The sequence below is a fragment of the Pelophylax lessonae genome (genome assembly GCF_965119305.1).
Source record: "Pelophylax lessonae genome assembly, chromosome: 1".
In the NCBI taxonomy this organism is placed as follows: Eukaryota; Metazoa; Chordata; class Amphibia; order Anura; family Ranidae; genus Pelophylax; species Pelophylax lessonae.
The window spans coordinates 321,682,542-321,970,899 of NC_138768.1; positions in this window are offsets into that span (position 1 = coordinate 321,682,542).

The window sequence follows — 288,358 nt, forward strand, 5'->3', positions numbered from 1 at the left end:
ACTAGATGAAAAATGAATCAACTGTACAAATAACAGATTTTTGCACAGCTTTTCCTCTAGTGTATGGGGACCAAGCTGGACCGCACGCCGGAACCCACACTTCCGGGTACGGCGCACACTAGCGGAGTAAACCAGCGTCCCGTTGTATTACAGCTGCGAGGCAATACAGGATCTCATGAGCGCTTATCGTTTTTAGCCATACTCGAGTGTTTTTCTTTGGTTGAACTTTTTTTGCTGTGTCACGTATGTTTTTACTTGGAGTGATTTTACTTGGAGTATTCAAGTTTTAGCTGCAGTGTCGGATTTGGGGGTTTTTATGGACTATTTTTACGGATGATTTTATGAAGATTGATGTGTTCCTAAGATTTTTTGAATAAAGGTGTTTAACCTTCTACACTATGAGGAGTCTCTCTTCCTTCTTTCTTCTTATGCTGAAAGCACATCCGTACCCATAACGAGATCGCCCATCCGTCCATCCACATCCAAGGAGCAGCAGTTTAAGCGTTTTAGATTCTTATTGGTATATGCCATAAGAATCCACATCGTCTGGTAAGTGGGCTACCTTACCTTTTGGCACAGAGTGTTAGCAATCAAGGCTTGCACGATCCCCATTTCATCACAAGAGACTCTCTTTTTTGAGCACCTTCCTTTTTGCACTTCCCTTAGTTGTGTATTTTTTCACTTTATGGACTTTTTTTCACTGGATACACGCTTGGAAAACCTTTTTTTACTGTTTATGTATTATATATGACATGAGTTTTTATTGAAATTATTATAAATTAAGCACCAGCACTTTATAAGTTTATCACCAATATTGTTTACATGTTTGCACATGCACTTTAGAGGTTTTTATGATATTTGCTAATATATTATTGTTCCCAGTAAGCTTATTAATTATAGCACAGCAATATTTATTTATTTATTCACGTGAACACAAATCACCTACTAGTTATATATCACAAGTAAATCCTATTACATAGGGTAGCGCAGTATTTACCATCTTTTTCACAATATTTGTGTCAGAGCCTTGTCTTCAAAAGATTGTTTTTAACCACTTTAGCCCCAGAGGATTTGGCTGCTCAAAGACCAGGCCCCTTTTTTCAACTTGGCACTGCGTGACTTTAACTGACAATTGCGCGGTCATACAATGCTGTGCCCAAACAAAATTTAAGTCTTTTTTTTCCCACAAACAGAGCTTTCTTTTGGTGGTATTTGATCACCTCTGCGCTTTTTTTACGATATTAATAAAAAAAGAGCAAACATTTTGAGAAAAAATTACATTTTCAACTTTGTCTTTTAAAAAATATCCAATGTCATATATTTTGGCCAAAATGTATTTAGCTACATGTCTTTGACAAAAAAAATCCAATGAGCATATTTTTATTCGTTTGCGCAAAAATGATTGCGTCTACAAACTATGGTGCAATTACTGGAATTTATGCAGCTTTTACTTTTTGACTGCTTATCTCATTTCATGAAGTGCTAAAATGGCACGGCAGTACAAACCCCCCCCAAATTACCACTTTTTGGAAAGTAGACATCCTAAGGCATGTCCTGAGAGGCATGTTGAGCTCATTGAATATTTAACAGGTGTTTGAAAAATGACTAAACAAAAAAAAAAATTTTTTTTTTGTTTACACAAAGTTGTCAATGAAATGATATATTGCTCACGCATGCCATGGGTATATGTGTAATTACACCCCAAAATATATTCTGCTGCTTCTCCTGAGTACAGGGATACCACATGTGTGAGACTTTTTGGCAGCCTAGCTGTGTACAGGACCCCGAAAACCAATCACCACCTTCAGAATTTCAACGGGCGTACATTTTTCATTGCATTTTCTCACTACCTATCACGATTTAGGAGGCCCTGAAATGTCAAGATACCACAAAACCCCCCCAAATGACCTAATTTTAGAAAGTATACACCCCAAGCTGTTTACTGAGAGGCATGGTGAGTCCATGGAATATTTTATATTTTGCCACAAGTTTTGGAAAAATTAAATTTTTCTTTTTTTTAAATTTTGTTTTTTAACACAAAGTTGTCACTAAAATATAAATTTCTCACACATGACATGGGTATATGTGAAATGACACCCCAAAATACATTCTGTTGCTTCTCCTGAGTACAGGGATACCACATGTGTGAGACTTTTTGGGAGCCTAGCTGTGTACGGGACCCCGAAAACCAATCACCACCTTCAGGTTTTCTAATGGCGTAAGTTTTTGATTTTACTCCTTAGGTAGCACAGTTTCCGAGGCACTGAAATTTCAAGATAGCACAAAACCCCCCCAAATGACCCCATTTTGGAAAGTAGACACCCCAAGCTATTTGCTGAGAGGCATGGTGAGTCCATGGAATATTTTATATTTTGTCACAAGTTTCGGGAAAATTATTATTTATTTATTTTTTTGTTTTTTTTTACACAAAGTTGTCACTAAATGATATATTGCTCACACATGCCATGGGTATATGTGAAATGACACCCCGAAATACATTCTGCTGCTTCTCCTGAGTATGGGGATACCCCATGTGTGAGACTTTTTTGCAGTCTAGCCGAGTACAGGACCCCAAAAACCAATCACCACCGTCAGGCTTTCCAAGGGCGTAAATTTCACTCTTGACTACCTATCACAGTTTCGGAGGCCATGAAATGCCAAGACAGCATAAACCCCCCCAAATTACCCCTTTTCAGAAAGTAGACACCCTAAGCTATTTGCAGAGAGGCATGTTGATTGTTTTTCAGATCTCACTTTTTGTCACAAAGTTTTGGAAATTGAAAAAAGAGGAAGAAAAATGCATTTTCCTTTTTTTTCTTCATTTTCCAAAATAAATGAGAGCTGCAAAATACTCACCATGCCTCTCAGAAAATAGCTTGGGGTGTCTACTTTCCAAAATGGGGTCATTTGGGGGGGTTTTGTGCTATCTTGAAATTTCAGGGCCTCGGAAACTGTGAAAATATCTTGGAGTGTCTACTTTGCAAAATGTGGTCATTTGGGGGGGGGGTTGTGCTATCTTGGCATTTCATGGCCTTCAAAACTGTGATAGGTAGTATGGAGTGAAATCAACAATTTACACCCTTAGAAAGCCTGTCAAGCGTGTCATTTCACATATACCCATGGCATGCATGAGCAATATATCATTTAGTGACAACTTTGTGTAAAAAAAAACAAAACAAAAAAAAAAAACAAATTCTCACCTTCCCGAAACTTAGGGCAAAATATAAAATACTCCATGGACTCAATATGCCTCTCAGCTTTGGGTGTCTACTTTTCAAAAATGGGTCATGGGGGGGGGGGGTGTTGTAACTGTCCTGGCATTTTATGCTCAATCTTAGCCACACATCACCCACTCTTCTAACCACTTGAAAACCAAGTCTTTTCTGTGACTTTTTGTTTACAAGAAAAAATATTTTTTTTTTACTAGAAAATTACTTTGAACCCCCAAACATTATATATTTATTTAAAGCAGAGGCCCTACAGAACAAAATGGTGGATGTTGCAAATTTTTTTGTCACACGGTATTTGCGCACAGATTTTCCATACGCAATTTCTGCGAAAAAAAAAAAAAATTTAATTTAATGCACAAATACACTATATAATTCCAAATTGTTTGGTAAAATTTAAAATATGATCTTATGCCGAGTACATAGATACCAAAAATGACATGCTTTAAAATTTGCGCACTCCTGTGCAGCGGCAACAAACTACGTACATTTTTAAAAGCCTTTAAAAGTCTTTACAGGCTACCACTTTAGACTTACAGAGGAGGTCTACTGCAAGAATTACTGCCCTCAACCTGGCGTTTGCGGCAATACCTCACATGCATGCTGCAATTGGGGTTTACATATGACAAGTCCCAAACTATGTTGCCGCAGCTCCCTATGTCTGGGCAGTTGAGGGGCTCCACAGAGCTATCTTTTCCCTCCTAAACCTGGAAACTAACTGTATAGCCTGTCGCCCTGTCACACAGCTTATACAGCTTGACCCCATATCTGGCACGCTTGCTGGGGAGTTACTGTTTCATAGCAAGGCGACCAGTAAACTTAATCAGGAACTCATCAACGCAGACAACTTGTTGGGGGGTAAACAAGGCTTCAAACCGCTGATTGAAGGGGGGCTGAATTTTGTGGAGCCGGTCATATTCAGGGTCTCCCCGAGAACGACAGATTTCATTGTCGTTGAAATGCATAAACCGCAGAATTTGTCGTATCTCGACCTGACATGGAAGCAGAATACACGCGCATATGGTATATTGGGCTAGTGGACCAATATAACCGCAATATAACCACAATTCACTCTTTTTGGTTATGCCCATGTTGAGGGAAAGGCCCAGAAAAGTTTTAAACTCAGAAACCATTATAGGTTTCCAGCCAAATTGTCTGGCAAGGGGCGAATTTGGGTTGGCGACGATGAATTGACCAGCGTAAATTTGATTGGTCCATAATAGATCTGAAAAGATCTTCCGTGAAAAACAGCTCATAAAAATTCAGGGGAGTAAAATTGCCTGTTTCCACGTGGATTCCAGGTTGGGCAGTGAATGGGGGGAAGTACGGGCACTGTGGTATCAGTGGGCTGCCAATCAGGAAATGCCAGCGCATCCGGGAGGGCACTATGGGCTCTACGGGCCTATTTTCGAATACGCGGTGGCTGCAGGCCACTACTTGTGCTAGCCACCGCACCAGCTTCAACTGCACTTATGGGACTCGCTACGTCACCAAGTGATACTGCAGTGCTGGTTGTTCTAGGTCCAGGGTGTACTAGGCCGCTGGTGCTCGCCAGATCACCAGAAGGCTGAGCCGCACTAGTACCAACACTCTGCTCCACACGAGCACGCTGTGATCTCTGCACCTCTTCAACTCCAGAATGGGGTCGGGTACACCTGGTTCTAACAGGGACCCGTCCATCATCAGAGCTGTCTGTCAGGGAGCCACTGCTCTCTTCAGGTTCGTAAACTGACCCTGATTCTGCCAGTGAGGCTTCCCCATCGCTCTCATCTGACATGGTCAGTATACTGTAGGCCTGACTCTGCTAACACAGTGGTTTTGTGTGATTTGTGTTTTTTGGAAGTGACAGTAATCTTTTTATTACTACACTTGCCTGGGTGGGGTGGGGTGGGCTGGGCGGAAGGGCTAAACGCAGGTGCTGGCAGGAATCAGTGCTGATCGTGCAAACACCGCGTTTTGGGAACCCTAAACTATTGGGGGCGCTAGTATAGCTCTGATCAGATCATATATTGATCTGTTCAAACACTATACTAGTAATGAAGGTGTATGTGTGTGTATGTGTGTGTATGTGGTAATCAAGGGGTTAACTAATATTTCTAACTATGCGCTGGGGATCTGCGCTATCCTAGACTGATGCTAACACTAACTAATGTAACCTGTGACACTAATTAAAGTGATCAGAAAAAAACTGTACACTATAAAAGTGACACTGTGACAGGACAATGAAGGGATTAACTGGGGGGTGATCAGGAGGGGATCAGGGGGTTTATCTTTATTGGGGGGGTGGCGGGGACCCTAAACCTACTTGGGACAGAAATGTACTCGCTAGCGCTAACTGAAGTCACAATCACACTATCACAGATATACAGAAAAACACTATATTACCTGTGTATAGTGTGCAATGTGACAGGGGGAAGGGTTACCAGGGGTGATCAGGAGGAAACAGAGGGTTAAATCTTTATGGGGGGGTGGCGGGTATCCTAACCCTAAAAGGAATGCCCGCAAGCGCTAAACTTGGTCACAAGTCACACTAATACAGGTATATAGGAAACTGCTATATACTGTATGCAGTGTGTGTTGTTACAGGGGGTGTAGGGGTTAACTGGGGGTGATCAGGGGGTTAAATCTTTATTGGGGGGGTGGCAGGGACCCTAAACCTCCTTGGGACAGAAACTAACTCGCTAGCGCTAACTGAAGTCACAATCACACTATCACAGATATACAGAAAAACACTATATTACCTGTGTATAGTGTGCAATGTGACAGGGGGAAGGGTTACCAGGGGTGATCAGGAGGAAACAGAGGGTTAAATCTTTATGGGGGGTGGCGGGTATCCTAAGCCTAAAAGGAACGGCCGCAAGTGCTACACCTGGTCACAAGTCACACTTATACAGGTGTATAGGAAAATGCTATATACTGTATACAGTGTGTGTTGTGACAGGGGGTGTAGGGGTTAACTGGGGGGGGGTGATCGGGGGTTAAATGTGCCTAGCCTAGGTGTGTGTGGGTGTGCTTGGTGCAGTACTCACAGTTCAGATCCGCTCTCTCCTCTCAATGAATTCAAAAGGGATTTGGGGAGGAGAGAGCGGGTCTTTTCTGTGCCTGTGTTTACATTTCACAGGCACAGACAGTATCTGATTGGGCAGGACTGATAAACAGGTCCAGGCCAAAAATCATTGGCCTGGGCCTGATGACTGATCGGTTCTGATCCCAATCAGATCATCAGCGGGGCCAGGGGTGCGCGGGAGCGGGGTTGGGGGCACGCGGGAGCACACCCCAGAGCGGCGGGGGCGAGCGACGCAGGTCTACGTCGCTTTGCCTGCAAGCGGCTGAGTGCCGCAGTAAATCAACGTTAAGCGGTCGGCAAGTGGTTAAAAGATATCTGACAGTCTGATTGTTTTTCATGTCAACCATTTCCTGTCCTCATACAACATGTGGGTGTGTTGATGTGAGTGATGTTTGTGTTACTGTCACATCCTTCCCACATTACTATACATCAAGGAGCTCAGAAGGATCCTCACTGGTACACATCAGTCACACAGCAGTCTTCTATGTTGTACATTCAGAGACAATGGTCAGCTTTATCCCATCTCTATTACTTACCTCCTTGCTGATACTTTATTTATCTAGTAAGTATGGGGCAGTCCTTACAATGCTGCTTTCACAGTGATTTTTTGTTATTTTACAATACAAATGATACAACATTAACATTTTATATGGCTAGACTAATATTATTTATTATTCTGTTTCAGGTTCTGTCCAAGGATTTAATATAAAATCAACAAACCAGCATCTTTTTGGAGAAATTGGAGAAACAATAACATTATCCTGTACCTACTCAATTAGTAGCACTACTCCATACCTGTTCTGGTATCGTCAGTATCCCCATCAGATACAGTATATTCTTCACCAGGGGGCTAAGGGTAGCTCTTACTTCAAGAATAATAACGCAGAGTTGGAGTCTGGAAAGTTCCAATCAGAGAACAGTGACACTAATACGACTTTAACCATCCATGGCCTGTCAGTGTCAGATTCAGCGGTGTACCTGTGTGCTCTGAGTGATGGTGCACAGTGCTACATATCTGCTCAGGAGCAATGCTAAAACTTTCTGTTCAGTACATCTAGATCACCATCAGGTGGTGCTGCTTCTTCGTTGTTATATGATCATCATATTAACCTGAACGGAAATAAATTCTAATGTATACAATATTACAGCATAGTAATTTCATATTTGCTTAATCAGTAGTGCTTTCAATGTATCTCTGGGAAAACTAAAACAAAAAACATATTCAGTACTTTTCTGTGATACATGCACATTTTCCCAGTCTCTTTATAAACACTTTAAGAACAGGAAAATACCTGTTGAGCTGACAACACTGCCTCTTATGCGCTGACATGTCAAGCAATGTTATCACACCTAAATTCTCCTCTCCTGGACAACAGAACTCCTACTGCTTATATTGCGGCTATGATGATTTGGGGAGGTGTTCTGTAGTCCATCCGAATTGAATTGACTGGGGCTGACAACATTGCTTTGGATTTCAATACAGCAGGAGCATTGTGCTGTCAGTGCAAACAGAAATTTAGGAGCACACTGGATTTCTGGCAGATCAACAGGTATTCTTTTGTATAGTACTTGCAGCATTTTACATTCAAAGATTTGTATTATTTCTTTGAGGAGCAAAAGAAGTAATGCAAAACTGACAAGTGAATGTACACATCATCAAAGTACGTAATTGCATACAAATAGTACCAGCAATAACAGGGCAGAAAGCATTGCAACTCCAAGGGTTCAGAAGAAGTTATAAAATACATCTGATTTTATCATGAAAGATCCTGCTTTATACCCATTAGACTGGTATACTTAATATTATTGCCCAGTAAAGGGAGAGAATAAACCAACTCTATAGAAGAGAGGAAGAGAGAGTCAATAAGTAAAGTAAGAAAGAGAGAAAGAGCAGTAAAAGAACAAGGAAGAAAGACCTAGAGCTCATAGTGCATGGTAGAGCCATACTATCAGCCAAGCACAGGTGACAAGGGTATTTTGACATAGCCATCCTATGTTGGCTGTCTTGGCTGTGGTAAATTTATGACATCTCCCCGTTCCCCCCAGTGTTTCCCCCCTGTACCTTGTCGCCTGTCCTGACCTTCTCTAGTAACCTTATCTTCTAACAGTGGGGTGTTGGAGGTCTCCGGGAGCTGGGCCGGCTAAGCAGAACGAGTGCTCCGGCGGGATATTGGAAGAGGAGGTGGTGATGGAGCCTGAGTGTCGGCAGGGATGCGGATGCAGTGGAGAGGAGAGGTGGAGGCAGAGATACCCCAGAAGAGCCGAAGCTAAAAAGAGATACCTGAAGCTAAATGACGGCTCTCTGGGAAAGGGCAGAGGGTATACAGATCTGTAAAGAGTCTGGAAGGAAGAGGAACTCAGTCAGGTAGGTGGGAACCCAGTTGGAGCGCAGGGAAACCAGCCCTGGAATATGAGAGAGGTCTGGAGGACAAGCTAAAGCCTTAAGGCCCGTACACACGTAGCGATTGTCGGCCGTAAATATTCGTCCGCCGAACGATCGGCCGATTGTCGGCTTGTTAGTATGATGCTTCCAACAACCGACTGCGACTTTTCGGCCGAACAGAATCGGGTGTGCAGCCTTTAAAATTTTTGTTGGCCGTTACCAGAACGGCCGATTGTTCGCCAGTCAGTACAGAATTCGGCCGACTAACAGCAGATGAGCAAGACTGGGCATGCTCAGAGAAGAAAAAAGACACGGAAAGTTAACCATCACATGACATCACTTCTGCAGTCGGCTGTTGTTGGCTGACAAAATTCGTGTGCAGTCTTTAGCACTTTTCAGCCAACAAGACAGCACCGGACAAAAGACGGCCGATCGTTCGGCCGACATTCGGTACGTGTGTACGGGGCTTTAAGTACAGCTGTACTGACTGGCGAACAATCTGCCGTTCTGGTGACGGCCAACAAAAATTTTAAAGGCTGCACACCCGATTCTGTTCGGCCGAAAAGTCGCAGTCGGTTGTCGGAAGCATCATACTAACAAGCCGACAATCGGCCGATCGGTCGGCGGCCGAATATTTACGGCCGACAATCGCTACGTGTGTACGGGCCTATAACCTACAGCCATAGCCTACAGCCACAGCCATTAACCATAGCCTTATACCTCCAACAAAAAACCTGGAAGATCCATCGGCAAAAAAAAAAAAAAAAACTCCGCTTCAACTGAACTGAATGCATTGAAATTTTTTTTTTATTTTTATGTTTGTTCTCTTTTTTCTGGTCTGACATTACAGCCTAAAACCAAGGACTAAAATGTGAAGGATTAGTCTGACCAGGTAATTATCAAGACACTGGGGATATAACTGGAAATTCAGAGGGGGATGACCAGACAAACGCAATTACTGAAAAATAAGACACTAAGCAGGTGAAAGTATAAAGGGAAAAGAAGAGAAAGGATAAAAAAAGAAAGAAAAAATGAGAGTAAAGACAGCAAGTGGAGAGGCAGCCACAAAGTCGCCAAAAATAAGTTCAAGCCCGGGAACAGTTATCCCCCGGTTCACACTGAGGCGACCTGTGAGGCGCCCTGGTCGCCTCACAGGTCGCCGTAGGTCGCCTCCCATAGGGAAGCTGCGGACTAGTTCTAATAGGAGCGACACAAGTCGCTCCGACTTGGAAAAAGGGTCTGGAGCTTCTTTGGGGCGACCAGGAGGCGACCGCCATAGACTTCAATGTTATGAAGTCCGTGGCGGCCGCTCCGAGGTCGCGGTGCGAAGTAGCGTCGCCCCTATGTGAACGGGGCCTAAAAAAATATATGTCCCAGGAAGGAAGTACAAACAAACAGAACCCGTAAAAACAACAAGGAACGCGTTCAAAACAGGTGGAAGCAAAGGATAAAAACAGACACAATAGGCTATCAGCAGGTTCAAATACAGTGAACCAGTCCAGAATCGACCAGGACCTAGAAAGTGATCCAGAGACAGGAGATACAGAGGGCCAACATAAGAACACTCGGCTTCCTACAAAGATAGAAATGGTGGCTATGTTCACAGCTCTGGAAAAATCCCTAAAATTAGAAATAGCAACAATACATAGGGACCTAGGTCATGTGCTAACACAAGTTGAAGAGACGGAAAGGAGACTGGATAATCAGTTGCATTAGTAAATTAACTTAAAGGAGAATTAAAGATGTTAAAAATGGAACAAAGGAATTTGGAATATAGACTGGAAGACTAGGAAAATCGGAACAGAAGGAAGAATCTAAGAATGTGTGGCATACCAGAACCAACACGTGGAGAGGACCTAACAAAAAAAATGAAAACAATATTTAATCCACTATTAGGTAGAGAAGAGAAAGAACCAATTAAAATTGAAAGAGTGCATAAGATCAGAAGAATAAAAGGTGTTTCAGGAGAGGCCCCATGAGATGTAATCATAAGACTCCAAAAAAAAACTATGTAGAAAAAGTTCAAATTTGGGGAAACATGAGAGGAAGGCCACTTATTGAATATGAAGGTGTCAAACTCCAGATTTTTGCGGACCTAGCAAAGAAAAAACACGCCAAGAAGAAGATCAATGGCAACTGATATCCAGAAAAGGAAATACAATGTTGAATACAAATACAAAGTTGAATGGACAATAGAATGAAAAAAAGGAGAAGAAAACATAAGAAGGGACTTTGTGGGAAACGGGGGATTGGGGAGAGAGGAATAAAATAAGTAGAGATAGCATGGCGAGCCTGGAGTAGGGGAGGAAGGTTCAAGGAGTGCACCAGACAGAGCAACACCCCCTAATGATAAGAGCTGATGGACAAGGGGGTCCTTTACAGAAAATACAGAGATCTGGTTAATGATCAGTAGAAAGTCAAATCCCCAGTGGGTAACATCTCTGGGCTGGGGAGGGTGGCGAGGGAGAGGGGGGAGGAGGGGGGGGGGGAGGTGGGGAGAGACAAGGAGTAGGGGAAAAACCTGTTGCCATGTCGAGCCTCCCGTACATATATGGTCATGATGCCCTTTCTCGCTCCAGGAGAATCCCAAACCCATTATGGGGGGGAAGAGGCTGGAGGGGGAAAAGGGGAGATAGAGACTTAATATTACAACCTTGAATTTTTTAACCTATAATGTCAGAGGGATAAATACCCCGGAAAAACGACACAAGGTCCTAGGAGAATTGAAAAGACACTCAGAAAATATAATATTCACACAAGAAACACACATTGCATTAGACACAAATGTAAAATTATACTCAAAATTCTACCCAACATGGTATTATGGGGATTTCCCTTCGAGAAGAGCAAAAGGGGTAGCTATAGGGGTGGCAAGAGTGAGATTTTAATTAGAAGATAGGAAGGTTGATCCAGATGGCCGCTATATATTTCTGAACGGTATCCTAGAGGATATGGGGTGTACACTGGCTAATGTATATAGTCCTAATAAAAATCCAAAATGTTGTTTGAAAGAGGTCCTGGGAAAATTGATGCAGTTCAAAAAGGGTAAATTAATCTATAGATCTCAACTTTTGCTTGGATCCAAGATTAGCCAGTACGTCTCATGCACTGGGGGAACGAAGATAGTCAACTGGGGACGGTAAAAAAGAAATTACACCAAGGTCAACTGGTAGATATATGGAAAATCCAACACCCCCAGACAAGGAATCATACATTTCACTCCCCAGTGCATGACACATACTCAAGACTATATTATTTTTTTATGGAACATAGACTACTGGAGTCAGTAGTAAAATCATCAATTGAAAAATATTTCACTTTCGGATCATACCCCGGTAATAGTAAAGCTGAGATTTACAGGAACACAAACAGGAATAAATACCTGGAGGTTGAATGAGGAATTGATCCAAGACATAGAAATAGAAATTAAAATAAAAAATGAAATTGAACAGTATTACTTGCTGAATGAGTCCCCAGAGATATCAAAAGCAACAACATGGTAAGGAACATAAGGCCTATATTAGAGGACTGTTAATTTCAATAGCAGCAAGAAAAAAGAAGGAAAGAACAAGAGTAGTGTTGTAATAATGTTGTAATAATACACAGACTGTATTATTCGGGTTCGTACCGAATAATTGGATTTTTGTTACCCGAACACGGACCCGAAAACTTTACTGTATGTTCGGGTTTAAAATCTGTGTTCGGTCATTTTATTTCCTGTTTTGTATGTAATGGCGCGCTTTTTAATGGCGGGCTTTCAACAGCCAATCAACAAGCGTTTAACTGGTGTGCCTTAAGCCATCCCAGCCATGCCTACTAATGTATTAGTAGCTGTGATTGGCCATCTGAAGCATGTGACCATGTCTTTATAAGTTCGAGACCCAGCGCGCTGCGTCATTCTGCTGTAGTTTAGGGAGAGAGCACACATCATACGTGCTGGCTGCTGATTAGGGACAGACAGTGATTCTGTGAAAAATTGTGTCCGAAAAGAATGGAGGGACAGGTCGGAGTGCAGGCAGGGAAAGTTATAAGAGCATTTTAGGGCCAGGCTGGAGATTAGGCAGGGTCAGTCTACATCGATTTTGCTGTGTGGGGGGTGGTTCAGTGAACAATCTTTTTGAGCATTTTAGGGACAGGCTGGAGATTAGGCAGGGACAGTCTACATCGATTTTGCTGTGTGGGGGGTGGTGCAGTAAACAATCTTTTTGCCCTCACTTGAGCCCACTGAGGAGGAGGAGGGAGAAAAAAAAATCTATTTTTATCAGTCAGTTGTGCGCAGCGTTCATCAGCTATATTTTACTACAAGTTAAAGGGGATTTTTTTTTTCCCTTCATAGCCTGTTTGCTGCAGGGCTGACTCTGAGCTGACTGTAACATAAGACACTGCTGTGTTCACATGTACTATTGAGTGATTTTCAATTTTATACACTTTTTTCTATTCCACTATTCAATATACACCCTTTTTGGTTAAAAAAAATTAAATTGTGGCATAGTCTGTACTAATCTATTTAAAATTTACAAACTTAAAGGGGAATTTTCTTTTTTTTTCCCTTCATAGCCTGCTGCAGAGCTGACCTTGACATAAAACATAAGACACTGCTGTGTTCACATGTGCTATTGAAAAATCACCAATTTTATATCATATATTTTCTATTCCGCTATTCAATCTACACCCTTTGGGGTAAAAAGAATTAAATCGCGGCATAGTCTGTATCGGTACGTGTGAGATACACCTTCCAAAATTTTGGGGCGCATCTTCCACCGCCGAGGATTTCAGGTGCTTCAGTTTGCCTCCTGCCTGTTCCGAACTCCTCCTACTCCTCATCCTGCCTTTAGGGTACAAAAAATTGTAATCGGGGCCTAGTTTGGGTCTGTACGTGTGAGATAGATACACCTTTTGATATCATATTTTCTATTCCGCTATTCAATCTACACCCTTTGGGGTAAAAATAATTAAATTGCGGCATAGTCTGTATCGGTACGTGTGAGATACACCTTTCCAATTTTTGGGGCGCATCTTACACCGCCGAGGATTGCAGGGTGCTTCAGTTTGCCTCCTGCCTGTTCCGAACTCCTCCTACTCCTCATCCTGCCTTTAGGGTACAAAAAATTGTAATCGGGGCCTAGTTTGGGTCTGTACGTGTGAGATAGATACACCTTTTGATATCATATTTTCTATTCCGCTATTCAATCTACACCCTTTGGGGTAAAAATAATTAAATTGCGGCATATTCTGTATCGGTACGTGTGAGATACACCTTTCCAATTTTTGGGGCGCATCTTACACTGCCGAGGATTGCAGGGTGCTTCAGTTTGCCTCCTGCCTGTTCCGAACTCCTCCTACTCCTCATCCTGCCTTTAGGGTACAAAAAATAGTAATCGGGGCCTAGTCTGGGTCTGTACGTGTGAGATAGATACACCTTTTGATATCATATTTTCTATTCCGCTATTCAATCTACACCCTTTGGGGTAAAAAGAATTAAATTGCGGCATAGTTTGTATCGGTACGTGTGAGATACACCTTTCCAATTTTTGGGGCGCATCTTACACTGCCGAGGATTGCAGGGTGCTTCAGTTTGCCTCCTGCCTGTTCCGAACTCCTCCTACTCCTCATCCTGCCTTTAGGGTACAAAAAATTGTAATCGGGGCCTAGTTTGGGTCTGTACGTGTGAGATAGATACACCTTTTGATATCATATTTTCTATTCCGCTATTCAATCTACACCCTTTGGGGTAAAAAGAATTAAATTGCGGCATATTCTGTATCGGTACGTGTGAGATACACCTTTCCAATTTTTGGGGCGCATCTTACACTGCCGAGGATTGCAGGGTGCTTCAGTTTGCCTCCTGCCTGTTCCGAACTCCTCCTACTCCTCATCCTGCCTTTAGGGTACAAAAAATTGTAATCGGGGCCTAGTTTGGGTCTGTAAGTGTGAGATAGATACACCTTTTGATATCATATTTTCTATTCCGCTGTTCAATCTACACCCTTTGGGGTAAAAAGAATTAAATTGCGGCATAGTCTGTATCGGTACGTGTGAGATACACCTTTCCAATTTTTGGGGCGCATCTTACACCGCCGAGGATTGCAGGGTGCTTCAGTTTGCCTCCTGCCTGTTCCGAACTCCTCCTACTCCTCATCCTGCCTTTAGGGTACAAAAAATAGTAATCGGGGCCTAGTCTGGGTCTGTACGTGTGAGATAGATACACCTTTTGATATCATATTTTCTATTCCGCTATTCAATCTGCACTCTTGGGGTAAAAATAATTAAATTGCGGCATAGTCTGTATCGGTACGTGTGAGATACACCTTTCCAATTTTTGGGGCGCATCTTACACCGCCGAGGATTGCAGGGTGCTTCAGTTTGCCTCCTGCCTGTTCCGAACTCCTCCTACTCCTCATCCTGCCTTTAGGGCACAAAAAATTGTAATCGGGCCTAGTATGGGTTTGTACGTGTCAGATACACCTTTTGATATCATATTTTCTAATCCGCTATTCAATCTACACCCTTTGGGGTAAAAAGAATTAAATTGCGGCATAGTCTGTATCGGTACGTGTGAGATACATCTTTCCAATTTTTGGGGCGCATCTTACACCGCCGAGGATTGCAGGGTGCTTCAGTTTGCCTCCTGCCTGTGCCGAAATCCTCCTACTCCTCATCCTGCCTTTAGGGTACAAAAAATTGAAATCGGGGCCTAGTCTGGGTTTGTACGTGTCAGATACACCTTTTGATATCATATTTTCTATTCTGCTATTCAATCTACACCCTTTGGGGTAAAAATAATTAAATTGCGGCATAGTCTGTATCGGTACGTGTGAGATACACCTTTCCAATTTCCGGGGCGCATCTTACACCGCCGAGGATTGCAGGGTGCTTCAGTTTGCCTCCTGTTCCGAACTCCTCCTACTCCTCATCCTGCCTTTAGGGTACAAAAATAGTAATCGGTGGGCCTAGTCTGGGTCTGTACGTGTGAGATAGATACACCTTTTGATATCATATTTTCTATTCCGCTATTCAATCTACACCCTTTGGGGTAAAAAGAATTAAATTGCGGCATAGTCTGTATCGGTACGTGTGAGATACACCTTTCCAATTTTTGGGGCGCATCTTACACCGCCGAGGATTGCAGGGTGCTTCAGTTTGCCTCCTGTTCCAAACTCCTCCTACTCCTCATCCTGCCTTTATGGTACAAAAAATAGTAATCGGGGCCTAGTCTGGGTCTGTACGTGTGAGATTGATACACCTTTTGATATCATTTTTTCTATTCCGCTATTCAATCTACACCCTTTGGGGTAAAAAGAATTAAATTGCGGCATAGTCTGTATCGGTACGTGTGAGATACACCTTCCAAATTTTTGGGGCGCATCTTCCACCGCCGAGGATTGCAGGGTGCTTCAGTTTGCCTCCTGCCTGTTCCGAACTCCTCCTACTCCTCATCCTGCCTTTAGGGTACAAAAAATTGTAATCGGGGCCTAGTTTGGGTCTGTACGTGTGAGATAGATACACCTTTTGATATCATATTTTCTATTCCGCTATTCAATCTACACCCTTTGGGGTAAAAAGAATTAAATTGCGGCATATTCTGTATCGGTACGTGTGAGATACACCTTTCCAATTTTTGGGGCGCATCTTACACTGCCGAGGATTGCAGGGTGCTTCAGTTTGCCTCCTGCCTGTTCCGAACTCCTCCTACTCCTCATCCTGCCTTTAGGGTACAAAAAATTGTAATCGGGGCCTAGTTTGGGTCTGTAAGTGTGAGATAGATACACCTTTTGATATCATATTTTCTATTCCGCTGTTCAATCTACACCCTTTGGGGTAAAAAGAATTAAATTGCGGCATAGTCTGTATCGGTACGTGTGAGATACACCTTTCCAATTTTTGGGGCGCATCTTACACCGCCGAGGATTGCAGGGTGCTTCAGTTTGCCTCCTGCCTGTTCCGAACTCCTCCTACTCCTCATCCTGCCTTTAGGGTACAAAAAATAGTAATCGGGGCCTAGTCTGGGTCTGTACGTGTGAGATAGATACACCTTTTGATATCATATTTTCTATTCCGCTATTCAATCTGCACTCTTGGGGTAAAAATAATTAAATTGCGGCATAGTCTGTATCGGTACGTGTGAGATACACCTTTCCAATTTTTGGGGCGCATCTTACACCGCCGAGGATTGCAGGGTGCTTCAGTTTGCCTCCTGCCTGTTCCGAACTCCTCCTACTCCTCATCCTGCCTTTAGGGCACAAAAAATTGTAATCGGGCCTAGTATGGGTTTGTACGTGTCAGATACACCTTTTGATATCATATTTTCTAATCCGCTATTCAATCTACACCCTTTGGGGTAAAAAGAATTAAATTGCGGCATAGTCTGTATCGGTACGTGTGAGATACATCTTTCCAATTTTTGGGGCGCATCTTACACCGCCGAGGATTGCAGGGTGCTTCAGTTTGCCTCCTGCCTGTGCCGAAATCCTCCTACTCCTCATCCTGCCTTTAGGGTACAAAAAATTGAAATCGGGGCCTAGTCTGGGTTTGTACGTGTCAGATACACCTTTTGATATCATATTTTCTATTCTGCTATTCAATCTACACCCTTTGGGGTAAAAATAATTAAATTGCGGCATAGTCTGTATCGGTACGTGTGAGATACACCTTTCCAATTTCCGGGGCGCATCTTACACCGCCGAGGATTGCAGGGTGCTTCAGTTTGCCTCCTGTTCCGAACTCCTCCTACTCCTCATCCTGCCTTTAGGGTACAAAAATAGTAATCGGTGGGCCTAGTCTGGGTCTGTACGTGTGAGATAGATACACCTTTTGATATCATATTTTCTATTCCGCTATTCAATCTACACCCTTTGGGGTAAAAAGAATTAAATTGCGGCATAGTCTGTATCGGTACGTGTGAGATACACCTTTCCAATTTTTGGGGCGCATCTTACACCGCCGAGGATTGCAGGGTGCTTCAGTTTGCCTCCTGTTCCAAACTCCTCCTACTCCTCATCCTGCCTTTAGGGTACAAAAAATAGTAATCGGGGCCTAGTCTGGGTCTGTACGTGTGAGATTGATACACCTTTTGATATCATTTTTTCTATTCCGCTATTCAATCTACACCCTTTGCGGTAAAAAGAATTAAATTGCGGCATAGTCTGTATCGGTACGTGTGAGATACACCTTCCAAATTTTTGGGGCGCATCTTCCACCGCCGAGGATTGCAGGGTGCTTCAATTTGCCTCCTGCCTGTTCCGAACTCCTCCTACTCCTCATCCTGCCTTTAGGGTACAAAAAATAGTAATCGGGGGCCTAGTCTGGGTTTGTACGTGTGAGATAAACCTTTTTTTATCATATTTTCTATTCCGCTATTCAATCTACACCCTTTGGGGTAAAAAGAATTAAATTGCGGCATAGTCTGTATCGGTACGTGTGAGATACACCTTTCCAATTTTTGGGGCGCATCTTACACCGCCGAGGATTGCAGGGTGCTTCAGTTTGCCTCCTGCCTGTTCCAAACTCCTCCTACTCCTCATCCTGCCTTTAGGGTACAAAAAATAGTAATCGGGGCCTAGTCTGGGTCTGTACGTGTGAGATAGATACACCTTTTGATATCATATTTTCTATTCCGCTATTCAATCTACACCCTTGGGGTAAAAAGAATTAAATTGCGGCATAGTCTGTATCGGTACGTGTGAGATACACCTTTCCAATTTTTGGGGCGCATCTTACACCGCCGAGGATTGCAGGGTGCTTCAGTTTGCCTCCTGCCTGTTCCGAACTCCTCCTACTCCTCATCCTGCCTTTAGGGTACAAAAAATAGTAATCGGGGCCTAGTCTGGGTCTGTACGTGTGAGATAGATACACCTTTTGATATCATATTTTCTATTCCGCTATTCAATCTACACTCTTGGGGTAAAAAGAATTAAATTGCGGCATAGTCTGTATCGGTACGTGTGAGATACACCTTTCCAATTTTTGGGGCGCATCTTACACCGCCGAGGATTGCAGGGTGCTTCAGTTTGCCTCCTGCCTGTTCCGAACTCCTCCTACTCCTCATCCTGCCTTTAGGGCACAAAAAATTGTAATCGGGCCTAGTCTGGGTTTGTACGTGTCAGATACACCTTTTGATATCATATTTTCTAATCCGCTATTCAATCTACACCCTTTGGGGTAAAAAGAATTAAATTGCGGCATAGTCTGTATCGGTACGTGTGAGATACATCTTTCCAATTTTTGGGGCGCATCTTACACCGCAGAGGATTGCAGGGTGCTTCAGTTTGCCTCCTGCCTGTGCCGAAATCCTCCTACTCCTCATCCTGCCTTTAGGGTACAAAAAATAGTAATCGGGGCCTAGTCTGGGTCTGTACGTGTGAGATAGATACACCTTTTGATATCATATTTTCTATTCCGCTATTCAATCTACACCCTTGGGGTAAAAAGAATTAAATTGCGGCATAGTCTGTATCGGTACGTGTGAGATACACCTTTCCAATTTTTGGGGCGCATCTTACACCGCCGAGGATTGCAGGGTGCTTCAGTTTGCCTCCTGCCTGTGCCGAACTCCTCCTACTCCTCATCCTGCCTTTAGGGTACAAAAAATTGTAATCGGGGCCTAGTCTGGGTTTGTATGTGTCAGATACACCTTTTGATATCATATTTTCTATTCCGCTATTCAATCTACACCCTTTGGGGTAAAAATAATTAAATTGCGGCATAGTCTGTATCGGTACGTGTGAGATACACCTTTCCAATTTTTGGGGCGCATCTTACACCGCCGAGGATTGCAGGGTGCTTCAGTTTGCCTCCTGTTCCGAACTCCTCCTTCTCCTCATCCTGCCTTTAGGGTACAAAAATAGTAATCGGGGCCTAGTCTGGGTCTGTACGTGTGAGATAGATACACCTTTTGATATCATATTTTCTATTCCGCTATTCAATCTACACCCTTTGGGGTAAAAAGAATTAAATTGCGGCATAGTCTGTATCGGTACGTGTGAGATACACCTTTCCAATTTTTGGGGCTCATCTTACACCGCCGAGGATTGCAGGGTGCTTCAGTTTGCCTCCTGTTCCAAACTCCTCCTACTCCTCATCCTGCCTTTAGGGTACAAAAAATAGTAATCGGGGCCTAGTCTGGGTCTGTACGTGTGAGATAGATACACCTTTTGATATCATATTTTCTATTCCGCTATTCAATCTACACCCTTTGGGGTAAAAAGAATTAAATTGCGGCATATTCTGTATCGGTACGTGTGAGATACACCTTCCAAATTTTTGGGGCGCATCTTCCACCGCCGAGGATTGTAGGGTGCTTCAGTTTGCCTCCTGCCTGTTCCGAACTCCTCCTACTCCTCATCCTGCCTTTAGGGTACAAAAAATAGTAATCGGGGGCCTAGTCTGGGTTTGTACGTGTGAGATACACCTTTTTATATCATATTTTCTATTCTGCTATTCAATCTACACCCTTTGGGGTAAAAATAATTAAATTGCGGCATAGTCTGTATCGGTACGTGTGAGATACACCTTTCCAATTTTTGGGGCGCATCTTACACCGCAGAGGATTGCAGGGTGCTTCATTTTCTCTCCTGCCTGTTCCGAACTCCTCCTACTCCTCATCCTGCCTTTAGGCTACAAAAATAGTAATGGGGGCCTAGTCTCGGTCTGTACGTGTGAGATAGATACACCTTTTGATATCATATTTTCTATTCAGCTATTCAATCTACACCCTTGGGGTAAAAAGAATTAAATTGCGGCATAGTCTGTATCGGTACGTGTGAGATACACCTTTCCAATTTTTGGGGCGCATCTTACACCGCCGAGGATTGCAGGGTGCTTCAGTTTGCCTCCTGTTCCAAACTCCTCCTACTCCTCATCCTGCCTTTAGGGTACAAAAAATAGTAATCAGGGGCCTAGTCTGGGTTTGTATGTGTGAGATACACCTTTTTATATCATATTTTCTATTCCGCTATTCAATCTACACTCTTTGGGGTAAAAAGAATTAAATTGCGGCATAGTCTGTATCGGTACGTGTGAGATACACCTTTCCAATTTTTGGGGCGCATCTTACACCGCCGAGGATTGCGGGGTGCTTAAGTTTGCCTCCTGTTCCAAACTCCTCCCACTCCTCATCCTGCCTTTAGGGTACAAAAAATAGTAATCGGGGCCTAGTCTGGGTCTGTACGTGTGAGATAGATACACCTTTTGATATCATATTTTCTATTCCGCGATTCAATCTACACCCTTTGGGGTAAAAAGAATTAAATTGCGGCATAGTCTGTATCGGTACGTGTGAGATACACCTTCCAAATTTTTGGGGCGCACCTTCCACCGCCGAGGATTGCAGGGTGCTTCAGTTTGCCTCCTGCCTGTTCCGAACTCCTCCTACTCCTCATCCTGCCTTTAGGGTACAAAAAATAGTAATCGGGGGCCTAGTCTGGGTTTGTACGTGTGAGATACACCTTTTTATATCATATTTTCTATTACACTATTCAATCTACACCCTTTGGGGTAAAAATAATTAAATTGCGGCATAGTCTGTATCGGTACGTGTGAGATACACCTTTCCAATTTTTGGGGCGCATCTTACACCGCCGAGGATTGCAGGGTGCTTCAGTTTGCCTCCTGCCTGTTCCGAACTCCTCCTACTCCTCATCCTGCCTTTAGGCTACAAAAAATAGTAATCGGGGCCTAGTCTCGGTCTGTACGTGTGAGATAGATACACCTTTTGATATCATATTTTCTATTCAGCTATTCAATCTACACCCTTGGGGTAAAAAGAATTAAATTGCGGCATAGTCTGTTTCGGTACGTGTGAGATACACCTTTCCAATTTTTGGGGCGCATCTTACACCGCCGAGGATTGCAGGGTGCTTCAGTTTGCCTCCTGTTCCAAACTCCTCCTACTCCTCATCCTGCCTTTAGGGTACAAAAAATAGTAATCAGGGGCCTAGTCTGGGTTTGTACGTGTGAGATACACCTTTTTATATCATATTTTCTATTCCGCTATTCAATCTACACCCTTTGGGGTAAAAAGAATTAAATTGCGGCATAGTCTGTATCAGTACATGTGAGATACACCTTTCCAATTTTTGGGGCGCATCTTACACCGCCGAGGATTGCGGGGTGCTTAAGTTTGCCTCCTGTTCCAAACTCCTCCCACTCCTCATCCTGCCTTTAGGGTACAAAAAATAGTAATCGGGGCCTAGTCTGGGTCTGTACGTGTGAGATAGATACACCTTTTGATATCATATTTTCTATTCTGCTATTCAATCTACACCCTTTGGGGTAAAAAGAATTAAATTGCGGCATAGTCTGTATCGGTACGTGTGAGATACACCTTCCAAATTTTTGGGGCGCATCTTCCACCTCCGAGGATTGCAGGGTGCTTCAGTTTGCCTCCTGTTCCGAACTCCTCCTACTCCTCATCCTCATCTTGCCTTTAGGGTACAAAAAATTGTAATCAGGGCCTAGTCTGTGTTTGTACGTGTGAGATACACCGTTTTATAAAATTTTTTCTATTCCGCTATTCAATATACACCCTTTTGGAGTGTAAAAAATTAAATTACGGCCTAGTCTGTATCGGTACGTGTAAGATACACCGTTTTATAAAATTTATTCTATTCCGCTATTCAATATACACCCTTTTGGAGTGTAAAAAAGTAAATTACGGCATAGTCTGTATCGGTACGTGTGAGATACACCTTTTTAAATTTGTTTGGCGCATCTCCTTCCACCGCCGAGGATTGCAGGGCGCTTCAGTTTGCCTCCTGTTCCGAACTCCTCCTACTCCGCTTCCTCATCCTCTACCGCCTCATCATCCGGTCAGCGTAACACCTTCACCACCAACTTCAGCACAGCCAGGGGTAAACGACAGCAGGCAGTTTTAAAACTTGCCTGTTTGGGGGACAAACCACACACCGCGCAGGAGTTGTGGAGGAGCATGGAACAGCAGACAAATGAGTGGTTGCTGCCAGCGAGCCTTAAGCCCAGCCTGGTGGTGTGTGATAACGGGCGAAATCTCATAGCAGCTCTGGGTCTACGTTTTGCTGCCATTTGCTGCCATTTGCAGCACTCTAGCCCTTTCCATTGGTGTTTTAGAGCCATTTTAGTGCCTGAAAGTTTGGGTCCCCATTGACTTCAATGGGGTTCGGTGTCCGGGTAAAGTTCGGAAAAAGTCCGGGACACGGACATCCAGGTGTCCGCTCAACTCTAAACAAGAGAAATGGAAAAACTATTAAAAGAAATTTATGAACTGGAACAGGCACATAAAAAGCAAAATACAGCAATTATTAATAATTAAAAGAGATCAATTAAAAGAACTATTGGAACAAAAAAACAAGACAAGTCTTTTATAGAGTAGCAAAAGAAAGATACAGGTGGGGAAATAAACCAGGAAAACACCTGGCAAAGATTCTAAAAAAGAAAAAATCATTACATTTTACATTTTACAGAAAAGATGAAAAATAATAAAGGTGAGATGGTTCATACAACAGTAGAAACCGCAAAGGCCTTCCAAAGTTTCTATAATGTGCTTTACCGGTTAGGCAAGATGATGAAAACAATAGAAAGCTTGAGAATAGGCCCTAAAATGGCACAACACATCAAAAATTTAGATAACCATCCCACAGCATCAGTAAAGGTCAATGGTAGCCTCTCGCCCCCCTTTAAGATGCTCAATGGAACTAGACAAGGATGCCACTGTCCCTCCACCTATATGTGCTTTCATTGGAGCCATAATTGGCGACAATCAGAAGGAATGTAGATATAGGAGGAGTTAAGATGGTGAAGAGTAACATAAGGTAGCGGCATATGCGGACAATATGCTATTCTATATATCTAATCCCAGAATATCACTCCCAAATGTAATAAATAAATTTAAAAAAATATGGGGAACTATCGAATCTAAAAATAAACCCGTTAAAATCAGAAATCTTAAATATAAGTCTGAGTAAGAATGAAGAAGAGGCACTACAAAAGGAGTTTCCATTTCCATGGGGGAAAAGAGAATTAAACTATCTGGGAATAAAATTTACAGCATCTTTCCAGAATTTAAATAAAGCTAATTATATTCCACTCCTCAATGAAATGAAAACATAAATTAGGAAAATAGCATCACATCCATTTTCATGGTTGGAAAGGATTAATATGGTGAAAATGGCGATTCTCCCAAAAATGTTCTTTATATTCCAAATGATGCCAATAGCACTACCACAGGTTTTTTTTTTAGAACATTAAGTGCCGGTTCACACTAATGCGACTTGTCAGGTGACTTGGTCAGCCTGACAAGTCGAGCACCGTCGTGGTCCATTGAGTAGTACAGGACCGGTTCTAATAGGAGCGACACAAGTCGATCCGACTTAGAAAAAGGGTCCTGTATTACTTCAGGGGCGACCTGGAGCGACTTGCATAGACATTCATTCACAGATGAATTCACAGGTCGCCCCCTAAGTCGGAGTGACGTAGTGTGAACCGGCACTAAAGAGTATGATCTCAAGATACATCAAGATACATCAAGAAGCCAAGAGCACAGCTTGCGTTATTAAGCAGAGATAAAACACAAGAAGGGGTAGTAGCACCTGACATAAAAAGATATTACAATGCAGTAATAATAACACGGATGATAAAATGGACAAACACAAAAAGTGAAAAAAAGATGTGTTAGGATGGAGTACGCATTGAGTAAGGCACATTTAAATAAAAGTATATGGTTGCCACAAAGATATAGATCACTGGATGGAAGTACACATGATTTGACTAAAAATGTGTTCAAAGATTGGGATATTATTTACAGACAAGTAAGATTGGAATACAACTCACCACTGATATCACTAGCAGAGACAAACTATTTTCCACCAGGGAAAGAAGCACTGTTTGGGTCTTGGTTAGGGAACGCACAGATATCATGGATAAAGGGAAAATATGACCACTTCAAGAATTATAGCACAGAGGAGAATTTAAAAATATAAATAAATGGAGGTACTTGCAGCTGAAACACTTTGTGGCTGCTCTACCACAACCAATTAGAACAGAGGAAAACTTGAACTCAATAGAAAAATTATGTAATTTAAAGACTACAGTAAAACACGGAATATCCATGGTTTATGGAGCACTCACGAGGTGGGTGGGGGGGCTGGGAAGACCTCCATTAATTAGGAAATGGGAGCAGGAACTGGGTCTAGGAATAACGCTTGCCTTTATTATAGATACATTCAATATACCCTTAGAAGGGACATGAAGCCTGGAGTACCAAGATTCAGGTTCTATTTCAATATCGAGGTCCTTCTCCCATGCCAACATGTATAGGTGTTTTAATGGTAAGGCCAGCAGCGATGCATGAGCGTTGGAAATGCCACCCCGGGTGCCCTGATCTTTAGCACACCATTGTTCATAAGGTGTTAAGAAGGTAGGGTCCAAGGAGGAATGGAGACCCAAAAGAAAATATTCAATTTGGAGAACTTGCAGCATTTTAATGGTACAACAATTCAGAAGTGTGGATGTACTGCATGTACTGAATATATATTTTTTTAATGCTGTACTGACATACATTATAATATTTTGTATAAAACTAAAATGTATTGTTTATACTGGCTACCTTACAAGTAAAACATCTTCAAAACACAAGTTTGCTTTTTCAATGTTTGTACAGTTTATGCGATACCTGCGTGCTCCAGTCTAAATGTTATATTTGTTACTAGCCATGTTTTCAAAAGTCTTACTAAACCTTGTCTACTAATGTTAGTAAATACCACCTAAGCAAACTAACTGATGACACCACACTTATACTTAAAGTGACATTAAATTATATTTTTTTTTCATAAAACAGTTAATAATAATATAACTTACATGGATTTGCTTTTTTTAAAATGTAATTTTTTCTTTGCATTTACTTTTGAAAGTGTTTCCCACCCGTGCTGACATACTCACTATTCTATATGTCCCCCTGTAATGCCAGGACCTATGGAGTCCCTTCTATGCGTGCATTCCCACTCTGTTCTAGAATTGTATGTGAAGTAATCTAAACACCACAGTTTTTTTTTTTCTTTTTATGTTGAAGCCCAAAGCAGTCACTTCCTTATTGAGAACTCTTCCCTCTCATTGGTCTCAAAAAACGTATGTCACTTTTTGTAATTGAAATGTGTGCATTTCCAGCCTTGATTGTCTTGGCTCAGCTAGAGGCGAAGGATTCAGAAGCTTTATAGTGTTGAAGTTCACAGGATGCTGATGCATGAAAAGGGACAGAATATCAGGGAGATAAGATAAGACACTATCTATCTAAGTTTATCTCTTTTGTGTCTCCCTGGCAGCAGAGTTTGTAGTGAGAAACAGAGAGGTGGAGCCGCTCAGGTGTTTGTCTCAAACCTGGTGCAGGTCGGATCCGTAGTCCAGAGACATGAGAAATTTGAAGTATGAGACCGCACTCTGGTTACTGTTTAGTTGAAATCAAAAAGTGTTTCCTTTATTCCTCAAAGTAAAGGCAGACAGACAGTGTACAAGCAGACGTGTTAGGTTGACGAGTTTCACGACATTCCTAGTCGCTTACTCATAACCACACTGTGAGACTGCAGGGGTCGGCCGAGTATTTGTAAGTGAATCATCCAACAAAGGTCAGGTATGATGATAAAATGATGATCTGATCTTTATATGCCATCGCAATGTTGTTTTAGATGAGTTTTTGTCTTATCTCAACTGCAATTCGTTGAATTTAAGATTCACGGGTCAAAAAGTCTCAATGATATTGAATTCCTGGATGTCACCCTGGGCCATTTCGGCAACAGGGTCACATCCAATCTTTACAGGAAACCACTATCTGGCAATAGCCTTTTACACGCGAAATCCAGCCATCCAGTGCACACGATAAAGGATATCCCCGTTGGACAATTTTTAAGGTTACGCAGAATTTGTAGTAATGTGTCCGATTTTAAGAAAGAAGCATTTGCACTTTACTCTCGGTTTCTTGAAAGGGGTTACCCACATTGGATGCTCGACAGAGCTTATATTATAGCTCTGGATAAGAATCGTTCTGACCTCTTATGCTCAGAGGGTTCAAACGAGCATCCAGAGGTGGATAATCATATTGCCAGTAGCGATGTTAATGACACAGATAAATACACTACATCTACCAGCAAACATGGCTGCAGGAATAGAGTGATCCATAAAAACAGGAATAAAAACAAAAATAAGAACAAAAATATAAACATAAATACCACATTTCCGTCTGTCACTTTATCCCTACCTTACAGCCTTGAATTTAATGAGATTAAAAAGATTATACAAAAACATTTGCCTATCTTAAACTCTGATGACATCTGTGCTGACATTTTGAGCGATGGGGTTAATATAGTGGCCAAAAAGGCAGTCACCCTAGGAAACTCATTGTCACCTAGTTTATATATATCTAAAAAACGGAGCACATCTAGAACTTGGCTAGATTGCAAGGTCAATTTTAGGTGTGGCATGACGGATTGTGTAACCTGTCCTCATATCCTGCAGAGAAGTAGCTTTACTTCTACCTATAATAACAAAACATACGATCTATATAAACTTTTCAATTGTAATACACAATATTTGATTTATCTTATCACGTGCAGAGCATGCTGGATACAATACGTTGGCAGAACCACTCGCAAAATTAAAGATCGTTTTAGAGAACATCTCAGCGATATACGTACACTTAAATCTACAAACGTAGTGAGACATTTTAATAATGCACATGGGGGCGATACATCGCTGGTACAGGTACAAATTATAGATCACATCACCAGACCCACTAGAGGTGGCGATGTGTTTCGACTTCTCTGCAGGAGAGAGGTTTTATGGATTTTCAGGCTCCATACCCGAATGCCACATGGCCTTAACTGGGAATGGGATGTCACTCATTTTTATGAGTGACGTCTCCTTCCAGATGGACATTCAACCTTTGTATACATATCTCATGTAGATCAGCAATTAGAATACACCTTAATGCATGGTACAGTGTAGTGTATATATGCTCAGTTGTGCTTGGTTAAAATAGTACCTTACGGCAACTTAATATCCCTTACTCTACATCCAGGCATGGAGTTTTCTCTTTCTGTTGTTCATGTTTCATGGGATTATTCTTTACCATATCTGTTTCTGTTAGATTTTAATTGATCTGTGTATGGTAACTTGACATATGATGTCTGTCCGGGGGGAGTTGTTCCTCTCTCCCTGGTAATGTCTTGTTCTATGAGCTGTTTCTTGTGGTAATGTTTATATATATTTCTTGCTATTTAATTATTATTCCCAAGAAACTTTGTCTCTTTCTGTGGACTTGATAAGATGAATTTTTATGATGCATCAAGTGTGAGGGTTGTTCTTCATTTGTTTTGGTTTCGATCTCTCTTGACAATTATACATTAATGTATCATTTTTTTCTCTCTTTTTAGCTGATTTAATTTGCCATAGATACATGCTACATTATTATATTTACCATATATATGACAATAGTGACTACATGTACATTTTGTGTGCATATGCATCTTTTCATTTTTTTGTTTATGCATATACATTTTGTCCACTATGACAGATTTTACCATCATATATGGTCTAAAATTATTATTAGCTATATATATTGTCATTACACATGTTTCACCATTGATCAAATTTTCTATTAATATAGGATTTTTTACATTAATGATATATTGTTTTTCATTTTATTGGTGATCAAGCAGTACTTCTATATATCACTTTTCTTCACAGTTGTTTATTGCTTTTTTATCTAAAACCTTTTTCTGCACTCACACACATATAGGTGTGTGTTTATTCATGTTTATATTTATATCCATACAGCCTATTTTCTCATGAGACTCCGTGTTGCACATGTGATTTTATTCACTGTTTTTGTCAATGTCTGTTTAAATTCTTTATTGTTTTCCCTACGGGCATGTCATGTGTAATTAAAATGTCCTCACTGTGATACTGCAAACAGATCGGTCTGTTCATCTACTTAAGTGGTTTAACATGTGTGTAATTACACCACCTGACCTTTGTTGGATGATTCACTTAAAAATACTCGGCCGACCCCTGCAGTCTCACAGTGTGGTTATGAGTAAGCGACTAGGAATGTCATGAAACGCGTCAACCTAACACGTCTGCTTGTACACTGTATGTCTGCCTTTACTTTGAGGAATAAAGGAAACACTTTTTGATTTCAACTAAACAGTAACCAGAGTACGGTCTCATACTTCAAATTTCTCAGCAGAGTTTGTAGTGTCACCTCTCCTGTTTACTTTTCTCCCTCCCTAATCTGTCCTTTTGTGGCACAGTCTGCATCATTCCTATTGCTTCTTCCCCCCTCAGCAGCAGTAAATTGGCCTCTTGTGAGACTTCCTCAATGCTCTGATCTTCAGCACAATGCCATTAATACAGGACAACTGAACATGTGCAGAGCAATGCGAGACAATGTATTATTGGGTTTTAAACAGTACAGGTACTTATTTTAATGTTTTACAGAGCTTCACCAGCAAATGGGCCAGCATGAAGTGATCTATCAGGACTTACATTTCTGACTAAAGTTCCACTTAAACAAAAAAAAAAAAAAAGGAAGGTCTCTTGTACTGCAGGACATATGCGACATATGCGCACACCCATGGTTTCTAGGATTTATTATTACAGAATCATTCTGGTGTGGCCATAATGGAATGTGAGGTATATGATACAGTCCCTAGAAAACATTAAGACACTTTTATACACTCTTCAGAATTTTGTTCCTCCACAGGACAAATGTTGGTGCCTGCAGCAAATTCATGTACCTGTCGGAAATTTCACTCCATTCTCAGTGCCTGCTGTCTTAATTATCACCAGTTTGCCTATCCTTTACCTGACAATAATTATTTTTTAATCTGTTACATGCCACTTTATGCATTGACACACCACCCTGGACCCAGTCTGTATGGACATTATGGTCGCCTGCCGACTTGGCACTATGGCACAGGCAGCTTAACTCCTCAATAGGACACAGAAGTTGAACCGAATACGATCTTACTTCAGCTAACTGCAGTACAGAGGATGCTTTTTCAGTCTTCTGATGTGTAAGAAGACAATGACTTTCCTAAGTTCTGTCTCTGCAAAGTGCTAGCACTGCCTGATGGTAAAGGGTGAGGGTCTAAGTAGGAGTCTCTGCAAAGTGCTAGCTAGCTTACGATAAAAAAGGAGGCTAGTGAGGGTCTAACTAGGGCTGAAGCAACGTGCACTAAAACAAAAGGAGGGGGGGCAGAGGGAGACATCCAAACTGTATACGTAGTCAAATTGCAGTGGCTCTAAACTGCCACTAGATGTCAGCATACTTCAATACAATAATAATCAGATGCAATGCAACGCAACACAGGAAAAAATACAAGTGGGTCAGAACACTGAGAATCCCTGACAATGTGTCAACATGAAAATAATAAGTAGTATAATTCTTTAACAGGTGCTATCCAAATGAGGAAGTATAGTACATCTTTATTATGGTAATAATGTCACTCTGTTCCCTTTTAGTGTGAGCTTCCTGTGTGGCATACTACCGTCCACCTCCAGTGTGATACTGGAGGTGAAAGTAAATGGTCCTTTGAAGTGAACACAATACACTGATAAACCTAATCTCTGTATTCACTCTCAATCTGATGAAAAAAAAAACAAAAAAAAAAACATGTGGTAATCCCTTGATACTCCATTATTGTATACATTATATGATTTTCTGACCTGTTGGAAATCTTAAATTCCTTTGGTTACATGAGCCAGGCCTTCTCGTCCAACATCAGTGCCTGACCTCACAAATGCGCTTCTGAAAAAATAGTCAAACATTCCCATAGACACACTCCTAAATCTTGTGAACAGCCTTCCCAGAAGAGTTGAAGCTGTTATAGCTGCAAAGGGTGGGTCAACTCAGTATTAAACCCTACGGACTAAGACTGGGATGCCATTAAAGTTCATGTGTGTGTAAAGGCAGGCATCCCAATACTTTTGACAATATAGTGTACGTCAGAACCCAGGGTTTCAGAGGTGTTGGGGAGCTTGCAAGGTCAGGGCAATCAATGGGGACAAGCAAATTTCAGCGGCCCTTGTGGGGGTAGCGCTACACTTGTAAATGTGTGTACCGTCTTTACTTGGGTCAAGTGCTTGGGTGTTTATTCATTTCATTGGCCATAATAAATAATTTATTCTGACCATTGAAATGAAAAAAAAGCTCAAGTGCTAACGAACTAGAGGAGGGGATATCCAGCACAATCTCGGTATTTGTGGATGATACTAAACTAAGCATGCCAATATCTTCTATGCAGGATGTGGAAACCTTACCAGCAGACCTGAACAAAATAATTGGGTGGGCAACTACATGGCAGATGAGGTTTAATGTTGAAAAATGTAAAGTAATGCACTTGGGTGTCAGAAATACGAAAGCAAGTTAGGAGGAAACCTCTGGGTGAATCTAAATGGAAAAGGACCCGGGGGTCCTAGTAGATGACAAGCTCAGCAATGGCATGCAATGCAAGCCACTACATGCGAAGACAACAGAATACTGGCATGTATAAAAAAGGGGATTCACTCCAGAAATAAAACGAATATTCTCCCACTCTACAAGACTCTGGTCCGGCCACATGTTGAATATTCCGTCCAGTTCTGGGCACCGGTCCTCAGGAAGGATGCGCTGGAACTGGAAAGAGTCCAGAGAAGGGCAACAAAAATAATTAGGGGAATGGAGGACATCAGCTATGAGGAAAGACTACAAGCACTGAACTTATTCTCTCTGGAGAAGAGACGCTTGAGGGGGGATATGATATCAATGTACAAATACTGTACTGGTGACCCTAGCATAAGGAACAAACTTTTCAGAGAAAGGGAATTCAATAAGACACATTTAATAGCCACACACAAAAACTAGAAGAAAAGCGGTTTAACCCTAAACTGCGTAAGGGGTTCTTTACTGTCAGAGCGGTATTGATGTGGAATTCTCTTCCACAAGCAGTGGTATCAGCAGGGAGTATCGATAGATTCAAAAATCTATTAGATGGGCACTTTAAAGACCACAACATACAGGGGTATACAATGAACCGTTAACAGGAAACACAAACACATTATGGGTTGAACTGGATGGACTGGTGTCTTTTTTTCAACCTCGCTAACTATGTAACTATGTAATATTGCCCAGCATTTACATGCGTTTTTGCCACGTTTTGCATTTTTCAGACAAGACACTAGTCTCCTGAACACGATTCTTCTGCACTTAGGAGAGGAGCATTTTCTTGTCTCTAAACTCTGGTAAAAGCTTATGTGTGCATGGACACATAGGCTTTTATTGAGTTGAGTTTAGTGACTTTGGAAAAAACAAAATGCCAATAAGCTCCTAAACGTTAGTTAGGAGCAGCAGTGTGCACAAGGCCCTGCACCAGAAATGATTCCACAGGGGACAGGGGAGAAGTATCACAAATGTATTATTTACAATATCTAATGTAATTGGGTTCTATACTGGGGTCCATTATCATCCCAATGTTTTGATATTCCTTTGTTGCACCTGACATATATGTTTGGCTATAATTGTACCTGTTGTGTTGTCCTAAGTGAAGAAAAATATATAAAAAAGCAGTAAAAATAATTTGGTAAAAGGAAAAACAGTCTGCAGCTTCACCTGCTGGATGGTTGCAAGTGTCATTCATTTGCAACATTTGATTTATATACTGTACCTGACAAAAAATTTAAAAGTTTTCGAAAAATTTTAAATTTTAGCCCTTAAAAAAAAAAATTATATAATAGGACACATATATTTTTTTTTTTTTTTAAAGTGACAGTTATTTTCAGCTGAGCTCAATGAATTCTAAAAACTACAGTTGGGTGTCTAAAACAAAAATCCTGATCTTGGTATGTTAGCTTTGTGAATTGAGCCTTAAAAGATATCTCACAGTCTGATTTTCTTTCATGTTAAAGAAACCATGCCCCCATACACCCATACAACATGTGGGTGTGATGATGTGAGTGCTGTTTGTGTTACTGTCACATCCTTCCCACATTACTATACATCAAGGAGCTCAGAAGGATCCTCACTGGTACACATCAGTCACACAGCAATCTTCTATGTTGTACATTCAGAGACAATGATCAGCTTTATCCCATCTCTATTATTTACCTCCTTGCTGATACTTTATTTATCAAGTAAGTATAATATATTCATGATATACAAACTGCAGAATTACATTTTTAATATGAAATGATATATGTAAATAGATGTAAAGAAATCGGTTTGTTTTAATGTTTGTTATTCTGTTTCAGATTCTGTCCATGGTAATACTATAAAATCAACAGACTCGCATCTTTATGGAGAAATTGGAGAAACAATAACATTATCCTGTACCTACTCCACCAGAGACACAGCGCCATACCTGTTCTGGTATCGTCAGTATCCTAATCAGATACAGTATATTCTTGTGCAAGGAGCAAAGGGATACTCTAACTTCAAGAATAATAACACAGAATTGGAGCCTGGAAAGTTCCAATCAGAGACCAGTGACACTCATACGACTTTAAACATCCATGGCCTGTCGGTGTCAGATTCAGCTGTGTACCTGTGTGCTCTGAGAGATGGTGCACAGTGCAACATATCTGTTCAGGAGCAATGCTAAAACTTTCTATTCACTACATCTTCATCACCACCAGATGGCACTGCTTCTTCATGATTGTCATTCTAACCACTTCTGGACCAGAAGGATTTGTCTCCTTAATGACCAGGCCATTTTTTGCGATTCGGCACTGTTACTTTACAGACAATTGCTCACTCCTGCTTTGCTGTACCCAAATAATATTGATGTCCTTTTTTTCCCACAAACAGCTTTCTTTCGGTGGTATTTGATCACCTCTGCAATTTTTATTTTTTGCCCTATAAACAAAAAAAGAGCGACACTTCTGAAAAAAAACAAAACAAAAAAAACAATATTTTTCACTTTCTGCTATATAACCTTCCCAATAAAAAGAATTTAAAAATCAAATTTTTTCATAATTTTGGGCCAATTTGTATTCGGCTACAAATTTTTGATAAAAAAAATCCCAATAAGCGTATTTTGATTGGTTTGCGCAAAAGTTTTCACGTCTACAAACTAGGGTAAAGATTTATGTAATTTTTATTTTTTTTATTTTTATTTTTTATTAGTAATGACGGTGATCAGCGATTATTAGTGGGACTGCAACATTGCAGTGTACAGATCGGACCCCTAACTGACATTTTTTACACTTTTGGGGGGGACAAGTGAAATTACTGCAGTCATCAGTGAAAAAAATATGCACTGTTACTGTAATAATGACACTGGCAGGGAAGGGGTTAACCTAGGGGCGATCAAAGGGTTAAGTGTGAGCCTAGGGGAGTGTTTTCTAACTGTGGGGGGGATGGGCTTGTGAAATCAAAACAGAGACCTGTGTTCCTAAATAGGAGGATCACAAGAGCTCTACATTGATTCCAGAGAGAACAATGGTCTGCTGTGTTTACAACAGCAGACCGCCATTCTCTCTTCATGGGCAGTGATCACGGCCACCTGCCCCGTGGATCGGCTTCTCCGCTAGCGAGTGTACGCACGCCGCGGGACCCTGCCAACCTGCTGTTATATAACGGCGGCTGGTCGGCAAGTGGTTAAAGTGACACTAAACTCTGATTTAAAGACAAAAAATTATATTTAAGTACATATTCTTAACTCAGAAAACCTCCTTCTATTGCTCTCAAGCTTCTCTTTTCTTGCAGCTGTGATCTGACTTCCTGTTAGATTATAGCTATGTTCATTATCCATGGTCCCACTGTATGTAGGAACATAACTGCCCTATCTTGCTCACTCCCAAGATGGACTATTGAGTATGGCATATGGACTATGGGATTTGTACTGTGCATAGAGCAGCACACATGACACCAACTAACATGCACTGCTCGTTCCAAACAAACAGAAATAAGAGGCAAAGGAGAGGTTTGGGAGCTTGTGGAGGATGTTACAAGAAAAATACATTAACCACTTTAGCTCTGGAAGGTTTTACCCCTTCATGACCATGTCATTTGTTTTTTTTGCTATTCGGCACTGCACTACTTTACCTGGCAATTGCGTGGTCATGCAACACTGTTCACCAATGAAATTTATATCATTTTTTCCCACAAATAGAGCTTTCTTTTGGTGTTTTTTGATCATCACTGTTTTTTTTTTTTTTTTATTATATAAGTTAAAAAAGATAGAACATTAAAAAAAAAAATGATATTCTCTACTTTATGTTGTAAAACACATCCAATAAATTTTTTTTAAAAAAAGTCTATTTTCTTCATAAATGTAGGTCAAAATGTATTCTGCTACATGTCTTTGGTAAAAAAAAATCCTAATAAGTGTAAATTAATTGGTTTGTGTAAAAAATTACCGATACCCTTTTTTTATCGGCTAATATGAGTACCAATACTTTTGGTCAAATACTCGCCGATACTGATTACCGATACTTTTGTGGTGCAATTTGCCTCTATACAAAATGAATAGGTGCAAATGGCACTGCAAAGAATTGCGTGTGATTTGAACAGGAATGCAGTGCAATTCATGTCCAAATCACAGGCGGTTTCCCCACTGCACCTGCGTGAACTCGGGCTTGTGATAGTGATTTCAGCCTGGGTTCGCACAGGAAACTCATGCGATTTGGACAGGAATCGCACTGCATTCCTTTTCAAAGTGCATGTGCTTCTTTGCAGTGTGATTTGCACCTATTCATTTTTTTTGGACACAAATCCCACTGCAAAGTATCGGTTTCGGAAGCATTTTCACGAGTACTTGTAAAAATACTCATTATCAGCACCAATACTTATACTGTTATCAGAGCGTTACAGGGTCATCATATAACTGGTGTGGTGGTGATCAGGGACACTGATTGGTGACAGTGGAGGGAATTTACTAAACTAGGAGAGTGCAAAATCTTGGGCAGCTCTGCATAGAAACCAATCAGTTTGCAGGTTTAATTGTCAAAGCTTAAGGCCCCTTTCACACAGGCGGACCGTTCAGATCCGCCTGTCCGTTTTTTTGGCGGATCTGAACGGTCCCCCCATGCATCTCTATGGGGGATCGGATGTCAGCAGAGACATGTCCGCTGACACCCGATCCGATCCGTCAAATCTGGACGGATGGAAACCCTATTTTCCATCCGTCCATCTCACCCGATTTCCCCCATAGAGATGCATGGGGAACTGACACCTGTGTCTCCGCACACAGCGCGGAGACACAGCTGTCCTCCTGCTGCTCAGCGGGGGATCGGCGGCTCGATCCCCCGCTGAGAAAAACGGACGGAGTGTGTGAAAGGAGCCTTACTGAACAAGCTGAAGTTAGAAGCTGATTGGCTACCATGCACAGCTGCACCATTCTGAGTGCTCCAGTGTTAGTAAATCAACCCCAGTATGTAAAAAAAAAATATATATATATATGAAAATGATTGGGTGAAAAGGCGCTGATGCATACAGTATCTCAAAATCAAAGTAGTAAATATTCCAACAGTGTATAAACAATACTTGATCAATATTAGAAAAAAACAATATATAAATTAGTATGCAGTGCTCACAAATACTACTTTGTGTAAAGTACTTAAACCAAGCATAGGTAGGTACACCCTGTACCAGAAAATATGCCGATTAATAAAGATTTGCATGCTGAAGTGGTAGAAAAAACAAAACCTATTCAGTACAATATTTAAGTACTTTACACAAAGTAGTATTTGTGAGCACTGCATACTAATTTATATATTTTTTTTTTCTAATATTGATCAAGTATTGTTTATACACTGTTGGAATATTTACTACTTTGATTTTCAGACACTGTATGCATCAGCGCCTTTTCACCCCCTCATTTTCATTTGTTTAAATTGTGCACACACATTTAAAAGAGACAGCAGATCTGTTTTCTGTGTCAACTTTCGAACAGAAACTAGGCGCCTTCACACCCCCCTTTATCCAATATATATATATATATATATACATATATATATATATATATATACACACATATACATACTCGTCGATGTTACCTTTCATGTTGCTGGTTCCCCTTCCAGGTTCCTGACGTCAGGACACTGACGCTGCTACGAGATCTTCCTACACCACGGTAGTCCGCACGATTTTGCCATGATTTTTCACAGGTTACTACTATCAGATTGTTTCATTCCAGTACAGCCCGAAGCAAAAAAATAAATAAAGCGTAGGGCTAGCATGAGTAGGTAGACAGGGTAATCAGGGAGAGATAGGGTTAATGAAAGTTCACTTGGTCTCCCACCCAATTAGGGGTTTTTCTTTAGCTGGTAGGAGAGGCTGCAAGGAGGTCTTAGAGAAGTCAACACATCTTCCCAGCATTCTGTAAAGCACGTGAGGAAGAACGTTCCTGCCTGCCCGCCCACCCGCCCCTATACTGGATTTATGCATCTGTACTTGGTCATGATTTGGCGGTTGGGGTCTTTGGAGGCGTTTAAAAAAATATGCTGTTCTTATCAGTTTAGGGACCCATCTAAAGTATGGAGTCACCTGTGGAATGCCAGTTAATGGTGGGTTAACTGGTAGGTTAAAATTGTGAGGTATCTCCAGAATGTTCAGTGTCTGCCTCCCCTCTCTGCCAATCCCTACACTGGCTCCCGATTGCCCAGCGAATTAAATTCAAACTACTAACCACAACATACAAAGCCATTCACAACTCTGCCCTGAGCTACATTACCAATCTTGTCTCCAAATATCACCCAAACTGTCCGCTCCGCTCCTCTCAAGACCTCCTACTCTCTAGCTCCCTTGTCTCCTCCTCCCACGCTCGTCTCCAGGATTTCTCCAGGGCCTCTCCCATCCTCTGGAACGCTCTACCTCAACCTGTACGGCTATCTCCTACTCTAGCTGCTTTCAGGCGATCCCTGAAAACTCATCTCTTCAGGGAAACCTATCACTAATCTTCCATCAGCTCATTCCCTACTGTTACAACCTCTTGTAACACCTGCCCCACCCCATTAGATTGTAAGCTCTTCTGAGCATGGCCCTCTTAATCCTCTTGTATTTTATTGTATTGTAACTGTATTGTCTCCCTGTTATATTGTAAAGCGCTGCGTAAACTGCTGGTGCTATATAAATCCTGAATAATAATAATAATGTTGAGGTCATCCCCGAGCCGGTGTGGTATGGCTGGGGACCGTTTAAGTAGTTACGCAGATACAAAGTGGATAATTGAACCTTGGTGCCTCCAAAGATTGGCAACCTCATGTTTATTGTAATATTATTTTGGTTCCTGTTTTAGGGAATGTTTGTTATATTTTGTTTGGTTTTAATAAATGGACGTTATGGCCAATTGTGTTTTGGCATTTTTTCTACAGATAGTTGGGGTAAAAGTGGATTGGGTTGGTTAGAGGTTATGAGGAGGTTGAGGATTACATCTGGGGTGCCTTAGTCATGGTACACTTTTATTTCACTGGTTTTGTTTCAGCATCGGCATGGTATGAAAATATTGTCCTTTTTTGCAAAAGGATTTCTTCTCATCTGCCTTTCCATGCTATCTATTCATATTTTGACTGTTCTACACATAGTATTGTTGACCTAACACACTCTCTGTTACTTATTTTACTTTTCTAGCTTTAAGCTCCCGAACTCTTTACTAAGTGCTTATCATATTACGACTACGTCAATATATACATACAATTTCATTTTTGATTACTTACACATCTGCATCTCACTTCTCTCTTACTTTTCAGTTATATCCGTAGCTACCGCCCTAATGGTTCCATTTCCTATGTTCCTCAGTACATACGATTTACACCTTCTGACGTGTTGTTTTGTAACATATTTAAGGTACGGTTTGGTAAATATCCAGCAACAGTTACAAATACTCTTGCTTAAACTGTATATTGATCATACTACACATATACTGTCTGGGTGATTAGACACTTACACTGTGGGTAGATATTGTTACTTTAAGCGGAGTTCCACATACTTCCCAACTTTTTAGGATGGGAACGAGGGACACCTATTAGCAAAAGTATGTAGGCACAGGACACACCCCCTGCCACGCCCCCTTAAAGGGAAATTATACAAAAACAAAGATTAGTTAAACCCACAAGTGTTTTTTTTTTTTTTACCTCTACCATTTCTTTATACTGGGTTTTGACATTTACAAATGCAACAGTTTAGAAACTGGATGAAAGGTTTAACACTGGGAAACACTTTTTTTAAGGATAAAAAGTGCATTTTATATACAACTACATAGATCAGACCAAAATGAGGGACACATGAGGAGGAAAGAGGGACAGAGAGACTTTTCTCCAAATCAGGGACATTCCCTGGAAATCAGGGACAGTCGGGAGGTATGGTTCCACCCGTTTTGGTGTTTATTAAAAGTCCGCAGCTACAAAAAGTGTATAGCTATACGGCCGGTGGGACCTCAGATCTCTCCCTGTTCTCCCTCGGCATTTCTAGAGTGGGCGGGCAATCTTCTGGGACCTGTGACATGTCCCAGAAGATTGCAGGGAGGGAGGGGGAGAGGAGAACTTCCGCTTGAGTGTCAAATCTAGGTACCCACTCCCCCCAATAAATGAAATGACAAATGTGGCATGTAAGGGGGTCAGGGGCACTTAAAGCGGAAGTTCCAGTTTTGGGTGGCACTTCGCTTTAAAGTGTTACTAAACCTAGAACCTGCATTTACCATATCTGGTCTCCTACAGTATACATAACATGGAAATGCAATTATTTTAGTAAATATAAACAAATAAATAGTAAAAACAAGAATGACCAGCGCTATGGTGTATGTAGTAAAAAATTATATATATATGTGCTCAGGTGTAAGCTGCCACAAACCCACCCCTCGTAAAGCAGGGGTTCAAATATTAAAAAGGAAAGGAGAAGATTTGTAAAAGGCGCTACCTGTTAATCAAACTGTAAATTGTTTCCACTATAAAAAATTCAACATATAATGAAATATTGCAGTGATAAATAAAGTGCTTGTGCTAAAAAGGAGCTAATGGGTGGGCTAAAATGGTAATAATAATAATAATGAACCCCCCTGAACAAAGTGCTCAGTGTCAAACAGTATAATTTAATGCTCTTATAAATAAAACAAAAGTGCACACAGTGTCATAAAATGTATTGCCTGGTCCCAGTCTTAATAGTGGTTGGTGCCAGTGAAAACGTATTATTTAACGGATATTAAAGAAAAGTGACAAAGTGCTTATATATTAGACTAATTCAAGTAAAGTAATTTAACGGATAATATGGAAAAGTGACAAAGTGCTTATATGTTTGACTAATTCAAATAATTTAAATAAATAAATAAATCCCCCCTCTGTGGTGAAAAATAATAATGCCAGTGGCAAAATGACTAGAGGTGAGTATTTGGTGAGTTTGGTGCCTATATCAGTGGTGCCAAAGATCCTCTGTCTGGACATGTCTGGACAGTGCTGTTTGGCCCTGTGCTGATCACACACACTCTGTCAAGTAAAAAAAAAAATAAAAAAATCTCTAGCAATACACACCAAACTGAGCATGTGCAGCTCATCCCCTGGCTTTGTAAATATCAGGTTATTTTTTGGAGACAGTGAAATAAGAGGAGGATCAGAGAGACAGGATCAAACAGCCTTTATATACAGTGCAAAGGATTAACCCCTTAGGTTTCACAGTGAGTATAATAAGCATACTTTACTGCATATACAGACTAATTTTACTGTTGTGGGTTTAGTAACACTTTAATCTAGGGCCCAGGTAACATATTGTCCGGGTGGTGGTTTCTTTTGTTTCCTATTTTCTATAGTTCTTATTTCTACATATCCACCAAAGGACTTACAAGTCTGAGTTTCGGTGCAGTCAATACAATTGGGTATTTCCTCAGCCTTTATAGTCACACATTATAGAATATTCACCACTTTTGCTTTTTATCACATACACGTCAATTTGTTGTACATACATAATTTATCCTGTCACGGTGTTACACCACTACAGTTGTCACCCCTCACGCTTACAGGTACCTACAGATTGAGATGTTTGATCATTAATTGACTTGTTCAGTGGCAAGTCTCCTCATCTGTTAACACATACATCATACGTTTACGACATATTGCAACACTCATACCTCTTACCTAACATGTTTTCAGGTAATTAAGGCCTGAGTTTACATTGTTAATTTGCCTGGGAGGCCTCAGGTACTTTGGCCTCTGTCACACTCAAGGACTGACACGCTTTCAGTCCTGTGCAACTCAAAGTTTTTTGTTTGCTAACTGAACCACTATCACCATAGTGAGTCCGCTCGTTGGACCACATAACTTATATACATTTTGAAAGAAAAGAAAAAACAAATAAATAAATAGATTTGCTCTTAGTTACATAAATAATGTCATATTGAAGAATTTGCCTCCGTCCCACCATCTCCTGCCAGGGGATCAGAGCATGGTAGCACACCCTCTGAGATCCTGGTCCATCCCCAAGCTCATGACCAAGCTGCAGCCCAGGGGTATCTTGTACCCAGCTTTGGCTCATAAAGCTGAACTTTTCAGACTATTATTCTCCAGTGCAACAGGCACCAACGCTGAGCTAGTAACCTTAAAGCGGAGTTCCACCTAAAACCAAAAGAAATACATAAAAATACCCCCGGGACAGTCAGGGCTAGTGCATTCCACAATGGATAGCCCCTGTCCCGGGTTGCACTTACCTGCAAGAGGAAATACTTACCTTGAAAATGTATTGTCCAGCGCTGCCATCTCAGGTGTGGGCAGCTTGAAGCCAGCGCGATCCTCTTCTGCGTCCTCTTCCGTCCTCTTCGGTCCCACGATGCACTGCACCGGCCCCGCCGTCACTTCCGGGGCTGCAGAGTCATCCCTGCACAGCTTCTGGGCATGCCCAGAAGCTGTTTAGCAAGGTATGACGGCGCCTGCACCGGCCCCGACGTCAGTTCCGGCATTGATTCCTGGGAGCGATGACCTTCAGCTCCCAGGAATCATTGCAAGCCAGGAAGAGACGACTCGCCGTGGCCGCCGAGGGAGGAAGAGGAAGTAAGGTAAGTATACTTTTTTCTAAAACAAGGTAAGTAAAAAAAAAAAAAAAAAATTGCGATTATCCATTTGTTTTTCAGGTGACCCGGAGCAAGAAGATGGACGGAAGTTACATTTTAGGGTGGAACTCCACTTTAAGCACAATTGCCACATCCCTCTCACAAATTCACATTACCCTGAGCTCATTGGCGACCTCCTTTCATGAGCTGTGAGCTAGGGTAGATGCATTGGAAGCCCCCCTACCCCGACCCCGGAGGCACCCACCTTTCCTGGGACACCAGCAGTTCCCAAGACACCCACTGTCTCAGCCCCCAGGCTATTAGCCTCAGGTAAGGGTGCTAGTACCCTCTCTGTCACCCCGGCTCAATTTATACCAGTAAATATTAAAAAAGATATTCTAGACAGTAAAGAGGTCACTTTGGCCTCCTTTTTATAGCTTCCCACGATATAGCTGACAAGTCATATTTCTCTGTGGTGGTTAAGAGCAGGGACCACCTGCTAAACCATAAGCTCTCCATCCGAGACTTTGTCCTTGCGTTTAGTGTATTCAGGGATATAATCTGCTCCATAAAACCACATAGGAGGAAGGAGCTTGACCTCTACCATTACGCGGTAGTGGAGTTGGGTCAGAAATACGGCGGGTCGATTTTTTATGACTACCATCGCTACTTTTCTGCCAAGACCACTGCTATTCTGGCCCAGCACCAGGTAGTAACGTACAGGAGCAATGTAGACACATAATTATTTTGCTGGATGGTTTCACACAGAGGTTCCACATGAGGTTCATTTCCCTACCACAATCCACAATTGAGTGTAAAAATCTACTCGACAGCCACAGATATGGAGGCAGTGGATTTTTTACTTCAAACCGAACTAGAGAAGGGTTTTATCATAGGGCCTTTCATAACACCGCCATTCCACAACTGGAGAGTTAACGGGGTTGGTTTGGTTAGGGGTACATTTTCCAATAAATTACTTTTAATTATGATTTGTCAGCATTCAGAAGTCTCATTCTTCTCACGTGCCTAGTCTTAATTCCTTGATCACATCTGAGGAATTTTCACTCAAATATATATCAGTTGATCAGTCTATCAGTACATCATCAGTATGGGTAAGAACACATGGCTGTCTAAAGCCAACATTTCTGATGCCTTCAAGCTTCTCCCCATATTGTCTTCCCTCTCGCAGTGGCATGGTATGAAGTGGAGAGGTCTGTATTATTTTGCTACCAAACTTACTTTTGGGTCCAAAAGTAGCTGTTTGATACCTTCGCACAGGCACTAAATTGGATTCTCATGCATGAAACACACTGTCAGAAGGTCTCTATCTAGACAATAACCTCCTTATTGAAATTCTAAACAGAAGCTCATGGCAGTTTTCTGCACTTAATGTCCCAGTGGCAGCTAAGAAACTTGAGGGCCCGACTACTGCACTCACCTTTCTGGGGATTATGTAAGACACCCAGTCCATGCAGACTAGTCTGCCTGAGTAAAAAATAGCTAGAATTAGAGACCATATCTATGTGTTTATGATCTCCCAAGCCATTACCAGGAAGGAACTGAAATCACTGCTAAGTATTCTTAAATTTACCATGAGAATTATTCCCCAAGGTAGGTCCTTCATTTCTAGGTTGCTGGTACTGTTACCCACAGCCCCCTACTCTGATTCTCAGATCAAACCAGATCCCGCGGCCTTATCCGATTTACACATGTGGGACAAGTTCCTCCAGCATTGGAACAGCATCAGGGATGGTGCAAGGATTTTTGACACCCTAGGTGAAACCTAATTTTGCCAACCCCCCCAGCTTAATGGCAGTGGTGGGAGGATGGGATGGTATGGGTGGCAGCAGTGGTGGGATGGGATGAGTGGCAGCAATGGTGGGATGGGATGAGTGGCATTCTTTTTCTGATTACTAATTACTTCTTGAGTATGCCCACTTTTGGGCATACTGACCAAGTGTAACAAAATAGAGAAATATGGGGAAGATGGACTTTAACCACATGCCCACCGCCTGCTGAATATATACTGCGGCAGGCTGGTTCGCCTAGCGAATTGCTGTACCTGTACAGCGATCCACAGGAGCGCTCCTGGGGGCGAGCGCGCATCGCCAGCGGCGCGCTCTCATCCCCACTAGGCAGCGAAGATGCCGATGCACATGACTGCAAATACCGATTGCCGCCGGGCACCCGTGATCGCTCCCCGCTGAGAGAGAAGGACGGTCAGCTGTTGTAAACACAGCAGATCGTTGTTCTCTCTGAAATGATCACAGAGTACCTGTGATCCTTCTATATGAACAAAGGTCTCTATGATCATTTCACAGGTCCATCCCCCCACAGTTAGTAAACACTCCCCTAGGCTCACATTTAACCCTTTGATCACCCCTAGGTTATCCCCTTCCCTGTCAGTGTCATTATCACAGTAACAGTGCATATTTTTACTGTAGTAATGTCACTGGTCCCCCCAAAAGTGTCAAAAATCTCAGTTAGGGGTCCGATCTGTCCGCCGCAATGTCGCAGTCCAGCTAAAAATTGCAGATCACCGCCATTACTAGTAAAAAATAAATAAAAATAAAAATGGCATAAATCTTTCCCCTAGTTTGTAGATGAGATAATTTTTGCGCAAACCAATCAAAATACACTTACTGCGATTTTTTTTTTTTTTTACCAAAAATATGGAGCAGAATACAAATTGGCCTAAAAGGATGAAAAAAATTGACGTTAAATTTTTTTATTTTGGGAATGTTATATAGCAGAAAGTGAAAAATATTGTTTTTTTTTTTTTAAAGAATTGTCGCCCTTTTTTTGTTAATAGCGCAAAAAAATAATAAAATGGCACAGGTGATCAAACACCACCAACAGAAAGCTCTATTAGTGGGAAAAAAAGTACACCAATTTTTTTTGGGTACAGTGTTGCACCACTGCGCAATTGTCTGTTAAAGTAACGCAGTGCTGAATTGCAAACAATGGCCTTGTCATTAAGGGGGCAAATCCTTCTGGTCCAGAACTGGTTAATGGCACAACACAACCTCACAAAAAGGCTAAATTTAGCTAAAATTTACACTTTATTGCAAAACCAATAAAAACAGGTACTTTCAATAAAACAAAATAAGTATCAAAATTGTATCATTGTCCCAACAATCCTATGGACCAACATCCTCAAATGTTGGAATGGCACACCCAAACTACAACCAAGGTAGAACCTGCAGACACAGACTCCTAGTAAAGATTGTAAGGAGGCAACCAGCAGTGGGGTGTTGTGTACAGTAGTTGGGGTTCAGCTCAGCTCGACATGTTTCGTACGGACCGCGCTTCTTTAGGATCCTATTTCGATAAGGAACGATAGTGAAAAATGATGCAGCAGGCTAGTCCATATTGCTGAAATTTCATTGCAGCCATTAAAAAATGGTACTCAGTAATTTGTATGGCCGCCATGTGCTTGTATGCATGCCTGACAACACTGAGGGCATGCTCCTAATGAAATAACAGATGGTGTCCTGGGGTATTTCCTCCCAGATCTGAACCAGGACATCACTCAGCTCCTGAACAGACTGAGGTGCAACCTGGCGGCATCAGATAGACCGAAACATAATGTCCCAGAGGAGTTTTATTGGATTTAGGTCAGGCGAGCGTGGGGGCCATTCAATGGTATCAATTCCTTCATCCTCCAGGAACTGGTTGCATACTCTCACCACATGAGGCCGGGCATTGTCTTGCAACAGGAGGAACCCAGGACCCACTGCACCAGCATAGGGTCTGACAGTGGGTCCAAGAATCCCATTACCTAATGGCAGTCAGGGTGCCATTTTCTAGCCTGTAGAGGCCTGTGCGTCCCTCCAGGGATATGCCTCCCCAGACCATCACTGACCCACCACCAAACCCGTCATGCTGAACGATATTGCAGGCAGCATAATGTTCTCTATGGCTTATCCAGACCCTTTCACGTCTGGCACATGTGCCCAGGGTGAACCTGCTCTTATCTGTGCACAGGGCGCCAGTAGCGGACCTGCCAATTCTAGTGTTCAATGGCAATGTTCAGAGACATTCACATCAGTGGTCTGTTTGAAGTCATTTTGTAGGGCTCTGGCAGTGCTCATTCTATTTCTCCTTGCACAAAAGAAGCAGATTCCGGTCCTGCTGATGGGTTAAGTACCTCCTATGGCCCTGTTCAGCTCTCCTAGAGTAACTGCCTGTCTTCTGGACTCTCCTCCATGCTCTTGTGACTGTGCTGGGAGACACAGCAAACCTTCGGGCAATGGCACGTATTGATGTGCCATCCTGGAGGAGTTGGACTGCCTGTGCAACCTCTATAGGGCACTGAGACTAACTAAATGCAAAACTAGTGAAAAACAGAAAAGATGAGTAAGGAAAACAAACGTCAGTGGCCTTCACCTGTAAAACCATTCCTATTTTGGAGGCCTTCTTGTTGTTGCCCATCTAGTGCACATGTTGTTAATTTCATTAACACAAAAGCAGCTGAAACTGATTAACAACCCCCTCTGCTACTCAACTGATCAGATCAAAATCCCAGGAGTTGAATTGACTTGATGCTGTACTCTGATTAAAAAGTGCTCCTTACATTTTTTTGAGCAGTGTATATATATATATATATATATATACAGTGCCTTGCGAACGTATTCGGCCCCCTTGAACTTTGCGACCTTTTGCCACATTTCAGGCTTCAAACATAAAGATATAAAACTGTAATTTTTTGTGAAGAATCAACAACAAGTGGGACACAATCATGAAGTGGAACAAAATTTATTGGATATTTCAAACTTTGTTAACAAACAAAAAACTGAAAAATTGGGCGTGCAAAATTATTCAGCCCCTTTACTTTCAGTGCAGTAAACTCTCTCCAGAAGTTCAGTGAGCATCTCTGAATGATCCAATGTTGACCTAAATGACTAATGATGATAAATAGAATCCACCTGTGTGTAATCAAGTCTCCGTATAAATGCACCTGCACTGTGATAGTCTCAGAGGTCCGTTTAAAGCGCAGAGAGCATCATGAAGAACAAGGAACACACCAGGCAGGTCCGAGATACTGTTGTGGAGAAGTTTAAAGCCAGATTTGGATACAAAAAGATTTCCCAAGCTTTAAACATCCCAAGGAGCACTGTGCAAGCGATAATATTGAAATGGAAGGAGTATCAGACCACTGCAAATCTACGAAGGCCTGGCTGTCCCTCTAAACTTTCAGCTCATACAAGGAGAAGACTGATCAGAGATGCAGCCAAGAGGCCCATGATCACTCTGGATGAACTGCAGAGATCTACAGCTGAGGTGGGAGACTCTGTCCATAGGACAACAATCAGTCGTATACTGCATAAATCTGGCCTTTATGGAAGAGTGGCAAGAAGAAAGCCATTTCTTAAAGATATCCATAAAAAGTGTTGTTTAAAGTTTGCCACAAGCCACCTGGGAGACACACCAAACATGTGGAAGAAGGTGCTCTGGTCAGATGAAACCAAAATCCAACTTTTTGGCAACAATGCAAAACTTTATGTTTGGCGTAAAAGCAACACAGCTCATCACCCTGAACACACCATCCCCACTGTCAAACATGGTGGTGGCAGCATCATGGTTTGGGCCTGCTTTTCTTCAGCAGGGACAGGGAAAATGGTTAAAATTGATGGGAAGATGGATGGAGCCAAATACAGGACCATTCTGGAAGAAAACCTGATGGAGTCTGCAAAAGACCTGAGACTGAGACGGAGATTTGTCTTCCAATAAGACAATGATCCAAAACATAAAGCAAAATCTACAATGGAATGGTTCACAAATAAACATATCCAGGAATGGCCAAGTCAAAGTCCAGACCTGAATCCAATTTAGAATCTGTGGAAAGAACTGAAAACTGCTGTTCACAAACGCTCTCCATCCAACCTCACTGAGCTCGAGGTGTTTTGCAAGGAGGAATGGGCAAACATTTCAGTCTCTCGATGTGCAAAACTGATAGAGACATACCCCAAGTGACTTACAGCTGTAATCGCAGCAAAAGGTGGAGCTACAAATTAACTTAAGGGGGCTGAATAATTTTGCACGCCCAATTTTTCAGTTTTTTATTTGTTAAAAAAGTTTGAAATATCCAATAAATTTCGTTCCACTTCATGATTGTGTCCCACTTGTTGTTGATTCTTCACAAAAAATTACAGTTTTATATCTTTATGTTTGAAGCCTGAAATGTGGCAAAAGGTCGCAAAGTTCAAGGGGGCCGAATACTTTCGCAAGGCACTGTATATATATATATATATATATATTTCACTCAATATTTCAACTTTTTTTATAAATGTTACTATCTTTTTTTTTTCTTTTTTAAACATACTTTTATCGGTGTTGTTCAGTGTCATCGTAGTAACACTGTAATACGGGGTGGATGATCAGGGATTTTATTTATTTACTTTTTTTTACATTTAATTGCTCTTACAATGATGATCACTGTAAAAGAAAAACAGCAATGTTTTGAACTGTCATAAATGGGTTACATTCATAACAACTGTGATTACTAGTGATCTTTGATTGGCCCTGATGTGGGGGGTTGGGGGGTACTCTGGTGACCACAGACCATCTTCCATAGAGTAAATACAATAAGGTAAAGGAGGGTGGAACATGTTCCAAAAGTGAACTTAGTCTTTAAACATTCATTTGCAATATTTGATTTATATACCCAAGTAAAACATTAAAACTTTCTAACATTTTTGCCCTCAATATAAAAAAAACACTTTATGGTTTCAGTTTATAGGCCCACAAAGGTAACACCAGGCAAAGAATAGTTTGTATATGTTTAATATTTTGTAATTTTGTATAATTTTTATATGATAGGTATTTCCAGCTGATTCCTTTGAGATTTGAAAATTACAGTCATGTGGCTAAAACAAAGATCCTTATCCCGGTATGTTAGCTTTATGAATTGATTATTATGTGTTTCATAGCCTTGTCTTCATGAAAAGATATCTGAAAGTCTGATGTCTTTTACATGTCATCCAGTTCCTGTCCTCATACAACATGTGGGTGTGTTGATGTGAGTGATGTTTGTGTTACTGTCACATCCTTCCCACATTACTATACATCAAGGAGCTCAGAAGGATCCTCACTGGTACACATCAGTCACACAGCAATCTTCTATGTTGTACATTCAGAGACAATGGACAGCTTTATCCCATCTCTATTACTTACCTCCTTGCTGATACTTTATTTATCAAGTAAGTATAGGGCAGTCCTTATCAATATTGGTTTAATAGTCATTTGTTTTTTTATTTTATGATACAACATGAAAAGTAAATATGGCTGAACTCATATCATTTCTTATTTTTTTGCAGATTCTGTCCATGGTAATACTATAAACTCAACAGACCAACATCTTTTTGGAGAAATTGGAGAAACAATAAAATTATCCTGTACCTACTCCACTAGTAGAGATACTCCATACCTGTTCTGGTATCGTCAGTATCCTAATCAGATACAGTATATTCTTGTGCAAGGGGCAAAAAGTTACTCTAACTTCAACAATAATAACACAGAGTTGGAGCCTGGAAAGTTCCAATCAGAGACCAGTGACACTCATACAACTTTAACCATCCATAGCCTGTCAGTGTCAGATTCAGCTGTGTACCTGTGTGCTCTGAGTGATGGTGCACAGTGCTACATATCTGTTCAGGAACAATGATAAAACATTCTGTTCACTACATCTTCATCACCACCAGGTGGTGCTGCTTCTTCATGGTTATATGATCATCATATTAACCTGAATTTAAATATATTCTCTTGCATAAAATAATACAGCATAGTAATTTCATAGTTGCTTAATCCCCAATGCTTTCAATGTATCTCTGGGCAAAATAAAACAAAAAACATATTCAGGACTCTTATAAGATGCATGCACATTTTCCCATGTTTGGTCTCTTTATAAACACTGTAAGAACAGAAATATACGTGTTGAGCTGACAACACTACCTCTGATACACTGACATCTCAAGCAATGTTTTCACACCAACATTTTCCTCTCCTGGACTACAGAACACCTACTGCTTAGATTGTGGATATGATGAGTTGGGGAGGTGTTCTGTAGTCCATCAGCATTAAATTGAGTGGGGCATTGTGTTGTCAGCCCAAACAGGAATTTAGGAGCACACTGGATTTCTGGCAGATCAACAGGTATTCTTATGTTCAGTATTTAAATGATATTACACTTCAGAAATGTGCATGTATTGAGGAGATTTACTGTGTATATTTTTTAATGTTGCTCTGACATAAATTATAATATTTCGTATGAAACTATAATGTATTATACTGGGTACTTTGTATTGTATTTCAGGAGAGAGGACGGCCGTCTGCTAGTTAATTGGCTCAGGTTAATTGAATAATTGTCATCTGTTAGCTGCTGAGTGGAAATAGTATACTGTTTGTGATGGCTGTTCTTTAGATATGTTAATAATTTTTCTGTATACAATTTCATCTGCATATGATAATGTAATCAGGCAACCCCTGACCTGATGGGGTAATTTTATCAGGAGGGGGATGTGCTCATGTGTATATAAATTATGTGTGACTGTTCAATAAACAGGAGATTCCAGTACAAGCTAAGTTGTCGAATAGTTTTGTATGGGGCGGCTGGGAAAATCTTATATCTATGTTCACGACTGGGAGGAAGCCGTATACTGACGGAAGTCCAAAAATACAGTGTGGGTCACGGTTCCGTTACTTTGGTGGCAAGCAGTGGGATGCTTCCTGCAGTCTGGGACATTCAAACCTCCCCCGGGATCCAAGGTCCGGGGAGCAGAAGAGGAGAGGTGCAGATATCAGCCGCCATGGAAGAGGAATTCGGAAGGAGGATGCGAGAGATGCGGCTACGGCACAGGGGACCAGTGTCAGAGAAACTCCTGCTTGGATGGCATGATTCAATCCGTGTGGGACTCTGGGGGGAAGCGCTATCCCATGAGCAGCGACACCAGGGAAAAATCCTCCCCTCCTTCCAGGAAAGGTACTGGTCGGAGTACGAAGTGCGAATGGTGTTTTTGGGGAGACAACCGCACAAGGAATGGAAAGCTGAGTTAAGCAGGCTGGTCCAGGTGGAGATGGGGTTTGTGACGAGAGCTATAGAGCCCTCCGCTGGTATGTAACCCAAGTGTGCCCATGGACAGCGGACGACAGCCCAATGGAAGGCTTTTGCTACAGTGGCCTTGGGGCTGTTATTAGAGAGACTGTCTGAGGACCCCGACTTTGGGATCAATTTGGAGTGGCGTTTGGAGGAATTTTTGGAATACAGAGAACAGATGCTGAATGTCTTGGAAATGCACTGGGCACTGGAAGATTTGGAATTTCTAGCCAATCAGGAATGGGAGCTGGAGATCGCCTACAGAAGGCTGCTACACTCTGCTCAGCGCCGGGCCTCAGTTCCCCTTGCCTGGGAAAATCCAGAAGTACTAGCTAACAGTTCAGAAATCATAACTGAAGAATCAACAATGTGGCACAGTAATAGTGTGCTTTGCTCACCTGCACCCACGGTCTTGGATGCGGAGGTCTTATGGCGGATGCAGCAAGTGCTGACTCACCTTGACAAACCTGTTTTTGCACAGGATGAGCTTGGATGGAGGAATGCATCTGTCCAGCCACTGCAAAAATGTATGGGAGAAGAGGAAGCCATCTTCATTCCCCAACCACGGATCACAGATTTGATTGACTTGCCATTGGAGGAAGATATGGATGATGAATCACCTGCCAAAGTGTTGCCTGCAACAATTGGTGACTCAGGAAGATGTGTGCAAGGCCACTGACTTTACAGTTTTCTTTCCTACAGAACAGCTGGCATCAGGGCCTAACATCACTGGGCTCTGCCCAACACCAACAGCAACTTCAGCCTTCATTAGAGAAGAGGCAGCTGACCTTTCTCCTACACCACTGAGAGGGACATGGGATTTCCTGCCAGCAGCATCTCTGGAGTTACAAGAAACGTCTCCAGCTGAAGTGATGACAACTGGACAGAGGGTCCAAGACCTCTGCCCCACACCTGTGGCAGTTCCAGAGGCCCAGGGTGAGAAGGGAGAGGAGGTTGTTGTTCTCCCTCCCCAACAGTCAGTTAGAGTAAGGGAAACTGTCTTCCCTCCCCAGCCAGGATCTGTGCACTTGGGAGACAGTACCAGAGAAAGGTTGTCCGAACCGCGAGTTGAGGGTAAGGAATATGGAGCAGCTGACTCACCTTCCCAGCAGCAGACGGTGCCCCAGAATGATGACACCAACCCAGCAGAAGAGCTGTCAACAGAGCACAGTGCGGCTGGCCTCTGCCCTCAATGTACAAAAGATGTTTCCCTGGAGTGTGAGCTTCCTATGTGGCCTACTTAGGGTTGCCACCTCATCCCTTTAAACCAGGACACACATTAATTACACAGATTCTGTGGCTTATTAAGGTGGTAATTAAATTCACCTAGTGCTTTAGGGTCCTCTCACATGGCTTTCCACCCGGTGGACTCAGTTTTGCTCAGAGGGGATTGATTCCGCCGATTCCCGCTGAGAAGGCGGATGACAGGTCCATCTCCACATACTTTGCAGAGACAGACCTGTCAGATCCCCGATCTCCTCTATGGGAGATCAGATGAAAGTGGATCCTGAATCTCACAGACAGGATCGGATTGGATAGCAGCGGGTGTCAGCGGACATGTCACCTCTGACATCCGCCGCTCCATAGGGGTGCATGGAGCATCTGATCAGGTCAGCCTGAAAAACTGACAGGCGGACCTGATCAGAAAGCCCATGTGGAAAGGGCCTTATGTGCATTATGTCAGCCTCAGAACCTGTGTAATTAATATGTGTCCTGGATTAAAGGGATGAGGTGGCAACCCTAGGCCTACTACCATTCTGTGATGCTGGAGGTGAAAGTAAATGGTCCTTTGAAGTGAACACAATACACTAGTAAACCTAATCTCTGTATTCACTCTCAGTCTGACTTAACCCCCTTAGCGGTATCCCCGAGCGTGACTCGGGGTGGATTTTTCCTGCTACTATCGGTATCTCCGAGTCACGCTCGGGGTGGATGTGCAGAGCGTGCAGCGGTATCACTTACCTTCTCCTGGCGATCCAGCGATGATCTCCCATTGCTGTGATCGCCAGCCAAGATCCCCGCCGCTCGTCCGTCGGTATGAGGACTTCCTGGTTCCGTTCCCTGCAGCAGCAATGCTGCATGGGAGCGGAACTAGGGAGGGAAATTCAAAGTTGCACCAAACATAAACATATAAAAAGGAGGTGATACAGTGTAATCTGAGAGGATTACACTGTATCACTTTGGTAAAAGACACAGTGCCCTTTCAGTGCCCTTTGCCATTGTCATTTGTGTGAAATAAAATCGTTTGAAAATGGCATAAAAAAAGCGCTGTCCTACATATGCGCTTTTGGATCAGATGAGCGACTGCGACAGCGACAGCGGCAGCAACACGGAGCTGCTAGCAGAACAGAGTGACAGTGAGTCGTGGGGAGATTTGTCATCTGACACCGACACTGATCCAGAAAGTGACGCCAATGATCCCGCACCTGACCTAAGTGATGTGCGCACTTGGTGCCCTCTAAACAGCGATGCGGACCAGGCAGCGCCCCCGAGATTCCGATTCACTGGATCTTCTGGGATGAAGGTTGATGTGGAGAGTGACAACCCTCTGGCGTACCTGAAATTATTTCTAACTGAGGAGGTAATTCTAAAAATAGTCACTGAAACCAACCGCTACGATGAACAGCAATCCGCTACGCTGCGCGCCAGATTTTCCAGATCCAGAAAATGGGAACCGGTCAGTAAAGAGGACATCTGGAAGTTTCTGGGACTCATCATCCTTCAGGGGGTGGTGGGGAAACCGCTCCAGAAATGGTATTGGACCACCAATAAGATGCTGGCCACTCCATTTTTTGGCACAGTGATGTCCGAATTTCATTTTTCACTGATCGTGAAAAATTTACACTTCACCAACAACGAAGAGTTTGATGAGGCCACGCATCCTGAGCCCAAACTCAAAAAAATCTGGGAGCTGTGCCAAATTATTGTCACCAACTTCCAGCGGACCTATGTGCCAGATAGGGATGTCAGTGTGGACGAAAGTCTGATGGCCTACAAGGGACGCCTGAGCTGGAAACAGTTTATTGCATCCAAAAGAGCGCGGTTCGGCATCAAATTTTATATGCTCTGTGAGTCGTCCACCGGATATATATGGAATGCTATCATTTACACCGGGAAAGGTACCAAGTTCAATCCCAGGTACAGCGGCTATGGGATGGCCACATCCTCTGTCCTTTCACTGCTGGACCCACTGCTGAACCAGGGATATTGCGTGACAACGGACAATTTTTACATCTCTCCGGAACTTTATGAGGTTTTGCTCCTAAACAAAACAGATGGGTATGGTACTGTTAGGCCAAACCGGCGTGACATGCCATCTATGTTCAGCAGGAAAAAGCTAAAAAAAGGAGAAATGGTTGCCTTTCAAAAGGGTAAAATGATGGCAATGCGGTGGCGAGACAAAAAGGACGTGTGTCTCATGAGCACCGTGCACAACACCTCCACTGCCATGGTCCACACAAAACACGGAACAGATGTGCTGAAGCCGCAAGTCGTGATCGACTATAATCACACAATGGGAGGTGTCGACCGCGCCGATCAGGCCATGACATTTTACCCAGGAGATGCGGAAGCAACAAAAAAAGTACTACAAAAAGATTTTCAGGCATCTCCTTGAACAGTGCCTTTGGAACGCCTATATCCTTTACAAAGCCAACACTGCCATACCCCTTGTTCATTCGGACTTTATCTGGAAGGTGGCTGAGCAGATTTTCGTCAACCACCCGACGCCATCAGTATCTGCTAACAGACCCGGACGACGCGCTGTTGACGTTGGCAATCCAGAACGCCTGACAGGCCGTCATTTTGTAGACTTCGTACCGACAACCGCAAGAAAGTTAGCGCCTACCAGGATGTGCGTCGTTTGCTGTTCTAAGAGGGGCGGCAATGGAAGAAAAGTCCGAAAGGAAACAAGGTACTATTGTCCTGATTGCAACGTCGGACTTTGTCTAGTTCCATGCTTCAAACTGTTTCACACTCAGGATGTGTATTGAATTTCTTTGTTTGACAAATTTCATTATTTTTCATTGCATTATTGAATAAACTTATATTATTGATTAGATTATAATTCATGTGTTTGTGTTTCAAATTTATCACGTCTGGGATGTCTACTAGAGTCTTGTTTCGGTAAGTTTTAAGTAAGTATTTACTAAAAATTGTAGGCCTTTAATACATAACGCCAAATTTCCATGCAAAAAATTGTACCGCTTTTGGTACATAATTCCTGACATAATCATACCGCCAGGGAGGTTAAAAAACATGTGTTAATTCCTCAATACAAATAGGTAAGAGACGGGGCCCCCCAGCGATGTCACATGGCATGCCCCCCTTGTGACGTCTCCAACCGGTGCATTCTAGGGGAGCGTTCCTGAATGGCAGTTTGGAAACACTGTGCTATTCCTTCAGAGGTTTGTGCCAGAAACCATGACTCCTGTGCACATGCCGTGACGTCATTGCGGCTCGGCCAGTCAGAAGGAAGACTGGGTGATCATGGAAGCCCAATCAGCGTTGATAGGTCTCTCATGATGTGCTAGTAAGCGATACGTACTAGCACATTACGACATTGCCTTTTTTTTTAAAAAAGCTTTACTACCACTTTTAAAATCAATTAAAAAGTGTTTTCAGATACCATTACCTGTTTATTTCTTGAGGACTTCTTCTTTCTAGCTAAGCAAAAGAGAAAGACCCAAACTAGATATTTGAAAGAAAAACAAACAAACGGTTCTCAGTAGATATCTCTAATAAATAATACTTTACTATATAAAAGGTTGTCTCTAAAAAAAGATAAGCCCTTGGGAAATTTGATGAAGTAGGAAAGGAGGTGAAAATGGTGTAATACAATGACCACTCCATTGACTAATTAAGTTGCCTGCATGGAAATAGGAGACAGATCTGTCTAATGTTGTTTAATACAGTATTCATCCTTTGGTATTTACTATAATATGTTAAAGGGAATAATCTCATTGTGCATACTGGAAGTTATACTTTAGTTGCTGTTTATTTTAAATTAGCAGTTTATTTTTATAATAAGTAATAAAATAAAATCTATATATATCTAGCCACTTGAGGACCGCCCCACGCAGATATCCTGCACAAACCGATGTCGGCCATCTTAACTACTGGATATTATTATACTGGCTGTTATCATTACATGCTGGTCCCAAGTTTTTAACATGTGAATGTTACCCTTTTTTAAATTCGTTAACTTTTAAACGAGATTGCGCTATGTGGGTGGTTTTATTTACATGAAACCCTGACCATTTGAGCGCTCTTTGGTGTATCTATTACGAACGGGGGACGCTGTCTGCTGGTGTATTGTATCTGGTGCCGTTCATCTGGCTCAAAGGAACAACTTCCCAAAGATTTGGATTTTGCTCCCAATTATTGTAAACAAAGTGAATGAGACCTTTGTTCACTCCATGACAGCACAATGGCTCCACGCTAGGGACTCCCACATCAACAAAGAGTGTGGGAGACTTTTTGATTTTACGTTTATGTAAATCCGGTGTCTGGATTGTGTACAGTTGCTGACATTTTATTCATTTGTTTTCACTATTTGCGCAGATTTGTTTATATTACATGTTTTGCTAAAAGCCTATGTGTTCATGGACACATACTGTAGGCTTTTATTGAGTTGAGTTTAGGTGTTTTGGCAAAAAAACGCCAACAGCTCCTAAACATGAGTTTAGGAGCAGCAATGTGCATAAAGCCTTAGCTGTGTGTGTTATTTGAGCTCCTGCTAAGTTCATGATCATAATGCAGCAGTAAAAGAATGAATATATTTTTCTCTACTCCCCCCCCATCCCACAGTCCACTTGAACATCCCCCTCCATTCTGACCAAGATAGGCTCCCCTTACCCCCTGGGGAAGACCACACTTATTGCTGGGTAAACCCAATATTAGCCCTCTTCAAGTTATACCTGACACCACAGGTACAGGCTAATTGTTTTTATTCCTGATAAATTGCACTGCTGCCTTTTAGGGTCCTTCCACACAGGCTTTCCGCCCAGTGGACTCCGTATTTGCTCAGCAGCGATCGATACGCCGATCCCCGCTGAGCAGGCGGATAACAGGTCCATCTCCACTTACTTTGCAGAGATGGAGCTGTCAGAGCCCCGCTCTCCTCTATGGGAGATCGGATGAAAAGGACCGCCTGTCCGTTTTCCTCCAATCCGATCCTCCAGATGAATGGAAAATAGGGTTACCATCTGTCTGGATTTTACGGACCGCATCGAATCGGAGAGGTGCATGGAGCATCCGATCAGGTCCGCCTGAAAAATTGACAGGCGGACCTGATCAGAAAGCCCGTGTGAAAGGGGCCTTAGAGAAACCAAAGGCAAAACTGGCTAAAGACGGTTTGAATCCCGACCGATTCAGCAGGGACCGCCTGAGATTCAAACCATGCTTGGGCAGGCTGAATTTATCCAAGTTGATTGATTGATCAACTTGGGTCCAACCAGCCTGTCAAATTTTACATGCGATTTTTTTCTTTTATAGCCGCTAGCAGTAATCACTGCATTCTCCTTGTGAGGACAGCTCCCCCCCACCCCGATCCGGGAGAACACAATGGCTCAGAGGGAGGGATTCCCCCATCAACACTGACTGTGTTGATAGGAAAATCAAACAAATTTTTTTCCTGCAACCTCGAAAGAAAATCGCTCCACAGGCGAGGAGTATCAGAAATTTACTATTTACAATATCTATTGTAATTGGGTTTCCTGCTGGGGTCCATTATCCAAAGGTTTTGCTATTCCTCAGCTGCACCTTAAACATACTAATGTTTGCCTGTGAATGTACATGTTGTGTTGTCCTAAATAAAAAAATATAGCAAACAAATAGTAAAAGTAATTTGGTAAATGAAAAAACAGTCCACAGCTTCGCCTGTTGGATGGATGCAAGTGTTAAATATTAATTTGCAATATTTAATTAATACGATGTACCTGTCTAAAAATTGAAAAGCTTTTTTTTTAAATTCTACATTTTATTCCTCAAAAAAAAAAGTCATTTTACAGTACCAGATTATAGGTTCAATTAAAAAGAAAAAGTGACAGTTATTTTAAGCCGAGTTTATTGAGATACTCTTGGAGAGAGTTCGGATAAACTCATCGCAACTGTTCAACATTCTAGCCAAGCACCAGCCTCCTCTACCGAGCCTTTAGTAGGGGATGACCCCGTTCCACCATCTGACACTACTAGGGGGACCACTACTTTATTACTGGACTGCTGTGAGAGAGATTCAACTCTTTCTGATGTTTTGTATTGTTTGTTATCTGAGAGTTCCTTTATTAGCCAGTTGTCAACCACTGTGAGTTCCATTCAGTGACATTCTTGATTTAATTAGTCTTTTGGACTAATATACATTAGATTGATTTTAAGGAAGGTTCCTCCATCTTTGGGGACCAAAGACTTTCAAGTGGGGGGGAGGATGTAGCCGGGATCGGACTACTACAATATATATATATATATATATACTTATATGCTTATTGTTATTGTTGGAATTGTCTGTGTGCCCCTTTAAGACTGCTTTCAGGCGGAGATTGTCCTCTCACAGGAAGTGGAAGAATTGGATTGTGGGAGGTATAGTTCTGTATTGGGAGCAGACTGTTACCTGGATTGCTGAAGGAACTGTACTCCCAGGGAGCAATGGGGAAGTGAAGGACCATGGGAGAGACTATAAACCTATCTGCTCCAGAGTGTGAACTCTCTCTTGCTTCCGCGACCCAGTGAGTGCGGATCAGCCTGTTATGTGCTCACAGAACTGTCGGTGGCTGAGGCCTAGTACACAAGGCTTAACATGAGTGTGGAGCTTGTCCTCAGCGGAGCAGATGCTGATAGCTTCGCAGTGGATGCTGACACAGTATAGCTGAAGAGGAAGCAAGTGGAGGCCAGACGGACAGCCTGTGGCAGCAGAGCAATGCTCACTTCCAGATGCCAGAGCGTGGGAGAGTGCATCGCCTGTCTTATAGGATCCTCACGAATGGACATGAGAGAAAGAAAGGGCGCCTGTGTGGAATCCTGACCTGAAGAATACAATTTTTCATCAACACACTGACTGCAGACATTATTGCACACATTACTTCTTTTGGGATTACAAATATAACATTGGACAGTGATAAAAGATCCAACTGCCGGTAAAGATTTAGCAAGGCCTTGCTAGGGGAGGGGTGTTGACACCTGTTACATATTAAAGGGGACACACTTGATTTGTTTTATTGCAGTGCTAGTTAGAACATTCATAGCACTTGGGTAGTTCTAAGTTCTTTCCTTTAGGCTAACAGTCATAGTAGTGATATAACGGTCAACAGTCATTGTTTCAAACCTTAGAATATTGTGTTACCATTGTTCATTGATATTGTAATTCTTTATTTGCTATTTCTTTATATCAGTCCTGCTGAATCTCACTGGTTTAGGTGGGATATGACTGACTGATAGAGTTATACCTGTTTATCCATTAAGTAAACAGCAAAACGGCATCTATTTTGTGTCAGTGTGTTCTTAAAGGTATACTTACAATGTCGGAACCCAGAGTGTCAGGTGGGTTGGACGGTTCACAGGGTCATAGGAGTGCTGAGGAACGCCCATCAACCAGCAGCCCTCAAGGGGGCAGTGCTACATTATAATGTATGTCAGAGCAACATTTAAAAAAAATATATTCAGTAAATCCCCATAATACATGCACATTTCTGAAGTGTCATACCATTAAAATGCTGCAAGTACAGAAGAATACCTGTTGATCTGTCAGAAATACAGTTTGCTTCTCAATTCCTGTTTGGGCTGACAACACAATGTTCCTGCTGTATTGAAATCCAAAGCAATGTTGTCTGACTCACTCAATTAAATTCTGATTGACTACAGAACACCTCTCCAACTCATCATATCCACAATCTAAGCAGTAGGCATTCCGAAGTCCAGGAGAGGAGAATTTAGGTGTGATAACATTGCTTGAGATTTCAGTGCATCAGAGGCAGTGTTGTCAGCTTAATGGGTATTTTCCTGTTCTTACAGTGTCTATAAAGAGACGAAACATAGGAAAATGTGCATGTATCACAGAAAAGTACTGAAAATATGTTTTTTTTTTTTTTTTTTTTTTTTTACTATGCATTGAAAGTTCTGAGGAATAAGCAAATATGAAATGACTATGCTGTATTATTGTATGCAAGAGGATATATTTCAGTTCAGGTTAAAGCGGAGTTCTAACCTGTAAAAAAAAAAAAAAATAAATAAATAAAAGTTAGCAGCTACAAATACAGTAGCTGCTAACTTTTAATAAAAGGACACTTACCCGTCCAGGGTCCTGCGATGTGGGCACCCCAAGCCGATTCATCCTTCGGCTTCATGTGCAGGCGCCGGCATTGCAAGTAAGGGAAACTTAGAACAGGGGTGTCAAACTCAATTTCATCGCGGGACACATCAGCAGCATGGTTGCCTTCAAAGGGCTGGTTATAACAGGGGTGCTTTATGTGCAGGGTTCAGGGGTGTGCTATGTACAGAGTGCAGTTTCAGTGGTGCCCTATGCACAGAGTGTAAAGTTCAGGGTTGCACTATGTACAGAGTGCAGGGTTTCTGAATGCATTACATACAGAGTACATTGTTTAGGAGTGCGTTAGGTACAGAGTGCTGAGTTCAGGAGTATGCTACGTAAAGAGTGCTGAGTTCAGGAGTATGTTACAAAAAGAGTGCGAAATTCAGGAGTACGCTACTTGCAGAGTGCCGCTTCTGTATTTACAAGTGACAGTGCTCCTCTCCCTGTGGCCATTCAGAACCCTCCCTGCTTAACATATCGATCTCTATACCAGAGCAGAGAGGACATCTACACAGGTAGAAGCTCCTCCACAGACATGCAGTAAGTTGCTGCTGTTCTTCTGCAGTCCCACTCTGATGTTTTCTTAGGTGGTGGGGAGGAATGATCAGTATTGAAAGGGGGGAGGGAGTTGGTGCCAGAGGAATGCACTGTATTGAAAGGGGTGGGTGGGGGTTGGGCTGGAATCTGGAAGAAGGAGAGCTCTGAACTTGGGGTGGACATGGATGTACACAACACGCCTCTAAACTCTGCACTCTGTACAGATCGCGCCCCTCAACCCTGCACTCTGTACTTAGCGCACCCCTCAACCTTGCACTCCGTACAAAGTGCACCCCTCAATCCTGCACTTTGTACACAGCACACCCTTCAACTATGGACTCTATACGTACCTCGCCCCTTAATCCTGCAATCTTTATGTAGCAAGCCCCTCAACCCTGCACTCTGCATCTAGTGCATCCCTCAACCCTACACTCTGTATATAGCTCACCCATCAACCCTGCACTCTGTACATAGCGCACCCCTCAACCCTGCACTCTGTACCTAGCGCACCCTTCAACTATGCACTCTGTAAGTAGCTATCCCCTCAACTCTGTAATCTGTATGTAGCACACCCTTCAACCCTGCACTCTGCACCTAGTGCACCTCTCAACCCTAAACTCTGTACATAGCTCACCCCTCAACCCTGCACTCTGTACATAGCGTACCCCTCAACCCTGCACTCTGTACATAGTACATCCCTCAACCCTGCACTCTGTACATAGTGCACCCTTCATGTCTGCACTCAGTACTTAGCTCACCCCTCAATGCTGCAATCTTCAGATAGCGCACCCTTCAACCCTGCACTCTGTATGTACCGGACTCTTATACTCTGCTCTCTGTACGTAGTGTACTTCTTAACCCTGCATGCTAAACAAAGCGCACCCCTAAACCCTGCAATGTGTATGTAGTGCACCCTTCAACCCTGCACTCTGCACATAGTGCACCCCTCAACCCTGTACTGTGTACACAGTGCCCCCCTCAATCCTGCACTCTGTACGTAGTGCACCCTCTGATTATGCACCCTGCACATAGCTCACCCTTTAACCCTGCAATGTGTACGTAGCACACCCTCAATCCTGCACTCTGTACGTAGCGCACCCTTCAACTATGCACTCAGTAATTAGCTCCTCCCTCAACCCTGCAATCTGCATGTAGCGCACCCCTCAACCCTGCACTCTGTACGTGGTGCACCCTTAAACTCTGCACTCTGTACGTAGTGCACCCTCAACCCTGCACTCTGTACATAATGCACCCCTCCACTCTTTACTCTATACAAAGCGCACCACTCAAACCCTAACTCTGTACATAGCTCAACCCTCAACCCTGCGCTCTGCACATAGTGCACCCCTCAAACTTGAACTCTGTACATAGCCCACCCCTCAACCCTGCACTCAGTATATAGCACACCCCTCAACCCTACGCTCTTTACATAGCACACCCTAAACCCTGCACTCCATAAAAAGTGCAGCCCTCAATCCTGCACTCTGTATAAAGTGCACCCTTTAACCCTGCAATCTGTAATGTAGCACGCAACTCATCCCTGCGCTCTGTACATAGAGCATTCTTCCACTCTGCACTCTGTATGTAGCGCACCCCTTAACCCTGCACTCTGTAGGTAGCTCGCCTCTCAATATTACTCTACTGTAGGCGGCATGACTAGTCATTTCGTTCTGGAAGGCCTACCCTCGGGGATACTGCTCACATTGGGCTCTGTTCCTACCTGCACTCAGTTAACCTTTATAGCTGTGTGTGCTCTCCGCTGCTCATTGCTAATTGCAAGTTCTAGGAGTTTTCTGTCTATTGGCAGTTCTACTCAAATCCCCAGTCCATGGTGTGCAGACAGTGAGGAGATGATTGCTGTAACCTTCAGCAACCAGTCAGGGAGCTGTAATAATGTGCTGTAACCTCTAGCAACCAATCAGTGAGCGATAATAATGTGCAGTAACCTCTAGCAACCAATGAGTGAGCGTAAGCATGTGCAGTAACCTTTAGCAACCAATCAGTGAGTGGTAAGGATGTGCAGTAACCTTTAGCAACCAATCGGTTAGCAGTAATAAAGTGCAGTAACTTCTAGCATTTAATCAGTAAGCAGAAATGATGTGCTGGTGCTGGATTCTCTAGCAACTAATGGGTGAGTTGTAATGTGTGCTGAAATCTCTAGCATCCAGTCAGTCAGTGGTAATGATATGCGGGATGCCCAAAGAAAATGTTTTCCCAGGGTCCAATAAATATTAAAGTAGGCCTTGGCTTAATGAAGTCTATGACCCATAATCGTGGTATGAGAAAATGAAAATGTCTTGCATCAGTGAACTTTTTCCAAAAACATAAAGTAACTTCGGAACAAATTGTATCTATACATCTAAGAGAGCAGTCAGATGTGTAATTAGCATATTAAAGTTCTGAGAAGTCACCATGCGTTTACTATATGGAAGTATGTAAGCATTTCTAGAAAAAGGGAAGGAAACAAATATTTGAAATTTTGTCAGCCAGAGCTAGGCCCCAGAGCATAGGCCAAGTACCAGTTGTAGCCTTTGCTACAACTCTTTGTAGGCAACTAAATCGTTGTTTTTTTTTTTTTAAGAGTAGATATTATTAAGGTTTTGAAGATATTAAAAGATACACAAAAGAAGGTCAGTAGGCAAAAGACAATTGGAATGTACAATGAGATGTTTTAATAGTAGATCACATTTTCAGCAGACTCTTGTCTTAACCATAAAAACCTAAGAAATATATATATTTTTTAATTAAATAGTTCTTTATATACAGAACAAACAGTTACAGGTTGTTCCTTTCATTTAATACAGGTACGGAAAAACAAAGAAATGCGTACAAGAAACAATGTCCCATTCACGTGAAAGATCTGATCAGGCCCGCCTGTCAGTTTTTTAGGTAGTTGATCGGACCTTCTATTCACCCCCAGGGATCGGCGGGTGTAAATACCCTTGTGTCCATTCACACCCGCCTACCTCCAATCCGATCTGGTTCAGAAAAAAACAGATGAGAGGCCGTCCCCCTCCGTCTAGGCGGAACAGATCGGAAATAGTCGGGCATAAACAGACAGCGTAGTCTGTTTACACCCCCAGGTTCATAGAGCAGAGCGGGCTCTGTCTATGTCCACTCCGATCAACAGAGGATCAGCGGACAGATCCCCTGCTAATCTAATCGGAGTCCGTCCCATGTGGAAGTGTGGATATCTCAGCAGTATAAAATGTTACTTCTGTGATTTCACATGTCAAGGTTAACACACTGGTGGCATATTTCTTATATATATTTCATTTGTAAATATATAAAGAAAAATCCGCGCTTGAGTCAAAATATACATTAGTAGAAGCTATAATACATGGATAAAAAAACAGTGCAGCGCTTAAATATCTTGCACACAATAAGTGAAAAACAAACAAGAAAAATAAGATTCTTTTCCTTTGTGATCTCTGTGTCAAAATAAGTAAAATGAAAGTCCCAAGTCATCAGAGTCCAAATGGTTATGTAAAAACTGATACTCCCACAAGCCGTGTTTAAAAGGTGAAAATCACAGGAAAAACCAGAGAAAGCTCTTATTGCGCTCACCAAAACTCGTAAAACCACTTAAAAAAAAGTGGTCAAATCATGTCCATAATCAGAGGCAGGGCAGCCATCGGGGGGGGGGGGGGGGGGACAGCCCATACACATGTAGGGGGCCCGGGCGTTCCGAGGGGCCCGGCCGCCCAGCCTCCAACCAACGAGACCGAGTTGGTGCTAATGTAGTAATTAACAATTGCTAAAGCAGGGCGGCTGCAGAGTAAGCCAATGCAGCTGAAGGAATGTCTCTTTTGCTGGATTGCTCTGTCTCTTTGGTGAAAATATGAGGCTGTCTCTTTGTTGGTTTGGGATGTCTCTATGCTGAATATATGAGGCCGTCTCTTTACTGGATTGAGATGTCTCTTTGCTGAATATATGGGGATGTCTCTTTGCTGGCTTGGATTCATTTTCATCTATAAAGTTGTAAGAGTGTTAAAATAGAAGTGGGTGCAATGAAGGACCCGGTGGGATGGCCAGTGGGTGGATTCTGTGAGATGTCCAGAGGGCGGGCCCTGCAAAATGTTGGAGGTCAGGCCCCGAGGAGCCCAGGCCTAAAGCTGTGTAAGGGGCCCCAAAATTTCTGATGTCTGCCCTGATCAGAGGACATAGGTCCGCCATCCAGGTTGCGAAAGCTCCTATCCACTTCCTCCTGCAGGCAACAGAATACTAAGAGGGCTTGATATCCACTGTCATTAACCCACTGTGACTCGAGTATCCAGGTCCATTAGTGATCCATATGTCATAAAAAGAGCACTATACATAGTGTATTACAAGTAATAAAAGATGATTTAATAAGAGAGATAACACTTATAGTAGAACGATTTAGGCATAAAACGCTGGTAACAACACTTCCTCCAATAGTTAAAATGGCCAATAAATTATTCGCTCATGCGTGGTTGAATGTGTACGTGGCTCCTCCAGGAGATGGGCTTGGAAAAAAGGATTAGAAGATTCTGAGAGAGACAAAGCTGAAAGAAAAGGCGAGTTTCAAGAGAAGAGCAGAACAAGTTGAATAGAAAGTACACAAATAAATAGTTGGTCCAGAATGAGATTTGGATAATTTATCAGATAGTCTTCAGCTTCATATGGTGTCCTTGTAAAGAAGACGGGTGTGTTTTTTTTTTTATCCAAACAAAGATGTTTATTAAAAATTCAGCACCATTACATTGCCAACATAATGTATCAGTACAAAATACAATAGGAATATATCTTTCACCTAAAACATTTTCTAATCTATATTTCACCGCATCAATGTAATGTTACCACCACACATTAGTCACAACTTACAACAGAGGCCACCGATCCACAAGTGCACTGCCATTAAGACAGGTGTGTTTACATTGGTGTGGTCTCTATCCCCTCCTACAATATGTTACATCAGAGTTGTCAGCGGAATCTTTAGTGTTGCTGGCTGCACATCCCCTGTGTAGATGTATTGTGCTCTTATCTGTCACAGAAAATGTACTTCTGTAAGCTTTCTGCTGTACTAGATACCTTATTCCTGACTCTCTGCCTTCTCACATGTAAGTACTGTGTGCTGGATAACCATAACAAGAGACTAATGGATCTACTGGTGAACACCGACAAATAGTACTACATTTGGAGAGTATTTTTATGCAGATTTATATTTGGAAAAAAAAAAAGTTATATTCAAATTGTTGAAATTGTAAGTGGATATTTTTTCTTGTGAGGGCCTTTATAATAATATGAGGCTCTATATATAACTGCTGCACCATTTGAAAAAATACACAGTACAATTGTTATTTTAATATTTACAGCAATGTTTGGTTATTGCATTATATTATTTGTGTTTTAATTACAGAACACATTTACTTTTAGGTTATCCGTTTAGGTTATTCTAATTTGTGTCAACTCTTTTTTCTTGTGTAGGTTCCACTCTGGGTTTTTCTATCAGCTCAGAAGGACATTATGTTGTTCATGAAATAGGGGATTCAGTAACCTTATCCTGTAACTACTCTTTATCCGGCAGCTCTCCATATTTGTTTTGGTATCGCCAGTATCCACAAAAAATCCAATTCATTTTAATCCGTGGAGGCAAGGGCCTTGCTAATGTTTTTAATTTAAATAAGGATTTGGCAGAAGGAAAATTCTCCTCCGAGACAAGCCACACAAGCACCAATTTAACCATCTCTAGCTTGACTGAATCTGATTCTGCATTGTATTTGTGTGCTCTGAGTGATGGTGCACAGTGCTGCAGAAGGCTTGAAAGAATGTTAAAAACTGTGCACACCGTTACTTCATATCCACCAGGTGGTGCAATCCATCTAAATACAAATCTAAAAACAGACATACTGTACTGTACTTGTATGACGTGTATGTATAACATATGGATGGGATGGATAAAAGTTGGTTCTTAAGGAGTCCTACTTTTAAAACTCTGATTTGAAAATGTACTAACTTTATGCCATTTTTACACACCTTTAACGCTGCCTTATAATTTTACTATTTTAATACGGTTTTCCATTGAAATATTTTAATGTGACTGCTTATTAAAGCCCAACTCCAACAAAATATTTTCTGGTAAAGTCTATATAGTTTGTATCTCTAATATACATATTTTGCATCACTTACTGTACACATGGGACTGCATTTCATTTACTAAAATTGTGAAGGGTTAGAACCTTTGTCAGTTTGTTATTATCTATGAATTTCTGTGTCAAAAGGGATAGCAATTGAGGTGAAATCTTCCCAATAGTATCAAGGACAGCTTAATGCATGACAGCAGCATTGATTCATCCTCAATCTATCCAAAACTACAAAAAAAAAAAAGTTGACATTTAGGCTTTAAAGCCTAGTTCTAGTATAATTGCCCTCATCCCTCAGTCTCTCTCTCTACCCTGAATCTCATCTATCTAGCTATTTTTTTTTTTTTTAATATCTTTTTTTCTAGGTTTTTGTAGGTTAGTAATCTGGTCTCACATGTCCTCTTCCTCCTCTTCTTTCTTCAGAGTCCTGAATTCTGTGGAGTGAGCACTGTTCTGTTCAGCATTCAGGGCTGATAAAGTAGTAGCTTACATTAAGTTGATGAATGATGCTGGACAGTGGTGAATAGGGATAGGGGTGAAGTTCAGATTCAGCTGGCCATGGATTTTCAGAAAATCCACTTGGTTTGAATTTGGGGTCCCTTTGAATCTCTTTTAAACCATAATGCATGCAATGGCCGAGACAGCCATAGATAGCAAATTCCCATTAATGGGGGTAATTGCATAAATCAGCCCCCTCACTATAAAAGGGTGGGCTCATATGCATGTTTTTTTTTATCTTTCTCAAAGAAATTCATTTTTTAACTTTATGAACTTGGTATTACCAACGAGGGAACTGTTGAGGGAAGGGTAAGTATTGAGTTAGTTCTACTGTATGCTCCCTGGTGACAATCCTTAGCCCCATCTTTAATGCAACACAAACAAAATCCAAATTAAAGGGTCAGAACAGGAGAGGCATAGCATTGCCTCAAATGTCCTTGTATTATCTGCTCCTTCATTGGTTAGGGTGGTTAATTGGTAACATAGCCAACATACTAAATTATGGACCCTCATAGAGCAGGATGTTATTTCTTCAGCACTTACTTCCTTGCCTTTGACAGATTCTATTCATCGGCTCCCCAGAGACCTCTTACCTCTCACAGTTCATGCTACTGTACAGGTAGGTGGGATGCATGTTTGAATAGAGGCCTACTCTCTTTTAGCCTGAGCCCTGTAACCCCCCATGTTTTGTAAGGCCTCCTTTTCCCCAGCAGTCCTCAGTACTGAGACCCTTGCTTGATAACAACAGAGGGATAATCCCCTGTTGAGTCAAGCTCTTAGTGGTAGAACCCTTATACCCTTTCTCAACACAGCTGCAATATTACTTGGGCGGCTAGTTGGGCAAACAAACTTTCATAGATTCCCAGATGAGACTTGGCACAGATTTTGAATCTTTACTGAACGCTCCCTATTTAAGTTCTACAGTATCTTGTTGAGGGAGTCATATCCTGACCCACCTCCATTTCAGTTGAAATGGGAGTGGAGCTATGAATGTCTGCAGAGGATGTGGACTGGGACAAAATACTGGCAGTCTCTACAAAATGTCAACTTCCTCCCATTCGCAAAAGAGCACAACTATCATATCTCATTTAGATGGTATCACTGCCATACAATTTTACACAAAATTGATCCCTCTGTTCCCGATACATGTTGGCGCTGGTAAGGTGTAAGTGAAGAGAAGGGGTGGAGGAAGGGTAGGAGGAATGGAGGGTTGGGAGGGTAGGTTGAGAATATAGAGGCAAGAAAAGGGCCAACACCAGTCATTATATATTCATATATTCATGGGAGAGTCATAGGGAGTAGATACATGTATAAAAGTACAAGCACTCCTCCTCTTCTCGGGTCCCTCTTTGGTGCTCCTGGCCCCTCCCTCCTGTTGAGTGCTCCCACAGCAAGCAGCTTCCTATGGGGAAGCAGAGCAGAGTCACAGCTCCTCTATGTTCATTCAGACATGGAGCCGCGACTCAGCCCTGCCCCACCCCCTCTCTCTTCTAATTGGCTGATTGATTTTGATTGATAGCAGTGGGAGCCATTCATGCCACGCTGCTGTTTCAGCCAGTGAGGAGGGGCGTCCCGGGCAGCTGAGAAACCCCTGCAACACCTCTTGATAAAGATGAGCTCAGGTAAGTAATAGGGGGCTGAGGGGGGCTGTTGCACACAGAAGGTTTTTTTATCCTAATGCATAAAATGCATTAAGATAAAAAAAAAAAAACCTTCTGCCTTTACAATCTATTTAAAGATTAACATTGACATAATGTGGTAAAGTGAGCTAATTTCTCTGCAATTTCTCCAGCACAGGGCTTTTTAGGTAGAATCTAATTTTTATAGTTTGAATGGTGTAAGGTACCATTGGTGAATTGATTTTTGGTATAATTCCCAGTTGGTTACACAGTGGGAAGAGGAGTACATGATGATAAAGGCTTTTTGCCAAGTTTTCTCAGGGAAAGAGGTACTCAAGTGTTGTTCCCACTTTGATATAGGGGCAGTTTTAGAAAAACAACCGTTTTGATTATCCCAACATTGATATGCCTCTAATAGGGCAAGAGAAATCCTGGAGGAATCAGTAGAGTGAGATTGGTAACATTAAATGTAGGGGTATTGAATGTTTAAATAGGAAGAGGGGGGCAATGAAAAGCAATCACTGATACTATCATATGGTTGTAGAACATCCTTGTTGTATAAATCCTGAAGAAACGTGATGCCGTGGGCTTGCCATGGAGTTAGTTTAATGTGCGGAATTAAGTAAAATAGAATTTCTGCAAAGCTATAGTAGGTAAGGAGGGGGGATTAAAGTCTGACCATACTTTAAAGGTCGTAAGTACTGGTAGAATCTTAGAGGTGGGGGGGGGGGGGGGAAGGGGGCCCCTGATCTAATGGCAAAAAGGAGAGATTTCATGTCACCATAAGTAATGGTAGAAGCTTCCATATGCACCCAAGACTTATGATCAGGAGGAGACCACCAGTATTTAATCTTGCCGAAGACACATGCCTTAAAATAATGTTGCAAATTAGGTAGACTAATACCACCATTTTTCATGTCTCTCATCATAATATAAACAAAGCATCTAGGGCAGTGACGGCGAACCATGGCACTCCAGATGTTTTGGAACTACATTTCCCATGATGCTCAACTACACTGCAGAGTGTATAAGCATCATGGGAAATGTAGTTCCAAAATATCTGGGGTGCCAAGGTTTGCCATCACTGTCCTATAGGATGAAATGCGTGTTGGGTGGAATCTACATATGTGACACTGTCACGCTTCTTTGGACATGGAACCTTTGCTGTACAGCTTGAAATTGTGACTTTGTATGCGCCTAACCTTTTTTATCATGTGAGTAGAATTTGTATCATGTGTTTACAATAAATGTTTTAGCTGATTTACACTATGTGGCTTTCCTTGCTTTGATTCTATGTAGATATTCGATTATACATATGATCACGATTATTCTTACTAATCTTGGAGAGAAAGCCAGCCTGACTTATTGGAACCAATGGGTGTGAACTGAATGCTCCTGGTGGAAGTACTTTTAACAGGCGAATCAGACTCTGTAGTGGGGTCATTTCAGTCTCCTAATTGTGCATTTCTTACAATGGATGATCTCTGCACAATATCAGTGATGTTTTCTTCAAGACATACATTGGATTTGGACTATTTCATACACTCTATTTACCTTTGCTAGATTCCATTTTGATATGGATTTTTGTTTTTAGCAATTTATTTTCACTATATTAGAGTGGAAACATATATGATACACTTGTTTATTTAGTTTGTCTTACTATTGATTGCCAGCAGCTGTGTTTATCATCACTAGTTACACCAGCGCGTTTTTTATTTTTGCATGATTCTAAACCTTTACCTTGTAAAATAACCCAGTCAGTTTAAAATATAAATGAATGGCAAAACATTTGTGTATAGATATAAAAAAAAAACAGCCCCACTTTGTTCCCTTTTTATAAAAGTAATCATATCCCCTCTGTTCTCAGCCTGATGAGAGCTGTGGTAGAGAAACAGGAGTACACTGAACTTAGTGAATTGCTGTGTTTTGGGGTATGTCAGGACAAGTCTGATCATAGGAGGAGTGTAAGCTGAGTTTCCAGCATAGCTAGAGAACTGACCCCAGTGTGTTCTCCTGCATAGTGTGGTCAGTTTTTAATAGGAAAGCAGGAGGACTGGCAGTTACACCAGGGATTTCACATAAAGGAAACAACACAAAGAGAACAGGATACTTTTGCATGCAAGCTCATGGTACAGCAGGCACATATCACATAGTTGCCAACATTTGAAAAAAATTTCCAGGGACACTTTGCAGCACAGCTATCAATTACTTACCACACCCACTTCCATGAAGCTCCGCCCACTCTGCATAATTCATCTCCGCCTATTTATCAGATTATAGGGTCTACTTCATAAAGAGAGAATTACAGGAAATTGAAAAGGGAATTGAAAACTTGAGGCCAAAGTAGCAGAGTTGGAATAATTCTCCCATTCAGCTGCACTACTTCTGCCTAAAGTTTAAAATTCTCATCACAATTCCCTGCAATTCTAAAGTGTCAGCTTGTCGGAAGGTGCTCTGCCTCCCCCTGCTGGCGGATTTCGGAAAGTGCACCATGCTGACACCTTGGCTCCGGTGACACGTTAAATTTGCAAAAGACGAGAAGAGTGAGCAGGCACCGAGAGATAGAGACAACCTGCTGCCAGAACAACAACACATAGCTGGGGTGAGAGCGACACTGTGTGGAACAAAATTAAAAAAAAAAAATTTCTTTTTTTTTTTAATGATTTACATTGTCCCTGATTAACAGGGACAGTGTAAATTACCCGGGACAGGCTCCTATTTGCCGGGATTGTCCCGGGAAAAATGGGACAGTTGGCAGGTATGATATCAGGAATATGAAATATTGGGTTTACATATTCTTTACATAACATTTACATGCGTGCAGCTTTACAGTGTAAATTGTGTTCTGTTAGTAGGATACAGCCAGCTTCTAGCAAGGTTCCAAAAGGTTTGCCTGTGATGCCTGTTGCTTTGTGTACCTTATTTTCCTCTGATTGTATGGTGGCACCATTCACCAATTCAATACAGCACCTTGCAAGAACTAGGGTGAGCCTTTAAGGTGTAGGAGGAATACAGCTTTTGCCACCTAGAGTTTGATTTACTAAACCGGAAGAGTGCAAAATCTGGTGCAGCTCTGCATAGAAACCAATCAGATTCCAGGGTTTTTTTTGTCATAGCTTAATTGAACAAGGTGGCGTTAGATGCTGATTGGTTACCTTGCAAAGCTGAACCAGATTTTTATTTTTTTTTTCCAATATTTTTATTGAAGGAGTTTTGATTAAGAAATAAAAGCACATCACATAGATAAAGTAATAAAGTAACAGTACCCGCAGTGCAGTGATAGACAATAGCATGAATAAAGCGTATCCGACTCAGAAAAAACATAAACAGTGTATAAATGAGGATCCGTAACACTGCAAAATCTGCCAGCTATAGAGAGTTTAGCCAAAATTGCCCATTCACATCTTACAGCAGAATGTCGTGATAACCAGATATGGAAATTCTCATCCACAGCATATCCACCTCCCTAAAAAGAGGAGAAGAATTTTGCACTCTCCAGTTTTAGTAAATAAAACCCTAGTGTCCTTCTGTTGCTATGAGACAGGTGGACTAACAGAGTTCAGGACCTCAGATGCAAAATAGGGATGGGCCGAACACCCCCCTGTTCAGTCCACAGCAGAACTCCGAATAGGGGAAACGTTCTAACCCAAAACGGCGAACCCCATTAACCTCCCTGGCGGTATGATTATGTCAGGAATTACATACCAAAAGCGGTACAATTGTTTTCATAGAAATTTGGCGTTATGTATTATAGGCCTACAATTCTTAGTAATTACTGACTTAAACCTGACCAAAACAAGACTCTAGTAGACATCCCAGATGTGATAAATTTGAAACACAAACACATGAATTATAATCGAATCAATAATATTATTTTATTATTTAATATATAATATATATAATAAAATTATATTATTGATTAGATTATAATTCATGCATTATAATATATATATATGTATATATGCATATATATATATATATATATATATATATATATATATATATATATATATATATGTATATATATATATATATATATATATATATATATATATATATATATATATATATATATATATATATATATATATATGTATATGTATATATATATATGAATATATATATATATATGCATATATATATATGTATATATATATATGCATATATATGCATATATATATATATATATATATATATATAATATAAAATGTGTTTATATATATATATATATATGTATATGTATATATATAGATATATATATATATATATATGCGTATATATTTTTATATATATATATATATATATATATATATATATATATATATATATGTATATATATATATATATATATATATATATGTGCATATATATGCATATATATATATATATATATATATATAATATAAAATGTGTTTTGTGCAACGTTTTTTTTTTTGAATTTCCCTCCCTAGTTCCGCTCCCATGCAGCATTGCTGCTGCAGGGAACGGAACTAGGAAGTGATCAGACCGACGGAGGAGCGGCGGGACTCTCGTCTGGCGATCTCAGCAATGAGAGATCATCGCTGGATCGCCAGGATAAGGTAAGAGAACACCGCTGCGCTCTCTGCAATCCACCCCGAGCGTGACTCGGGGTTACCGATCCTGCAATGAAAAATCTACCCCGAGTCACGCTCGGGATTACCGCCTAGGAGGTTAAAGTCTATACGAGCCGAACAGGAAAAAACAAAAGCGCCCATTTTGAAGGCTTATATGCAAGTAATTGACCAAAAAAAGGCATGGATTCTGGGTACTGCCCTGGGGGACATGTATCAATAAAAAATAAATAAATAAAAAGATTGTTTTCTTCAGGAGCTTAAAATTATGCTTAAAGTGCAACAATAAAAATGAAAAAATCCTAAATTTAAAATATATTATATAGTCCCTGGGGGGTCCCCTTAACCACTTCAGCTTAATGACCAGGCCATTTTTTTGCGATTCAGCACTGCCTTATTTTAACGAAAAATTGCGCTGCCGTGTATCCAAATACAATTGATGTCCTTTTTTTCCCACAAATAGAGCTTTCTTTTGGTGGTATTTGATCACCTCTGTGGTTTTTAGATTTTGCGCTATTAACAAAAAAGTGCGACGATTGAGTAAAAAACACCATATTTTTTACTTTCTGCTTTAAAATATTCCCAATAAAAAAATAAAAAAAATCAAATTTTTTTTATCAGTTTCGCCCAGTTTGTATTCTGCTACATATTTTTGGTAAAAAAAATCCCAAAAAGCTTATTTTAATTGGTGTGCGCAAAAGTTATCGTGTTTACAAACTACGGGATCGATTTTTAGACTTTTTAATTTTTTTTGTTTTTAATAGTAATGGTGGCGATCAGCAATTTTTAGCGGGACTACGACATTGCGGCGGACAGATCGGACCACTAACTGACATTTTGGACACTTTTTGGGACCAAAGACAATAATACAGTAATCAGTGCTAAATAATATGCACCGTTACTGTATAAATTACACTGGTAGGGAAGGGGTTAACGCTGGGGGTGATCAAAGGTTTAAATGTATGCCTGTTTGTGCTTACTGACTGGGGGGGGGGGGGCTCTGTGACAGGCACAGAGAGATCAGGGTTTCAGCTAAGCTGAAACACACAATCTCTCTCTGCCTGTCTGACAGAAGAGCCGCCTGCTTTGTTTACATAGGCAGATGGCTCTTCTGTAAGTGTCTCTGAAGATCGTGGGAGGCCAGCGGCGATCGAGCCTGCTCCTCCCGCAGTCTGACTCCCGCTCAGGGGCGGACTGACAACTCATGGGGCCCCCGGGCATTAGAAGATTATGGGGCCCCCAGGCTTAAAGATGGCCGCCACGCAGCCATCTTCACGACACAACATTAATGCAGGCAGGCCCACGCGGAGGGGCACCAAGCTTGGCGACGCGCAATGTGGCAGGAGACTTGAAGCTGGTAACCCAGTAAAGGCACCAGGAGCCTCTCATGGGCAGTGCCACCTTAACAGCATCTAGCGAGCAGGGCTCTCTGATTCTTCCTGTATTGAATTGTATTGTAACTGTACTGTCTGTCCTCATGTTGCAATGCACTGTGCAAACTGTTGGCGCAATATAAATCCTGTATAGCACTAATAATAATAATAATAATCATTATGGGCCCCTGGGCAAAATTATGCACTGGGCTCCTATCAGGGAGATGGTGACCTGCTGTGCGCATAGCGCACCACAGTGAACAATGGGCATGGCCAGTGGGAGAGTCCTATAGAAGGATTGAACCGCATCTGCATCTGCTATATACTATGCAAACATGTCCCACAGTCCTTGTACCCTGAGCTTACAGACAAACTTCATTAAAATCAGCAAATGTTAAGAAAAGGAACACCTTGATCAGGTCTATGTACATTATAGGCTCTGAGGAAGAGGCTAAGCCTTGAAATGCGTAAGCCTTTCCAGCTTCGGAGGACGATCCTGATCCTGATGCTGATGGCAACATACCTATTTGATATGCGTGTACCAAGAACTCGTTTGTGAGTATTTTTATACCTTTTATTCAATAAAACCTTTTTTAGAGGATAATGCACTAGGCTGGTGCGCCCCTTTGTTTTTTCGTTTTCAGTGGTCTCAGACTACCCTGGTCTTGTAAGGGGCTGCAAGGCCGAAACATTCCACTGATGCCGAGTAGAAGGTTTCCAGTAGCTGAGTCCAGTAGCATGAGTGTGGTTGGAGGTGGTTAGAGGATCACACCTCTCATAGCACAGGAGACAGGTGCTTTTCACCTTTCTCTTTGGTTTGTTGCTATGTACATTATACAGTGGGTATAGAAAATAGTTATTCCCTTTAAAATAATCACATTTTGTTGCTTTGCAGCCTGAAATGAAATTAGGACAGACATCATTTTTGTTTTATCCAGCTGTATCTACTCTTATGTTATAAGTGCAACTTATAACATTCAAGTGAAAGACATAACACCAACATGTCAGTAAATCTGTTTTTTTTTTTTTTCTGAGTTGGAAAAAGGATTACGCTCCTTATGTCGGTATTTTGTTGAATCACCTTTTGCTTTAATTCCAGCCCTTAGTCTGTTGGGATTTGTCTCTACTAACTTTGCACATCTAATCTAGGCTTTGCAATATTTGCCACTCTTCTTTACAGAACTGCTCAAGTTCAGTTATTTTTGATGGTGACCGTTTGTGGACTGCCGTCTTTAAGTCATTCCACAGAATTTCAATGGTGTTTAAGTCTGGGCTCTGACTAGGCCATGCAATAACATTCACCTTTTCCTCCAACCGCTGTGTAGTCATTGCTGCTGTGTGCTTTGGCTCATTGTCATGTTGGAAAGTAAACTATATTCCCAACCCACTTTCTGGAAGAGGGCAGCAGATTTTCCTAAAGAATTTGATGGTATTTTGCCCCATCCATTTTCCCTTCTATCCTGACAAGTGCTCCAGTCCCTGCTGCAGAGAAACACCTCCATAACAGGATATTACCATCTCCATGCATTACTGTAGGAATGGTGTTATTTGGATGGTCAGCTGTATTGGATTACCACCAGCCATATCTTTTGTGTTGAGGCCAAATTATTCAATTTTATATTACTGTAGGAATGGTGTTATTTGGATGGTGAGCTGTATTGGAATTCCGCCAGCCATATCTTTTGTGTTGAGGCCAAATTATTCAATTTTAGTCTCATCTGATCACCTTTAATGCACCTTGAAGATTCTGAAGCCGCATGGAAAAGGTTGTTATGGTCAGATGAGAATAAAATTGAACAATTTGGCCTCAACACAAAACGATATGTCTGGTGGAAATCCAATACATCTCACCATCCAAATAACACCATTCCTACAGTAATGCATGAAGGTGGTAATATCCTGGTATGGGGGTGTTTCTCTGCAGCAGGGACTGGAGCACTTGTCAGGATAGAAGAAATTGATGGAGCAAAATACTATCAAATTATTGAGTGAAATCTGCTGCCCTCTGCCAGACAGTTCTCAATGGGAAGAAGGTTTACTTTTTAGCATGACAATAACCAAAAGCACACAGCAAAAATGACCACACCGTAGTTGGAGGAGAAAAAGTTGAATGTCCTTGCATGGTCTAGGCAAAGCCCAGACTTAAAGTGGGAGTAAACTCCCATCTCTGACTTTTACATATAGGTACTGTAAATATCTACTAAACATGCACCATTTAGGAGATATTTACTATACATGCAGCTGGTGACATCACTGGCGCAGGTGCTCTAAAAGAATGGCCATCCGGGTCATTCCTTCAGAGTGGTGTGCCGTAAACGGCAGCTCCCGCTGTGTGACTGGCCTGAGGTCAGCAAACCTGGAAGAAAGACCATGTGAAGATGGGAGCGCCTGCAGCAGTGACAGTGCAGTGTTGGAATGCTTTGTTTTCAGGTAAGTTTAACAATGTTTGTAAATTAAGTTGCGCTAAGTGTGATAAATGGAGATGTAAAGTCCATAAAGTCCCAATAGTAAATGATGATGACAAAATCCCAGATGTAATCCTGGACCAGACTCCCTTAAGGGTATAGGCTTACCAGATTCAGGTAAGAGAAAAGCAGATGCTCTATGAATCTTGTCACCTTGATAGAAGATCCAGGCCCACGTGAGCGGTAGACTCAATGGTCATTGGATCATGAAAAAAAATGTAAAATACGCAATAGCGTAAAACCCAACAACTAGGTAAATATCACCAATGTGACTTGAGAATAGCGTGTGTATAAATTAGACCACCACCAAAGATCTCTATTATCAGTGGACAAGTGTAAATTAAAGAAGTTGGTGTGTGTTAAATACCCCTTACCAAATATAAATAAGGGTAGGTGTATATAAACCAATTAATAATTCCAGCTGAAGTTGCCTCTTACCAGACGACAATAATGGATGTACCAAAGTGAAAAAAACAATGATGAAAGATAGGTGTAGAACCATCACCAGCTAGATGAGCCTCTTACCATGTGAACGAAATCAAAAATGTGTAAAATCAGATTCCAATAAGACACCAAGATTCAGTACCGAAAAGGAACCAGTAGGGGTCGCCTTTTATCAGATCTTTAGATCAACCACGCTTGTATGATATTAAATGGTTGGGGGTCCGACAATAGACTCGAGCAATTGATCCTCAGATGTTCCCAATGTTCACCATTCTCCCACCTGCAGCCTCTCACTCGCGATGAGTCTATTGTCGGACCCCCAACCATTTAATATCATACAAGCGTGGTTGATCTAAAGATCTGGTAAGAGGCGACCCCTACTGGTTCCTTTTCGGTACTGAATCTTGGTGTCTTATTGGAATCTGATTTTACACATTTTTGATTTCGTTCACATGGTAAGAGGCTCATCTAGCTGGTGATGGTTCTACACCTATCTTTCATCATTGTTTTTTTCACTTTGGTACATCCATTATTGTCGTCTGGTAAGAGGCAACTTCAGCTGGAATTATTAATTGGTTTATATACACCTACCCTTATTTATATTTGGTAAGGGGTATTTAACACACACCAACTTCTTTAATTTACACTTGTCCACTGATAATAGAGATCTTTGGTGGTGGTCTAATTTATACACACGTTATTCTCAAGTCACATTGGTGATATTTACCTAGTTGTTGGGTTTTACGCTATTGCGTATTTTACATTTTTTTTCATGATCCAATGACCATTGAGTCTACCGCTCACGTGGGCCTGGATCTTCTATCAAGGTGACAAGATTCATAGAGCATCTGCTTTTCTCTTACCTGAATCTGGTAAGCCTATACCCTTAAGGGAGTCTGGTCCAGGATTACATCTGGGATTTTGTCATCATCATTTACTATTGGGACTTTATGGACTTTACATCTCCATTTATCACACTTAGCGCAACTTAATTTACAAATATTCTACAGGGTGTGGTCACACTTGAAGTTGCTGCTGTTCAATATTATTTTCTTTAAGCGCGGTTAATCCCCCTCTATAGACTAAGTTTAACAATGTGCTAGTATGCTATGCTAGCACATTATGATATTACCTTGCAGGTTAGAAAAAAAACATCCAGCGGTTTACTACCACTTTAAACCCCATTGATAATCTGTGGAATGAATTGAAGACTGCAGTCCACAAACGGTCACTATCAAATTTAACTGAACTTGAGCAGTTCTGCAAAGAAGAGTTGGTGGAGGGGGGATTATGGTTGTTTTTCAGCATATCCTCTCCTTCAGGCATTCACCATATGTACTGTATGTACTGTATACTGCTGGAGTTAGCCCCACTATGATTTTTTTTTTTTTACCTATCCTATGTTCATCTGTTATGATCTGCCATGTTTTTGGATTAAAAGGCTTATTTTTAAAGGCTGAACAAGAAAGGAAATGACAGTGTAGGTGGAGCATCCTGAATCTGTAACACAGACACATAACACATCTGACTCACTACTCTGCCAGAGTCTGTGTGATATCTCCACTGTCTGTGTATCTCCTCCATGGATATGGTGTACATTCTGCTGCTTCTGCTTTCACTCTCCTGTAAGTTATTACACGCATAATAAAAATTAGGGTGGTTACAATATTTTATGTGGATGGGAACAATATGTTATTGAAATTGTAAACTTTATAAGAATTACTGTTTTTTTTTTTTTCTTTTATACAGTTGTGAACTGTCAAGATACTGTCTATCAAAATCCTTCATGTTTTACTACGGCACAGGACATGTTTGTAACCCTGTCTTGTGAATACAAAGTGGGAACTTTCAGATCATTAAAATGGTTCAGACAGTACCCTGGACAGAATCCGGTTGAGTTGATAACTGTTTTAAGTGCTGGGAACAGAACAGATGGGAGACTGACAGTGGAACTTCAGGACAAGATCAGTAAGCGCTCACTACTATACATTGAGAAACCCAGCATGAGCGACTCTGCACTCTACATGTGTGCGGTGGAGGCACAGTGTGAACACTTGTATGAAACTCTGTACAAGAATTGCATTTCCTCCACACCAGATGTCAGCAACCTTTACATGGCTGCTAGGACTGCTTACAAATCCTCAATAAAATATGATAACATTATTTTAAGTGATATTATATATTATGTTATATTATATAGTATATTACATTTTCTCTTTATTTTGAATGCAACTCTAAGTCTTATTTCCCCACACAGCGGGTTTTTTATTTTATCAATCTCTTTGCGACAAGCGTGCACAAATATGTGGCCTCTCAGCAGCCTGGCCTTGGTGCTGAGCAGCCGCATATTTGCGTGCATTAGCGCTGCCAGTGCCTTGCGTGCTCCCAGCATAGTGACAGGCAGGTCACAGAAAGTTCCTGTGCAGCGCTCAGTGTATTGCAGGGTGTTCATCAGGGTAAACACTCAGCCAACACCTAGCAAATGTGGGTGTTTAGCGAATGGCCGAACAGGCAAATGTTCGGCCCGAACTCATGCTCAAGTCGAACCATTCACCCATTCCTAATAAAGAACTAGATTATCTCTATACTTAGTTGTGCTCTTGAGGAACCTTATGTTCTTATGATTGTATGGTGGCACCAACCACCAATTTACTACAGCACCCTGCAAGAACTAGAGAGAGCCTATAGGGTGTGCGATGAATACAGTTTTCCAGTCCTTCTGTTGCTATGAGACAGGGGGATCCAACAGAGTGCAGGACATCAGATGCAAAATATTCAATATTTTTTTTTTTTTGACAGATCTGAATGTAGTTCAAGTTTACTGGTCATTATTATGTGCAAAGACCCATAGAAAATGATACAGGTGCATTTAGATCAGTAAAATTAAAAAAACACTGAACAGATAAAAACATTGCATTCTTAAGGCGATTGTGTGCCTGAGCCCTTAGGGGCACCAATAAATATCTCAAAGCCATTTTCATTAGTATTATTATTTACAATAAACTAATAAAGAAGAAGGAAAGTATTTGCCTAATTGAATAAAGTATATGACCAAAAATTAGGAGGCATGAGAAAAAGGAAGCAAGCTGCTAGCTGTGGGGGCATTCGGCAGGAGGGAGGGGCAAGGAGCTCTGGCGAGGGACCAGAGAAGAGGAGGATTTGTGCTGCTCTGTGCAAAACCAACTGCACAGAGGAGGTAAGTACAACATGTTTGTTATGTTTTTTTTTTTAAAACTGAGACTTTAGTATCACTTTAGATTTTGCCAATAAAACCTGGAAGCTGATTGGTTTCTATGCAAAGCTGCACCAGATTATTCACACTCCAGTTCTAGTAAATTACCCCACATGTGTTTACTATATGGAAATATGTAAGCATTTATAGAGAAAAGGAAGGAAACAAATATCTGTCATTTATGACCATAGCTAGGCCCCCGGAGCTTAGGCCAGATAACAGTTGTTTCCTTTGCTACAACTCTTGCTAGGTAACTTTTTTTAAATTTTTTTAAGGTTTTGACTATAATAAAAGATACAGAAAATAGGCAAAAGACAAATTTGGAAGGTACAATGAGACAACATAATGTTTCAATAGTACATAATAGATTCAGAATGGATTACTGCGCTTACTAAGGAAGAAGAAAAGAGGCTGCAGGCACTCCAATACAACAATATTGTTACTAACTTATATAATCCTTAGATAATAATAGTACATTACATTTTTAGCAACCTCTTGTTTTAACCATAAACACCTAAGAAACAATGTTTTTTTTTTAATCAGATAGCTCAAAGGTTGAATAGAATACAGGTAATGAAACATAGAAATGTGTACAAGAAACAATGCAAACAATTTAGTCCCCTTTCAAATGAAGGGTCTGATCAGGTCCGTCTGTCAGTTTTTCAGGTGGACATTATTGAACCTACCATCCACCCATATGGATTGGCAGGTGTAAACAGACTTGTGTCCTTTTACACCCACCTACCTCTAAGTCTGATCTGGTCCACTAAAAAAAAAAAAAAAGAGAGAAGAAGATCCGTTGCTCTCTGTTTAGGCAGACCGGTTTGGAAGGCAGTCAGGTGTAAACAGACAGTGGAGTCCATTTGCACCCGTCGATCCATTGAGAAGAGTGGGAACTATCATCTGCCCACTCTGCTCTGATCAGCAGGGGATCAGGGGACACATCACCTGCTGATGTAATCAGAGTCTGCCCCGTGTGAAAGGGACCTTAGAAGTGTGGATATCTCAAAGTAATGCATACAAAATGTTCCCTCTGTGATTTCACGGTTAAGGTTAATACACTGGCATAGTATTAAATACATTTCTTTGTGCTTTCTCCAGATGGGCTTGGAAAAAGGTTTAGGAAAGTCTGAGAGAGACAAAGCTGAAAGAAAGGGAGAGTTAGAGAAAAAGAGAAAGAGTTGAGTGGAAAGTACACAGAAAAATAGTTGGTCCAGAATGAGATTTGGATCATTTATCAGATAGTCTTCAGCTTCTCATACAATGTCCTTGTAACAGAGACAATTGAGTACCGTCCGTGATACTTTTTTTTATTTGCACTAACATACAATTTTTCAGGACAAGCTTTCGGGGTATGTCCCCTTCATCAAGATCCAAGCAGTACTCATGTCCTTGTAAAGAAGATGGGTGTGTTTACATCAGTGTGGTCTCTATCCCCTCCTACAATATGAATATGTTACATCAGAGATGTCAGCGGCATCTTTAGTGTTGCTGCACATCCCCTGTGTAGATGTATTGTGCTCTGATCTGTCACAGAAAATGTACTTCTGTAAGCTTTCTGCTGTGCTAGATACCTTATTCCTGACTCTCTGCCTTCTCACATGTAAGTACTGTGTGCTGGATAACCACATAACACTGATAAATCGTACTACATTTGGAGAGGATTTTTATGCAGATTTGTATTTGAAAAATAAAAAAAAAAAAAAAAAAATATATATATATATATATATATATATATATATATATATATAAAATGTCATATTCAACTTGTTTAAATTGTAAGTGGACACGTTTTCTTGCGAGGTCCTTTATAGTAATATGAGGCTCTATATATGACTGCTGCATCGTATGAAAACATACACAGTACATTTGTTATTTTAATATTTACAGCAGTGAACGTTTGATTATTGCATTATATTATTTGTGCTTTAATTACAGAATGTGTTTACTTTGTTTAGGTTATTCTAATTTGTGTCAACTCTTTTTGCTTTTATAGGTTCAGCTCTGGGCTTTTCTATCAGCTCAGAAGGACATTATGTTAACCGTGAAACAGGGGATTCAGTAACCTTATCCTGTAACTACTCTTTATCCAACAACTCTCCATATTTGTTTTGGTATCGTCAGTATCCACAAAAAATCCAATTCATTTTAATCCATGGAGGCAAGGGCCTTGCTAATGTTTTTATTCCAAATAAGGATTTGGCAGAAGGAAAATTCTCCTCTGAGACAAGCCACACAAACACCAATTTAACCATCTCTAGCTTGACTGAATCTGATTCTGCATTGTATTTGTGTGCTCTGAGTGATGGTGCACAGTGCTGCAGTAGCCTTGAAAGATTGTTAAAAACTGTGCGTAATGTTACTTCATATCCACCAGGTGGCGCAATCCAACTAAATACAAATCTAAAAACAGATTGACTTGTATGACTTGTATGTATAACTTATATACTGTAGATTGGAAGGATAAAACTCTTAAAGAGTCCTACTTTTTAAGCTTTTATTAGAAAATGTGCAAACTTCATGCCATTTTTACACACCTTTAATGCTGTCTTATTATTTGCACTATTTTAATACCATTTCCCACTGTAATATTTGAATGTGACTGCATATTAAAGCCCAACTCCAACAAAATATATTTTGTTAAATTCTATATAATCTGTGGGCTTCATTCACAAAAAAAATGTTACTAAAATACTGCATGAGTTATTTTATGAAGTCATGCAGTATTTTAGTAGTGAAAGCCTGCAGTAATTTACATTACCACAGGCTGGCACTAGCTGGTTGTTGAGTAGCGGGTGGGCGCCTGCGTCCTTAATAACCAGTAACTATCATGCTTGTTAAGGAGTTGGCGGCCACCATTTCCTAAACAACCGATGAGCCATCAGCTGTCAGTGGGTTTCCGCCAAAATGTAGAAAAACAAATTGCGTGGGTCCCCCTCAAATCCACACCAGACCTGAAGGACGGGGGGAAGGGGGCCACGCTGTTTTTTTTTTTTTTCATTTTTATTGCCGGTATTTTTTTTTTACATTCATTAGCGAATTGACATTTTCAGGATTGCATGTGGTGTTTAGGAAAACATCTAATTATCACAAATGCAATCTGGTTCTGTGAATAGACCCAATGCGTTTCCTGAGAGCTGCAGTTGGCTGTTTCCCATACAAGAGGTATCCCAGTGGGGGCCCCTTCTGTGTGTTCACCACCCTCAACTCCTGGGTGGAACCTCTGCTGTGGTGGTCTTCCCACAGAGTCAAGATCCTGGTATCATTTGATCCCATCTATTGGCCTATATATTTTGTGGTCTCTTTTTAGAGGGTGCTTACCTCTGTATTAACACTAAAAAACAACCTTAGCTGTCTCCTGATGAAGTGGGTGTTGCCCCACGAAACACGTAGAGATTACAGCTCCTGTCAACCATGAATTTAAAGCGGTTGTAAACTCGTTTGAGTTTTTTTTTTTTTTTTTACACCCTGCAAAAGAAAGACATAATGAGCTAGTATGCATCGCATATTAGCTCATTATGCAATACTTACCTCAGAACGAGCCCCCGCCGTGCCGCTCACTCACCTCTATGACGGGCGACATGTCTAGTCGCCCGTCTTCCGGGATCGCGGCATCCGGCCATCTGATTGGCCGGAGCCGCGGTGACGTCACTCCCGCGCACGCGCGCGGGAGCCGACAGTCACGGCACGGGGCTCTGAAGGAACGGCACGATCGGCCGTTCCTTCAGAGCGCATGCGCCAGTGACGTCACTGGCGACATGTAAGGTAAATATCTCCTAAACGGTACATGTTTAGGAGATATTTACAGTACCTATAGGTAAGCCTTATCATAGGCTTGCCTATAGGTACAAGTTGTAGAGGAGGGTTTACTTCCTCTTTAATGTCTCAGCAAGTATGTTAGCATCTTTAATGTACACTGGTGATCTACCTTTTATGATGACATTTTTGTACTGTACATGTTTTTTTATAAAATATGAAATACATTTTGTAATTTTTTTTAGATTTGATGTACCATTTTTTCAGCACCTAATCATAAAAGTCCCAGGGACAAATCTCTTTTTGATTTTTTCAGAATATAGTGTTGTTTCAAAAAGGTCTGAGCATAGGTATCCCTTTCTTTTTTACTGTGTTTACCTCCTAGCTACAGAGTGAGGTAGAACAAAATGATTTAAAGGCAACCAAACAACAATGCATGTGTAACATAACATGACAAGTATCAGCATGCACATCTCAGCTTGAAGGGCCAGCACTGTCTGTGTGCTGGAATGAGAGCTTCACTGCATGATATTAAAGATGAGCGAAGACCAGCAAACGGGAGAAGATGCTGGTGCCAGCTTAGGAAGGGAACTGTTGATGGAATGGTAAGTATTGATTCCTAAAGTTCTTCTTTAAGCTCCATGGTGACAATTAATATCCACCTTTTTAAATGCAAGCAAAAAAGATGTAAATGAATGGGTCATCTACATGATGATAGCACTACATGCTCATGTCAGGATTGAAATAACTAACATGGTTCTGTGATACTGAACAGATAGGGATTTTCCTTCACTAATTTTATTACCTATGCAGCAGTGAGGCATTTGGTTCAAACATTCATCTAAAGCTTATATGTGTGTGTTGTTAGTCTTTTGTGTTTCTTTTAGAGGCATGCAGCACCCTACCCTACCATCCCAGCACTGTTAACCACTTGCGGACCACCCTCCCACAACGTACTGCGGTTGGGGGGCCTGTGCATGCAAAGCAACGTACCTGTATGTCACTCCCTGCTTTCGGGTTTATGGCTCCACCCCCGCCGATACCTGCTGTGATTGTACACAGCTGGGGTTTGTCAGCAGATCTTGTCCAATGGTTCATGCCTGGGACCTACTGATCAGCTGTGACCAATCACAGCCCAGGGCCCTATGTTGACAAACAACACAGGGCTCTGTACAGAGGGAACAATCTCTCTGTTTCAAATCCCTGCAAAGATAAGAAGAAAAGAGATATTTAATAAAAAGCAGCTCATTCTTCACAGATATTTAGTCATACATTTAACCACCTGATTGCCCTAGATGTTAACACCTTCCCAGCCAGTGTCATTAGTACAGTGACAGTGCATATTATTAGCACTGGTCACAGTATTAGTGTCACTGGTGATGTCAGTGGTAGTTAGTCATTCAGTGTCAGATTGCCCGCTGCACTATTGCAGTCCCATTACAAGTCACTGATCACCGCCATTAGTAGTATAAAAAAAAATTCTAAGACATATACCCTAGTTTGTAGACATTATAACTTTCATGCAAAACAATCAATATACACCTATTGGGATCTTATTTTTACCAAAGACACATATAGAAATACATTTTTGACAAAATTTAAATTATTATTTTTGTTTGTTGGATATGTTTTATAGCAGAAAGTAAAAATTATTGTTTTTTTTTTTCTAGATTTTCAAACCTTTTTCCTTTATCTAAAAAAAATAAAAATACCAGCTGTAATCAAGTACTAACAAAAGAAAGCTCTATTTGTGTGAAAAAAAATGATATCAATTTCATTTGAGTACAGCGTTGCATAACCCTGCAATTACCAGTTAAATTATTGCAGTGCTGAATAGCAAAAAATGGCCTGGTCATGAAGGGGTAAAACCTTCTGGAGCTGAAGTGGTTACAAAAAAAAAAAAAAAACTGCAACACATTGAGAAAGGTTTATTCAATAAAACAGGGCAAAGAGCCATCACATTGTGTACTAATCCATGTAGACACTATCAGACTTTGGTGCTCTGAGGTCTGACAAATAATAAATAAATTGGATACTTGGGTTTCTTGTGTTTCTATGAATGGAAATCACTGATCTGTTGTGAGATGGAGTTTCAGACTTCATTAGCTGCATGAGTGTTCTATAACGGAGTCAATGGATGGCAAGTCCGAGAAGAGGATTGCAGTCTCAGAGCTTTAATTGTTAAAACTAAGTCTGCAATTGAAACTGCATAAATCTACCCTCCTTTTAAAATACCCTTTAGAAGCACAAAATTGCATTCATCTGGATTTTATGAGGGCTTATTTACATTTGCCATTGAGCTGTGTCGGCCCTCCACTGCTCCCCCTTATGTTGCAAAGGCTGTGGCTGGGTGTGTATACATTTTTGGCCAAGATGCTTAGCTTTGCAGCCACAGCAGGAATTATACCCCCGTTGCGCTCAATGGGTAGTGGTTACGGAGCAGTTGGCCAGTATTTAAGGGGTTAAAACAGGCAGTGAAGAGGTGATACAACGCCTCCTCACAACTTGTCTTTTGCACTCTGAAGAGCAATCTGAATGTGGATTTCTCTTCAAATAGAAAAGCAGCTGGTCACAACATACACTTTAATTTTATAACATCAGCATTGTAATACCAATACAACAAATGGTTACTATGACAATCCAGTAAAAGCTTAATTGAAAAATCTTCCATGCTGTAAGTTTTGCCTGTCTGCTCCCTGTTTCTTTTCATGTCTTCCTGGATTCCCTGCATGCTTTACAGCTTCTTCTTTGCTCTTTACTTTCCAATTCTAAGGACTACATATCCCATGGTACTCTGCTGCCTCCTTGTTGCCTGCAAGCAGTGATTCCTGTATAGACTCCGCCTACTGAATCTATTCCTCTGAGCACCTCTGTAGTTCAGAAGGCAGGCTCTGTGAAATGCGTGACACTGCAGTGCCTACTCACAGGGCTTAGAAAATATGTGTCACAGAATACAAGGAAGTAAATGTATGCGGATCTTCACAAAGTAAGTTTACAAACTTGAAGATTGTTCAGATTAAAAGGAGTAGGCTAGGAATAATTGAAATACAATATAGAAATTAATATATGACTTTCCATTTTGACCATAGATATATTTTTTTTAATAAATAAGAAACAATAGTTAATTATATTTAGTTTTAGACTGAAGATTTAGCAAAAGCTATTATCTGAAAAAGGTGAAACGGGTAAATAAATGATATCCTAGCTCCTAGCTGCTCTGGAAGTTCATTCATGCTCATCAATAAAGAATACTAACAACTGTATAATAATGTTCAACATTACACACTGTGATTAAAGACAAGTGTATGAAATTATATATCTCATATTTAGAAGAATTTGAAGCATTCAGAAGTCTATAAATATATATTCCATTTTCTAAAATCCATACACTTTTTAAAATGATTATTTATATAAAAACTATACAACATTGCAGTAATTAAAGAATAATAAAAATACGTTGGTGCAATTAGTTGTTAATATGGCTAAAACTGCTAAGAAAAAAATTATCCAATAATAACATTTTGCTGAAAGATTCTTCTAAACTGCTATTGGGTTGGATTGGAAATGCTCGCTTGCCTGGTCCCTTGAGCTGTAAAGTTTGTGTTTGGATATAGAAAGTTATTCTCATGCAGTGTATATTTGAAATCTGTGTATACATAGTTCCCTTGTTCTTTTTTAAATGTCGCTTTATGCAAAAAACATACCTCCTGAGACCCAGTCTATATGAACAGTATGATGACTTGGCGACGCTACAAGTTCCACAGGCACTGTAAAATACCTACAAATTATCAGAAGTGGAATCCAATGTACACTGAACAAAATTATAAATGCAACACTTTTGTTTTTGCCCCCATTTTTCATGAGCTGAACGCAAAGATCTAAGACTTTTTCTATGTACACAAAAGGCCTATTTCTCTCAAGTATTGTTCACAAATCTGTCTAAATCTGTGTTAGTGAGCACTTCTCCTTTGCTGAGAGAATCCATCCAGCTCACAGGTGTGGCATATCAAGATGCTGATTAGACAAGATGATTATTGCACAGGTGTGCCTTAGGCTGGCCACAATAAAAGCCACTCCAAAATGTGCAGTTTTATCACACAGCACAATGTCACAAGTTTTGAGGGAGCGTGCAATTGGCATGCTGACTGCAGGAATGTCCACCAGAGCTGTTGCCCCTGAATTGAATGTTCATTTCTCTACCATAAGCCCTCCCTAAGGTGTTTGAGAGAATTTGACAGTACATTCAACCGGCCTCACAACCGCAGACAACGTATAACCACACCAGCCCAGGACCTCCACATCCAGCATCTTCACCTCCAAGATCGTCTGAGACCAGCCACCCGGACAGCTACTGCAACAATCGGTTTACATAACCAAAGAATTTCTGCACAAACTGTCAGAAACCATCTCAGGGAAGCGCATCTGCATGCTCGTCGTCCTCGTTGGGGTCTCGCCCTGACTGCAGTTTGTTGGCGTAACCGATTTGAGTGGGTAAATGCTCACATTCACTGGCATCTGGCACTTTAGAGAGGTGTTCTCTTCATGGATGAATCCTGGCTTTCACTGTACAGGGCAGATGGCAGACAGCTTGTGTGGCGTCGTGTGGGTAAGCAGTTTGCTAATGTCAACGTTGTGAATCGAGTGGCCCATAGTGGCAGTGGGGTTATTGTATGGGCAGGTGTATGTTATGGACAACGAACACAGGTGCATTTTATTGCTGGCATTTTGATTGCACAGAGATACCGTGACGAGATCCTGAGGCCCATTGTTGTTCCATTCATCCACGACCATCACCTCATGTTGCAGCATGAAAATGCACGACCCCATGTTGCACGGATCTTTACACAATTCCTGGAAGTTGAAAACATACCAGTTCTTGCATGGCCAGCATATCACAGGACATGTCACCCATTGAGTATGTTTGGGATGCTCTTGATCGGCATATACGACAGCGTGTTCCAGGTCCTGCCAATATCCAGCAACTTCGCACAGCCATTGAAGAGGAGTGGACCAACATTCCACAGGCCACAATCAACAACCTAAACAACTCTATGCAAAGGAGATGTTTTGCACTGCGGGAGGCAAATGGTGGTCACACCAGATACTGACTGGTTTTCTGACCCACTCACTACAGTAAAACTGAACATTTTAGAGTGGCCTTTTATTGTGGCCAGCGTAAGGCACACCTGTACAATAATCATGCTGTCTAATCAGCATCTTGATATGCCACACCTGTGAGGTGGATGGATTCTCTCAGCAAAGGAGAAGTGCTCACTAACACAGATTTAGACAGATTTGTGAACAATATTTGAGAGAAATAGGCCTTTTGTGTACATTGAAAAAGTCTTACATCTTTGCGTTCAGCTCATGAAAAATGGGGGCAAAAACAAAAGTGTTGCGTTTATCATTTTGTTCAGTGTAGCTTATACTTATTTGACATTACAGATGATGTTTTTCCTTGTTTTCTAGTGGGTTAAAATGCATTTCTGTCCAAAGCCAGGGTTCTTAACCTTTGGCTGATGAAACCCTAAGTGGTCCATGGATGGTTTCAGAGAATCCATGAGGGTCAGATAAAATATAATATTTACATTCACTATACAGCCCTTCCTCTTGTCCCAATCAATGGTTTCCCATTGAAAGAAATGAAAGAAAACACACATAGCTACTGCTTAAAGCGCTGACGGCTAAGCATCTCTTGACTTATTACTGGCTCATATTTACCATTTAAATTTGTATTATCATTCCCGAACCTTCCCAATACAGATCACCTCAATTCCTACACCTTCACACCTCAGGCTATCCCTAATTCTTGCACCATCACAGCTACGATCAGCCTTAATTCCTGCACCATCAGATATTAGATAAATCCCAATTCATATACTTTCATACCCCAGTTCACCCCAATTCCTGCACCTTCACATCTCAGATCACCCCAAATTCCAACATCTTCACACCTCAGATCGCCTCAATACCTGCACTGTCATACCTCCGATCACTTCCAGTGGCGGAACTACCAGGGTCGCAGCAGTTGCACTTGCGACTGGGCCCTGGCTTTTCGCCACTGTGGGGGGGGCCCAAAATCCCAGTCTGTAGATCCAAGGTGGGGTTGCTGGCTGAGTTGTAAGCGGAGGGTGTCAGTTACACTCTCTCTTACGCTGATCAGAGTCAGCAGTGACAGCCCGATTGCCTCGCTCCATCCCCCCGCCCCGCGTCTCACATCGATAGGACAGGAGAGAGAGAGATAGATAGATCTACTCCTCCTCCTCCTCCTCCCACCCCTGTCCTCCTGTGTTTGCTTGCAGCCCCAACCTCCAGTCAGTTTGGAGTGTGGGCGGGGAAGCCGTGGATGAGTGGGCGGGGAAGACCAGCAGCCGGGAACAACATGGAGAATGAATGTGGATAATATGCAGACTGCATAAGCCTCCTTCCTTCTTGGGGTGAGTTCACTATCAATCCATTTACCCCCTCACTTCTCTTTCCTGCCTCTAAATCAGCACAATAATGTAAAGGGTCTTGTCAAACACCCACATGTATATATTTTGGAGGGGTATTTTGCTTTTGAGGATGAATGTCCAACAAATTGATTATTTTTCCAATTTGGTAGCCTGTGTAAAAGTAGCATTTGTTCCTTTTTATTTTTGTTCAATCATGTAAGGGGACCTCAGATTTAATGGGTGCTCCACAGACTCTGTTTTGGGGAGCTTTGGTGAGCAGAGACCCCCTTACATCAGAGTTTGCCTTTACACCACAGTCCACAGCATCCCCCCTTACATCAGAGCACCCCCTTAAATCGTGTTTCGTACAGCACCCTTCCATCAGAGTTCCCCTTTACATTAGAGTCCACAAAGCTCCCCATTACAGTCATACTCCCCATTAAATTCTACAGACTCTGATGTAAGGGGAGAGGGGGGCTCTGCGAACTGTGATGTAAGAAGGGCTCTGCAGATTCTGATGTAAGGGGGCTCTGCGGACTGTGATATAAGGAGGGCTCTGCTGACTCTGATATATAGGGGGGGCTCTCTGGACTCTCATGTAGGGGGTACCCTGATTAAAGGGGAATCCTAGGAACTATGATGTATGTGGGGGCTCTGGTTACCAGAGACCCCCTTATATCAGAATTCCCCTTTACACCAAAGCCTGCAGTGTTCCCCCTTACATCAGAGTTCTCAGTGTTCCTCCTTAAATCAGAGTCCCCAGAGTTCTCTCCTACATCAGAGTCTGCAGAGTTCCCCCTTACGGTGTAAGGGAATTCTGCAAGTTCAGATGTAAAGGGGAGCTCTGTGGATTCAGATGTAAAGGGGAAACTCTGCATGTTCAGATGTAAAGAGGAACTCTGCAGATTCAAATGTAATGGGGAAACTCTGCGATTTCAGATGTAAAGGGGAACTCTGCAGATTCAAATGTAAAGGGGAACACTGCGAGTTCAGATGTAAAGGGGAACTCTGCAGATTCAGATGTAAAGGGAAAACTCTGCGAGTTCAGATATAAAGGGGACTCTGCAGATTAAGATGTAGAGGGGAACACTGCGAGTTCAGATGTAAAGGGGAACTCTGCAGATTCAGATGTAACGGGAAACACTGCGATTTCAGATGTAAAGGGAAATTCAACTCTGTGGATTCAGATGTAAAGGGGAACTCTGTAGACTCTGATGAAAGGGTGACTCTTGTCATTAAATCCTTTAGAAATTATTATTAGAAATGTTATTTAATGACAAAATATATGTATAGTGTACACTATCAAAAAAATTTGCTGTGTGCCGCTAAAATGTTTGGGTTTGGCGTGAAGAAAAGGTGGCATCCCTAGCCAAGAAATCATGAAGGGGGCAGCTGCAGAACATCTAAAAGGGTCCCACTGCCCTGGAATCAGTGGGAAGGCCCTGGGACCAGAGGTCAGGGGGCCCTTTGTGTTTTTTTTTTTTTGCACTGGGGCCCTGAAGGTTATAGTTATGCCTCTGATCACTTCAATTCCTTCACCTTCACATCCCAAATCACCTCCCATTCCTGCATCTACATACCTCAGATTACACCTAATTCCTGCACCTTCACACCTCAGATCATCCCAATTCCTGCTCCTTCACACCTCAGATCAGCCCCAATTCCTGCACCATCAGATTTCAATTCAAACCCAGTTCCTGCACTTTCACATCTCAGATCACCCCAATTCCTGCACCTTCTCATCTCAGATCTCACACATCATACTTCAAGTTTGGCCGAACACCACCCTATGTTGGCTAAATGCTAGCAAGCCAAATAAGATGGACAAAACTATAGTGGGCAGGAACAGAGGAGGGAAAGCACTAACAAAGCTCCTTCCTGTGTAGCCAGCTAAAAGCACAGCCAGTTTTCTTAGGGTGTCCCATCATTAATGTCCCACGTGGCATGTCTGGCACGTGTGCCGGAGGTTGCTGACCCTTCTTCTTGAAGCTGTAGTAGTATTAGTAGTAGTAGTTGATTTGAGCAGAAATAAAATTGCTTTGTTTAATTTCCACAAGATGATGGTATTTCATTTTTGTAATGAGTGGCTATTACTTACTGTTGGACTGGAAAAAAAAAAAAAAACATTAGTCCCATAATCATTGTGTACAAATGCACAAACCGCTCACCGTGTAGATTAGGATGCTGTAAGAAGCGTCCACCACCTCGTATATAGCCTGCCTACAACAGGTCTCGCCTCAGGGCTTTCTGCTAGAAAACTTAACACAAGAAGAATATACTGCCCATTGTTCACATATCTGTGCAATATTGTGTATATTTGATTAGGGAAAACAAAATCCAATCCAAAGGCATTTGCCCCACCTGGATTAGAAACTTACATGGCTAAAGAGTTCCTTATGTAGAAAGGGATAATTTTTAGCGCATCATAGGGTGGTCAAGGCATTGGCGGTGTTAGCCGGGTGCTGTTTACAGGACAAGATAATGCTCCATTTAAACGGTTGACGGAAAGTTACCAGCTATGGCTCGTGTCATAATAATGAAGGTGGTCACAGGCCCAAGCAACCATATATTAATATTTTTACTTATACATCCAGGGTCCAATGGACATGGTCCCAGTTAGCATCAAGGGAGGAATGGGTATGTTGGGTGCCGACTACATTAGAGGCAAAAACCCCACAGAGTGGCCCCAAACCCCTTTTTCTTGGGTCCTCCACCGGTGCTCTTGGCTCCTCATCTTCTTTGTGTGCCCCTATAGCAAGCTATGGGAGCACATCTGCAGGCTTGACCCCAAGCCAGGCTGCATGTGTATATTTACACACATTGAGTGGCTTAGTCCCACCCACCCCCCCAGATATCCGCTCACAGGATTTAATTGACAGCAACTGGAGCCAATGGCTCCCGCTGCTGCCTCTGTGAACAGAGAAAGAGGAGAGAGCTGCTACAGACAGGCACAGCACTGGATCAAAATAGGATAGGCATAAAGGGGGATGAAGGGGTGATATAAACATTAGGATAAAAGCTGATTGTTCAGTTCTTGGTCTTCAGTGAGTAGAGAGCTGGTGACTATCAGTCACCGGCTCTCTGGTCTGCCCCTTCAGCACTCACTGGGGCGCCGGGCTTTGAAAGGGGGTGGGAGCAGCTGGCTCAGGCTCTCAGTGGCTCACTGAGAGGCTGAAACAGCCTCCGGTAAAGCATCTGGGTGGTTGCGACATTAAAGTTCAGATCCGTCAAAAGTCTGGAACAGCTGGGTGAGGTCAGCTGACAGTCGACTTTAGCCTGCTGTTGGCTGAAACATAGTCAGAGGAGTGCAGAACTAAGTGCAGTCCTGTGACCCACAAGAAAAGAGCTTTGGCCTTACTTCTCCTGTTAGATGAACCAACCCCTTTTCACCGCTCAGAGGCCAACCTGTATCTTCCTCGATTTCCTGAAATTCAGCTAAGAGGAGTTCGTTCTTTTTTCAATCCAAGTCTGTTGCAGTTCATAATATAATAAAATACGCCGCCAAGTTAATGCTTTAGATAATTGAATATTCTCAACTTAAAGTGGTTCTAAAGGCAGAAGGTTTTTTACTTTAATGCACCCCCTAAATACTTATGAAAAACCTGATCGCGGTTCAGTGATGTTCACTAGAGCAGCTGCTCTCGGCTCTCTCCTCACTGGACAGAAAGGAAGCAGTGTCAATGGACACACAAAGCATGCTTGGGAGTAAACCCACATGAGTGCCCCCATAGTAAGTGGCTTGCTATAAATGCACTAGGTGGGAGGGGAGCAGCCAGAGCACCGGTGGGGGACCACAGAAGAGAAGGATTGGGGTTGCTCTGTTCAAAACCATTGCTCAGAGCAGGCATGTATATGTTTGTTATTTAACCACTTCTGGACCGGAAGGATTTGCCCCCTTAATGACCAGGCCATATTTTGCGATTCGGCACTGAGTTAATTTAATGGACAATTGCACGGTCGTGTGATGTTGTACCTAAATAAAACTGATGTCCTTTTTTTCCCCACAAATAGAGCTTTTTTTGGAGGTATTTGATCACCTCTGAGATTTTTATTTTTTGTGTTGTAAACAAAAAAAAGAGCAACAATTCTGAAAAAAAAAAACAATATTTTTCACTTTCTGCTATATAACATTCCCCAAAAAAATTTAAAAATCAAAATGTTTTAACATTTTAAGCCAATCTGTATTCTGCTACATATTTTTGGTAAAAAAATCGCAATAAATGTATTTTGATTGGTTTGCGCAAAAGTTATCGCTCTACAAACTACGGGAAAGATTTATGTCATTTTTATTGTATTTTTTACTATTAATGGCGGCGATCTGCGATTTTTAGCGGGACTGCGACATTGCGGCAGACAGATCGGACCCCTAACTAACATTTTTGACACTTTTGGGGGAGACCAGTGACATTACTACAGTAATCAGTGCTAAAAATATGCACTGTTACTGTACTAATGACACTGGCAGGAAATGGGGTTAACACTGTGGGTGATCAAGGGGTTAAATGTGAGCCTAGGGGAGTGATTCTAACTGTAAGGGGCGGGGCTTGTGAAATGATCACAGAGACCTGTGTTCCTATATAGAAGGATCCCAGGTGCTCTGGGATTATTCCAGAGAGAAGAATGGTCAGCTGTGTTTACAACAGCTGACCGTTCTTCTCTCTCAGCGGGGAACGATCGTGGGTGCCAAACGGCAATCGGAGCCGCCTGCCCTGTGGGGGTGGGTGTGCGCCACCGGCGGTGCGAGCTCGCCCCCTAGCTGCAGGCGCGCGACTGACGTATACCTACGTCGGTTCACGCAGGAGGGGCAGCCTGCCGCAGTATAACTGCGGCGGGCAGTCCTTAAACGGTTAAAAAAAACAAATGAAAATAGCAATTAGAATTAATAATGCATAGGGTAGAGCCGGATGACATCACTTCCAGTCCAGGACAAAAAAAAATGAAAGTTGGTGAGAGACCATAATATTCAAGTTGTTTTTGAGTCTGTGACTCTTTTATACTATGTGAGTGCATTTTTAACTAATAAAGTGGTTTGGTGTTAAATTTATTACTTTATTGGCAATATTTCGGTGTTTTTGAGTATTACCCCTTGCCAGTGTGAGCTGGGCCCAATCTCTTAAAGGGACCTGTACATCTATTTCCTGGGTTCAAGAAATATTTTCCTTGGGGACGATACACCATGGATTTTGGATAAAGCGGTGGAGACCTAAAGTATATATGTGCCATGGTTTAAGGTGAGCATCCACTCAACATGGTGGAGGAGCACCAGAGGCGTAACTAGAACCTTCAGGGCCCCGATGCAAGAAACCATGAAGGGCCCCCCAGACCCCTGGCCGGGGCCCTTCCCTTCAAGCCCGGGGCTCTTCCCACTAATCCTGGGGCTCTTTACTCTCATTGCATGGCCTTTTATTATGGTCCCGCATCAGGATCCTTTCACAAGTTCTGCAGTGGGCCCCCTTCCTGCAATCTTGGGGCCTCCCCACAGTGGTGAAATGCCAGGCCCCGGTCGCAAGTGTGACCTTTGAGATCCTAGAGGTTCACCCACTGTTTTGCTACCGGGCCCCCTGGAGCATGGGGCCCGGTAGCGATTGCAACCCCTGCAACCCCTGTAGTTACGCCCCTGAGGAGCACTATATGAGAGGGAGTGCAGGGGAGCATAGGTGTGATTATGATCAAACACTTGTTGGACATTTTCAGGACTTTTTGCACATTTGTTGGAGTGACACGTTTGATGCTGTAATGTTAACTATGGACCTTTTTGGGTTTCTTTATTATTTACAAATGATCACGAACATGTTTATTTACAGCACTGGTGTTTTGATATCACTGGCCTTTCATATTATATAATCATTTGTGCACATTTTGCTGTTTGTGTATCATATGTGCTGTGATATTTTATATTGTGTCATTGTTTGAATATATATATATATATATATATATATATATATATATATAGGTGTATCACTACTCCCGCAGGAGTTGCTGATATCTGGGTCCCCACTGCTGCACATAGCATTTCCTTTATTCTCTCAAACAAACACAGACAATCAGTCCTTGGCTTGTTTTTGTTGTTTTTATTAGGGGATGATAACTTGGATGGGGTAGGGAATTATGGGATGCCCAACTTTAAAAATGTCCAGAACACAGAACAAGGGACAACATCCTCCCTATTTACAAAGATCCTCTTCTTCCTTCCTCCTGCATACACTTGGTTCCTCTATGTACAGCTCCTACTGATGCACTCCTGAGGGAACTACCAGTAACAGTTTTGGCTAGTTCAGCAAAGGCCCATTACAGGCAGGGACTCACAACCCCTTTTGACACAGTAGCATAAATGGAGTGAACAGCAGACATACTTCCTTCTGCCTTCCTTTGGCCACTGATCCCAGCTTCACTTGCTTGCAGAATGCTAGCCTACCTGGCTGCCACCAGCCGCATCTGGCTGTTTCTCTTCCCAGTCGTCCCGACTGACACACACATGGAGAATCCCCAGGGCAAGGTTGGATGAAGACTTGGCACAACCCGGTCCTCAAGAGAGATCTGCTACAGCTGGCAGTCTCTCCCCTTGTCTGTCCCTGCACCGTGCTTATCTACTCACTGTTTCTCTTTGCTCTCTCCCGCTGCCTTTCTGGCATGAATCCCTCCAACTGCCTCCTGTGGTGGGATCCTTCCAGGCAAGCCTCCCGAGCTCCAGCGCAGAGTAAACCCCCCTCACAAGGGCCCTTCAAGGGCCACTGGCAGCCTCTCCTCAGCACTGCTTCTCCATCTTTCACCTGACTCTCCTGCTGGATGGCCCATATCTATTTTTGGGTTATCCCAGTTCCCTGCCAGCTCACTGCCCATCAATATGAGATGAGATGAGAGCCAATGAATATTCAAGGCAGCTCCTCCTCACCTCCACTCACTAGTTCCAGAATGTTCTCCAACTTTCCAGATACCAGGGGGAGGCACCAGTGAGCTGCCTGGATGAGTTATCCAGCCCTGGCTTCTAGAAACCCTGACCCAGATTCAGTAACTCAGGTTTATCCCTGAGCCAGAAAATGCTTTTTCCTACTCTCACTTCTAGAAGAACACACTAGAGGGTGCTACATATCTATTCACCAGCAGCTATATTGTACTTTTTTTATTCACTGCTGTATTGGTAACATTTGTTGTAGTGATACTTCATCAAAGTTTATTTGATTATATTTTATCTTTTTTTTTATTTTTTATTTGCATTAGTGAACACAGAGATTGACATTTTTCAAAGCAACACAACAGTGTTTCATTACTTTTTGGGTTGGTAGAAGAGATTATTTTTTAGCTTGAAAAAAGTGGATTACAATTTAACCTGAGAGAGAGATTTAAATATATTTTTTTTTTTTTGCAAAGGGGAAATATTTAATATTTTTTATTAAATTGTTTGTTACCCCAACACTTCATATTTCTGATATGTGCCTGTTGTATCGTGTACCTACGGTATATGATGAAGTATCCTGTTCTCTTTGTTTTGCTTCCTTTATGTGAAACCCTGGTGTTCCTGCCAGTCCACTTGCTTTCCTATTAAAAACTGATCACACTAAGCAGGAGAGCACACCGGGGTCAGTTCTCTAGCTATGCCGGGAACTCAGTTTACTATCCTCCAATGATCAGACTTGTCCTGACACAACCCCACTGCACAGCCATTCACTGGGAAGCTCGTGTACTGTTGCTTCTCCTCCCCCCAGCTCTTATGCAGCTAAGAACAGAGGAAATGTGATCTCTTATAAATAAGATCCAAACTCAATATTCCCCATGCACACATTTAAGATAACCGGCTGTTTAATGATATTGGATGCTGTATTGTCCATAGGTTGGAGACCCTGGATACTCAAAGTGAAGAAATATCATCAGCACACCAAGGATTCCTCAAAAGGTTCCATAACTTTATTCCGTGGTTACATAATATACAGCAATGTTTCAGAGCCACATAGGGCCTCTTTGTCAGGCAAGTGACCGGCAAACCAATGGCACCCCCCCGGTCGGTCAGTTCCCCCCCCCCCCCGAATGGTCTGCCTCCTTACCTCCTCCTTCCTCCTGTCCGAGGCAGGGATTCTTCTGGGAGCTGCTGGATGGCTGAGCTGCTGTGCTTCTCCTCCAGCTGTGTATCTTCTGCCTCTTCCTGGCCACTGGCCAGTAAGATCGCTTCTCCTTTTGGCCAATTGGGAAAGGGGGGTCTTACAACCCTCTTCCTGATTGGCTGGGAGGAGAGTTAGTGTGACAATAGCGAATATTAATTCGCTATTGCCATACAACTGGGTGGGCTCAGGGCGCAGTGCTCTGCACCCCGAGCCCACCCTTTTTTGAAGCCTATTAGAGCCTCTGGCGTGCTTAAAAAAAAAAAAAAAAAAAACATGCTTAAAAAAAATTCTCTATTGGAATCCATGCGTCCGGCGCCATGCATGTAGATTAGGGGGCCGGACGCATGGATGGGGGGGCGGCATCCCTGCGCCCCCAATGGACAGGCCACCACTGTTTATACTGTTGTTTTTTATATTTATACACGCTTTGCCATTCATTCCTATTTTAAATGAAATGGGTTGTTTTACAAGGTGATTGTTTTCAATCACTTTAGGTGTATAAGTGCTTCATGGGGTTGGTGCATTACAGGGTAGAGGCTGAGTGCTAAATGACTAAATGAATATTATCTCCAGTGTGTAGATACCTCTAGTTTTTAAAACTTTCTTTATGGCACCTCTAAAGCCACCAGAACTTTTAACTTCCTTGGTAACGGCTGCAAAAGATTTAGAAAGAAACAGAGCAAGTAAGGAAATGACAATGTAGGTGGAGCCTCATAAATCTGTAACACAGACACATAACACATCTGACTCACTACTCTGCCAGAGTCTGTGTGATATCTCCACTGTCTGTATATCTCCTCCATGGATATGGTGTACATTCTGCTGCTTCTGCTTTCCCTCTCCTGTAAGTTATTACACAGCATTCAAAAAATCTAAATGTTGATTCCAATAATTTTAACAATGTGGCCGGGAACAACAATTTTTTTTTTTTTACAACAGTTACTTTATAAATGATATAGGGAGCATCAGCGTTTTCCTTCAATATGTTATAGAAATAGTAAGCTTTATAAGAATTTACATTTTTTTTTTCTTTTAAACAGTTGTGAACTGTCAAGATACTGTCTATCAAAATTCTTCACGTTTTACTACTACACAGGACATGTTTGTAACCCTGTCTTGTGAATACAAAGTGGGAAATCTCAGGGCCTTAAAATGGTTCAGACAGTACCCTGGACAGAATCCGGTTGAGTTGATGACTGTTTTAAGTGATGGGAACAGAACAGATGGGAGACTGACAGTGGAACTTCAGGACAAGATCAGTAAGCGATCACTGCTTTACATTGAGAAACCCAGCGTGAGCGACTCTGCACTCTACATGTGTGCGGTGGAGGCACAGTGTGAACACTTGTATGAAACTCTGTACAAGAATTGAATTGCATTTCCTCCATACCAGATGCTAACAACCCTTACATGGCTGCTAGGACTGCTTACAAATCCTCAATAAAATATAACATTTTTTTAAATCATATTACATATTATGTTAGATTATATATTATATTACATTTTCTAAAGAGTTTGTGCAGCACCGTACGGGTAGGTGCTAGGTAAATGCATGGTGGGACTTGTCTGCCTAACAGCAGGGCCATGATTGCTTTTTGGTTAGGGTGTCATGGCTTCCAGGTGTGTCTAATGAGAGGGGAGTCTCCCCACTGGCTCTGTGAGTGGCTTCTCATAGGGCAGTGGAGGAAACCCAATTAGGGACACATTCAGGCTTGTAACTACCCCAGAAGGCAGAGTGGGTATAAGTCTGAGGGGAGTGCGTTACTCTGCATCTTTGGTGGGAGCTGAGTCCCAGGAGGGAGAGAACAGCTGTCTCTCCTCCTGTTTGAGGAAGTGGATGTCTCAGGTGCTGTCTGAGAATCCAGAGGATGCTGAGTTGAGCTGCGGGGATCCGGTGTGCCGAGAACCAGTGGAGGGAAAGAGGGGCCCAGTCCCAGGAAAGCCTACACAGGTCGTGAGTACTGAGGATTGCCCCTGGGGTCTGCCTAATGTCAGAGGGGACCACTCCGGAGAAGGTTCTAGGATCCAAGTGTCAGCTAGCTGTAAAGGGGGTGCCTAGGTTGAGGACCCTGAAGTGACAGAGGGGGTACCTAGTCAGGGGACCCTGAAGAGTTAAAGGGGGCACCTGTAGTTTGGGCCCTGAAGAGTCAGTGCACAGTGTGTAGTGCATCAGTTAAGAGTTGCAGCCAAACAGGAATTCACAACAAGCTACCTCAAGCCAGTTCAGGGCTGGAGGGGGTAGTCGGTGACTTGTGAGTGCCAGCAGTGTCAGAAGTTCAATATTCTACAGTCCTGGATCTTCTGGACTTAAGTCGGAAGTTCCAGCACAGCTTTCAGAGATACAGTGTGTTCAAAGCGCCAGTAAGCGTTGGCTGGCGTCAAGACAGCTCTAACAGGCATTTTTGCTATAAGAAGTCCCAGAGTTGTACATAGTCGAGCCAAAGGTGTATAACACTCATTCCCTTCTCCCATCCCCTAAAACTACAATAAAACAACCAAACAAAGATGCCGGAGTTGTCAAAGTCTCAGTTCTCACACCCAGGGTCGCAGCTCACATGGGCTGGAGAGGTAACCGGTAACAATGGCAGACCCACATCAGGCTCATGCCTGGAAAACCTGCTACATTTGAATGCAACTATAAGTCTCATTTCCCCTCACAGGGAGTTTATCGATTCATTCATATATAAAAGAACAGTTAGTTGTAAAGGGAAAATGGAAAAACAACAGAGAGGGGATAACATTTATTTGTATGTCTAAAACATCCCTGAAGGACGTGTAGTAGAAATGTCATACACTTCAGGAGCGTAACTGTATGTGATAGGGACCCACAACAAAATAATTAAGGAATCTCCAGCCACTCTATTCTCCATCACATACTCAATCTCCCTGGTCATAAAAGGACACTTTCCTTTGATGGTATTCTCAAACAGGTTTCCAAACTACACATTAAAGGTATCCAAATGCATATGCCAAATGCTATTGCTACTTGCATAAATAATGGACTGAGCTCCGTTAAAAAATTTACAATAAAAATGCTGTTGCTTTGATCTATCCTCTACACCTTTTTGGATTTGAATGCATAACCAGACAGTACTGGGCCTCAATGCTGCTGGGCCCCATACTGGCCATTTGGCCTGTTATGACTAGCTACATCCTTGATACCCCTACCTTTTAACAAGCATACCTCATCAAAGTTAAAGGAGTGTGTGTGTGTTTGTATGTGTGTCAAGTGCTTTACTATTAAATGAAACTGCTTAGAGCAGGCAGTAGGCCAAAGCTCTGGAGCATTGCTCTCATACAGAGTGTGACAGTCTGGAGCATTGTTTTTTTGGAGCACTGTGCATGGGGCATGGTGGACAGCTGGAGTTCTGGACTGCTCCATAGAGCAGCTTGATGCAGTAGTGAAGCATTTTTTTTTTTTATCAGAAAAGAAGTTTATTAAAGTTTGACATCCACTACAAGGTAAATAGAAATAACCGACAGGGGGTACACACACCACCCATTTACAATAATTGTATAAACAACAACAGGGTACAGAATAATACCAGAGTCCGAGACTAACAAAATCAAACAATAGCCAGCAGATCTATAATTATGCTTCCGCATTGCCCCACCACCCATCAAGAAGTAAGCAAACAGTTATAACCGTGAGAGGAGGGTACTCAGGAAGTCAACAGGCCATTCAGAGCCAGCTCAATCGGAGACAAACCAGGAGTATCTAGCCAAGGGTGCCACAATTTCTCAAACTTGGCAGGACATCCCCGGTGCTGCCAAATGTGCCTTTCCAACTGCAGGGTGCTACCCATTTGCTTAACCCATTCCTCCGCAGTGGGAGGGCTAGGGGAGGTCCAATGTCGCAGGATCAGCTTGCGAGCCTGGAACAGTGCCCTCCTCACTGCCTGTAACGTAATATCAGCAGCCGAAATGTCACAGAGTATCCCCAATATACAGCTTTTAGGGTCAGTTAAAGAGACCTGGAAAACTCTATTAAGGGTGTCTATGACTGCCCTCCAAAACAGATGGAGCTTCGGGCACCGCCATACCATGTGGATGAGGTCACCGTGATCAGCATGTGGGGGAGTCTCTGACAGGGCCGGTGCAAGGATTTCTGGCGCCCTAGGCAAAATAAAAATTGCCGCCCCTCCCCCCCGCCCCCGCAAAAGCACAAAAAGCCATAATGTAAAATAAAGTGCAAATTTTAATAGTTTAATACATAAACATTCTGAAAGTGCAATACAACATACACACTGCCATATGCGATACGCTGGGGGTGTCAATTAAAAATTAACGACACCCCCAGATCAGATCACATATCGCAGTGTGATCTGCAAGTTCGCACAAAATCGGATCGCACTAGTGTGAACCACTATGCGATCCCATTCTGCTGTGGATAAAAAAAAAGGGTTCTGTGCATGTTGGGTGCGGATGCGGATGCAGTGCGAATTCAGCCATACAAACTGTATGGCTGAAATTTGCACCGCACAGAGATTGCATGTAATTTAGGAGCAGTGCGCTCCGAATTACATGCGATCTCTGTGATCGCACAAATGTGAACCGGCCCTGGCACAGGACCCTTTTTTTCAGCCGCATCAGGATCGGATCCCACAGTGGTTCCCACTTGTGCGATCCGATCCGGTGCGAACTGTCAGATCGCACTGCGATATGCGATCAAACTGGGGGTGTCGTTAACATTTAATTGACACCCCCTGCGTATCGCATATGGCAGTGTGAGGCTCAGTTCACAGGGCAGGGGAACCTAGTGCGCATGCACGGCCACCGCTGCAGAGCTTTCAGACGCTGGGGCCAGCCAGGAGACTCACGCTGCCTGTCTGTGTCACACAGACACAGACATGAATGATGATGATGATGACGCATGCAGCAGAGCCGAAAGGGCACCGCCGAGCCGACACAAGGTGGTTAGCACAGCAAGAGGGGAGCCGACACACCGCCCGGCAGGCATACTCATTGCGGACGGTGAAGCCGTGAAGGCAGCAAGCAGGATGCTGGCGCCCTCTGCTGAGTTGTGCCCTAGGCGACTGCCTGGGTCGCCTTACAGGTGGGGCCGGCCCTCGTCTCTGATACCTATATTAAGCAATTTGGCCGGGGTGTAATGGACTCTGAGAAGTAGGTATAGCTGGGATATCCGCTGCGCCAACCTCAGCAGTGCCAAAATAGGGTCACGGGACATAAGGTCCTCCCCCAAATCCGCTCTAGCCGCTCGGGCTATCTGCTGTAATTTGGATGCTAGGAAGTACAGCCACAGGTTGGGCAACGCCAAACCCCCAGCATCTTTCGGGTTCTGGAGCTGTTCCAATTTCACCCTGGGTCAGCCAGTACACCACAGTAGGGACCTAAAGATGGTATTGATAATGCAAAAGATTTTCAGGGGGATCACAACAGGAGAGTTATGAAGTACGTACAGAAGCTGGGGCAGTAGGATCATTTTTATGAGGTTCACACGGCCCGCGAGAGACATGGGGAGCCTAGACCACAACTTAACCTTGGTCCGGAAATGGGCCAAGAGAGGAGTCATGTTGAGTTTGATATATTCCAGCAGGCGGGGGGTGATCAGGATACCCAAGTACTTAAAAGACATGGACACAGGGACAGCAACAGGCAAGGGAGGAGTTCCCTCTGCGGGGGGATCCAGCAGCATGAGCGAGGACTTGCTCCAATTGATCACCAGGCCCGAATAGGCACTAAACAGTGTTATCACCCGCATTGCCTCCCCTAAAGAGGGGCCCACATCCCCCAGCAGCAGAAGGGTGTCGTCCGCATGTAACATAATTTTCTCCTGGAAGAACATCACCAGCGGGTTTGAGCGGATCAGGGCTGCCAGGGGCTCAATGGCCAAGGCAAATAGGAGAGGGGATAGGGGACACCCCTGGCGGGTACCCCGATACATGCGGAAACTGCCAGACACACGACCCGCCTCTCTGATAACCACCGGCGTATGTGTGTACAGGAGTTGTACTCAGGAGATGAAGCCCTCCCCAAACCCAAATTGTCGCATCACGCCCAACAGGAAGGACCATTCGATGCTGTCAAACGCTTTATGGGCATCAAGTGACAGCAGGGCTCTGGTCTCCCCATCGGCTGGAGGGGACTGGAGATTCAGGAACAAACAGCGAAGGTTAATAACCGTGGATCTGTGGGGCATAAAGCCCGATTGGTCGGGGTGAATAATGGTGGCAATGACCCTTTTAAGGCGGATGGCCAACGCCTTGGACAGAATTTTAATATCGCTAGCAGCAGGGAAATCGGTCGGTAGGAACCTGGGTCTAAAGGGTCCCTGTCCGGTTTGGGGATAAGTACTATCGTTGCCTTTGTCATATTGTCCGACAGTGCACCACATTCCCTAGCTTCATCAAAGACTGCTAACAGATGTGGAAGGGTCTCTGCCTCAAACAGTTTGAATATTTCCATAGGACCGTCTGAGCCAGGAGCCTTGGAGTTGGGAAAAGTATTGGTCGCCGTCTGTATCTCCTCCAGTGTGAGGGGTGCATCTAACATACGTCGTGACTCCTCCGATAGGGAGGGTAACGGAATGGCCTGGAAATAGGTGTCAACCTGCCCCTTGGAGAAAGTTTGTTTGAAACAATAGAGCGAGGAGTAGAAAGAGACCAATCCGTCCATTATCAAGTCAGGGGAATTAACAAGACGACCATCAGGTCTCTTCAAAGCCCCAATAGCTGGGGCAATTTGATGGGCACAAGCTATTGTTGCCAGCAGGCGACCAGTCTGTTCCCCCTCTTCATAAAAGGCCAAGCAGCTAAACAAACCGCTTCCTCTTGGCAGCCGAGGAGGTCATATGAGAAAGGCCTCCTGGGCAGACAGCCAAGCGTTTCTATTTTCGTCACTAGGATCAGTAGTGAACTGGATTTCTAGCTGCTGTACCAGGCAGGCCAATCCCTTCCCCTGAGCTGCTGTATTCCGCTTGATAGCCTGGACCTCCCGAATCAAGCACCCCCTTAGAAAAACCTTGAAGGCCTCCCAAGTGGCACATAGAGGATAGAGGACAGAGAACAGAGTTATCCTCCCAGAAGGATGCAATCTGTGCTCGAAATCCATCGGGGCTAGGCAATAGCTTAAGCCAAAATGCATTCAGCTTCCAAAGGGCCCACGGTAAAACTGAGTAAAACCCACCTCGGACACAAGTTTACCTACAGGAGTGAGGCCCGTGCGGCTAGGTATAGGCATCACCGGGTGCTTGTCAAGTGCGGGATCTAAATAGCCATTAAAGTACCCTAAGCCATATAGAGGGATACCCGGAAAGCCCACCTGGTACATCAGCAAGGCATGCAACACTTCAGTGTGAAAGGGAGGGGGAATGTATACAGTACAAAAGCAAGGATACATGTCAAAGCATACAAATGGCAAATTAAAAACACATATCTGCCCTCGGGGTCTACTGAGCAGGCAATCTCCCGAAAGTCCAGTGAGCCATGTATCAGTACACTGACTCCTCGTGAGTAGCTGGTGTGGGTGACATCCGCTGCCCCATAGGGATGCATGGAGCATCCGATCAGGCCCGCCTGAAAAACTGACAGGCGGATCGGATCGCCCGTGTGAAAGGGGCCTTACTGTTCCATTCCTTTTAAGTTTTTTTCCTTTTATTGGTTGAACTAGATGGACTCTTTTTTTCCAACCAGACTAACTTTGTAACTATGTAAAAACTTGTACATGACTTTTCTATTTGGTAGGATGCACTAAACAGCGTTAAAAGCAGTAATAATTTGAGGGTGGCAGGCTACAAAGACAATCAGAGGAGAGAACAGCGAGTGCCAGCGAGCTGCAGGAGGGCTTTGTTCTAAGGTAAGTATTGCATAATGTGCTAGTATGTACATTATGCCTTTGTCTTGCAGGGTTTTAAAAAAAAATATGTCATTTATTACGGCTTTAAGTGTTTATTTCACTTCTCCACGAACTATATAGCTGTCATATTTTTAGGCTCCGTTAACACCTGAGCCATCTGGATTGCAGGCGGAATCGCCAGGATTCTGCCTGCGATTGACGAATCGCAGAATAACACGGAAGGCGTTTGCATTCCATTATTTCTTAATGGCACCTCAATTGCAGTGCAATTCTCCTGTGACTGAAGAGTGACACAACACACTACAATTGCGACAAAAATCGCAACCACAAACGCTCCTGGCTTTGTGCCAAGATTTGGTACATGAGCTTCTTTGGAGCATTTTTGAAGTGGAGGGAGGCCCATTAAAATGTATGGTGCTGCTCCAAAAAAGAAAAAAAAAAGAGCTGCAGCAGCTGTTGCTGCAGATCACTCGGGTGTGAATGGAGCCTTTGAGCAAAATGCAAGATTTTGCAGCATGAAGTTGCTAATCAACCACAAATATATTGTGTAAGGGCCCTTTCACACGGCGCTCCGTATGTCCGCAAATCATCCTATTTTTTTGCGGATGATTTACGGACATAATGAATGTCTATGGCATTGCAGATGTCAGCGGAATACCATCCACTGACATCCGATTTCCTTCCTTTCAGTTCTGTTCCTTTTTTTGGAATGGAACAGAACCCTATTTTTCCTACGTTCAAAAAATGGAAAGGAAGGAAAATCGGATGTCAACGGTGTCATCCGCTGACATCCGCAATGCCATAGACTTACATTATGTCCGCACAGTGGCGTACCTAGAGCATTTGGCACCCGGGGCGGATCCTATATCTGGCACCCCCCCCCCCACTTTAAAATGTAAAAACACCCGCAAAAAATTGTAATGTCTCCAAGAATATTTATTGCACAAATTTCCCAGCCCCCCTATCACAGTGCCCTTTGCAGTCTGCCCCCCCCCTGTCTCTCTAACCACAGTTCCCCCTTTTGCACTCTCTGCCTCCCTACCTTTGGCATAGACAGATAGCTAATACTATTATCAATGTGTTTAAGTTTGAGTAGGAGATTGGAGACATGCTAAAGGAGATAGTCAGAGACTGAGGACATGATGCAAGAGATGGTAAGAGACTACGGACCTAAAACAAAAGAAATCAGATACTGAGGACATGATACAAGAGATGGTCAGAGACTGAGGACATGATACAAGAGATGGTCAGAGACTGAGGACATGATACAAGAGATGGTCAGAGACTGAGGACATGATACAAGAGATGGTCAGAGACTGAGGACATGATACAAGAGATGGTCAGAGACTGAGGACATGATACAAGAGATGGTCAGAGACTACGGACCTAATACAAGAGAAATCTGATACTGAGGATATGATACAAGAGATGGTCAGAGACTACGGACGGGATACTAGAGATGGTCAGAGACTGCAGAAAACACACAGGAGATGGTCAGAGACTGAGGACATGATACAGGAGATGATCAGAGACTGTGGACATGATCCAAGAGATGGTTGGTCAGAGACTGAGGACATGATCCAAGAGATGGTCAGAGACTGAGGACATGATCCAAGAGATGGTCAGAGACTGAGGACATGATCCAAGAGATGGTCAGAGACTGAGGACATGATCCAAGAGATGGTCAGAGACTGAGAAGAGCATTAGGGGGGCCGGAGAGCACAGGGCAAGCAGAGAGCACTGGAGGAGCTGAAGGGCGCGGGGGGGGGGGGGACTGGAGAGAATTAAGAGGGGTTTGAAAAGCATTGTAGGGGGGTTGGAAGGCGCAGGGGTGGAACTCACTGAGGGGGGAGGCAGGGAGCACAGGGGGGTGGAGAGCACTGGGGGAGCCAGAGAGCATAGGGGGGAGATGAAAAGCACTGCGGGGAGCTGAAGAGCACTGGGGGGCTAAGGAGCGCTGGGGGGCAAGAGCACTGAGGGGTTAAGAGCAAGGGGGGTGTTAAGAGCAAGGGGGGTGTTAAGAGCAAGGGGGGTGTTAAGAGCAAGGGGGGTGTTAAGAGCAAGGGGGGTGTTAAGAGCAAGGGGGTGTTAAGAGCAAGGGGGGTGTTAAGAGCAAGGGGGTGTTTAGAGCAGGGGGGTGTTTAGAGCAGGGGGGTGTTTAGAGCAGGGGGGTGTTTAGAGCAGGGGGTGTTAAGAAAAGGGGGGGTGTTAAGAGAAGGGGGGTGTTAAGAGCAGGGGGGGGGGGGTGTTAAGAGCAGGGGGGGTGTTAAGAGCAAGGGGGGGTGTTAAGAGCAAGGGGGGTGTTAAGAGCAAGGGGGGTGTTAAGAGCAAGGGGGTGTTAAGAGCAAGGGGGTGTTTAGAGCAGGGGGGTGTTTAGAGCAGGGGGGTGTTTAGAGCAGGGGGTGTTAAGAGAGGGGGGGGTGTTAAGAGCAGGGGGGGGTGTTAAGAGCAGGGGGGGTGTTAAGAGCAGGGGGGGGTGTTAAGAGCAGGGGGGGTGTTAAGAGCAGGGGGGTGTTAAGAGCAGGGGGGTGTTTAGAACAGGGGGGGTGTTAAGAGCAGGGGGTGTTAAGAGAAGGGGGTGTTAAGAGAAGGGAGTGTTAAGAGCAGGGGGGGTGTTAAGAGCAGGGGGGTGTTAAGAGCAGGGGGGTGTTAAGAGCAGGGGGGTGTTTAGAACAGGGGGGGTGTTAAGAGCAGGGGGGGGTGTTAAGAGCAGGGGGGGTGTTAAGAGCAGGGGGGGGGGTGTTAAGAGCAGGGGGGGGTGTTAAGAGCAGGGGGGGTGTTTAGAACAGGGGGGGTGTTTAGAACAGGGGGGGTGTTAAGAGCAGGGGGGTGTTAAGAGCAGGGGGGGTGTTAAGAGCAGGGGGGGGTGTTTAGAGCAGGGGGGGTGTTAAGAGCAGGGGGGTGTTAAGAGCAGGGGGGTGTTAAGAGCAGGGGGGGTGTTAAGAGCAGGGGGGGTGTTAAGAGCAGGGGGGGTGTTTAGAGCAGGGGGGGTGTTAAGAGCAGGGGGGTGTTAAGAGCAGGGGGGTGTTAAGAGCAGGGGGGGTGTTAAGAGCAGGGGGGGTGTTAAGAGCAGGGGGGGTGTTAAGAGCAGGGGGGTGTTTAGAGCAGGGGGGGTGTTAAGAGAAGGGGGTGTTAAGAGCAAGGGGAGGGGGGGGGCTGGAGAGCACTAGGGGGCCAGCAAGTTGTATAGGAGAGGGGATGGGACAGCTGCATATAGATGATTTGATCTTTACATATTCCTCCTGCTGCCGCTAACTGACTGCAGGAGGGAGAGGAGAATCGGCCATTCAACGGCAGCAGGAGAAATACGGAAAGATGAATCCTTCTATATCCAGCTGTCCCATCTCCTCTCCAGTCCAGACAGTCACACAGACACACAGGAGGAGGCTGCTCAGTGCTCACCTTCTTCCCGCCGGCCGCCGCCCCCGCGAGCAGCGCGGACTTTAGAAACTGCAGCTCCTTCACACTGACATATTCCGAGCAGCCTGACACCCCCCAGTGCGTGGCACCCGGGGCGGCCCGCCCCCCCGCCCCCCCCCGTAGGTACGCCACTGTGTCCGCATATCATCCGCAAACGGATGGGATGATATGTGGATATACGGAACGGATGACACAAGTGTCATCCGCTCCGTGAAAAAAAAAAAAAAAAAGTCCCGCAGCAGAGAATAAATCCGGAGCTGCCGTGTGAAAGAAGCCTTATACAGTAAGTTTACAAATGAACTATTAAAATTCTACATTTTGTAGCAACCAACTGTATACCATTTGCTTACCTTTGAGTAATATCCCTACTATATACATAAAATGTAACAATTTAGTCTTACAGCTGTATACATAATTAAACACTAGATGATGCTATAACATTGCTATAACAAGGAGTTTATGGCTCCCATCAAGCTTTAAATGGCATACTGCCAAAGCCAATGTTTGAGAATTTTTTTCTCAGTGGTTGAGAAAATTTCTAGCAGGTTTATGTTTTTTACCGATAACAGTTATGGATTAGCTGAGTTATGTCAGAGACCTATGGCCCGGTTAGGCTTATTTGAGTAAATATGCTCAGTGTCCAGGAAAACACAGATGTTAAATTGTAGCCTCTCAAACCAAGAACAGCAATCTCAACTAGTGATCGACCGATATCGTTTTTTTTTAATGCCGATACCGATGTTTTGGTCATCGGATATCGGTATCGGCCGATATCGGCCGATATTTTCGGACATGTAAAAAAATATTTTTTTTTTTATTTTTTTCACTAGGTACTCCTTGTGGAGGGATCTGGGGGTCTAAAAGACCCCAAACCCCTCCTCGGCACTGAAAAGCATTCAAAACGCCAAATTTGGCTATTTTGAATGCTGTCAGTTTTTTTAATTTGGCGACGAGTACCCAGAAGTGATGTCATGACATCACTTCCGGGTTTTTTACATGGAGAATCGATCAGAGCTGAATGCAGCTTTGATTGGGTCTTCTGTTCAGCGGCCGTGCAGGTAGGATTCCCGGGTCTCCCAGTGGGACAGGAGACCCGGGCGAGCGGCTTCTCAGCCGCATCGGTTGTCATTACAAGACAGCCGACCGTCGGCTATGAACGCCGGTACCGGGGTGATGCCTCTAGTTGCCGTCATCACTCCTGTACATGCACTTTCCCTAAATATCGGCAATATCGGTAACATCAGGGGCCAATTCCGATATATCAGGGAAAGTGCATATATCGGTGGTGCCGATAATCGGTCGATCCCTATTCTCAACAATACAGAACATGAAAACAGCTGCAACCTTAAAATTATATTTACAGGTAAACCCTTCAGAGTTCATAATCACACGTAGACAACTAGACCCCTTTATTTGAATCAATATTTTCTACCTGCCCCTGGTTCTCAAGAATCGTCCTTATTTTTAATATTGACTCACGATAATATTATCCTCACAATATATTTTTGGGTTTATTTGTAGCTTTCAGCCATATTTTATATATATTTTTGGATAATAGATTTGGGTCTTAACATATACATATTGGGGTTGATTTACTAAAGGTAAATAGGCAGTGCACTTTGCAAGTGCAGTCACTTCAGCGCTCAGTAAATTAGGTGAAGCTTTAGTTGTAGGCTGCTGTGGTTCAGCCTCCCTGCATCCCTCCCAGCTGCCATAATGCAGAGGTGATGGAAGAGAAGAGGAACTCTTGTGCCTCTGAGACCTCCGTAGGTGTCATCAGGGGAGCAGCTGTCCGACTGGATGCTGCTGCGCTGATTTACCTCTGTGGCCATCTTTAGTGAAGACAGTGCTAAAAAAAATGCACTGTCCCCCTGCAGTTGGCGTGCATTTGTGAAGTGGCTAGGGGAGGGACAGGAACCCACTGGTGAGGGACAGTGTGACTAGCATAGGAAGAGGTTCGGTTGGAGGAAGCACAGACTAGGGACCACACATCAGAGCTACCAGCCATGAACCTCTTCTGCCTTTCAGGTGCTTCTGCTACCACACCATCTATTAGCCACCTCCTTCGTCAGCTGCTGCCGGGGCATTGTAAGCCTCTGTGAGTATCTTCTGTAATACTGAGACTGTTCTGCTAGTCCTTCTGTAAAGTACTACTGGGCTCGATTCTGGCGTGTTACTCAGGCCCTGTTGCCACCTTGCTGGAGCTTTGTGTTAATACATTGTGTTGTATTCCTTGTGTGCATTTACTGTACTTCATTTTGGGTACCAAACACCTGGCCCTGCCTAAAATGCTGCTTTATATGTGTATATTCCTTGCATCTTATTGGGTATTCTTTGCAAAGTGAAGCTTCCCCTCATTTAATAAGCCCTGGAAGAAACCGCACTTGCAAAATGCACTATTTGCCTTGTAAATCAACAATTTTTTTATTTATTTATTTTTTTACTTAAAAAAACACTATTATTGAAAAAGCCCGTATTTAAAATATTAAAAATACAAAAAATATAATTATATAGAAAAACAATAAATATAACAAATGAGGTAAAGGAAAAGTTCTTGATAATATTGGCCTTTATGATTATGGGAGCTCCAGTGTCACCAATGGCTGCTGTGCCCAGAAATTTGCGTTATAGTTGGTGGCATTTATTGCACCTGTAATATAGGCCCTGCCACCAATACATGCCAATAGTCTACACTGCACTCCCTAAAACACTCATATTATCAATGATAGCCATTGGTTTATAATGCATCCTTTATAGCCCCTTTCACCATGATGACCACTTGGCTACACTGGTGGTAATTTACAATTTACAGCACCAATTAAAGTACATTTTGTGGTGTCTTATACCATCCTAATAAAAGCCGCCTGTACATTGGCAGTTGATAAAAATACACACTATAAAGCTGTCAACAAAGACAGGTCTGTTAAAAAGCCCCCTTTAGTACTCTGATGCTTAATGACTCATATTTAGGCAAAGTTTGTCCTGGTCCATTGGCAGGTTGTGGGGATGGTGCTGGGATGACACAGCAGCTTGCAAAGGCCAGGCAAGGTTCCTCTGTGTCATCCTGCAAATTGTTTAGAATTGCATTTGCCGGCTGGGACAGGAAGATGAGTTTATGGAGAAGTACACTTCTCAAAAAAATGAAAGGAACACTTTTTAATCAGAGTATAGCATCAAGTCGATTAAACCCCTGGGGTATTGATCTGGTCAGTTAAGTAGCAGAGGGGGTTGTTAATCAGTTTCATTTGCTTTGGTGTTAAATAAATTAACAACAGGGGCACTAGATGGGCAACAATGAGATGACCTCCAAAACAGAATGGTTTTACAGGTGGAGACCACTTAAATGTATTTCCCTACCCATCTTTTCTGACTGTTTTTCAGTAGTTTTGCATTTGGCTAGGGTCAGTGTCACTACTGGTAGCATGAGGCGATACCTGGACCCTATAGAAGTTGCACAGACATTCCAACTCCTCCAGGATGGCACATCAATATGTGCCATTGCCAGAAGGTTTGCTGTGTCTCCCACCACAGTCTTAAGAACATGAGGAGATTCCAGGAGACAGGCAGTTACTTTAGGAGAGCTGGACAGGGCCAAAGAAGGTCCTTAACCCATCCCATCAACAGAACCTTTATCTGCTCTTTTGTGCAAGGAGGAACAGGATGAGTACTGCCAGAGCCCAACAAAATGACCTCCAGTAGGCCACTGGTGGGGATGTCTCTGACCAAAGAATCAGAAACAGACATCATGAGAGTGGCCTGAGGGCCCAACGTCCTCTAGTGGGCCCTGTGCTCAATGCCCTGCACCGTGGAGCTAAATTGGCATTTGCCATTGAACAACAGACTTTGCAGGTTCACCACTGGCGCACTGTGCTTTTCACAGATGAGAGCAGGTTAACCCTGAGCACATGTGACTGACGTGAAAGGGTCTGGTGAAGCCGTAGAGAACGTTATGATGCCTGTAACCTGTAAAAGCATGACCGGTTTGGTGGTGGGTCAGTGATGGTCTGGGGAGGCATATCTATGGAGGGACACACAGACATCTATAGGCTAGACAATGGCACCCTGACTGCCATTAGGTATTGGGATCAAATCTTTGGACCCATTGTCAGACCCTACACTGGTGCAGTGGGTCCTGGGTTCCACGACAATGCTCTGCCTCATGTGGCGAGAGTATGCAGCCAGTTCCTGGAGGATGAAGGAATTGATACCATTGAATGGCCCCCACGCTCGCCTGACCTAAATCCAATAGAACACCTCTGGGACATTATGTTTTGGTCCATCTGACGCCACTAGGTTGCACCTCAGTCTGTTCAGGAGATAAGTGATGGCCTGGTGCAGATCTGGGAGGAAATACCCCCAGAACACCCTTCGTCGTCTTAAAAAAGCATGCCCGGACATGTCAGGCATGCATACAAGCATGTGGAGGCCATAACAACTACTGAGTACCATTTTGAGTTGCTGCAATGAAATTTTAGCAAAATGGACTAGCTTGCTGCATCATTTTTTCACTTTGATTTTTGGGGGGTCTTTGAATTCAGCCCTCGGTAGGGTGATAATTTTCATTTCTGTCGTGGTATACCTATCTCGCATTTTCTGGATACCTTATTGGCCTTTACAGGATGCCTTGACTGGCATTTAGAATGGTTATCTTAAACAAAATGTCTTTTGAGTTAATCTCATTTTACTTTGATTTCTTTACATGTGTCACTGAGCTTGCAAAGGCTAAGAATATATCAGATGACCGAAACAGTGGAAATTCCCTATCTCTCAGAATATCAACTCTGTCTGGACAGCTGACCACAAAGCCAATAATATCTTCTAAAAACCCCTTTGTAACTTTTATTGAGCGTCACCAAGAAATTTTCCCTGATGACAGAGAATCACGATCTAGATTGACATAATGCTTACTATAATTAGTTGTTAACTTTGATTGGACAAAAGATGTTAATAACAACCCATTTCTTGTACGTCAGATTGTAATGACAAACCCATTTCTGAGTATATTTAAACTCCAGAAATGCTGTAATAAACCAGGTCACTATGATTCAGCCATCTTGAGTCTTGTCTGATCTCATTATATACTGTATATAGCTATATATTGTCTGATTTGGTATCACTGACTAACAGGTAACAGGTATTTTGTACCTGAGGAAAAATTCCACACCATTTCCATCAAATGATGTTACACCCTTTTGTTCCTAACACATTACCCAGTCCATATCAGTATAGATATCCAGCATGAGATTTTTCCCTATTGACAGCTGATGTGTTTTCAAAGTGTTCCTTTAATTTTTTTGAACAGTGTAGTTTCTCTATGAAGAAGTAGTCTCTTCAGTCCTGGGACAGCAGACCAGAGACAGCAGGGAGGAAATGTTGCAGAAGCTCTAACTGTGCCCCAGTTTCCCAGACCCCATTGTAGCCATGTATATTGCTATAACATTAGTTACTTGACTGCTGGATAAAAAAACAGGATGAAGATGTAGAAACAAAATATTGGTAGAAATATTCTGTTAATCGGGGATGATTAAAATTTCCATCATCGTGGGGACAAATGCGCTAAATGTGGCTTTGCTGGATTATTAAAATAGAGAGGTGGAGTCACACAATGGTGTCACATAGACAAATAACACATCTGACATCCTCACCACTAGAGTGTCTTCCACAATCACAGCAATATCTCTTCTGCCTCCCTGTGTCTGCTCCATAGACATGTTGTGTCTTCTGATTTTTCTGCTCTATATATCCTGTAAGTGATTACAAATCATAAAACAACTGTACCATTATTACTATTATTGCACAGGTGTGACTATAAAGTTTTCATAGAATAACATACTTTGTGCTAATTGTAATTTACTTTTCTTTTTTCCTTCTACACAGGTGTTGATTCTCAAGATGCTGTCTATCACAACTCTTCAAATGTTATAACCACACAAGATATGTCTGTTACTTTGTCTTGTGGATACCAAGGGAGTAATTTCAAAGGTTTAAAATGGTTCAGACAGTACCCTGGACAGAATCTGGTTGAGTTGATGACTGTTTTCAGTGCTGGGAACAGAACAGATGGGAGACTGACAGTGGAACTTCAGGACAAGGGCAGTAAGCGCTCACTACTATACATTGAGAAAGCCAGTGTGAGCGACTCTGCACTCTACATGTGTGCGGTGGAGGCACAGTGTGAGGACATGCAGAAAACTCTGTACAAGAACTGCATTTTCTTTAGTGTATAGGAGCTGCACTTCCAGGTCTGAATCTAGAGTGGATTTACATCCAAAAAGGCACGGCAGCATTTAAAAAAATAGAAAGTAACTTTATAGTCTTATTAGGCCTCTATAATATGTAGTGCCAAAGCAAAGTCCTGTAGTACCCAAAGTGAAGATGCCAAAGTGCCCCCTACCCCCAATTTCTATATTTTAGGGCACACAATGATAGGAACTAAATAGTGTCATTTATTTCCTACTCTCCCCTAGAAATGTTTATGCCATTTGACCTGAGCTTAAAGTGTAAGTTCACCTTCAGTTAAGAAGAAGGTGGACTGCACACACACAGTTCTAGAATGATCCATGCCAGCTGCTACTGTGTTCATCTGGAGCAGGGGAGAACGCACTGCAGTGCACACCTTTGCAGTTTGAACAGCCCAGAGAGGCCACTAGGGGGCGCACAATTGTAATATCCAGCCTGTAAGCAAAGGGTAGGGTTTTTATTTACCAAAAATATGTAGTATAATGCATATTTGCCTAGATTTATGAAGACATGTTTTTTTTTGGATATATTTTATAGAAAAAGTAACAAATATTGTTTTTTTTTTTTTTTTTTTTTCAAAATTGTTGGTCTTTTTTTGTTTATAAGCACAAAAAAAAAAAGAAAGATGCAGAGGTGAACAAATACCCCAAAAGAAGGCTAGTAGTGGTAAAAAAAAATGACATCAATTTTGCCGTATAGGAAAAAATGGCCTGCTCTTTAAGAAAATCTTCTGGAGGTCAAGTGGTTAAACTGACTTTGTCATGTTGAAAAATAATCTAGACCAGATCTCCACAGTCTTTACAAAAAATGGCCATTTCCCTGCCCATACGTCTTTTTTTTGGGGGGGGGGGGGGGTTGTGAACACCCATGCAATCCGATTCTGGTGAGAACATAAAAAAGTGTCCTGCACGATTTTGGTCTGAATGCGATGCAAATTCATCCATACAGTTTGCATTGCTGAATTTACATCACGCATACATTGCATGTGATCTGCACAGCAATGCAGTGCAAATCAATTGCGATGTCTGGCATTGCACCAGTGTGAACCGGCCTTCAAACCAGACATTTTCTGAAAGCACATGACCTGTAGAGTAAAAAACGTGCTACTGATTTTTTGGGCCACGCAATAATTGCGCAAATGTTCATCATAATGCTATTTTCACAAAAAATACACTAAAATCATTATACAGTAAACCCCCCTCCATTGTGGGGTTTACGTTCCGGACCCAGCCGTGAAAGTGAAAATCCGCGAAATAGAAAAACCCTATTAAAATGCATTGTAGGCATGTTTTTTTTACTGTCACTGTACATGTAAAAGCATTTTAAGGTCTTTAATCACACTTTTAAAACAATAGAAACTCATTTAAACACATAAAAGATACTGAGAGACATAGCAAGAGCTATGGAAAACACAAAAATATTTCATTTTTAATGATTTATATAGTAAAATAACATTACAAAAAAAACCGCAATATACCGGGACCGCAAAAACTGAACCACGATGGAGCGGGGGTTTACTGTAAGTGCACATAAACACTAAACTGCTAAATTATTACTAAATCATCGTTCACATGTGGCATACTAAAGTGGATGCCCATGGAGGGCCATGTTTACCAACACAGGGGTGCACAGGTTTTTCGAGCATCCCTGTACAGGCAGTCTTATTTATGTCAATTGGGATGCAATGGCTGCACAGGCATAGATGCTGTTCCCCAATCTGACATCCGTGTGGGTGCACAACCTCGAACGCAGACAGTGTGAGCTCAGGGACATGCATGTGGACCTACATGGATGTTAACCACTTCCGCCCTGCCCACCGTACATTTACTGCGGCACTTTGCCGCTTACAAGCAAAGCGATGTAGACCTACATCGCTCGCCCACGAGACTGTAGGGGGAGAGCACCCGCCGCCGCTGGCACGCTCCCGCCAACCGCTGGCATGCTCCCGCCCCTGCTCGTTCCCTAGGGAGTCAACGCGTGTGACAGGCGGCTCCGATGGCCGCCGGCCACTCGCGATCTCCCGCAGCAGAGAGAGAAAGACAGATAGCTCATGTAAACACAGCCGCCTGTCATTCTCCCTGAAGTAAGCATAGACGCTATGCGATCCTGCTATATAGGATTGCATGTCTCTGTGGTTACTTCACTAGCCACGCCCCTTGACAGTTAGAATCACGCCCCTAGGGACACACTTAACCCCTTGATCACCAGTAAAGTTAACCCCTTCCCTGCCAGTGTAATTTTTACAGTAACAGTGCATATTTATAGCACTGATTACTGTAGTAATGTTACTGGTACCCCCAAAAGTGTCAAAAATGTCAGTCAGGGGTCCGATTTGTCTGCCGCAATGTTGCAGTCCCGCAAAAAAAAAAAAATCGCAGATCGCCGCCATTACTAGTTTAAAAAAAAAAACAATAAGAATTACATAAATCTTTCTCGTAGTTAGTAAACACAATAACTTTTGCGCAAACCAATCAAAATACGCTTATTGTGATTTTTTTTACCAAAAATATGTAGCAGAAAACAAATTGGCCTAAAATGTAAAAAAATTTTGATTTTTACATTTTTTTGAGAATTTCATATAAAAAATGTGAAAAATATTGTTATTTTTTCAAAATTGTCGCTCTTTTTTTGTTTATAGCGCAAAAAATAAAAATCACACAGGTGATCAAATGCCACCAAAAGAAAGCTCTGTTTGTGGGAAGAAAAGGACATCAATTTCATTTGGATACAGTGCTGCACGACCGCGCAATTGTCCGTTAAAGTCACGCAGTGCTGAATCGCAAAATAGGGCCTGGTCATTGAGCAACCAAATCCTCCGGGCTAAAGTGGTTAAATTTGGAGCAACGGCTCTGTTCGTGCATTTGCTACATCCCAAATGACATCAATGTTGCTACATCCCAAATGACATCAATGGAACTGCCTGCACAGGGATGCACGGAACACCTGTGCATCCCTGTGAAGGTATGCTGTGTGAACAAGGTCCTAGGCCCCTTTCACACCTAGCAGACCGTTTGGGTCTGCCTGTCCATTTTTCAAGCGGGCCCAGTTGGACCACGCATTGCTCTCTATGGAGAGGCTGATGTAAAAGGACATGTGTCCGTTTACACCGGCCTACATCCGATCCGATCCACTAAAAACAGATGGATAGGGATCCCATTCCCCGTCCATCTAGCAGATCTGCCCCATAGAGAACAGCAGGCTGTGTCTGTGTCCGTCCTGCATCAGCGGAGCGGACATGGACCTATCATCAGCAGAGAGATCCCTCGCTGAGCAGGAGGATCTGTTTGACAGAGTCTGTTCGTTATTTCTTTTTTTCTTTTACTTTTTTTTACAATTATATATATATTTTTTTTTTGGGGGGGGGGGGGGGGTAGTCCCTTTCTCTGCAGCACTTTACATGAATGAAATAGGAAGTCTGTATAGAGACCTTATTCATTCATAAACTGACAGTCTGACACATAGTAAACTCTCGGTTTACTATGTGATCAGCTGATTAGCTGAACTGTCAAGGGACACAGGAGCCATCAGTAGCAATGGCTGCCTCGGTCCACTGCACTACAGTGAGGGGGCCGGTGAACACATGTTCATCAAGCCCCCCCAAGCCCCAGCTTCACCAGCATCAAGCCCCAGAAGCACCTGAAGCTGGCGGGAGCAGCAGAGGAGGGATACCGGCTTCTAAAGGTAGCTGCAGGGGTTCGGGTTTGCGGGGGGGGGGGGGGGTCAGATTGGGTATGGGGGGGGAAATCAGTGCTGGGGGGTAGAAAGGGGGTGAAGGGGATAGGAAAGAAGATAGGAGGGAGTAATTTTAGGTGACAAGGAGCGGAGAGAGGTGGGGAGGCTGGGGACAGGGAAGCGGGGGGGGGGGGGGGGGGGAGGGGGCGGTCACGTTTTAGGTTAATAACTCTGATCAGCGACTTGTGGACAGTTTGCACAAAAAAAAACAGAAAACCCTTTTCCATAATAGGCTATCCATTTTAATGGGCTTTTTCTATGTCATAAATCAGGGACCACGAGGCAGGTTTTAGAAATGTGCCTAATTTTTATATCTATGTGTTTAAGCCTTGAAGATAATGCTCAGCAAGTTAGATCATATACAGCCATTCACTCCTTTGGCCGGCTCTATTTTCTGTGCTAGCAATTGCTAGTGCTACTGTGATACTGTGATAGCTACTTTTAACCACTCAACATATGATTGGGTTATCTACCTTGATAGAAAAGTTGCAACTTTTCTAGTAAAGATAAAACAAGAGCCAAATGTACCTCATGGGCCTCCCTACCTTTGAATCTCATGGGTAGAATCAACCTCCTTAAAATGATTTTCTCCCCAAATTCCTTTATTTTTTTTCATAACTGCCCTATCTGGATACCCAACTCTTTATTTGGGGAGATAGATAGATGTGTGGGAACCTTTTTTTTGCGGGGGGGGGGGGGCGCTCTCCTTTGGTTGGCAAGATCAACCCTGTTCCTCCATGTGCGGTGTGGGGGATTGGCATTGCCAGACTACCGTGCATACTACTGGGCAAACGCCCTTGTAACGGTCCGGTGGTGGTTTATGCTCTCACAGACCAATGCAAAGGTGCGCTTGGAGGCGACTACTATCACGATCTAGAGAATTTGCTCTACAGAGGTCAGCAGGCTTACTCTGATCTCCCACTCCCCACTAGAATGAAGCTCAAGGTAATGGGTATAACTAGGCGTAGATTCCTTTGACCCAATAGATGATCACCCTTTTGTCCAATTTGGGGGAACCCAAATCTTCCACACTTTCGTTCTATGCCGGATCCCCAGCTTTGGGCCAAACATGGGGTTAAAACTCTTCAGGACATGTTCTCAGGGGGAGGGTTAATTCCCTTTTCTGACCTTAGGGCCAAGTTTAAATTCCCAGGTTGGATTCTCTTTCGTTACTTCCAACTGCATCATGCAGGCCGGGGCAAATTTTCTATCCCTCCTAGCCTCACTATAGACCCCTTTGAGGAGCTCCTTGCACAAGAAATATTATCTAAACCATGGGTCTTCAAACCTCGGCCCTCCAGTCGTTCAGGAACTACAATTCCCATCATGCCTAGTCATGTCTGTGAATGTCAGAGTTTTGCAATGCCTCATGGGATGTGTAGTTCCACAACAGCTGGAGGGCCGTAGTTTGAGGATCCCTGATCTAAACCCTTATCGGCTCTCTATCTAGCCCTGCCTAGTATTGACTCTCCCAAGATGGAGCGGTTGTGGGACCTCTGGAAGACTGACTTGCCTGACCTTGATAGGGAGGACTGCTTTGAGGATAGTACCAGATCATTAATCTCGTCTAGAGATAAGCTCATCCGGATTAAATTTCTGCACAGGATCTACTTTACTCCCAAGAGGTTGCATGGTATATATCCCATTAGGTCACAGGACTGTACTTGCTGCGGGGATAGTGTGGGTACTTATATCCTAATGTTTTGGACCTGTCCTCAGGTGGGACAATTTTTGGGTGCGGTGGTGGAAAATATTAATTTCCTTCCTTCAGCTGTTCCTCCCAGTGTCCCCTGAACTGGCTCTATTGGGCATTCGAGCACCAAGTTGTTGCTTTCATATCAATTTTACTATGCTAAAGGGGAAATTATTCTTAAGTGGAATTCCCATTCCTCTCCCTCAGTAGATTAGTGGGAAAAATCTATTGATGCTGCTCCTCCTCTTTATAAGTTGACCTATATATGCAGGAACTAGAAAAAGGCAAGAAGTTGGGACTTTAAATGGAGCACTGAAAATAGTGCCCCGATCCCTGGTTACATGAATAAAGGAAAAGGTTTGGAACTTTGAATGAGGTGGAGACCAGAACGCTAGGAGACATGGGTAATAAAAACATTTTATTATTGTACATCAACAATTGACAAAGTACAACATATAAACATTGGGTCAGTCTGATACATGTGCAGGTACACAAAATATGCATAAAAAGTATAGGGACTATGGCACTTCGTATTGGCCACACAGTCCAAAGTTGCGACATTATTGCCGTACTGTAAACGGTCTGCAGGGTGCAACATGGTAATGAATGTTGAATCAAAAACTTGCTGCAGCAGTCATGGACCTAATATATATTGTGTATTAAATAAATATATATGCAGGAACTGCCCTAAGAAGTTTGAGAAGGTGTGGCCGCTATGGACAGCTTAGAAGGGTTAATCTTCCCTTGTGGTTGGTGTAACCTCCTGTCGGTGGTTGTGGTACCGAATCGAGATGATCTGGATGAAATGTGTTCTGTTCCACACATTTTTCTGCTAAAGCCTCGTACACACGCAACGATTGTTGGCCGTGAATTTTTGGCCAACGTCCGATCGGTCGATTGTCGGCTTGTTAGTATGATGCTTCCTACAACCGACTGCGACTTTTTCGGCCGAACAAAATCTGGTGTGCATGCTATAAAATTTTTGTTGGCCGTCAACAGAACGGCCGATTGTTCGTCAGTCAGTACAGATTTCGGCAGACAAAAATCTGATGAGCAAGACTGGGCATGCTCAGAGTAGAAAAAACACACGGAAAGTAAACCAGAACATGACATCACTTCTGAAGTAGATTTTTGTTGGCCGATAAAATTCGTGTGCAGTCTAGAGCACATTTCAACCAACACAACAACACTGGACAAAAGACAGCCGATCGGTCGGCCAATAATCGTTGCGTGTGTACGAGGCTTTAGCATAAAAGAGGTACCTGTTAAACTCTTGTAGATGCTTGTTAATAATCTTTATCTGATGTGCGATGCTCTGTGTTTTTTGTTTTTGTTTTTGTTTTTTTATATTTTTTTTTCTATTCAGTCCATTCTGCAAAAGTATACCATGTATTTGGTTCAATAAAGGAACATTATGTTTTGTAAAAAAAGAAAAACAAGAGATCAGGACAGCTGGGTGGAGTCACACAATGGTGTCACATAGACACATAACATATCTGACGTACTCACCACTGAGTGTCTACTAGAATCATAGTGATATCTCTTCTGCCTCCCTGTGTCTGCTACACAAACATGTTGTGTCTTCTGATTTTTCTTCTCTATATATCCTGTAAGTGATTACAAATCATATAAGAACTGTAGCATTATTACTATAGAATAACATACTTTGTAATAATAGTGTGGTAATGATAATGTACTGTTTTTTTCTTCTACACAGGTGTAGATTCTCAAGACTCTATCTACCACAACTCCTCAAATGTTATAACCACACAAGATATGTCTGTTACTTTGTCTTGTGGATACCAAGGGAGTAATTTTAACAGTTTAAAATGGTTCAGACAGTACCCTGGACAGAATCCGGTTGAGTTGATGACTGTTTTCAGTGCTGGGAACAGAACAGATGGGAGACTGACAGTGGAACTTCAGGACAAGGGCATTAAGCGCTCACTACTATACATTGAGAAAGCCAGTGTGAGCGACTCTGCACTCTACATGTGTGCGGTGGAGGCACAGTGTGAGGACATGCAGAAAACTCTGTACAAGAACTGCATTTTCTTTAGCGTATGTTGAAAATACACTTCCAGTTCTGAATCTAGGGTGGATTTACATTAAAAAAGGTATGGCAGTACTTAAAAGAAAAATAAAAAGTAACTTTATAGTCTTATGTAGCGCTAAGACATAGTCCTTTAGCACCCTAAGTGAAGATGCCCCTACATCTCATTTCTATTTCTTGAGGCACACAATGATAGGGATTGAAAAGTGTCACTTATTTCTTAGTCTCCCCTAGAAGTTTTTATGCTATTTGACCTGTTCCGTGGGTAGGTAGTAATTATAAAGAGCTTAAAGTTCACCTTCAGCTAGAGAAGAAGAGAGTGCACATGCACACAGTTCTGAATGACCCATGCCGGCTGCTCCTGAGTTCATCTGAAGCAGGGGAGAGTGCACTGCACACCTACATAGTTTAAATAGCCCAGAGGGGGCCACTAGGGGGCGCACAATTGTAATGCCCAGCCCATCCTACAAACAGCAGGACAGAAGAGGATTGAGGGGTTAAAATTTTTGTGGAGATGCTTGCCAACAGCTGCATGTATAATGGGAGGACGTGTACCATTTAAAATAGAGGCACTGGTATATGTACTATTCAGAGGATATGGAATTGCACAGGGTTATTTTTTTGGAAAATCTTGCTAAAGGTGAACCTGCACTTAAAAATAATCTAGACCACTGCTGGGGTTGGGCCTCTGATTGCACACCTCCCTCCCACCTCCACGCCTCCCCCCCTTTTTTTTTCCTGAACTGTGCTAGTCCCGGAATAATACCCCTATAAGTGAAAGGCAAATCCTCACGGTGGAGAGGTGACCCTCTTGTAGTAAGTGGATCCAATCTGGTTCATTTCCCTGAACCTTTCAGCTATGTTCCAGTGTAACCACGATATTTTTTGTTTTGCTTTTTCTTTCAATACCACCTGGACAGGGGGTTTCCCATGCAGATGGGTTGATTTGCCCTGTTTGTATTACTATACCGTATTTGCCAAAAACTTTAAATAAAGAATAAAAAAAAAAATTATCTAGACCAGATCTCCACAATCTTTAAAAAAACTGGCCATTTCACTGCCCATAAGATTGTTGAAGGGGGTTAAACTGTGGCAAGTAGGAGCAAAAAAATGCCATTGTGTCGGTGGTTAGTTGTCATAAAAAATAATCTAGACAAAAGATCCCTGCAATAGACAATGTCGTACATTCACCTTTTCCAGTGGCCTGTGTCATCTTACCTCTGTTCCACCGCTGCAGCTTCTGTCATGCTCTTCAGCATTTAGCAAATCCTGCAATATGCGTTGGCCTTATCCTTCCACCGCTGTATCACTAAAGGGCTAAGCAGTGACCTGGTGTCAGCAACAGGTGTGACCAGAAATGTGTGGACTGACACAGAGAACATTAGACATAATTAAGGTGTTAAGAATATAATTTATTTAAAAATAAGTGAATAACACAAATGTAAACGCACCTCCAGAAAACTATAACTGTGTAAATCCAACCAGATCACCAAACAATAGTGACACACAGCAAACAACTGCTCAAACCAAATATATACAAAACAGGATAAATGAATAGTAATTGTAACAGTCATACACGGGAGATCAAGCAGAGGGAGCTGGGAGCAAGACAGAACAGAGAGAGGGTTGCAGGAGATGGAGTAAGCAAACAGGAAGGAAGGAATCAGGCTGCAGGGTCAGGATCAGAGTCCAGGATCAGGATACAGGGACACAGGAATGCAGGTCAGGCACACATGGAGACAATACCAAGGCAGTGAGGAGAAGCATACACATGGTTTAAATATACTTCCTGCAACCAGCATCAGGTGATGACTGATTGCATGAGATGTTCGCTTCTGACTACTGAGAGACACCCGCTGGTGGACACTGGAACTGCAGCCTATGGATCTGGGAGCTACAGTGCCACCAGCAGGTGAGCTCTTTCCTGACAGTACCCCCCCTCTAAGGAGCGGCCTCAGGACGCTCCAAAAAACCCGTCCATAAAAGACATTCATTTGCTGCACAAATCCAGAGCAAAAGTTCCTTGTAGGCTGAAGAAGTGCCGGGTTCCAAGCGAGATGCCCCATTGCCAAGATCCAACAATAGGCAAAGTGTCCCACCGCCTGGGTCAGGTGACTGACTGGGTATCCCACCGCTGAGGTCAAGCAACTGGCTGGGTGTCCTGCTGGCCAGATCCTCTGACATGTACAGAATTTGATACTTCAAGTCCCTCAGAACAGCAGGTACCCCATTGCTGGGGTCCCACGAGTGTCTGCAGACTTAGCCATTGGGTCATGTGACAATACCATAACTCTGACACAGAAGTGTCTCACCATAACCAAGTAGCTTGCCTGGTTTCCAGGACTTACTCTGCACTTCAAAAGACACCTAGGTATCTCTGAGGCACTGGTTACCCGACCCGGGTCCCCTAGTGCACCCGAAGCTGAGGCAAGCGCATCCGGATCATGGAGAGGCACAGATAGTACACCTCCATTCCCCAGGAGCTTACCATGACCAGGGCCATGAAGGCAAATGCAGCTACTAGTTACCATGGGCATGTCCGGACCACCAGGCTTTGGAGCCATAGGAACAACACTCTGCCAGAGGGGCTCAACCGAGGCAACCGACAAACGAATCTCAGGCCAAACAGGTAACCCATATAAAGCATGCGAGGACTCAGAGCTTTCAAACCCATTAGCAGGTGAACACTTTGTTTTTGCATGACAGTCCAATCGAGCAGCTGGTATTGAGTCAGTAGAACCCGGCTGGGTGGTAAGTAGAAGAGAAGTAAGATCAGGCTGGTCAATGGTAAAAGGATCATCAGACGCATGCTGGACATCAAGCATGGGATCATCAGGCTGGACATCTGGCACCGGATCAGAGGCAGAAGAAGGCAGGTTGTCAGACAGCAGATCACTAGGGGTAGACTTGTCATCGAGCAGCAGACCATCAGAGGCAGGCAGGTTTTTAGGGACAGGATGTCCAGAGACAGGCTGGGCATTGGGCACCTGCCCCTTTGGCTGGGCAACAGGGACCAGAACTTCAAGCTGGGCAACAGGGACCGGAACTTCAAGCTGGGCAGCAGGGAACGGAACTTCAAGCTGGGCAGCAGGAAACGGAACTTCAAGCTGGGCAGCAGGGAACGGAACTTCAAGCTGGGCAGCAGGGAACGGAACTTCAAGCTGGGCAGCAGGGAACGGAACTTCAAGCTGGGCAGCAGGGACCGGAACTTCAAGCTAGGCAAAAGGGACCGGAACTTCAAGCTGGGCAAAAGGGACCGGAACTTCAAGAGGGGCAAAAGGGACCGGAACTTCAAGCTGGGCAAAAGGGACCGGAACTTCAAGCTGCGCAAAAGGGACCGGAACTTCAAGCTGCGCAAAAGGGACCGGAACTTCAGGCTGGGCAAAAGGGACAAGAACTTCAGGCTGGGCAAAAGGGACCAGAACTTCAGGCTGGGCAAAAGGGACCAGAACTTCAGGCTGGGCAAAAGGGACCAGAACTTCAGGCTGGGCAAAAGGGACCAGAACTTCAGGCTGGGCAAAAGGGACCAGAACTTCAGGCTGGAGCAGATCAGCTGGCGTGGAAGCAGGCTGGAGCAGATCGGCTGGCGTGGAAGCAGGCTGGAGCAGATCGGCTGGCGTGGAAGCAGGCTGGAGCAGATCGGCTGGCGTGGAAGCAGGCTGGAGCAGATCGGCTGGCGTGGAAGCAGGCTGGAGCAGATCGGTTGGCGTGGAAGCAGGCAGATCGGCTGGCGTGGAAGCAGGCAGATCCGCTGGTGTGGATGCAGGCTGGAGCAGATCCGCTGGCGTGGAAGCAGGCTGAAGCAGATCGGCTGGCGTGGAAGCAGGCTGAAGCAGATCGGCTGGCGTGGAAGCAGGCTGGAGCAGATCGGCTGGCGTGGATGCAGGCTGGAGCAGATCGGCTGGCGTGGATGCACAATTGGATAGTGGCAAGATTTTGCAAGTTGGGAAAAACTTTTGTCTCTTTTTGGGTTTTGCCACTGAGGTTCTGCATGTGAACACAGGGCTGTGAGTAGGGGGAGCAGCTGGTAGCAAAAAAAAGCTGGGAAATTTTGAAAAAGAGGGAGGCAGTGGAGAAGAGGTAAGCTTCAAGGAGTTAAAGGCAGGGTAGGTGCAGCAAGTGGGAACAGGGTACTGACATATGGTTGGTAGTAGGGTATACTGGGCTGCAACTGTGGTTGCTGTGGGTGATGGAGAGAGAGATGTTTGAGCAGGCAGGTGTCTAGCAGTAGGAAGGGGTTGTTGCAAACTGACTGAAGCTGAGTGCAATATATCTGACCATGCTTGTAGTAACGGTTGAACAAGATTCAGTTTACACTCTGCCTGTCTGACAAGAGACTGCACTGCATTAATACACTCTACTAGCACCTGTTGGGAACATGCTGAATAGTGCTCAAAGAAATAAGAGGAGTCATCCTCCAATAACCATACCAGTGATTCTACCTGAGCCATACTAAAGGGGGGAGAAAAGTCATCACTTTCTTTAGGAATACTGGACAAAGCCAACTCTGCACAAACTTGAATCAATGGCTGAACATCATCAAACAGCATCCTGCCCTGATCAACTAGGGAATGAGCAAGACGAATGCATTCTAACAGCTGGTCCCTGGCCCACTCCTTTAATATCTGGCAGCAGTATTCTTTTTCCTCTGTCACCAGCAAAGAAAAGTAAATTACCTCCTCAAGATGCATCTTGCCACAAACAACAGAGCCAAGATAGCTTCTCTGTGCAGCCACTTCTGGTCAGGACTGGCCTTGGTATTCTGTCAGCAACAGGTGTGACCAGAAATGTGTGGACTGACACAGAACATTAGACATAATTAAGGTGTTAAGAATATAATTTATTTAAAAATAAGTGAATAACACAAATGTAAACGCACCTCCAGAAAACTTTAACTGTGTAAATCCAACCAGATAACCAAACAATAGTGACACACAGCAAACAACTGCTCAAACCAAATATATACAAAACAGGATAAATGAATAGTAATTGTAACAGAGCCGTGGTCATACACGGGAGATCAAGCAGGGGGAGTTAGGAGAAAGACAGAACAGAGAGAGGGTTGCAGGAGATGGAGTAAGCAAACAGGAAGGAAGGAATCAGGCTGCAGGGTCAGGATCAGAGTCCAGGATCAGGATCAGGAACACAGGAACACAGGAATGCAGGTCATGCACACATGGAGACAATACCAAGGCAGTGAGGAGAAGCATACACAGGGTTTAAATATACTTTAAAACCCTATGGATCTGGGAGATACAGTGCCACCAGCAGGTGAGCTCTTTCCTGACACCTGGGGTCAGAGGATGTTCACATGAGTGTTGACTGCCAAAGAGTCTAGTGGAGGCTGCTGTGTTTGAAAAGCAGAGATGTAGGCCACCAGAAAGGCGAGTATAAAAGCATTACTATTGCAGAAATGTTTTGTCTAGATCACTTTTTAACCAGTTAGGGTTGCTTTAAAAATCCCAAGGGCCACCTCAAGTAATAATGCTCTCTCAAAAAAACAAAAGAAAAACCTGGATTTAGTTTGTAGGTAGACTAAAATGCTGCACAACCATGACTTCGTAAGTGAACTTTTTCTGTAAGTATATGTGCTTTTCACCTTCACCCTTGAGGTGTGCTCATGCTCAGTGCTTCAGCTGGCTCTAGCTCAGTGGTATTCAAACTCTGAAGTCTGTGCTAATATGGCCAGAGGAGCTAAGCCAGAGTCTGTCATTAATACCAGCTCTTCCTGTGAGTGGGCAGTGGCACTTTCAACAAAAGCTGCATTTATGTTATTCATGCGGTGTCAAAATAGGCAACCAAAAATAAGGCTTGCAAATGTACATTTCCTGCGAAAAAAATGCATAACAAATGCAGCAAAATGCATGGTTAAAAAATGTACAAAGTACATTTGCATAAAAATGCTCAAAGTGCAAAAAAAGTGCATGAGCTTCTTTGCCGCATTTGTGCCCCTTAGCAGGGCCGACGCTACCCATAAGGCAGCACAGTCAGCCGCCTGAGGGCGCTAGGGTGGCGGGGGCGGTGAATTCCCTTCCCATAACTCCTATATTAGTCCTGGAGAGGAGTCCCGCTACATTCAGAGGCAAGTGTGCAGGGGCGCGCTGGTGTGGGCACCAGTGTCATCTACCCTGCAGCTTGTACAGGGTGTTTGGTGTCCCACACAGCACGCTGTCCACTCTGCACAGCACCCGGCAAATCTCGCCCACCAGCAGCCTTTCGTAGAGTGGACTGAAGCGCCCCCTCCTCCTCGGCTGTGATGTACTCTACACTGACAGGAGGAGCTGAGGGAGAAGGAGACACTGCTGTGCATGTTCCCCGCTGATCTGAAGTCTATGTGTATTATGTACATGACACTTACAGACAGGAATTGGGAGAGGGAAGTATAGGAGTGAGGGTGAAAAGGAGACCAGCTGCAAAAGAGTGATAAGGGGGGGGGGGGGTGCTAAGAGAATACTGTATGTCTTAGGGAGTGTTTCAGTAGGAGAGAGAACTTGTGCTAGGAGGGGAGAATGGATATGAAATCTGATCACCCCCCCCCCCCCCCCCAGCACAAGTCCTCTCTCCTCCCAAAGCAACCCCAGGACATACAGTATTCTCTTATTCCCCATCCCCCCAAAATCAAAGAGATGCTAGCTTCTACACAGGACACAAATTGGCATTTAGGACAATGGTCACCCCACTAGAGATCGCCCCAGGTGCCCACATTAGTACTCCCCTGCCAGGCACGTTTAGTGGAGACAGGTGGCAGAAGTTTTTATAGCATTGGGCTCCAGGACTCAGGGCCAGTTCACACCACGAATCACACAGGAACACACTGTGCGTTCCCGTGTGACTTACATGCATTCTAGGTGCCGTGCAATTTCAGGCCATTCATTTGAATGGGCTGAAATTGTGTCAGACTGCACCAAGAGTTATAAAACGCACAGGATGCGGACCATATGGTGCTACTGTATCATACAATCTGATGCAGACAAACGCATTACATTTGCAACCTAAGTTTTGGGTGTAATTAAGTTACCACTGACCCCCACTGTTAATTGCAATTGCAGTGTATTTTAAATGCAGTGCAGAAAACACACACGGAATGCAGGTTTCCCACACTGCATGCTGGTGTGAACTTGCCCTGGATTTGCAAGATTTTGTCCTCGTCTCCGGAAGGTTCCACTAAAAGCAGGACATTTAGGAAGAATTGTTGATTGATTTGCATTAGAAGGGGGGGGGGTTGTGTTTGGGGGGAGATGTTGTACTGGGAAGGGGTTTTGGGTGGGATTTATGATGGAACTAAGCAACGGAGTTGTACTGGCGTGGGAATAGGGAGGGAAAGCTGATTTGTGCTTGGAGGGGATTTGGGGCGGTGTATTTGTGCTGGGGTGTGAATTTGTGTTGGAAGGGGGTATTTAGGGGGTGGAAAACAATTTGTGCTGGGAAAGGGGATATCAGGGAGCGAATTTGTGCTAGAAATGGGGAAAAGATTTACACTGGGAGGAAGATCTGTGCTAGAAGAAGAAAAAAAAAAGAGAATTTGTGCTAGAATGGGAGGTTGTGCTAGGAGGGAGCATTTGGGGGGTGGAAGAGGGTTTATTCTGAGAGAGGTATAGGGGGAAGAGGATTGGTCCTGGGAAGGGTAATGTAGAGAAAGGCGATAAATATTTTTGTCCTGTCCATGTAAGAGGTTTGGCAGTTGAAGCATTCCAAGAAATAATTGAAAAACAACTCCTTATTAATACATTCTATTGGCCAGAATTCTGGCCATTAGAATGCATTACCGTGGAAACACAGAACACGCCTAGCGTAATTGAGCGTTAATGCACATTAGGCACTTCTGAGCATTGCTTATGCTCTCCTGAATGCACACGCAATGTTTTTTTTTTTTTTTCTACCCCTAAACATCCCTGCAGCTAAACTCCTAAAAGCACCAATAGTGTGCATGGACACATATGCTAACATAGAGGGAAGTTTAGAGGCAGAGAAAATAAAAAAAAAGCTCAAACTAACTTTTTATGAGCTGCAGTGTACATAAAGCATCTTTCACACTTGTGCTACTTGTCCTGCAACAACAAGTCATACCCCATAATTTTCAATGAGTACCCTTTATATCTGTGCAACTTCAAGTAGCAGTGACTTTTAAGTAATCCCTGCACTACTTTGGTCGGACTTTGATGCGACTTGAGGTCCATAGACCTTAAGATTACACAGGCATTGCTTCAAGTCACGTCAAAGTCACTGCAAAGTCTCACGGCAAAGTCAAGTCAAAGTCGTGTGACTTCCAGGACACACAAGTGTGAAAGGGGCCTAAGCCCTTATGTCAGATTCCTAGTTCTTGTTGTGCTCAGTGGTTTTATCCGATTGCATGTGTGTCACTACTGGGTACTATGGTTGTGTAGGAGCTGAAGTGAGGAAGCGGGAGCACGATGGAGAACTAGAAATGTAACACTACTACAAGTGTCTTCACTATTGCAGAGCCATCAGAGAATCTGATGAAGGAGATTTGCCCAGTAAGCAGCCAACGCCTACATACTAGTAGATTTGTTTTTTTATTTTATTTTAAATACTAGTAGATTTTGTTAAGATAAAACTATGACTATACTGAATATTTTTTTATAAAGGTTCTACTTACTCTTCTCATTTATCTTCATCTTCTTCTTCTGGCACTTATTATTATTATTATTATTACTATTATTAGTGTCCTTATGTACTCCTTGAGACCAATGCTCTTTTGGTCTATCTATATTTTAGAGGTATAATAATGGACACTTTTGCATTGTAAACATTGTGACCCCTCCCCCATCAACCCACCAAATACCAAGCATCAGTATGATAAAAGTCAGTGTAGAGCACATCTGTCATTTCTGTACAATATGACTGCTGCAACGAGGACCTCTGTCATCTTTGTCCTACTTCTTACAGGTAGATTACTCAGCATAGATACATTCTCAATGCACTTAGATAAATGTAAGGATTAAATAAAATCCTATCCTAATAATAATGATCATATTCATTTGTATGTGTATATTTATGCATGCCATCTTTAAAATAAACAATACAACAATACATTATAGGTAATATAATATTTTTTCTTGAATATAAAAATTAGGTGATATAATGCCTGATTTACGTAACAGTTGTTTTTTTTCCGATTAATAGAAGAAAATACAAGTAAACAAAACAAATTTAAAGGCATATTTGTGTTCTCTTTCAGGAGTCCTAGGACAAATCTCAGTACATCAGGACAGGTATCATGTGGTTTCAGAAGGGGAAACTGTACAGTTTAAATGTTTTTATAATGGCACAGAGTACAGCTTGCAATGGTACAAAAAGTTCAGCGATGGACAAATTCAGCCCATCCTACTTCTGAGCACAAATGGTAACAAATCCCAGGGACGCTTTACTATGTTTGTGGATACAAAAGCTAAGTTCACCTCTCTCTCCTTGAGCACAGCACAGATGGAAGACTCAGCAGTATATTACTGTGCAGTGGAGGCACTGTGACACACTCGTACTGTGACAGAGAACAAAAACCATATCAACGCTTATAACTTCCTTCACATCATGCAGGTGATGTCAGACTGAGGTTTTCAAGTCAGTTTTCTTCTATTACACAAATAGCTGTATTCTGGTTAGAATTCCTTGCCAACATGCGTTGTGCAACATTACACTGCATACTGTAGGACAATGGTCTTCAAACTGTAGCCCATGGGCTGGATGCCGCCCTCAACTCGATTATATCTTGTCTTTAGGGCACTATTCCTCCCACTGACACCATCAATGCGGTACTAATCCTCCCACTGACACCAATGATGAAGCGCTATTTCTCCTATTGATAGCAATGACGAGGCACTATTCTTTCCACTGATACCAACGATGAAACATTATTCTTCCCATTGATACCAGCAATGTGGCACTATTCCTCCCTCTAATACCAACAACTAGACACTATTCCTCCTACAGACACCAACAATGTGGCACTATTCCTTCCAGTGACACAAACAGCAAAGTTATATTCCCCCCACTAACACCAACAATGAGGCACTATTCCCCCCACCAACACCATCAGTGTTAGGGTGTCTCAAATCTAATTAAGGATGACTAGGTCTTAAAATAAAGTTTGGGTTTATTCACAAATATGAATGTAAAGGCATTACAGTTATAAATAAGGAAAGGGGAAAGGGAATGAGGTGATAAGGGAAGAAAGGGGTCTTCACTAGTCTAACATACACATACATGCATTCTCTCTGAATCTCTCTGGGGGAGAGGCCAGGATCATTTTTATCCAGACTTGAGACCCACACCCTGGCGAGGGGTTAGTACTTACAGTCATTGAAAATATTTGAACCAGTCATAAAAGTTCATTCCTCTCCCAGGCTCAACTTTGAAATTCTTTGAGCAGATAATTACAAAGGATGTCCATCCAATTTATCACCCTTTAGGCCCCATGCTGGTCAGGTGTGGGGGCAGTTGAATAGCCTCAGGAGTCCTACTGGTCAGATGATAATGACCTTGTGCATTCTTCTAGCCATGTTTAATGCAGGCTGACTACGGAAGTTGTCATCTACCTCAAATAAAAGTCCTTTCAAAGCCATATTGTCCCCATGTCCCAACTGCATTAATATAATTTTTTTTCCAATATTACACACTGAAACAAACAGTGGGGCACTATCCCTCCCGCTGACACCAACAATGATGCACTATTCCTCCCACTGACACTAATGATGGGGCACTATTCCTCCCACTGACACCAACAATAAGGCACTATTCCTCCTACTGACACCAACATTGGGGCAGAATTCCTCCCACTGACACGAAAGAAAGATAGATTCTGAAAGATAGTTTCTTACCACTGTTTTTTTTTCTCAACTTGGCTGACACATTTTATTTTTGAGGAATTATTCTTTCCACTGACACAAATAGTGGGACACTATTCCCCCCACTGATACCAACAATGAGGCACTCTTTCTCCCTCTGACAACAAGGAGGGGGCACTATTTCTCCCCCCTGACACCAAGGATGGGGCACTATTCCTCCTACTGACACAAACTATGGGGCACTATTCCTTCCACTGACATTAAAAGGGTACTGTCCCTCCTACTGACACCATTGTAGGGGCACTATTCCTTCCACTGACCTTAATGGTGGTGCACTATTCCTCCCACTGATATCAACGGTGGGGCACAATTCCACAGTTCATTCTGTCTAAAGGGTCATAAACTGATCCTTTGTTTAGAGATTTTGGAGAGCCCTGCTCTAGGGGAGAACACCATATTTTTTAAGGGCTATTCAATACAACATCCTGCTCGGATGGCAGATTTTCTACACTTTGCACTTCAGCTGTGTTACTTGCTCTATCTGTTTTGTTGCATTTGTCATTAATAAATAACATACTTTTTTCTTGCACAGCCTTTTGTCTTTATTCTGAACAGATTATGTTTTAAAGGATGATCTCACCCCTGTCTGACATTTTAGTATTTAGTAAATGCAGTAATCTTTTTTCTAACATATTTCTTTGGGGATTAAGGTGGTGAACACTTTACTTAAGGTATCACAGATCTGCATAGCATTTGTGGAAATTATAGGGGCTCATTCAACAGGAAAGGTGGAAGTAACTGAAAAATGTAAAATAAAAGCTGCCTATAACGAAAAGGGTTAATACCTGTCCCACTTCTTCATCTAACACTTCCAGGAGTGTCTGATGCCTGGTCCTGCTGTGTGTTTGCTAAAGTTCCTGTTATCTAGACCAGTATTTCTCAGTGAAAGCACCCTTTAAAATTCTTCACAATCTCAAGGCACGACATTCTAAAATGTAAAAAATGAAAATATTAGTTTTACATAATGCAAAAGAATCCATACACCTTTGCCATCCAACATTAGCAGTGATTTATTTTAGCAATGCCAATACACCTTTGCACACTGGTACTGATTAGTATTAAGAAGATCCACTTTTAATGTCTTTTAATGTCATTGGTTTTTAGGATGCTGCCACAGAGCCCAAGGTTGTAATGCTGCACAAAAAAAAACCTTTTGCTTTAAGTGACAAAAAAGTCAGGCTTGATCAACCTGCCAGTTTATTGAGGTATATTTATTTTTTGAGGTAATTTTTAGGAATTTTGCCTAGGCATCCCTGAGGAACTCAGAGGACACCCATGACACCCTGGTTAAAAAAGTCTGATCTAGACACAGTAGTTACATGGAGGCCACTGGATAGAATAATCAATTCTGCAACAGGAGAGGCGAGGACACCCATTCTGTAACAGTAGGAATGAGAATGTCCATTCCGTAACATTTGCAGGCATCATTCAGATTTTACTACTCAAAGTCCAGGACTTCATATGACATCCTACAGGCGGGAAGTTATATTTGAAAATTCATCATCCCTGATACTGACTACCTATTTTATTTTGTGAGGCTCTAAATAGCCAGGACAGAACAAATACCCACCAAATTACCAAATTTTGGAAAGTAAACAAGGCAAAGTATTTAATAAAAGGCATGGTGAGCTTTTTGAAGTTGTACTTTTTTGTCACGATTTTTTGGAAAATTAAGAAAAATATTTTTAAATTTATTAAAGTTGCAATTTTAACAAGTTATTTCTCACACACAGGATAGGCATACTTAGAATTACACCCCAAAACAAAATCTGCTATGCCTTCTGAGTAGGATGATACCATATGTGTGAGACTTTTTCACAGTCTAGATGCATAGAGGGGCCCAAAATCCAAGAAGCACCTTTGGGCTTTCAAAGAGCATAAATTATGCATCTAATTTCCTGACTACATCTCACTTTTGTGGAGCACCATGAATGTAGAAACATCCACAAAATTACCCAATTTTGGAAAACAAACACTCCAAGGTATTTTCTGAAAGGCATAGTGTGTCTTTTGAAAAAGTCATTTTTTGCCAAGAGTTTTTTAAATATGCAGGAAAGAAAATGAATTTTTTTTTTTTTTTTTTTTTTTTACACAAAGTTGTCAATTATTAAGATATTTCTAAAAAGGCATAATTAGAACTACACCCCAAAACACATTCTACTACTTCTCTCAAGTATGGTGATACCACATGTAGGAGACTTTTTCACAGCTTAGGCATACAGAGGGGCCCAAAACCTTTAGGCGTTCTAGGGGCATACATTTCCCATTTCATTTTCTGACTACCTATCATATTTTTGGAGGCCCTGGAGTACCAGGACAGTGGAAACACCCACAAAATGACCACAGTTTGGTAAGTAAACGCCTCAGAGTATTTTTTAAGAGGCATGTGAGTCTTTTTAAGATTTCATTCTTTTGCCCGTTTTTTAAAATGTGGAGAGAAAATGAAAAATATTTTTTTTTTTTACACAAAGTTGGCAATTTAATAAGATATTTCTCACACATAGAATGATCATACTTAGAACTGCACCCCAAAACACATTTTGCTACTCATTTTGACAATACCTCATGGGTGGAACTTTTGGGAATTAAAAAAAAAAATGTACACCCTGATTACTAGATACATATATAGTGATGATCACTGTAATAAGCAATCTGTAACACTCTTCAAAGATTTCATTCATGAAACCTTGCTTACTACTGTGATGCTATGATTGCTCACAGTGATCAAATGGTACAGGGCCTGTGATTGGTCCTGGTTGTGACGGTATCAGACCCCTGGCCTTCTCATCCAACTTGGGACCAGGCAATCTCACACCCTGCCGTCACTTGCGTAACAATGCCACTCTCAGCTGTACCCAGCACAAAGATTTTTCCAGCTTGCAGGATCACAATCTAGATGCCAGCAGGCTGAGAGCAATTGTCACCAAGCTAATTAAACAATTAACCCTTTCTCTGCCACCACTGCTACGTTTGAGCCCAGCGGACGCTCGTAATTTTAGAAATACCAATTATGACTTTAGAATAATCATCTGTAACACGCACTGTCACCACAGACAGGGGTGTCCAGAGGATTTATTCTAGACAGTAGTGCTCTTCAAGAGACAGTTTTGTTGTTAGCTTGCGTTAAGAGCTTAGAGACAAAATTAACACTTTTCAAAATAAGGTTTAATTATAAAAAAGGTTAAAATTGGTGCAAAATAAAAATATTTACAGAAAAATGGTTTACAAAGAAATAGAGACACAATTCAGCAATTTAGAAAAATAAGATAAAGAATTAGAAATAAGAATATTTGCAGTCCACGTCTTTGTATTATCAGAGTTTCAAAAGCTGAGCCAGTGATCGGTTCTCCCACTTGTTCGATGTTACTTCTTTGATGTTAAAATGAGAACTGAGAAACCCCTCAGCTTCTCTCTTTTTCTCTGACCCGCAGGGGGTGTCACCAGAGGTCTTTGACCAATAAACACTGGGGCCATGGGTGGCCCTGAGGCTCAGAAAACTGCCAAGGAACCTCCCGCTTAGACAGATTTATAACAGAATTCATATCCTGAAATATGTAAGGGTTACATTCTTTAAACTGCGAGTTCCTCACTCCGCATGTGATTTGCTTTCAAACGATATCAAACATGAATATTTTTATCACACAAGGAACATCTTATCGCTCTTTCCTACTCCATGTGCGATAGGGGGATCATGCATGGTCTCGTTTCGTTTATTATTTCATTTGGCATCCAAATATATCCTTTTGTTAATGTGTCATGTTCCTATCTGCATTTATAAATTGGGATGGATTTGTTAGATATATTGGTCCATCTCAAATTAACAATTTGGCTGTGGAATTTCAACACCGCCTGGTCAGCCTAGGGGACATCTGGCAGGATGTGCTGAGATAAGATTCTTAGATAAGGTTTGCTTTGTTTATGACCCGGCCTGTGGAGATAAGGAGTTATTTGAAGCTCTGCATACTAACATTAATTAAGGTGTGGTGGGGGCGGGTGAACGAGTGGCCTTTTGGCTTTAAACTTTCATGGCTGAGCTCTGAAACCAAAATGGTTGCTTGACAAAATGGTGTCCCAGCGCAGGATACCATTACACTGGTACCATGTGATTGTTGTGACCAATCACAAAGATCATCACAGCAAGGCATCATGAATGACAGCCTTGCTTACTGCTGTGACTGTAATCGCTGTGTTTGGTCATTGTGGCCCGGTACTGTGATCTATTGCTGGCTGTGTCTAGTGGACACGATGGTAGTGGATCGAGCTGCTGCACACCCCAGGGGGCACGCTCTCCTGGGAGAATGTATGGGTACATTCTCCTGCAACAAAAAAGCATGTAAATTTGGCAGGCAAGAAGCAGCTACAGGTAACATTTCAAGGCTCAGCCGATCTACAAGAAAACAGAAACACATACTGTCTAGCTAACATTCCTAACTATAGTTAACTATGGCAAGGATAAACATGAGAGTTCATGAATGTATTTGCAGAAAAAAAAAAGTTGTTTTTTTAGGGGTTTTTTTAAGCACTTTTTTAAAAAATCAACCACAACCATTAGGTTGGTTTTATTTTCTTTTTTTTTCTTCTGTGTATAAGTCCAGTAGTTTGCATAATGGCAGAAGGTGCTGTCTGCACATCTGGCATGTAATGAACATGACATGGCCTCTCAGCTGTCACAATACAATCTGCCCTCTATTTTAGACAAACATTATGTTTTTTTCCCCTCTCTGTGTGACGGCCAGAAACTGTAGTAAAGGCCCATCAGGGCACAAGCAGCTGAAAATGAGTAACAAATTTCAAAGACAGAAAAAAAAAAAACGCATAGCAGTTCATCTGTAAAAATCTGGGATGTAGGGTGCTACACAGTGCAAGAGATACCTATACCAATGACAAGATTCTTTATTAGGATTATAATCTTCAGTCCAGAGTGCTGATAACTTGGTGCCTGCAACATCTTGGCATGGGGCTTTCAGTTTCATTTGTTTACGATGATGTAAAATGAATGCAAACTCCAATAAACATTCCCCGGGAAATTATTTGTTAAAATGTATACCCCAGCACTTGCAGTGTACAATTTTCACTGCTGCTGGCTCCTGCTCTCTCAGTGCTGCTTTGCCTTAACTTCTGGTCTTGACAGTAAAGAGTTAACAGTGGACAGAGCAGTCTTCAGACAGTCTGTTAGCTTGGAGAAGGAGGGGGGGTTGCAGAGGAGTGCCTTGCCATCCTAGACTATGGAGCTGTTCAATTCTATTGATGCACACAGTGTAGGGAGACACAACTCAAGTCCCTGCATGCAAGGGTGGCTCCATAGGATACTGCAGAAGAAATGAGCCACCCTAAAACAGAAATCTGGGGCAGTGGTCATTGCCCTAGCGTAAACTGAAACATGGGCAAGAATTAAACGGCAAAGAAGCTGAATACTCAGTACGGCAAAGAAGCTGAAAGTGATTGATTTGGCTGCTGAAAGTGCTTACAAAATGAGGGTTTACAGTGTTAATAAACCTTTGTTTTAAAAAAAAAAAAAAGAAAAGAAAAAAACAAAAAACAAACATGTCTATACTCACCCGCTCTGTGTAATGGTTTTGCACAGAGCAGCCCTAACCCTCTTCTTTTGTGGTCCCCCGCCAGCACTCCAGGCCCCTCCTCTTCAGCGGGTGCCACCATGGAAAGCCACTATCCATGGGGGCACCAATGTATGCTCACTCCTGAGCCACCTTTTCTGCCTCTATTGACACAGAGTGGGCAACTCGGCCCCTCCCCTGCTCCTGTGTTGCAGCCTTTGATTCACAGCGGAAGGAGCCAATAGGGGAGGGCTGGGAGAAGGGGGAGCTGAAGCTCCCAACTTTTTGAGATGTAATAGGGACACCTATTAGCAACAGTACAGTATGTAGGCATAGGGCACAACCCCCCTGTCACGCCCCCCCCCCCCCTTAAAGGAGAATTATACAAAAAAAATGATTGGTTAGACTCACAGTGCTTTTTTACCACTACTATCCTTTATATTGGCTTTTGGAATTTACAGATGCAACAATTTAGATATTAGATGAAAGTGTTAGCACTGTAAAACACTTTTTGATAGAAAAAAAGAGCATTTTAGCTACAACCATATAGATCAGACCAAATTTAGGGGGAAAGAGGGACAGAGGGACTTTGTTCCAAATCAGGGACAGTCCCTCAAAATGAGGAACAGTTGGGAGGTATGATTATACTTACCTGCTCTGTGCAGTGGTTTGCTCAGAGCAGCCCAGATCCTCCTCTTCCCAGGTCCCTCTGCTGCGCTCCTGGCCCCTCCCTTCTGTTGTGTGCCCCCACAGCAAGCAGCTTTCTATGGGGGCACCGGAGTGTCCATTCAGACATGGAGCCGCGGACTGGCCTCCTCATTGGTTTACTGAATTTGATTGACAGCAGTGGGAACCAATGGCGCCGCGTTGCCGTCTCTGTCAATGAAGAGGGAGAGTCTCGGGGAGCTGAGACACTCCTGCAACATCCCTGGATCTAGGAGGGCTAAGATAAGTATTAGGGGGGCTGAGGGAAGCTGCTGCACACACAAGGCTTTTTATCTTAACCACTTGCCGACCGCCGCACGACTATCTACGTCGGCGGTCAGCCCCTCACAGGCAAACTAACGTAGGGCTACGTTGCTTGCTTGTGAGGGTCTAGGGAGCGAGCGCGCGCCCCCCGGGGCGCGCTCCCGCTCCCGCGTGGTCACGGACCCCCCCGCGCGTGTGACCAGCGGACCCGATGTCCGCCGGTCACTCGGCGATCGGCGGGGGAGAGGGAGAATGTCAGGCAGCTTGTGTAAACAAACTGCCTGTCATTCTCCTCGCTGCAAAGACACTGATAAAACGGATCTGGTATGTAGATCCGTTGATCAGTGTCCTTACAGCTAGAGCCACAGCCAATCACAGTAGAAACCACGCCCCTAGGGACACACACAGCCCCTCCCTTCCAAATAAAGTTAACCCCTTCACTACCAGTGTATTTTTACAGTAACAGTGCATATGTATAGCACTGATTACTGTAGAAATGTCACTGGTAACCCCAAAAGTGTCAAAAATGTCAGTCAAGGGTCCGATCTGTCCGCCGCAATGTCGCAGTACCGCAAAAAAAATCGCAGATCGCCGCCATTACGCGTTAAAAAAAAAAACAACAAAAATGACAAAAATCTTTCCCTTTGTTAGTAAACGCGATAACTTTTGCGCAAACCAATCAAAATACGCTTTTTGCGATTTTTTTTACCAAACATAGGTAGCATAAAATAAATTGGCCGAAAATTTTTAAAAATTTTGATTTTTACATTTTTTTTTGGGGGAATTTCATATAAAAAAATGTGAAAAATATTGCTATTTTTGCAAAATTGACGCTCTTTTTTTGTTTATAGCGCGTGATCAAAAAATCGCACAGGTGATCAAATACCACCAAAAGAAAGCTCGGTTTGTGGGAAAAAAAGGACGTCAAATTCGTTTAGGTACAGCGTCGCACGACCGCGCAATTGTGCGTTAAATTCACGCAGTGCCGAATCGCAAAATACCCCCTGGTCGGAATGGGGGTAAAATCTTCCGGGGCTTAAGTGGTTAATGCATAGATTGCATTAGGATGAAAAAACCTTCTGCCTTCACAATCATTTTAAAGAGGAAGTAAACCCTACTCTGCAAGTTGTACCTATAGGTAAGCCTATGATAAGGCTTACCTATAGGTACTGTAAATATCTCCTAAACATGTACAGTTTAGGAGATATTTACCTTAAATGCAGCCAGTGACATCACTGGCGCATGCGCTCTGAAGGAATGGCCGCTCGTGCCGTTCCTTCAGAGCCCCATGCCGTGACCATCGGCTCCCACGCGCATGTCGGCTCCTGCGCGGGAGTGACATAATCGCGGGTCCAGCCAATCAGATGGCCGGATGCCGTAAACCCGGAAGAAGAAGGGTGACAGAACATGTCACCCACGAGAGAGGTGAGCGGTCAGCGCCTCGGGGCTTCGTTCTTAGGTAAGTATTTCATAATGAGCTAGTATGCAATACATACTACTTCATTATGTGTTTGTCTTTCAGGTTTTCTTTTTTTTTTTTAAGGCTTTAGAACCACTTTCATATCACTTTAAATGAACACCAAAGCACTGTACTGCAAAGTATGAACATACATATCCATGACTGCTGATAAGCTTAGGCATATTCTGACCAGGTATTACCAACACAAGACCTTGCCCCCCCAGAAAAGACACACAGACTTGTTTAAGTTGGAATTAGGGCAAGGTCACAGCTTTATTGAACTTATCAACTGTAACAATATTAAATGACCACATAACGATGCCAGTCACGGTCTATACAGTGAGCATCATAACAAACATAGATAGTCTAATAGGCCTGTCTCCACCATCAGTGCGAGACAGGCATTAAACTGATCCCAGACTTAAACTTGAGGGCATGGCCCATAAAGGAATATCCATCGCTGGCAAGGTAAAACCGCCAATAAAGTTGTGACTAATTCTCAACGGGCGGGTGGGCAACTCTTGTGATGTCAGAATCTCCTCAGAGTGGTGGGACGTGCCCTTGCGTAAACCCCTTTTCTAGAGTTCAGGCTCCACCCCATCGTCTCGTGTCTTAGTGGCCAATCCCGTCAAATCCACCTAAATGCCCCGTTTATCACGATGCCCACATAGCTGCCAAGCTTCCAGCAGTCAAGGCTCCCTTTCCCTAAATGATGGGGTCAAGGGGCCTTCATTATTGTATTCTGCATAATGCACATACAAAGCTAAATAACTCTCCATACTACAGAAACATAAAAGTTTGATTTGACTACTAATAAGAGGTTCCAAATTTACCCTCAAACTGACAGTCCTTACTTTGTCTACAATGGAAAAAAGAAGAATGATTGCCAAGGGAGGGAGAATGATCAAATAACACAAACATGACAAAGTCCATACTTGCTGGTTAGGGGAGACAGTTACTGGGAACAATAATCCACCATCTGCATTTATTTTATTCATTTAGGCAGTCCCAGCAGATTAGATACCAACCGAAAAGCATCCCTCGGTCAATACATGTTTTAGGTTGCTGTACCATGCGCCAGAGCAACAAATCACAAGACGCATATAAAGAAACTTGCCAAACTAATCCAGAAAAAGGCTAATGTGCTGTGTTATTGCCATAACATTTTTCTGTAATTTTAATTGTGCAATTTCTGCAAAGACCTGTAATTTTATTACATGCTTGATGTAGCATATTTTCTTTACTGTTTTATATACAGTGGGTACGGAAAGTACTCAGACCCCCTTAAATTTTTCACTCTTTGTTATATTGCAGCCATTTGCTAAAATCATTTAAGTTAATTCTTCTTCCTCATGAATGTACACATAGCACCCCATACTGACAGAAAAACACAGAATTGTTGACATTGTTGCAGATTTATTAATAAAGAAAAACTGAAATATCACATGGTCCTAAGTATTCAGACCCTTTGCTGTGACACTCATATATTTAACACAGGTGCTTTCCATTTCTTCTGATCATCCTTGAGATGGTTCTACACCTTCATTTGAGTCCAGCTGTGTTTGATTATACTGATTGCACTTGATTAGGAAAGCCACACACCTGTCTATATAAGACCTTCCAGATCACAATGCATGTCAGAGCAAATGAGAATCATGAGGTCAAAGGAACTGCCTGAAGAGCTCAGAGACGGAATTGTGGCAAGGCACAGATCTGGCAAAGGTTACAAAAAGATTTCTGCTGCACTTAAGGTTCCTAAGAGCACAGTGGCCTCCATAATCCTCAAATGGAAGATGTTTGGGACGACCAGAAACCCTTCCTAGAGCTGACCGTCCGGCCAAACTGAGCTATAGGGGGAGAAGAGCCTTGGTGAGAGAGGTAAAGAAGAACCCAAAGATCACTGTGGCTGAGCTCCAGAGATGCAGTCAGGAGATGGGAGAAAGTTGTAGAAAGTCAACCATCACTGCAGCCCTCCACCAGTCTGGGCTTTATGGCAGAGTGGCCCGACGGAAGCCTCTCCTCAGTGTAAGACACATGAAAGCCCGCATGGAGATTGCTAAAAAACACCTGAAGGACTCCAAGATGGTGAGAAATAAGATTCTCTGGTCTGATGAGACCAAAATAGAACTTTTTGGCCTTAATTCTAAGCGGTATGTGTGGAGAAAACTAGGCACTGCTCATCACCTGTCCAATACAGTCCCAACAGTGAAGCATGGTGGTGGCAGCATCATGCTGTGGGGGTGTTTTTCAGCTGCAGGGACAGGACGACTGGTTGCAATCGAGGGAAAGATGAATGCGGCCAAGTACAGGGATATCCTGGACAAAAACCTTCTCCAGAGTGCTCTGGACCTCAGACTGGGCTGAAGGTTTACCTTCCAACAAGACAATGACCCTAAGCACACAGCTAAAATAACGAAGGAGTGGCTTCACAACAACTCCGTGACTGTTCTTGAATGGCCCAGCCAGAGCCCTGACTTAAACCCAATTGAGCATCTCTGGAGAGACCTAAAAATGGCTGTCCACCAACGTTTACCATCCAACCTGACAGAACTGGAGAGGATCTGCAAGGAGGAATGGCAGAGGATCCCCAAATCCAGGTGTGAAAGACTTGTTGCATCTTTCCCAAAAAGACTCCTGGCTGTATTAGATCAAAAGGGGGCTTCTACTAAATACTGAGCAAAGGGTCTGAATACTTAGGACCATGTGATTTTTCAGTTTTTCTTTTTTAATAAATCTCCAACAATGTCAACAATTCTGTGTTTTTCTGTCAGTATGGGGTGCTATGTGTACATTCATGAGGAAGAAGAATGAACTTAAATGATTTTAGCAAATGGCTGCAATATAACAAAGAGTGAAACATTTAAGGGGGTCTGAATACTTTCCATACCCACTGTAAACATTTGAAGAGTATTCTTCTTGTGGCTATCTGTAATTTCACTGTAATCACTCAACCTTCTTGATCAAAAATTGCAGAAAGAAAACTTCTGCCACAAGTAGAATTTATGATTTTAGGTCAGGACTGGCTTGTAACAGTCACAATGTGTTGCACTGGTAAGCAGAAACCAGACCCTGGAGAGGTAATAAACAACTATAGAGATAGTTTTTAAAGTATTAGTAGGCAACATCAAGATGGTTTATTTAAGCTTATTCATTTATTATGTGTTAAAACTATATATATATTTTTTCTTTAAAATTGGTTTGTTGAGACACTACCTGTTTTCTCCTGACCCAAATCATCAATAATAAGGGTTGGGAAGGATGAATTGTCTGTAGTTAGTGAATTTGTAATGGTGATGGTATTTGTGAAAAGTGTCACATTTTGTCACGTTGTTTTTTTTAGGGCTGGTAACATACATTTAAAAATGAAGTAAAACTAGAGCAATTAAATAATGAAGAATCCAAATCAATTCTTAATGGCTGCATGCATTCAGTGCTTACAACTCACACGATCAAACCATAAACCATCAATAATGCTGCGCCAAAAAGTGAATTAAGTGACACTGTACCAGTATAATTAATACATAAATAAAATGAATATATAATCAAGCATTAATCACGTGAGAAAATCACAACACACCCCAAGTGAATTCATCAAAAAATATTCATATATACAGTGTGTCTATGTGAAAATAAACTGGCATCAAAAAAATTCCAAAAGACAATAAAATCCTCCAGTAACAATCAATCAATCCCAAATAAATAATGTTGCCACTTCTGTGTGTAGTATATAAAAACAGGTGCTCAAAAAAATCCACCACCAGTATTCACTAGCAGCTCACCTCCAGCTTTGACTCCTGTTTTACCAGGGAGTCACCGTACGCTGTTCCCCCTTGGGCTCCATCCTCTATCAGGATCCCACTCTTTCTTTATTCAGGTGCTTGCATGATAATCGGCCATATAAAACAAAATCAAAGTATCTAGTGCTCTCTGTAAAAACTAATTTATTATAACACACAATAAAATAAGCTCACTCCCATTGAGCAGCACTGTGAGCTGTGCCAGCTATTTACAACATGAAATACAATCTTCCGGCTCATAGCTGTCAATATGGTACTGGATGACGTGGGTGAGAATCAGATGTCAGCTCCTGCCTCCAGTCATGTTGCGTCGTCAATAGACTTCTTCAGTGGGTTTATACCAGTGTTACACACTCTGTATATATGAATATTTTTTGATAATTTCACTTGGGGTGTGTTGTGATTTAGCTATATTTTGACACAGATAATATAAGTTTATGTATATGCTTTCACATGTGTAGTGAATGTTGTGCACATAAATCACAAAGAGATGATTGTGCTGTACTAATTTTATATTTATGCCATGTACATTGCTTCCCTAAGAAAGGTAATAGCATACATCTTTATTAGGTTGGCACATACATTCATCTTAGGCAAATCACAGAGGGTGAACAGTCTCACCTCCTAAAATACCTGTGGTTTCAAAGTGGGATTCTCATTTTGATCAGGGTTTCTTGTTTGATAAGGTCCTTTTGTGGCTTTACTTATAGAAAGTGAGCCTTTGGACCACTTTTTACCAGTTTATTAAGACAAACAGAAAGGAAAAGATAATAAAAGAAAAATGATTATAATATAAAGACAATTACTACTAATTCCAGAAAGCTGCATACCCTAATAGGAATGGAAAAACGGAATTGAGATTCACTTATTACACAGATTATAATTTACCACTAGATGGCAGCACAGTCCAATTGAAATTTGGTTTGCAAAAACGTCTATTTTAATCTCTTACTAAAAGTATTTTTCATATGTGTGATAACATAAGATGAGGGCATGAGGGCAGCTTGAAGATATCTTTAAAAGCTGGCATAGGTATAATTTTTTTGCACAGTTATATTGGTCCAGATTGGATCTATGTGAGTATGCATTTCTCACACCTGACAGGTCCCTGTGGAAGCTGCAAATTAGGGTAGTAGTAACTGCTACTACACTGATAAGTCTTCTGGGTCCAGTGCCGAACAGGTGCCATTCTAGTAACCACTTGGGCTTGCTTGCAATTCAGAGAATGCCTTTTATTTTTTCCAATGAATATAAGGCGTTCCCTAACAGGATGATGTGGAGGTGGCGATGCCATTGCCTCGCATCTCCATCTTGTCAAATAGGAGATACGCTTGTATTTGTTTAAAAAAAAAAAACAAAGCTTTCTCTGAATGGCAGCAGTGACGAGCAGAGGATCCCTTGTGGTTACTATGCAGAAGGGGTAGCTGCTCTGCATAGGACTCAGAAGACAGCATATAGAGAGAATCACTCGGCCTGTCTCTATACACCTACGTACAGTTGGTCTTAATTACGGCCAGTTTCATTGACTACTGGAGGGAATTATTTTTGAATTTGGTGCAATAAGAGTGCCATTTTGTTAAAGTGCTATTAAGAACAACCTGAATCTGCCCCACAATTCAATAAAGCTACCCGAACTACCCCAGCAGAGCTTTTTGAGTCTGGAAAGACAAAAACAGGGAAAAATGCATCAATCTAGCACAGTAAATAACTTTATAAAAAAAAAAAAAAAAAAAAAAAATTGCTCTCACATGTGTAAGGTGATTAAATCATTAAGGGCTGAGCCAGATGTCTCTGGTGCCAGCAGTGCATTAAACACTGTCCCTTCCTCATATCAGATAATTTTTGTTGTGGGGATGGCTACAGCAGCCTCAGAGCTCTGTAGGAATGTAAATGAAAGAAGAGAAATCCAAATCCAATTATTATTTGGTATGACCACCCTTTGCCTTTAAAACAGCATCAGTTAGGAACACTTGCACACAGTTTATGAAGAAACGCGGCAGGTAGGTTGTTCCAAACATATCTGAGAACTAACCACAGATCTTCTGTGGATGTAGGCTGCCTCAAATGCTTCTGTCTCTTTATGTAATTGCAGACAGACTAAATGATGTTGGGATCAGGATTCTGTAATGGCCAAACCACCACTTCCAGGACTCCTTGTTCTTCTTTTCACTAAAAATAGTTTTTAATAACATTGGCTGTATGTTTGGGGTCATTGTCCTAATGCAGAATAAATTTGGGGCCAATCATACACCTCCCTGTTGGTATGGCATGATGGATAAATATCTGCCTATATTTCTCAGCATTGAGGACACCATTGATCCTGACCAAATCTCAAACTCTATGTGCAGAAATGCATCTCCAAACTTGCTGGAAACCTCCACCATGCTTCACTGTTGCCTGCAGATACTCACTATTGTACCGCTTTCTAGTCCTTCGACAAAATAACTGCCTCAGTTCAGAGCACCTGCTGCAATTTTTCTGCACCCCAGTTCCCAGTAGTTTTTTTGCATAGTTGAGTTGTTTAGCCTTATTTCCATGCAGGGCCGGAGTGGGACTCATTTTCAGCCCTGGAGTTTCATGCCTTAGACCGGCCCACTTTAGTTCACGACTGACTATATTAAAATAATGTAATTAAAACCTCAGAATATAAGTTTGCAATGGTGCACTGTTCTCTATAGCCTTGTAATTCATTGTATTTTTCAAAAAATATCATAATTTCCAATTCAGTGCAAATACAGTAGCCTTCTCCACCATGGATTCCCCCAGATCCTCCCCCCCCCCCTAGTATGTATGATACATGCATATTCTTAGCCCCCAAGTGCATAACTTTACATTTATCAACATTAAACCTCATTTGCCACATAGTTTTTTTTAAATGTACGAAAATATCGGCCAATATCGGCAAAAGCCGATATTCAATGGCCAAAATATCGGTATCGGCAATAAAAAAAACTATATCGGTCAATCACTAGTTCATAGTGCTGCCAAAGCAGCCTATTCCATGTTTTAGCTTAGTATTAAAAATGAGATTAAACATTGCAGTGATATAAAGTGGGGAACTTTTGTAATCTGTTCTCCGGCTATAGCTTACATAAAACCTCTACCCTGTACAAATTTCTAGAGAAATACACAGACATGCAACGATGTAGAATCCACAGATCACATTCAGTTTGGTGAAAGGTGACGGTTACATTCGGTCATGTATGGTCTATGTGCATTTGTTCAAGGACCTCAAAAGCACCTAAGCTGCGTCCATTGTAGGCTTTTTTCCAATTTTGCTTCAGTAAACTACCAAACCCTGCAACTGTGCTGCAGTCAGAAATTAATTTACTTCACCTTAATCAGAATTTTATGTATTTCTAAGAATTATGCAAAAATCTAAGATTCATGCAAGCTCCCACATGGAACGCCTGCTTCTTGTTCTTGTACTGTGCAGTTGTCTCAGGGACACCAAAAAGAATGATGGCAGCAAGAGGACCTTACAACTCAGGGGCAATATCTCCTTATTCAAGGCCATCCTTCACCTCACCCTCCATAAAATGCTAGTTAAAACTGCAAAAAAAAAAAAAATATCCCCTAAATACCTGTAGGGGGGGGGGGGGGGGAAGGAGCCAATTTACTTACCTTTCCCCCAGATTCCTCCAGAGGTAGCTAACCAAGGAGGACATCATCTCCTTCTGGTGAGATCCTGGGGAATATTGAGTAATGCAAAGCTCATGAGAAGACAATCCTACACTGTGGCAAGGGCAGTGATTTTTAGCAGGAAGAAGAGCAGAGCCAGAGCGAGGACAACATGAGCAATCCTCTTACCTGCAGCGAGGAGGAGGTGGGTGGAGCTACTTTCTTGGCATGGAGGAGGAGGAATTTAAACCCTCCTCCGCTATGAATGCTGGGCTTCTGCCTGTGTGTGCCTGATGTCACTGGAATCACCAGTTCAGGAATCACACAGTGTGCGTTTCATTTTGGGACACTGCTTTGTCCTAGAATAAAACTGCCTTCACTGTCATGCTACACGACACCCCCTCAGATGTTGCGCCCGGTGCGGCCGGACCCCCTGCGCCCAGTGCCGAGACAAGGTCATTCAGTGCCCAGGGCAAACATGGCAAGCTGTGCCCCCCCCCTCCCACCCCATAAGGCTAATAATGGTAGAAGGTTTGTTTCAGGCAGTAGGGAGGCGATACAACGGCTCCTTACCTCCTGTCAAATGCTCTCTGAAGAGCAATCTGCATGATGGTTGCTTTTCAGAGACCAAAACACGTGTGAACAAGCCCTTAATTATTTATTTTTTACAAATGTTTTACATTATTTATATTGTTTTGAGAATTTATATGTACAGTGTATATATATACTTTTTACATTTTTAACTGCCCTGTTGGGGGGCTTTGATGAAATATCAGGGCTCTAAACAGACCCCAGATGTTTCACTTTTGAGATACCATGTGGTTTGGTGCATGTGATAGCAGATGTGTGGGGTGCCATCACCAATAAATGGCACTGTCGCACGTCTACTAATGGACGATTTGTATGTGTGTGTGTCAGGAAAGCCACAATCTTGTGACTGACATTCAAAGATGTGAAGTTTGCTTTATAGTGGGGTCACACTGGTGCGCTGCAGTTTGGTCACAATGTGATTATTGTGTGTGTATTTTACCTGGATTTTAGGTGCACTTCTATTGAATTCCATTACACAATGCGTTTTCTGAAACCGCATCAAAGATGCAACATGCAGGACTTTGATGTACTTTCATGAAAACGCACTTTGTAATAGAAATTCAAATAGAAGTGCACCTAAAATCCAGGTAAAATGCACACACAATCACACTGTGACCAAACCGCAGCGCACAGGTTATTAGGGATAGGTATAGGTATGGGGGGGGTAGGTATGGGGGGGATAGGGATAGGGGGGGGAATAGGTATAGGGGGGATTGGTATGGGGGATTAGGGATGGGGGGGAATAGGTATAGGGGGGATAGGTATAGGGGGGGATAGGGATGGGGGGGAGGGAAGGTCTGGGTAATAAGAATATGTGTTAATGAAGAACAGAGTGAAGGGCTGTAAAGAAAGTGCTAAGGCTGCATTTTAGGACAGGACAGGGTCAGCTAAATGGCTGCTCGGATAGCCCAGAGTTGGGACCAGAGGCTGCAGGACATACAGTGCAGATTTATGGAGTGGACAGCTGAACGAAGAAGGTGAAGGGTTAATGTGAACAGGAGAGAGGAGCAGAAGACTCTGTGCTGACTTACTATTGTTCAGGGAAGATAAAGAGACGACATGCTGCGGACAAAGCGAAAGTGACCAACAAGGAAGACTCAAGTGACCTGGCCGGGAACGGGAAAGTAGAAGAAGCTGACAGGGGGAGGGGAGCTTGTAAAGAGTAGAGTGATAAACAGCTGAAGGAGAGATAAGGCAGAGGTGAAGTGGATGGAATGAACAAGTCAGAGGATCATACATTGTTGTACAGTGACAGGAGGGAGAATGATATTCACCCCTGTCAGGCAGGAGAAGGCAAAAGCTCCCAGTGCGCCCCCCCCCCCCCTTCATCACAGATATGGACATGTCCAGGGCAGATACTTGTAACTTTCAGCATTACACCGGCCCTGCCTGCACCCCAAATGGACCAGCCCACCTGGAATTCTCCAGATGCTCCCGATTAGCCAATCCGGGCCTGTTTCCATGTCAAAGGTATGGCTGCAATTCTTCCATGAAAGCACTTTTGACCAGACTTCTTCAGGCAGCAGATGGGTGTACCCGGGTCCCATTGGTTTCCACAAGTTCTGTGCTGATGGCATTTTCCAATGTCGAAGGGAAGTAAGCATGATGAGTCTTTCATCTGCTGCATTAAGTTTTCTTGGCTGGCCACTGCGTCTATGGTCCTCAGCATTGCCAGTTTCTTAGTGCTTCTTCAGCACATACTGTATGGAAGGTAAAGAAAGAGTGGTGCAACTTTCAACATAAAAAAATAGAGACAGACAATACACAAGTCGCCTCCAGGAGGTTACCAAACGTGTTTCACTCTGCTGTGCTTAATCATTGCCCATATCATATAGCACATATTGAAACCTCAGTCTGCTTGGAATTCTTTGCATTGTAGAAACCTTGCTAATGCAGTATAATTACTTTGTGCCTTGTTGCTGTGCTCAGCCTTGCCATTGTGTATGAGCTGTGACATAAAACTGTCTTCCATAACCTCACCTTAGTAGCAGAGTTTGGCTGTTCATCACCCAGTTCTAAGCCTCCTACACAGCTGTTCCTGTTTCAGTTAATGACTGTGTTTTAACCTACCCGACCTTGGTATAATTGCTTAATCATACACCTGGCTCTAATCCTACAAAATCCTTGACTCTGTGCAAGTGTATAAAGTGTGCAAGTGTAAGAATCGATGCTGGTTTGAAGGTTGAAGGGTAGTCACACCAAATATTGATTAGATTTAGATTTTTCTTCTATTTACTCACATTGCATTTTATAAATTGATAAACATAAACAATTAATATATATATTTTTTTAAAGCATTTCTTCACACCTGCCTAAGACTTTTTCACAGCACTATATATACATAAATATAAATATAAATATATATATATATATATATATATATATATATATATATATATATATATATATATATATGCAATCCTTCTGAGACAGGCCATTTTAAAGCACCAGGCCTCTAGAAATGTAGTGCTAATGTTATTGCTTTGATTACCCTAATCGACACTGACAAAATTGGTGATAAGTTAACCGAAAAAAGACAAAGTAGGAGAAAAGAAAATTGCTACTCTGAGGTCTACTTTTTTCATTAAGATGCAGCAATAGATAAGAAAAATAAAATAAATCAAAACAAAATATGTACACAATATTTTCAAATAATAATAATGATGGCAATTACATTAATGTAATTTCTATATAATATTTTTAGTTGAGAGACAAGCTCCAGGTTCATTTAGTAGGATTGTGGTTATGTGATGTGGTGAGGTCAGGTGACATTCTACATCTGGTGGGGTATAACAAGCACACATCACACACATTCATTTACTTAGGAGCTTACATTTACTGAAGATACAACAATGTATTCACTATGGAGTTTCCTGCTACTGGGGACTCTCTGGACCTCTTGTAAGTTTATTTATCACAGTCTGTTTTTTACAAAAATATTAGCAAGTGGAAATTAAGTACGTCAAGTTTAACCTGAGTAGTACAAAAATACATTTTTACTGGAAAAGTACAACTCTGTTGCATGTTCTTGTTTTGCAGCGGTGAATTGCCAGGATTCTGTAGAATACCAGAATGACACCATCACCGTCACAGAAGGAGAAAATGTGGCTCTATATTGTTCTTTTAGAGTGAGTAATTTTAACGGGTTAAGATGGTACAAGATGTACCCAGGATCCAGTCCAGTTCATATCATCTATGCCGCCAGCAAAAAAAGAACAACAGAAGGAGAACTCACACTTGACTTTTATGGTGACAGCTGTTTTCTGCACATCCAGCACCCCGGTGTATCTGACTCTGCACTGTATCTCTGTGCTGTGCATGCACAGTGTGACACAATGATAGGAAGAGCTGTGCAAGAACTTCACCTGATTTCCTTCTACAGCAATCATGGCCGGGGATCAATGGATGCTGTGCAGATGTTTTCATCACAATTAGGAATTTAATGGGAAGTTTTGTAAAAACACAAAATCAATAAAAAAGAATAAACAAACATCTCTAGCTGTTTCACACTTCACACTTTAGCGAACAGATGAAATAAATAGCCTATTCCCCTGCCAGCCACATCAAACCTGATGTTGTGCAGGAAATCATTCATTAGTGGTGGAATTATTACTGCTACTAATGAATGACAGTTTCCCACTCAAGATTGTGGGTGCTAAAATCTCAGTCGCCACTGGCATACTTGCAACCAGTGACACATTCCTGGTCCTCAGCTGAATGTCATATTTCATGTTTTGGAGGTGAACACTCTCACAAGGGGGGGGGAGGATGGGGGCTAGTGTTCATAGTGCATTGATAAAATGATAGTCCTGATAAGAAAGTTATAAACATGAAAAGTAAATAAACCATGCAAAAAACACATAACTATAACAAAAAAAGAATTATGCATTGGAGCAGTGGTCCTTAACCTTTTTGGAGCAGGGACCGTTTTTTTGGCAGGCAATTTTTGCAGCGACTGAGTGGATGAGGTTGGGGGGGATTTTGTAGGGGTGGTTGGTGGCGGAATATTCCCAGAGTCGATCCTCAGCCCCCCTTCACACCACAATCCCCTTTACAGCACAGTTCCCCCTTTATATCAGTGTCTTCAGTCCCCCTTTACATTACACTTCCCGCTTTAAAGCAATCCTACAGTGTTTTCAGTTCCCCTTCACATCACAGCCCCCTCTACATCATAGTGTCCCTTTACAGTGCAGTCCCCTTTACATTAACGTAATGCAGACTGCACTGTACAGGGGTTCTGTGATGTAAAGGAGACTTCACTGTAAAGCAAAGGGGGGTTGTGATGTAAAGGGCACTGCACTGTAATGTAAAGGAGGGCTGTGATGTGAAGGGGACTGCACTATAAAGGGGCATTGTGATATAAAGGGAACTGCATTGTAAAGGGGCACTGTAAGAATTATAGTGCCCCTTTACAATGCAGTTCCCTTTATTTCACAGTGCCCCTTTACATTACAGTGCCCCTAGCAATCGCACCACCCCCCTTCATCACAGTGCTCTTTGCAGTCATACCCCCCCTTTTTTCTATCTAATCACAGGCCCACTTTACTCTTTGCAGAGGCAAAATTCAGCCTGTCCTCAATTATGTCACTCTATCAGCAGGACAGGGGGCAAGAGCAAATGCAGATCTGGATGGAGGGCTTGAGCTGCCCAACTTATGATATTAACAAGTGGGTAATTACCTGCTTGTTATTATGAAAAGACTCCCGCTCTCTGTGCAAATTTCCAGCTCTTCTTGCCCCCTGCTCTGTTTAAAGGATGAGATTGTCGGCAGGGCAGGAGAGCTAAAAAAAGAGATACAGACATTGCTGTCTAGCAGGAGGTGAGGTTGCCATTTACCTCCTGCTGTGTGGCCCCTCATTAACAGGCCACTGACCATTACAGGTCCACAGCCCAGGGGTTGGGGACCCCTGAATTAAAAGATAGAATCTCCAAAAAATACACACTTTCCAAACACCATAACAAAATACAGCAATGTAAGAGTGAAAGTATTTACAACAGCCAAATGACAGAGAAGATGGAAAAAGGAAAGTGATAAGGAGAAACGTATTTAAAGGGAAAATTACATGGGTCAAGAACATAACTCTAAAACAGTGCAAACAAGTGAACACACAGTAAACTGAAGAGGTAAGGAAATGGAAACAAAGTTAACATCTAGCTCTCAATTAACTAAGCGAGCATAGTTTTTATCCAAAAAGAATTGGATCTTATGTTTATTTAAGTAGCCGCTTCTTCAGTTGGCAAAATGAACAGGAAGTTGGAAAATCATCTTCACCGCTCTGGTGTATAGAACCCCAAAGGAAATGATGAAGACAGCAGGGTACAAAGGAGTGCTGGAATACCCCTTGCATCCTTCTATCCAGTGTAAAGTCCTTTAGGAGGAAGCTGAGGCATCCTATTGGACTAAGACAAAGGGGGGGGGGTTCTAAAACACCACTGTTTTGTAGGAGTAGGAGTGTGGGAGTGTGACCGAATCATCCCACACTGTGCTTGAGTGCTTCTGTCAGTATACGGTATCCTCCAGTCTGAACATAGATATCAGATATTATACAGTAGCCGTATAACATACAAGACTAGACGACAAATAGTTTATATGAGATCTGAAACACTTTATTGAACAAACTCACACAGAATATATATCCCAAAGGAGGACATCAAACTACTGATCATTTTTCCCTAACAATACAAACTGTACACAGGAATATAATTACTATAGCTAAACATTAAGTTAATTAAACTGACACCTGGACAATCAAGAATCTCATTCCATTTCAGACTTGTCGGCATCAAGCTCATAACATACAATACACATTATTACAAGTGTAAACACATCCCCTAGAAGACAATAGGTGAGTTAATTAGCACAATTAACAATACAAACTGTGATCTACCCCCTCTAACAACTATTGGCTGACAATTATATAATTATAATGCTAATTAACTCAGAACTTAAACCAGCATGGGTGGCTGAACTGCCGGCCGCAAGGCTAAAACAAAGTACATTACACATTATCCTAGGTTTAAATACAGAACACCTTATTAAACAGACAGTAGCAGGAGACCCCAGCAGCAGACTGTCCGGCTCCTATCTACAAAAGTCTATGAGGCAAAGCTCATACAATGTTATATCATTCTGATATAGTGGAATTAAGGTATCATAAATTTATTGAGGGATATTGTGGATAAATATTACTGTCCCATTTGAAGTAATCCAAACCATATTCTCAGTGTACATTAAGTAGTTGTCCATCATTTTCTCGGCCACCCTGTGCCCCTAATAGACACATAAGAGGGACCTGGGGAGCTGAGACAGGAATCTCCCAACCTCTCTAAGGTAAGCTGGGTTCCACGGGCCCCCCAACCAAAGTGACTTCCATCACAGGGAGTAAGAGTGTAGGAATAAAAGTAGTAATAAGAGTAGGAGTAACATTCTAAGGAGAAAACGTGTAGGAGTATGAATGTAGGAGAACACACTCTTTTTACAGATTCTGCAGTGCACCCTCATTTGATTTATCAAATATGGGTAAAATAGTCTGACATATGGGACTCGAACATGAAAAATAAAAAGTCCTAATTTTAAGGCCTTAAATGCAAGTGATTGCCCAAATAAGTGTATGGGGACCCGGGTACTGCCCTGGGAGACATGTACCAATGCAAAAAAACTTTCTAAAAACAATCGTTTTTACAGGAGCAGCGATTTTAAAAATGCTAAAAGTGAAACAATAAAATATAAAATTCCTTTTAATATCGTGCCTGGGGTCCCCATAATGTGCCTGTAAGGTGGAGCACTTGTGCGATGTATGCAGCCTGCTGCAGCAATGCTGACATTTCGAAAGGAAAAAATTTAATGGGGAGCGCTGAGAGGGTACCCAGGACTAAAACATATCTATACATTATAAAAGTGGGGTATGCCTGTTCACTACACTGACTACACTAAACTAACTCAACTCACTATCCACAAACTACTGTATGATAGTTATTAGCACGATTAATGAGGTACTTTTTTTCTTTAAAGTCTGCTATCATCATTTGTGGGATTAAACAGACAACATTCACCTTGAAATATATGATTGCAGTCATGTGATCTGGTGACAATGTAGGTCAGATAACACCATCCTGCATCCTGTGGTATATTACTAGCTACATTCTCATCTTGTACTGCACACATCACATTCAGTTCTTGAAGATCTTACATGCACAAGAGACACAACAATGCACCCTCTATGGAGTCTGGCTTTACTGGAAATTTTCTGGATTTCCTGTAAGTTTACTTTTCTAAAGACCAATCACATCTCTAACTGCAAAATCATGTCACTTACCCCATGATTGTTTTATGTATTAATAACATAGCCTTAATCTTTTTTTCAGTGTAAGACAGATATGTGCTTTAGTACTATTTTATTTATGTATTATAATGTATACCATCTGTCCTGACATAATTTTATATATCACGCAACATATTACACAGCTAAGCAATACTGAGCTTTACATACTTAAAATTAATAATAATTTACTGTATTATGTTGATTATTGTAAGTAAGTCATGCACACCGACAGTGAATATAAAGTATTAATTTCTAGTTTATGAAGTCTTCATTTCTTATTTTGCAGATGTGCATTGTCAGGATTCTGTAGAATACCAGAATAGCACCATCACTGTCACAGAAGGAGAAAATGTGACTCTATATTGTGGATATAAAGCATCTAATTTTTATGGGTTGAGTTGGTACAGGCTGAACCCTGGAGGTGGCCCAATTCTCATAATAAATGTTGCTTCAGAACAGCACAAACCAGAAGGAAGATTCACTGTTGATTTTGAGAACAAAGGCAGCTGTTTACTGCACATCCAGCACTCGAGTGTATCTGATTCCGCATTGTATCTCTGCTCGGTGAAGGCACAGTGTATGAACCCACAGGAAGACCTGTGCAAGAACTTCATCTGTATGCAATAGCCTCATGATGAACAATGGCTGTGCCTTACAGTAAAGGGGGTCACCTTCGTAGACTGTTTCCTATAGCATCACCTATAAATTATAATAAGAAATTAATTTTCGGTATGGATATATTCAGAGTATGGAAAACATTAAAGTGGTCGTAAACCCAGTCATGAAAGTTAAGCTAAGCACATATATATCTGTAGTGTTTACTTGTCTCTCTCCAAAGCTCTAAGTGAGGTTTCTCTCTGGTGCTTCGTTCCTCTGTTATCAGCATGAGTCACTTCTGAGAAGTTTTCCCAATACGTGAGTTAACATGAGCTAAAATTTGTGTTCAGGAGGGAGATAAGCACACACCTTGTCTATTCAGAATACAACTCTACATGTCCCTTCGTTGCTCTGCCTATGTGAAGGGGGGGGGGGGGGGGTTTCCCTTTCCTCCAATCAGCTCTCTGTATAAGAGCTGTTACTGCAGTTCTCTACCACCTCCTCTGTACATCTCACAGATGCAGAAGGATTTTATCACAAGTCTGTACTTTGAAGGGATGTAGACACAAGAGAAGACTGCAGTTAAACAAACAAAACTTATGTAGGGAGATTTGTTTAATCTCTATGTATCTTCTGAGGCTATTATATTCACTTCACTGGGTACCTGTGAGGGTTTACATCCACTTTAAAGTGACATTAAAGCCCCATTTTTTTTTAAATTAAAACAACAAACATGTTATTCTTACATTCTCTGTGCAATGGTTTTGCACAGAGCAGCCCTAATCCTCTTCTTCTGGGGTCCTCCACCGGCACTCCAGGCCACTCCTCTTCAGTGGGTGCCCCCATGGAAAGATACTTTCCACAGGAACACCCGTGCACACTCTCTCCCTAGCCCCACAGCTGTGTCTATTGACAGCAGGCAGCAGGACTCGGCCATGTCCCTCAACCCATGTCATCATGGATCCCACTACGATCAGTCTGCCCAATGAAGAGGGAGACAGCATCTGGAGCCGCTGCTCTCATGCACGTCGCTGGATCAGATCAAGCTCAAGTAAGAACAAGAGGGGGTCTGGGAGGGAGCTGCAGCACAGAAGTTTTTTCACCCTAAAGAATAGAATGCATCAGGGTGAAAAACCATAAGACTTTAGAACCACTTTAACCACTTGCTGACCAGCCTCCGTAGTTTTACTGCGGCAGGTCAGCTCTGTTACGTGAAACAATGTACCTGTACTTTGTTTCAGGTAGCAGATAGTGGGGGCGTGCGTGCCGTCAGAGGCACACACATGCACCGATTTGCCAGAGGCGGAGCCCATCAGCAGGTCCGGCGGACGCCATCTTCACCGGCCACCCGCGATCACTCTCCATAGGGACAGAATGGTGGTCTGCCTATGTAAACAAGGCAGACCGCCATTCTGTCAGTAATGAAAACAGGGATGTTGTGTTCCTGCTATTTAGGAACACGGATCTCTTTGTTCATCTAGTGATTACAACCCCCATACAATTAGAAACCACTCCCTAGGAGCACAGGTAAACCTTTGATCGCCCCTGGTGTTAACCCCTGCCAGTGTCATTAGTACAGTAACAGTGCATATGTTTAGCACTGATTACTGTAGTAATATCACTGGTCCCCTCAAAAGTGTCAAAAGTGTCAGTTAGGTTTCCAATCTGTCCACCGCAATGTCACAGTCCTGCTAAAAATCGCTGATCGCCGCCATTATAAGTAAAAAAATAAATAAATAAATAAAAATGACATAAATCTATCCCCTAGTTTGTAGACGCAATAACTTTTGCCCAAACCAATCAATATACACTTAATGAGTTTTTTTTTTACCAAAAATATGTAGCAGATTACATATTGACCTAAATTGATGAAAAAAATTTAATTTTTTAATCTTTTTTTATTGGGAATGTTTTATAGCAGAAACTAAAAAATATTGCTATTTTTTTTTTCTTTTTTCAGAATTGTCACTCTTTTTTTTTGTTTATAGTGCAAAAAAAAAAAAAAAAAAAACTGCAGAGATGATCAAATACCACCAAAAGAAAGCTCTATTTGTGGGGAAAAAAAGGACATTAATTTTATTTGGGTAACACTGTCGCACGACTGCTCAATTGTCAGTTAAAGTAATGCAGTGCCATATCACAAAAAATGGCCAATTCATTAGGGAGTAAAACCTGTGGTCCTTAAGTGGTTAAAATAGATCTGTACGCAATCCGTAAAAGCTCTTATTAGATTTAACGTGTAACTTAACCACTTCAATACCGGGCCCTTTCACCCCTGCCCAGGCCAATTTTCAGCTTTCAGCGCTGTCACACTTTGAATGACAATTGCGCGGTCATGCTACATTGTACCCATATGACATTTAATCATTTTTTTTCACACAAATAGAGCTTTCTTTTGGTGGTATATAATCACCGCTGGGTTTTTTATTTCTTACTAAAAAAAAGAAAAAGACAGAAAAGGTGGCACTTATGGGCACTGATGAGGTGGCGCTGATGAGGAGGTACTAATATGCCGCACTAATGGGCACTGATAGGTGCCACTGATAGGCGGCACTGATGGGCACTGAAAGGTGGCACTGATAGGCACTGAGAGGTGATACTGATGGGCACTGATAGGTGGCACTGATGGACGGCACTGATGGGCACTGACAGGTGGCACTGATGAGCAGGCACAGATGGGCACTGACTGGCATCACTATGGGCTCTGATTGTGGGCACTGATGGTAGGCACTGTGGGCACTGATGGTTGGCACTGATGGAGAGCACTGTGGGCACTGATGGGCACTGTTTTTTTAACTTTTCTGTAATCAGGGCACTGATGATCAGTGCCCTGATTACCTGTCCTAGACTCCCCTTTGAGGAGGAGCTACTGATTGGCTCTCCTTGCCACACACTCTGATAATGTGAGGCGAGGAGAGCCGATAAATGGCACTTCCTCATTTACATGTGACCGGCTGTGATTGGACACAGACAATCACATGGGTAAAGAGCCAAGTCATTCCAAAAGTCCCAAATGATGAAAAATAGTGACGAAGTGAAATTATCTAATGATAGTGAATAGGTGCTGTGTAGTCCTCCACTGCAAGTGCTTTGATCCACCACCGCGTGCAAGTCTGCTTCACAGAAAGCATGTGTAATGGAGCCAACAAAACCACCAAAGGTAAATGGATGTCCACAGACAGCAGGACTTCAAATGGCCGAGAATAAGCTGGAGGGATATCAGCAACTGGAGGGGAGCAGGCCGTGTGTTTCACCACTGTATCCCACATTCAAGGTCCACTAATCAGTAGGCAGCCTTTCTCCTTCACAATCACGTGCATTACGAAACTAGGAAACACCTGCGCAGGCGCACTACGCTGCAAGGAATTCCCAGATATGACAAGGTGTCAAGAGGAGCCTACGAAAAGGGAGAGATGTACGCAATTTGCTTTTTGACTTGTGTCGGAAGGCCTATAGGTAGCATATGAGGCTTGGAATGATTCAACTTGTATAAGGAGATAGTTCCAAAGTGCTCCAGCAGAGTACAGAGGGGTGGTAGGGACTGCAGCGGGTTCATTAGGAAGATGAGGATATTATCTGCGTATAGGCCGATTTTATGTTGCGTTTTGTCTACAGTTAGACCTGAAATTGAGGTATGTGATCTGATGTGTTCTGCCAGTGGTTCCATAATTAGTGAGAAAATTATTGGGGAGAGCAGGCATCCCTGTCTTGTTCCATTAGTTATGTTGAAGGAATCTGACATCCAAACCGAGGTCCAGATTTTGGCGGAGGGTTTGGAGTATAAGGTAGTTATAGCCGAAAGTATACGACCATCAAATCCAAATTTAGAGAGAGAACCGCTTTTAAGTAGGCCCAGTGGATGCGGTCGTATGCTTTTTTAGCATCTAATGAAATAAGCAGCGAAGGGGTTTGGTTATGTTCTGCCCATTGCATTAGATTGAGAAAGCGTTCCATTTCCGTCTGCTGTTTGGTGTCCGTGCACGAATCCGACCTGATCTGGGCGAACCAATTGTGGGGTAATGTGTGCTAGGCGCAATGCAATGAGCTTAATGAAGATCTTTGTATCGGTGTTAAGTAGCAAGATGGGGCGAAAGTTAGTCGGTTTATCGATAGCCTTTCCCGGCTTGGGAATAGTAACTATAATTGATTCTAAAAATTCTGGGGGACATGAGCCTTTGTCAGCGATGTTGTTGAAGGATTTGGTGAGGTGAGGGTTTAAGTGTGTCGAGAATGCCCTATAGTATATAGTATATCCGTCAGGGTCAGGGTCTGGGAATTTGTGTAAGGGAAGGGTTTTCATCATTTTAGCCACTTCCTCTTTGGTAAACGGTGAGGAAAGGCTAAGGCTCTGCTCCTTTGTTATCGTAGGGATTGTAATCTTGTCTAAAAAAGTTTGGATATCTAAGGGGTCTGGAGATGCGGAGGAGTTAAGGAATTTTAGGTTTTATAGGGATGAATAGTATTTGCAAAATTTTTCTGCTATGTCTGAGGAGTTCGTTATTTTTTTACCGGTGTGGTCTGTTAGAAAGTGAATTTTGGAAGCCTCAGCTTTTCTCTTATGTTGGCTTTCAAGAAGAGCCTCTGGTTTATTACCAAATGCATAATGCTAGAGTTTAAGTCATTTTATGTAGAAGTCATAACCCTTACGCATTATGGAGCTTAGTTGGTTGCGAAGAGAGAATATTTTGTCAGTCAGAACAGAGTCATGATGGGCCTTATTGTAGGTTTGTGGTCTATGAGGGATGTTATTTTTTGCGTGCGTCTCTTCCTTTCTCGGGCTGAAAGTTTAATAAGTATTCCTCTGAGATAGGCCTTGTGAGTGTTACAAAAGAGGGTTGGGCTCGTATCAGTATTTTTAATTTCCACATAGGATTAGTGGGTGGGCTCTGTAGGCTTGACATTTACGTGCTAAAGCAGAGAAAAATTTTGGTGTGGGAGTATTCGGGGCATAGATGTTAATTATGTTCAGTGGAGCGTTATTAAAGGATGCATGTAGGATCAGATAGCTGCCATTAGGATCAGCTTCAATTAAATGGAGCTGGAATGTGACAGAGGCATTTACTGCAATCATGACCCCTTTTTACTTGCAAATTTTGGGTGGCTGCATCTGGGGGAATTGTTATGTATGAAGTGGGTCTCTTGCACACAAATAAGGTCACGTTTAGACAAAAGGGATTCCTTCCAAAGTAAAGATCTTTAGTAGGGACTGTTCAGTCCTTTTGCATTAAGGGATACAATTCTGATCGACATAGTGAGGGAAGTAAATAAGCTTTCTTGCACGCATCACATTTGGAGGCAGCGAGAAAGACCAGACCCCCCCTACCAGTTATAGGAATACAAAGGGTACAATATTCCATTCCTAACTAAGTTGTAGGAAGCCAATATATGAACAATTCATCTTCTAAGATTCGATCACTCAACCTCTCCACACCTAATCTTACCTTAAAGAAATTATGTGCTACTCTTAAATCTGGAGTATCCTCGTGGGCAGGGCATATTTCTCTAACAAAAATGTTCCTACTCCCCCCCGCATCTTATGCTTCTTCCACACACTACTACATCCTTACTCCCAAGTTCAGCTCAGGCATGTGCAGAGCATCCTCCAGATCTTCATCTGGGAATCCAAAAAAGCACGCCTTAAGAAGGAGATACTACATGCACCCATTAAAATGGCAGGAATGGGAGCTCCTAATATAAGATATTATTACAAAGCCACGATTCTTTCACAATCTAGGTCCTGGTGGAAACCAGCTCTCAGGCAACTCTGGACTCAAATAGAATCCACAGCAACTAAAGCTGACCTTAAGCTCATCATTAGCTCCTCCCGGATCCAACAACTAAACCCTTCACATTTTCTGGAAGCTTTCCATTTCCTCCCATTAGACATTTTGGAATCCCTGATCCCTGGCACTTCATTTACTGATTGGAAGCAAGCTGTAATACACAACATTTTATGATTATACTCTAAAAATGGTCTACTGTCCTTCCAGGAACTTTGCGCCAGATACCCATTTAAAACCGCCACTTTCTTCAAATATCTCCAAGCAAGACATGCTCTGCAAAAAATCTTCCCCTCCACGTGTTCAAACCTCTTGGACAACTTCTTCCCCCTAATGGAAGCCCCACCATCTCTCCACATTGGATTCTCTCCATTCTACAAAACTGTTGATAGCAGTTCATAGGCTCCCTCTATGTTATATTGGGAACAAACCTTTAATTTCTCAGCGACCCTTTCCCACTGGCACACAGCAGCAAGAATGCCACACAAATACTCAAGATCCCTCTCTTATTGGGAAGCACACCAAAAGCTTCTGCACAACTGGTACCTCACTCCAGACAGACTATCACACATCTACTCCGACTACTCCCCAAATTGCTGGAGGGACTGTGGGCACATAGGCTCATCCTCCCACGTCTTGTGGTCTTGTCCAAAGATTGTGAACTTTTGGTCCTCAATCTTTTCCCTCGCTGGCTCAATCACCAAACAAAGGATTGCCAGAGATCCAAAATTTGCCTTATTTGGAATAGGGATGGATTCATGGCCTCCCGCACTTCGCTCTATCCTTACCCACATATTTATTGCAGCCAAACTCACAATCTCCAGAAACTGGAAACAAGCAACACCCTCCGATATTCGGACTACTATTCACGCTCTAAATGAACACGCCTTACTTGAACATATGCTTGCCAAAGCTCATCTACAACTGAACAAATTCAGGGCCTCCTGTGCATTTTGAATTGCTCATCCTAACTGCTCCATTTCTTCACCCTAGTCCTATTGACAAATCCAAACTGGGGCACTTCTAACTAACTAAGAACTGAGCTAGCACTATATTGAGCACTCCCGAGTTCTCTTTTAATTATTATTTTTTTTATTCCCTATAAACATCACAATGTAAACACGTTTTATTATCCACTTAAATATTCTCTAATTAGGTACTCACCTTGTGATTCTAAAAGGTGGTGTCATGCCTGATTCTTGCCTACCCTCTCCAACTCTAGATACTCCCCCCCCCCCCCCAAAAAACAAAAGTTTGAGATGGCAAATTCATCCAAGTGTTACCATTGTTGGGATTTGAAACCATGACCTTGGTGATTTAGGGTAAGTTGCAAAGCAATAAGCTACTATGCAGAATGCGGTTCTGGTGGGAACAGAAAGGAGTGGCATGAGGCAAAAATGCACATATTGCAATAGTACTCAACATTATCGGGAAATAGGAATAAGAACATTCCAAAAGTGTGATGCTTAAGTATTGAGCTCTGTGGTGTAGTGGTTATGAGTGTGTGCTATGCACCCTGCAACAATGAGTTCAAATCCAGACAGAAATGACATAATTAAATAGCTGGGCATGATGTCACAGGGTATGTGCAATCATGTTGTCTGCATGTACTTGTCATAAATTCTTCCCCCTGAAAAATGCTCCAATCTGTCAAGGGAAAAAACAAAAAAAAACCAATCCCCTCCCCAATACAACTTAGGTGGTGATGGTCAGACTAAAACCTATGGTTGAGTGAGATCAATCAGTCAGATGATTTGTGCAAGATACAACAGTGCTGAGTGCAGGTACTGCCTGTCAGTTTTATTTGAGAAGCTGCGAGTAGCCATTAACTCCGCTCAAAGCGGAATTCACTGTTGGTTTAGCGCTCTCCAATTCACCACAACGGGAAGTTAATTGATTTAACGCGGCGAGAAAAAAAAAGACAGAGCAGAGTTATGCTTTCAGCTTAGTGAATTAGGCCCTATTTAACCACTAGATGGCAGCACAGCCCATTTAAAATAAATTATATTGCTTTTTATTTACCTGTTTGCAGCACATAATGTGCAGCTGTTTCAAGAAGCTCCTGTTTGCCTGATTGATATAACAAATAATTAAAACAATAATTTCTTGTAATGAGCGTTTGATGGTGCATGAGGCTCTGACATTAAGGTGCAGGTGGAAAATACAGGCGCATTATCCAGCTCCCATTGCCAGCAGCCTGTAAAACTTAGTGTGAGGCCCCTTTCACACTTGTGCCATTTGTCCTGCAACTTGGGACTGCAAAGCCGCATGACAAGTCATAACCCAAGATTTCCTAAGATTACCATTCATTTCTGTGTGACTTCAAGTCACAGCGACTTCAAAGTAGTCCCTGCACTACTTTGGTCTGACTTTGATGCGACTTACACAGCCATTGCTTCAAGTCACGTCAAAGTCGCATAACTTTCAGGTCATACAAGTGTAAAAGGGGCCTTTGATCCTGACAGCTGCTGCAGCTGGTTAGTATACCAAGGGGTACTTACGTTTAGTTTAGTACTATATTTGTAAAATGCCGCTATTGTAGTTGAAAAATTAATTTAACATGCCCTGAAACAAAAACAAGAATATAAAATTCAAACTTTTTTTTTAGTTTTCGATGGATTAGGATAAAGTTTAGCACCCCTTCAGTTTTCATTGCTTTCTATGGCCCCACTGATGACATTTACCTTCTCTATAAATGTAATTTTGATCTGAAAGTGAGGAAAAATTCCAAAATTTGGTGTATTGGATCTATAGACTATACTAGGCTTTGAAATCATTAATGTTTATGGTTAATTCTGCCATGTTGTGTAAAGCTAGACATATGCTTTGCTATGCTACTCAAAATGTGAACATTTCCTTCGGTTTTTGCAGTGCATTGAGCTGTGGCTATGAGGGGATAAGGGAAGAGGGGACTGTTCTGTGTTACTACAATAAAGCAGTCTATTTTGGCAAATTTATATATACGGTATATATATATATATATATATATATATTTATTATATATATTTTTTTAATATTTCAATTTTCTCAGGTATATTCTGCATTTTATAATCTACTTTATAGGCAAACCTAGTAGAAAGCTGACGGACAGACAGAGGAAAAGGGGAAAAAAAACTGTGGCATGACCTTTTCAGATATATGGATATGATAATCCTGCTGACATTTAAAAAAAAAAAAGATTTGGATTGTTGGTGCCACTGCCTTTAATGGTGGAAATAAAATACTGAGTACTCTATTGTATCCAATGATGAAGATAATTTGCTCAGTGTGGCTAATTTTGTTTCTTCTTTGTTTGTGGTAATTGATATACGCTATTTTTTGCCAAACAGGCATAACGTCACTGAAGGATTAAAAAGTATATAAAATATAGCAAAAAAAGGAAACAACTGTATCACACTGAGGAAAGGCCTTTATCCTGCTTCCTTCTAGTTAAAATAATAACTCTGTTCAGTTTGGGGTAGAATAGATGTTCTATGTCAACAATGGTGGGAAGATTTTAAATATTAGATTAGATTAGGTTTGTGTGCTTATTTTCACATTTTGAGAAATAAGGTACACAAGTGGAAAAGCTTTAAAATTAAGTGTGGCAATTTTAATAATACATTTAATAAAGCTGCAAAATATTAATTCGGATTTTCTTAAATAGGTCAGAACGTTTATACAGCATTGACATTTTTAGATAAAATATAGAAATAAAATATTGGAAAGAAAAGGGAAATAATCTAGTGTTATCATCATTTATTGGGATTTAATAAAGAAGCAAAATGCTTACTGTGCTCTCTTCAATTGTCCTATCATGTGCAAGAGTAATTCCTTTTATTTTTGTAAATTCTTCTTTGATCAAAGCTACAATGGACTAGTGCTGGCCATACACCAGTACATTTATATTCATACGTACATTTATATAAAAATTCTCATGAGTACAAGTGATGACATGACGCATATCCTTCAAAAGTACTTTTAAAAAGTTTGCTTTTAACATTTAATTTTTGGATTGAATGAATTGTCCTGAACAAAAAACACATTCATAGTTAGAAATTCTGCTCCTTCGAATTTTCTTGTCACTGTGGTCAAAAAATAACAGCGATTTGACCACACTAATAAATAGAAAATAAAACAAATGTTTTTAAATTAAACTCTAATAGTGTATGGCCAGTTTAACTAAATATATATGAGTATGAGTATGAGAAAATATGAGTATGAGATCAAAGACCAGCTCCAAACTGATATAGCATTGTGGTTATGTGATGTGGTGAGGTCAGGTGACATTCTGCATCTGGTGGGGTATAACAAGCACACATCACACACATTCATCCACTGAGGAGGTTACATTTTGTTAAGACACAACAATGTATTTACTATGGAGTTTCCTGTTACTGGGGACTTTCTGGACCTCCTGTAAGTTTAATGAGTGTTATTCTTTGGGAAGTTAAAAAAAAAGAAAAAAAAAAAAACACAAATTGCATAGTTTAGTGATTTTGAATGAAAACAGTTCTTTGCCTTTGAAATGTTTATCCTTGGAAAAGTTCCTATTTTCTATATTGCATGTATGAATTTACATGTACATTTACAGTGTTCTTTTATTATAGATGTAAGTTGTTTGTTCTTGTTTTGCAGGGGTGAATTGCCAGGATTCTGTAAGCCAGAATGACACCATCACCGTCACAGAAGGAGAAAATGTGACTTTATATTGCACCTTTAAAGTGAGTGGTTTTCAAGGGATAAGATGGTACAAGGTGTACCCAGGATCCAGACCGGTTCATATCATCAATGCCGCCAGCAAAAAAATAGCAACAGAAGGAGAACTCACACTTGACTTTCATGGTGACAGCTGTTTTCTGCACATCCCGCGCCCCAGTGTATCTGACTCTGCACTGTATCTCTGTGCTGTGCATGCACAGTGTGACATAATGATAGGAAGACCTGTGCAAGAACTTCACCTAATTGCCTTCTACAGATTTTTTCATCACAATTAGAATTTAGAGGGTAGTCTTGAAAAAAAAAAAAAATTAGTAATAAAGAGTAAACAAAGAACTGTGTCTACATTCGGTTACTAGATATGCTGTTGGGCAAGAAGGCTTATGATCCACATTCCATTTCAGCTTCCTATAATTAGAGATTAATTTCAAGCTTGAAGCAATGCAGGGTTTACCCCAAACTCTAGTCGCTCACACTTTAGCGAACAAATTAATTATTCAAAGCCTGTTCACCCATCAGCCACAACAAACCTCTTGTTTTGCAGGAAGTCATTCATTAGTGGCGGTATTAATACTGCCTCTAATGAATGACAGCTTCCCACCCAATACTGTAGTTGCTAAGATGCCAGTGGTCACTGGCATCCTTGCAACCAGTGACACATCTCTGGCTGAATATCATGTTTTATGGTTCGGGGGAGGGGGGTGGGGGTCACTCTCCCGAGGGGAGATAGGCCCGTGTAAAAAGAGAGCTTACATGCAAGCATAAATAGGCTAGTGTTCATAATGCATTGATAAAATGTCAGTTCTGATAAGAAAGACATAAACATAAAAAATAACTAAATTATACAAAAATCTAAAAAAGGAAAAATATGCATTTAAGCATAGAATCTCCAAAAAATACATATATTTCAAATACCATAATTTAATATTGCAATTTAAGATTAATAGGTGTCATAAGAGTGAAAATATTTACAATACCCAAAGGTCAGCAGATGGAAAAGGGAAAGTGATAAGGAGAAAAGTATCTAAAGCGAGAATTGCATGGGCCAAGAACATAAATCTAAAACAATGCAAACAAGCAAAAACACAATGAATGCAAGAGGTGAGGAAATGGAAACAAAGTTAACACTTAGCTCTAAGCAAGCATGGGAACCATAGATGTTATGTCTGCCATGTCTTATATATAAAATTCCAACTTTTTTTTTCGTTTTTGATGGATTAGAATAAAGTTTAGCACCCCTTCAGTTTTCATTGCTTTCTGTGGCCCCAATGATGACATTTACCGTCTCTATAAATTTAATTTTGATTTGAAAGTGAGGAAAAATCCCAAAATTTGGTGTATTGGATCTATAGACTATACTAGACTTTGCAATCAATAATGTTTATGATTAATTCTGCAATTTTGTGTAAAGCTAGACATATGCTTTGCTATGCTACTCAAAATGTGAACATTTCCTTTGGTTTTTGCAGTGCATTGAGCTGTGGCTATGAGGAGATAAGGGAAGAGGGGACTGTTCTGTGTTACTACAATAAAGCAGTCTATTTTGGAAAAAAAAAAAAAAATATATATATATATATATATATATATATATATATATATATATATATATATAATATATATATATTTTTTTAATATTTCCCTTTTCTCAGGTTTATTCTGCATTTTATAATCTACTTTATAGGCAAACCTAGTAGAAAGCTGATGGACACACAGGGAAAAAAAATACTGTGGCATGATCTTTTCAGATATATGGATATGATAATCCTGCTGACATTTAAAAAAAAAAAAAAAAAGATTTGGATTGTTGGTGCCGCTGTCTTTCTTTAATGGTGAAAATAAAATACTGAGTACTCTATTGTATCCAATGATGAAGATGATTTGCTCAGTGTGGCTACTTTTGTTTCTTTAGTTTGTGGTAATTGATATACGCTTTTTTTAGCCAAACAGGCATAACGTCACTGAAGGATTAAAAAGTATATAAAATATAGCAAAAAAAGGAAACAACTGTATCACACTGAGGAAAGGCCTTTATCCTGCTTCCTTCTAGTTAAAATAATAACTCTGTTATGTTTGGGGTAGCATAAATGTTCTATCTATGACAACAATGGTGGGAAGATTTTAAATATTAGATTAGATAAAGGTTTGTGTGCTTATTTTCACATTTTGAGAAATAAGGTACACAAGTGGAAAAGCTTTAAAAATAAGTGTGACGGTTTTAATAATACGTACATTTAATAAAGCTGCAAAATATTAATTCAGAATGTTTTAAATAGGTCAGAAGGGTTTATACAGCATTGGCATTTTTAGATAAAATAGAGAAATAAAATATTGGAAAGAAAAGGAAAATAATCTAGTGTTATCATTTATTGGGATTTAATAAGGAAGCAAAATGCTTACTGTGCTCTCTTCAATTGTCCTATCATGTGCAAGAGTAATTTCTTTTATTTTTGTAAATTCTCCTGTGATCAAAGCTACAATGGACTAGTGCTGGCCATATACCAGTACATTTATATTTATACGTACATTTATATGAAAATTCTCATGAGTATAAGTGATGACATGACGCATATCCTTCAAAAGTACTTTTAAAAAGTTTGCTTTTAACATTTAATTTTTGGATTGAATGAATTTTCCTGAACAAAAAACACATTCATAGTTAGAAATTCTGCTCCTTCGAATTTTCTTGTCACTGTGGTCAAAAAATAACAGCGATTTGACCACACTAATAAATAGAAAATAAAACAAATGTTTTTAAATTAAACTCTAGGGGGGCGTGTCTGGCCGGCGGAGCTGATGGTTGCTTTCTTCTAGAGCTCCTGAATTTCTCCAGCTTAAAAGCGGCAACAACCCGACTTTAAGGTCCATTTCTAACTTATTTTACTGCCACAGTTTTCTTCAACACTAGACAACATGCCCTATCGCAAAAAATCAACAGTCAGGCTAGGAAAAGTAAGAGAATTCCTCTCCACAAAATTCACCTCAGGTGAACAAAATGGCGCTGACAGCGGAGGCGCTCACCTCATAGAGGGAGAAATATTTCAGCAGGACCGCAGGCTCTCTATGCCCCTGTATGAGGGAGACCCGGGTGAGTCTTCTCCTCCTCTCTCCCCTTCTTCACGAAGCCCTGTCAGATCTAAACCACGTATAGACATTCCTCTCCCCTGCCTGTCAGCTCCAGCAGACATCTCTCTCTCTATACCAGCACCTGACATGCAGGCTACCATAGAAGCTTTTACAGCTTCAGATCAACCTATTTCTGAAATAACAATGAAGAATATGCTTCTTTCACTGAGGCAATCTCTGTACATGGATCTTTCTACAAGTATAACCCCAATTTCTCAAGCAGTAAATGAGCATGAACACAGATTGTCCCATGTGGAGACAAGAATGAGTGAGTTATGCACAGCCTATAATGCTGTAGTGGATGCACATGCCCACTATGAAACTGAAATCCAACGCTTGGAAATAAAACTAGCTGACTTAGAAGACCGTTCCAGAAGGAACAATATCAAATTCCGTGGAATACCAGAATCTATTACATTTGAAGCACTGATCCCATATATTCAACAATTGATGAAACACCTTGTTCCTTCAATTACTGACCTAGAATTAGCCATTGACAGGGCTCACAGGATCCCCAAACCTAACTTTCTTCCTGCTTCTATACCTAGAGATGTATTAGCAAGAATACATTTCTATCATGTGAAGGAAAAAATAATGTCTGCGACAAGACACCAAACACAGCTCCACCTTCACATGCAGGCATCAAATTGTTCGCTGACCTATCGAAAGCAACCTTACTTAATAGGAAAAAATTGGTCACTATCACCAAAGCCTTGCGTGAGAACGGTATAGGATACCAATGGGGCTTCCCGACCAAGCTTACCATCAAACGCCAAGGGAGATCTTTTACTATTAGAAGCTTAGAAGCTGGCCTTGAATTGCTAAGAGAATGGAATATCATTCCGGATGACACTCACCCTCACAACCCACGCCAGCCCCAGCCAATGGAGGCGGAGTAGTCACAATCATTGTTCCTCAGTCCTACACATGGACCTACCTTTAAATTCGGAAACCATCAGCTGGAGAACTTCGGCTTATACTTAATTTTACAAATTAGATATGTTTTCTTCCCATATTGACCTATTGTTAATATGGGTAACAACTTTTCCCCACATATCGGTAGCCCTTTTTGCTACCCGTTACACTTGCATTTTTTGCAAGTATTTCTTACCCATTTTTTTCTGTTTTTTTGGTTCATTTTTAATTGTACTCTTTCAGTCATTATTACACCTAAGTACCATTCGACGAACTTCGAAATGCTCACCCTACATCTCATCTATACTAATTAAACACACAAAAATGGATAACAACTCTTTTAACCTACCACCTCCTCAACATTCTACGACTGATGAATCACCAACCATTGACTATCCCTTAAGATATTCAAGCAAATCCCGTTCATTCATCAAACCGCCTATGTATAGCTTGTTACTTCTCCAACTATGACACTTAAACTTACTTCTCTCAATGTAAGAGGCCTTAACTCCCCACAAAAGAGATCCTTACTCAACAAAGAAACTCGCTTGCTTAAAATGGACGTCCTCTTCGTTCAGGAAACTCATTTTGCTGTATCTAAAACTCCTCAATTCCAACTAAGATGTTTCTCCAACACCTTCTTGGCCTCAAACACTAAAAAAACAAATGGGGTTCTAACAGCAATCCGTGATTCAGTCCAATTTACTAAGCATTCAGAAGTTGCGGACCCAAATGGTCGCTTCCACATCCTTGTATGTGATATCAACCAAACCAGATATACCCTTGTCAATGTTTATGGACCAAACACTAAACAAATTCGCTTTTGTAAAAAACTCTTTTCGCAAATATCAACATATAAAAGCGGACATCTAATTATAGGAGGTGACTTCAACATTATTGGCAACCCCGAACTCGACACTTCGTCAAAAAGAAAACCTACCTACCAGGCTCTCAACTCTCTTCTACACGCCAATGACTTGTACGATATCTGGAGATGTCAGCACGGAGCTGAAAGAGATTACTCTTACTTTTCTCCCCCACACCTGTCTTACTCAAGAATTGATTTCTTTCTTACAGACAAATGGACACTCCAACAGATCACTTCTTCGTCTATTGGAACAATAACATGGTCTGACCATGCTCCAGTGAGTATTACTATAGGTACTCGCAAGAGCACCTCTCTTCCTCGGCTATGGAGATTAGACCCATCTCTCCTATTGGACCCAAAACATCGTAAGACAATAGAAGAAGCCCACTCGCTGTTCTTTGAGACTAATACCACCACGGACATCTTGATCCCAACGCTATGGTCTACGTATAAAGCCTTTATGCGAGGCATTCTTATTAAAATACAAACTTGTATTAGGAGACAGAGGTCGCGACAAATTGAAGAGGTACTAGAATCCATTAAAACTAAAGAGGAAAAAAATAAACAATCCCCCTCCCCATCCCTCTCCTCCTCTTTACTTAAGGACAGAAATAAGCTTCACTCCCTATTGTCCTCCGAATATGCTACTCGCCTAAGAAAATCTAAAGCAAATTTTTACTCCTTAGGGAATAGAGCAAGCTCCTTATTAGCAAAGTCTATCAAACAACGGCGTCTCAGATCCAAAATAACCCATATATATCATCCGTTTACCAAATCCCTTTTGAGCAACCCCGTGGACATAGCCATCGCTGAATCGGCCAATCTGAGCTGTCTCCATTTCTGTTTTGTTGACCTGGTGCATTGATATGCTCCAACTTCCGGTAAAGCGGTCCGCCTTGCCGTGCTGACATCACTTCCGCCCAATCCCGGATGTGATGTCGGCATATCCGGTCTTACACTTCAGATGGAGGCTTGGGGTTGATGATGGTTAAATGCCGTCCCCCCTCGATGTTTTGATGCTGACATCACTTCCGCCTATTCCCGGATGTGATGTCAGCACTTCCTGTTTTACAATTCATAAAGAGGCTTGGGATGTATGATGGCTAATGCCATCCCCTCCAGGCATTTCATCACTTCCTGTTTTCCCCTTATGATTTAATAGACTTCATTTTTGGCGCTATACCATAGTGAGGCTTGGAACACACGCCGGTTTTACTTCCGGTTTCCATGCAGTCCACCGCCTACTTCCTACAGGTGTACCCAATTAATTCTACCTCTATATATATATGAACACTGGCTACCTGCTGACTTTATCTTTTGAAAAAGGCATTTATGCCGAAACATGTAAAGAGGACTTGGTCAGCCCAGCTGTTTTACATCTTATATGCCTGTCTTTCACGGATGTCTGTAAGTGTATCAGCTTTATTGTTATTAAATTGATTTTAGCAATATTACGCTATATGTCCCTCCATTTTTTTCGGTTTTACCACCCACCATGTGGAAGGGGAATCTCTGAACTATTCCATCTACCGGAGATTTGCATGGTTGCCGTTGGAATCGGTGAAAAATCTGTGGGGACACTCCATCATTTTTAAGCCTGTTTGACTCCTACACTATATGGTGTTTTGGGGTCCCATCCATCTGGTGAGCGCAATATATTTCTACCTTCACTGGTGACGGGATTTGCTGCACTTATATATGATTTGCACCATTATATATTGGACTTTTTCTCACCATCAATTGTTTACGTTACTTGTGGAATGTTTCCTGCGATTGGACAATTTATTTTGTTGGGAATTTTTTTCTTCTAGCGCTGCACATATTTTTATATTTATTGATTTATCACCCCCCTTAGTTCAGTGATTGATGTCAGCTGCTTACATTTTTTAAGTTAGCGCAATAATCTCTATTTTATTCTGTTTGTACACATTTTTGACCTTTGTTATTGCTGCTTTCTTTCACATATGTGTTAATTCACTTATGTACACATAGTTTTTTCTTTGTGTCACTTACATATAGTTTTTTATCGCTCTTGATTTGAACATGCCAGTAATGGATGTTTTTGAATACAGAGCTAATAGAACTGTAATTACTGATGGAGTTTTTATCTCCACCAAATCCGATACTGAGGTTGGCGGTTTGTTTTTAAGACTCAAAAATCTTATGGTGTCAGAATTACATTCTGAATGGGACATTGCGTTTTTAGAATATTATATCTCTAAATCAATGGTTCCGAGAAGCCTGAGATGGGAGGTATCCCCCCAATCAGACGATACAGCCTTAGAGGCTTGGTCCGATTATTTCAATAATGCTGGTTTACAGTTATTACGGCATCTTGTTGAGATTAAACGTACCAAATTAACCTCCCTAGACAGGGAGATTAAAGAGTTAAAAGAAAAAGTTACTCCTTTTAACACCACAGCTGAGTACAAAACTCTCTCTGAAAATCTTCAAAAGTATTTAGAGAAAGAGGAAAGGGAACAAAAAACTAAGAAACAAAAAAAGTTTATGAGAGACATGTCCGATTATGATAACCGTACTGTCTTTCAATGGCAAAGGAATCTACTGAATAGTGATCCTAATGATGGTAATCAGACGGACCATGTGATTCCTAATGCTCCTGGGGCTACCTCTGTTCAAACTTCTCTTCCACCCAAAACACAAAAGAAGCCAAAAAACAAGGGTCCCCCCCATAAAAAAGGAAAAAATCCAAAAAATCAGAATTGGAAGGGTAACCATCCACCACAAACACCACATGAAAGAGGCCCTGTTAAGAATAACTGGTATCCTCCTCATCCAGTGAATTCCCCTAGGGGACAGTGGTCTCATAATGAGAATTATCAAAGACATTTCTCTCCCCCTCCATTTAGACCTTACCCTCAACAAACATATGCTAAACCATATAATGTGAACACACATAATAGGTTTTCTCCTTTGAGGCAACAACCTAGACATGATGATCAGTCTCGTTCATACGATGAGGAGTATGACCATCAAAATAGTTCACCTTTTAATTACAACCAGCCACGCCCAGGACCCAGTCATGAATGGGATTTTCCCCGGCAACACAACAAGGGAAAAAGGGGTGCGGATCCAAGCGAGGTACCAGAGGGGGGTGGCGGATCCAAAGAAAAAAGAATAAAAACTTGATTGGATCCGGTATCTTCAACCTTAGCAAGGTGGAACTCAGTCCTGATGAGCTATACACCTTGGATAGAGGTTTGAAGTTCGCTCCACCCAAACCCATTAACAAATTTAGTACATTTATCGATGTCCACAAATATGTGCGCAAAATAAATGTACAAAGGTACATTCTGTCAAAACCCAGAACAGAAGTACCACATGAATATACCTCTTCTATGAAACATTCTGGATTATCAAATCCATCTTTATTTAACCCCCCTGGTCCGGTTGCTCCATCAGTGGCGGTGTTTAAAGATTTGGTGTTTAAAGATCTGGCTGAGTTAGCTGTTAAGAAACCCTATATACAGCCTCAACTGAAAAAGGGTCTAAAATCTCTGTGTGAACAGAAAGACCTCATAGTGCGCCCTGCAGACAAGGGCGGCGGCATCGTCGTCCTTGACAAACAGGACTACTATGATGAAATGGGTAGAATCCTAGGAGATCAGGACACCTATATTAAAATACAAAATAACCCTACTACTTCTTTTAAGAAGGAATTGGTGAGACTGGTGGAGAAAGGCTATGAAAGGAACTTAATAAACAAGAAAGAAAGGTCTTTTTTGGTTCCCACAGCCCCTCGCATCCCAGTCATGTACTATTTACCGAAAGTACATAAAAACCCGGTAAATCCTCCTGGTCGCCCTATTATTAGCGGCATCAATTCTATTACATCACGTATTGGCAAATACATCGATTTCTATCTACAACCGCTGGTTATTGAAACTCCTTCCTTTATTAAGGATACCTGTGATGTTATCAACAGGCTGAAAAATATCAAGTTAGAAGGTGAACATCTGATGGTGACAGCAGATGTCACCTCTCTCTATACTTGTATCCCTCATGATCAGGGTTTAAATGCTGTTGACCATTTCTTAAAGACAGATAAATCTATCTCTCCATCACATCGAGATTTCATTCTAGATCTGTTGATATTTGCCACCGGGAGGAATTACTTTTGGTTCAATCACCAATACTTTTTACAACAAAGGGGTGTGGCCATGGGGGCGAAGTTCGCCCCTAGTTTGGCCAACCTCTTTATGGCCAAATGGGAGGAGGATGTCGTCTTTCCTTATGACGCACCCGAGCTGGTTCTCTGGGTGCGTTATATAGACGACATCCTCCTCCTGTGGAAAGGGGACACCTCATCTCTCGAGACATTCATGTCATTCTTGAATGATAACACGAGAGGTATTCATTTGTCTTTTGAATATAGTTCCACCAATATCCATTTCCTAGACCTCAATATTTCCATAGTGGACAATCAGTTTATCACCAGTACTTTTTTCAAGGACACAGACCGTAACTCGTACCTGCCTGTTGACAGCTGTCATCACAAGGCTTGGTTGGGTGGAATACCCAAGAGTCAATTCATCAGACTTAGGAGGAATTGTACTCATGAACATGAATTCCTCCAACAAGCCCAGCTGCTAAAGGATAGGTTCTTAGTTAAGGGTTATAATTCTGATGCTCTTGAGTCCACTATAAGGGAAGTAACCCAGATTGATAGAGCACAATTACTTTCTGGGTCTAAAAATAGAAATAAAACAAAAAAACAGTCTGATTTTGCTAAATGGTCCTTTTTTACCAATTTTTCTATTCAGCATAATTCCATCAAGAGAATTATATCCAAACATTGGGATGTACTTAGAAATGACCCCATTTTGGGTACCGTTTTACCCGTACGACCCTCGGTCACTTTCAGAGGTGCACCTGCATTAAGAGGACAATTAGCTCCCAATGTACCGGATGAACCAATTAAACCAAAAAAATTTTTTGCTGATCTTATTGGTTTTTATCCCTGCCGGAAGTGCAGAGTGTGCGAATATAATTGTGATAAAAGAAGGAAATTTACATCCTTTCAATCTTCTGTCACAGGGAGTCTTCACCATATCAAATTTTTCGCCACTTGCATAACTACTCATATTGTTTATTTGTTAACGTGCCCCTGTAAAAAGCAGTACGTGGGACGCACTATAAGGTCCTTTAATGTGCGTGTTAATGAACATATTACGAGCATTCTCACAGGCAAGGATAAGCATACTGTAGGTAAACATTACCTTCTTTATCACCATAAAGATCCCACTGGCACTTTATTTCAGGTCATAGACCAGTATGTACCTCCCTGGAGGGGTGGCTCAAAAATTCGTGGTGTCTCTAGGAGAGAGACATACTGGATCTATACTTTGAAGTCCTACCATCCTTTTGGGTTGAATATAGAGTGGGATATAAACGCCTTTATAAACACAGCTTAGCGTACTAAATATCCCATTCCCATCTGCCTTTCTGGCTATTTTTAGCCTTATATGTTCCCTTTATCCTCATTCGTTCTTTTATGTGATTTTATTATTTTTATTCACGATTTTTTAAAATATTTTTATTATATTTGTCTTTTGGCTGTATACATCATGTAGTTATGTAATAAAAATATTCTTTGTTATAGATATCCTGTATTAAGGGTCACCTAATATGGAGATAGACTATGGACTGTATATAGACAAAATTTGTTATTATGTCCCTTCAACTGTGGACAATTGACATTTTTGTTTTTGTTTTTTTCAATATACTGGTTTCTCAATAAATGAGCCCACTATGTTGATATATTATGGTTTAGATAACTAAACCGATTTTTTCCTCTCCCCTTTTTTGTTGGCGCTGTTTAACTATAACGTCATCTTTTTATTCTCCCCCGTTTTTTGTTCTCTTATTGGCGATATTCACTACTCGCTGAATCGGCCAATCTGAGCTGTCTCCATTTCTGTTTTGTTGACCTGGTGCATTGATATGCTCCAACTTCCGGTAAAGCGGTCCGCCTTGCCGTGCTGACATCACTTCCGCCCAATCCCGGATGTGATGTCGGCATATCCGGTCTTACACTTCAGATGGAGGCTTGGGGTTGATGATGGTTAAATGCCGTCCCCCCTCGATGTTTTGATGCTGACATCACTTCCGCCTATTCCCGGATGTGATGTCAGCACTTCCTGTTTTACAATTCATAAAGAGGCTTGGGATGTATGATGGCTAATGCCATCCCCTCCAGGCATTTCATCACTTCCTGTTTTCCCCTTATGATTTAATAGACTTCATTTTTGGCGCTATACCATAGTGAGGCTCGGAACACACGCCGGTTTTACTTCCGGTTTCCATGCAGTCCACCGCCTACTTCCTACAGGTGTACCCAATTAATTCTACCTCTATATATATATGAACACTGGCTACCTGCTGACTTTATCTTTTGAAAAAGGCATTTATGCCGAAACATGTAAAGAGGACTTGGTCAGCCCAGCTGTTTTACATCTTATATGCCTGTCTTTCACGGATGTCTGTAAGTGTATCAGCTTTATTGTTATTAAATTGATTTTAGCAATATTACGCTATATGTCCCTCCATTTTTTTCGGTTTTACCACCCACCATGTGGAAGGGGAATCTCTGAACTATTCCATCTACCGGAGATTTGCATGGTTGCCGTTGGAATCGGTGAAAAATCTGTGGGGACACTCCATCATTTTTAAGCCTGTTTGACTCCTACACTATATGGTGTTTTGGGGTCCCATCCATCTGGTGAGCGCAATATATTTCTACCTTCACTGGTGACGGGATTTGCTGCACTTATATATGATTTGCACCATTATATATTGGACTTTTTCTCACCATCAATTGTTTACGTTACTTGTGGAATGTTTCCTGCGATTGGACAATTTATTTTGTTGGGAATTTTTTTCTTCTAGCGCTGCACATATTTTTATATTTATTGATTTATCACCCCCCTTAGTTCAGTGATTGATGTCAGCTGCTTACATTTTTTAAGTTAGCGCAATAATCTCTATTTTATTCTGTTAATAGAAGAAGCCCACTCGCTGTTCTTTGAGACTAATACCACCACGGACATCTTGATCCCAACGCTATGGTCTACGTATAAAGCCTTTATGCGAGGCATTCTTATTAAAATACAAACTTGTATTAGGAGACAGAGGTCGCGACAAATTGAAGAGGTACTAGAATCCATTAAAACTAAAGAGGAAAAAAATAAACAATCCCCCTCCCCATCCCTCTCCTCCTCTTTACTTAAGGACAGAAATAAGCTTCACTCCCTATTGTCCTCCGAATATGCTACTCGCCTAAGAAAATCTAAAGCAAATTTTTACTCCTTAGGGAATAGAGCAAGCTCCTTATTAGCAAAGTCTATCAAACAACGGCGTCTCAGATCCAAAATAACCCATATATATCATCCGTTTACCAAATCCCTTTTGAGCAACCCCGTGGACATAGCCAATGCATTTGGCGACTATTATCAATCCCTCTACAACCTTAAAGATGACATGTTCACTCACCAACCCACCCCTGAATCAATACAAACCTTCCTTCATTCCTTACGACTTCCCACTTTGTCCCCGGCCCAAATTCAAACTTTATCCCACCCATTTTCATTGGTAGAAATAGAAAACATTATCAAAACTCTCCCATCAAATAAAGCCCCAGGAGGAGATGGTTACATTAATGAGTATTACAAACAATTTGCCTCTATTCTCTCTCCCCACCTAACAGACCTCTTCAACTTTCTTGCGACCTCTGGCTCCATCCCTAAAGAGATGTTACAATCAGTAATAACAACCATACCTAAACCAGGTAAAGACCCAGAACAGGTACAGAATTACAGACCTATATCACTTATAAACACTGATATGAAAATCTACGCTAAAGCAATAGCTCAGAGACTACTCCCATTCCTTCCTTCGCTGATACACCCTGATCAGGTAGGATTTATACCTGGGCGACAAGCACCTGATGCCACTAGGAGATTACTATCCCTCATACATAGCCTAGAATCTAAAAAAACGCCTTCTCTGCTTCTATCTTTAGATGCAGAGAAGGCGTTTGACCGTGTGCACTGGGGTTTTCTACAAGCAGTTTTACAAAGGTTTGGTATTACCGATTGGCTCCAAAAGGCCATTCTTTCCCTCTACTCCTCACCCTCAGCAACAGTTCTAGCAGATGGTGCAATGTCTAAATCCTTTGACATTACTAATGGTACACGTCAAGGTTGCCCCCTCTCCCCCATTGTCTTTGCACTTCTTGTGGAACCATTAGCTACAAAAATTAGAGAAAATCCCTTCATTTCAGGCATCCCTTTTAAAGACACTGAACATAAAATTAGTCTATATGCAGATGATATAATACTAATGATTACCAACCCGACCCAGTCTCTTACCACTATACGCTCCGTTCTAACCCAATACGCTAAAGTCTCCTATTACAAACTAAATGAAAATAAATCACTGATCCTAAACCTCCACACTCCCCTTCAGACCCGACAGAACCTCACTAAGAATTTACCCTTCATTTGGGCAAATCGTTCCATCCCATATTTAGGAATCAATTTAACCCCTAATACTAAGCAACTTTTTGATTATAACTTTAAACCCCTCTTACAATCCTTGCCAAAAGATCTATCATCTTTCAGATCAACTGGCTTATCCAAAATAGGTCGTATTGCAGCTCTGAAAATGTTTATTTTACCCAAAATGCTCTACCTATTTAGAACCCTCCCCATACCTCTATCATCCAAATTTCTTCGTAGTATCCAAAAAATATTCAACCAATATGTATGGAACTCCAAAAAACCCAGGTGCGCCACTCACTTATTAATACGTCCCTCAACCAATGGGGGCGCGAGCCTTCCACATATACATTATTATTACCAAGCTACTCTTTTGGACCAACTCTACTTTTGGTGGCATCCCACTAAGGAAAAAATTTGGAGCACAATGGAGCCACTGCTTTTTAAACCTCTTTCACCCCAAGATACCCTGCTCCTCAATTCTCTAAATATTAAACCTACCACTATAAATCACCCGTGCATTAAAGCATCTCTTGAAGCCTGGTCTTAACTTCTCTCCTATAATATTCCAGAACATAGATCGATACCATTAACCATTGATATCTTACATGGTTTAACAAAATTTCTAAATATTATGTCCTGGAAAAACAAAGGAATACGATTGATACGAGACCTTTATTTGAACGATGGTTTAGCACCGTTTTCCTATCTGCAAACCAAATTTAAACTCCTTCCCTCCGATTACTTTACTTATCTGAGAATTCATCATTGCTTACAACACCATAAACTGTCACCTGAGTGTACTCTCCCACTACTACCCTATCAATTCTTTCTTGCAAGTAAATACCCAGGGAAAGGAATATCTCAGTTCTATTCTGACCTAGTCAATAAAACACTCCCGATTAAAACCCCCTCCCTCAAAAAGTGGGACTCAATCTTGGAAGAAACCATCTCAGAAACAACATGGCAAAAAGCCTTTATACCCTCATTTAAATCATTTAAATCAATCATCACAATGAATGTATCAATCATTGGGAGGCATACCTAAAAATTCTTCATCAATGGTATCTAACCCCTCTTAAACTTTCCAAAATATACCCTGATCACCCATCTCACTGTTGGAGATCATGCGGTGAAACAGGCTCCTTATTTCACATAATTTGGTCATGTAAATCTATCAAACCTTTTTGGAACAAAATCTTCACATTAATCTCTGAGATCTCAGGCAAAATAACTAAACCAGATCCCAAACTAGCATTGCTTCATTTAAACATAGAACAATTCCCTCCCAATTCCAGAACAATTGTTATTCACCTCTTATATGCAGCAAAGGTTAACATCACCAGACTTTGGAAATCAGACTCTACTCCCTCACTTTCAAATATGATATCAGATCTTAACTATCAATGCGAGATGGAAAGACATTTCGCTCTAAGATCCTCTTCTCTTTCTAAGTTTAATAAAATATGGGATGTATGGTTCCAAAATCCTAATTGTACTGTCTTAGTATGATAATCTAGTAGAGAACAGAAACGCTATGATAATTGGTACTTGTTCTAATATACATATACTACCTATGTTATAATGACTGTTCAAACCCAATATTTCATTATATTGTTTAATTATAAATTTGATTTTTTTTTTCTTTTTTTTTCTTTTTTGTGTGTTTTTTCCTGTTTGGATTTGTTATGTTTAAAATTCAATAAAAATTATTGAACCATAAATTAAACTCTAATAGTGTATGGCCAGTTTAACTAAATATATATGAGTATGAGTATGAGTATGAGAAAATATGAGTATGAGATCAAAGACCAGCTCCAAACTGATATAGCATTGTGGTTATGTGATGTGGTGAGGTCAGGTGATATTCTGCATCTGGTGGGGTATAACAAGCACACATCACACACATTCATCCACTGAGGAGGTTACATTTAGTTAAGACACAACAATGTATTTACTATGGAGTTTCCTGTTACTTGGGACTTTCTGGACCTCCTGTAAGTTTAATGAGTGTTATTCTTTGGGAAGTTAAAAAAAAGAAAAAAAAAAAACACAAATTGTATAGTTTAGTGATTTTGAATGAAAACAGTTCTTTGCCTTTGAAATGTTTATCCTTGGAAAAGTTCCTATTTTCTATATTGCATGTATGAATTTACATGTACATTTACAGTGTTCTTTTATTATAGATGTAAGTTGTTTGTTCTTGTTTTGCAGGGGTGAATTGCCAGGATTCTGTAAGCCAGAATGACACCATCACCGTCACAGAAGGAGAAAATGTGACTTTATATTGCACCTTTAAAGTGAGTGGTTTTCAAGGGATAAGATGGTACAAGGTGTACCCAGGATCCAGACCGGTTCATATCATCAATGCCGCCAGCAAAAAAATAGCAACAGAAGGAGAACTCACACTTGACTTTCATGGTGACAGCTGTTTTCTGCACATCCCGCGCCCCAGTGTATCTGACTCTGCACTGTATCTCTGTGCTGTGCATGCACAGTGTAACACAATGATAGGAAGACCTGTGCAAGAACTTCACCTGATTGCCTTCTACAGATTTTTTCATCACAATTAGAATTTAGAGGGTAGTCTTGAAAAAAAAAAAAATTAGTAATAAAGAGTAAACAAAGAACTGTGTCTACATTCGGTTACTAGATATGCTGTTGGGCAAGAAGGCTTATGATCCACATTCCATTTCAGCTTCCTATAATTAGAGATTAATTTCAAGCTTGAAGCAATGCAGGGTTTACCCCAAACTCTAGTCGCTCACACTTTAGCGAACAAATTAATTATTCAAAGCCTGTTCACCCATCAGCCACAACAAACCTCTTGTTTTGCAGGAAGTCATTCATTAGTGGCGGTATTAATACTGCCTCTAATGAATGACAGCTTCCCACCCAATACTGTAGTTGCTAAGATGCCAGTGGTCACTGGCATCCTTGCAACCAGTGACACATCCCTGGCTGAATATCATGTTTTATGGTTCGGGGGAGGGGGGTGGGGGTCACTCTCCCGAGGGGAGCTAGGCCCATGTAAAAAGAGAGCTTACATGCAAGCATAAATAGGCTAGTGTTCATAATGCATCGATAAAATGTCAGTTCTGATAAGAAAGACATAAACATAAAAAATAACTAAATTATACAAAAATCTAAAAAAGGAAAAATATGCATTTAAGCATAGAATCTCCAAAAAATACATATATTTCAAATACCATAATTTAATATTGCAATTTAAGATTAATAGGTGTCATAAGAGTGAAAATATTTACAATACCCAAAGGTCAGCAGATGGAAAAGGGAAAGTGATAAGGAGAAAAGTATCTAAAGCGAGAATTGCATGGGCCAAGAACATAAATCTAAAACAATGCAAACAAGCAAAAACACAATGAATGCAAGAGGTGAGGAAATGGAAACAAAGTTAACACTTAGCTCTAAGCAAGCATGGGAACCATAGATGTTATGTCTGCCATGTCTTATATATAAAATTCCAACTTTTTTTTTCGTTTTTGATGGATTAGAATAAAGTTTAGCACCCCTTCAGTTTTCATTGCTTTCTGTGGCCCCAATGATGACATTTACCGTCTCTATAAATTTAATTTTGATTTGAAAGTGAGGAAAAATCCCAAAATTTGGTGTATTGGATCTATAGACTATACTAGACTTTGCAATCAATAATGTTTATGATTAATTCTGCAATTTTGTGTAAAGCTAGACATATGCTTTGCTATGCTACTCAAAATGTGAACATTTCCTTCGGTTTTTGCAGTGCATTGAGCTGTGGCTACGAGGAGATAAGGGAAGAGGGGACTGTTCTGTGTTACTACAATAAAGCAGTCTATTTTGGAAAAAAAAAAAAAAATGTATATATATATATATATATATATATATATATATATATATATATATATATATATATATATATATATATTATATATATATATATATTATATATATATATATATATATATATATATATATATATATATATATATATATATATATATTTTTTTAATATTTCCCTTTTCTCAGGTTTATTCTGCATTTTATAATCTACTTTATAGGCAAACCTAGTAGAAAGCTGATGGACACACAGGGAAAAAAAATACTGTGGCATGATCTTTTCAGATATATGGATATGATAATCCTGCTGACATTTAAAAAAAAAAAAAAAAGATTTGGATTGTTGGTGCCGCTGTCTTTCTTTAATGGTGAAAATAAAATACTGAGTACTCTATTGTATCCAATGATGAAGATGATTTGCTCAGTGTGGCTACTTTTGTTTCTTTAGTTTGTGGTAATTGATATACGCTTTTTTTAGCCAAACAGGCATAACGTCACTGAAGGATTAAAAAGTATATAAAATATAGCAAAAAAAGGAAACAACTGTATCACACTGAGGAAAGGCCTTTATCCTGCTTCCTTCTAGTTAAAATAATAACTCTGTTATGTTTGGGGTAGCATAAATGTTCTATCTATGACAACAATGGTGGGAAGATTTTAAATATTAGATTAGATAAAGGTTTGTGTGCTTATTTTCACATTTTGAGAAATAAGGTACACAAGTGGAAAAGCTTTAAAAATAAGTGTGACGGTTTTAATAATACGTACATTTAATAAAGCTGCAAAATATTAATTCAGAATGTTTTAAATAGGTCAGAAGGGTTTATACAGCATTGGCATTTTTAGATAAAATAGAGAAATAAAATATTGGAAAGAAAAGGAAAATAATCTAGTGTTATCATTTATTGGGATTTAATAAGGAAGCAAAATGCTTACTGTGCTCTCTTCAATTGTCCTATCATGTGCAAGAGTAATTTCTTTTATTTTTGTAAATTCTCCTGTGATCAAAGCTACAATGGACTAGTGCTGGCCATATACCAGTACATTTATATTTATACGTACATTTATATGAAAATTCTCATGAGTATAAGTGATGACATGACGCATATCCTTCAAAAGTACTTTTAAAAAGTTTGCTTTTAACATTTAATTTTTGGATTGAATGAATTTTCCTGAACAAAAAACACATTCATAGTTAGAAATTCTGCTCCTTCGAATTTTCTTGTCACTGTGGTCAAAAAATAACAGCGATTTGACCACACTAATAAATAGAAAATAAAACAAATGTTTTTAAATTAAACTCTAGGGGGGCGTGTCTGGCCGGCGGAGCTGATGGTTGCTTTCTTCTAGAGCTCCTGAATTTCTCCAGCTTAAAAGCGGCAACAACCCGACTTTAAGGTCCATTTCTAACTTATTTTACTGCCACAGTTTTCTTCAACACTAGACAACATGCCCTATCGCAAAAAATCAACAGTCAGGCTAGGAAAAGTAAGAGAATTCCTCTCCACAAAATTCACCTCAGGTGAACAAAATGGCGCTGACAGCGGAGGCGCTCACCTCATAGAGGGAGAAATATTTCAGCAGGACCGCAGGCTCTCTATGCCCCTGTATGAGGGAGACCCGGGTGAGTCTTCTCCTCCTCTCTCCCCTTCTTCACGAAGCCCTGTCAGATCTAAACCACGTATAGACATTCCTCTCCCCTGCCTGTCAGCTCCAGCAGACATCTCTCTCTCTATACCAGCACCTGACATGCAGGCTACCATAGAAGCTTTTCCAGCTTCAGATCAACCTATTTCTGAAATAACAATGAAGAATATGCTTCTTTCACTGAGGCAATCTCTGTACATGGATCTTTCTACAAGTATAACCCCAATTTCTCAAGCAGTAAATGAGCATGAACACAGATTGTCCCATGTGGAGACAAGAATGAGTGAGTTATGCACAGCCTATAATGCTGTAGTGGATGCACATGCCCACTATGAAACTGAAATCCAACGCTTGGAAATAAAACTAGCTGACTTAGAAGACCGTTCCAGAAGGAACAATATCAAATTCCGTGGAATACCAGAATCTATTACATTTGAAGCACTGATCCCATATATTCAACAATTGATGAAACACCTTGTTCCTTCAATTACTGACCTAGAATTAGCCATTGACAGGGCTCACAGGATCCCCAAACCTAACTTTCTTCCTGCTTCTATACCTAGAGATGTATTAGCAAGAATACATTTCTATCATGTGAAGGAAAAAATAATGTCTGCGACAAGACACCAAACACAGCTTCCACCTTCACATGCAGGCATCAAATTGTTCGCTGACCTATCGAAAGCAACCTTACTTAATAGGAAAAAATTGGTCACTATCACCAAAGCCTTGCGTGAGAACGGTATAGGATACCAATGGGGCTTCCCGACCAAGCTTACCATCAAACGCCAAGGGAGATCTTTTACTATTAGAAGCTTAGAAGCTGGCCTTGAATTGCTAAGAGAATGGAATATCATTCCGGATGACACTCACCCTCACAACCCACGCCAGCCCCAGCCAATGGAGGCGGAGTAGTCACAATCATTGTTCCTCAGTCCTACACATGGACCTACCTTTAAATTCGGAAACCATCAGCTGGAGAACTTCGGCTTATACTTAATTTTACAAATTAGATATGTTTTCTTCCCATATTGACCTATTGTTAATATGGGTAACAACTTTTCCCCACATATCGGTAGCCCTTTTTGCTACCCGTTACACTTGCATTTTTTGCAAGTATTTCTTACCCATTTTTTTCTGTTTTTTTGGTTCATTTTTAATTGTACTCTTTCAGTCATTATTACACCTAAGTACCATTCGACGAACTTCGAAATGCTCACCCTACATCTCATCTATACTAATTAAACACACAAAAATGGATAACAACTCTTTTAACCTACCACCTCCTCAACATTCTACGACTGATGAATCACCAACCATTGACTATCCCTTAAGATATTCAAGCAAATCCCGTTCATTCATCAAACCGCCTATGTATAGCTTGTTACTTCTCCAACTATGACACTTAAACTTACTTCTCTCAATGTAAGAGGCCTTAACTCCCCACAAAAGAGATCCTTACTCAACAAAGAAACTCGCTTGCTTAAAATGGACGTCCTCTTCGTTCAGGAAACTCATTTTGCTGTATCTAAAACTCCTCAATTCCAACTAAGATGTTTCTCCAACACCTTCTTGGCCTCAAACACTAAAAAAACAAATGGGGTTCTAACAGCAATCCGTGATTCAGTCCAATTTACTAAGCATTCAGAAGTTGCGGACCCAAATGGTCGCTTCCACATCCTTGTATGTGATATCAACCAAACCAGATATACCCTTGTCAATGTTTATGGACCAAACACTAAACAAATTCGCTTTTGTAAAAAACTCTTTTCGCAAATATCAACATATAAAAGCGGACATCTAATTATAGGAGGTGACTTCAACATTATTGGCAACCCCGAACTCGACACTTCGTCAAAAAGAAAACCTACCTACCAGGCTCTCAACTCTCTTCTACACGCCAATGACTTGTACGATATCTGGAGATGTCAGCACGGAGCTGAAAGAGATTACTCTTACTTTTCTCCCCCACACCTGTCTTACTCAAGAATTGATTTCTTTCTTACAGACAAATGGACACTCCAACAGATCACTTCTTCGTCTATTGGAACAATAACATGGTCTGACCATGCTCCAGTGAGTATTACTATAGGTACTCGCAAGAGCACCTCTCTTCCTCGGCTATGGAGATTAGACCCATCTCTCCTATTGGACCCAAAACATCGTAAGACAATAGAAGAAGCCCACTCGCTGTTCTTTGAGACTAATACCACCACGGACATCTTGATCCCAACGCTATGGTCTACGTATAAAGCCTTTATGCGAGGCATTCTTATTAAAATACAAACTTGTATTAGGAGACAGAGGTCGCGACAAATTGAAGAGGTACTAGAATCCATTAAAACTAAAGAGGAAAAAAATAAACAATCCCCCTCCCCATCCCTCTCCTCCTCTTTACTTAAGGACAGAAATAAGCTTCACTCCCTATTGTCCTCCGAATATGCTACTCGCCTAAGAAAATCTAAAGCAAATTTTTACTCCTTAGGGAATAGAGCAAGCTCCTTATTAGCAAAGTCTATCAAACAACAGCGTCTCAGATCCAAAATAACCCATATATATCATCCGTTTACCAAATCCCTTTTGAGCAACCCCGTGGACATAGCCATCGCTGAATCGGCCAATCTGAGCTGTCTCCATTTCTGTTTTGTTGACCTGGTGCATTGATATGCTCCAACTTCCGGTAAAGCGGTCCGCCTTGCCGTGCTGACATCACTTCCGCCCAATCCCGGATGTGATGTCGGCATATCCGGTCTTACACTTCAGATGGAGGCTTGGGGTTGATGATGGTTAAATGCCGTCCCCCCTCGATGTTTTGATGCTGACATCACTTCCGCCTATTCCCGGATGTGATGTCAGCACTTCCTGTTTTACAATTCATAAAGAGGCTTGGGATGTATGATGGCTAATGCCATCCCCTCCAGGCATTTCATCACTTCCTGTTTTCCCCTTATGATTTAATAGACTTCATTTTTGGCGCTATACCATAGTGAGGCTTGGAACACACGCCGGTTTTACTTCCGGTTTCCATGCAGTCCACCGCCTACTTCCTACAGGTGTACCCAATTAATTCTACCTCTATATATATATGAACACTGGCTACCTGCTGACTTTATCTTTTGAAAAAGGCATTTATGCCGAAACATGTAAAGAGGACTTGGTCAGCCCAGCTGTTTTACATCTTATATGCCTGTCTTTCACGGATGTCTGTAAGTGTATCAGCTTTATTGTTATTAAATTGATTTTAGCAATATTACGCTATATGTCCCTCCATTTTTTTCGGTTTTACCACCCACCATGTGGAAGGGGAATCTCTGAACTATTCCATCTACCGGAGATTTGCATGGTTGCCGTTGGAATCGGTGAAAAATCTGTGGGGACACTCCATCATTTTTAAGCCTGTTTGACTCCTACACTATATGGTGTTTTGGGGTCCCATCCATCTGGTGAGCGCAATATATTTCTACCTTCACTGGTGACGGGATTTGCTGCACTTATATATGATTTGCACCATTATATATTGGACTTTTTCTCACCATCAATTGTTTACGTTACTTGTGGAATGTTTCCTGCGATTGGACAATTTATTTTGTTGGGAATTTTTTTCTTCTAGCGCTGCACATATTTTTATATTTATTGATTTATCACCCCCCTTAGTTCAGTGATTGATGTCAGCTGCTTACATTTTTTAAGTTAGCGCAATAATCTCTATTTTATTCTGTTTGTACACATTTTTGACCTTTGTTATTGCTGCTTTCTTTCACATATGTGTTAATTCACTTATGTACACATAGTTTTTTCTTTGTGTCACTTACATATAGTTTTTTATCGCTCTTGATTTGAACATGCCAGTAATGGATGTTTTTGAATACAGAGCTAATAGAACTGTAATTACTGATGGAGTTTTTATCTCCACCAAATCCGATACTGAGGTTGGCGGTTTGTTTTTAAGACTCAAAAATCTTATGGTGTCAGAATTACATTCTGAATGGGACATTGCGTTTTTAGAATATTATATCTCTAAATCAATGGTTCCGAGAAGCCTGAGATGGGAGGTATCCCCCCAATCAGACGATACAGCCTTAGAGGCTTGGTCCGATTATTTCAATAATGCTGGTTTACAGTTATTACGGCATCTTGTTGAGATTAAACGTACCAAATTAACCTCCCTAGACAGGGAGATTAAAGAGTTAAAAGAAAAAGTTACTCCTTTTAACACCACAGCTGAGTACAAAACTCTCTCTGAAAATCTTCAAAAGTATTTAGAGAAAGAGGAAAGGGAACAAAAAACTAAGAAACAAAAAAAGTTTATGAGAGACATGTCCGATTATGATAACCGTACTGTCTTTCAATGGCAAAGGAATCTACTGAATAGTGATCCTAATGATGGTAATCAGACGGACCATGTGATTCCTAATGCTCCTGGGGCTACCTCTGTTCAAACTTCTCTTCCACCCAAAACACAAAAGAAGCCAAAAAACAAGGGTCCCCCCCATAAAAAAGGAAAAAATCCAAAAAATCAGAATTGGAAGGGTAACCATCCACCACAAACACCACATGAAAGAGGCCCTGTTAAGAATAACTGGTATCCTCCTCATCCAGTGAATTCCCCTAGGGGACAGTGGTCTCATAATGAGAATTATCAAAGACATTTCTCTCCCCCTCCATTTAGACCTTACCCTCAACAAACATATGCTAAACCATATAATGTGAACACACATAATAGGTTTTCTCCTTTGAGGCAACAACCTAGACATGATGATCAGTCTCGTTCATACGATGAGGAGTATGACCATCAAAATAGTTCACCTTTTAATTACAACCAGCCACGCCCAGGACCCAGTCATGAATGGGATTTTCCCCGGCAACACAACAAGGGAAAAAGGGGTGCGGATCCAAGCGAGGTACCAGAGGGGGGTGGCGGATCCAAAGAAAAAAGAATAAAAACTTGATTGGATCCGGTATCTTCAACCTTAGCAAGGTGGAACTCAGTCCTGATGAGCTATACACCTTGGATAGAGGTTTGAAGTTCGCTCCACCCAAACCCATTAACAAATTTAGTACATTTATCGATGTCCACAAATATGTGCGCAAAATAAATGTACAAAGGTACATTCTGTCAAAACCCAGAACAGAAGTACCACATGAATATACCTCTTCTATTAAACATTCTGGATTATCAAATCCATCTTTATTTAACCCCCCTGGTCCGGTTGCTCCATCAGTGGCGGTGTTTAAAGATTTGGTGTTTAAAGATCTGGCTGAGTTAGCTGTTAAGAAACCCTATATACAGCCTCAACTGAAAAAGGGTCTAAAATCTCTGTGTGAACAGAAAGACCTCATAGTGCGCCCTGCAGACAAGGGCGGCGGCATCGTCGTCCTTGACAAACAGGACTACTATGATGAAATGGGTAGAATCCTAGGAGATCAGGACACCTATATTAAAATACAAAATAACCCTACTACTTCTTTTAAGAAGGAATTGGTGAGACTGGTGGAGAAAGGCTATGAAAGGAACTTAATAAACAAGAAAGAAAGGTCTTTTTTGGTTCCCACAGCCCCTCGCATCCCAGTCATGTACTATTTACCGAAAGTACATAAAAACCCGGTAAATCCTCCTGGTCGCCCTATTATTAGCGGCATCAATTCTATTACATCACGTATTGGCAAATACATCGATTTCTATCTACAACCGCTGGTTATTGAAACTCCTTCCTTTATTAAGGATACCTGTGATGTTATCAACAGGCTGAAAAATATCAAGTTAGAAGGTGAACATCTGATGGTGACAGCAGATGTCACCTCTCTCTATACTTGTATCCCTCATGATCAGGGTTTAAATGCTGTTGACCATTTCTTAAAGACAGATAAATCTATCTCTCCATCACATCGAGATTTCATTCTAGATCTGTTGATATTTGCCACCGGGAGGAATTACTTTTGGTTCAATCACCAATACTTTTTACAACAAAGGGGTGTGGCCATGGGGGCGAAGTTCGCCCCTAGTTTGGCCAACCTCTTTATGGCCAAATGGGAGGAGGATGTCGTCTTTCCTTATGACGCACCCGAGCTGGTTCTCTGGGTGCGTTATATAGACGACATCCTCCTCCTGTGGAAAGGGGACACCTCATCTCTCGAGACATTCATGTCATTCTTGAATGATAACACGAGAGGTATTCATTTGTCTTTTGAATATAGTTCCACCAATATCCATTTCCTAGACCTCAATATTTCCATAGTGGACAATCAGTTTATCACCAGTACTTTTTTCAAGGACACAGACCGTAACTCGTACCTGCCTGTTGACAGCTGTCATCACAAGGCTTGGTTGGGTGGAATACCCAAGAGTCAATTCATCAGACTTAGGAGGAATTGTACTCATGAACATGAATTCCTCCAACAAGCCCAGCTGCTAAAGGATAGGTTCTTAGTTAAGGGTTATAATTCTGATGCTCTTGAGTCCACTATAAGGGAAGTAACCCAGATTGATAGAGCACAATTACTTTCTGGGTCTAAAAATAGAAATAAAACAAAAAAACAGTCTGATTTTGCTAAATGGTCCTTTTTTACCAATTTTTCTATTCAGCATAATTCCATCAAGAGAATTATATCCAAACATTGGGATGTACTTAGAAATGACCCCATTTTGGGTACCGTTTTACCCGTACGACCCTCGGTCACTTTCAGAGGTGCACCTGCATTAAGAGGACAATTAGCTCCCAATGTACCGGATGAACCAATTAAACCAAAAAAATTTTTTGCTGATCTTATTGGTTTTTATCCCTGCCGGAAGTGCAGAGTGTGCGAATATAATTGTGATAAAAGAAGGAAATTTACATCCTTTCAATCTTCTGTCACAGGGAGTCTTCACCATATCAAATTTTTCGCCACTTGCATAACTACTCATATTGTTTATTTGTTAACGTGCCCCTGTAAAAAGCAGTACGTGGGACGCACTATAAGGTCCTTTAATGTGCGTGTTAATGAACATATTACGAGCATTCTCACAGGCAAGGATAAGCATACTGTAGGTAAACATTACCTTCTTTATCACCATAAAGATCCCACTGGCACTTTATTTCAGGTCATAGACCAGTATGTACCTCCCTGGAGGGGTGGCTCAAAAATTCGTGGTGTCTCTAGGAGAGAGACATACTGGATCTATACTTTGAAGTCCTACCATCCTTTTGGGTTGAATATAGAGTGGGATATAAACGCCTTTATAAACACAGCTTAGCGTACTAAATATCCCATTCCCATCTGCCTTTCTGGCTATTTTTAGCCTTATATGTTCCCTTTATCCTCATTCGTTCTTTTATGTGATTTTATTATTTTTATTCACGATTTTTTAAAATATTTTTATTATATTTGTCTTTTGGCTGTATACATCATGTAGTTATGTAATAAAAATATTCTTTGTTATAGATATCCTGTATTAAGGGTCACCTAATATGGAGATAGACTATGGACTGTATATAGACAAAATTTGTTATTATGTCCCTTCAACTGTGGACAATTGACATTTTTGTTTTTGTTTTTTTCAATATACTGGTTTCTCAATAAATGAGCCCACTATGTTGATATATTATGGTTTAGATAACTAAACCGATTTTTTCCTCTCCCCTTTTTTGTTGGCGCTGTTTAACTATAACGTCATCTTTTTATTCTCCCCCGTTTTTTGTTCTCTTATTGGCGATATTCACTACTCGCTGAATCGGCCAATCTGAGCTGTCTCCATTTCTGTTTTGTTGACCTGGTGCATTGATATGCTCCAACTTCCGGTAAAGCGGTCCGCCTTGCCGTGCTGACATCACTTCCGCCCAATCCCGGATGTGATGTCGGCATATCCGGTCTTACACTTCAGATGGAGGCTTGGGGTTGATGATGGTTAAATGCCGTCCCCCCTCGATGTTTTGATGCTGACATCACTTCCGCCTATTCCCGGATGTGATGTCAGCACTTCCTGTTTTACAATTCATAAAGAGGCTTGGGATGTATGATGGCTAATGCCATCCCCTCCAGGCATTTCATCACTTCCTGTTTTCCCCTTATGATTTAATAGACTTCATTTTTGGCGCTATACCATAGTGAGGCTTGGAACACACGCCGGTTTTACTTCCGGTTTCCATGCAGTCCACCGCCTACTTCCTACAGGTGTACCCAATTAATTCTACCTCTATATATATATGAACACTGGCTACCTGCTGACTTTATCTTTTGAAAAAGGCATTTATGCCGAAACATGTAAAGAGGACTTGGTCAGCCCAGCTGTTTTACATCTTATATGCCTGTCTTTCACGGATGTCTGTAAGTGTATCAGCTTTATTGTTATTAAATTGATTTTAGCAATATTACGCTATATGTCCCTCCATTTTTTTCGGTTTTACCACCCACCATGTGGAAGGGGAATCTCTGAACTATTCCATCTACCGGAGATTTGCATGGTTGCCGTTGGAATCGGTGAAAAATCTGTGGGGACACTCCATCATTTTTAAGCCTGTTTGACTCCTACACTATATGGTGTTTTGGGGTCCCATCCATCTGGTGAGCGCAATATATTTCTACCTTCACTGGTGACGGGATTTGCTGCACTTATATATGATTTGCACCATTATATATTGGACTTTTTCTCACCATCAATTGTTTACGTTACTTGTGGAATGTTTCCTGCGATTGGACAATTTATTTTGTTGGGAATTTTTTTCTTCTAGCGCTGCACATATTTTTATATTTATTGATTTATCACCCCCCTTAGTTCAGTGATTGATGTCAGCTGCTTACATTTTTTAAGTTAGCGCAATAATCTCTATTTTATTCTGTTAATAGAAGAAGCCCACTCGCTGTTCTTTGAGACTAATACCACCACGGACATCTTGATCCCAACGCTATGGTCTACGTATAAAGCCTTTATGCGAGGCATTCTTATTAAAATACAAACTTGTATTAGGAGACAGAGGTCGCGACAAATTGAAGAGGTACTAGAATCCATTAAAACTAAAGAGGAAAAAAATAAACAATCCCCCTCCCCATCCCTCTCCTCCTCTTTACTTAAGGACAGAAATAAGCTTCACTCCCTATTGTCCTCCGAATATGCTACTCGCCTAAGAAAATCTAAAGCAAATTTTTACTCCTTAGGGAATAGAGCAAGCTCCTTATTAGCAAAGTCTATCAAACAACGGCGTCTCAGATCCAAAATAACCCATATATATCATCCGTTTACCAAATCCCTTTTGAGCAACCCCGTGGACATAGCCAATGCATTTGGCGACTATTATCAATCCCTCTACAACCTTAAAGATGACATGTTCACTCACCAACCCACCCCTGAATCAATACAAACCTTCCTTCATTCCTTACGACTTCCCACTTTGTCCCCGGCCCAAATTCAAACTTTATCCCACCCATTTTCATTGGTAGAAATAGAAAACATTATCAAAACTCTCCCATCAAATAAAGCCCCAGGAGGAGATGGTTACATTAATGAGTATTACAAACAATTTGCCTCTATTCTCTCTCCCCACCTAACAGACCTCTTCAACTTTCTTGCGACCTCTGGCTCCATCCCTAAAGAGATGTTACAATCAGTAATAACAACCATACCTAAACCAGGTAAAGACCCAGAACAGGTACAGAATTACAGACCTATATCACTTATAAACACTGATATGAAAATCTACGCTAAAGCAATAGCTCAGAGACTACTCCCATTCCTTCCTTCGCTGATACACCCTGATCAGGTAGGATTTATACCTGGGCGACAAGCACCTGATGCCACTAGGAGATTACTATCCCTCATACATAGCCTAGAATCTAAAAAAACGCCTTCTCTGCTTCTATCTTTAGATGCAGAGAAGGCGTTTGACCGTGTGCACTGGGGTTTTCTACAAGCAGTTTTACAAAGGTTTGGTATTACCGATTGGCTCCAAAAGGCCATTCTTTCCCTCTACTCCTCACCCTCAGCAACAGTTCTAGCAGATGGTGCAATGTCTAAATCCTTTGACATTACTAATGGTACACGTCAAGGTTGCCCCCTCTCCCCCATTGTCTTTGCACTTCTTGTGGAACCATTAGCTACAAAAATTAGAGAAAATCCCTTCATTTCAGGCATCCCTTTTAAAGACACTGAACATAAAATTAGTCTATATGCAGATGATATAATACTAATGATTACCAACCCGACCCAGTCTCTTACCACTATACGCTCCGTTCTAACCCAATACGCTAAAGTCTCCTATTACAAACTAAATGAAAATAAATCACTGATCCTAAACCTCCACACTCCCCTTCAGACCCGACAGAACCTCACTAAGAATTTACCCTTCATTTGGGCAAATCGTTCCATCCCATATTTAGGAATCAATTTAACCCCTAATACTAAGCAACTTTTTGATTATAACTTTAAACCCCTCTTACAATCCTTGCCAAAAGATCTATCATCTTTCAGATCAACTGGCTTATCCAAAATAGGTCGTATTGCAGCTCTGAAAATATTTATTTTACCCAAAATGCTCTACCTATTTAGAACCCTCCCCATACCTCTATCATCCAAATTTCTTTGTAGTATCCAAAAAATATTCAACCAATATGTATGGAACTCCAAAAAACCCAGGTGCGCCACTCACTTATTAATACGTCCCTCAACCAATGGGGGCGCGAGCCTTCCACATATACATTATTATTACCAAGCTACTCTTTTGGACCAACTCTACTTTTGGTGGCATCCCACTAAGGAAAAAATTTGGAGCACAATGGAGCCACTGCTTTTTAAACCTCTTTCACCCCAAGATACCCTGCTCCTCAATTCTCTAAATATTAAACCTACCACTATAAATCACCCGTGCATTAAAGCATCTCTTGAAGCCTGGTCTTAACTTCTCTCCTATAATATTCCAGAACATAGATCGATACCATTAACCATTGATATCTTACATGGTTTAACAAAATTTCTAAATATTATGTCCTGGAAAAACAAAGGAATACGATTGATACGAGACCTTTATTTGAACGATGGTTTAGCACCGTTTTCCTATCTGCAAACCAAATTTAAACTCCTTCCCTCCGATTACTTTACTTATCTGAGAATTCATCATTGCTTACAACACCATAAACTGTCACCTGAGTGTACTCTCCCACTACTACCCTATCAATTCTTTCTTGCAAGTAAATACCCAGGGAAAGGAATATCTCAGTTCTATTCTGACCTAGTCAATAAAACACTCCCGATTAAAACCCCCTCCCTCAAAAAGTGGGACTCAATCTTGGAAGAAACCATCTCAGAAACAACATGGCAAAAAGCCTTTATACCCTCATTTAAAGCGTCCCACTGTATCAATCATTGGGAGGCATACCTAAAAATTCTTCATCAATGGTATCTAACCCCTCTTAAACTTTCCAAAATATACCCTGATCACCCATCTCACTGTTGGAGATCATGCGGTGAAACAGGCTCCTTATTTCACATAATTTGGTCATGTAAATCTATCAAACCTTTTTGGAACAAAATCTTCACATTAATCTCTGAGATCTCAGGCAAAATAACTAAACCAGATCCCAAACTAGCATTGCTTCATTTAAACATAGAACAATTCCCTCCCAATTCCAGAACAATTGTTATTCACCTCTTATATGCAGCAAAGGTTAACATCACCAGACTTTGGAAATCAGACTCTACTCCCTCACTTTCAAATATGATATCAGATCTTAACTATCAATGCGAGATGGAAAGACATTTCGCTCTAAGATCCTCTTCTCTTTCTAAGTTTAATAAAATATGGGATGTATGGTTCCAAAATCCTAATTGTACTGTCTTAGTATGATAATCTAGTAGAGAACAGAAACGCTATGATAATTGGTACTTGTTCTAATATACATATACTACCTATGTTATAATGACTGTTCAAACCCAATATTTCATTATATTGTTTAATTATAAATTTGATTTTTTTTTTCTTTTTTTTTCTTTTTTGTGTGTTTTTTCCTGTTTGGATTTGTTATGTTTAAAATTCAATAAAAATTATTGAACCATAAATTAAACTCTAATAGTGTATGGCCAGTTTAACTAAATATATATGAGTATGAGTATGAGTATGAGAAAATATGAGTATGAGATCAAAGACCAGCTCCAAACTGATATAGCATTGTGGTTATGTGATGTGGTGAGGTCAGGTGACATTCTGCATCTGGTGGGGTATAACAAGCACACATCACACACATTCATCCACTGAGGAGGTTACATTTTGTTAAGACACAACAATGTATTTACTATGGAGTTTCCTGTTACTGGGGACTTTCTGGACCTCCTGTAAGTTTAATGAGTGTTATTCTTTGGGAAGTTAAAAAAAAAGAAAAAAAAAAAAACACAAATTGCATAGTTTAGTGATTTTGAATGAAAACAGTTCTTTGCCTTTGAAATGTTTATCCTTGGAAAAGTTCCTATTTTCTATATTGCATGTATGAATTTACATGTACATTTACAGTGTTCTTTTATTATAGATGTAAGTTGTTTGTTCTTGTTTTGCAGGGGTGAATTGCCAGGATTCTGTAAGCCAGAATGACACCATCACCGTCACAGAAGGAGAAAATGTGACTTTATATTGCACCTTTAAAGTGAGTGGTTTTCAAGGGATAAGATGGTACAAGGTGTACCCAGGATCCAGACCGGTTCATATCATCAATGCCGCCAGCAAAAAAATAGCAACAGAAGGAGAACTCACACTTGACTTTCATGGTGACAGCTGTTTTCTGCACATCCCGCGCCCCAGTGTATCTGACTCTGCACTGTATCTCTGTGCTGTGCATGCACAGTGTGACATAATGATAGGAAGACCTGTGCAAGAACTTCACCTAATTGCCTTCTACAGATTTTTTCATCACAATTAGAATTTAGAGGGTAGTCTTGAAAAAAAAAAAAAATTAGTAATAAAGAGTAAACAAAGAACTGTGTCTACATTCGGTTACTAGATATGCTGTTGGGCAAGAAGGCTTATGATCCACATTCCATTTCAGCTTCCTATAATTAGAGATTAATTTCAAGCTTGAAGCAATGCAGGGTTTACCCCAAACTCTAGTCGCTCACACTTTAGCGAACAAATTAATTATTCAAAGCCTGTTCACCCATCAGCCACAACAAACCTCTTGTTTTGCAGGAAGTCATTCATTAGTGGCGGTATTAATACTGCCTCTAATGAATGACAGCTTCCCACCCAATACTGTAGTTGCTAAGATGCCAGTGGTCACTGGCATCCTTGCAACCAGTGACACATCTCTGGCTGAATATCATGTTTTATGGTTCGGGGGAGGGGGGTGGGGGTCACTCTCCCGAGGGGAGATAGGCCCGTGTAAAAAGAGAGCTTACATGCAAGCATAAATAGGCTAGTGTTCATAATGCATTGATAAAATGTCAGTTCTGATAAGAAAGACATAAACATAAAAAATAACTAAATTATACAAAAATCTAAAAAAGGAAAAATATGCATTTAAGCATAGAATCTCCAAAAAATACATATATTTCAAATACCATAATTTAATATTGCAATTTAAGATTAATAGGTGTCATAAGAGTGAAAATATTTACAATACCCAAAGGTCAGCAGATGGAAAAGGGAAAGTGATAAGGAGAAAAGTATCTAAAGCGAGAATTGCATGGGCCAAGAACATAAATCTAAAACAATGCAAACAAGCAAAAACACAATGAATGCAAGAGGTGAGGAAATGGAAACAAAGTTAACACTTAGCTCTAAGCAAGCATGGGAACCATAGATGTTATGTCTGCCATGTCTTATATATAAAATTCCAACTTTTTTTTTCGTTTTTGATGGATTAGAATAAAGTTTAGCACCCCTTCAGTTTTCATTGCTTTCTGTGGCCCCAATGATGACATTTACCGTCTCTATAAATTTAATTTTGATTTGAAAGTGAGGAAAAATCCCAAAATTTGGTGTATTGGATCTATAGACTATACTAGACTTTGCAATCAATAATGTTTATGATTAATTCTGCAATTTTGTGTAAAGCTAGACATATGCTTTGCTATGCTACTCAAAATGTGAACATTTCCTTTGGTTTTTGCAGTGCATTGAGCTGTGGCTATGAGGAGATAAGGGAAGAGGGGACTGTTCTGTGTTACTACAATAAAGCAGTCTATTTTGGAAAAAAAAAAAAAATATATATATATATATATATATATATATATATATATATATATATATATAATATATATATATTTTTTTAATATTTCCCTTTTCTCAGGTTTATTCTGCATTTTATAATCTACTTTATAGGCAAACCTAGTAGAAAGCTGATGGACACACAGGGAAAAAAAATACTGTGGCATGATCTTTTCAGATATATGGATATGATAATCCTGCTGACATTTAAAAAAAAAAAAAAAAAGATTTGGATTGTTGGTGCCGCTGTCTTTCTTTAATGGTGAAAATAAAATACTGAGTACTCTATTGTATCCAATGATGAAGATGATTTGCTCAGTGTGGCTACTTTTGTTTCTTTAGTTTGTGGTAATTGATATACGCTTTTTTTAGCCAAACAGGCATAACGTCACTGAAGGATTAAAAAGTATATAAAATATAGCAAAAAAAGGAAACAACTGTATCACACTGAGGAAAGGCCTTTATCCTGCTTCCTTCTAGTTAAAATAATAACTCTGTTATGTTTGGGGTAGCATAAATGTTCTATCTATGACAACAATGGTGGGAAGATTTTAAATATTAGATTAGATAAAGGTTTGTGTGCTTATTTTCACATTTTGAGAAATAAGGTACACAAGTGGAAAAGCTTTAAAAATAAGTGTGACGGTTTTAATAATACGTACATTTAATAAAGCTGCAAAATATTAATTCAGAATGTTTTAAATAGGTCAGAAGGGTTTATACAGCATTGGCATTTTTAGATAAAATAGAGAAATAAAATATTGGAAAGAAAAGGAAAATAATCTAGTGTTATCATTTATTGGGATTTAATAAGGAAGCAAAATGCTTACTGTGCTCTCTTCAATTGTCCTATCATGTGCAAGAGTAATTTCTTTTATTTTTGTAAATTCTCCTGTGATCAAAGCTACAATGGACTAGTGCTGGCCATATACCAGTACATTTATATTTATACGTACATTTATATGAAAATTCTCATGAGTATAAGTGATGACATGACGCATATCCTTCAAAAGTACTTTTAAAAAGTTTGCTTTTAACATTTAATTTTTGGATTGAATGAATTTTCCTGAACAAAAAACACATTCATAGTTAGAAATTCTGCTCCTTCGAATTTTCTTGTCACTGTGGTCAAAAAATAACAGCGATTTGACCACACTAATAAATAGAAAATAAAACAAATGTTTTTAAATTAAACTCTAGGGGGGCGTGTCTGGCCGGCGGAGCTGATGGTTGCTTTCTTCTAGAGCTCCTGAATTTCTCCAGCTTAAAAGCGGCAACAACCCGACTTTAAGGTCCATTTCTAACTTATTTTACTGCCACAGTTTTCTTCAACACTAGACAACATGCCCTATCGCAAAAAATCAACAGTCAGGCTAGGAAAAGTAAGAGAATTCCTCTCCACAAAATTCACCTCAGGTGAACAAAATGGCGCTGACAGCGGAGGCGCTCACCTCATAGAGGGAGAAATATTTCAGCAGGACCGCAGGCTCTCTATGCCCCTGTATGAGGGAGACCCGGGTGAGTCTTCTCCTCCTCTCTCCCCTTCTTCACGAAGCCCTGTCAGATCTAAACCACGTATAGACATTCCTCTCCCCTGCCTGTCAGCTCCAGCAGACATCTCTCTCTCTATACCAGCACCTGACATGCAGGCTACCATAGAAGCTTTTACAGCTTCAGATCAACCTATTTCTGAAATAACAATGAAGAATATGCTTCTTTCACTGAGGCAATCTCTGTACATGGATCTTTCTACAAGTATAACCCCAATTTCTCAAGCAGTAAATGAGCATGAACACAGATTGTCCCATGTGGAGACAAGAATGAGTGAGTTATGCACAGCCTATAATGCTGTAGTGGATGCACATGCCCACTATGAAACTGAAATCCAACGCTTGGAAATAAAACTAGCTGACTTAGAAGACCGTTCCAGAAGGAACAATATCAAATTCCGTGGAATACCAGAATCTATTACATTTGAAGCACTGATCCCATATATTCAACAATTGATGAAACACCTTGTTCCTTCAATTACTGACCTAGAATTAGCCATTGACAGGGCTCACAGGATCCCCAAACCTAACTTTCTTCCTGCTTCTATACCTAGAGATGTATTAGCAAGAATACATTTCTATCATGTGAAGGAAAAAATAATGTCTGCGACAAGACACCAAACACAGCTCCACCTTCACATGCAGGCATCAAATTGTTCGCTGACCTATCGAAAGCAACCTTACTTAATAGGAAAAAATTGGTCACTATCACCAAAGCCTTGCGTGAGAACGGTATAGGATACCAATGGGGCTTCCCGACCAAGCTTACCATCAAACGCCAAGGGAGATCTTTTACTATTAGAAGCTTAGAAGCTGGCCTTGAATTGCTAAGAGAATGGAATATCATTCCGGATGACACTCACCCTCACAACCCACGCCAGCCCCAGCCAATGGAGGCGGAGTAGTCACAATCATTGTTCCTCAGTCCTACACATGGACCTACCTTTAAATTCGGAAACCATCAGCTGGAGAACTTCGGCTTATACTTAATTTTACAAATTAGATATGTTTTCTTCCCATATTGACCTATTGTTAATATGGGTAACAACTTTTCCCCACATATCGGTAGCCCTTTTTGCTACCCGTTACACTTGCATTTTTTGCAAGTATTTCTTACCCATTTTTTTCTGTTTTTTTGGTTCATTTTTAATTGTACTCTTTCAGTCATTATTACACCTAAGTACCATTCGACGAACTTCGAAATGCTCACCCTACATCTCATCTATACTAATTAAACACACAAAAATGGATAACAACTCTTTTAACCTACCACCTCCTCAACATTCTACGACTGATGAATCACCAACCATTGACTATCCCTTAAGATATTCAAGCAAATCCCGTTCATTCATCAAACCGCCTATGTATAGCTTGTTACTTCTCCAACTATGACACTTAAACTTACTTCTCTCAATGTAAGAGGCCTTAACTCCCCACAAAAGAGATCCTTACTCAACAAAGAAACTCGCTTGCTTAAAATGGACGTCCTCTTCGTTCAGGAAACTCATTTTGCTGTATCTAAAACTCCTCAATTCCAACTAAGATGTTTCTCCAACACCTTCTTGGCCTCAAACACTAAAAAAACAAATGGGGTTCTAACAGCAATCCGTGATTCAGTCCAATTTACTAAGCATTCAGAAGTTGCGGACCCAAATGGTCGCTTCCACATCCTTGTATGTGATATCAACCAAACCAGATATACCCTTGTCAATGTTTATGGACCAAACACTAAACAAATTCGCTTTTGTAAAAAACTCTTTTCGCAAATATCAACATATAAAAGCGGACATCTAATTATAGGAGGTGACTTCAACATTATTGGCAACCCCGAACTCGACACTTCGTCAAAAAGAAAACCTACCTACCAGGCTCTCAACTCTCTTCTACACGCCAATGACTTGTACGATATCTGGAGATGTCAGCACGGAGCTGAAAGAGATTACTCTTACTTTTCTCCCCCACACCTGTCTTACTCAAGAATTGATTTCTTTCTTACAGACAAATGGACACTCCAACAGATCACTTCTTCGTCTATTGGAACAATAACATGGTCTGACCATGCTCCAGTGAGTATTACTATAGGTACTCGCAAGAGCACCTCTCTTCCTCGGCTATGGAGATTAGACCCATCTCTCCTATTGGACCCAAAACATCGTAAGACAATAGAAGAAGCCCACTCGCTGTTCTTTGAGACTAATACCACCACGGACATCTTGATCCCAACGCTATGGTCTACGTATAAAGCCTTTATGCGAGGCATTCTTATTAAAATACAAACTTGTATTAGGAGACAGAGGTCGCGACAAATTGAAGAGGTACTAGAATCCATTAAAACTAAAGAGGAAAAAAATAAACAATCCCCCTCCCCATCCCTCTCCTCCTCTTTACTTAAGGACAGAAATAAGCTTCACTCCCTATTGTCCTCCGAATATGCTACTCGCCTAAGAAAATCTAAAGCAAATTTTTACTCCTTAGGGAATAGAGCAAGCTCCTTATTAGCAAAGTCTATCAAACAACGGCGTCTCAGATCCAAAATAACCCATATATATCATCCGTTTACCAAATCCCTTTTGAGCAACCCCGTGGACATAGCCATCGCTGAATCGGCCAATCTGAGCTGTCTCCATTTCTGTTTTGTTGACCTGGTGCATTGATATGCTCCAACTTCCGGTAAAGCGGTCCGCCTTGCCGTGCTGACATCACTTCCGCCCAATCCCGGATGTGATGTCGGCATATCCGGTCTTACACTTCAGATGGAGGCTTGGGGTTGATGATGGTTAAATGCCGTCCCCCCTCGATGTTTTGATGCTGACATCACTTCCGCCTATTCCCGGATGTGATGTCAGCACTTCCTGTTTTACAATTCATAAAGAGGCTTGGGATGTATGATGGCTAATGCCATCCCCTCCAGGCATTTCATCACTTCCTGTTTTCCCCTTATGATTTAATAGACTTCATTTTTGGCGCTATACCATAGTGAGGCTTGGAACACACGCCGGTTTTACTTCCGGTTTCCATGCAGTCCACCGCCTACTTCCTACAGGTGTACCCAATTAATTCTACCTCTATATATATATGAACACTGGCTACCTGCTGACTTTATCTTTTGAAAAAGGCATTTATGCCGAAACATGTAAAGAGGACTTGGTCAGCCCAGCTGTTTTACATCTTATATGCCTGTCTTTCACGGATGTCTGTAAGTGTATCAGCTTTATTGTTATTAAATTGATTTTAGCAATATTACGCTATATGTCCCTCCATTTTTTTCGGTTTTACCACCCACCATGTGGAAGGGGAATCTCTGAACTATTCCATCTACCGGAGATTTGCATGGTTGCCGTTGGAATCGGTGAAAAATCTGTGGGGACACTCCATCATTTTTAAGCCTGTTTGACTCCTACACTATATGGTGTTTTGGGGTCCCATCCATCTGGTGAGCGCAATATATTTCTACCTTCACTGGTGACGGGATTTGCTGCACTTATATATGATTTGCACCATTATATATTGGACTTTTTCTCACCATCAATTGTTTACGTTACTTGTGGAATGTTTCCTGCGATTGGACAATTTATTTTGTTGGGAATTTTTTTCTTCTAGCGCTGCACATATTTTTATATTTATTGATTTATCACCCCCCTTAGTTCAGTGATTGATGTCAGCTGCTTACATTTTTTAAGTTAGCGCAATAATCTCTATTTTATTCTGTTTGTACACATTTTTGACCTTTGTTATTGCTGCTTTCTTTCACATATGTGTTAATTCACTTATGTACACATAGTTTTTTCTTTGTGTCACTTACATATAGTTTTTTATCGCTCTTGATTTGAACATGCCAGTAATGGATGTTTTTGAATACAGAGCTAATAGAACTGTAATTACTGATGGAGTTTTTATCTCCACCAAATCCGATACTGAGGTTGGCGGTTTGTTTTTAAGACTCAAAAATCTTATGGTGTCAGAATTACATTCTGAATGGGACATTGCGTTTTTAGAATATTATATCTCTAAATCAATGGTTCCGAGAAGCCTGAGATGGGAGGTATCCCCCCAATCAGACGATACAGCCTTAGAGGCTTGGTCCGATTATTTCAATAATGCTGGTTTACAGTTATTACGGCATCTTGTTGAGATTAAACGTACCAAATTAACCTCCCTAGACAGGGAGATTAAAGAGTTAAAAGAAAAAGTTACTCCTTTTAACACCACAGCTGAGTACAAAACTCTCTCTGAAAATCTTCAAAAGTATTTAGAGAAAGAGGAAAGGGAACAAAAAACTAAGAAACAAAAAAAGTTTATGAGAGACATGTCCGATTATGATAACCGTACTGTCTTTCAATGGCAAAGGAATCTACTGAATAGTGATCCTAATGATGGTAATCAGACGGACCATGTGATTCCTAATGCTCCTGGGGCTACCTCTGTTCAAACTTCTCTTCCACCCAAAACACAAAAGAAGCCAAAAAACAAGGGTCCCCCCCATAAAAAAGGAAAAAATCCAAAAAATCAGAATTGGAAGGGTAACCATCCACCACAAACACCACATGAAAGAGGCCCTGTTAAGAATAACTGGTATCCTCCTCATCCAGTGAATTCCCCTAGGGGACAGTGGTCTCATAATGAGAATTATCAAAGACATTTCTCTCCCCCTCCATTTAGACCTTACCCTCAACAAACATATGCTAAACCATATAATGTGAACACACATAATAGGTTTTCTCCTTTGAGGCAACAACCTAGACATGATGATCAGTCTCGTTCATACGATGAGGAGTATGACCATCAAAATAGTTCACCTTTTAATTACAACCAGCCACGCCCAGGACCCAGTCATGAATGGGATTTTCCCCGGCAACACAACAAGGGAAAAAGGGGTGCGGATCCAAGCGAGGTACCAGAGGGGGGTGGCGGATCCAAAGAAAAAAGAATAAAAACTTGATTGGATCCGGTATCTTCAACCTTAGCAAGGTGGAACTCAGTCCTGATGAGCTATACACCTTGGATAGAGGTTTGAAGTTCGCTCCACCCAAACCCATTAACAAATTTAGTACATTTATCGATGTCCACAAATATGTGCGCAAAATAAATGTACAAAGGTACATTCTGTCAAAACCCAGAACAGAAGTACCACATGAATATACCTCTTCTATGAAACATTCTGGATTATCAAATCCATCTTTATTTAACCCCCCTGGTCCGGTTGCTCCATCAGTGGCGGTGTTTAAAGATTTGGTGTTTAAAGATCTGGCTGAGTTAGCTGTTAAGAAACCCTATATACAGCCTCAACTGAAAAAGGGTCTAAAATCTCTGTGTGAACAGAAAGACCTCATAGTGCGCCCTGCAGACAAGGGCGGCGGCATCGTCGTCCTTGACAAACAGGACTACTATGATGAAATGGGTAGAATCCTAGGAGATCAGGACACCTATATTAAAATACAAAATAACCCTACTACTTCTTTTAAGAAGGAATTGGTGAGACTGGTGGAGAAAGGCTATGAAAGGAACTTAATAAACAAGAAAGAAAGGTCTTTTTTGGTTCCCACAGCCCCTCGCATCCCAGTCATGTACTATTTACCGAAAGTACATAAAAACCCGGTAAATCCTCCTGGTCGCCCTATTATTAGCGGCATCAATTCTATTACATCACGTATTGGCAAATACATCGATTTCTATCTACAACCGCTGGTTATTGAAACTCCTTCCTTTATTAAGGATACCTGTGATGTTATCAACAGGCTGAAAAATATCAAGTTAGAAGGTGAACATCTGATGGTGACAGCAGATGTCACCTCTCTCTATACTTGTATCCCTCATGATCAGGGTTTAAATGCTGTTGACCATTTCTTAAAGACAGATAAATCTATCTCTCCATCACATCGAGATTTCATTCTAGATCTGTTGATATTTGCCACCGGGAGGAATTACTTTTGGTTCAATCACCAATACTTTTTACAACAAAGGGGTGTGGCCATGGGGGCGAAGTTCGCCCCTAGTTTGGCCAACCTCTTTATGGCCAAATGGGAGGAGGATGTCGTCTTTCCTTATGACGCACCCGAGCTGGTTCTCTGGGTGCGTTATATAGACGACATCCTCCTCCTGTGGAAAGGGGACACCTCATCTCTCGAGACATTCATGTCATTCTTGAATGATAACACGAGAGGTATTCATTTGTCTTTTGAATATAGTTCCACCAATATCCATTTCCTAGACCTCAATATTTCCATAGTGGACAATCAGTTTATCACCAGTACTTTTTTCAAGGACACAGACCGTAACTCGTACCTGCCTGTTGACAGCTGTCATCACAAGGCTTGGTTGGGTGGAATACCCAAGAGTCAATTCATCAGACTTAGGAGGAATTGTACTCATGAACATGAATTCCTCCAACAAGCCCAGCTGCTAAAGGATAGGTTCTTAGTTAAGGGTTATAATTCTGATGCTCTTGAGTCCACTATAAGGGAAGTAACCCAGATTGATAGAGCACAATTACTTTCTGGGTCTAAAAATAGAAATAAAACAAAAAAACAGTCTGATTTTGCTAAATGGTCCTTTTTTACCAATTTTTCTATTCAGCATAATTCCATCAAGAGAATTATATCCAAACATTGGGATGTACTTAGAAATGACCCCATTTTGGGTACCGTTTTACCCGTACGACCCTCGGTCACTTTCAGAGGTGCACCTGCATTAAGAGGACAATTAGCTCCCAATGTACCGGATGAACCAATTAAACCAAAAAAATTTTTTGCTGATCTTATTGGTTTTTATCCCTGCCGGAAGTGCAGAGTGTGCGAATATAATTGTGATAAAAGAAGGAAATTTACATCCTTTCAATCTTCTGTCACAGGGAGTCTTCACCATATCAAATTTTTCGCCACTTGCATAACTACTCATATTGTTTATTTGTTAACGTGCCCCTGTAAAAAGCAGTACGTGGGACGCACTATAAGGTCCTTTAATGTGCGTGTTAATGAACATATTACGAGCATTCTCACAGGCAAGGATAAGCATACTGTAGGTAAACATTACCTTCTTTATCACCATAAAGATCCCACTGGCACTTTATTTCAGGTCATAGACCAGTATGTACCTCCCTGGAGGGGTGGCTCAAAAATTCGTGGTGTCTCTAGGAGAGAGACATACTGGATCTATACTTTGAAGTCCTACCATCCTTTTGGGTTGAATATAGAGTGGGATATAAACGCCTTTATAAACACAGCTTAGCGTACTAAATATCCCATTCCCATCTGCCTTTCTGGCTATTTTTAGCCTTATATGTTCCCTTTATCCTCATTCGTTCTTTTATGTGATTTTATTATTTTTATTCACGATTTTTTAAAATATTTTTATTATATTTGTCTTTTGGCTGTATACATCATGTAGTTATGTAATAAAAATATTCTTTGTTATAGATATCCTGTATTAAGGGTCACCTAATATGGAGATAGACTATGGACTGTATATAGACAAAATTTGTTATTATGTCCCTTCAACTGTGGACAATTGACATTTTTGTTTTTGTTTTTTTCAATATACTGGTTTCTCAATAAATGAGCCCACTATGTTGATATATTATGGTTTAGATAACTAAACCGATTTTTTCCTCTCCCCTTTTTTGTTGGCGCTGTTTAACTATAACGTCATCTTTTTATTCTCCCCCGTTTTTTGTTCTCTTATTGGCGATATTCACTACTCGCTGAATCGGCCAATCTGAGCTGTCTCCATTTCTGTTTTGTTGACCTGGTGCATTGATATGCTCCAACTTCCGGTAAAGCGGTCCGCCTTGCCGTGCTGACATCACTTCCGCCCAATCCCGGATGTGATGTCGGCATATCCGGTCTTACACTTCAGATGGAGGCTTGGGGTTGATGATGGTTAAATGCCGTCCCCCCTCGATGTTTTGATGCTGACATCACTTCCGCCTATTCCCGGATGTGATGTCAGCACTTCCTGTTTTACAATTCATAAAGAGGCTTGGGATGTATGATGGCTAATGCCATCCCCTCCAGGCATTTCATCACTTCCTGTTTTCCCCTTATGATTTAATAGACTTCATTTTTGGCGCTATACCATAGTGAGGCTCGGAACACACGCCGGTTTTACTTCCGGTTTCCATGCAGTCCACCGCCTACTTCCTACAGGTGTACCCAATTAATTCTACCTCTATATATATATGAACACTGGCTACCTGCTGACTTTATCTTTTGAAAAAGGCATTTATGCCGAAACATGTAAAGAGGACTTGGTCAGCCCAGCTGTTTTACATCTTATATGCCTGTCTTTCACGGATGTCTGTAAGTGTATCAGCTTTATTGTTATTAAATTGATTTTAGCAATATTACGCTATATGTCCCTCCATTTTTTTCGGTTTTACCACCCACCATGTGGAAGGGGAATCTCTGAACTATTCCATCTACCGGAGATTTGCATGGTTGCCGTTGGAATCGGTGAAAAATCTGTGGGGACACTCCATCATTTTTAAGCCTGTTTGACTCCTACACTATATGGTGTTTTGGGGTCCCATCCATCTGGTGAGCGCAATATATTTCTACCTTCACTGGTGACGGGATTTGCTGCACTTATATATGATTTGCACCATTATATATTGGACTTTTTCTCACCATCAATTGTTTACGTTACTTGTGGAATGTTTCCTGCGATTGGACAATTTATTTTGTTGGGAATTTTTTTCTTCTAGCGCTGCACATATTTTTATATTTATTGATTTATCACCCCCCTTAGTTCAGTGATTGATGTCAGCTGCTTACATTTTTTAAGTTAGCGCAATAATCTCTATTTTATTCTGTTAATAGAAGAAGCCCACTCGCTGTTCTTTGAGACTAATACCACCACGGACATCTTGATCCCAACGCTATGGTCTACGTATAAAGCCTTTATGCGAGGCATTCTTATTAAAATACAAACTTGTATTAGGAGACAGAGGTCGCGACAAATTGAAGAGGTACTAGAATCCATTAAAACTAAAGAGGAAAAAAATAAACAATCCCCCTCCCCATCCCTCTCCTCCTCTTTACTTAAGGACAGAAATAAGCTTCACTCCCTATTGTCCTCCGAATATGCTACTCGCCTAAGAAAATCTAAAGCAAATTTTTACTCCTTAGGGAATAGAGCAAGCTCCTTATTAGCAAAGTCTATCAAACAACGGCGTCTCAGATCCAAAATAACCCATATATATCATCCGTTTACCAAATCCCTTTTGAGCAACCCCGTGGACATAGCCAATGCATTTGGCGACTATTATCAATCCCTCTACAACCTTAAAGATGACATGTTCACTCACCAACCCACCCCTGAATCAATACAAACCTTCCTTCATTCCTTACGACTTCCCACTTTGTCCCCGGCCCAAATTCAAACTTTATCCCACCCATTTTCATTGGTAGAAATAGAAAACATTATCAAAACTCTCCCATCAAATAAAGCCCCAGGAGGAGATGGTTACATTAATGAGTATTACAAACAATTTGCCTCTATTCTCTCTCCCCACCTAACAGACCTCTTCAACTTTCTTGCGACCTCTGGCTCCATCCCTAAAGAGATGTTACAATCAGTAATAACAACCATACCTAAACCAGGTAAAGACCCAGAACAGGTACAGAATTACAGACCTATATCACTTATAAACACTGATATGAAAATCTACGCTAAAGCAATAGCTCAGAGACTACTCCCATTCCTTCCTTCGCTGATACACCCTGATCAGGTAGGATTTATACCTGGGCGACAAGCACCTGATGCCACTAGGAGATTACTATCCCTCATACATAGCCTAGAATCTAAAAAAACGCCTTCTCTGCTTCTATCTTTAGATGCAGAGAAGGCGTTTGACCGTGTGCACTGGGGTTTTCTACAAGCAGTTTTACAAAGGTTTGGTATTACCGATTGGCTCCAAAAGGCCATTCTTTCCCTCTACTCCTCACCCTCAGCAACAGTTCTAGCAGATGGTGCAATGTCTAAATCCTTTGACATTACTAATGGTACACGTCAAGGTTGCCCCCTCTCCCCCATTGTCTTTGCACTTCTTGTGGAACCATTAGCTACAAAAATTAGAGAAAATCCCTTCATTTCAGGCATCCCTTTTAAAGACACTGAACATAAAATTAGTCTATATGCAGATGATATAATACTAATGATTACCAACCCGACCCAGTCTCTTACCACTATACGCTCCGTTCTAACCCAATACGCTAAAGTCTCCTATTACAAACTAAATGAAAATAAATCACTGATCCTAAACCTCCACACTCCCCTTCAGACCCGACAGAACCTCACTAAGAATTTACCCTTCATTTGGGCAAATCGTTCCATCCCATATTTAGGAATCAATTTAACCCCTAATACTAAGCAACTTTTTGATTATAACTTTAAACCCCTCTTACAATCCTTGCCAAAAGATCTATCATCTTTCAGATCAACTGGCTTATCCAAAATAGGTCGTATTGCAGCTCTGAAAATGTTTATTTTACCCAAAATGCTCTACCTATTTAGAACCCTCCCCATACCTCTATCATCCAAATTTCTTTGTAGTATCCAAAAAATATTCAACCAATATGTATGGAACTCCAAAAAACCCAGGTGCGCCACTCACTTATTAATACGTCCCTCAACCAATGGGGGCGCGAGCCTTCCACATATACATTATTATTACCAAGCTACTCTTTTGGACCAACTCTACTTTTGGTGGCATCCCACTAAGGAAAAAATTTGGAGCACAATGGAGCCACTGCTTTTTAAACCTCTTTCACCCCAAGATACCCTGCTCCTCAATTCTCTAAATATTAAACCTACCACTATAAATCACCCGTGCATTAAAGCATCTCTTGAAGCCTGGTCTTAACTTCTCTCCTATAATATTCCAGAACATAGATCGATACCATTAACCATTGATATCTTACATGGTTTAACAAAATTTCTAAATATTATGTCCTGGAAAAACAAAGGAATACGATTGATACGAGACCTTTATTTGAACGATGGTTTAGCACCGTTTTCCTATCTGCAAACCAAATTTAAACTCCTTCCCTCCGATTACTTTACTTATCTGAGAATTCATCATTGCTTACAACACCATAAACTGTCACCTGAGTGTACTCTCCCACTACTACCCTATCAATTCTTTCTTGCAAGTAAATACCCAGGGAAAGGAATATCTCAGTTCTATTCTGACCTAGTCAATAAAACACTCCCGATTAAAACCCCCTCCCTCAAAAAGTGGGACTCAATCTTGGAAGAAACCATCTCAGAAACAACATGGCAAAAAGCCTTTATACCCTCATTTAAATCATTTAAATCAATCATCACAATGAATGTATCAATCATTGGGAGGCATACCTAAAAATTCTTCATCAATGGTATCTAACCCCTCTTAAACTTTCCAAAATATACCCTGATCACCCATCTCACTGTTGGAGATCATGCGGTGAAACAGGCTCCTTATTTCACATAATTTGGTCATGTAAATCTATCAAACCTTTTTGGAACAAAATCTTCACATTAATCTCTGAGATCTCAGGCAAAATAACTAAACCAGATCCCAAACTAGCATTGCTTCATTTAAACATAGAACAATTCCCTCCCAATTCCAGAACAATTGTTATTCACCTCTTATATGCAGCAAAGGTTAACATCACCAGACTTTGGAAATCAGACTCTACTCCCTCACTTTCAAATATGATATCAGATCTTAACTATCAATGCGAGATGGAAAGACATTTCGCTCTAAGATCCTCTTCTCTTTCTAAGTTTAATAAAATATGGGATGTATGGTTCCAAAATCCTAATTGTACTGTCTTAGTATGATAATCTAGTAGAGAACAGAAACGCTATGATAATTGGTACTTGTTCTAATATACATATACTACCTATGTTATAATGACTGTTCAAACCCAATATTTCATTATATTGTTTAATTATAAATTTGATTTTTTTTTTCTTTTTTTTTCTTTTTTGTGTGTTTTTTCCTGTTTGGATTTGTTATGTTTAAAATTCAATAAAAATTATTGAACCATAAATTAAACTCTAATAGTGTATGGCCAGTTTAACTAAATATATATGAGTATGAGTATGAGTATGAGAAAATATGAGTATGAGATCAAAGACCAGCTCCAAACTGATATAGCATTGTGGTTATGTGATGTGGTGAGGTCAGGTGATATTCTGCATCTGGTGGGGTATAACAAGCACACATCACACACATTCATCCACTGAGGAGGTTACATTTAGTTAAGACACAACAATGTATTTACTATGGAGTTTCCTGTTACTTGGGACTTTCTGGACCTCCTGTAAGTTTAATGAGTGTTATTCTTTGGGAAGTTAAAAAAAAGAAAAAAAAAAAACACAAATTGTATAGTTTAGTGATTTTGAATGAAAACAGTTCTTTGCCTTTGAAATGTTTATCCTTGGAAAAGTTCCTATTTTCTATATTGCATGTATGAATTTACATGTACATTTACAGTGTTCTTTTATTATAGATGTAAGTTGTTTGTTCTTGTTTTGCAGGGGTGAATTGCCAGGATTCTGTAAGCCAGAATGACACCATCACCGTCACAGAAGGAGAAAATGTGACTTTATATTGCACCTTTAAAGTGAGTGGTTTTCAAGGGATAAGATGGTACAAGGTGTACCCAGGATCCAGACCGGTTCATATCATCAATGCCGCCAGCAAAAAAATAGCAACAGAAGGAGAACTCACACTTGACTTTCATGGTGACAGCTGTTTTCTGCACATCCCGCGCCCCAGTGTATCTGACTCTGCACTGTATCTCTGTGCTGTGCATGCACAGTGTAACACAATGATAGGAAGACCTGTGCAAGAACTTCACCTGATTGCCTTCTACAGATTTTTTCATCACAATTAGAATTTAGAGGGTAGTCTTGAAAAAAAAAAAATTAGTAATAAAGAGTAAACAAAGAACTGTGTCTACATTCGGTTACTAGATATGCTGTTGGGCAAGAAGGCTTATGATCCACATTCCATTTCAGCTTCCTATAATTAGAGATTAATTTCAAGCTTGAAGCAATGCAGGGTTTACCCCAAACTCTAGTCGCTCACACTTTAGCGAACAAATTAATTATTCAAAGCCTGTTCACCCATCAGCCACAACAAACCTCTTGTTTTGCAGGAAGTCATTCATTAGTGGCGGTATTAATACTGCCTCTAATGAATGACAGCTTCCCACCCAATACTGTAGTTGCTAAGATGCCAGTGGTCACTGGCATCCTTGCAACCAGTGACACATCCCTGGCTGAATATCATGTTTTATGGTTCGGGGGAGGGGGGTGGGGGTCACTCTCCCGAGGGGAGCTAGGCCCATGTAAAAAGAGAGCTTACATGCAAGCATAAATAGGCTAGTGTTCATAATGCATCGATAAAATGTCAGTTCTGATAAGAAAGACATAAACATAAAAAATAACTAAATTATACAAAAATCTAAAAAAGGAAAAATATGCATTTAAGCATAGAATCTCCAAAAAATACATATATTTCAAATACCATAATTTAATATTGCAATTTAAGATTAATAGGTGTCATAAGAGTGAAAATATTTACAATACCCAAAGGTCAGCAGATGGAAAAGGGAAAGTGATAAGGAGAAAAGTATCTAAAGCGAGAATTGCATGGGCCAAGAACATAAATCTAAAACAATGCAAACAAGCAAAAACACAATGAATGCAAGAGGTGAGGAAATGGAAACAAAGTTAACACTTAGCTCTAAGCAAGCATGGGAACCATAGATGTTATGTCTGCCATGTCTTATATATAAAATTCCAACTTTTTTTTTCGTTTTTGATGGATTAGAATAAAGTTTAGCACCCCTTCAGTTTTCATTGCTTTCTGTGGCCCCAATGATGACATTTACCGTCTCTATAAATTTAATTTTGATTTGAAAGTGAGGAAAAATCCCAAAATTTGGTGTATTGGATCTATAGACTATACTAGACTTTGCAATCAATAATGTTTATGATTAATTCTGCAATTTTGTGTAAAGCTAGACATATGCTTTGCTATGCTACTCAAAATGTGAACATTTCCTTCGGTTTTTGCAGTGCATTGAGCTGTGGCTATGAGGAGATAAGGGAAGAGGGGACTGTTCTGTGTTACTACAATAAAGCAGTCTATTTTGGAAAAAAAAAAAAAAAAAAAATTTATATATATATATATATATATATATATATATATATATATATATATATATATATATATATATATATATATATATATTATATATATATATATATATATATATATATATTATATATATATATATATATATATATATATATATATATATATATTATATATATATATATATATATATATATTATATATATATATTTTTTTAATATTTCCCTTTTCTCAGGTTTATTCTGCATTTTATAATCTACTTTATAGGCAAACCTAGTAGAAAGCTGATGGACACACAGGGAAAAAAAATACTGTGGCATGATCTTTTCAGATATATGGATATGATAATCCTGCTGACATTTAAAAAAAAAAAAAAAAGATTTGGATTGTTGGTGCCGCTGTCTTTCTTTAATGGTGAAAATAAAATACTGAGTACTCTATTGTATCCAATGATGAAGATGATTTGCTCAGTGTGGCTACTTTTGTTTCTTTAGTTTGTGGTAATTGATATACGCTTTTTTTAGCCAAACAGGCATAACGTCACTGAAGGATTAAAAAGTATATAAAATATAGCAAAAAAAGGAAACAACTGTATCACACTGAGGAAAGGCCTTTATCCTGCTTCCTTCTAGTTAAAATAATAACTCTGTTATGTTTGGGGTAGCATAAATGTTCTATCTATGACAACAATGGTGGGAAGATTTTAAATATTAGATTAGATAAAGGTTTGTGTGCTTATTTTCACATTTTGAGAAATAAGGTACACAAGTGGAAAAGCTTTAAAAATAAGTGTGACGGTTTTAATAATACGTACATTTAATAAAGCTGCAAAATATTAATTCAGAATGTTTTAAATAGGTCAGAAGGGTTTATACAGCATTGGCATTTTTAGATAAAATAGAGAAATAAAATATTGGAAAGAAAAGGAAAATAATCTAGTGTTATCATTTATTGGGATTTAATAAGGAAGCAAAATGCTTACTGTGCTCTCTTCAATTGTCCTATCATGTGCAAGAGTAATTTCTTTTATTTTTGTAAATTCTCCTGTGATCAAAGCTACAATGGACTAGTGCTGGCCATATACCAGTACATTTATATTTATACGTACATTTATATGAAAATTCTCATGAGTATAAGTGATGACATGACGCATATCCTTCAAAAGTACTTTTAAAAAGTTTGCTTTTAACATTTAATTTTTGGATTGAATGAATTTTCCTGAACAAAAAACACATTCATAGTTAGAAATTCTGCTCCTTCGAATTTTCTTGTCACTGTGGTCAAAAAATAACAGCGATTTGACCACACTAATAAATAGAAAATAAAACAAATGTTTTTAAATTAAACTCTAATAGTGTATGGCCAGTTTAACTAAATATATATGAGTATGAGTATGAGTATGAGAAAATATGAGTATGAGATGAAAGACCAGCTCCAAACTGATATAGCATTGTGGTTATGTGATGTGGTGAGGTCAGGTGACATTCTGCATCTGGTGGGGTATAACAAGCACACATCACACACATTCATCCACTGAGGAGGTTACATTTAGTTAAGACACAACAATGTATTTACTATGGAGTTTCCTGTTACTTGGGACTTTCTGGACCTCCTGTAAGTTTAATGAGTGTTATTCTTTGGGAAGTTAAAAAAAAGAAAAAAAAAAACACAAATTGTATAGTTTAGTGATTTTGAATGAAAACAGTTCTTTGCCTTTGAAATGTTTATCCTTGGAAAAGTTCCTATTTTCTATATTGCATGTATGAATTTACATGTACATTTACAGTGTTCTTTTATTATAGATGTAAGTTGTTTGTTCTTGTTTTGCAGGGGTGAATTGCCAGGATTCTGTAAGCCAGAATGACACCATCACCGTCACAGAAGGAGAAAATGTGACTTTATATTGCACCTTTAAAGTGAGTGGTTTTCAAGGGATAAGATGGTACAAGGTGTACCCAGGATCCAGACCGGTTCATATCATCAATGCCGCCAGCAAAAAAATAGCAACAGAAGGAGAACTCACACTTGACTTTCATGGTGACAGCTGTTTTCTGCACATCCCGCGCCCCAGTGTATCTGACTCTGCACTGTATCTCTGTGCTGTGCATGCACAGTGTAACACAATGATAGGAAGACCTGTGCAAGAACTTCACCTGATTGCCTTCTACAGATTTTTTCATCACAATTAGAATTTAGAGGGTAGTCTTGAAAAAAAAAAAAATTAGTAATAAAGAGTAAACAAAGAACTGTGTCTACATTCGGTTACTAGATATGCTGTTGGGCAAGAAGGCTTATGATCCACATTCCATTTCAGCTTCCTATAATTAGAGATTAATTTCAAGCTTGAAGCAATGCAGGGTTTACCCCAAACTCTAGTCGCTCACACTTTAGCGAACAAATTAATTATTCAAAGCCTGTTCACCCATCAGCCACAACAAACCTCTTGTTTTGCAGGAAGTCGTTCATTAGTGGCGGTATTAATACTGCCTCTAATGAATGACAGCTTCCCACCCAATACTGTAGTTGCTAAGATGCCAGTGGTCACTGGCATCCTTGCAACCAGTGACACATCCCTGGCTGAATATCATGTTTTATGGTTCGGGGGAGGGGGGTGGGGGTCACTCTCCCGAGGGGAGCTAGGCCCGTGTAAAAAGAGAGCTTACATGCAAGCATAAATAGGCTAGTGTTCATAATGCATCGATAAAATGTCAGTTCTGATAAGAAAGACATAAACATAAAAAAATAACTAAATTATACAAAAATCTAAAAAAGGAAAAATATGGATTTAAGCATAGAATCTCCAAAAAATACATATATTTCAAATACCATAATTTAATATTGCAATTTAAGATTAATAGGTGTCATAAGAGTGAAAATATTTACAATACCCAAAGGTCAGCAGATGGAAAAGGGAAAGTGATAAGGAGAAAAGTATCTAAAGCGAGAATTGCATGGTCCAAGAACATAAATCTAAAACAATGCAAACAAGCAAAAACACAATGAATGCAAGAGGTGAGGAAATGGAAGCAAAGTTAACACTTAGCTCTAAGCAAGCATGGGAACCATAGATGTTATGTCTGCCATGTCTTCGGCTGAATTGGGAGTTGTTATTTCGTATGCCCTATTCTGGTGCACAGAACCCCAAGGGAAATGATGAAGACAGCAGAGTACTATGGAGCTTTGGTACACCCCTACCATCCTATTATGCAGTGGAGAGACCCTTGCTGAGGCATCCTTTTAGACTATGGGATAATGGGGAGGGTTCCAAAACAATTTGGTAGGAGTGCAGGTGTAAGAGTGTGGGAGTAGTAGTAGGAATAAGAGTAGGAGTAACGTTCAAATGGGTAAGAGTGTGGGAGTAAGAGTAGGAATAAGAGAAGAAGTAACATTCTAATGGGTAAGAGTGTAGGAGTATAAATGTAGGAGAAACACACTCTTTCTCCAGACTGTGGAGTGCACCCATATGGATAAAAAAGTCAGACAGCTCCTGCCCAAGGCATTGTTTCATGACTGTCTATCTCTCTTTCTCTCTATCTCTCTCTGTATCTATCTATCCATCTATATCTCTCTCTCTCTCTCTCTCTCTCTCTCTCTCTCTCTCTCTCTCTCTCTCTCTCTCTCTCTCTCTCTCTCTCTCTATATATATATAAAACTGCTCAGAAAAAAAAGAACACTGAAAACACATCAGATCCCAATGGGAAAAAAATACCATGCTGAATATCTATTCTGATATGGACTGGGTGATGTGTTAGGAATGAAAGGATGACACATTGTTTGATGGAGAAGAAACTTATCAACCCACAGAGGGCTGAATTCAAAGACATCGCCCGGAAATCAAAGTAAAAAAATGATGCAGCAGGCTTGTCCATTTTGCCGAAATGTCTTTGCAGCATCTCAAAGTGGTAGTTTGTATGCCCCCCCCATGCTTGTATGCATGCCTGACAATATCAGGGCATGCTCCTAATAAGATGGCAGATGGTGTTATGGGGTATTTCTGCCAAGATCCAGACCAGGGCATCACTGAGCTCCTGAACAGACTGAGGTGCAACCTGGCATCGTCAGATGGACCGAAACATAATGTCCCAAAGGTGTTCTATTGTATTTAGGTCAGACGAGCGTGGGGGCCATTCAACGGTATCAATTCCTTCATCCTTCAGGAACTGGCTACATATTTTTGCCACATGAGGCCGGCATTGTCTTGCACCGGGAGCCCAGGACCCACTGCACCAGCATAGGGTCTGACAATGGGTCTAAGGATTTCATCCCAATATCTAATGGCAGTCAGGGTTCCATTGTCTAGTCTATAGAGGTCAATGCGTCCCTCCATTGATATGCCCTCAGACCCACCACCAAACCGGTCATGCTGAATGATGTTACAGGCAGCATAATGTTCTCCATGGTTTTTCCAGACCCTTTCACGTCTCTCAAATGTGCTCAGGGCGAGCCTGCTTTCATCTGAAAATCACAGGGTTCCAGTGGCAGACCCGCCAATTCTGGTGTTCAATGGAAAATGCCAGTCGAGCTCCATGGTGCTGGGCAGTGGGCACAGGGCTCACTAGAGGACGTCAGGACCTCAGGCCAGCCTTATTAAGTCTGTTTCTGATTTGGTCAGATACAGTCACACCAGTGGCCTGCTGGAGGTCATTTTGTAGGGCTCTGGCAATGCTCATCCTGTACCTTCTTGCACAAAGGAGAAGATACCGGTCCTGATGATGGGTTAAGGACCTTCTATGGCCCTGTCCAGCTCTCCTAGAGTAACTGCTTCTCTCCCGGAATCTCCTCCATGCTCTTGAGACTGTGCTGGGAGACACAGCAAACCTTCTGGCAATGGCACATATTGATGTGCCATCCTGGAGAAGTTGAACTGCCTGTGCAACCTCTATAGGGTCCAGGTATCGCCTCATGCTACCAGTAGTAACACTGACCCTAGACAAATGCAAAACTAGTAAAAAACAGTCAGAAAAGATGAGTAGGGAAAAAAATGTCTGTGGCCTCCACCCCCTCCGCTACTTAACTGACCAGACCAATATCCCAGGAGTTTAAATGAATTGAGATGCTATGCTCTGATTAAAAAGCTTTCCATTTTTTTTAAAACAGTGTATATATATATATATTGTGACAGGAAGTCAGGTAAATCTGGGAATGTAGTCACTGAGAGGAGACACATTCCCACCTGCTTTGAAAGTTCACTGATACTATAGGGTGTTGGCTGCAGAGAGAGCCAGCAGGAAGTTGAAAACCATTCAGCTGTTCAGAATGAGGAGATCAAGGCCTCTATAATTTTGTCCAGAGAAAATCTATTGAGTGCTGCCTCCTGTCGCCGTGTGGGCTGGGAGAGGAAGGCAGACATACGTGTACCTCCCGACGCCGTGTGGGCATGGGAGAAGGACTGCTGCCTCCTGTCGCCGTGTGGGCTGGGAGAGGGGGACAGTCGGATGTGTGCCTCCCGACAAGCTGGTGAGCATGGGAGAAGACCCCCTACAGCGATGTGAAGCTAAGGAGGGTAACCACGAGTGAAGACGTCTCAAAGGTGAGAAGACAAAGTGTTCCATGTGAAGAGTGTGAAGAGTAAAGGGACCTGTTAAATGAACTGTGTTCAGTGTGAAGAATCTGAAGAGTAAAGGATCCTGTTATAAATGAACATGTGCTGTGTGAAAGAAAACAAAGGGACATGTTCAATGGACAATGTTTGTGCTGTGTGAAAAGCAAACAAATGGACATTTGAGTGTCTGCTGTAGGATCAGCAGTGTCGGCCCAACAGTAGGTTGGAAAGACTTCTTAGGTAGGTTCCAGCTGTGAGAAGGTAGCCGCCCACAGAGGCAAGGATTTATTTTGTCTTTTATTTTATTTTGGCTGTTTTGATGCTTGCAATTGTGTTAAGTAAATTGCAGGAATAAATCAGTCTTGTTTTCAACCTCTAATCGGCTATCTCTCTGGGAAAACGCACCCCCAAAGGGGTCACCCATACGCCTACCACCGAGCTAATCCCTTACAATATATATATATATATATATATATATATATATGTATTGTATATATGGCTTTGCGTACACTATTCACTACCAGAGCATCCATCACCCTTGCCATGTCACCTGTCTCCTGGCTGGTTGGCTGCAATAGCAAGTGACAAAAATACAGTAGTCATAAGCAATGGCAATATAGCCTCCTCAGGACAGCATTCTGCTCCTTAGACTTCAGTACTGTATCTTCTCTAACCTATTCAGTCCCCTGACGTAAGCCCTGTTCTTTGATATGCCCTATATGCACCCCTTTAGACACTTCCGACAAGGCATTTTAGATGAACAATTAGGATATTTTACTGAAGTGGATAAAGGTCATAACTGAAAAGTTCTCAAAGACATCTTTGAGATGTCTTTATACATTCCTGTACAAATCTCTCTAGTGCCCATGAGGTAGTCATACCTGAATTTAGCAGCACAGTCAAAACTGACAGTAAATCCACAAGGAGGCAGCAAGTAATCTACAAAAGAGTCCAGCAACTGACAGCATAAATCAATGTGATTCCATACCCCTTGGAACCCTAACTGGGTCCTCAGAAGGGGATAGACTGACAGAGTGAGGGCTACATCTTGAATAGTATGTGTAGAACTCCCTTGGGGCACTATTGAGCCCTTATTTATATGGTATGGCCTCAAGGGGGTGGTAGCCTTCTGTAAAAGAGCGTGAAAAGCTGACCAGCAGTGTTAACCCTTCCTCCTTAGATCCACCAGCGCAGCAGGTCAATCTAAGGATAACAGTTGCAAAAAGCTACATTGTAACATTTAGTTGTACACATAAACACAGTTGACTTGATTAACCTCAGAGAATGAACACAGCTGAAGAAAACTTTTAACACTTAGAACCTGTGTAGCAGGATTCACAGCCGTTTGCTGGATATGGGTCCGCCTGGGTTACCGCTAGCAACAACAGCACGTTTAAGCATGTTCTCCAAGTGTGAGCACTGAGACAATGACCAGTCCAGTATCTTTGGATTTTTGTATTTATTGAGAACTTGGATGGGAGAAGGGATGAGTGGGAAACTTTTTTGGCTTAACTATGCACAAGTTGCTAGGGACAACTGAGAAAAATGCCTATTGGCGCTGACTTGATGCTGGCTAGATGCCGGTCAACGCCGGTTGACGCTGGTTAACGCTGGCTTGCTGCCTGTTAACTCCAAACTGACTTTGGATCGCTTTCTGGCACAAAGAAGCCCTCTTTGAGCTACCCTAAGCACTCCTTGCTGAGGTAGCTACTTGTATCACTGCTGCACTGCTTAACAATTCAGGGACCACACTGGCACCCCCTTTCACAGACTTATCTTCAAGGCTTAGGTACTGGCACCCCCTTTCTAAGCCTTCTCTACTGGTGAGCTGGTTCCCAGATCCCTCTGACCTTCTGGAGTTTCCCCCTCTCCTAGGCAGACCCCTGAGCAGTTTCGAGTACTCATAATACTGTTTTTCTTGGAAACTTCTGCCCAGCAGCTCCACTCAGTCCACAGCACTCTGGATCCCTCTCTGTAGCTCAGCTCAACCCTCGTCCTCTAGGCCGACTGCCCAGGACACCCTCACTAGCGCTGACAGGAGGAGAGACAGCCGTCACCCTCCTCCTGGGACTCTGCTTCCCGCCAAAGACGTTCTGTCATGTGCTCCCCTCAGACTTATACCCCATCCCAGGGTGCATTGCAGTAGGTCCCACCCACTGAGACTGATATAAGCCCTGGCACGCTATTGGTTAGGTTTCCTCCACTGTCCAACAAAAGCCCTTATTGGATACAATGGGGAGACTCCCCAAGCTCAACAGTCAAGCCTGGAAACACATGACAGCCTAGCAGAATGATCAAGCCCTCCCCTGGTAAGCAGACAGGGCCATATTAAATGCTTTTTCCTAGCACCTACCTAGGAGGGTGCTACACTTGCTTACAAGCCGCCTGCTGCAGTGCCAGACAGGAATTGTAGTTGACTCACACAGATCACTGTGAATGAATGAAGTGGCTGTGTGGGCAGAAGAAGCCTGTTTTTAAAATGTGACAGAAAGTGTAGGGAGAAGAAACTTGCAGGCTGTCACAGGGAAGGGGGATCAGGGGGTGCTAAACATGTTAGGGGGTTCATTATGTAACACAGGGCTCAAAATTTAAAGTCCTGAGCTACTAGCCAGGCCTTAAGGGTTACTCGCCACCAGTTGCCCCACCCAACTCCTACCCTGCCCCGCCCCTAATTCCGCCCCTAAACACGCCCTCATAAATTATCTCATAAAATTACACTGTTAAATGTTTTTGCATTAATGCAGAAGTTACAAAAATAAATATTAATAACAACGTTTTCAGTGCCCATCAGTGCAGCCTAATCAGTGCCCATCAAGGGTCTGGAACCCCCAAATCACCATCCTAGTACCCCCCCCCCCCCCCCCCAAATTTCACCTCCTAGAACAAATCCTACCCGTCAAATCCTCCCCCCATCAAAATTTTCCCCCTAGCACAAAAAACCCCCATTATTCCTACTGGCACAACCCCCCCCCCCAATACCCCTTTTTAACAGCCCCAAGACTTCCTGTTCTGGCACAAATCCATCCCCCCACCCCATTCCAATAATCTCTATAAGGGCGATCCCCAAATCACCACTCCTGGCACAAATCCTCCCCCCCCCCCCAGCACGAATCACTCCTCCTAGCACCCTCCCCCCCTCCAATTCCCCTGCTAGAAGAAATCTTATATTGTCACCTCTCAAATTCCCCATCCCAGCACAACCCCGCCCCCCCCCCATATCGATCCCACTTAGAAGTAATCATCTTCTCCCCACCCCTCCTAGTACAAATACTTTTTGGGGGATTGTCTCTGGGGGGGGGGGGGGTTGGAATAAGAGAATTTGTAGCATGAGGGGTGGGGAGAAGATGATTACTTCTAGGTGGGATCAATATGGGAGGGGGGGGGTTGTGCTAAGGGGGGGGACTGTGCTGAGATGGGGGGGTTGTGCTAGGAGGGGGGGGATTGTGCTGAGATGGGGGGTTGTGCTAGGAGGAGGGGGGGACTGTGCTGAGATGGGGGGGTTGTGCTGAGATGGGGGGGGCTGTGCTGAGATGGGGGGATTGTGCTGAGATGGGGAGTTGTGCTAGGAGGGGGAGGGACTGTGCTGAGATGGGGGGGTTGTGCTAGGAGGGGGGGGGGTTGTGCTGAGATGGGGGGGACTGTGCTGAGATAAGGGGGTTTTGCTAGGAGGGGGGATTGTGCTGAGATGGGGGGGTTGTGCTAGGAGGGGAGGGACTGTGCTGAGATGGGGGGATTGTGCTAGGAGGGGGGGGGGGGCTGTGCTGAAATGGGGGGGCTGTGCTGAGATGGGGGGTTGTGCTAGGAGGGGGAGGGACTGTGCTGAGATGGGGGGTTGTGCTAGGAGGGGGGGGTTGTGCTGAGATGGGGGGACTGTGCTGAGATATGGGGGTTTTGCTAGGAGGGGGGATTGTGCTGAGATGGGGGGGTTGTGCTAGGAGGGAGGGGGGGGGGGTTGTGAAAGGAGGGAGGGGGGATTGTGCTAGGAGGGAGGGGGGATTGTGCTAGGAGGGAGGGGGGGGATTGTGCTAGGAGGGGGGGACTGTGCTGAGATGGGGGGTTGAACTAGGAGGGGGGGATTGTGCTGAGATTGGGGGGGTTGTGCTGAGATGGGGGGGTTGTGCTAGGAGGGAGGGGATTGTGCTGAGATGGGAATTTGGGAGGTGACAGGATAAGATTTGTACCCCAGTCAGTGTAGTTCACCCTTTCCTCCAGCATGCAGACCCCAGATACAGCGTGGCACATCGCTCTGTGATCCTCCTCTTCATATGTCAGAGCGGAGGAGAAGCCTATTCCTATTTCTAAAGCTTTGCATGGACAGCTGGCGGGAGAGATGCGGCTGCAGAAGGGGAAGAAGATTGCGGCTCAGGAATGACACTGGATGTCAGATCGGGACTATACAGAGTTTGTTACCCCCCCCTTTCCACATTGCTTGCTTTGACTCGGAGGAGAGGGGATAACCAACTCTGTATAGTCCGGATCTGACATCCAGTGTCCTTCCTGAGCCACAGTCTTCTTCCCCTTCTGCAGCCGCATCTCTCCCGCCAGCTGTCCATGCAAAGCATTAGGAACTAATTGTCTTCTCCTCCGCTCCACCTCCACTCTGACTCTTTAAGGGGAGAAGTCCCGATCTGACAGGAGTGTGTGAAGCCCGGCGAGAAGACAGAGAGAGCACATCCCGCTCTCTCCTGTCACAGAAACACTCCTGGCAGCGCCCCTCCACCTCCCATGACACAGACGCCCAGGGCAGCCATCCTTCCATCCATCCCACCCTCCCTTGTACCGGCTCTGGGTGAGATGATCAGCTTGAACCCCTCCATCAGTCCTGCTGGCCGGAGAATGTCAGCGGCGGATCATCCCGCTGTACCAGCTTTAATTGTAATTGCCGCGTGCTCGCCGACATACACAGTCCCGCCTCCTAGCCCGGCTTCTTTGATAGACAGAACACGTCCTGGTTGGCCAGGTGTTCTGTCTATCAAAGAAGCCGGGCTAGGAGACGGAACTGTGTGTCAGCGAGCGCGCGGCAATTACAATTAAAGCTGGTACAGCGGGATGATCCGCCGCTGACATTATCCAATCCTTCGGCGGCTTTCCTCTCCTCTCTTCCCCTGACAGGAGCTCGCCATACATAATTTTCCACTCGCAAAATGCGAGTAGGCGAGTGGAAAATTTGAGGGCTGATGTAACATGTTATGAAGCTGAACTTATCATTTAAACCTAGGATGCCTACTGTATGGGGCTGGATCTTGCTATAACTTGCTTTTTCCTTTATTACATTTTGGGCTTGATGTATTAAAGCATCAGTGTTACCATACATTCACAGGAACAGATATTTAAAATTTGCAATCTTAGAAGAGAAGCAGTTTAACCTTCAACTGCGTAAAGGGTTCTTTACTGTCAGAGTGGTAAGGATGTGGAATTCTCTTCCACAAGCAGTGGTATCAGCAGGGAGCATCGATAGTTTTAAAAAAACTATTCGATGGGCACCTGAACGAGTACAACATACAGGGGTATACGATGTACTATTAACAGCAAACACACACACTCAATATAGCTTGAACTGGATGGACTGGTGTCTTTTTTCAACCTCCCTAACTATGTAACTGATATACCTATGCACAAATAAATATAACTACCTTCAACTAGATTGAATTGCACAAAAAAGTGATCTTGATATCTGTGTTGGTGTCAGATGAAGTGACCATACACTCTCTCATTACTTAGGGAATTATGGAGGCAGTGCCAGCCGTTTACATTAGCCACTTGCGGACCGCCCCACGCAGATTTACTGCGGCAGGACGACTCGGCAGCGCATAATCACGTAGATCTACATGATTATGTGCACGCGGTCTCGGTGGCGCGTGTGCGCCGCCGGAGCGTGCTCCCACTGTGATTAGACACAGCGGGAGTCAGACCGCGAGAGGAGCGGGCTCGATCGCCGCCAGCCTCCCGTGATCTTGAGAGACACCGGCAGAAGAGCCGCCTGCCTCTGTAAACAAAGCAGGCAGCTTTTCTGTCAGACAGGCAGAGAGAGATTGTGTGTTTCAGCTTGGCTGAAACACCAATCTCTCTTTGCCTGTCACAGAGCCCTATCCCCCCACAGTTATCAAGCACAAGTAGCCATACATTTAACTCTTGAGCACCCCCAGTATTAACCCCTTCCCTGCCAGTGTCATTTATACAGTAACAGGGCATATTATTTAGCACTGATTACTATATTAATGTCACTGGTCCACAAAAAGTGTAAAAAATGTCAGGTAGGGGTGCGATCCATCCGCCGCAATGTCGCAATCCTGCTAAAAATCGCTGATCGCCGCCATTACTAAAAAATAAAATTAATAAAAAGTCCAAAAATCTATCCCGTAGTTTGTAAACGCTATAACTTTTGCTCAAACCAAATAAAGTACGCTTTTTGGGATTTTTTTTTACCAAAAATATGTAGCAGAATACAAATTGGTCTAAACTGATAAAAAATTTAGATTTTTTACATTTTTTTTATTGGGAATGTTTTATAGCAGAACGTAAAAAATATGGCGTTTTTTTTCAAAATTGTCACTCTTTTTTTGTTTATAGCGCAAAATCTAAAAACCGCAGAGGTGATCAAATACCACCAAAAGAAAGCTCTATTTGTGGGGGAAAAAGGACATCAATTGTATTTGGGTACAGCATCACATGACCACGCAATTGTTAAAGTAACACAGTGCCAAATCGCAAAAAATGCCCTGGTCATTAGGAGGTAAAACCTTACGGAGCTGAAGTGGTTAAACTGTAAACAGTTAGTGGCACCCATTGTTTTTCAATGTCCAGATAAGTTTATGGGATGTTTTGCTGCAAAATGATTATACAAAACAACTGTGATTGCCTTTGGACAAGGTAATCATTCCTTCATCTCATCACATATGTTGTAGGGCAAGATAATACGCAAGAGACTAATTTAAACACAACAGATTAATAACTTGTTAAAATTGTAAAAATCACTGTATTATATTTCAAAGAAATCCTAATGGGTTGGCTTTAAACCCAAATTAAACTTTTAGGCAAGATTTTATTAAAAAAAAAAATCCCCAACCCAACAGAACATACAGTAATTGCTTTTCATGACATTTTTAAGACATGTGTAAATAATACTAAATATTATATTATAAATTCCTTCAGACTTATGTGTATCCTGCGTTTGCAAAAATACCCCAACATTTGAGTAAGGATAAAGTATATGTTAGACTCAGTACCTATGTACAAAAAAATAAATAAATGCTAAATATTACCATGATTAATTGTGCAACAATTCAGCATGGGCATTGCACACTGCCACATTATTAGTTTATTATTAGTTTTATTTTATGTTTTATTGGTTACCTACTTTTGTTGCCAGCTTTCAGGAATATTAGTCCACTTCGCCAGATATCATGTAATCATGCTTAGCAATGGGGAATGGGCATTTCTTAAAAGCTTGTACGCAAAATATTTTAATGTAACCAATATCAGGTGTCAGAGTATGTACTTTTCTTCTTAAAAGTCTGACATGGCTTTTCTACTATCATCATTTGTGGGATCAAATAGACAACATTCACCTTGAAATACATGATTGCAGTCATATGATCTGGTGACAATGTGGGTCAGATAACACCATCCTGCATCCTGTGGTATACTACTAGCTACATTCTCATCTTGTACAGCACACATCACATTCAGTTCTTGAAGATCTTACATGCAGAAGAGACACAACAATGTACCCTCTATGGAGCCTGGCTTTACTGGAAATGTTCTGGATTTCCTGTAAGTTTACTTTTCTCAAGACCGGCTTTCATTTTTAAGGACAGGTTAAGAAATTATTCCCTTAATGTATTGCTTTTTTTTTGTGCTTTAGTACTATTTTATTTATGTTTTATAATGTATGCCATCTGTCCTGACATCATATTATTTTCTCAATTTATATATCACTTGACATATTACAAAGCGCTTTGCAGAGTAAAGAGTTCTATTCACAGTTATTATCCCTAACAGGGCCTACAAATCAAAAATTAATTAAATAATTAGAATAACAGCATTTAAAATCACAAAAAGTTAGATAACCAGTTCGGTATCCAGTGATCATGCAACGTGTTGAAAAACCAGGGCTGGCTAAGCAATGCTGAGCTTTACACACTATAAATTACTGTAAGTAAGTCATGCACACAATATAAAGTATTAATTTCTAGTTTATAAAGTCTTCATTTCTTATTTTGCAGATGTGTATTGCCAGAATTCTGTAGAATACCAGAACAGCACCATCACTGTCACAGAAGGAGAAAATGTGACTCTATATTGTGGATATAAAGCATCTAGTTTTTATGGGTTGAGTTGGTACAGGCTGAACCCTGGAGGTGGTCCAGTTCTCATCATAAAAGTTGCTTCAGAACAGCAAAAACCAGAAGGAAGATTCACTGTTTTATTTCCGAACAAGGGCAGCTGTTTACTGCACATCCAGGACCCCGGTGTATCTGACTCTGCATTGTATCTCTGCTCAGTGGAGGCACAGTGTATGAACCCACAGGAAGACCTGTACAAGAACTTCATCTACATGCAATAACCTCATGAAGAATGGCTGTTCCTTACAGTTAAAGGGCTCACCTTCAAAGACAGTTTCCTTTAGCATCACCTTTAAATTATAATAAGAAATTCATTTTCTGTACAAATAGGGTAAATCCTTAAAGTAAATCTATACCCAATCCCTACAATCTCATGTGAGCCTTTTCTTGTAACTTAAAAAGTAATTCTCAGTCAATTTAAGTATGCAGCTTTTATTAAATTAATACCTGGTGATCCTGCTACAGAATTCCTTGTTCAGGCACTTTCTGTTATAGACAGATTTGTGCTTCTAATTTGCCAAATGTTCTTCTGGTGGAGATAGAGATATGTTTTTAATTTAGGTCGATGTACAGTTTAAACTAAAGTTTAAATACTCGCAGTTCACTGAATGGGCAAAATAATGGCCATATTTAGCCAGTTCACCCTACTGCCAAATTTCTTGTTGCATTTGGAAGCCTTTTTTTGTGGCAGCATCACTATCACCACTAAATGACAACTGATGGCTGCCTACGTCCAGGCAATCAAGATCACTGTGAGGACCAGCTGTTTGCATCCTAGCAACCAATTACATCACTGGTTGCCAGGATGCAGGCAAATGCACAGCGTCATTGGTTGTTACTGTGCACCATAATAACGAATTATGCTTTGTGGCCATATGCATTCTAGCTGTCAATGATGCTAAGAAAAAAAAAAGGCGTAGAGCCCCATCTATATTCTATATTATCCTAGAGAAAAGTCTGGAATATATTTTAAGGGGGGGGGGGGCATGCAAAAAACAAACACAAAAAACAGTGTGGGGCCCCTCCAAAAATCCACACCAAACCCTTATCCTTGATGAGGGTCTAGTATGGTTTTTGAGGGAGACCCCATGCAAAAAGGCACAAAAGGCTCCCCTCATAATTCTATACCAGATCCTTATCGGAACATGCAACCTGGCTGGCAAGGAAAGGAGGGAGGCAGCAAGCATATGCACCCTACTCTTCTGAACCATACCAGGCCACTGGAGAATTAAATTATTTCCTGAAGTTTAACCACTTCAATACTGAACACTTTCACTCTCTTCCTGCCCAAGCCAATTTTCAGCTTTAAGGGCTGTCATGCTTTGAATGACAATTACTCAGTTATGCAACACTGTACCTGCATAAAATGTTTATCATTTTTGTTTTTTTTTCACCACTGGGGTTTTCTTTTTGCTATATAAATTTAAAAATTCAGAAAATTTTGGAAAAAAAAAAAAAAAACACGTTTTTGTTATAAAAAAAAAAAAAAAGTAAATAATTTTTCTTCAAAATTTTGGGCCAACATGTATACTGCTACATTTCTTTGGTAAGAAAAGAAAAAAACAAATCCATACATATTATTTAGTCTGTGTGAAAGTTATAGAGTCTAACTCTTAATTTAAACTATAATATATATTCGAAAATTGATCAACCTTGACGAACTGACAGCCTCATCTCATTTCTTTAATCCCTAAAAGGCCAGGCCAGTATAAATACCCCCAAATAACCCCTTTTTGGAAAGTAGACAGTCCAAGATATTTAGTAACAGGCAAAGCTTTTTTAAGTAATTATTTTATCACAATTTTTTGGAAATTGAAGAAATCAAATAAAGTTTTTCTTTTTTTTCACATTTTTTTAGATACTATCATCAAAGCAGTACAGTGTGTCAGAACCTTTGTGAAAAAAAAGATAGCTTTTCATCATTTCAATTTTGGAAACATGAATGATTAAGACAAAATGAGCCTCAGAGATAAGTGAGCAACTTCAGGCTGCAAGCCATGTCAGTTTTTCAACCTAAGGCCCCTTTCACAGGGAGTCCGTCAGGCGGACTCCATTTTTCTCAGCGAAGGTTGATCCAGGTGGATGGCAGCTGTGTCTCCGTGCTGTGTGCGGAGACAGAGCTGTCAGGTCCTGCTGTTCTCTATGGGGGAATCGGATGGGAACGGACCGTCTGTCCGTTCTCATCTGATCCCATCTGATCCGCTGGACGGATGGAAAATAGGGTTTCCATCCATCCAGATTTGACAGATTGGATCGGATGTCAGCGGACATGTCTCCGCTGACATCCGATGCCCCATAGAGATGCATGGGGTGTCCATTCAGATCCGCCAAAAAAACTGACAGGTGGATCTGAACAGTCCGCCTGTGTGAAAGGGGCCTTAGACATTATTTATTTGCAAAGGAAGTGTTTACAAAACTGGTTAGAAAAGCAATGAGTGTGTACTTTTTCTCCCACCTTGAGCCTATTAGAAACTGTTGACTTGTGTAAAAAGCTTTGAAGCCAGTAAGGCCTCATGCCTTTCATTTGAAAAAACGAGTCAGTTCTGACGCCAGGAAAAAGCAGCGGTAATAACGTGCTTTAGTTTTGTATTGGCGTTAATGCACGTTTTAGCCACATTTAGTAGCATTAGCATTTAGCAGCCTTTCTCTGCCCTTTTCTATTTCCCAACCTCCAATCCAACTACTACAGTTTAAAAACGTCTGACGTGGCCTAATGCTGTATGCAGCCTTAAGCAGCCTTTAGCAGCATCAGACGTTTTTACAGCTTAACACTGCTGCTCCAGAACACGCTGGCCCTGGGTTGTTTTTACAGCTTAAAAAATCCTATGCCACTTACAGCTCCTAAAAGCATGAGGCCATAGAATAACATGGAGGGAAACTTTTAAGCTGCAAAAAAAAAAAAAAAAAATGCTTGACGCTCCTAAAAGCAGCTGTAAAAACGCCCTGTGTGCGTGAGGAGGCCTACAACAGGACATCAACTAACCTTCCAAGGCAAAATACACAATGTTAAAAAATAATGTAAAGATGACCCTTGGTCTATGTTTAAAATACTGAAGGACCTTCAACATGCATCTGTACACAGATGAAGAGATGAGTCAACATACTCTGTCCAGTTTAAAACCTGAAATTCTGTCTAGAATATCTCACCAGCTGAAAGACAGCAGGAGAAAGTTTTATATAAAAGAGACATATATAGATCAAAACATCATTTAAAATATGTGGACACTGTACAAAGTTTGTCCAACTAGGAATATTGGCATGTTATTGATGTACAACCTCTATAGTCCATAAGATGGAGCTATGGAGTTTATTCAAGTATTGATGAGGATATTCTTCCAGGAACCGCATCATTTCTGCATACACAAGAGTATATGATAGTGTGACTATGACCTCACATTTCATTTCCCTTAATATCGGTCCGCTGGTGAATTATTAGTCTCAGTATGTATTAATCTGATTAGAATCATCATATATGTATAAGTAGTTAAGTATACAAAATATTGTGTTTAGATATATATATTTATTATATATATATACAGTATATAGGTAATACACCTCTTCATAATAATTATTATTATCATATTTGAAATAGTGCTGTATCAGAAATGTATGCTCATACATTGGCAGTTTCCAGATCTTCTAAACATTACATATACATTACATATACATATCAGAAATATCACATGGCCATGCCTGTTATGAGAAATTGGACATCCTTATAACAGATTATTTATAACATTTAATTAGAACAGACATTCCTGGTCTTAGAATGACACCTGGTGGCAAAGAGAGGCAATGCCTAAACAATCGAGTCAATGTTATACCAGATGAACCAATGAAAAAGAAGTTCCACCTTCTGGGCTAGGGTTATTAAAATTTTTATGAGCTTATTGTTCAGAACTGAATATAGGACAAGTGTAGGGATCCAATGGGACAGATCACACATTATATCACATACACATCAGACACACACCCATCCAAAGGACATCCACCCATACTGAGATCTATAATGAGAGAGACACTCCTCATCACACCTCATCATCTGACACCTCAGAGACACCAAGATGCAGCTCCAACCTAGTGAAAAGCCATTTTGGAAAGGCAGCCATTTTAGGAGATTCTGGTAACGACCAGAGCCAGCAGCCATTTTAAAAGGGTAACAATAATACATTGACAATTTGATAAGGTTACGTATCTCTTGTTATACCTAAATTGCTCTCTCCCAACCTTATAACCATTTAAGGTTTTTCTCTAATTTTATTTTTGTTTTTCCATTGCAATTATTTTCTGTTTTTGCGCTGTAGTAGCGTACCATTTTTACATAGTTTAAACACTTCAGCCCCGTAAAGGTTTTACCCCCCTTGATGACCAGGCCATTTTTTTTCGATATGGCACTGCATTAATTTAACTGACAATTGCGTGGACTCGCAATGCTGTGCCCAAATAAAATTGATGTCCTTTTTTCCCCGCAAATAGAGCTTTCTTTAGGTAGTATTTGACCATGTCTGCATTTTTTTTTTTAGCTCTATAAACAAAAAACAGACTTAAAGTTTAAAAAAAAAAAAAAAACAATATTTTTTGTTTTATGCTAAAAAAACATTCCCAATACAAAAATGTAAAAAAATTCTAATTTAATCATCAATTTAGGCCAATATGTATTCTGCTACATATTTTTGGTAAAGAAAAATCCCATTAAGTGTATATTGATTGGTTTCCGGAAATGTTATGGCGTCTACAAACTATGGGATAAATTTAAAGTGGAGTTCAGGCCTCAAAAATGACTTTGGACCATCTGCTTGCTTTAAATGTCCTAAAAAACAAATGGGTAGTCTCTATTTTTTTTCTTTACTTACCTTGTTTTTTGAAGAAAGTATACTTACCTTCCTTCTACTTCCTCCCTCTGTGGCCCCGGCCCGCGTCGTCACTTCCTGCTTGCGTTGACGCCTGGGTGCAGGGATGACGTGCCTGCCCCCGAAGTGATGAGCAGGGCTGGTGCAGGCGCATTCTGGGATGAAGAGGACACTGAAGAGGACGCCCTGGCTTCAGCTGCCCACACCTGAGATGGCAGTGCTGGACAAGAAATTTCTTCTAAAAGGTAAGTGCGACCTGGGAGAGTTCAGGGGCTATCCATTCTGGAATGCACTAGCCCTGACTGTCCCGGGGGTATTTTTTTCTAAAATACTTTTCCGAGGCCGGAACTCCACTTTAAGAAATTTTTTTATTTGTTTATTTTCTTACTAGTAATGGTGGCACTTTTTGGGGATCAGTGATATCAATACAGTGATCAGTGCTAGAACAATGCACTGTCACTGTACTAATGACACTGGCAGGGAAGGGGTTAACATCAGGGGAAATCAAAGAGTTAAGTGTGCTCCTAGGGAGTGCATTCTAGTTGTGTGTGGGGTGGCCTAACTGGAGGAAGACAGAGATCTCTATCTTCCTCTCTGACAGAATCGACGTCTGTCAAACGATCAGCGGGTCCCGGCGGATATCGCGTCCCCCGGACCCACTGATTGGCTCCTGCTGTGTCCAATCACAGTGGAAGTGGGTCGCTAGCGGCGTGCACCCCAGAGCATGAGCTGATGTACAGGTACATCAGTTCAGGCAGGAGGGCCGCCCAGCCGCAGTATATCTACAAGTGGTTAATGCTTATTCCTTCTGCAGGGGAATAACTGTTGGACTTTGTGAAAATTCAGACTATTGTCTGTTATTTATACAGTGGGGAAAAACTGAATTTTTTGTAAAATCTTACCGGTAAATTCCTTTCTCTGAGTCCTCCGACAGTCGCCGCCCCCGCCCCTCTTTTGGGGTTCTTATTACCTACTGCTATGCTACCAAACTGAGTTGGGAGTGGTGATGCAGGGGGGGTATTGACCAGATGGGACAGCCCCCATGGGTGTGTATATGCTAATGTCTTTTGTCTTTGGACTAAGTCTATATGCCTAGCTACTCCTGCGGATGGGAAGTCAATACCCAACAGTGATGACTTAGAGGAGGCGGCGACTGTCGGAGGACGTAAGAGAAATCATTTTTTGATCCCCTGCAGATTTTGTAAGTTTCCCCACTTACAAAGAAATGAAGGGTCTATAATTTTTATGATAGGTGTATTAAAATAAAATAAAAAAATCTGAAGAAACACATATTGAGTTGCAGTTCAGTGAGTAAGATAAGCATTTGATCCCCAAGCAAAACATGACTTCGTTTTTGGTGGAGAAACCCTTGTTGGCAAGCACAGAGGTAAGACGTTTCTTGCACTTAGTGACCAGGTTTGCACATATCTCAGGAGGGATTTTGGTCCACTCTTCTTTACAGATCTTCTCTACATCCTTTAGACATCTTGGCTATCAGTTATCAGTGCAGCCCCAACAATGCCCATCAGTGATGCCAGTTAGTGCCCATCATTGATGCCAATTGGTGCCCATTGGTGATGCCAATATTAGCCCATCAGTTATGCCAATTTGTGCCCATCAGTGATGTCAATCTGTGCCCATCAGTGATGCCAGTCAATGCTGCATTTCAGTGCCCATCAGTGCCTCCTCATCAGTGCTGCCCATCAGTGCCTCCTATCTGTGCCCATAAGTTCCACCTATCAATGTGCATCAGTGCTGCATATCAGTTCCGCCTATCAGCACCCATCAGTGCTCCATAATACTGCCTCCTCATCAGTGCCACCTCATCAGTGCCTTATCAGTGCCCTTCAGTGCCATCCCATCAGTGACCAACAGTTCCACCTCATCAGTGCCCATCAGTGCAACCCATAAATGCCCATCAGTGCAGCCACATCAGTGAAGGAGAAACATTACTTATTAACAACATTTTGTGGCAGACTATAGATTGCTCGAGAGGCTGTCCTCAAATTTGAATACTTACCTGTGATTGGTTAAAGGTGTTGGCAATTGTCCTAAATGGTCCCCTGGCACAAGCTGTTACCTATAAAAAGAAAGAGGATGATTCATTAGCAGGACAGTCTGCGGAGAAATTCAGGCGAAGGGCCACGTCCTATTCAGTCCAAAGGTTTGAGTCAAGTATAATGTTTTCTTATTAATGTTAAAGAGTTCTGCCTACAATCCCATGGGCTGGAGGCTAAATGATGGAGCTACCTGCAGGCACCCTAATGGAGCACCAATGCAGGCCTCTGCCATCCCTCCTCCCAGCATCCCTTGCCCAGGACCCCTCAGCTGTTACAGGATGCTTTTCCACCCCTCTCTCACCTACCTAGTTGTGCACTGTCCATACATTATCTACTTGCACACTGTTCTCCTCTCTGCCCAGGTCTGGACAGGAGAAAGGCTCCAATAGACTGCCCACGCTCAGAAAGCAGTGCTCATGAGCAGGAACTCCAGGCAGTGGAGCTGTTGGTTGCCAGGGCAAAGGGGAGGCTTGAGATGACACAAGAGTCATCACTTCTATGCTTGGCATTGGCAAAGTTCCAGCTAAAAGTGGGAGTATGAGGATTACACATCTGACTGCTTGGGGAGCACTAGCAGGGATGTCATTAGAACATTTTGGGCCCCGCTACTGACATAAAGGTGGCTAGGCCCAGTGTGGAAGGACTGCCTGTACCTCCCCATTGGTGACCCTGCCCTCAATTGACTCATAAGAAAGGAATAGGAAAGAATATCTAGCATTCAAAGGCAACAAGCATAGACTAAATAGTAGACTCTTGCATTACAGCAAAGACTGAATGGTAAACAAAATCCCAGGCAGTTGGGCTGTGTCCCCCGCATGACCTCTATAACTAAACTTTGCCAACATTGTACTTTTAAAGTGGACCTTGCACCAGCAGCTCAAATGTGATATGACTTTTCAAAGCCATATAAAGTACACAAGAAAGTGAAGGTAAACATGAAATAGTGGTCAATGTCAATAGTAATGTTGGTGTAAATTGGAGACAAACACTCCATACCAGTTTAATAATATTGGTTCATGCGAGGCTAAGCCATTCTTTTGTGTACAGAGCAGATCACTTTAACCACTTAAGCCCCGGAGGATTTTCCTGCTAAAAGACCAGGGGGTATTTTGCGATTCGGCACTGCGTGACTTTAACGGAAAATTGCGCGGTCGCGCGACGCTGTACCTAAACGAATTTGACGTCCTTTTTTTCCCACAAACAGAGCTTTCTTTTGGTGGTATTTGATCACCTGTGCGATTTTTTGATCACGCGCTATAAACAAAAAAAGAGCGACAATTTTGCAAAAATAGCAATATTTTTCACATTTTTTTATATGAAATTCCCCCCAAAAAAATGTAAAAATCAAACATTTTTGGCCAATTTGTTTTATCCTACCTATGTTTGGTAAAAAAAATCGCAAAAAGCGTATTTTGATTGGTTTGCGCAAAAGTTATCGCGTTTACTAACAAAGGGAAAGATTTTTGTCATTTTTGTTGTTTTTTTTTTAACGCGTAATGGCGGCGATCTGCGATTTTTTTTGCGGTACTGCGACATTGCGGCGGACAGATCGGACCCTTGACTGACATTTTTGACACTTTTGGGGTTACCAGTGACATTTCTACAGTAATCAGTGCTATACATATGCACTGTTACTGTAAAAATACACTGGCAGTGAAGGGGTTAACTTTATTTGGGAGGGAGGGGCTGTGTGTGTCCCTAGGGGCGTGATTCTTACTGTGATTGGCTGTGGCTCTAGCTGTAAGGACACTGATCAACGGATCTACATACTAGATCCGTGTAATCAGTGTCTTTACAGCGAGGAGAATGACAGGCAGCTTGTTTACACAAGCTGCCTGACATTCTCCCTCTTCCCCCGACGATGGCCGAGTGGCCGGCGGACATCGGGTCCGCTGGTCACACGCGCGGGGGGTGCGTGACCGCGCGGGAGCGCGCCTCCGCGGGCGCGCGCTCGCTCCCCAGACCCTCCCAGGCTAGTGACGTTAATTAACGTCACTCTGCCTGGCAGGGGCTGACCGCCGCAGTAAATCTACTTGCGGCGGTCGGCAAGCAGTTAATGACTTAGCTTGTTACTATACCTAACCATTGAGTACTGGCTGACTTTGTCCAGCTTTATATTGACCAAACAAAAAACATGTAGTTGTCTGGGATGGTCAACATTATTTCCTTACGATACAACAGAATTAAAAATGAAAATTCAGTTTGATGCACTTTTGTCTACTGTTGTGGTTGTATGGTATTGTTCTTTACATTTATTATTGTTGAGCATTAGTTCGTATCCAAATTTCACAGTCCCTATGTTTAAAATTTCTCCACAGAATCACACATCAGTCATTAATGAGTTTATTTTTCAACTTACTTTGAAGAAGTACCCTTGTGTTGCAATGTGGCTTTACATATATGCAAATAAATACTGTGACAGTAATAAGATCTGGGCACCCAAAACTGTGTGAATTCACCAGCCTGTGCTCTGAGTGCACGGCGGGGCCCACTCCGCTACTTGGGATTAGTAGTGGAAAACGCTGGACAGGGGGAAGTGTACATTTGTCTCAGCATGCCCCTCCTAAATGCATATTACAGAGAAGGTGTACCTGAGAATTACCTGGAGAACAGTAACAAGGTCATTGTACATGCTGTACATTTATATCTAACAGTAGTGGTCTGCCTTAAGGTTGAGAATTCCCCCACGGCAGTCTCAGCCTTGTCCCAAGGCATTGATGTATTAAAGTGACCCTATACACGGTGCCTAGTGTAGCTCAGAAGAACCCAATGTGGGGTAGGTCTCTCATGTGATCCTAGCATGATGCCCAATGAGAAAGAAAACATGAAGGATGTGACCAGCAACCACCCACCTACCCCTACATACCTATACGCAAGGTCTTGGTAGGAGATTTTACTCTGGATCTTTCTGTCAACAGGATCCTGAGTATAAACATCATTAAATTATTACCACCTCTTGCATGATTTGGACAAATTAGTTTTTTTGGGCTCTATGGAATGGCAATTGCATGCTACACAATAATATGTGGGATATCAGACTATGATATTTGGTAAACCTGAAAAATAAATGCATTTAAAAAACTGTATTTGAGGGAGTGGCAATTGCATGAACATAAACATTTTGAAATCACCCCGGATTTGGTCAGGTGATTTTTTGTCAACACCCTCCTCTGGGACCAAAAAAGAAAGAGAGAGTGCATCAGCCATCTGGAGCTCTTCTTTATTTCTTGAGAGCACAAAGACTCTGTATCTTGGAATCCTGCCTAAAACTATAGACCAAAGACTGGTTAAAATGGAATTTGACTCCGCTGTTCGCTGTGTTTGGCCCCTTGAATGGCTGGGCTGCAATGACATCTCTACTGCTCATGTGCACAAGATTCACATTTTCTTTTAGTTTTGTTTACATTCATTTTTAATAAGTTTTTCTTTTATATAACAAAGAAAAGAAGATAATAGACACTGGACATCATATAAGTTTAAATGAGGACAGTGTACAAATTGAACACAAAGCTGCATGAGGTCTAAAGCAGATCCAGTAAGGCTACACTTGTTGATATCTATACGGAAATACATAAACTAGGTAGGGGAACAATCTAAAAATGTGAACATTAGCTCAAAAATAGTACTGGACTCCAAATAAGATACCAATTTCCAGTGTAATAACCTCACAGAATATCAAGGAAACAATAAACAGAATTAAAGGGAAAGAAAAGAAAAAGAAAAAAGAGTAATGCACCATTGCTTCTCACACCTGGGTACAGAGAGCACCTTAACCAGAAATGATTGGTCTGGGGGGTCTTACCTGAGGTCCTTTCTCGAGTGCCAGGGCTCCCACAACACAGGATTTTGATCTACTGTGTCTGATAAGCATACTGTAAGGGACTCCATGATTTCCACATCTTTTATCCTGGTATAGAGCTCAATGGGGGTCAGCAGTGACTCTATTGAATAGCTACCAATCACCTAGCGGCTGTCAGGATATGAGATGTTCATTTTTTTGCTAGTCTGGTTAATTTGGGGGGGGGGGGGATAACACTGATAGAAATATTTTTGGAGTAAGAAGGTTTTCCAGGTCAAGCAATCGTTGGATAAGGTCCTGAACCGAACTCCAATACGGTTGCAAGAGGGGACATTGCTAATAAATGTGGAACAGGGTACCACGGTTTCTGTGACATCGCTAGCAACGTTCCACAAAGTGTGTGTGACATCATTGCGTGCCAGCGGCCAGGGCCGCTGATAAGGCAGTACAGCCAGCCCTCCTGTAGGGGGCCGAGCTCTGTCACTTCAGAAGAGGGGCCCGGGCTCCTGCAGGAGAGGAGAGCCAGCTGCACTGCCTTGTGACTTCTGTGGATCCACTTACAACACTGTCAGCTTTCTTCCTCCAGCAGCCCGACAGGGGGATCAGTTCTACATACTGGCAGTGTCCAGATCTGAAGTAGAAGGAGACAGCTGCAGAGTCTCGGTTTGTGTCCTGAAACTCCCCTCCGTCTCCCCCTGGTCAGTAGTCGGCAGTGTTATCTCCTGTCAGTGTGATGAATGAGCAGGAAGCTCCACCTCCCTCCAGATCGTCCTCTCGCTGCTCTGTTTCACTGTGACCTCCAAGGTTTGGATGCATCAATGCTTCTGCTGGAGGGGGTGAGTGTGTGTGTTGGGGGGGGGGGGTGGGGGGTGGGGGTTGGGGTGTTGGGGGGGTTCCTGCTGGAGTGAAGGGACAATGTGAATATGGACCCAGCCTAGAACTGCAGGCAGCTGCTACTGTGGTGCTGGAGCTGGGAGCCAGTGGACACATCTCTCTCTCTCCAGCTGGCATCTCTGCCCAACCTTTTCTATATACCAGCCCTAAGGCCCACTTTATACTTCACATAGCAGGAACACACGTTCTCATTTTTTCTTGCTTTTCGTACATAGGTAGCCTATTCACTTGAATGGGCTGTCATATGTGTGACAAACACATCACAGAAGCTCTAGAACCTATTAAGACATGCAGCTTTGCCACATGACAAAACGCAGGTCTGATAATTGCCTTTGGGGTGCCATTAACAATTAATGACACCTCAAGTGCTTTGCGCATTTGCAGTGCATTTCCAAACTGCACTGCAAAACGCCCGTTACCCGTGCACTTTTTCACACATTCAGCAATTGCCACACAAGTGTGAATGTAGCCTAATGCCTAGTATATACTGCTAGTTTTTTTTATCATTCAACCCCGCAGACTGAACGAAAAAACCTTACCCCACAGGTCAGAGCCCCTGTACTAACAACCCGATGTCAGTACAGCAATCTCCCCTGCTGTTCATTTGTGTTCTGACAAGGGGACCACCCACCCACCAGAACACTCTGGTCAGCGCTTTTAGGCCATTGGCTGAGAGGACTGATCGGGAGCTGGTCGGCAGACCTTTTTTGGTCATGCCCCTTCAACAGAAGCCAGCTATCATATAGTCAGACAGGACTGTATACATGCCATGGCTGCAATGCTTTACTTCATAGCTGTGGCATTTTTAACACAGGCTACAGAGTTTGACAGGCAGTACCAATCCCCATTGAGTTCAATAGGGTCGCTCTGTACCTTGAAGTAAAATAATTGGCTCACAGTGGCAATGCGGTCACGCAATGTAAAATTGCAATTCAGCAATTTAACCACTTCCATACCGAGTCATGTAATATGACGTCGGCAAAGTGGTTGTGAGGATCCGGGCCGCCGTCATATGACGTCGCCCGGATCTCCCCTCTACTGCGCGCCCCCGGGGGCGCGCAGCGCGGCGATCGGGGGTGAGGCTCGTCCCTCGGACATAGCCCATTCCTGATCAAGGTAAACAGCCAATAGAAATTGGCTGTTTACCACGTGATCGGCTGTGTCAATCACAGCCGATCACATGAGCGGCTCCAGCACGAGCCGCTCGTTCTCTCTGCAATGCACGCCCCCGGGGGCACGCAGAGCAGCGATCGGGGACGAGGCTCGTCCCTCGGACAGAGTCAATCCCCGATCTAGGTAAAGAGCCAATGAAATTGGCTCTTTACCACGTGACCGGCTGTGTCCAATCACAGCCGGTCACAAATGTCAACAGAGAACACGGTAACTAGCTGTCACTGTGTTCTCCTCCTCACACACTGATCCTGTGTGAGGAAGAGAGTGTGGTAACAGCTAGTTACCAATCATAGTGCACCCCAAACACACTGATTGCCCCCCCCCCAATAAAGAGCACCTGTCACTAGCCCATCAAAGTACCCGAGTACCTGTCACCAGCCCATCAGGTACTCAGATGACAGGTACTCGGGTACTCTGATGGGCTGGTGACAGGTATTCGGGTACTCTGATGACAGGTACTCGGGTACTCTGATGACGGGTACTCGGGTACTCTGATGACGAGTACTCGGGTACTCTGATGACAGGTACTCGGGTACTCTGATGACAGGTACTCGGGTACTCTGATGACAGGTACTCGGGTACTCTGATGACGGGTACGCAGGTACTCTGATGACAGGTACTCGGGTACTCTGATGACGGGTACTCGGGTACTCTGATGACGGGTACTCGGGTACTCTGATGACAGGTACTCGGGTACTCTGATGACGGGTACTCGGGTACTCTGATGACGGGTACGCAGGTACTCTGATGACGGGTACTCGGGTACTCTGATGACGGGTACTCGGGTACTCTGATGATGGGTACTCGGGTACTCTGATGACGGGTACTCGGGTACTCTGATGACAGGTACTCGGGTACTCCGATGACAGGTACTCGGGTACTTTGAGTACCTGTCAACGGAGTACCCGTCATCAGAGTACCTGAGTACCTGTCACCTACCCATCAGAGTACCCGAGTACCTTCCACCTGCTCATCAGAGTACCTGACGCCTGAAGTACCCGAGTACTTGCCGCCTGCTCATCAGTACCCATCACTACTCATCAGTACTCATCAGTACCTATCACGTATCAGTACTGATCATCAGTACCCATCAGTACAGTATCACCTATCAGTATCAGTACTACTCATCAGTACTTATCACCTGCCTGTCACCTGCCCATCAGAGTATCCGAGTACCTGTCACCTGCCTATCGGAGTACTCGAGTACCTGCCACTTGCTCATCAGTACCAGAGTACCTCTCACCTGCCCAACAAAGTACCCGAGTACCTATCACCCTTCATACAGCCACCATGTCCAAGTCCAAAAAGGTTTATATACGTCCTCCATTTAAACCTAAATACCGGTGTTATGGCAGCAGATAGCTGCCATAACCCTGGTATTTTTTTAAACGGTGGACGGTTGGCTTTCCGATAAGGGTGGTCCCAGCGGCGGATTCGCCGTGGGATTACCCTTCCGGGATGGCGGAAAAGGCGCCCCCTCCCGCCACGTTCCGGTCCTTTTCCCCGCTTACCGGACCCGCCGGCAGCGGGGAAAACGATCCGGTCCCAGATCCTCACAGACAGGATGTCGAGTGAGGGCAAGCTTGCCCTCACTTGACTCTATGGTCTTGGAGGACCGGAGCTACGGAAAATGTTGTTGCCTAGCAACCGGTTTAAAGGTCCTTTTTTTTTTTTTTTCATTTTATATAATAATTTTTTTTTTTTTTTATATCTTTTAGTGTACTTGTGAGATCTGAGGACTTTTTGACCCCAGATCTCACAAAAAAGAGGTCCTGTCGTGCCTATTTCTATTACGAGGAATGTTTACATTCCTTTTAATAGAAATAAAAATGATCATTTTTTTTTTTTAAACGGTGTAAAAATAAAAAATAATAAATAAAATAAATAGTAAAAAAAAAAAAAAAGAAAATTAAAGCGCCCTGTCCCAGTGAGCTCGTGCGCAGAAGTGAACGCATACAGAAACCCCGCCCCGTTCAAACCACACATGTGAGGTATCGCGGCGATCGTTAGAGCAAGGGGAATAATTTGAGCCATAGACCTCCTCTGTAACTCAAAGATGGCAACCTGTAGAAATTTTTAAATTGTCGCCTATGGGGATTTTTAAGTACCAAAGTTTGTCGCCATTCAGTGAGCGTGCGCAATTTTGAAACATGACATGTTGGGTATCTATTTACTCGGCGTAACATTATCTTTCACATTATGGAAAAAAATTGGGCTAACTTTACTGGTTTCTTATTTTTTAATAAAAAAAAGTGATTTTTTTCCAAAAAAATTGCGTTTGGAAGACCGCTGCGCTAATACGGTGTGATAAAAAATATTGAAATAATCTCCATTTTATTCTCTAGGGTCTCTGCTAAAAAAAAATATATAATGTTTGGGGGTTCTAAGCAGTTTTCTAGCAAAACAACTGATTTTAGCTTGTAAACACCAAATGTCAAAAATAGGCCTAGGCAAGTGGCTAGGATTCATGATGGTGCGCCTTGGATGTTAGGCCCCTCTATATGGCTACGCTGTAAAAAAGTCTCACACATGTGGTATTGCCATATTTAGGAGGAGTGGCAGAATGTATTTTGGGGTGTCATTTTTGCTGTGTACATGCTATGTGTTAGGAATATCCTATAAATTGACAACTTTGTGTAAAAAAAAAAAGTTTTCATTTTTTTCCCACATTTTCCAAAAACCTGTGGAAAAAAATGATATGTTCAAACGACCCATAATGCCTCATAGAATATACGTTGGAGTGTTTGCTTTCCAAAATGGGGTCATTTTGTGGACTTTTCCATTGTATTGGTGCTCTAGGGCCTTGAAAAGTGTGATAGGTAGTAAGAAAGTTTTATGTGTATTTATGCTCCTAGAACGCCTGAAGGTGCTTCTTGGACGTGGAGTCTCTTTTTGTGGCCAGGCTGTGTAAAAGTCTCACACATGTGGTATCGCCATACTCGGAAGGAGTAGCAGAATGTATTTTTGGGTGTAATTTTTGCTGTGTACATGCTATGTGTTAGAAATAGCTTATAAATTGACAACTTTGTGGGAAAAAAAAGAAAAAAAAAATTTTTCTTAATATTCCCAAGAATTGTGGGAAAAAATTACAACTTCAAAAAACCCACCATGCCTCTTACTAAATACCTTGGACTGTCTACTTTACAAAAAGGGGTCATTTGGGCGGTATTTGTACTGTCCTGACATTTCAGGGCCTCAAGAAAGGAGATAGGCCGTTAGTACATCTGGTGTGATCAATTTTCAGTAATTGGTACCATAGCTTCTAGACTCAATAACTTTCACACAGACTAAATAATATACACTAATTTGGGTTAATTTTACCAGAGACATGTAGCAGTATACATTTTGGCCCAAATGTATGAAGAAAAATAAATTTTTTGCAAAATTTTATAATTGAAACTAAAAAAAAGTGATTTTGTTTTCAAAATTTTTGCTCTTTTTTTGCATATATCACGAAAAAAAAAAAAAAAAAACCCAGTTGTGATCAAATACCACCAAAAGAAAGCTCTATTTGTGTGAAAAAAATGATAAAAAATTTGTTTGGTTACAGTGTAGCATGACTGAGCAATTGTCATTCAAAGTGTGAGAGTGCTGAAAGCTGAAAATTGGTCTGGGCAGGAAGGGTGTCTAACTGCTCTGTATGGAAGCGGTTAAAAAAGTAAAACAAAAAAAACAAAAAACAAAACAGGTGTCAGTAGCGAGGCTCTAATTTCGGCCATGGCTACAAAGCATACCATTGTGACCATGGCATTTTAGCAAATTGATATTTTCGGGGGGGGCCCTGTCAGGAAGGTTGTAGGGGCCCCCTGATTTCTAACAGCGGCCCTGCCAGCGGCACGAGAGATCCCGGGGCTAACGTGTTTTAACCCAATGCTAACTGCCTAATTGTGAGTGTATTTTATTCATAATACATTTTATACTTTACAACACTATGGATTCTCCCTGCTTCTCTTCCATGTGTGATCTTATGAAAAGCGTTGCTCTGATGATATGAAAGCTGATTTCCAACCACCCATCGCAAACCTATTAACAAGGAGCAGGTCATCACGATTTGGCTTTTTGTGGGAGCTCCTCAATTGGAGATGCACTACATGCCTGTTTGATCCCTATAATTTGGGATCAACATTGGTTGGTAAGCGGACATTTTTCTCTCAAGGAGTACTTTAAGCACTTTAGCACTTTTAAGAATTATCTTCATCGTTAAGCACTCATGTCACCAGTGAATATATAAGGACTTTGTTGCATTCAGAGACTTTATTTTTAATTTGTTCATTTTTTTTGCACAATGATTGGTTGATTAGCACTAATATGTTTCTATATTCTTTATGTTTCTATATCTTGCACTACATTAAGTATAGTGTTTCACAATAAGATTATCACAGTTTAACTTTGGATTGATTTGATCATTCGGTATTAGATTTAAAAGGGACAGCACACTTTTGTTTTCTTTTAAATAACAGACGAAGGGGGAGATTTACTGAAACTGAAGCACCCAGAATCTGGTGCAGCTCTGTAGAGTAACCAATCGGCTTCCAGGTTTTATTGTCAAAGCTTACTTGAACAAGCTGAAGTTAGAAGCTGATTGGTTACCATTCACAGCTGCACCAGATTCAGAGTGCACCCGTTTTAGTAAATCTCCCCCATAGTACTTATCTAATCTTGGTTGCCAGGAGGGGTGGCCAAGGAGCCATAGGAGGCAACTTCGAGGAACCCAGGAATGAGGAAACAAAGAAATTGTAGAGAAAGCACAACATTAAGGGCACATCTGTTAGAAGAGCAATGGAGCGTAAACCAGAATAAACCAACAGTTCTATTTTACCTCCATCACCACGTAAAGGGTGAGGAAGATAAAGCGTGATTCTAAGGGGAACTCAAAATTACAATCTAAATTCAGAGGGGTAGTGTCAGATGCAAAGTGTTAACAATGGGAACATTGAGAATACCAAATATGTAGAGTTCAGGGGACACATCATTTTGAGTTATAGCAATGAATACCTACAAGTACATATCAGGAAACTGTAATTAGCAGTGCCATGACCACGCCACAGGAATCAGGAGACAATTGTCTCACTTTGTAAGTAACGCAAGGGTCGCAGCAACCACCAGAACCTTCACGAAATTCACATTTTCATGGCACAGAGCGGTAAATATATGCTGAGCTGTGCATGTGCAACTCAGTGTACATTACTGCTAACAGGCTGGAAAAGCATTTATGACAGCGGAGACTTTTTGATTCTCTTTTGTCATAAAACCCCTGCCTGCCAGAGGTTTTTAAAAATGTTACTTTAATTCCACTTGCTTTCACACAAAAACAGAGCAACTTTCTGCCATTGTTATTTAAGAGTTTTGAAAGGGTACATGTATATTAACCACTTGAAGGTTTTACCTCCTTCATGAGCAGACCCTTTTTTGCTATCCAGCATTGTGCTACTTTAACTGGCAATTGCCTAGGCATGCAACCCTGTACACAAATTACATTTTTACCTTTTTTTTTTTTTCACACAAATAGAGCTTCATTTTGTGGTTTTGATCCCCGCTGGGTTTTTTTTTTTTTTATATTAAAAAACACAAAACAAAAAAAAAAAAACAATATTTTCTAATTTCTGTCATTTCTCTTTGTTAAAAAACTCCAATAGGTGTATATTCATTGGTTTGTGCAAAAGTTATAGCATCCACAACTATGGTATATATACTGGAATTTATGTGGCTACTGTATGACGCTATATTGTAATGGCGGTGATCAGCGACTTATAGTGTGACTGTGATGGGTTGGTGGGCAATCTGGCGCTAACAGACACTGTCTGGGAGGGTCACCAACTGACACTGATGTTGCTAATGACACTAATATAGTGATCAGTGATAATTCTCTACATAGACACTGAACTAATGACACTGGCTGGGAAAGGATTAACATCAAGAGGCAATCAATGAGTTACCTGTGTGCCTAACAATGTGTAATGTGTGCTGCTTTTAGTAAATAATCTGGCTGGTTTTCTCCCTGCTTTTTAGGGAGAAAAAAGAGCCAGATTGCTGTCCCTATGCACACAGAGATTGTTGTGTCATTGGCTGAAATCAGCTGCCAAACAGGTGCTGTGTCCAATCATAGCACGGGTCAGCAGGGGGTTTGCACATGCGCATCACCGAACCTGAAATAAAGAGCTGATGTATAAGCATGTAATTGTGCTTGCACCTGCCACCAGCTTGCAGTATATTTACTGTGAGCGGTCAGCAGGGGGTTAAACTTTCAGGTGTTTTTATTTATTTATTGTGTTATTTAAGCCAATAGAAAGCACTCGGGAGAGGAGATTAGGGGTGGAGAGCTGCTGTTTGGCTGGAAAACAAGCGAAAAAACGTTTAAAGCGCTTGTAAAATGCTCATGTTGTGCATTTTTTTCCCCCACTGAAGTTTATGGGGCCAAAAACACTTCAAGAAGTCTAGGACTTTTTCTTTCTTAATCTCATTTTTTTTTATATCTCACTACAATTGAAAATAAGTTTTGGCTTTAGATATACCTTAATTTTGCCTATAAATTATTTAATTGTCTTATATGCTTTATAAACCTAATGAAATTTGGATTGGACTAATGATATAATAACTAGAAGTGGTGTAGGAGGTATGTGTTTTGTTTGAACATTATTGCGCTAAAAATTTTGGCACTTTCCTTTGTGCGAAATATTACATTATCTCTCTCTACATAGAGTTGTATTCCATGCGTTGTATTTTCAGGACACTGTATTTGGAAACCTAAGCTTTATAGACATTATATAACCACTAGATGGCAGCACAGCCCATTTAAAATAAATTATATTGGTTTTAACCACTTAAGCCCCGGAAGATTTTACCCCCTTCCTGACCAGGGGGTATTTTGCGATTCGGCACTGCGTGACTTTAACGGACAATTGCGGGTCGTGCGACGCTGTACCTAAACGAATTTGACGTCCTTTTTTTCCCACAAACAGAGCTTTCTTTTGGTGGTATTTGATCACCTGTGCGATTTTTTGATCACGCGCTATAAACAAAAAAAGAGCGTCAATTTTGCAAAAATAACAATATTTTTCACATTTTTTTTATATGAAATTCCCACAAAAAAAAAGTAAAAATCTAAATTTTTTAAAATTTTCGGCCAATTTGTTTTATGCTACATATGTTTGGTAAAAAAAATCGCAAAAAGCGTATTTTGATTGGTTTGCGCAAAAGTTATCGCGTTTACTAACAAAGGGAAAGATTTTTGTCATTTTTGTTGTTTTTTTTTTTAACGCGTAATGGCGGCGATCTGCGATTTTTTTGCGGTACTGCGACATTGGGGCGGACAGATCGGACCCTTGACTGACATTTGTGACACTTTTGGGGTTACCAGTGACATTTCTACAGTAATTAGTGCTATACATATGCACTGTTACTGTAAAAATACACTGGTTGTGAAGGGGTTAACTTTATTTGGGAGGGAGGGGCTGTGTGTATCCCTAAGGGCGTGCTTTCTACTGTGATTGGCTGTGGCTTGAGCTGTAAGGACACTGATCAACGGATCTACATCGTCTTTACAGCGAGGAGAATGACAGGTGGCTTGTTTACACAAGCTGCCTGACATTCTCCCTCTCCCCCGCCGATCGCCGAGTGACCGGCGGACATAGGGTCCGCTGGTCACACGCGCGGGGGGGTCCGTGACCACGCGGGAGCGGGAGCGCGCCTCCGGGGGCGCGCGCTCGCTCCCTAGACCCTCACAAGCTAGTGACGTAGCCCTACGTCACTTTGCCTGTGAGGGGCTGACTGCCGACGTAGATCGGCGTTAGGCAGTCGGTAAGTGGTTAAAGACATTTTTATTTACCTGTTTGCAGCACATAATGTACAGCTGTTTCAAGGACTGGGAGCTTTCAGAAGCTCCTGTTTGCCTGACTGATGTAACAAATAATTATAACAATCATTTATTGTAATGAGCAATTGACCCTGGTGCATAAGGCTCCAACATTCAGGTGCGGGTGGAAGATACAGGCGCACCATCCAGCCTAGGGTTGCCACCAGGGCTGCTGATAGTGGGAGACTACCAGTCCTCCTGAAGGGGGCCCGGACACACAGGGGGGAGGCCCCAACAGCACGGGGCATTAGTGCAGTTGGGCGTAGGGGCAAATACAGAAGCCCTGTGCAGCTCTGTGCAGCAGCTGAAAGACAGTTTCTCTCCCTCCTGCCAGCTTTCAGCTGCTGCAGGGAGAGACACAGACACAGGGCATCATTCCTGTAATTGCTTCTCCGACACAGATCCCCCTCCCTGTTCTGCCTGATTCTGACCCCACCCTTCCCGTGTGCCCCCCTTTCACTGTGCTGCCCCCCTCCCGCAGAGCTGCAGGCTTCCCTGTCTTGTAAAAAAAAATAATAATACATAAATAACAAATTAAAAAAAAAATAATAATTAAACATTAATAAATCATTAAAAAAAATTGTGAAATACTTGTTAAAATGTTTTACATAAAAAAAACTAAATGTAAAAAAACAATTAAAAAAGGGCTAATTCACACAGGTTTTCTGTTATGTTTGTGTCCGCTAATAATGATTGTAGTGTATATTTAGTGAAAATATTGTCTTGATAAATTTGGGGGGGGGGGGGGCTGCTAGGTAGGCTGTACGGGGCCCCGTGATTTCTAACAGCAGCCCTGGTTGCCCCCTAATCCCTTTAAACCAGGTCACACATTAGTTACACCTGTTCTGTGGCTAATTTATTAAAATTTTTATCAGTACCATGATATCTCTATATGGGACTGCAGTGCATTGAGCTGTGGCTTTGAGGGGATAAGGGAAGAGGGCATTGATCTGTGTTACTACTATAAATCATTGTAATTAGGCAAAAATGTGTGATTTTTAAAAACATATTTCACATTTCTCCAGTTTATTGTACATTTTATATTTTACTTTATAGAAACCCAGCAGAAAGCTGACAGACAGGGGGAAAAAAGAAAAATGGTAGCAATTATTGAAAACTCATTGAGTAACCTTATAGATATGATAATATTGACATTTATAATAAGAAAAGAAAGATTTTGATTATTGGTGCCACTGACTTTAGGCTACGTTCACGTCTTGGCGTTGCTATTTACAGGCGTTTTTTAGGCGTTTTTTCAGGCGTTTTACAGGTGTTTTACAGGCGTTTTTACAGGCGTTTTTGTGCAGGTGTTTTTAGGTTGACTAGTAACCAATGGAGAAAAATAAAAATGCCTGTAATCTGCCCAAAAAAGAAGCTCATGTACTTTTTTGAGTGTTGGGCATTTTGCTTAAAACGTCAAAACGCTCAGATGTGAACAGGGGCCATTGAAATTAATAGGATTTGTCTGGTTGGGTGTTTTTTGAGCTGATCCTAGAGCAGAAAAATTCCCCAAAAACGCCCCAAAACGCCTACATGTGAACGGAGCCTTAATAAATGAAATAAAACATTGAGTACTTTGTTGCATCCAATGCTTTCCCAATGAAGGAAATTATTTGCTCAGTGAGGCTAACTTTGTTTCTCCAGTCTATGGTAAATTGTGTACTCTATTTTTTAGCCAAACAGCCATAACATTGAATGAAGGGCTCATTTACGGACTGTCCAACCACCCACCCACCTGCAATGTCCTGTGGACGGGCAGCCCAGGCAGGCACAGTGACGTACCCATACATTAATACCTGCTTCAAAGTTTAGGGCATGTGCACGTACAACTAAGAAGTACTTTAATTTTTTATTAGATATTTTTTTATAGCAGAAAGTAAAACATATTGGGCTTTTTCAAAGTTTTAGGTCTTTTTCATTTATATTGAAAAAAAAAAAAAAAAACAGTGGTGATCAAATACCAGTAAAAGAAAGCACTTTTTATATAAAGAAAAAAAGATATAAATTTTGTTTGGGTACATTGTTGCATGACCGTGTAATTACCAGTTAAATAAGCGTAGTGCTAAAAAGCAAACAATGACCTGGTAAAGCCTCCTGGAGCTCAAGTAACTAAGGCAAAATATAGCAAAATAAGGAAACAGCTGTATCAAACTGAGGAAAAAATGCATTTATCTTGCTTCCTTCCATTTAAAATGTTAAAGCGGAGTTCCACTCAAAAGTGGAACTTCCACTTTAAGTGGTCCTGACCCCCTGACATGCCACATTTGGCATGTCATTATTTTTTTTTGGGGGGGGGGGGCGGGTATCTAGTTTCGACTGGTACCCGCTCCCACTTCCGTTTGGACCGCCTAGGCAGCTCGGGGCGGAAGTTCTCCTCTCCCCCCTCCCTCCACGTCCCAGGTCCCAGAAGATTGCCCATCCATTCAGGATGCGCAGCGTGGCTCGCGCATGCGCAGTGCGCACCTGGCTGTAAAGCTGCAAGCTGTCACAGCTGGGTGCCCACACTAGAGATGCCGGTGCCATGGGGAGAAGAGGGAGAGATCTGAGGCTCCCCCCGGCCACATCGCTGGACCGTGGGACAGGTGAGTGTTTGTTTATTTAAAGTCAGCAGATACACTTTTTGTAGCTGTTGACTTTTAGGCCCCGTTCACATTGCCGCGATCCGACTTGGGGGGGCGACCTCCGAGGTCGCGGTGCGAGCAGCGCGCCACGACCTCGGAGCGGCCGCCACGGACTTCATAACATTGAAGTCTATGGCGGTCGCCTCCGGGTCGCCCCAAAGAAGCTCCGGACCCTTTTTCTAAGTCGGAGCGACTTGTGTCGCTCCTATTAGAACGGGTCTGCAGCTTCCCTATGGAAGGCGACCTACGGCGACCTGTAGACCTGTAAGACTAACATTAGTGGAGAAGCTTTATAAATAAGTGTGACAAAAGATTTTCTTACAGATAAAGCTAAAAAATATTGATTCAGAATTTTTTTTATATAGATCGGAAAGTTTAAACAGCATTGGCATTTTTTAGGCAAAATATCAAAATAAAATAGTGCAAAGAAAATAAATCCTTTATTGGCATTTGTATTGCCAGCTTAACTGAATATATATGAGTATGAGAATATGTATGAGTATGAGGGAATATGAGATCAAAGACAAGCTCCAAGTTGATATAGCATTGTGGTTATGTGATGTGGTGAGGTCAGGTGACATTCTGCATCTGGTGGGGTATAACAAGCACACATCTCACACATTCATCCACTGAGGAGCTTACATTTACTGAAGACACAATAATGTATTCACTATGGAGTTTCCTGTTACTGGGGACTTTCTGGACTTCCTGTAAGTTTATCAGTGTTATTTTTCCAGAAGTATTCTTAAAAATAAAAAAACACACAGACTGTATATTTCAGTAATTTCATATGCAAACAGTTCTTCGGATTTGAAATGTTTATCCTTGGAAAGGTTCCTATTTTCTATATTGCATGTATGAATTTACATGCACATTTACAGTGTTCTTTTATTATAGATAATTGCATGTCCTTGTTTTGCAGTGGTGAATTGCCAGGATTCTATAGAATACCAGAATGACACCATCACCGTCACAGAAGGAGAAAATGTGACTTTATATTGCACCTTTAAAGTGAGTGCTTTTCAAGGGATAAGATGGTACAAGATGTACCCAGGATCCAGTCCAGTTCATATCATCAATGCCGCAAGCAAAAAAAGAACAACAGAAGGAGAACTCACACTTGACTTTCATGGTGACAGCTGTTTTCTGCACATCCAGCACCCCGCTGTATCTGACTCTGCACTGTATCTCTGTGCTGTGCATGCACAGTGTGACACAATGATAGGAAGACCTGTGCAAGAACTCCATCTACACACAAAAACATCTATGCACTGTGGCTGTGCATCAGTTCCCCTCAAAGTTCACATGTTATACATTCCACCCATCCCACCCACACATTCCACCCATTATTATGGTAAAATGTGTAACACACCCCCCTTATTGAGACAGGGGCTGGGGGATCTTCTCCTCACACTAGCTGTCACATTATGAAAATGGCAAGGGATACAGGTAATGCAACAACCTATACTCCGGACACAAAGAAATTACAAAAATAAATAATCTAAAAGGTGCGCAAAACCAATATCTCTGTAGTGATCAATATAAAAATATGTCTGTGAAAAAATAAAGTTAACTCATATTAAACCATAATGAACAATATGCATCAAGTAAATGAAGAAATAGCAGTCCCATAGCATATAATTCACTTATGCATAACAAAGATCTAAACTTCAAAGAGAAATATAAAAAATCAGCACACTCAAAGTCCATTCACACTGCCATCAGCTCTGTAACAGAAAGCCCATGTAGAGGTATGGGTAAAATAGTTGAAGGCAGTGCGTGCGGGAGCATGAAAAATATGTGCATTTATTTATTATTTTTCTCAAAAAGGTGAAAGGTTAAAATTAGACTTTTTTATATACTATATATATATATATATATATATATATATATATATATATATATATATATATATACTATATTACCAAAAGTATTGGGACGCCTGCCTTTATACACACATGAACTTTATTGGCATCCCAGTCTTAGTCCGTAGGGGTCAATATTAAGTTTGCCCACCCTTTGCAGCTATAACAGCTTCAACCCTTCTCTGAAGGCTGTCCACAAGGTTTAGGAGTGTGTCTATGGGAATGTTTGACCATTCTTCCAGAAGGGCATTTGTGAGATAAGGCACTGATGTTGGATGAAAAAGCCTGGCTCACAGTCTCTGCTCTACTTCATGCCAAATGCGTTCTATTGGGTTGAGGTCAGGCCAGTCAAGTTCCTTCACCCCAAACTCACTCATCTATGTCTTTATGGACCTTTCTTTGTGCACTGGTCCAAATCATTCGGTTGAGGGGGAATTATGGTGTGGAATTGTTTTTCAGGGCAGGGCTTGGCCCCCTAATTCCAGTGAAGGGAACTCTTAAGGCGTCATTTTGGACAATTTCATGCTCCCAACATTGTGGGAACAGTTTGGGGATGGCCCCTTTCTGTTCTAACATGACTGCACACCATTGCACAAAGCAAGGTCTATAAAGACATGTATAAGTGAGTTTGGGGTGGAGGAACTTGACTGGCCTGGACAGAGTCCTGACCTCAACCTGACAGAAAACCTTTGAGGTGAATTAGAGCAGAGACTGCAAGCCAGGCCTTATAGTAGTAAAAACATTAATAGTCAAAAATTCCCATACACACACTCCTAAACCTTGTGGACAGCCTTCCCAGAACAGTTGAAACTGTTATAGCTGCAAAGGGTGGGCCAACTGAATATTGAACCATACAGACTAAGACTGGGATGCCATTAAAGTTCATGTGCGTGTAAAGGAAGGTGTCCCAATACTTTTGGTAATATAGTGTATGTACTGTAAATATATATATATATATATACAGTATACAGTATCTCAAAAAAGTGAGTACACTCCTCACATTTTTGTAAATCTTTTATTATATCTTTTCATGTGACAACGCTGAAGAAATTACACTTTGCTACAATGTAAAGTAGTGAGTGTACAGCTTGTATAACAGTGTAAATTTGCTGTTCCCTCAAAATAACTCAACACACAGCCATTGTCTAAACCGCTGGCAACAAAAGTGAGTACACCCCTAAATTAAAAAGTCCAAATTGGGCCAAATTGGCCATTTTCCCTCCCCTGTGTCATGTGACTCGTTAGTGTTACAAGGTCTCAGGTGTGAACGGGGAGCAGGTGTGTTAAATTTGGTGTTATCCCTGTCACTCTCTCATACTGGTCACTGGAAGTTCAACATGGCACTTCATGGCAAAGAACTCTCTGAGGATCTGAAAAAAAAGAATTGTTGCTCTACATAAAGATGGCCTAGGCTATAAGAAGATTTCCAAGACCCTGAAACTGAGCTGCAGCACGGTGGCCAAGACCATACAGCAGTTTAACAGGACAGATTCCACTCAGAACAGGCCTCACCATGGTCGACCAAAGAAGTTGAGTGCACATGCTAAGCGTCATATCCAGAGGATGTCTTTGGGAAATAGACGTATGAGTGCTGCCAGCATTGCTGCAAAGGTTGAAAGGGTGGGGTTAGCCTGTCAGTGCTAAGACCATACGTCGCAATCTGCATCAAATTGGTCTGCATGGCTGTCGTCCCAGAAGGAAGCCTCTTCTAAAGATGATGCACAAGAAATCCTGAAAACAGTTTGCTGAAGACAAGCAGACTAAGGATTACTGGAACCATGTCCTATGGTCTAAAGAGACCAGGATAAACATATTTGGTTCAAATGGTGTCAAGCGTGTGGGGCGGCAGCCAGGTGAGGAGTGCAAAGTCAGTTGTGTCTTGCCTACAGTCAGGCATGGTGGTGGGAGTGTCATAGGCTGGGGCTACATGAGTGCTACTGGCACTGGGGAGCTACAGTTTATTTTAGGGAACCATGAATGCCAACATGTACTGTGACATACTGAAGCAGGGCATGGTCCCCTCCCTTCGGAGACTGGGCCACAGGGCAGTATTTCAACATGATAACGACCCCAAACACACCTTCAAGACAACCACTGCCTTGCTAAAGAAGCTGAGGGTAAAGGTGATGGACTGGCCAATCATGTCTCCAGACCTAAACCCTATTTAGCATCTGTGGGGCATCTTCAAATGGAAGGTGGAGGAGCGCAAGGTCTCTAACATCCACCAGCTCTGTCATGTCGTCATGGAGGAGTGGAAGAGGACTCCAGTGGCAACCTGTGAAGCTCTGATGAGCTCCATGAGCAAGAGGGTTAAGGAAGTGCTTGAAAATAATGGTGGCCACACAAAATTTTGACACTTTGGGCCCAATTTGGACATTGTCACTTAGGGGTGTACTCACTTTTATTGCCAGCGATTTAGACATTATTGGCTGCGTGTTGAGTTGTTTTGAGGGGACAGCAAATTTACACTGTTATACAAGCTGTACACTCATTACTTTACATTGTAGCAAAGTGTCATTTCTTCAGTGTTGTCACATGTAAAGATATAATAAAATATTTACAAAAATGTGAGGGGTGTACTCACTTTTGTGAGATACTGTGTGTGTGTGTGTATATATATATATATATATATATATATATATATATATATATATATATGTTTGTTTTTTTGATTACATTGTTTTCTTTTTCTTTTTTTACGTGTTTTTTTTTTTTTAAACACACTGTGACCAGACCAATATAGTGTAGTAACTGTATAACCATAGTAACACTGTACTAGTGATCAGGATTTTTTTTTTTTTACACATTATGATTGCTTATACTAGTGAATTAAGCTAATTCATTCAGTGTGTGTTGTTGTGATTAGCTGTGAGTGGCCATGTGGTACAGATTGGCTGTGATTGGCCCTGTTTGTACCATGTGATCACTGTGACCAATCACAGCTAGCAACACAATTGCACAAAATGGATGGCATGAAAAGAAGCCATCCATTGTTTACAATTGTCATGTGATCTGCTGTGATTGGTTACAGTGATCACATGGTACTGGCAGCAAATTGGTACACTGATCAGTCATTGGCTGTGCCTGATGGACACAGCCAGTGACAGAACGTGTCACAGCACTACTGCGAGGCGTGTTTCTCAAGGAGGTCATATGATGTCCACCTGGAATGACTCTCTACACTCCAGTGTGAGTGACTATACCTAATATGTGTAGCACAATTGTAAGGCACACCTTTCACATTTCCTTAGTATTTATATGTGCATATACATGAGGGCAGGGGGCTTTAAAAGGTTTTCTTTTTTGTTAATTTAGTGTACTTTTTTTTATAAACACTGCTCAGAAGCATGATAGAAAGATAATATTTTGTTTACTCTTTTCCTTTTATTTGCAGATCAAAAGGGGGAACTTTTTTTATGGATCCGAATGCAGGTGTATTGTTTTCAACAGGTGACTTCAGACCCTTAACCAAAGTTTACAAAACATGCATCTGAGGACAGTCGCACTTTATGCACTTATGAATGTAAACGCATGTACACACGTATACACTGTACATTGATGCAAAGAGTGCATTTTGGTATTAAAAAAAAAAAAAAAACACAGAAGGATGTAAAACTACAAATTTGAAATGTATCTAAAGGTAATCATTTTACTGATCATTTACACTGGAACTTTTTCCAGAAAAACCTTGCTTATACAGTGCCTTGCGAAAGTATTTGGCCCCCTTGAACTTTTCGACCTTTTGCCACATTTCAGGCTTCAAACATAAAGATATAAAACTGTAATTTCTTGTGAAGCATCAACAACAAGTAGGACACAATCATGAAGTGGAACGAAATTTATTGGATATTGCAAACTTTTTTAACAAATAAAAAAACTGAAAAAATTGGGCGTGCAAAATTATTCAGCCCCCTTAAGTTAATACTTTGTAGCACCACCATTTGCTGCAATTACAGCTGTAAGTCACTTGGGGTATGTCTCTATCAGTTTTGCACATCGAGAGACTGAAATTTTTGCCCATTCCTCCTTGCAAAACAGCTCAAGCTCAGTGAGGTTGGATGGAGAGCGCTTGTGAACAGCAGTTTTCAGTTCTTTCCACAAATTCTCGATTGGATTCAGGTCTGGACTTTGACTTGGCCATTCGAACACCTGGATATGTTTATTTGTGAACCATTCCATTGTAGATTTTGCTTTAAGTTTTGGATCATTTTCTTGTTGGAAGACAAATCTCCGTCCCAGTCTCAGGTCTTTTGCAGACTCCATCAGGTTTTCTTCCAGAATGGTCCTGTATTTGGCAACATCCATCTACTCATCAATTTTAACCCTTTTCCCTGTCCCTGCTGAAGAAAAGTAGGCCCAAACCATGATGCTGCCACCACCATGTTTGACAGTGGGGATGGTGGGTTCAGGGTGATGAGCTGTGTTGCTTTTACGCCAAACATAACATTTTGCATTGTTGCCAAAAAGTTCGATTTTGGTTTCATCTGACCAGAGCACCTTCTTCCACATGTTTGGTGTGTCTCCCAGGTGGCTTGTGGCAAACTTTAAACAACACTTTTTATGGATATCTTTAAGAAATGGCTCTCTTCTTGCCACTCTTTCATAAAGGCCAGATTTGTGCAGTATACGACTGATTGTTGTCCTATGGACAGAGTCTCCCACCTCAGCTGTAGATCTCTGCAGTGCATCCAGAGTGATCATGGGCCTCTTGGCTGCATCTCTGATCAGTCTTCTCCTTGTATGAGCTGAAAGTTTAGAGGGACGGCCAGTCTTCATAGATTTGCAGTGGTCTGATACTCCTTCCATTTCAATATTATCGCTTGCACAGTGCTCCTTGGGATGTTTAAAGCTTGGGAAATCTTTTTGTATCCAAATCCGGCTTTAAACTTCTCCACAACAGTATCTCGGACCTGCCTGGTGTGTTCCTTGTTCTTCATGATGCTCTCTGCCCTTTAAACGGACCTCTGAGACTATCACAGTGCAGGTGCATTTATATGGAGACTTGATTACACACAGGTGGATTCTATTTATCATCATTAGTCATTTAGGTCAACATTGGATCATTCAGAGATCCTCACTGAACTTCTGGAGAGAGTTTGCTGCACTGAAAGTAAAGGGGCTGAATAATTTTGCACGCCCAATTTTTCAGTTTTTTATTTGTTAACAAAGTTTGAAATATCCAATAAAATTCATTCCACTTCATGATTGTGTCCCACTTGTTGTTGATTCTTCACAAAAAATTATAGTTTTATATCTTTATGTTTGAAGCCTGAAATGTGGCAAAAGGTCGCAAAGTTCAAGGGGGCCGAATACTTTCGCAAGGCACTGTATGATCAGTAAAATTCTTATGCTCATGTCAAAGAACCTGGGGCAACCTCACAAGTAAAAAAAAATGAAGGCACATAGCAGAAATGTAAAACTTGCTCTGCACCATATGCAGATATGAGATCTGAAATGGTTAAATAAAGTTTTTTCTTACTTTATTCTAACACTAAGGCTGGCCATACATTATACAATTTTCTTACAATTTTCTGTACAATTTTTCTTAAATTTACATTCAACTATGTAGTACAAAGGCCTGCCTAATAGGATACAAATTAAAGTGTTGTTTAGTTGTGACCTCATATTATATGGTTTTTGGTAAATCTAACAGAAAATTGTACATGTAAAAAACACTTAGTAACTTCTTGTTCCCCTTTGTCTCCTTAGCTGGCTTTTTGTTAAACTGATTTTTTTATGCATACATTATTTTTGTGCTGCCATCCAATACAAAATACAATTAAAAAAAAAAATACCAATGCAAAAATGTATTAAAGTGGTTGAATCACGGGGTACAGGTTGGTACACTGAGTACAGGTACGGGGTACAGATGGTGGGTACAGATATATTCTGGTGGGTACAGTGGACTCTCTAGACCTGAGCAAGCACTAAGGCTAAGTTCACACTTGTGGGGTCTGGAACCCGTGCGCAATCACACATGTTGCAGACACGCAGGGATGCCATTAATTCTTAAAGGCACCCAACGCCTCAAAAAACATGGTGCGTTTTCAGGTGCACAAAACCACATGGTGCTACAGAGCCATGCAGTTCCATGAGGCAGGGAATTTCCCATGTTTCCTGCAGGTACGTGCAGCATGCAGGACCCACACAAGTATGAACCAAGATTAATACAGTAAACCCCCGGTCCATCGCGGTTCAGTTTTTGCGGTCCCGGTATATTGCATTTTTTTCTGTAATATTATTTTACTATATAAATCATTGAAAATTAAATATTTTCGTGTGTTTTCCATAGCTCTTGCTCTGTCTCTCAGTATCTTTTATGTGTTTAAATGTGTTTCTGATGTTTTAAAAGTGTGTTTAAAGACCTTAAAATGCTTTTAAAAGTACAGTGACAGTAAAAAAGACATGCCTACAATGTATTTTAATAGGGTTTTTCTATTTCACGGATTTTCACTTTTCGCGGGTGGGTCCGGAACGTAACCCCCGCGATGGAAGGGGGTTTACTGTACATCAGGTGTATTATATGCACAGCACAGGGTAGCTTGATGACTTATTGTATGGTATATGTATGTTGTGTTTTCACACTTTTTTTTTTATTGTTTACATCGTTAATGCCTGCAGTCCTCCTTTAAAGGCCGCTAATCAGTGTCAAAATAAGGAACCTTCTCCACCTACAATGGCTTGCGGGACACAAAGCAAATAAAGGAGTCCTTGGAAATTTTTTGAGAAGGAAGTCGGCGATTATATCAATACTTCAGAGACAGAATTGATCTTTATACAGTAGGACTGTGGTTATGTGATGTGGTGAGGTCAGGTGACACTCTACAACTGGTGGGGTATAACAAGTACACATCACACACATTCAATTGCTGAGAAACGTACAATGAGTGAAGACACAGCAATGCATGTACTATGGAGTTTCCTGTTATTGGGGACTTTCTGGATCTCCTGTAAGTTTATTCATCACAGTATTGTATTCCCAAAGATTTCATGTAAATAATCATCGTTTAGAATTATTTCATATGAGGTCAGTTCTTGAAAATATTCCTTTTTACTGTCTTGCACATAATTATTCCTTGTCCAGTGCTGATACGTCAGTTGCTTACTGTAAATTTAAGTTGCATTGTTTTGCATTTTAATTATTATTATTTTTTTATTGGAGTTTTAATACAAAAACAATGGGAGGAATAAAAAATCATAAGAGGCCACCAAAGGTCCGAGATAAACCTGCTCAGTAACACAAGACATATTATTAACATAGATCATAAGGTACAAATATGAATAAGTGTAGATCAGTTACATTTTCTTGTTTTGCAGGGGTGAATTGCCAGGAATCTGTACGTTTCCAGAATGACACCATCATCGTCACAGAAGGAGAAAATGTCACTCTTCATTGTGTTTTTCAAGTGAGTGTTTTTCGATCGTTAAGATGGTACAAGGTGAACCCGGGATCCAGTCCAGTTCATATTATCAATGCTCCCATAAAAGCACAGAGCACAGAAGGAAGATTTAAACTTGACTTTCAAGATGACAGCTGTTTACTACACATCCAGGACCCCGGTGTATCTGACTCTGCATTGTATCTCTGCTCGGTGGAGGCACAGTGTATGAACCCACAGGAAGACCTGTACAAGAACTTCATCTACATACAATAACCTCCTGAACAATGGATGTGCCTTACAATAGAACAGCTCATCTTCACACACTGCTTTCACAATTACTTTTTTATTGAAATGAAATGTACAGACATGTATGGTAAATGATTGTAATGCCTTAAAGCCCAATTCTGGCAAACTGTGCCTGTAGTGCAAGGGTTAAATCCTAATTTAGGTCTAGGGGACTTATTAAAGTAGATTTACTTACCAAATCGACTACTCTGTGTTGTCACTGCAGTGTCTTCTCCCATACACTTTAGAGGTCTAAGGTCCCAACGATGCTGAGAGAGAGTCGATCGCTGGAGCATGGGGAAGTACAACCTGCTGGCGGAGCGAAGAATCGTGTGTGTAAAAGGGTTTTTTACCTACCTTATACTTAACATGCAATTACCCTTTGCAGCTCAAGCACAAGGGATAATGTTTAACTTTCCCAGAGTTGGCTTTCAAAGTTGTCCGGTGCAATGATCACAGATTATAAATTCTTCAGGGGAATATTTATGACTAACAACAATCATTTTTATTATCAATACAGACTTAGATACATTCTTGAGAGTCCATTCACACTGCCGCGACTTGTGAGGCGACTTGTGTGCCCTCAAGTCGCCCCAAGTCGCTTGACATAACAAAAGCAATGTAAATCAATGAGAGCCGTCTTAATTGGCACTACTGAAGTCGCTCCGACTTCTGAAAAGGGTCCTGTACTATTTTGAGGCAACTTGTATCCGACTTGTCCCATAGACTTCAATGGGAGTCGCCTTGACTTGTGATCCGACTTGTGATCCGACTTTCCATTAAAATGGTCCTGAACCAGAAAAAAAGATCATTTTTCGAAGAATTTTTTGTAGCACAGGCATAGGGCTCCTGTCCACCTGGGCGTTTTTGTTGCAGGCATTTATTGGGCATTTTTGGAGGCAGGCATGACTTTTTTTGGATTTAGTGTCTGGGAGGTCTAAAAAGTGTACCTGTGAAGTTTCAGCTCTGTAGCATTTCTAGAACCAGAAAAAAAAAGATAATTTTTTTTATCATTTTTAGTAGCACCGGCATAGGGCTCCTCTCCACCTGGGCATTTTTGTTGCAGGCATTTATCGGGCATTTTTGGAGGCAGGCATGACTTTTTTTGGATTTAGTGTCTGGGGGGTCTAAAAAGTGTACCTGTGAAGTTTCAGCTCTGTAGCATGTCCAGAACCAGGAAAAAAAAAACATTCCTTATAATTTTTAGTAGCACAGGCATGTGGCTTGCCTGCCTCCAAAGACGCCCAAAAAATGCCCAATAAATGCCTGCAACAAAAACGCCCAGGTGGAGCGGAGCCATATTCCTGTGCTACTAAAAATTCTAAGAAAAATTATCTTTTTTAGACCCCCCCCCAGACACTAAATCCAAAAAAAGTCATGCCTGCCTCCAAAAATGTCCGATAAATGCCTGCAACAAAAACGCCCAGGTGGAGAGGAGCCATATGCCTGTGCTACTAAAAATAAGAAAAATTATATTTTTTTCTGGTTCTGGACATGCTACAGAGCTGAAACTTCACAGGTACACTTTTTAGACCCCCCAGACACTATATCCAAAAAAGTCATGCCTGCCTCCAAAAATGCCCGATAAATGCCTGCAACAAAAACGCCCAGGTGGAGAGGAGCCCTATGCCTGTGCTACTAAAAATGATAAGAAAAATTATCTTTTTTTTCTGGTTCTAGACATGCTACAGAGCTGAAACTTCACAGGTACACTTTTTAGACCCCCCAGACACTAATCCAAAGAAATCTCATTTTTTTTTTCAATAATTCTTTCAATAATTGGCTCTCTATCAAAAACGAAAATTTTTAAGAACTTTTTTTTGTGTGATTGAGCATGACCCAGAACCATCATATTCTGATTGTCTAAATACAAAGTCGTACAAAGTCGTCTATCATACAAGTCGCGCTGAATACACGAAAAGTCGCCCTGAAGATGCGCTGAAGTCGCGCTAACAAGTCGTCACTTATGAGGCGACTTAGAGGTCGCGGCAGTGTGAACCGGCTCTGAATCCCCAAAGATGTATTTGTTGAACATTTTATTAAAGTAAAGTTGAGTTAATAGATGCCTGTATATTATTAAGGCATTAAAGCAGAACATTAACCAAACATAACACAGTAAAAAAGAAAAGACCAATAAAAAAATAAAACCAACTTTTGCTGCAATATTCACATTCAATCCGGAGACTTACCCACATTACTATTTTTCTGTCACTGGATGTCTTCAGGGCCAACATCATTCAACCTACTTCCTCAGAGTCCAGGTTATCCTGGACCCAACCCAGTCTGAGATCTGTCTGTCTGTCTGAGTGTCTGAGATCTGTCTGTCAGTCTGTCTACTTTCTGTTTAAATCAGCATGCATCTTGTCAGCACATGAACTATGCTTGCATTTAAAATACCTGTAATCAGGGATTTTTTTTAAGCTGGAACTCTCTGGTACTGAGTACTGGGGCCTCCAGCATTGGTACCTCCACTTCTGGCCAGCATTGACCTTGTATACAGAGCTAAAAAGCATCCTATTAGTCACTTGGCAATTCCAGTGAGGGCATAAGAATGACAATTCTTAGAATGACAATTGCGCCTGCCCAGTAAATCCTAGCCAATTCTGCCATCCTAGGGAGAGAGCCAACAGTCCATAAGTGCCCCTCCCTCCCTGTCATTTGGTCGTCTAACCTCACAAGCTACAGCATCTCTATGCTTATTCCGATCATCTTGACATGTAAGCCCAACGTATTGCCTGATTCCCAGAAGCTGAGCCTTGGGGCCATTTGAGTGATGGCCTTCTCCATCCCTGGATCAGAAGTTGAGGCCACTCATACAGCTTCTGGTAAACTTTCCTGTATGCAGCCTTTGCTCAGTGGGCTTACCACTGTACTGAGTAAGGATGGTGGGAGGAGTGCGGAAACTCAGTACTGGGGATGAATTGGGGGGAGAGCTGTGTATTAATGGGGTTAATTGTGGTTGTACACTAAAGGTGTTTTCTACTCCTACACTCTGTGCGACTGTCACTCCTGAGCCTTGTGCCTCATGTGAAACACACTCTTGAGTTTCATCCCTGTGCAGCATGTACTTCTGAGCCCTGAATCCTGTGTGTAAAGATCTGGGCCCTGCACTAATGAACCCTGCACCCTGTGCAATGTGCACTCCTGAACCCTATGCCCTGTATGACATGCAGTGTTGAGCTCTGCATTATATATACTTTGTTGTACATTTCATGCTTCTGACCACTGCACTATATACATTGGGCTATATATGACATACTGCTGATAATTTAATTCTTTGTTATTTTTTGCATTACACACTTCTTACCAAAATCTTTATAGTCTCAGTTGCTTGACTTTTAAAAGCTGCCATTCAGAGAATACCTTGCATTTTTCTCAATTAATGCAAAGCTTTCCCTGATTTGACAAAGGGAAGAGTGAAAGTGGTAACATCATGTTTGGAAAATACATTAAACATGCATGCATGGGTAAAATATCTGTGTGCATAACCACTTAAAGTGACATCAAATGCCAAACATAAAGCCTTAATTTTGGGTAAGTTATGATCTGTTTAAGTTGCAATAAAATTATGTTTTTATGGCATGAGAGTAGTACACACCTAACGTGTAACTATTGGCAAAATAAAAAATGACATATATTATTGACTCTGTTAAAGGAGTTATAAAGGCAGAAGGTTTTTTATCCTAATGCATTCTGTGCATTAGGATGAAAAACCTTCTGTGTGCAGCAGCCCCCCCCCCAGCCCCCCTAATACTTACATGAGGTCCCTCTCTGTCCAGCGATGTCCACAAGTGTCTCAGCCGTCCGAGATTCTCCTTCCTGATTGGCTGAGACACAGCAGCGGCACCATTAGCTGCCCCTGCTGTCAATCAAAGTCAACTAGCCAATCAGGAGAGAGAGGAGCGGGGCCGGGGCGGGGCTCCATGTCTGAGTGAGCAGTGACTCGGCTTGGGTGCCCACATAGCAAGCTGCACTCAACAGGAGGAAGGGGCCAGGAGAGCCAAAGAGGGACCCGAGAAGAGGAGGATCTGGGCTGCTCTGTGCAAATCCACTGCAACAGAGCAGGTAAGTATAGGAAAAAAAAATTGAGACTTTACAATGACTTTAAAGGGGAACTAAGCCCTCCTATCCTTTACAGCCAAGAAAGCAGTCATCTTAGCCTCTGTTTCATCTGCAGCTGTCATGTTGCTGCACATGTGATCAGTTATGGCAGCTTTTTAATGGCTTGACAGTTTGGTTGAGAGCAATAGCAACTGTGACAGTTATCTTTCATGCCATGTCCTGAATGTAATTGTTTTGGGAAACATTCATGGGTTTAGTTCTGCTTTTTAGTTCCACTACACCCGTTTACATGGGTGTACTTTAGCGTGTTCTGTGCATCTGCATGCAGACAGTCCTATTCATGTGAAATTGGGATGCAGTAGTTGCATGGACACGGCTACTGGCTGTTTCCAATTTAATATCCGTGTGGGTTTAGAAAGATGATTGGCATTAGAAAGTTGATAAATTGCTTGCAGTTCATCAGATACCAGTTTCACCAGACAGGAAGTGAGGGAAAATTTGCAACAGGGACAGAAATAAAAAGCAGACAGGGGTTATAACCTTCTCCTATTCTACCTAAAAATATTTTTGCCTGTGTTGCAGTTGGAATTTTCCCACTATCTCCAGCAAGTTGAGGCAATGCATAACAGTAAAAAACCGACATTGACCTCAAGCCATAAAGGAGTCACTGTCTATATAGCAAAAACTGTTTTTTAAATTATAGTTAGAGTGGGTAAGGATTTATAACCCCTGTGGAAAACTGTCCCATTTTGCATCGCCATTGATGAGATCTATAAAGCACATACAACTAGTGTTGAGCGAACAAGGACTGTATTATTCGTGTTCGTACCGAATAATTGGATTTTTATTACCCGAACAGGGACCCGAAAACTTTATTGTATGTTCGGGTTTAAAATCTGTGTTCGGTCATTTTATTTCCTGTTTTGTATGTAATGGCGCGCTTTTAATGTCGGGCTTTCAACAGCCAATCAACAAGCGTTTAACTGGTGTGCCTTAAGCCATCCCAGCCATGTCTACTAATGTATTAGTAGCTGTGATTGGCCATCTGAAGCATGTGACCATGTCTTTATAAGTTCGAGAGCCCCCAGCGCGCCGCGTCATTCTGCTGTAGTTTAGGGACAGAGCACACATCATACGTGCTGGCTGCTGATTAGGGACAGACAGTGATTCTGTGAAAAATTGTGTCCGAAAAGAATGCAAGGACAGGTCGGAGTGCAGGCAGGGAAAGTTATTAGAGCATTTTAGGGCGAGGCTGGAGATTAGGCAGGGTCAGTTTTCTACATCGATTTTGCTGTGTGGGGGGTGGTGCAGTGAACGATCTTATTGAGCATATTAGGGACAGGCTGGAGATTAGGCAGGGACAGGATACATCGATTTTGCTGTGTGGGGGGTGGTGCAGTGAACGATCTTTTTGCCCTCACTTGAGCCCACTGAGGAGGAGGGAGAAAAAAAAATCTATTTTTATCAGTCAGTTGTGTGCAGCGTTCATCTTAGATATATTTTACTACAAGTTAAAAGGGATTTTTTTTTTTCCCCCCCTTCATAGCCTTTTTGCAGCAGTGCTGACTGTGACATAAGACACTGCTGTGTTCACATGTGCTATTGAGTGATTTTCAATTTTATACACTTTTTTCTATTCCACTATTCAACATACACCCTTTTGGGTTAAAAAAAAATTAAATTGTGGCATAGTCTGTACTAATCTATTTAAAAATTACAAACTTAAAGGGGAATTTTCTTTTTTTTCCCCTTCATAGCCTGCTGCAGAGCTGACTGTGACATAAGACACTGCTGTGTTCACATGTGCTTTTGAAAAATCACCAATTTTATATCATATTTTCTATTCCGCTATTCAATCTACACCCTTGGGGTAAAAAGAATTAAATTGCGGCATAGTCTGTATCGGTACGTGTGAGATACACCTCTCCAATTTTTTGGGCGCATCTTACACCGCCGAGGATTGCAGGATGTTTCAGTTTGCCTCCTGCCTGTTCCGAACTCCTCCTACTCCTCATCCTGCCTTTAGGGTACAAAAAATAGTAATCGGGGCCTAGTGTGGGTCTGTACGTGTGTGGTAGATACACCTTTTGATATCATATTTTCTATTCCGCTATTCAATCTACACCCTTGGGGTAAAAATAATTAAATTGCTGCAAAGTCTGTATCGGTACGTGTGAGATACACCTTTGCAATTTTTGGGGCGCATCTTACACCGCCGAGGATTGCAGGGTGTTTCAGTTTGCCTCCTGTTCCGAACTCCTCCTACTCCTCATCCTGCCTTTAGGGTACAAAAAATAGTAATCGGGGCCTAGTCTGGGTCTGTACGTGTGAGAGAGATACACCTTTTGATATCATATTTTCTATTCCGCTATTCAATCTACACCGGTGGGGTAAAAAGAATTAAATTGCGGCATAGTCTGTATCGGTACGTGTGAGATACACCTTTCCAATTTTTGGGGCGCATCTTACACCGCCGAGGATTGCAGGGTGCTTCAGTTTGCCTCCTGCCTGTTCCGAACTCCTCCTACTCCTCATCCTGCCTTTAGGGTACAAAAAATAGTAATCGGGGCCTAGTCTGGGTCTGTACGTGTGAGATAGATACACCTTTTGATATCATATTTTCTATTCCGCTATTCAATCTACACCCTTGGGGTAAAAATAATTAAATTGCTGCAAAGTCTGTATCGGTACGTGTGAGATACACCTTTCCAATTTTTGGGGCGCATCTTACACCGCCGAGGATTGCAGGGTGCTTCAGTTTGCCTCCTGCCTGTTCCGAACTCCTCCTACTCCTCATCCTGCCTTTAGGGTACAAAAAATAGTAATCGGGGCCTAGTCTGGGTCTGTACGTGTGAGATAGATACACCTTTTGATATCATATTTTCTATTCCGCTATTCAATCTACACCCTTGGGGTAAAAATAATTAAATTGCTGCAAAGTCTGTATCGGTACGTGTGAGATACACCTTTCCAATTTTTGGGGCGCATCTTACACCGCCGAGGATTGCAGGGTGTTTCAGTTTGCCTCCTGTTCCGAACTACTCCTACTCCTCATCCTGCCTTTAGGGTACAAAAAATAGTAATCGGGGCCTAGTCTGGGTCTGTACGTGTGAGAGAGATACACCTTTTGATATCATATTTTCTATTCCGCTATTCAATCTACACCGGTGGGGTAAAAAGAATTAAATTGCGGCATAGTCTGTATCGGTACGTGTGAGATACACCTTTCCAATTTTTGGGGCGCATCTTACACCGCCGAGGATTGCAGGGTGCTTCAGTTTGCCTCCTGCCTGTTCCGAACTCCTCCTACTCCTCATCCTGCCTTTAGGGTACAAAAAATAGTAATCGGGGCCTAGTCTGGGTCTGTACGTGTGAGATAGATACACCTTTTGATATCATATTTTCTATTCCGCTATTCAATCTACATTAAATTGCGGCATAGTCGGTATCGGTACGTGTGAGATACACCTTTCCAATTTTTGGGGCGCATCTTCCACCACCGAGGATTGCAGGGTGCTTCAGTTTGCCTCCTGTTCCGAACTCCTCCTACTCCTCATCCTGCCTTTAGGGTACAAAAAATAGTAATCAGGGCCTAGTCTGGGTCTGTACGTGTGAGATAGATACACCTTTTGATATCATATTTTCTATTCCGCTATTCAATCTACACCCTTGGGGTAAAAATAATTAAATTGCGGCATAGTCGGTATCGGTACGTGTGAGATACACCTTTCCAATTTTTGGGGCGCATCTTCCACCGCCGAGGATTGCAGGGTGCTTCAGTTTGCCTCCTGTTCCTAACTCCTCCTACTCCTCATCCTGCCTTTAGGGTACAAAAAATAGTAATCGGGGCCTAGTCTGGGTCTGTACGTGTGAGATAGATACACCTTTTGATATCATATTTTCTATTCCGATATTCAATCTACACCCTTTGGGGTAAAAAGAATTAAATTGCGGCATAGTCTGTATCGGTACATGTGAGATACACCTTTCCAATTCTTGTGGCGCATCTTACACCGCCGAGGATTGCAGGTTGCTTCAGTTTGCCTCCTGTTTCGAACTCCTCCTACTCCTCATCCTGCCTTTAGGGTACAAAAAATAGTAATCGGGGCCTAGTCTGGGTCTGTACGTGTGAGATAGATACACCTTTTGATATCATATTTTCTATTCCGCTATTCAATCTACACCCTTGGGGTAAAAAGAATTAAATTGCGGCATAGTCTGTATCGGTACGTGTGAGATACACCTTTTCAATTTTTGGGGCGCATCTTCCACCGCCGAGGATTGCAGGGTGCTTCAGTTTGCCTCCTGTTCCGAACTCCTCCTACTCCTCATCCTGCCTTTAGGGTACAAAAAATAGTAATCGGGGCCTAGTCTGGGTCTGTACGTGTGAGATAGATACACCTTTTGATATCATATTTTCTATTCCACTATTCAATCTACACCCTTTGGGGTAAAAATAATTAAATTGCTGCAAAGTCTGTATCGGTACGTGTGAGATACACCTTTCCAATTTTTGGGGCGCATCTTACACCGCCGAGGATTGCAGGGTGTTTCAGTTTGCCTCCTGTTCCGAACTCCTCCTACTCCTCATCCTGCCTTTAGGGTACAAAAAATAGTAATCGGGGCCTAGTCTGGGTCTGTACGTGTGAGATAGATACACCTTTTGATATCATATTTTCTATTCCGCTATTCAATCTACACCCTTGGGGTAAAAAGAATTAAATTGCGGCATAGTCTGTATCGGTACGTGTTAGATACACCTTTTCAATTTTTGGGGCGCATCTTCCACCGCCGAGGATTGCAGGGTGCTTCAGTTTGCCTCCTGTTCCGAACTCCTCCTACTCCTCATCCTGCCTTTAGGGTACAAAAAATAGTAATCGGGGCCTAGTCTGGGTCTGTACGTGTGAGATAGATACACCTTTTGATATCATATTTTCTATTCCGCTATTCAATCTACACCGGTGGGGTAAAAAGAATTAAATTGCGGCATAGTCTGTATCGGTACGTGTGAGATACACCTTTCCAATTTTTGGGGCGCATCTTACACCGCCGAGGATTGCAGGGTGCTTCAGTTTGCCTCCTGCCTGTTCCGAACTCCTCCTACTCCTCATCCTGCCTTTAGGGTACAAAAAATAGTAATCGGGGCCTAGTCTGGGTCTGTACGTGTGAGATAAATACACCTTTTGATATCATATTTTCTATTCCGCTATTCAATCTACACCCTTGGGGTAAAAATAATTAAATTGCGGCATAGTCGGTATCGGTACGTGTGAGATACACCTTTCCAAATTTTGGGGCGCATCTTCCACCACCGAGGATTGCAGGGTGCTTCAGTTTGCCTCCTGTTCCGAACTCCTCCTACTCCTCATCCTGCCTTTAGGGTACAAAAAATAGTAATCAGGGCCTAGTCTGGGTCTGTACGTGTGAGATAGATACACCTTTTGATATCATATTTTCTATTCCGCTATTCAATCTACACCCTTGGGGTAAAAAGAATTAAATTGAGGCATAGTCGGTATCGGTACGTGTGAGATACACCTTTCCAATTTTTGGGGCGCATCTTCCACCGCCGAGGATTGCAGGGTGCTTCAGTTTGCCTCCTGTTCCGAACTCCTCCTACTCCTCATTCTGCCTTTAGGGTACAAAAAATTGTAATCGGGGCCTAGTCTGGGTCTGTACGTGTGAGATAGATACACCTTTTGATATCATATTTTCTATTCCGCTATTCAATCTACACCCTTCTGGGTAAAAAGAATTAAATTGCGGCATAGTCTGTATCGGTACATGTGAGATACACCTTTCCAATTCTTGTGGCGCATCTTACACCGCCGAGGATTGCAGGTTGCTTCAGTTTGCCTCCTGTTTCGAACTCCTCCTACTCCTCATCCTGCCTTTAGGGTACAAAAAATAGTAATCGGGGCCTAGTCTGGGTCTGTACGTGTGAGATAGATACACCTTTTGATATCATATTTTCTATTCCGCTATTCAATCTACACCCTTGGGGTAAAAATAATTAAATTGCTGCAAAGTCTGTATCGGTACGTGTGAGATACACCTTTCCAATTTTTGGGGCGCATCTTACACCGCCGAGGATTGCAGGGTGTTTCAGTTTGCCTCCTGTTCCGAACTCCTCCTACTCCTCATCCTGCCTTTAGGGTACAAAAAATAGTAATCGGGGCCTAGTCTGGGTCTGTACGTGTGAGAGAGATACACCTTTTGATATCATATTTTCTATTCCGCTATTCAATCTACACCGGTGGGGTAAAAAGAATTAAATTGCGGCATAGTCTGTATCGGTACGTGTGAGATACACCTTTCCAATTTTTGGGGCGCATCTTACACCGCTGAGGATTGCAGGGTGCTTCAGTTTGCCTCCTGCCTGTTCCGAACTCCTCCTACTCCTCATCCTGCCTTTAGGGTACAAAAAATAGTAATCGGGGCCTAGTCTGGGTCTGTACGTGTGAGATAGATACACCTTTTGATATCATATTTTCTATTCCGCTATTCAATCTACACCCTTGGGGTAAAAATAATTAAATTGCGGCATAGTCGGTATCGGTACGTGTGAGATACACCTTTCCAATTTTTGGGGCGCATCTTCCACCACCGAGGATTGCAGGGTGCTTCAGTTTGCCTCCTGTTCCGAACTCCTCCTACTCCTCATCCTGCCTTTAGGGTACAAAAAATAGTAATCAGGGCCTAGTCTGGGTCTGTACGTGTGAGATAGATACACCTTTTGATATCATATTTTCTATTCCGCTATTCAATCTACACCCTTGGGGTAAAAAGAATTAAATTGCGGCATAGTCGGTATCGGTACGTGTGAGATACACCTTTCCAATTTTTGGGGCGCATCTTCCACCGCCGAGGATTGCAGGGTGCTTCAGTTTGCCTCCTGTTCCTAACTCCTCCTACTCCTCATCCTGCCTTTAGGGTACAAAAAATAGTAATCGGGGCCTAGTCTGGGTCTGTACGTGTGAGATAGATACACCTTTTGATATCATATTTTCTATTCTGATATTCAATCTACACCCTTTGGGGTAAAAAGAATTAAATTGCGGCATAGTCTGTATCGGTACATGTGAGATACACCTTTCCAATTCTTGTGGCACATCTTACACCGCCGAGGATTGCAGGTTGCTTCAGTTTGCCTCCTGTTTCGAACTCCTCCTACTCCTCATCCTGCCTTTAGGGTACAAAAAATAGTAATCGGGGCCTAGTCTGGGTCTGTACGTGTGAGATAGATACACCTTTTGATATCATATTTTCTATTCCGCTATTCAATCTACACCCTTGGGGTAAAAAGAATTAAATTGCGGCATAGTCTGTATCGGTACGTGTGAGATACACCTTTTCAATTTTTGGGGCGCATCTTCCACCGCCGAGGATTGCAGGGTGCTTCAGTTTGCCTCCTGTTCCGAACTCCTCCTACTCCTCATCCTGCCTTTAGGGTACAAAAAATAGTAATCGGGGCCTAGTCTGGGTCTGTACGTGTGAGATAGATATACCTTTTGATATCATATTTTCTATTCCACTATTCAATCTACACCCTTTGGGGTAAAAATAATTAAATTGCTGCAAAGTCTGTATCGGTACGTGTGAGATACACCTTTCCAATTTTTGGGGCGCATCTTACACCGCCGAGGATTGCAGGGTGTTTCAGTTTGCCTCCTGTTCCGAACTCCTCCTACTCCTCATCCTGCCTTTAGGGTACAAAAAATAGTAATCGGGGCCTAGTCTGGGTCTGTACGTGTGAGATAGATACACCTTTTGATATCATATTTTCTATTCCGCTATTCAATCTACACCCTTGGGGTAAAAAGAATTAAATTGCGGCATAGTCTGTATCGGTACGTGTTAGATACACCTTTTCAATTTTTGGGGCGCATCTTCCACCGCCGAGGATTGCAGGGTGCTTCAGTTTGCCTCCTGTTCCGAACTCCTCCTACTCCTCATCCTGCCTTTAGGGTACAAAAAATAGTAATCGGGGCCTAGTCTGGGTCTGTACGTGTGAGATAGATACACCTTTTGATATCATATTTTCTATTCCGCTATTCAATCTACACCGGTGGGGTAAAAAGAATTAAATTGCGGCATAGTCTGTATCGGTACGTGTGAGATACACCTTTCCAATTTTTGGGGCGCATCTTACACCGCCGAGGATTGCAGGGTGCTTCAGTTTGCCTCCTGCCTGTTCCGAACTCCTCCTACTCCTCATCCTGCCTTTAGGGTACAAAAAATAGTAATCGGGGCCTAGTCTGGGTCTGTACGTGTGAGATAGATACACCTTTTGATATCATATTTTCTATTCCGCTATTCAATCTACACCCTTGGGGTAAAAATAATTAAATTGCTGCAAAGTCTGTATCGGTACGTGTGAGATACACCTTTCCAATTTTTGGGGCGCATCTTACACCGCCAAGGATTGCAGGGTGTTTCAGTTTGCCTCCTGTTCCGAAGTCCTCCTACTCCTCATCCTGCCTTTAGGGTACAAAAAATAGTAATCGGGGCCTAGTCTGGGTCTGTACGTGTGAGAGAGATACACCTTTTGATATCATATTTTCTATTCCGCTATTCAATCTACACCGGTGGGGTAAAAAGAATTAAATTGCGGCATAGTCTGTATCGGTACGTGTGAGATACACCTTTCCAATTTTTGGGGCGCATCTTACACCGCCGAGGATTGCAGGGTGCTTCAGTTTGCCTCCTGCCTGTTCCGAACTCCTCCTACTCCTCATCCTGCCTTTAGGGTACAAAAAATAGTAATCGGGGCCTAGTCTGGGTCTGTACGTGTGAGATAAATACACCTTTTGATATCATATTTTCTATTCCGCTATTCAATCTACACCCTTGGGGTAAAAATAATTAAATTGCGGCATAGTCGGTATCGGTACGTGTGAGATACACCTTTCCAAATTTTGGGGCGCATCTTCCACCACCGAGGATTGCAGGGTGCTTCAGTTTGCCTCCTGTTCCGAACTCCTCCTACTCCTCATCCTGCCTTTAGGGTACAAAAAATAGTAATCAGGGCCTAGTCTGGGTCTGTACGTGTGAGATAGATACACCTTTTGATATCATATTTTCTATTCCGCTATTCAATCTACACCCTTGGGGTAAAAAGAATTAAATTGCGGCATAGTCGGTATCGGTACGTGTGAGATACACCTTTCCAATTTTTGGGGCGCATCTTCCACCGCCGAGGATTGCAGGGTGCTTCAGTTTGCCTCCTGTTCCGAACTCCTCCTACTCCTCATTCTGCCTTTAGGGTACAAAAAATTGTAATCGGGGCCTAGTCTGGGTCTGTACGTGTGAGATAGATACACCTTTTGATATCATATTTTCTATTCCGCTATTCAATCTACACCCTTCTGGGTAAAAAGAATTAAATTGCGGCATAGTCTGTATCGGTACATGTGAGATACACCTTTCCAATTCTTGTGGCGCATCTTACACCGCCGAGGATTGCAGGTTGCTTCAGTTTGCCTCCTGTTTCGAACTCCTCCTACTCCTCATCCTGCCTTTAGGGTACAAAAAATAGTAATCGGGGCCTAGTCTGGGTCTGTACGTGTGAGATAGATACACCTTTTGATATCATATTTTCTATTCTGCTATTCAATCTACACCCTTGGGGTAAAAAGAATTAAATTGCGGCATAGTCTGTATCGGTACGTGTGAGATACACCTTTTCAATTTTTGGGGCACATCTTCCACCGCCGAGGATTGCAGGGTGCTTCAGTTTGCCTCCTGTTCCGAACTCCTCCTACTCCTCATCCTGCCTTTAGGGTACAAAAAATAGTAATCGGGGCCTAGTCTGGGTCTGTACGTGTGAGATAGATACACCTTTTGATATCATATTTTCTATTCCACTATTCAATCTACACCCTTTGGGGTAAAAATAATTAAATTGCTGCAAAGTCTGTATCGGTACGTGTGAGATACACCTTTCCAATTTTTGGGGCGCATCTTACACCGCCGAGGATTGCAGGGTGTTTCAGTTTGCCTCCTGTTCCGAACTCCTCCTACTCCTCATCCTGCCTTTAGGGTACAAAAAATAGTAATTGGGGCCTAGTCTGGGTCTGTACGTGTGAGATAGATACACCTTTTGATATCATATTTTCTATTCCGCTATTCAATCTACACCCTTGGGGTAAAAAGAATTAAATTGCGGCATAGTCTGTATCGGTACGTGTTAGATACACCTTTTCAATTTTTGGGGCGCATCTTCCACCGCCGAGGATTGCAGGGTGCTTCAGTTTGCCTCCTGCCTGTTCCGAACTCCTCCTACTCCTCATCCTGCCTGTAGGGTACAAAAAATAGTAATCGGGGCCTAGTCTGGGTCTGTACGTGTGAGATAGATACACCTTTTGATATCATATTTTCTATTCCGCTATTCAATCTACACCCTTGGGGTAAAAATAATTAAATTGCGGCATAGTCGGTATCGGTACGTGTGAGATACACCTTTCCAAATTTTGGGGCGCATCTTCCACCACCGAGGATTGCAGGGTGCTTCAGTTTGCCTCCTGTTCCGATCTCCTCCTACTCCTCATCCTGCCTTTAGGGTACAAAAAATAGTAATCAGGGCCTAGTCTGGGTCTGTACGTGTGAGATAGATACACCTTTTGATATCATATTTTCTATTCCGCTATTCAATCTACACCCTTGGGGTAAAAAGAATTAAATTGCGGCATAGTCGGTATCGGTACGTGTGAGATACACCTTTCCAATTTTTGGGGCGCATCTTCCACCGCCGAGGATTGCAGGGTGCTTCAGTTTGCCTCCTGTTCCGAACTCCTCCTACTCCTCATTCTGCCTTTAGGGTACAAAAAATTGTAATCGGGGCCTAGTCTGGGTCTGTACGTGTGAGATAGATACACCTTTTGATATCATATTTTTTATTCCGCTATTCAATCTACACCCTTCTGGGTAAAAATAATTAAATTGCGGCATAGTCTGTATCGGTACGTGTGAGATACACCTTTCCAATTTTTTGGGCTCATCTTACACCACCGAAGGATTGCAGGGCGTTTCAGTTTGCCTCCTGCCTGTTCCGAACTCCTCCTACTCCTCATCCTCATCCTGCCTTTAGGGTACAAAAAATTGTAATCGGGGCCTAGTCTGGGTTTGTACGTGTGAGATACACCTTTTGATATCATATTTTCTATTCCGCTATTCAATCTACACCCTTTGGGGTAAAAAGAATTAAATTGCGGCATAGTCTGTATCGGTATGTGTGAGATACACCTTCCAAATTTTTGGGGCGCATCTTCCACCACCGAGGATTGCAGGGTGCTTCAGTTTGCCTCCTGTTCCGAACTCCTCCTACTCCTCATCCTACCTTTAGGGTACAAAAAATTGTAGTCGGGGCCTAGTCTGGGTCTGTACGTGTGAGATACACCTTTTGATATCATATTTTCTATTCCGCTATTCAATCTACACCCTTGGGGTAAAAAGAATTAAATTGCGGCATAGTCTGTATCGGTACGTGTGAGATACACTTTTCCAATTTTTTGGGCGCATCTTACACCGCCGAGGATTGCAGGTTGTTTCAGTTTGCCTCCTGCCTTTTCCGAACTCCTCCTACTCCTCATCCTCATCCTGCCTTTAGGGTACAAAAAATTGTAATCAGGGCCTAGTCTGGGTTTGTACGTGTGAGATACACCTTTTGATATCATATTTTCTATTCCGCTATTCAATCTACACCCTTTGGGGTAAAAATAATTAAATTGCGGCATAGTCTGTATCGGTACGTGTGAGATACACCTTCCAAATTTTTGGGGCGCATCTTCCACCGCCGAGGATTGCAGGGTGCTTCAGTTTGCCTCCTGTTCCGAACTCCTCCTACTCCTCATCCTGCCTTTAGGGTACAAAAAATTGTAATCGGGGCCTAGTCTGGGTCTGTACGTGTGAGATACACCTTTTGATATCATATTTTCTATTCCGCTATTCAATCTACACCCTTGGGGTAAAAAGAATTAAATTGCGGCATAGTCTGTATCGGTACGTGTGAGTTACACTTTTCCAATTTTTTGGGCGCATCTTACACCGCCGAGGATTGCAGGTTGTTTCAGTTTACCTCCTGCCTGTTCCGAACTCCTCCTACTCCTCATCCTCATCCTGCCTTTAGGGTACAAAAATTTGTAATCGGGGCCTAGTCTGTGTTTGTACTTGTGAAATACACAGTTTTATAAATTTTTTTCTATTCCGCTATTCAATATACACCCCTTTTGGAGTGTAAAAAATTAAATTACGGCATAGTCTGTATCGGTACGTGTGAGATACACCGTTTTATAAAATTTTTTCTATTCCGCTATTCAATATACACCCTTTTGGAGTGTAAAAAATTAAATTACGGCATAGTCTGTATCAGTACGTGTGAGATACACCTTTCCAATTTTTGGGGCGCATCTTCCACCGCCGAGGATTGCAGGTGCTTCAGTTTGCCTCCTGTTCCGAACTCCTCTTACTCCTCATCCTCATCCTGCCTTTAGGGTACAAAAAATTGTAATCGGTGCCTTGTCTGTGTTTGTACGTGTGAAATACACCATTTTATAATTTTTTTTCTATTCCGCTATTCAATATACACCCCTTTTGGAGTGTAAAAAATTAAATTACGGCATAGTCTGAACCGGTACGTGTGAGATACACCGTTTTATAACATTTTTTCTATTTAGCTATTCAATATACACCCTTTTGGAGTGTAAAAAATTAAATTACGGCATAGTCTGTATCGGTACGTGTGAGATACACCTTTCCAATTTTTGGGGCGCATCTTCCACCGCCGAGGATTGCAGGTGCTTCAGTTTGCCTCCTGTTCCGAACTCCTCCTACTCCTCATCCTCATGCTGCCTTTAGGGTACAAAAAATTGTAATCGGGGCCTAGTCTGTGTTTGTACGTGTGAAATACATTGTTTTATAAAATTTTTTCTATTCCGCTATTCAATATACACCCTTTTGGAGTGTAAAAAATTAAATTACGGCATAGTCTGTATCGGTACGTGTGAGATACGCCGTTTTATAAATTTTTTTCTATTCCGCTATTCAATATACACCCTTTTGGAGTGTAAAAAATTAAATTACGGCATAGTCTGTATCGGTACGTGTGAGATACACCTTTTCAATTTTTGGGGCGAATCTTCCACCGCCGAGGATTGCGGGGTGCTTCAGTTTGCCTCCTGTTCCGAACTCCTACTCCTCTTCCTCATCCTCATCCTGCCTTTAGGGTACAAAAAATTGTAATCGGGGCCTAGTCTGTGTTTGTACGTGTGAGATACACCGTTTTATATCCTTTTTTCTATTCCGCTATTCAATATACATCCTTTTGGGGTGAAAAAAATTAAATTTGCGGCATACTTTGCATATTTGACTGTGAGATACACCCGTTGTATTTGTATACTGTTTTTCTATTCCGCTATTTAATAAACACCCTTTTGGGGTAAAAAAAATTAAATTGCGGCATAGTTTGCATATTTGACTGTGAGATACACCCGTGTGATACTGTTGTTGTTTTGTTCCGCTATTCAATAAACACCTTTCTAGGGCAAGATCATAAATTACAGAAATATGAGGAGACCGTCAAATAGGGGCCGTGGCCTGGGTCGTGGTGCTGCTGGTAGAGCTCCTGTTGCAAGGAGAGGACGTGGTTGATCTGTGCCAGCTACACGCACAAGTGAAACACCTTCCTCACGTGTGAGTAGGCGACAGAACCTGCAGCAGTATTTGGTAGGGCATCATGCGCCTCTAGAAGTGATGAGGCCAGAACAAGTAGAGGCAATAGTAGATTGGTTTGCTGCTGACAGTGCCTCCAGTTCCTTCACATTGTCTCCCACCCAGTCTACTGCAGAAAGGTCAGAGTTGGCACCTGCAGCCGATGTCCAACCGTCTTTCACCACACCCCCTTGCAAATCAGGCAAGCAGTCTGAGCCCCAAGTCATGCAGCAGTCTCTTCTTCTTTTTGATGACTCTGTCAGCAGGGTTTCCCAGGGCCATCCACCTAGCCCTGCGCCAGAAGTGGAAGAGATTGAGTGCAGCGATGCCCAACCACTTATTTCTCGAGATGAGTACATGGAAGGACCATCGCAGCACGTCTCCGATGATGACGAAACGCAGGTGCCAACTGCTGCGGCACTCAGAATTGTGGAGACCGACAAGGAGGGCAGGGGTGAAGACTGGGTGGAAGATGATGTGGAGGACGATGAGGTCCTCGACCCCACATGGAATGAAGGTCATGCAGGTGACCTGAGTAGTTTGGAGGAAGAGGCGGTGGTCGCACAGAGCCACCAGCACAGCAGAAGAAGGAGCAGGGTGCAGAAGCGGAGCGGCCTTGCCCTAGACACTACACCTGCTACTGTCCAACGCAGCAAGGGACCGAGCGCACCAAAGCCAGCTCAAAGGAGTTCTCTAGCGTGGAAGTTCTTCAGAAAATGTGCTGATGACAGGACACGAGTGGTTTGCACCCTGTGCAATCAGAGCCTGAAGCGAGGCATAAACCTTCTCAACCTGAGCACAACCTGCATGATCAGGCATCTAAGTGCAAAGCACGAGCTGCAGTGGAGTAGACACCTTCAAAACCAAGAAAGGTCTCTGGCTCCTCCTGCTTCCTCTTCTGCTGCAGTCTCGGCCTCTTCATCCACCTCTATAGTGATACCAGCACCTGCCACCCTGCAAACAGACGATCTGTCAGCAACACCACCACCTGGGTCAGAGGCGTAACTAGCACCTTCAGGGCCCTGGTGCAAGAAACCAAGAAGGGCCCCCGACCTCCGGTCCTTCCCTCCAAGCCCAGAGCCCTTCCCACTGGTCCCAGGAACCTTTATTTTGTCGCAGTGGATCCCTTGCACATGTTGTGCAGCGGACCTCCTTCCTGCAGTCTTGGGCTCCGCCATGGTGGTGGAAGGCCAGGGCCTAGTCGCAAGTGCCACCTTTGCAACCCTGGTAGTTCCGCCAGTGGTGTCAATGTCGACTGTGAATAGTGTCAGTCAGGAGAGCAGTGGATGTGGTCAGTAGAGCAGTGGACGTGGTCAGTAGAGCGGTGGACATGGTTAGTAGAGCAGTGGACATGGTTAGTAGAGCAGTGGACATGGTCAGTATGGCAGTAGACGTTGTCAATATGGCAGTAAATGTGGTCAGTAGGGCAGTGGACATGGTCAATATGGCAGTGGACATTTTCAGTAGGGCAGTGGACATGGTCAGTAGGGCAGTGGACATGGTCAGTATGGTAGTAGACATAGTCAGTAGGACAGTAGACATTGTCAGTAGGGCAGTGGACATGGTCAGTATGGCAGTGGAAAGGTCACTATGGCAGAAGACATGGTCAGTAGGGCAGTAGACATAGTCAGTAGGACAGTAGACATTGTCAGTAGGGCAGTAGACATGGTTAGTATGGCAGTGGAAAGGTCAGTATGGCAGTAGACATGGTGAGTAGGGCAGTGGAAAGGTCACTATGGCAGAAGACATGGTCAGTAGGGCAGTAGACATAGTCAGTAGGACAGTAGACATGATGAGTAGGGCAGTAGACATGGTCAGTAGGGCAGAAGACATGGTCAGTAGGGCAGTAGACATAGTCAGTAGGACAGTAGACATTGTCAGTAGGGCAGTAGACATGGTTAGTATGGCAGTGGAAAGGTCAGTATGGCAGTAGACATGGTCAGTAGGGCAGTGGAAAGGTCACTATGGCAGAAGACATGGTCAGTAGGGCAGTAGACATAGTCAGTAGGACAGTAGACATGGTGAGTAGGGCAGTAGACATGGTCAGTAGGGCAGTGGAAAGGTCACTATGGCAGAAGACATGGTCAGTAGGGCAGTAGACATAGTCAGTAGAACAGTAGACATTGTCAGTAGGGCAGTAGACATGGTTAGTATGGCAGTGGAAAGGTCAGTATGGCAGTAGACATGGTGAGTAGGACAGTAGACATGGTCAGTATGGCAGTGGAAAGGTCACTATGGCAGAAGACATGGTCAGTAGGGCAGTAACATGGTCATTAGAGCAGTGGACGTGGTCAGTATGGCAGTGGACATGGTCAGTATGGCAGTGGTTGGGGCCAGAAGTTTTAAATTTTTGTTATTTTGTTTTTTTTAATTATTTTTTACCATTTCATTTTACATTTTTATTTTTTTGTTTTTACAATTTTATTTTTAATTTTTTTTACAATTTTTTAGGAGCTCCATTTTTGGAGCTTTACTGAGATATCAGGGGGAGAGGGGATGCCGGTAGTGCTGTGGGGGAGCGCGGGATTTTGAGCTCCTCGTTCTCCACCAACATCCTCCCACTAAACTTGCCACACACAGTTACTGTACACCTTCTGTATTAGGGTGCCTCAATCTGGGTGAGGGAGCACTTTCAGAAGGGGGGGCGGTGTGATGGGGAGGGGAGAGCGTGGAGGACAGTATGAGGGGGCAGTGTGATTTTAGGGGGTCAGTGTGTTGGGAGGGGCCAATGCGGCTGGAGGGTGGGGCAGTGTGACCGGAGAGAAGCAATGTGATGGGAAGGGAGCAGTGTGATGGGAGGGGGGGGCAGTGAAGGGCAGTATGGGGGGGCAGTGTGACAGGAAGGAGCAGTATAGGGGGACAGCATGAAGGAGGGGGGCAGTGGAGGGCAGTATGGGGGACAGCATGATGGGAGGGGGGCAGTGGAGGGCAGTATAGGGGACAGTGTGCCAGGGGGCAGCATGATGGGAGGGGGATAGCATGGTGGGAGGGAGGTAGTGGAGGGAAGTATAGGGGGACAGTGTGCCAGGATGGGGGCAGTATAGGGGGACAGTGTGCCAGGTGGGGGCAGTATAGGGGGACAGTGTACCAGGTGGGGGCAGTATAGGGGGACAGTGTGCCAGGTGGGGGCAGTATGGGGGAACAGTGTGCCAGGTGGGGGCAGTATAGGGGGACAGTGTGCCAGGTGGGGACAGTGTGCCAGGTGGGGGCAGTATAGGGGGACAGTGTGCCAGGTGGGGGCAGTATAGGGGGAAAGTGTGTCAGGTGGGGGCAGTATAGGGGGACAGTGTGCCAGGTGGGGGCAGTATAGGGGGACAGTGTGCCAGGTGGGGGCAGTATAGGGGGACAGTGTGTCAGGTGGGGGCAGTATGGAGGGACAGTGTGTCAGGTGGGGGCAGTATGGGGGGACAGTGTGTCAGGTGGGGGCAGTATGGGGGGACAGTGTGTCAGGTGGGGGCAGTATAGGAGGACAGTGTGTCAGGTGGGGGCAGTATGGGGGGACAGTGTGTCAGGTGGGTGCAGTATGGGGGGACAGTGTGTCAGGTGGGGGCAGTATGGGGGGACAGTGTGTCAGGTGGGGGCAGTATGGGGGGACAGTGTGTCAGGTGAGGGCAGTATGGGGGGACAGTGTGTCAGGTGGGGGCAGTATGGGGGAACAGTGTGCCAGGTGGGGGCAGTATAGGGGGACAGTGTGCCAGGTGGGGACAGTGTGCCAGGTGGGGGCAGTATAGGGGGACAGTGTGCCAGGTGGGGGCAGTATAGGGGGAAAGTGTGTCAGGTGGGGGCAGTATAGGGGGACAGTGTGCCAGGTGGGGGCAGTATAGGGGGCAGTGTGCCAGGTGGGGGCAGTATAGGGGGACAGTGTGTCAGGTGGGGGCAGTATAGGGGGACAGTGTGTCAGGTGGGGGCAGTATGGGGGGACAGTGTGTCAGGTGGGGGCAGTATGGGGGGACAGTGTGTCAGGTGGGGGCAGTATAGGAGGACAGTGTGTCAGGTGGGGGCAGTATGGGGGGACAGTGTGTCAGGTGGGTGCAGTATGGGGGGACAGTGTGTCAGGTGGGGGCAGTATGGGGGGACAGTGTGTCAGGTGGGGGCAGTATGGGGGAACAGTGTGCCAGGTGGGGGCAGTATAGGGGGACAGTGTGCCAGGTGGGGACAGTGTGCCAGGTGGGGGCAGTATAGGGGGACAGTGTGCCAGGTGGGGGCAGTATAGGGGGAAAGTGTGTCAGGTGGGGGCAGTATAGGGGGACAGTGTGCCAGGTGGGGGCAGTATAGGGGGACAGTGTGCCAGGTGGGGGCAGTATAGGGGGACAGTGTGTCAGGTGGGGGCAGTATAGGGGGACAGTGTGTCAGGTGGGTGCAGTATGGGGGGACAGTGTGTCAGGTGGGTGCAGTATGGGGGGACAGTGTGTCAGGTGGGGGCAGTATGGGGGAACAGTGTGCCAGGTGGGGGCAGTATAGGGGGACAGTGTGCCAGGTGGGGACAGTGTGCCAGGTGGGGGCAGTATAGGGGGACAGTGTGCCAGGTGGGGGCAGTATAGGGGGAAAGTGTGTCAGGTGGGGGCAGTATAGGGGGACAGTGTGCCAGGTGGGGGCAGTATAGGGGGACAGTGTGCCAGGTGGGGGCAGTATAGGGGGACAGTGTGTCAGGTGGGGGCAGTATAGGGGGACAGTGTGTCAGGTGGGGGCAGTATGGGGGGACAGTGTGTCAGGTGGGGGCAGTATGGGGGGACAGTGTGTCAGGTGGGGGCAGTATAGGAGGACAGTGTGTCAGGTGGGGGCAGTATGGGGGGACAGTGTGTCAGGTGGGTGCAGTATGGGGGGACAGTGTGTCAGGTGGGGGCAGTATGGGGGGACAGTGTGTCAGGTGGGGGCAGTATGGGGGGACAGTGTGTCAGGTGAGGGCAGTATGGGGGGACAGTGTGTCAAGTGGGGGCAGTATGGGGGGACAGTGTGTCAGGTGGGGGCAGTATGGGGGGACAGTGTGTCAGGTGGGGGCAGTATGGGGGGACAGTGTGTCAGGTGGGGGCAGTATGGGGGGGACAGTGTGTCAGGTGGGGGCAGTATGGGGGGACAGTGTGTCAGGTGGGGGCAGTATGGGGGAACAGTGTGCCAGGTGGGGGCAGTATAGGGGGACAGTGTGCCAGGTGGGGGCAGTATAGGGGGACAGTGTGTCAGGTGGGGGCAGTATAGGGGGACAGTGTGTCAGGTGGGTGCAGTATGGGGGGACAGTGTGTCAGGTGGGTGCAGTATGGGGGGACAGTGTGTCAGGTGGGGGCAGTATGGGGGAACAGTGTGCCAGGTGGGGGCAGTATAGGGGGACAGTGTGCCAGGTGGGGACAGTGTGCCAGGTGGGGGCAGTATAGGGGGACAGTGTGCCAGGTGGGGGCAGTATAGGGGGAAAGTGTGTCAGGTGGGGGCAGTATAGGGGGACAGTGTGCCAGGTGGGGGCAGTATAGGGGGACAGTGTGCCAGGTGGGGGCAGTATAGGGGGACAGTGTGTCAGGTGGGGGCAGTATAGGGGGACAGTGTGTCAGGTGGGGGCAGTATGGGGGGACAGTGTGTCAGGTGGGGGCAGTATGGGGGGACAGTGTGTCAGGTGGGGGCAGTATAGGAGGACAGTGTGTCAGGTGGGGGCAGTATGGGGGGACAGTGTGTCAGGTGGGTGCAGTATGGGGGGACAGTGTGTCAGGTGGGGGCAGTATGGGGGGACAGTGTGTCAGGTGGGGGCAGTATGGGGGGACAGTGTGTCAGGTGAG